Source organism: Anoplopoma fimbria, chromosome 8 (assembly GCF_027596085.1).
Source record: "Anoplopoma fimbria isolate UVic2021 breed Golden Eagle Sablefish chromosome 8, Afim_UVic_2022, whole genome shotgun sequence".
In the NCBI taxonomy this organism is placed as follows: domain Eukaryota; kingdom Metazoa; phylum Chordata; class Actinopteri; order Perciformes; family Anoplopomatidae; genus Anoplopoma; species Anoplopoma fimbria.
In genome coordinates this window covers 1,167,849-1,456,206 of record NC_072456.1, presented here as the reverse complement: position 1 = coordinate 1,456,206, position 288,358 = coordinate 1,167,849, and the positions used below count along the sequence as shown (strand labels likewise).

Here is a 288,358-nt window from a genome sequence, read left to right as displayed (position 1 = left end):
TTCATACAAGATGCTTGGGTAATTTCACATCGTCTCAATTGTTACATTGTTTTTAGAGACCAAATTATCACATCACAACCTTCAAAGCTTTTGACACACATGTCATGTTAAATATGAATACGGTGAATGCAGTCATGCTGTAGCCACTACACGACTCTGACTCATGAATCTGATTCCATGGAATATGTTTTATTCTTGAAAATGTTGCTGGTAGTAGCAGACATGTTCCCCCCTTTAAATAAAGCAGAACCCATCTGTGCCGATCACTGACAAATCCAGTATGTCACTTGCATGGGTGAGATACATAATTGCAGCATGTTGTGTCAAAATGAGATCAGCAGTGACATAGATATTGTGTGTGACAAATGGATGAGCAAAAAATATGCAGTCTGCATGCCTGCCATGCATTTGAAAAAATCTGTGTGAGTATGAATGTACTGCGAATGCGTACAAACCCAACAAGCAGGAGAACAAAGATTGAAAAGCTAATAAATGTACTTACTTGTTATCTATGGCAGCTGTCACAGCACCTTCCAGAAACAGTGATGTGGAAAGCGAAGAGCAGCTTCCCCCAAAACGGTCTTTGTACCCTCACCTCTCCCTCCCCTTGTTTTGGAGTCAACCTCAGTTTGGAGTGGCCATCAAAAAAAAGGGCTTTAAGGTAAAAATCTGAAATAACCGCCATTGACTGTGGAACCAAAAGTGATAAAAACCTGGATGGGAACCAGGTAGTAAGACATGTTTTTTCTTCTTTGTGTTGTTTAAAGGCAGATCACAGCAGCCTGGTTTCATTACCAACGGCTATTAGTAAGATTAATGTTACATATCTCAAGGCCTGATCCAGCCTGATTGAACAGAAAGACTTGAAATGACACATTACGATGTGGTGGAACGTAACCAGGACACGGTGTTCGTGTCCCAGAGCGTTGTTGAGTTACTAGTTTGTGACTTGTTAATATGTTTTACTTAGTTTACTAACTTATTTTAAGCCCAAGCATGATTTTTTTTCTAAACCTAACTAAGTGGTTTGGTTGCCTGAACCAAAACGTTTAGTTGTTTCCAATTTTAAACATTATGTGGCACTACAATGCAATGCACTGTTAAGAGGTCGTGGTCATTTCACGTATTTCTGAGACAGTGGCACAGCGATGTTCATCCGCATGTCCTTGTTGAATAGGTGGTGACGTAGGGACTACTATTACTACTACTCCTTCGGGGAGTTATGAGCTACTGTCGTTGAGGAGAAAACACGCTTGCCAGACAGGTACATGCTAGTTCTAGCTAGCCCTTTTGAGGTTTTTAAATAAATGTGGTTGTTGAGACAGAGCTAATTTGCCACGATAGCTTCCTCCATTTTGGACTCTCTGACTCTCTGTTCCCTCAAAAGTCAGCTCTGTCAAGACCGTTTGGAATTGGTCAAGGAACAAATTTGCATGACAAAAATTCCCTAAAGTTTAACCCAACACAAAAGATTTGAACCTTTGGTTCTGAAAAGCAATTTATTCAGTTAACATTGTGAACATTAGTTCATGGTTTCAATCAATATTTTCAAGTCTTCTTCAATACAGCATTATGTCCATTTTCTAATTCATGGTCCCCTTTAAGGTAAAATAGCCGATAAAGCAGGGTATGCTTTAGGGCGGGGCTACCTTGTGATTGACAGGTCCCTACCAGAGCCGTACACAGCATCTATCACGGCATTACTCCTCAGCTCTCCAAATATGGTTCACTGGTTGCTAAAATACAAGATGGCGATGGCCAAAATGCCGAATTTGAGCCTTCAAAACCGCAATCCACAAACCAATGGATGACGTTGCGACAACTGCTACCACTTACTATACCGTACATGTTCTTAAGTAAATAAAATGAAATCAACCATGTCATCCCCACTACATATGTCATGTGAAAAAGAAACACTGCAAGAAACAACAGAACCCCTACTGTGTAAATGTGTTATAGTGTACAGTGAGGTATTTCTGAATGAATTAGAGTGATGGCACTTCGCCGCCTAATGTGAGCAGCTTCCTGACCGTATGGAAAGCATTTAGTCTGAACTTGCAGTGACTGGGGCTTCAGGGGTCGGGGATGAGCAACTTGCAGGGCCACCATACGAATGTAATGGAGGGGGAAAAAATGTTTGAGATTCTGTGTGCATAAAGCTGAGGCTCAAACTTCCTCTTTGAAATAAAATAGGCCAAGTAATCTGAATTCAAGGCCAGGTTAGATACAACATTTTAAGTTTATGGCCAAAGTCAATGCTGTGGTACTGCAATATTTTACACAAATTGTAAAAATCCGATAATTGAGAGTGTGAAGCTATACGGATATAAACTCTTTTAATTTCTTATATTTTTAATATACACTAGGGGTGTAACTCTGCAAACCATCCCAGAGTGTTGGTGACTTCTGAGGATGCTGCAGTGGCCACAGCTCCACACCATCGTAATATACAGGCCTCTTTTGTCTCTCCGGAAAATGTCAAGGCGTAATTGATATATTTCTCACTGTGCCCTTTATCTGTGTGCCATGTTTCAGGTTCTATGATCTGGGTTCACGCTGACCTTTACCAGTGCACTCTTTTCTCTCGCTTTTTTTGGTGCCTCACTGAAAATAGCTCAATAGGATTTCAATGGGGTGTCTTTCATTTGAGACAATCTTCTCTCCCTTCTCCTATCCCTTTGACGGTGGCTATTTACTTTGAGATCCAACTTTTCAGCATGTTGTTTGATCTGAGATTTACTCCGGATGCTTTGTCCGCCGAGGTCTGAAAAAAAAAAAAAAATCATCCTGCCCCTCAGCAGTTGATGCTACTGGTCTTGGCGCAATATCACTGAAAACAAAGCTGAAATTGTTTTTTTCGATAATTAATGGAATAGCTCTCGCTTAATCTGGCACTATTAAAAAGTTAATGTGCAATGAAATGAGAATAACATTTTGGCACCAGCACAATTCAAAAAGGTCAGAAATGATGTTTACTTCTTGATGTTGATCATTTCTTCCTTTTTTGTTTGTCCCGCCGTTTTCACCTTGATATGTCTTTTTAATGAGTCCTTTTCCTCTGCCTTTATAAATGACCATGTACTAGAAACTGAAATTATATTTACTCCATGTGCTGAATGCCATTCCATTGCTCTCTAGGTTAATAGAGGTACACAAGAAAGCCACTGGCCTTCATGAGCCAGTTTATCAAACACTCAATTAAACACAACACAATTACCCTTTTCACAACAACTCAAACATCTTTGCTGTGGTTCAGATAAAAAAAAAACCTGCTGGAGAGTTTCGCAATATGCATAACTGTGTGCTACCTAAGAAATACTGGATCTTTACTGTATTGTTTAGAATTATGTATGAGCAAAAGGTTCATGGCAAATGATCGCTGCACATTGTAGTCCCATATTCACTTGTTTTACATTTTAACATTTTGGGTGTACAAGAGCCTGATGTGTTTTAGTGGTAAAGAGTTGCCGCATGCCATACATCTGGACACAAACAGGGTATGTTGTATCTTCAGCATGTACTAAACCAAACTTAGTTTTTTAAATGCAGTTTAAGAATTGTGAATTATCAGGCCAAGTTATAATAGTTGTTAATGAGGTTATAGTTTTTAATAAGCAGCATCCTGTTCAATATAAAATGTCTTAACACGATAGTAGCCTTATAGCCCCACTATACTAGACATAATAGCAGTAATTGATCAATAAGTTTGAACATAAATGTAAAATGTACTGTAGGTTATAGTGCTCGAATAGTCACTGAATGAAGAGAGGGAATCCTGTTAAATTTCAGTAGATTATTGGCAATATACTGTTTGTTGTCCACCTGTTCTGCCATGATGTGTACAGAACTATAGCTGTGGATCCCGGTCCTTTTTGTACACAGCGTACACACAGGCCTAAAGACCTAAGAAGAACTTTTAGGTGTCCGTGTCAGTTGTCAGTGTGGTTCTGTGCAGCCAAAGTTTGACAGACACTCATCTCAGGCTGCGATTGTAGCTGAAGGATTCACAGGACACATTTAAAGGTAATTTATTGCCATTGTTATCCCATGCAATTTAAAATAACTAGAATATAGTATACAGTGTAATATAGTATTTACAAAATATAAACACAAACAGGCCAACCTAATTTGCAGTGTTAGCCTCCATAGCACCATCTCAGACTGTTAAAGTAAGACACTATCAAAGGGCCAATACAGCCCCAAATCAAAAGTACAAATTTTCCTCTTACCTGTAGTGCTATCTATTAATCCAGATTGGTTTGGTGTGAGTTGCCGAGTTTTGGAGATAACAGCCTTCTCTCGAATATGGGATTATATAGACCTGTTCTGCTAAATCTGCCAAAAAAAATAAAAAAAATACATTTGGGTAAACTCTCCCTTTAAGAAAACCTTTTCATCAACAATATCCCACGAAACCTTAGGTTAGCTAATTTATGAAGTCATCATAAACTCCAAATATGTAGCTTTCATTATGTGGACACAAATTATATGGAGATTGTGTACATTCACAATTAGAGGAAAAGTTTGACTCTTTGTAAAAAAACACTTATTTCCTATGTGATAAAAGTTAGAAGAAAAAAGGTTCACCACACTTATGCCTGTGCAGTAAATATGAAGTTATTACAAGCAGCCTGACTAGCTGTTTTCCCTCCTGTTTTCTATGTTCATACTAAGCTAAGCTAGCTAGCTGCTGGCTGAAGCTTCATTATTACAGTAAACATGTGAGAGTGGTTTCAATCTTCTTATCCAACTCAGCAAGAAAGCAAATAAGCACATTTTCCCAAAACAATTATTTATTCTTTTAATGTAATTAGTAACAATACAAAAACTATATCTTATATATTACTATCAGATATAAGACATATTTTGCCTTATGATTGTGTCTCTTGATTGTACTCAATTGCATTTCAGTTGCATGCTACATCTTCTTTCTACATGTGTTTACCTCCGGGGTCATCTTTTTGTGTTGGAACACAGAATGTAACTGTATTCGACGGGTCGTGTTAGGGCAATATTTATGCTCTGTACAAATTGTCTGTGACGGATCATTTTTCTTTAATGGCTGAGAATATGGATGCACATGATGAAGACTCCTCATCTCTTCTCCTTGACCAGCCACCACTATCTTCATCCCTCTTAGTAACAGCATAGTGCTGGAAAGCTCCCAGTTGCTGCCGGTCCAGAGTGATGCAGAATGCTCACTTGCTCCTTGTCCTCTTCACTTCTTCCCAGTCCTTATCTCTTGGTCATCCACACAGACTCGAGCTGTCCTGGATTCCCTCTACTGCAGCATTTCTTCTGCACTGGTGACCTTTAGCTCAGGTCATCACAAATTCCTTATTCAGGCGGCCGATGGGGAGCTTCGGCTCGCTCTTCTGTTTGAGGGGAAGAAATCCAGGTTGTTGCTGATATATCAGTAAGTCCACAATATCATTCACTAAGCATATATAAGATAAGCTAATGTGCTGTTTAGGCATAAAGACATGCTGCATAAGAACATGTTCTTAGACCTTGGATATGTTGCAAATATTCATGTATTTTATGGCTTTTCAAACTTTTTAGGTGTTTTTAGGTAGTTTTGTAACACACTGCCCCACTATTGGCTTCATATACAAAGCCAGCTTTGTCTGTTCAATGACACCATTTAGTCAATTTCTCAAGAGTCGAGATAAATGTAAGAGGTCACTAGATGATTAGCGTGATACAAAAGCAAAGGAGAAAAGATATTTCTGCTTTAGAAGAGTATGTTTCATTTTTAGAATGTGTTTTATTATTTGGCTTCTACTTGTGAATTCTGTGAATTTTACCTTGAAAAATATTTTTAAATAAATCTGCTCTAAAACAGTTATGGATCACCTGATCACCAGTTATGAATCACCTGTGATCCTTTGTTTCAAACAAGGCCACAGGCCACTGAGATTACAAAAGACTGCGTTCTGTTGAAGGAAAGCCACTTTTTGTGGGATTTTCTTTTCATACATATTTAATTAGCATTGTTGGAAGGAGCTTGAGACCCACAATTGTCATTCACAACGCTGCGATGCATCTGTAATGGTTGTGCATTTGATAATAAATAACTTGAAACTTGTAACCATTTTAGAGACAAAAAAACAGTCGTAAAACAATTTCTCATTTTCCTTCCTTCTTTCTTTTCTTAGCTCTGGGGTTCCCATCTTTTATGCCTGTGACCCTTTAAAACAAAGCAATGCCTACTTGTGATCACTGCCTGTGGTTTTGGACCCAGAGGAACCTGAAGCTGCTGACTCTCTCCACCATTACCCATTGATGGAGAATAGGGCGTGTCTTTCTCCCTGTCTCTTCCTGTGGTCCCCAAATCAGCTCCTTAGTTTAACTGAAGTTGAGATGGAGGATGTTGTCCTGGCACCAAGATGTCAGGGCTCTGAACTCCTCTCTGTAGTCTGTTTCGCCGCCATAGTGATCAGGCTGATGACAGCTGTGTCGTCAGCAAACCTTATGGTGGTGTTGGAGCTGTGTGTTGCCACAAAGTTGTGCCTGAACTGGGAGAGGGCCGAGCACATGGCCTTGTGGGACGCCGGTGTTGAGGGTCAGGGTGGAGGAGGTGGTGATGCCTAATGATGAAGATCGTATGATATGATAAAAAGCTCAATTTTTAAGCCAACATAGACAAGATGTCTTTAATGTCCTCAAAATAAATGGAAATTTGAACGTCTACACATCTATAGTAATTGAGCAAACTATCTGCCGATGAAGATCATTTATAATGATTGAGAGCTTCAGAAGAGCTACCTAACCAATCTTACCTAATTGAGGTAAGATTGGTGCTTGAAGTGAGTGCTGAAGGTAAATGTATTCCCATTTACCTTGGGCATCTATGGTATGACGTAGCAATTTAAAAAAAATCAGTGTTCACTTATTTTCACACCAATTTAACATACTGATGAGTTGTTGCCCACTATTGGCTTCATATACAATGCCAACTTTGTCTATTTACCAGTATTAAGATTGTTTTGCTTACTTGTGCCAGCTGCTTATTGTGTGCCAGACCCAAACATCCTGACCATATTTTTCGGTTAACGTGCAGAAGTTTCAAGGCCAATCTACTGTATATTGTGTTGTTAAAAGTATTGAAATTTGTTTGCGTGTTGATTCCCCAGCAGCAGAAAACGGTTATTGGCTCAATGAAATTAGATTCAGTAAGGAACACTGACAGATCTGAGGCATGTGCAGCTGTTGTCATTTCCACAAGGACTCATTGTGTAGTTGAATTTGTAATCCCCTTTGAAATGCAAAAATATGCTTTATATATGATATGCTTGAATGCATCCAATTATGGCCTTTAATTTTTAAATGATTTGCTCTTGAAACATATTCCAGGCAAGTGTTCCTCGCTAAAATTCTTGTTCTCTTTAATCTAGCACTGGAGTACGGAGTGAAGGGGAAACTACACGGACCAAAATGGGCTTTCATAACTTAAGTGAAAATCACCCAACCTCACACAAGTGTTAGGCTGATGGCCTTGCAGTAGTGTGTCATTAGCATTCATTATAGTCCTATAAGCCAGAGTAATTACAGGCCCAAGTGCAGGGAGGAATAGCAGTTTACACTGCTAGTAATTTGATTTGCATCTACGCTAATAACTTCTTTTGTGTGTGTTTATGTGCCGTGTCAGAACACAAGTGCCATTTGGCTGCAGGCTGTATGAGGCAAAGAAAAAAAGAAGCCTTTTAAATTCTAAGATTGAGTTGCCTTTGCTTTCAGCACTCGAAGCTCTCAATCTGCTAAAGCGTTCAGATTAGCGTGATCACAGAACAATTGATACTGCATTTTTCTGAAAGTCGGTTTGATGGGTTTTGAGGGGAATGTGGGGCAGTAAAGGAACAGGAAAGCAGACGGGCAAATGAAAAGTTTTCTCTGTAACGTTTTCTGTGCAACCTTCAAAATGTGTCATTATTCTAATCTTACATTAAGGTGACATGGTATCCCAGTTGCACATTTTCTCATGCCTATTACCTTTTAGATTATCTAATTACCTCCATATAAAAGCATAAGAGCATGCATTTTCTTAACAAAAGATTAGGGAATTACTTTGTATCATAACTGCTTCTGTTCAAGGCCATTACAAGCAAACGCCAGTGTTGCCACAAGTCCCTTGTTTCCTACTCTGCGAGTGCACCGCCGGGCCCTGAGGGAACTAATACCTGTGGTGTCTGAGCAGTGTCTTCAAAAGAGCCCAGGCTCCCTCTTCTGATGGCTGACTGAGAATAGAGGAGCATTCCCCAAAGCTGATGAGGTCACAGGGTTAAGACTATACTTTTGTTGGGGGACAATGACATCCTATTTACCTGGCGGGGTCCTGCTTTCTTCTCCATGCAACTGTGACCTCGCTGTGAAAACCAGACCTTTGTCTCCTTGACAAATAGAGGCTCAACGTTCAGATTGGCTTGGTTACACCTCAGTGGCCCCTAGCTGCGAGGCCTGCGGGCTCCTTACGTGGTCACAATGTTGGCCTCTGCTGAAGATATACCTGGATCTTTTGATCAGGTTTACAGGTTCTAGCAGTATGCCCTGAACAAGTGTTTGACCCAATTTTTTAATCTGGAGGAAGGCTTCCTCCTAATTTTAAAGCTGCTATAAAAATATTGTTAAATTATAAGTAGATGAGTTGAGTATGCTTAATGTAAGATATGTTGCTTATACTGATGTCCCCACAGAGAATTAACACTCGACCCTGCAGTTCCCCCAAGTTTGATGTAGCTAGCATCCGTTAACTTGTTGTTTTGGTTTGACAGTTCATCATTTTGATGGGGTTTTTTTGGTGTTCAGTTTCAGGGCTCTCATCAATGTCATTTCCAGATGCAGTAGGGAGCTGATTTTAGCTATCTTAGAAAAACCCACCTGATGCTAACTGGCCAGCGCTAAATGTTAATGACTCTCAGGGGAATCATTGTGAAGCACTTAGCAGCTTAAGAGCCAGGTAGTGGCTAAACTGAGATTGAACACTGGACCTAACTTCTTAAAGCAATACAAATGAATGGCTCGATTTGTAAATAAGAAAATGTTTGCCAACCTTTTAGCCATATCAACTTTGGTAGGTGGTAACATGTCAATGTTGCGTTTACGGTGGCCAAACATCAGTTATTACAGGTTTAAAGACACAGTAAGATGAGAAATACATGTTCATGTGTATATGCATTAATTCTTCAGTTACTGCTTGGTCTTTCTTCCTCATCTTTTTTTCCCTGAGATTGCATGTACACATTTATCCAAACTAATATGATTTGGGATGATTAGCTTACTCCTTCCATCATATAATAAACTGTACTTGTTGGCATATCATGACTCAAATCAGAGGTGGGTTTGGATAGCCATTGCCAAATACTTCTCCCCTGTCTTTTCCTTTTAGATCTCACAATGCGGTTTCACTTTGAAATGTGTCACATTACAAAGTGAAACTGCATTACATTACTGCTGTTTCTCAGGAACTTTGAGAATGTCCTTGCCCGCTACCTCTTCGTTGTGCTCACTTCTTTTGGCAGCTCCTCAAACAATTTCAAGAGACTCATTATTTCCTGTCCCAAATGAGTTCTTTCATAAAGCTTTCAATTCATCTCCCAATTAAACATTTGAGAAATGAATTTGAGCAATGTTGGCTTGTTTACCAGCAGGTGTTGATAAAATCTCATGGCACCGCCCCAACTGCTTTTATCATTAAGAGAAAGTCCGGGGTTTTAGGCCAGTGAGTCAGTGAAGAGTCTTGTTAAATGGGGCGATGCCATGACCATCAATTCAGCCACCCCCTTTGCCTCTATGCTCTGGTAATGTATTGGCACTGTCACTGCAGAGGTGGAAGACAGACACTTCCTGTCAGGGCAAAGCTATTCCCTCTCAGACCAAGTTCAAGGCTTAGACCGCTTTTTAAGGAAAATAATGAAGACCTTGTTTTACTTTTTGTTGTTTTCTTGTCGTTGAGCATACACTGCATATCTCAATACAGTTTGAATAGCAAGTTTAAACCAAGAGCCGAGCTTCTTTCTAACCCTGGATGGTCATCCGAGGACGTCGGTTATGAAATCCACCTGATAGCAAGCCCCCGGAGCCCTTCCTCTTCCGTTTACCCGCTCTCCTAATCCGCCGCTAATGGTTAGCAATGGAGGCCCAGAGGAAGATTCAACCGCTGGTGTGTGGAAATCCCTGCTGGAGTGGGAGTGTCGCGCTTGAGGAAGTGCTCAGCGAAGCGCGCCGGTAGACAGCGACGGGACCCTCATGCCATGTGCAACCGAAATGCTTCAAGGTGACCCGGCAACACGAATGTACACGACCACATACTCGCATACACACTCGCAGGGAGGGACACGCAGGGGGAACACAAAGAAACACACTTTGATTGTGATCGCTGGCAAAAGCTGTAAAGAAGGGATCTTCCCTTTCGGAAAACGTTCCAAAGCGGTCACATTGTCGGAGATGAATTTGATTTGTTGCGCCCGCTCGGTTGTTGTAGTAGTTATGGGTTCTCGTGTATTCTGAAACGGGGATATCTGAGACAGGAAATCAACTTTCAGGTGAGCCTTGAAAATGAGACAGAGGCAGGACCCCAGACGCCCAACGGAGACAAAAGGCCTGAAAGAAATGTTCAGTATCAAACCGACTCCAAACTGCCCCGAGGCGTTTAGAGCAATCGTAGGGAAGCGGCAGAGATGTGATATAACATGATAGTACATAAACTGCTAATTAAATGTTTCAGGGTTGCAGCCGTGTAATTTCCTTCATCGGCTGATAAGGGACTTAAAGGTTTGTTCTCACCGCCTTCCTTCCGGTGCTTTGGCCTGAGCTTTGTTAGCCTTTGATGGATGGTTTAATGTCATTATTTCACAGGGTGACTTTTCATACAGAATTATTGTCATGCTCAAACGCACAGTGTGTGTAAAGGCGACCGACAGAGGCCATGTTGTTTCACCTCGTTGTCTTAGCCCCGGGGCCCCGAGGTCACGTTCGGATGCCATTTGTTAGCGACTGCGTAAGTGCTGGAGGTCTGACCTTTGACCCCGCTTGTGTCTGGGTGGGATGCAAGTGTCAGTGTTGAACAATGGCAGGGTGACAGGACACGCTGATACGGTGTCGGCCGGGACGATGCCGCAGGCCTGTTTTAGTCGACAGCACGGCTGTCTTTTAAGTCCTTGCTTCCCATTTTTCATTTCATTTCTCATCTGTTTGGGATGAGATTTCAAACGAAGCTATTGTTCAATCAAGTTATTTCCCTACATAATAAACCCTCTCTTTCAGTTGAGTGCTACAAGAAGTAATGTTGGATGTGTGCCAGTTTTAAACATTTGTGTGTGTGTGTATGAATGTGTGTGTGGGGGGGAGTAGTTGATTTGCAATGCATAAACTTATGTGAGCTTAACTTGGATGCGTGCGCTCGCAAAAATACCAATTTAGGATTTTATTCTTCTACGGAAAAGTATGTTTCACGCTGTCCTCCTCGGACCAAAATGGATGTCGGAACTGAGGGGGAAAAAAAGAGAGGTGCTAATCTCAATGAAGAGAAGGGTAAAAAGAAGATTGATATTAATATCAAATCAGGGCATGTGTGGGAGAGGCAGCGTAGCGCGAAATGCTCAATCTAAACCGCCGGGGACGCCTGTCGAGGAAGCACTAAATGTGGACTGACCTCCTTAACCCGTCCACCAGGATCCTTTCTGCTGTAATAAATAATAGAGGCTCGGTCGGGTCAAGCGAAGCACCACTGGGTGCCCCGCTCCTCCCACGCTAACCGGGGCCCGTTTGCTGATCACCCTCCGGAGACACAATGCACAATGTGTCCCAGAAGCCTCAATCAATTATTGATGCTTGATGAGAAGGGGAGCCAAGACAATCTCTGAACTTCTAACTTGTTGGCGATGCGAAAGTGAGATTGAATGGTCCTAGAGTACACGGCACACCCTCCGGGTTAATTGTGGTTAAGCATCATTTGTGTGCACGCAGTATGATTGCCGCCCGGGCACAGCTGAGATGAGACTGACCCCTGAAATGGGCGCTTTGAAATTGGTTCTGAGCACAGATTTTGTCTGGAGTCCCATTAAAATTGTGAATTTATTCGAGCTCAATCTAGCAAGTGTGTGTTTGCGTGCCGAAATATTTCAGCTACTTCAGTTTTTTCCCCTCTTTCTATTCTACAATTTTTTTTTCTCTCCAGCCACCGTGTTCACTACTTCATCCCCCCCTGAAAAAACCAGGCCGCCGCCTGATACAGATGCTGAACAAACATGTACAGATCAAAAAAACAACTCCCCGCGTAGTCTCACGTTTCAGCCTAAATGCATGTAGTGTCCTAAACAGAGATTATCTGGGCGTCTCATCGTGATTGTCTTCCCCCCTTTTTTCGCTCCCAGGTGGCGGAGCGAGGTCCACATGTTTGCACAGGCAGCAGCAGCAGCAGTCCCTCGGGGGCAATGCTGCTGCTGCTAAACTCTCTCATGCTTCTGATCGCACATCACTCCATGTGCCTCTGTGTGTGTGTCTATCTATGCATATACACACACTGAAGGTACAGTTGATAGACTATATCACACCCTATTAAGCTACAAAAAGATGGAGATAGCACCTGGTTTGTACGATGCTAATCTGCTTCGCGGTAAAACACGGTTTCACCTGAAAACTTGCGAGATAATCAAACAAGAGAGTTATTAATCTGCCTGTTTAGATATTATAGATATAATATTATGATAAAGTAAAGAACAATGGAATTGCATTAGTGGCTTTGTGCTGCCAAAGCTGACTGATTTGCCGTCACTTGGATCCATGACAGTTGTTTATTGATGCCTCGGGGCCAGACGACAAAATGATGAATAGAGAGGAAGTAATCAGAAGCACTCTTGAGATGCACCGCAGATATGCTCTCTCTCCACAGGGTCTGCTGCAGTGCCATATAACAATTAGACTGCCGGATGATTTTATTAATAGTATTATTTCCATTAAAATGTATCCTGTCAAGAGAAAAAAATATTGACCTGGATTTTTTTTCAGTTTTATTCTTCTAATCAAATTCAAAATCAAGAAAGTGTGCACTACAATGAAAGCAATGTAGAATAAAACAATTTTATTTCCACTTAGCAAAAGACTATTTCCTATTTCCCCCATCGTTTATCTTGAGGTCTCATGCGGTTGTGGTTTATGTGGGGATATTGGTGCCCAAGGTTAAACACATTCACGTCTGCAGTTTGCGCAGCATTACACAATTAAAGAGAATTAAAGTCTGTTTTTTTTTCTTCCCAAACATAATTACAGGGTATGGAATGAGTCATAGCGGAGTGTTTCAGACTCAACAATGGTGGAGGAAAAACTTGTTCATCCGATTGTGACTGCCAGAACATTGCCCCGTGGAGACAGGAAGGAAACAAATGCACACACACACACATGCAGAAGAGAAAATCCAAATCCATCTCCTGATTCTTTCATTCTCGCATTCTTTTATTTGAATACAGATGCATTCACTCCTGTGTAAGTCTCTCTTTTAAAAAATGCTCGTCTTGACTTTTCTTCTTTTTTTTTTTTACAGTAAAGCTGTATTTACTGTTTAGGGGTACTGAATGCCAAAGATTTCGTCTCATTGTGACAAATTTCTTGCTGCTCGGAGACAGTGGCAGACTAAACTTTCTACCCCCCCCTTCTCCTTCTTTTCTCGGGTAAATAGAAACACAAGGACACAAAGCGTGTGTGGTGAGGTTGGAAGAGACAGAGAGGTTGCTTGCCCCCATTGGGAGGATTTGCCCATGAAAAATATTTTTTGCAATCAGGAATGAATCAAACAGATAATAAGTGTTTAAGAATCTGTGAACCCTATGGAGCGTGCTCCCTTTCCCCTTTTATCTGATGCAACCATCGGCTGTCTTGTCTTCATCAGCTTACAGTATGGGATGCCACACAGCAGCAGCAGCAGCAGCACATGATGGAAGAGGCAAAATGCTTGGCTGCAGTGCCCTCTTGTGGCGGTGGGCGGCACTTGCGTTTTGGTAACTTGAGGAGAACTCTTCAAAGAGAGTATCTGAAGTTGTGTTGAGCCTGAATGCAACCTTAATATATACTTTTATGTTCTGCCAAGACTCAAACACATATATTTTAGAAAGTATATATTTTGGAATATGTATTTAGAAAGATTCGCCATGTTGCTAGCATGGTAAGATGTGGATATACTGTACATTTTTTATTTGTATTATTTTTTATTTTATTCTATTTTTATTTGATTGTATAATATGTGTATTTATTGTCTGTTTCTGTGTAGTTGAGCTGCTGCAACACTTGGATTTCCCCCCATGGGGATCAATAAAGGAATATAATAGGAGCTCTGGTCAAGTTTAAAGTGTCGCCCATGTCTCCCAGAGCAAAAGTCTGTCCACCACCGCCTGCCCCAGCTGAGCTCGGAAGAGGACAGGAGATAGGATTATGCGATGACTTGATGATGAACAAGCCCTCGTTAGCGGGCCCTTTAATGTGCGGACAGATAGTGTGCTCATTAGCTCCAGTAATGACCACTCCACAGTGCTGCCGCTCTAATTGCATGTTTTTGTTCTTTGCTTGGCTGCAGAGGAGGGAGGGATGGAGGGATGGAGGGATGGAGGGAGGAGGACATCTCCCTACCGTCCCCCCAGTCCAAGAAGTCCCCAACTCCCTGTCTATTCTCTCCCTCCTCCTCCTCCTCCTCCTCTTCCTCCCCAGTCCATCTATCACAGTTTGAGGGACGCAGTGTATATTGTGTCGGAATGAGGCATGGCAGATTAGAAGCTTCCACCCCCACCCCCCCAAAAAAAAAAAAAAAAAAAAAAAAAAAAAAAAATCATGTTGGCTAAATGGAACAGATGAGACTGGATGGAAAAAACACCGGTATTGTCCCCGTAGCTAGGGCAACAGGGGTTCCAGCTCAATTGTACCTCTGTCGATTAATTCAGTTATGCAGCAGTAATCATTTTTGAAGATATTGAGCGATACGATGGAGAGCTGGATATATGAAAGAAACTTAAGATCTCACCTTTTGATGCAGAAAGAGAGAGGGGATATGAGTAGCTCACAGCATCAAAAGCCCTAATCACATCATATGTTCTGCACATAAGAAAGCCTCTCTGCTTTCCCCCCATTTTATTTCCTCTGCTGTAGTGATATGTCATGTCAATGGTTATATTATGCAAAAGTGTCTTTTTTATTTATTGTGAATTCCACATCGGGTGGCACATTTGATATGCGGGCTCAGAGGGTTCTGATGCCCTTCTATTTTCCTTGATTTCCCTACCAGTGGGACATTTTTGCCTCCGTATTCTTTCATGTCCCTCCCTTCTCTGAAAGTAAGTTGTTTATTCTCTACGATGACTATCTGCGAAAAAAAAAAAAAAAAAAAAAAAAAAAAATCTTCTGAAAAGACTTCTGAGCAAATCTGTCCAGGCCTGGTCCCTTTTTTTCAAATCTGAGGCTTGGGTAGAAGCCTACAATGGCTTAGAGTCCTTGGAGGAGGCAGCTTTCTTTTACTCTCTTTCTCCATTCCCCGTCATCTTTGTGATACTTTGTGAACACACAGCTTTGTGACAAGGAGCTAACTTAAATCAATTTAAAACAGCTTTTGAAATGCCTTTCGATATGCCATTGTGTTTACTTGAAAAAGAACGTAAGGAGAATCTGAATTGTAACATCTGTCATATTGGTTGCCCCCCCTCCCTTGCGGCTTTCGTCACACACACACACACACACACACACACACACACACACAATGAGGTATTGATCGATTCAAGTCCATTTAGGTTTTGAAATAAATATAAAAAAATACAAACAAACAAACGTATAATCTATCCGGGCTAGAAAGCAGAGAAAGCGGGAAAGAAAGAAAGAATCGGAGGGGCCTGCAGGCAAACAAACGCATTTAAAGACATCCAGAGCACAGAGGCAGCCAAGCTATGCTAAGCCAGCAGGATGATTCATTTAAGCACATAACCGTCTCTGTAAGCGCCACAGTCATTGTTGCTCAGCTGTGTACGCTGCAGCTTTTTTTTGGGAGAACCCGCGATTGGTCATTCTTTTGGAACAGCGGTAAAAACTATCAAAGTTTGCTGAACAAAGAGCCGCTCGCTCATTTCATCTGGCTACTGTATATTTCAGGGCCTTCGGCTTGAGTGCCTCTCGCTCCCCGAGAGGATCAAGTGCCACTCGGAATTTGTCGGAAGCACCGACCATGAAAAAAGACCTTAGCCTCGTGTTCCACATTGTATCTCACAGACCATCGGCCTGGCGCACAATGCGACTCGAGACCCCTCCGAGTGACATCTTAGTACGAGCAGAGCGGGAGAATTGCGGGCGAAATACCTCCTTTGCAGAAGCCAACCTGAGCTACAAGCAAATCCTTTTAATCCAGTACAGTATACTTAAGGACTGACCATTGGTAAACCCCAGAGAAGAGAGAAGTATTAATAAGCTGTCACAAGGCTTACTCATTCTATGATTTCCACAGACACTTAACTGCCATGGTGAGAGGCAGGGGAGGGCTCGGGGATGAGTGCTCACCCCTGATCTTTACCCCTCTTAAAGCAGTAGGGAAAAAATGGAGGCAGGCAGGGGATTATGGAGTGCAGTAATTGTGGAGAGGTGTTGGAGTCAGGATGCAGCGTTTCTGCTGGATTAAGACAAGAAGACAGGCTAATCTTGGATTGGGAGAGGAGACACAAGGGTCGGAGTTGTTCTGGAGCCCCGAGGCCGTTTGGAAAGCTTAAGTGGCAAAAAAAAGAAAAAAGGGGAGACTGTTTATCCGCACCTCTCTTGTGCTGCAAAGAAAAAAAATCATCTTTTCGCATATTAAGCGCTCCTATATGTTGTCGTTTAGTGTGATAGAAGCACGACGTGTGACGTGAAGTCTTAATTTTTCCTCTCCGCTCATGTAGCTAACACGGAGGAAAGGATGAGATTTTGGAGAATGGTCACTTTCTTCTGACATTCAGCAGCCCTTGATGCTTATTAGCAATAATAATAAATGATGGAAAACGCTGGCAAATTGCATTTTCCCCCTACTTTATACCCCCACACCCCAACCCATTTGCCTTCCTCTCGGTTGCCTTTGTGCCGGCACAGTCCCCGGTGCTTCCTCACTCCAGTTTTGTTGTTGTGCCTCCATTGTCTCCCTGAGGGGAGGTGACCCCGTGTCTGTTGGTTGTATCAGCAGCCCTGCATTGTACTCAGGGGGGGATTTAGACTCTCAAAGCATCTTCCCGCTGCAGCTTTCCCAGCAAACACCCAAAGTGGTATCTCGCCTTTTCTCTCGCTCAGACATTAATCTTGCTCTACCCTTCTACATCAAAAATGCTTGTATTGTCGGGAAGCGCTAATGTTTGCCTCCTATTCACTATATATACACATATATGTATTTTTGTGTCTGAGGGAATCAGTCGAATGCATTGTTCCCAAATCATTGTAATATCTATTTAGAGTGGCAACAGCACTGGCTGCCGATGCTCAGTATTCATGGAGCATAAACCAGACTTAAGACTTAGAAAAGCTGAAAGGGCTTATCCCTATATTCTTAAACTCCCCTCTTTTATGTTGGTCTTAGGCATTAAGGATAGGATTGTGAATAGCAATTGTTCAACTGCTGCACTGAGAGTGAGTGTGTATACGTGGGTGGGGGTGTTTTATTCCGTGGCAAAATCCTTTTTCCCTTTCTCCCTTCTTCTTTTTTTCCCCAACTGTAAATATTAACTGTGTTCTTAACTCTTAACGCTGTATGGGACAGAGTAATGTGCTTTTAAGGATATATTATGTGAAAGATTTTCCACTGCATACACTGCTGCCTGAAATAAGAAAAGGCTATTTTATGGAGCCTGAAAACAAATTTGCCACGGCAGAAGAAAAAAGAAGGGGGAAAAAATAGATAGAACTTTGCAGTATCAAGTCGTCAGCAAACAATGACAGAGAGATCTCAGGGGGGCTGGGCAAATCTTTAAAAAAAAGATGATTGCATCCTGCTCTTATTTATTTATTTTCTTTTTTTTGTCCCGTTGCTATGTATAAAGCCATGCTTGGTCTTTCTTCAGAAAGTGTGTAGTGCTAATGCATTTCAAAAGCCCCTTTTTCAGAGCACAATAGAATATCACCATAGAAGTTTAGTGGTTCCGCTAAAGAAAGTGGCTCAGTCATTGAGAGCTGTACTCCATTGTGCCCGAGCCTAAGACATTCTCTCTGCAAAGTCTCCACCATTTTCTCAGTTTCCATAGCGCCGGATGGAGTTTAAAAGGTTGTCGGTGAAGAAAAGCTTACATATTTCCCTGTTGCCTTATAACCCGTTATGATAATTACCGTTGTGAATCTAATTGTGTGTAATGTGCAGCACAACAAGATCTGGTGTGTACATAAAAAGCGTAGATTTTCAAGTTAAGTTCTGCACAAGGCTGAATCAGTGTCCTGGAGTCCTTGGCCTTAATCTCAGCGTGGTCCGTATAATAAACATGTGTTTAATTTATGTGTAAGGGAAGGATTGAGGATACCATTACTTGTACTGTAAAGTGCAGTCAGCTGTGTATAATCAAAATGGAGAGCGGCACTTGGGGGGATTGTGACAGCTGCAGCCACTCCTGTTGATATCAAACAAGACCTTCTGAAACCTTAAGGATGAGTTAGCACGAAACAAATTGCTCCTAATTGTCAGGAGGATAAATTGTGACTGTGAGCGTTTGTAATTCTGTCAGCTACCGTTCAACCCCCCTCCCCCCATCGCCATTCATCTGGGCCCGGGCGCTTTAATTGAGAGGGTCTGGACTGGCTGAGTGAATTGGTAATAGAAATAAGGACCCAGTGTGGATATTTTAATCAGCACTGACTTCTGTAACCGGGGCAGAAATGAGCCAGCGCGCCATGGAGTGGCAGGCCATCCATCTCCAGAGCCTCAGGTGGAGATGGAGGAGTGGCTTCTCCATTGGATGTGACATTCACTCAGGGGGGCTAATGGCTCAGCACTCGCCGCTGATGGTTATTGGGATTTATGCTCCCCATCAAAAACAATAAAGTTACCTCTCTGATTCAGCACGGAAAGGTTCTCACGGTGAGACACAAGAGGTTACTGCTGTGCTAATGCTACCTAGTGAGGCAATGTCAAGTACTGTACTAAAAAAAACAAAAAACGTTTGAGATACTTGGGCTTTATGAAATATTTCCATTTTCTGCTGTTTTAATATTTTAGACGAAAACACTTTTTAGAGGTACCATAGTTACTTTAGATTTTTGCAGACAAATAATGTGGTCATGAAATATGAAGCATTGTTGTAAATTAAACTCAACAGTATTTGTAGTCGGCAAGATTAATGAATATATCAGAAATTAAATTCCAATTATATGATATATGATAATATAATTCTTAAAGGAGCCATTCTGCCGCATAATAAAGTACTTTTACTTTGGATCATTTGAGACACTTTACTGATACAACTTCTGTATTTTTACTTAAAGTGGCATTTGACATATTTGGGAAATAGAGTTAGATGAGAAGATTGATACGACTCTGATGTCTAATAGACGTCTTTATGCAAAATATGCAGCTACAGCCAGGATGTAAGCTTAGCTTAGCATAAAGACTGGGAATGGGGCAAACAGCTAGCCTAGCTCTGTCCAAAGGTAAACCAAAAAATCATCTTCTAGCACCTTAAAGCTTGCAAATTCAAAAATTAAATCTTGTTTATTAAACCCGTACAGAAAGTGTAAAAAGGACGTGGTTGAGGTTTCGACAAGATCCAGGAAGACATTTCACCTAGCCGAAAAATAGAAACATAAGCTCTGTGATGACACAACATGTTGTTTTTGTACAGATTAAACAAATGTGACACAACGTATATTAAAAAGAGCTTTAGAGGTGCTGCTAGGTAGATTTTGTTTGTCTTTGTACGGAGCCAGGCTAGCTGTTTCCTGGTCCTCTTCTTAGGCTAAGCTAAGCTAATATCTCCTGGCTGTAGTTTCATATTTAACGGACAGACATGGGAGTGGTAACTTTTGTTTTAAAAGCAGCACTTATTAAAGTGTTGTACAACTACTTGTACTCAAGTGTAGGATCCAAGTGCTTCGTCCACCACTGTTGCTAGCTCAGTTTAGCGGTGCCAACAACTGGATGTGTGAGGCTAATCATTCACTCCACGTCTGCAGTATTATTACACATGACAGCTGAAGCCCCTAGTCCATTTAAAAAACACATATTCTAGAAGTTCATAAACACGCCGACAGGACTATTTATAAAAATTGGACAACGGGGAACAGATCAGAATGCGTGTCTATTTATTTAGCTCCAGGTTATTTGGTGTGGCCCCCCAGCACACGCTAACTTCTACATATTCTAATTTGTCCTTGTCATGTTTATCATTAATCTTTGGCCCTGGTTTGCTTGAGACATGGTGATTTGTTGGGAGGTCCTCCGGGAGAACTAAAAACATTCTCCAATATGATAATGGCATTATGCCCGCCTCAGTGAAAATGTGTCATATAAATTATACATTATCAGTGACTACATGCATCATATGTTGATGTGACAGTCCTCATTCTACGGCGAAACACTCGGATGTGTCGCTTTTAATGCATTTTCCACTTAGGTCACGTATCGACGCTCAAGTGTGGTCTCTGATTATAAAACATACATAAAGATCATATTTATTCATTGGACACTGATTAGAACCCTTTAAAATGACGAAAGACGTGAAATAATACACTTCAAGAACGTCATTGAAGTAGTCGGACAGTAGTCGGATTGTATCAAGCACTAGTATCCATGTCTTGTGTTACACAGTCAGAATTTTACAGTTGTGACGGACATATTCATAGCATGAAGTTTGGAGGTTGTTGGGAAGATAAACATGATCCTGTTTGAGGTGATATTAGCTTCCTTTTCATTAATCATTCTTTTGACAGATGCATAAACTGTTTGAGGCTGTCGCTTGACAAAACTCATCAATCAAATGATACAGTGCAAGCGCAGTTGATATTATTGAGCATTATTCACCATTGTCCCTCAGTGCGTACACACTTTTTGAACATCATATATCAATCACGTGTATTGTTGACTATTGATTATTTCAACCAGGCGGAATCACCAGATTAAGAAGGAATGATTAATCATTTTCCAGTTGTTGTTTCATCAGTCCAATGCAGATTTTTTTTCCCTCATTGTGGTTAATGTTACCTTTAGGCTAAGACGCTGATGACTGGAAGAATCAGTGGACTTATGGGCCTCATTTTAGTGCGGACGGGAAGAAAGGGAAAGTGGAGACATGCTGCTGGCAGAGATGAATTAGAGCTGTGGAAAAAGCACTCTGATACTAGCAGGTGACATTTCTTCTCCCAGCCTCTGTTCCCCTCTCTCTTCTATTTTCTCTCCAGCAGAGGAAAAAAAAAAGTGAACAGAGGGTAAAAAGGGTTGCATTGTGCAAAATGGGACAAAGTATAAAACATGTTCAAAGAAAGTATGAAATTCCCCAACTTCAGAAATCCATTTAGATCATCCGCCCCAGTGACGTAAGGGAAAATAATATACTTGACCCTTTTTGTCTGTGCACTTTGAGAAGTTTGTTATAATGGCAAGCCCTGTAATAATTCACTGTACCTCATGTATATTAAGTAGAAATTCACTGGCTTTTATGATAAATTGCCAGGGTAACGCCAGGACACCTCTTTTGCATTTCAATGCGAGAGAGTGTCAGATTCTTATTTCATTACCAGGCGACACATTAGCTGATGGATTTTAATTTTCTTTTTTTTTTTTCTTCTTTTCCTCATGCAGGAATCCTCAGAGACCGGGTCGAAACAGAAAGGGCTCGAATACGCGGATAGGCGGGAAAAAATGAAATAAATAAATACAAATCAGTGTCAAGAACCTTTATTGCGATTTTGAGGCCATCACCAAAAAAATAAAAAAAAAGTCAGTTTATATTCCTTTGCATACCTTTGCGAATTGCCTGTCCACAGTGTGAAATGATGTATCCCCAGCATCACTTGGTGGAGCTCTCTTGCTGAGTGGACAGAAAATCAAGGTTTAATTCGTGGTTGTGATAAGAATCTGGACGTGGTTGAATCTGAGACATGCTGAGCAGGGGCAATGTGGAGCAGACGTGGGAGCGTAGCCCCCTTTTCAGGGGCGTCACACAGCAGGGCGCTGAGCTGCTTCTCAGCCCTCTCTGCCTTTCGTCGTAAAGCTAAAAAAACTCCTGCTCAGGGATCCTTTCTGCTCGGCTACGGGGAGAGGAGCACAAAAACGCAGGTGCCAAAAGCAATTATCAAATTACCTAAGCCTTTCTTGCTCCTCTTTAATCTGTTTGTAGCAAATCCAGCTATTAGGGCATTAAACGTGGCCCTCTATAGAGGTAATAATTACAGTGGCTGTGGCTGCCAGTGAAAGGAAAAGAAAGAACAAAACTAGGTCAGTGTGAAAACACAACTTCTCTTTGAGGACTTTGGCCTCTCTGGTGTTTGGTGGAATTTTGCCGGCGGAGGAAAGTAAATGAGAAGTTCCTCCGGCTTTGTTGGCATTTAAATGTGCCCCTAAGCAAGGCACATTACCTTGGATCAGTCAGTTTTGCCAGACAAGAAATAGAAATATCCAGGCCACTATACCTGCTCTTACCTTTCAGCACATGATTTGCGACATTATGTACACACATAGTATGTCTATTTATGTTGATCATGCATCAAATGCATCAGGTTTTTTTTATTTCCATTTTCAAAATTATTAAGTAAAGTCTCTTGTACATGAGGAAATCCTAATAAGAAGAAAATGATTCTGAGGAAACAAGGTCCTTTTAGTAGCTTTTGATCTTCATCAGCAGATGCACAGTTGTCATGGAGGTTTAGATGTTACAGTTATTTTAATGTATTTCTGAGTACTATGAGAACTTCTCGTCCAGGTTGGAAGGAAATTGTTTGTTTATGGGCAGATACATTGGTAAGTAGAAAGGACAATTAATGCAAGAGCAAGAAGGAAAACAAATTTGTAACTGAGATCACTGGAAATGTTTTTGCTTCACCCAGCTTCATGAGATTTATTTTCACCAATCCTGCTCATATTTCCCTGATCAGGATTGGCTTACACCAACTGCTTGTAAATCCATCACAAATCACGCTTGTGTGCTAACATTCTTTGGTTATTTGGGCTAGTGCACTGCCATTATGTAAATCAAAAGTTTACATCATTACAGCGTTTTATCGAGTGTCAGATATGTTGTGTCAGATATCAAACATGTATGTTAAAACTAAGCTAGGCAACTAGCAGTGGCTACATGTCCACAGCCACTGTGTATGTCTCCTGTAGGATTGGGACCATCATGAACACCATGTATTTATCTGTTGGTGTCCGGCCTAAACCAGTTCTGTTTGTTGAATATTTCCATGGTCGTGCTCAGAGGACTGCAGCCTTTCTGCCTCCCACATCTGACTATATTCCCGCTCAACGGCTCCCTTCGCTTCATACCCAGTCCTCCGTCTGCGGACTGTGCTCCCCACCATCCATTGTCCCCGCATTAACCGTAGGCTAGCATAAAAGTAATTGGAAACTGATGCAAGCCAAAGCTTCAATTAATGCACCACCAAAGTCCCCGTTCTGTGTAATCGGCAATAATGGTTTCATGTTTGGGAGGGCGTTTGGTCACTCGCATTCAGCACTCACCTCCTGACAGAGACTGTTAAACCCTGCTCAAAATCCCCACTCCACAGTAATCTTCATTTCAGTCATTTTCCTTCTTTTTCCATCTCTGATGACAGCTCCAGTGTCTTCGCATTGCTCGCAGTCAGATCGTGCGCCCGAGCGAACGGGAGGTGTAATTGACTACTGACAACTCGGCGACAGGATTCTTAATTATTACTCTAGGGCATGGTGGCTGGCTGGCCTGGGTTCAGCACTCTTACCGAGTATGCTAACAGAGTCATTTTCCTCCTCTCTGTGAACATTGAAATGCAGTTTTGTTCGCTGCGTTTCCGCGCCAGACCCCGAGACTTTGAATTCGGGGGATGATTGCAAATGAAAATGCATGTGCTGTTGGTTTAACGCTGCACAGATTTTTACACAAAGTGCACTGCGGGCTACAAATGTAGGTCTTCGGCACTACAACCGCATCAATTACTGACCCTATCAGTGCTTCTGCAACCCAGTGTATTAACAAGATATTACAGTTGTCCTTTGTGAGAATCCTTCATCTGATATGCATGTTTGATTCCTGATTATTACTTTAAAATAAATCATTTTATGCTCCGAATTTGAGACTACTGTACATGGTGCCTTTTGTTTCCTTTGCCTTTGTGTGTCAATTCTTCATCTGCCCTCACAGTGATAAGACGTTACACTGACGCTTCTGCTGCTACTAGCACTACACAAGAGCATAATTCCTCTGGTCCTTGCCTGTTTGTGCCGGCGCCGGGGCCTGCTCAGTGTGATAGAGCAGAGTAAAGAGGGTGAGCATCGCTTTGTGCTGCAGTCTGTATCTTTTGTGCGGGTGGATATGGAAGAGGGCGTGAAACAATTGGACAAAATGGCCCTAATGTGCTTAAAGAATCTTCTGTCTTTAATCAAAGCTCACACACATGCACCACAAAGGCAGACAGAGCAAACCCAATTCTCCGCAGCCTCTGCATAGTGACTTTTCCTCTCCCGGCTTCAGAGCCTCTTTCTCTCCGTGCTGGAAATCAGGATCAGGTTGGCTTTGTGGGGCTCTTTTTCTTTTCTTTTCAGCTGTCATTCGCACATAGAGTCATTGCCTCATCTCTCAAGAAAAGGGACAAGAGGGATTTGGCTTTAGGACCAGAAAGCAAAGTGTAACTTTTGTATGTGTGTTGTCATGATTATATACAATCGATAGCTCATTTGATACACTAGGAAGTCATAATTTGCCAGCCTCCAAATTCACTTATTCAAAGTAGCTGGAATATAAAGAAAATACAGTCATAATTATAACTATGATGACTTAGCAAACATAACTTGGCGCAAAAGGTCTGTCAAGCTTAAGATTTCTCCTGGAGTAAGACTGGTACTCAGCACTTTACGAGTTTGAAAGATAGTGTATTTCATTTTAGCCTTTTCAAAAACAAGCAAGAGCAAACGTGTAAGAAATGGATTAAACACCATGTTTGTCTGCTGTAATCTTTAGCATATCTGGCTAGCTAGCTTACTACAGTAGCATAGTAATCATATGCTAGGGTTGTGATAAAAAATCTGGACTATGTGACTAGGTTACATAAATTTGTAAGATTAAAGGTTACTATTTTTAAAAAGTCCAGTTTGTGAATAGCACCTCAAGGGTTTCCCTGCCACCTTATAAAGCTTAGGTGAAGCTTATACCAGTCACTGCGTTAAAATCCCGGGTTGGAACGTCTTGTTTACCATCGTCATGTATCATATTCATCAGTTTATTGGCCCTGAGCACTGGGAAATAAATCCATAACACATTTCATGCAACTCTACAACTCTTTCTCTTGGATCAGGGCTTGAGAGCAACAGCTGGTTCTGGTGGGCTGGAGATGAGAAAAGTTGAAAATAGGACAGGTAGTCTATAGGCTATCATAATTATTATATTTAGCCAGCTCCTTTTAAAAAAAGAATTGATATCATAACTATCGTTACTTTTTTGATAAATATATATATATGTATTTATTGAAACATTATTGAAACATTTTCTGAATCTACTCTTTTGATTTACAAAATATGATTTTACAGGTCCAACATTGCCAGAAGAAATAAATATTCAGCTTGCGATATGTGTAAATATCTAAATAATTCACAATTTAGTTTTGTGGGCTTTATCTTTAGTAATAATAAAGGTCTGAAATGATGTAAAGACCCCAACCCTAACTAGAGTACAGTAGCTCAACATTGCAGTTAAAGAACTATGCCACTATACTTCCATGTCTTCTATATGGATCATTGTCTGTCGCGGACGCCACCTTTTTTTCCTGGGACATGCAACTTAAGCCTCAAACTTTTTAGCAAGATATTATGTCTGTAGCCATCAAATGCATTTTTAAGACCCCGGTTGCAGAATAGTTGTTTTAAAGTCCCTCAGCTGGGAAAATATAAAAGTCAGTCGAGACTACCAACAGCTAGCTAGCAATAGCAGAATTAAGAAGCCTGCTTTTGCCACCCTCCATCTAAAAATCTAGGGCCCATTGTTTAAAAAATGATCAAGAAAAGTGCAAACCATCTCCACCAGTATAAAGAAGAAGACAAGTTTAGGAACCGTAACCAAGAGGTTAGAGACTTAGCGAATGGTCAATTGTAACTTTTAAATGTACCCAGGCTTTGTTTATGATCATTGGTCACAGTTCACGTTGTTTTAGCGATTACCAGATGGCCCGCTGACTACAAATGTCTTTATTCCTGGCTCTGCCTATCTGGCACAGTTAAGAGATCAAGAGTGTGATCAGAGATGGCAGCTCATCTCATCTGTAATTTGATGATGGAATGGATGGGAGTGAAAAAGGGAGAAAAGGGGAGCATACCTGGGAGCGTAAAAAGCATGATGGCTGCTTCATGACCGCTCCTCTTGCCCTTAGTGTAACATTCAGGGGAAGAGTGTCCCTTTGTTATCGCCCCCCCCCCCCCCCCCCCCCTCCCCCTCTCCCTGGCAATTATCACAAACTCCACTTCCCCTGCCCTCCGGAGCCCAGAGAACTGAGCGGTCCGGAGTGGGAGAATAGCTACATTTATAATTTTTTTTCCTTCTCTTTCCATAGATTAATTTTCTAGGAAGCCCTGTCACTGCCTGTACAGGGAAGCGGAGAGAGAGAGGAATAGAGTGTAAAAAAAAAAAAAAGAGGGTGGGTTGGAGGGGTTGGAGAGATTGGGGCTACAGTGCACGAGCCTTCTCGCTTTTCCGTTTCCCTTTTCTTTTTTTCTTTTTCCTTGACAGATCATTTTCCATGCAGGGGTATCAGGGGGTCTGGCCGATAATTGGCATGCAGATTGCAGCTGATGGCGTCCCGCAACAGAAGAAAAGAGCTGGATAGTTAGAATAATGAGCCAGCCTGCCTGATGGATGGGCGAGGGAGGAGGTCATACAAAATGTTTCAGACACAATTCCTAACCCCCCTCACCCCACCCCGTCCTCCTCCCAACCGCACCCCTACTACCTGCAACCCCCCCCCCTTTTTATTTTTCTATTTTTCACAAAGCCCTGATATTCCATTATTTCCTCCTCTCTCTACCCTTCCAGGGCTATGAAAGCCTCCCATCTTCCTCTTTCTTTCTTCCCCTCTTCTGTTATTTAGTTTTTTCCCTTCCTCTTCGCCCCCAGCCTGTGCACGAGCGCTTGCTTGCAGGAACTGCCAATGAAAAAAGGTAGCGTACAGTGACAGCATAGTTTTGGGTACGCGGAGCCTCTAAAAAATGTCACAACTCATTAGGAGCCTGACACCCTTAAGAGACTCTAGTGTTTTAATTACAGCAAAGGAGTTAATCACTGGCCTCTCAATGGAGTTCTCTGCTGCACTAGGAGAGCCCAAGTTTCAAATGCAGGAAGAAGGCCTGGATGTAATGGGATGAAAAAGACTGGATGGAAGGAATGTACTTTTTTTGTTGAAAACTTTTAATAGGATTTGCACGCGATGGGTTTGGATCCATATGGCTTTTGTTTGATTGATATTTTTATAAATATATAACATTTTTATGCATTATACATAATGGCGACTTTAAGCACTGTTTTACCTGTAAAGTCACATTTAACTGAATATCATAACATGTGTAGAGAAAAAAAAACACATTTAGATTCCAGGTTGACTTTTAACATTTCTCCTCTTCTAGTAGTACTACATAGATCCCGGGCCTTTCCCTAAGAGAGTGTCTTTCACCTCTCCACCACCCTCGGGGTTGCATTTTATTGTGAATTCCTCTAATCCGCCGCAGCTTTACAGATAATTAACCCAGACTGTCATTTTACCCTGTGCATCACAACGCTTTTGATCTACCTTCCAGGTCAGGTAGCTGGGTAAACAGAGGAATTATTATAGCCTGTAAGTGCTATTAAGTACCTCGTTGTGCATGAGAGGATCAGCCACTTTTTGGCTTGTTTTGTTTGTTTCACTGGTGTGTTTCGCTTTGTTTTACCTGATTGATTACTACCTCCGCCTTGGCGCATAACCCAAGAGTGTGCACCGTGGTGTTTTAAGGAAAGTAGCAAGTCGAAGTGAGAGATCAAATATGAGCAGGTGTGGTTACGCAGTGCAAGCTGCACAATAACATAATACACTGTAATATCAAAGTCTCAATTCATGTAATGCCATGTAGGCACGAGCTTGATGTTTAGTGGTGGAAAGTGAATACTTTTACTCGATTTCAGGGAGGATGAGGGGGGGTGGCATCCCCCTTTTTTAGCAAAATGACCAAATTGCATGTCCTTTGTTAACCCGCCATCCATTTTCTAGTAGCAGAGAGAGTGCAGGGGCAGAGGTTGTTTAGTTAAATGCCCATCTGACTCATTGATCCTTTAGTTAGAATCTATGGCTCTGAAATATCAGTAATGCTGTGTTTTGATGAATCCATGGCACTGTCCGGGGTGCTGAAATAGCCGACAGGCTGTGTAACTGCTGTACTCTTTTTCTGTGACGTCTTAGATCTATCAAAAGAGTCCTTTATGGGGTTGTTCACTAGTCGCAGGTGATCAAAAATAAGCCGCTTTAGTCCGGCCTGAAAAAATAAACCATTCGTTTACTGCTCTTACTCAATTACTGCACTGAAATCCTTTTTTTAATGTTGCTTTTTTTATACTTCGACTCTACTACATTTGAAAATATATTGCCTTTAAAAATATTGTATACAAAAACTCTACAGACTTAAACGGGATGATGCAATAACTATACCGATGGATGTCAATTCAAATCAATTCAGTACAATTTTATTCATCCCTGCAGGGGCAATTTTATGCAGCAGCATGCCACCCAGGTCAAAAACACCCACACACACACACACACACACACACACACACACACACACACACACACACACACACACACACACACACACACACACACACACACACACACACACACACACACACAACACCACCCACACAATGGAAACACTGTAGCAATCATAAGCTTTTTTTTTTTCTTAAATTGGTAATACATACATTTTTAAATAAACATATACATCACACAAAACATACATATATTTGCAAATGAATCAAAAAAAGAATCAAACATCAAAACAACCAAAGGAAAAGACGTATTTTAGTCCTTTCAAAATGAAAATTGTGACAAAATACGATGGTTGATCATCTTAGAAATGCGTAAAAAACAGGACAGTTATTAGAATAATGAATATGCTATCACATGGCAAGTCAGATCACAAGAGTTTCATGCTCCCATCAACATCTCTGATGCATTGAACATGTACAAAAAGTTTGATGCCGGTGATGGCAAAAAAAAAAGCTTGTCAATGTTTGACCAACTTCTTCGGCTGTGGCGGTCTTCCAGCAGCTCTGCAAGCTTAATCTCACTTGCACCCTCATCAACACAACACAGAAGGGAACAAATTTACGGTTTCATCCTCATTCTTCCAGGCACGCCGAGGAGCTGTATACAGTACACACCAGATCAAAGCCTTAATTGAAAAATAATTATAGGTACTTAATCATAGAAAGCACTGGGCTAATTGAAGTGAAAACAAGGAGGCAAACGCGGACCCCTCAGAATCGTGGCAGAAAGAGGATATTGTAAAAGCTTCTTCTTCAATCCCCATTGTTTTCCAGATTAAATAGGAGAGGGCTATTAGCAGAGTTAATTGGCTCTCTAATTTAGATCTCGCCCCACTGAAAGCATAACGGATGCGAGCCTGTCGACCAATGATGTGTGCACTCTGTCACACTGTCCTGCTGGACTGTGATTGGTTAATTGCTCAGGGATTTTTGAAGTTTTCTTTCATTCTTCAAATGTAACAGATGTGTGTGTGTGTGTGTGTGTGTGTGTGTGTGTGTGTGTGTGTGTGTGTGTGTGTGTGTGTGTGTGTGTGTGTGTGTGTGTGTGTGTGTGTGTGTGTGTCCCTGGCTGCCCAGGTAGTGTTCATTGTTTGAAGTGGGTGCGAGCTGGAGCTCCTTTGAGTCATTTAGCACACAACCAGATCACTTGGTCTGCCTTCTGGCTCACACTTAAACCTGTTTTTGTCTTTTATAAGAAAATGCTATAACTGTGTTAATTCCTTCTGATTTCAGTTTTATACACCCTTTTGCAACAGAAGGAAATATGTACTGAAATCCTGATTGTCCTCCTTGTGACCTGCTCATATTTTTCAGCACTTCCCGATGCCCCCTGGAGAAATAGCACATTCACTCCTGGCCATGTTACGTGAAAGGACTTCTTATCACACTCCCAGCAAGTTTGCTCCCTGCTGTGCCAGCCTGTCTGTGTTCTCTGCGCTCACTCTGCCCTCCAGTGTCCACCAGGCGGAAGTGCGCTGATTGCTGAATAAAACTCCATTTAGACACCCAAAAGGTGGAAGAAAGTAAATGGGCCATTTTTCTACCATTTTTTTTTTCCAGGGAAGCCTTTCATCATTTCTAGCACATCTCTTTCTAGTGTTTTCTTATTGTAGCCTGAGTGGTAATGGAGCTCTTGACTCTGAGTTCAAAATAAAAAGTTGGTGTGGACATTTTTCTTTCAAGGTCTGTCACCCGAACTTTTCTTTGACAAAGTCAGAGAAAATGACAGCAGATTATGCATTACGCCCCATTATATGACGTGCTGTTTGTAGGGCTGCATCAGGGAGGATTTACTATCAAGTTTTAACCCCTTGATATACCTTCCACTCAATCAGCTTAAAGCTTCCCTAATATTTCTGCCACAATGATCACATGGCTCCAGGTTGGTCAGTTGGTCCGTCCACCATATTGGTCCTGACCGAAATATGTCAACAACTACTGAATGGATGGCCATGAAATGTTCGTGGTCTCCAGAGGATGAATTCCAATAACTTCAATGATCCTTTGATTTTAACTTTTTGCCACCACGTGGTTGACATTTATGCTTTGATAAAACGTCCAAAGAAATGTCTTTTTCTATGAAATCAGCAACACATATTAATTTCCCCAGCAGGACGAATTGTAATCACTTAGCTGATCTCTTGACATTCCATCAGCCTCACAGAGCCAGTAGATCAGATGTAGTCTCTTAGTCTTGTTTTAATAAAAATGGATAAAAACATTCATCTCCTGGTTGAAAGTCCTGTGTTTGTTTGACACATCTACACCGCTAAAAGGTGCACCATGGGTCTGTATCAGATGCCGAGTGTTGTGACAAAGCGTCAGTATTTGATGCCCTGGATATGAGAATGAGCTGGTAATTTCTGTAAGCTGACAAAGTAGTGTAAATAGCTTGTTGAGCTGTTCCCAAGTGGATAAAACAAAAGCAATGAATGTTAAAGTTAAGACTGTCAAAATGACCTTATTCCATATCATTCACTGTATCATACTTGTATTCTGTATCAGCTTGTTCCTCTTGTTCTCCTTATTGGAACTACACTGTGTGAAATATGTTTGCACAGAGTGAAATATTTAAATCAAAAACACTATGTATTTATGGCTGCACCACTCTATCAAAGAAAATCTGCCAGACGTCTTGACCATCATTTTTCTGTAGGTTCTGTAAATTTGCTAGGTTTAATCTTAATTTGGGTGAAGATCATGAATTGATCCCAACTGGCCTACTTGTTTAGGGGTATTACAACACTCAGCATTAATTTACTGCCTCTTACAGTACTTAAGAAAGCATTTTCATTCATGGGAAAACGTACACCTTCACAACGACGCTCTTCATGTGTGAAGTAGCTTCTCTTTTCATGTGCATTTGCAAGTCCAGCCGACGATAAGCAAACAGTGGCTCCTGCAGATGCTGGAAAAGTTGTTTGCTTAGGGTTCGGCCTGCTGGGGGACAAATGGCTTTGCACAGCAGACAGCAAAAATCATTAGCGCAGCATGCTGCTGTTACTTCTATTGACAGTGATCAAATCAGGACGCCTGTGTGAGTGTGGGGGGGGGAGAGAGAGAGAGAGTAGTGATTACATTACTGGGTGGGTCATTTGAACTACTTTAACAATCCTTTTATTAGTGATTTACTGTGCAAAGACTTACCTGAGAGGTCAAGTCTGACTTTAAACATATTTATTTAACCTTACTTGCCACTTGTCTTTAGCTCATGTGGATTTTACTCACAGCAGCATGATTTATTATTTATTCAATCCTTTCACTTAGTATATGCTGGGATTCTGGTAACATTTTGCAATATAAATATGAATTAGCTGTGAGTACTTTCTAGTATATATATATATATATATATATATATATATATATATATATATATATTTCCATGTCATATTATTCTCAAATTACTTATTAATCATTTTAAATTGCTGTCTTCAAAAGTTAATTATTTGTGCCTGGAATTGCCTTTTTAGCCACCAGCAGTCAGAAGCAGTATAGGTTTGTCAAACTTAATATTCACTTTTCATGTTTAAAAAGGGAAAAATATCTGGACCAATAACACAACTTTTATACACGTCCTTCAGTCAACCGACTAACTTAAGTTTAACAAATCAACAGTTCTGGTTTATTAAACTGTATATGTAAATACTATAATAATACAGGCTGTGTTTTTCTCTTAACGAGGCCCCAACCCACTTTCAGTTCAGTCTTGGTGTCCAGAGTTCTCCACAACATATCAGTCACATGCAAATTGGTTTCAGTTCACTACAATCATATCAGTATTTACTTTTGCCTGTGCCACCCCAACAACATCGTCATCTAGTATCGCTTAACACAGCCTGGCTGAGACACACTAGAGGACATCGTTCAACCTGTAAATGTGCCTAAAAGAAACTTTGACTGGTTAATATATCAAGAGGTGCTAATAAACCAACAACTTACAAGCATTCATTTTTGTAGTGTCAAGCTTACATCAATGCCTTATTACAGGGTGTTTCTATACATCATATCCTACATAAAAACAGTGTAATGCTCAATGTTACCTTGACATTTTTGCAATGTAATAGGAGGAAATATTTGCATGTCTGAGTATCCTGCCTGGTATTGCAACATCCCAGCCCATCCCAACACATTCTGGTTTCCCACCATCAGGATATGAGTCAACCAAGAAGCTGTAAACACCACGCAGTGTGCTATATGTACATGTTTTTGTCAACCGTCAAAACACAAGACAGAATGTTGAATTTCAGAATATTAAGAAACATGAATGGCAGCAAGCGTTAGGATATTCAGGAAAGGACAGCTCTTTTAAAACCCCTGAATATTTCTCCAAAACATTAAATATTCATGACTGATAAAGGCAATAATGTGGATAGCTTAGTTAAGCTTAGCACGAAGACTTCCTGGTTCTGTACTAAGGTAACAAGTTCTTCCTATCAGTACTTCTAAAGTTCACATACATTTTATATCTCATTTGTTTAATCCACTCCAAAAACGAAATGTAAAACAAAATTTTGCCAACAATTCGCCGTTTACTAGCCAAGCCAGACTCCAGGACGTTGCTGGACCCAGACAAGATATAGTTAGGCACATAATCTGCCGTAACACTCTGAATTAGTTTTAAAAGTCTCAAAGTTTTTGTTCAGATATAACAGATGAGATATAACTTAAATAGTCTTTATAATTGCTGTTAGGAGGATTTTGTTACATTCGTACATAACCAAAATGGTAAATGGTAATGGAAAAACTATTTCTTTAAGAGTCTCAAAACTCAGCTATTAAACTGCTTCATCCGGACTGTGTGGGTGTGGGTATTACTGAATCTTGACTGGTGCACAGAAGTACGTGACGCCTCATTATTTGTCTGATTCAAAACAATGAACTCAGACGATAAAACAAATACACAACTCTTACATGTGAAACCACTATAACTGTTGTGACTTTGGAAGAAAATAGCGTGTCCATATTAGAACCCCACCGCTCATATGGAGAAGCTGATTGAGAAAATAGGTTTTCAGGGATTTAACACTTGATTAATTGAATTCAAAACAGCTTCTACCAATGACAATTTGAGTAAGTAGGCTGCCGAAAAAAACCATAAGCAGCAGCTGTGCACGTTTTTGACAAACACCGTTTTAAAAACATTGAAGGGACCACACCATGGTCACCTTTTACTGACCAGAATTAACAAGCAACACTAATCTTTTTTTTTTTTACTAATATGCTCCACCCCACTTCTCCTGTACATAACTGGGCTGTGTGCAAACAAGCGGGGTCACTGGTGAAGTATTTCTTGACTTCACACCTGCCGATATCATATTCAAACACACAGCCGCAGTGCAGAGGAGAGGTCGTTGGCTTTTAAATCCAGATTGGGGTTTTTGTTCAGCAGCAGCAGAGTAAAGACAGCACCATGGTGGCCACTGTCTGTCAGGTGATGGGCTTCCTTCTCAGTTTGTTAGGGGTGGCGGGAATAATTGCGGCGACTGGGATGGACCAGTGGGCGACGGAAGACCTCTACGACAACCCTGTGACTGCCATTTTCTCGTACTCTGGCCTGTGGAACTCGTGCGTCAGGCAGAGCTCTGGCTTCACAGAGTGCCGACCGTACTTCACCATTCTGGGACTGCCAGGTACGCTTTTATTTATATGAGCAACAAAGACCCAACAAGGACGGAAATACTTCAAGGAACAAAAAAACATAAAAAATAAATAAGAAATGTTAATGTTTTGTTGGTTGACACCAGAAAATCCCCAAATTTAACTTTATATCCAGGTTTTACAGAACCTAAAGTAAACAGGTCAATATGGCTATGATGTTACTTATTGGGGTTGTATAAGAATATTGGGCGAAAATGTTTATTTATAAAATGTATTTATAAAAAAAATGAAGGCACCAAGAGAAATAATATATCGAACCATTTCTGTCAAGTGTTTCCTGAGAATGATGAGAAAATGATGGTGATGGCTCAAAACCACACCCTTTGTAAATAAGGGGTGGAAATTATCATCGCCACCGTTTACCCGAAACCGGGACAAAAAATGAGGTAAACATCTGATAAGACCTGTTCCTTGTTGAAGCGTACATAAAGATAAGCAGGAGCTCACACACTGCCATTTCACGACTCCATGACATTGGTTGTTACTTTGTTTGAGCGGGACATCTAAGATGGCGGCCTCGATTATTCAGTTAGCAGGCTTCATGCTGTCCGCATTGGGGCAATTCTTGATTACAGCTGCAACGGCAATGGACATGTGGAGCTTGCAGGATCGATCTTTTACAGTTGTGACAAATGTTTACACCTATTCTGGGTTGTGGAACTCGTGTGTAGGGACGGCATACGGCACAACGCAGTGCAGGCCTTACTTTACCATCCTGGGACTGCCAGGTAAGAGAATTACACTCAGAGAGAAGAAGACATTTATCAAACGTTTCTCCACATGGTGGATTAAGGAGAACATTTTCCAAAAGGACCCTGGAAAGTACTTTAGAATATTCAGGAGGTTTTAGGGCAGATTTTCTCCATTTCCCAGCTGCATAAAAATGCAGCGGGCTGCAGAAAAGATGGTGTCTCTCCGGAATCAAATGGAAATTTGATGAGACATCCAAAGCTTAGCTGAGCAAGCACAAGCTTTACCGGAGTGTCACACAATGTAAAGTACATTTCCACAATCTGTACTTAACAGCTGAATGTAGTGTAGAGCATATTGTACATAAGGTCTTAAAGGCTTAAGTCTGGAATAATACAGGTACAATATCTCAGGCCATTGAAAGATGACATTTGGGTCAATATGTTTCACTTGTGGTGCCTTGATTTATGAGTTTTTATATTGCTGCTGCTGAAAAAAAATCTTTCTTAATTTACTTTTTACTTTCAATTGATCTTTATTGTAAACAAATGCCAAAAGTGGTAAGCTCTCTAAGTGTCTTTTTAAGTATATTATTGATATTCTTGTGCATTTGTGAAACGTAAAAAAAAAGAAGACATTTCAGGAGATTTTGTCCCAACACTTTCACAAGTTCATAAGGAGCAAACTAAAGACCTTTGGTGTACCCCCTTAAGTTACTTACTTTTCATTTTTTGTATATGTGTTTGTATGTGTAAGGAGTTTCTACCTTAATGTTGTATTATCCTGTAAATCACCCTGGATTGCCTTTGTATGAAATTGTGCAAGGCAAATACAGTTTGAACTTGAGCAATTTAAGAACTCAGTAATGCTTTCATATTAAGAAAACAAAGTTCCATAACAGGAACAGAAATGTTAATGATAACAAACAATTTGAGTTATTGTATATTTTATATAGAGGATCATCATAACTCCTATGTAAGCAGCATTTTGTGTTTTGTACCCGGTCGTGATACCGATAATTTTAACAACTTTTCATCCTGTTGGGAAGTTTTGTAACTACTCCTAATTTATTTATTGATCATGTGTCTGAATGAAAAATCTTACCTTCAAAGTAATTAATAAAAAATAAAAAAATATAGTGAATTAAGGATATTTTCCATAAAGCATAATTGAAGTACCTCAAAATTGTACGTTACTTGAGTGAATGTGTACTTGTGTTATTATGCTGTTTAGGCTCTTAGGCAAATCCATTATATGGCTAAATAATGTGCTGAGGAATGTTCTGAGCGGTGTAACTTTGACTTTCAGCTCTGCTCCAGGCCGTGAGGGCCCTGATGATCGTTGGTATTGTCCTCGGAGCCATCGGCTGCATGATCGCCATATTTTCCATGAAGTGCTTGAAAATGGGGAACATGGAGGACAGCATCAAAGCCACAATGACTCTCGCATCTGGGATCATGTTTCTTCTCTCAGGTGGAGTCGCGTTTACAGTGTCTCGTTCTGTTATTACAACGATACCATTCTGCACTAACCCCATTGTTTGTTAATGGTGTGTAGGGGTTTGTGGCATTGCTGGGGTGTCGGCCTTTGCTAATTTGATTGTGCAAAGTTTCCGGTTCACAACGTATAGCGATGGCGGGTACGGCATGATGGGAGGGGGTATCGGTGGACTTTCAGGATCTCTGACTCCGAGGTAAACGTCGAATTAAGAAGACGGTTTTATCTGCTACAGCACTTTAGGCTTTACTCACCAATGTTTTCTTTCAGGTATACTTTTGGCCCTGCTCTTTTCGTGGGGTGGATCGGCGCAGCCATCTTGGTCATTGGAGGCGTCATGATGTGTCTGGCCTGCCGTGGAATGTCCCCGGATAGAAATCAACGGTACGTTGCATCATCTGTGTGATTTTCGGACCTTTAACGGAACCTTTAACGGCGGCAACTTTGACAGAAGTTCTGTCTTCCTGTGCAGAAAAAGTAGCAAGGATAGGTAAACTACTAGATACAGGAGAGATCCAACAGAAGTGTCTAGTAAGCAGGTGCTACATGCAAAATACTAAAGCAGATTGTATGTTTGCGGCTGTTAAATGAAGTCTTGGCTTCTGACAACGCTGAACAATACAAAGCAACCCTGGATATATTCTGTTCCGCTGTGGGGCAGTAAAAAATAAATAAAAATCTTGTTCCTTTGAGAGACAAGGACACATACTCAGCAAAATGTAAATGCAAGTCATTTGGTATGTGTGTATGTTTTTTTCTCTGCATATATAATAAAGAGATGCAAATGTTTATAAGGCTGCTTGCAAAACAATACGCTGAACTCCTTATATTCTTCTCCTGGTCACACTTTTCCTTGTAAATATGTTTTTTTCCTATAATATCCTATTTTTATATTCATGAGTGGTGGGATACTCAGAGACTAATGAGGATTGAGGGAGCAAGTGTGAGTCAGGATGTTATAATTCACTCCAGCAGCTTAAAAGACGTCAAACTAGACTTTGTATTCTTGTCTGTCTTTTATTTAAAGTTGCTTGCACTCTGATATTCTTCAGGTACGACGGGATGGCTTACAAAACCGCCTCTCAACCCACTATCTACAAGACCGACCCCAGACCCCGTCCAGCCCGCAATGAGTCCTACATGGCCCACAGTGTGGAGGGAAGGATGTCCAACCAGAGATTTGACTATGTGTAGAATCATTTCACTCTTATACATACCTCTCTTTTATATTCTGCTGCTCTGTGATGATGTTTTTCTTTAGTTTTGGCCCACACTCATGGGAAGAGTGGTTATTTTCTTATTTCTCTTTACTTTAATTTGGCTGAATTGGAAAAATTTATGGTAGTTTGTTTTTATAATTTTTATCATATAATCCTAATTATCAAATGCTGTTTTGTTAAGTTGTGATTTCTTTTGTGAAATAAAACAAAAACAAAAAACGTGATTGCTTTTTTGTAAAAATCCAAAATTTCCCACCTCAACGTGTAACACAAAATAAAGATATTGATAAACTAAACCCGGAAACTTGCGCACCAGCTATTTGTAGCCTATTGTAAGTTCAAACTTGCCTCGTGTTAAGTAAGTGGAGATTTATGCATCGCAACCTGCAAACACAAACTATTAATCATTTAGAAATTCGTTGTTATTTAAAAATAACACCCAGTAAATGCCGGCTGTCAAAGTAACGTTAGTTTGCTAATATAGTGCCTGTTTAAAATGGAGAGGAAAAGAGATGATAATATGGTCAATATCTTATCTGAAACGTGAATGCTGCGTTGTTATGATGTAAACTTTTGTGAAATTACATTTTGTAAAAATGAGCCAAGCGTAGCTCAAATTCCAAAACATTATGTCAATACCGTTAGCTTAAATGATCACATAACGTTGGTTAGGTTAGCTTAATCAGATACAAGCATACGTCTCCATGTATTTCACCATGCATGTGTATATAAATGAAACTTAGTCATACCTACAGTAACAAAGGATTGTCTGGTTATTTTTGATGTAACTTTTGGCCCCCTTTTATCATTTCTGTTTTATGCTAGAGTTTCATTAGAGATAGCTGATTGGTTTTGATTGGGCAGCTCTACGGATGTTTAGCAATTGAATTACACATTGCTAAAGTCTTGACTAGCTAGGACATTTCTTTAGTTTTAATTATGCCAATTTACTAAATCGATAATTTGAAACTAGCTAGAGCTTTACAAGCAACTTCACGTGTGTAACACGTATTTATAGGTGCGATTGCACAATCAAAGTCACATTTCTAAAATAAAAATAATATAACCATGTGAGGACATGCATACACTGACTGTTCCACAGTCAAAGATTTACCACTGCACATTTTAAATATGTGGTAAAATGTTTATGCATGAGCAAATTGTCGGCAAAAATAAGATTATACCTGCTGCTCACCAGAAAAAGTATTTTTTATCTGTACCTATCCTGTCATAAAAGAGAGCATCAAAACATCTGAAAGGAACAATCCTATTGATTATTGTGTTGTTGTTTATCCCATTAGTGTTATCAATAGAAAATGCAGTGGTCATCAGTTTATCCATGGTAGTTACCTGTTATCTCAAACCCTCCAGCACCATATGATGGATAAAATAATTGTTTTTTATTCTAATTGAATAGAATAAATGGTTCCCCTCAGATAGACAGCGCATGTTTGATGTAAGCCTTGTTCATCGGTCAGACGCTGTGCGCTGCATGTTTCTCAACTGGTCTTTGATACCAAGGCAACACACTCTGTGTTACTCCTTTGGGATATGTCTATATTTCCCAGGGAATGAGTTGAAAAGGGGTTTTAGATGAGTTGCATGAAATCCCATTTCTTGATAATACAATTAATGGATTATAAGTAGGTGGTAGCATTTAATTACAGTTAAAGTGAGTTATTCATTGTTTTTTTTAATTGAATTTAGTAATGGCTCTGCATTAAGACAATGTGACAAAACCTTTTTTCAAGCTCCTTTTCTACTTAGTCTTTTTCCATGTCAGAGGAATATCTCCACTATGGCTCATGGACAGAGAGTTCGGGTGAGGGCAGACTGGGAATTGTTGTAACGCTTCTGTTCAAGGTCTTGAGATATTTAGATTGTTGAAAATTTCATACAAAGTATTTGATTATAACTACATGGACATAAGCTGTTCCAGGTGGGATGGATACATTATTAAGCACAGGCCTTTAGAAGCCCAGACTAAAACTTAGTTGGCAAGAGGATTTTAATGGCGAATTGATGGTTAATTCTCTTCATCAACCTCACCAATCACTTGGAATTTTTCTTAAACCTTAACCTGTTATTAAATACATTTATTTTATGGTAATGTCACACAGCTCTTCAGGTATCGACTTAAAACTTAAAAATACAAAAGATGATGAGAAATTTGACTTCTTTAAAAATGTTTTAACACCTTAACCATTCCTAGTCACCCAGAGATGTGTGATTTCTATTCTAGTAGTTTAAAAAATGTATGTAAGATGGTGCTAAAAAGAGATCCACCTAAATGATATGTACTAATTGCAGACACATGTTGCACTGATCCGTCTTATATTTTGCCGCCATGAAGATTTAGTTTAAATAAGTTTGCTGTTATTGTTCAGATGAAAATCACTTTTTCTTGGGAAGGTTTTTGGTTATGTTGGACCATGTGGAGCCAACTAATATAACTTCATCCTTGGAACTCTGGCACCACCTAATGGTTGAGATGTGCATCACTGCTCTGGTAGTGTTGGTTGAGAGTCCAGATGGCCTGTTTCTTCTTTTTCCTATTCTCTTTTCACCTGCTTTGACTTTGTGTTGTGACATATGCATTATGCAGATAGAGAAGAATCTTTGTACTCCAACAAAATATTTTAAAGTTTTAGTTTTTTTATGTTCTTGCCTTAACTTGGTAGCTGACAATCACCGCCACTTAACACCAAGACCCCAAATAATTTGCCACAGATTTCTCACATTCAGACCATAGACTTGAGGTAACTTGATATGAGATTATGACAAGATAATAATTTAAAACTTTACATGAAAAGTGTTGGGAAACCTGTAAATTACAAGTTGCAAATCAGCTGTAAATAGCTCAAAACATCTCAGATATTATTATCAGTTAAGTCAAAATGCACAGGAATTTGCACTGAATTAATAATTATTATGAATCTCTCAGTTCTTACAGTATCTCCAGTAGCAAGGGACAAGTTAAAGTGACGCAGGATTAGAGTGGAGCTACAGTTATAGGTGCTGTTTTCAATGGAAAATTACTGGAGCTCAGAACAGACCCTGAAGGTAGGTAGTGAAACAATGAAGCCGTGCGGCTGTGGGTGGATACCAGGACACGCCGCATCAAGCTTAGCCACATTAATCTCATCAGTAACAATATACACATTAAAGAGCATCGGATGAGCAAGAAATACAGTTTAATCATAATTCAAAACTTTCTTGGTCATAAACGAAGCAAATCGGTCGGTGCAATAGTCAGTCTTGGACACAGCCCAACTATATTTTCCATTCAGGTCTGCAGGTTTTTAGACGAAAGGTCTAACATTCTACACTAGAGAATCTAATGTCGAATCTCGTTTGACCAGGGACTGAAAGAAAGACTGACTACTAGCTGCTTATTTATTGTGCACAAAATTGGAATATTTCCTCACCATGTGTTAGATGGCTTGATATGTATCAAAAGGGGAAATGAGACAATGTTTGTCCATGTTGCACAACGCCGCATTTGGCCTACACTTTGCATATTTAATCTTTTATATTGTGTGTTAATGTGCGTTTTACATTCTTGACTGATTTGTAGACTTGACACTCTGTTGTCTAGGATTAGGCTTCAATTGTGTAAGTACGATGGTCAGGGCTGAAGAAAGTTCCAGGGAGATGATGCCTTTAGTCCACTGAGTGATATGAAGCATGTGGTTTTGGGACCATCTCATTTCTAACATTTTTCTAGCAGCACAGAAACGGAAGTACCTATGTGGAAAGACTATGGATAAATGATAAGTAATAATAAAAAAATAAAACATTTGGTGTTATAGGAACATATTTAAATTACGTTCAAAAATCTGTTGGGCTGGTACCGGCACCGACTTACACAGGGCTTTCCCATTGTACATACTGTAAGTGAGTTTCCATCTCCTTATGATCTCTTGATACAGTAGGTGAGTAGGTGAGGCTCAAAGGTGGAAATGAAAGGTCATCGTGGGAGTCAAATCCATGGAGAAATTTGGAATGGATTACTTGATGTTGAAAAGAAAATGTCCCATACTCTCTATTGCAGTGGTTCTCAACCTTTGTTCAGTGAGCGCAAAGCGCAAAGCATTTTGGTTGAAAAAAAGATGTAATACACAGCGCTCTGCCATCAGTGTCTGATTTATTAAACTGTCAACACTGAAAATTGCATTGTTGCATTGAATTCATTTTATGAACTTACACTTATATTTTATTGAATATTTATTAAATAACTATTTTTAAAGGATTTTTGAATGGATGCTAATTTTAAATATATATTTTTTAAATCTCACGTACCCCCTGGAGTGCCTTCACGTACCCCCAGGGGTACACGTACCCCCATTTGAGAACCACTGCTCTATTGGGCCTTAGAGCTCAAAGCATGTATGGCCAGAAGAGTGAAATTACTTGCAGTTTCACAGCTAATTTCTTCTTACGTGATCACACTGTCACAACCAATGGCCTCTTGTACTCTTTGACCTCGTTGTGTTCATGAAGCAGAGGCTATCAAAACATGAGATCCCAAAAAAAATAAAAAATAAGAAGAGAACTTTTGGTTACCTGATACATCCCCAATTTTCTGTTGATATTGTGAAGGTACCTCAACACACTTCCCTCCGCACAGTGCATGAGGAAGCACACTTATTTGCTATAGCACATCTGTAATCAGTGGTGTAGATAGCAGAGCAGGCTTCACTTCTTCCTGTTACTGGCCTTTGCTGTCATTAGAGATTCAAGGTTTGGACCAGCTGCTTTATTATAAGATGAGATACTTCACTATGTTACCAGAGTAATGTCAATAAATATGAGGTCCTCTGACATAGTCATGCCTGACCAGGGTGACTTATGGCAAAGACCACTATAAAAGGCCTGTGTTGTCCTTTGTAATCCATCATGTAAAATTCCAGGAACCACACTTGTAATTTATTCCAAGTATGTCATGTTGACCACCAGAGCATGTGATATTTTGACATGAATTTCTTACACAAACATAATTATTTAAGGCTTGGGCATGTTTCACACTACACTGTGGAAAGAGACCTTCAAAGCTGTGACAGTGGTGGGGAAAAACTGAGAACATGTTCAGCATTTTAATAAAATATAGAGATGGAGATGTGAGATAAGATTAATGTGTCAGGGGAGGAATGGAGCTTTAAAAGACTGCTGAGAGCCAGTGACACATCAGAGGGAATAAAAACACACAAAAAAAACAGCTAACACTGCAATATTTGTGCAGAGAATACAACATTAAAAACCTATGTTTTCTATGTTGCTTGTGTGTTTCCCCTTCATATTATAGCTCCCCTTCCCACCACAGAGCTGGAGCTGGACAGTCTGGAGTCAGTGGGTGAGAGGAGGATGAAGGCCAAACTCGGAGCCATCCTGGACAATCCCTCTCACCCTCTCCATGAGGAACTGTGGCAGCTGGGCAGCTCTTTCAGTCATCGGCTGATTCTACCAAAGAGCAGGACGGAGCTTCAGACGCTCATTTGTGCCCACTGCCATCAGACTGTACAACAACAGCGGAGACCACAGTCTGTCAACATGCTGACCAGCCCCCCCCATGTGGATATACTGTACATTTTTTATTTGTATTCTTATTTTTTTATTCTATTTGTATTTTTTTTTATTCTATAATTTTATTTTTATTGTATAATTGTATAGTATTTATTATTGTCTGTGTCTGTGTAGTTGTATAGTATGTGTATTTATTGTCTGTGTAGTTGTATAGTATGTGTATTTATTGTCTGTGTAGTTGTATAGTATGTGTATTTATTGTCTGTGTAGTTGTATAGTATGTGTATTTATTGTCTGTGTAGTTGTATAGTATGTGTATTTATTGTCTGTGTAGTTGTATAGTATGTGTATTTATTGTCTGTGTAGTTGTATAGTATGTGTATTTATTGTCTGTGTAGTTGTATAGTATGTGTATTTATTGTCTGTGTAGTTGTATAGTATGTGTATTTATTGTGTAGTTGTATAGTATAATATGTGTATTTATTGTCTGTGTAGTTGTATAGTATGTGTATTTATTGTCTGTGTAGTTGTATAGTATGTGTATTTATTGTCTGTTTCTGTGTAGTTGAGCTGCTGCAACACTTGAATTTCCCCCATGGGGATCAATAAAGGAATATAATAATATTTAGTTGTCTTTTTTGCCCAGTTTGTATCCATGGTATACACACTCCGGCCAGTAGGTGGCGGTAATTACACTTGTTGCTTTGTGATGCTACAGTGAGAAGCTACCGGTGATGCTACATGCTGCAACAAGCCCCTGTTCACTGCTGGACATAGCTTTGGACTTTGAATGCTGTCAGTGGGGTTAAAAGCAAGCAAGCTTGAATTCAAAATATGGAGGGACTAGTTACTTGTTTTTTTAAAAGATGGCGGTAGCGTGAACTTTGCGTGGCTTTTATAATGCTAGTTAGCGGAGAAGCTAGCTAATGCTAGTTAGCGGAGAAGCTAGCTAATGCTAGTTAGTTTGGCTAACGTTGAGTGCAAACAAACAGCTCAGTGAATCAGCTCCTTTGCTTTTGTTAGCCATTAGCAGTGGGTCCTGGACGGAATGGTTCATCTGGTGGTTTGATGGGGATGTTAAGGATCATGATGCCGGCCAAGTTCCAGCTTTTGGCTGTTTTGGCGTTTGCAGTGGCGATGCTCTTCATGGAGAACCAGATCCAGAAACTGCAAGAGTCGAGAGCCAGACTGGGTACGTTCAGACCGAAACAAAGGTGTCCCGTTCACGTTGTTTGTATGTGTTGTTGTAATAACTGTGTTTGTGAAATAATAGTTATTCATGAGGGAAATGTTTATGGCAAAAGAGCTGAGTTACACTTAGTTAATGCTTTTATCATAGGACGTTAATGATCACTACTTTAAGATAATATTATGAGGAATTAAGTTTGAGCAAAAACAAAATACTTAGTTTTATTAAGTAAAGGTTATTTCTATGACTCTTGGCTTTTACAAAAACATTCTCTCTACATGTGCTTGACCAACAGATTATTTGAGATAGCAATTGTTAGAAATGGCCAAATTACATTACATTACATTACAGTCATTTAGCAGACGCTTTTATCCAAAGCGACTTACAGTCAGTAGTATATTACATATCATTCACCCATTCACACACTGATGACAGGCTACCATCAAGGTGCCACCATCAGACTCTAACTAACATTCATGCAACATCCAGTCCACACCGATGGCCTTCAGGAGCAACTTGGGGTTAAGTGTCTTGCCCAAGGACACATCGACTGCCGAAGCCGGGTATCGAACCACCGACCCTCTGATTGGAGAACTACCTTGCTCTCCACTACGCCACAGCCGCCCCCAAGTCTTCATTATGCAAATTACTGTCTACCACGTATTTTAAACATGAATATATATCTTTTTTCTTCTTCTAACATCATTTAATTTAAAATGAAGCCAGGACATTAAAGAGAATGAGGTCATCTTGTGACATAATTCATGTTGATCGTGCTTCAAAGCTTTATATAACCAGCAAGTTATATTATTAAGTAAATAAGTGCATAATGAAGACTTGGAGAATAAAATAATATATTTTTTTGCCAAAATAATAGATTTTCTGTACTAAAATACATTGTCCTACACCTGACATTCAAAATGCAAAAACTATTCACTCGAGCTCAGACTTGACGCATTTTTAGATGAATATGCAGTTGTAGTACAGTATGTTATTGTAACTGACTTCAAACCATCCATCATCTTCCGTAACCTGCTTATCCAGTTAAGGGTCGCAGGGGTGCTGGAGCCGATCTCAGCTGTCAATGGGTGAAGGCAGGGTACACCTGGACAGGTCTCCAGTCTGTCACAGGGCAGACATATAGAGACAAACAACCATTCACACTCACATCCACACCTACGGGCAATTTAGAGTCTTCAATGCACCTAAGCTGCATGTCTTTGGACTGTGGGAGGAAGCCGGAGAACCCGGAGAGAACCCACGCTGACACGGGGAGAACATGCAAACTCCACACAGAAGGTTGTCCAGCCCGGGAATTGAACCCGGGCCCCTCTTGCTGTGAGGCGACAGTGCTAACCACTACACCACCGTGCAGCGACTTCAAACCAAAAGAATGAATATTTCTTAACACCTGTAGCTTTTCTTCTTAATTTTGAATCCTAGATGGGAACACCAACTTTATAGCAGACAGGTAATGTTTAGGAAAGGAATGTCTCATTTTTGCTAACAGTGAATCCTGCTTCTCCCTTTTAAATGAATATCATAGGTTGACTGCCAGCCAGCATATAACATTGTTATTGATGATTTTATACTTTGTATTGCAATTGCTGCAAAACAAGTTTTTATCTTACTGTGCAGTAATACTTGTTAGAAGTAGTTGATTAAAAGTCTGGTTTTGTATCTTAACACCTGCCATATTGCACCAACCTGACCCGCCAGATGGTGTGATATGTGATTTTGTGACATACCGAGAATCAAGCCACTGTGCAGGGTAAATATTGCACCTCAGTAAAGCTAAACCCACGTTAAGTCGAAGGAGAGCAACTAACTGCCTCTATGTTTACTCTATAATATCATTAAGAAGAGGGAAATTACAAGGGCCAAGAGCAGTATCCCACCATCTGCCTTTCAATGCATGCAACAAACATCCTGCAGACATGTGGCCTCTCCATCCTCATGTTCAGACACCGGAAGTGCCAGCTGGGCAGCATGATGCAGGCACAACATTGAGCGACACACAGCTGATCCAAGAGACCCTGTCAAGGCCATTCCAGTAATTGGCTTTAATTAACATTGCAGTGGAGATGAAAAGTGGGAGAACACACTTTTAATTATGCCTCCTGTCAATATTATCATCAAAAGCTTAATTGCTTGTTTCAGTGTTGTAGCATTTGAAGGGCTTTGTTTCTTTCCTTAATTAACTTTTCCTTAATTAACTTTTCCTTAAACAAGACTTCATTTTAAAACTACTTGTTAATTTGAACAGATGTACCTTTATCTTTTTCTTAATTGCTGTTTTGGTGGCCTCTCAGCTACTGTGTGTGCTGCTAAATGAGAATAATAATAGTCATCAACTAACTTTTTTTCTCATTAAAATCAAGGCAGCAGGGACTGTCAGCCAGTCCTAATCATAAAAATTAAACATCGTGATTCAGTTTTTAAAACGCTTGCCGCAAACAACCGAAAAATGAAATTGGGCTATATTTTACCGTCTTTTCCCAAAGCACACGTGTATGTTAACTGAAGGTAAATATATATATTTTTGTCCCCGCACAGAACGTACTATTGCCAGACACCAGGTGGCTGAAGTGGAGCAGCGTCACAGTGAGGAAGCTGGGCGGGAATCATCGCCAGTGGCAGAGAAAGATGACATGGTCATCATCTACAACAGAGTGCCCAAGACGGCCAGCACCTCCTTCACTAACATCGCCTACGACCTGTGTGGGAAGAATCGCTTCCACGTACTGCACATCAATACCACCAAAAACAATCCCGTCATGTCTCTACAAGACCAGGTAAGACCGTCGACCATTATTGTATTCAGATGCAGCAGTAGTGCAAACTAAAACCAGATACAGGGAGGTCAAAAATACCACTCAAAACATGAACGAATTTATTTAACATGAAATAATTTATTCAAAACAGAGTCAGAATTCATTACATAATTTAAACAATTTTACTTTGACTGCAAATACCACCCTTTTTAAATACAGATTTCCAGCCAATTAAAGCTGCTAGATAAAAACCGACTCTACCCCTCACATGGGCACATTTCTCTCATAATACTAATAATCCTTAATACAACAAAGAGAAGAAGAAAGAAATAAAGACAGAATAGTCCTTTGATGGCATAACAGATGCTCCGCTTATGACAGACCTATGAGCTGTTTGATCATCACAACTGAAATGTGACACTAAAAGTAAGCCATTGTTGTGGCCTGTTGAGTCTTACTGGTTGTAACATGAAAACATTTTCACACAAATATGCTTGGAAAAATATAATGAGGCTTTGAGCCCTGCTCTGTTTACATATGACCTCACATCTGTGCAATGTATAACTTCAGCAGTGGTGTTTTTTGGTTAAGTCTCAGACTGTAGATTTTATTTCTGTATGATCTGAATACCATCTGCTTATCGTTTAGATCTCTCAGTGAGTTTTGTAGAAGAACATGCAGGATAAAAGGAGGGCAGTTTAATAGTGCTGCGTTTTTTCTACATTATAAATGGTACAATTTCGTTTAAGGTTTCATGATCTGCACAAAAAACAATTATATCATCTTTCACTGAACAACGGGTTTTCAGTATTTGATTACAGATGGATGGATAGATAGTGCAGTCAGACTATAGTCGTCACTGTTTCAGCTCTATGGGTTTGAAATGAAAAATAACTATAGGGTTTTAGTACAGACTTTCAGCTAAACAGCCAATGGACAGTGTGGAAAATGTAGCCTTTTTCCTGCATTGTCACCCAATTTTAGGCGACAGGAAGTAGTGGTGTTGTATTCTACCCAACTATAACATGGATATTTAAGAAAATGCAATAATCATTTTAATAATACGCATATGATAATATTGTGTATATAATCCAGAGCCTCTTACACGATTTGATGTATACAGCAGACGGCAACCTTCGTGTCTGAAAAGTGAAGCCATTGTGGAAGTTCCTTAAACCTGCATTCTCTCTAATGGCCATCAGGGGGCGACTGCTCTGTTTGCAAAAAAAGTCTGTATAGAAGTCTATGAGAAAATGACTCTTTTTCTCTCTTGATTTATTTCCTTGGTAAAAATGGTAAACATGAGTTTATGGTCTCAATCGCTAGTTCAAGTCCTGTCCAATACATAATCCTTTAAATTTTCTAAATTATGGTCCCATTTGGGTAAATTACACCATAAAGCAGAGTATTCTTTAGCTGCCTTGTGATTGACAGGTCGCTACCAAGGCATTGTCTGGTCACTGCTGTGACCTTTCCGGTTCTTGTCTGAAAAGAGATCCCCTGCGATTACGTAGTAAACTGTGGCTGACACGTAATGTGACTATGGCACCATATGTAGAAATCAGTTGCAATGGTTTACCTATCCACCAGGTGGAGCAATAATTATTGAAGCAGGAATGTTTTACTGCCCCTAAAATCAGCTGTTCTTATCAGCTTTCATTTGTATAAGGGATGTGCGTCCCACACAGAGCCTACTTTAAATGTGTTTTTTTTTCATATCAGGAGCACATCATGATGACCAGGTCATGAAAATACTATGCTGAGATGGAGTCTTTTTATGCATTAAATATTGAGACGGCTGAAGGAGACTCACCTCTAGCTACTGATTATACTGTCTATTCTGTCCATGAAAGCAATAGCCTACAGGAGGGAAATTAATAATATACAGCAGGAAAAAAATGTGTGTGGCCCTCATCTATATCTATCTATATATAATATGTATATTGTTATGTTTAATAGGATACTTTTATAATGAAAGGAAAGTTATAGAGTCTGGGGATGTCCTCCCGGGGCAACAAGGACCAGATTGTGGTTGCTGTTAGGTGTATTATTTTTAAAAAGCTTTTATTGAGGTTTTTGAATGAAGCTTTGCATGTCTGTCAATAAAGTTGCAATACCTTCCTTTGTGCGGGTGCGTCAGCAAGTTGGAGAGCAAAATGTTTTCGACCGCTGGGAAAATGTTGTCTTCGAAAGGCGACATGCCAACTAATATGGATTGAAGCAGGATATTTCGTTAGATAAAAACATGTTTTTAATTTGGGAAAAGAATGATCTATGTTTTTTCAATATATTTTGAGTTATGGATCTGAAATGTCAAGCCTTTAACCTGATAGTTATTATCATAGTTATAGCTTCAGTTGAAGTCCAATGTGCTGGGTGACCTGTAAGTATATATTCTGCGCATGTTTGATAAAAGCCCTAGAGAATATGTATGGCATCAACACGTATTACAGCCTGTTACTCTGGGTGCATTCATATTGCTGTAAGTGCAGCTTAGGACACATCGTGTAAATGCCTCAAAGCTATGCTGGTGTTATTTTTGGCTTGCTAGTGCCAAGGTATTATCCCGTCTGCCATCTCACATCAGGCTGCCCCCCCTCTATCGCACAAACAGCCTGTTTCCCCTGCACATGATAAAACAGAGACGAGGGGTAAGAATCCGTCTGCTGGAACATCAGAGCCCAACTGATTTTGCTAAAGAAACATTCAAACTTGTATCCAATAATAGCATTTAGCTCAGCCCAAACTGGTCAATGTGTTTGACCAAGTCATATTTTTATGCAGAGTGTGTGTCAAAGATAACAGTAATAAATGGTGGTGGTGTAGGAAAGCAATTCAGAGACAAACAGAAATTGGTGCTGTTTGATGTTCACTGATTAAATTGGTACTTGTTCTAGTCATATTTATGTGAGACCTCATGCAGCGTGTGTTGATGTAAGAATTACAGCATTAGAACATTTTATGAAATGATGTATTGTACTTTTGGTTTTACGCTATAGATCAAAGGTGTAATTTCCACTGTAGACTATGGGGTCATGCTTCCCTCATTTTTCAATATCCTTTTTTGGCCCTAGTCAAGTTCTATAGCTTTGTTCTCTCTGAACATTTTCCTCTTATTGTCCTGCCACCATAATCCAGATAAAAGATGCTTTCAGTCGGAAAGAATGTTGATTTATTCATCTGAGTTGCCTTCCTGCAAATGTTGCCGTGCACTCAGAGCAATAAGGTTACCGGCAGCAGTGAATGGTGCAGTGCTCTGTGTTTTCTAAATCCCCAAGGATTTAAGTTTCAGGCTTCATACAGTCCATCCAACCTTTTTGATGGACATTATTGTATGCAGCTTGAGATGATGACTACAGGCACCACTCAGAGCCGGAAAAGGAGGGCGAAAGGACCTAAGTGTGTCTGCATGTTAATCTATAGTTTCATGAAGTATAGCTAATATTCTCCTGAATAAACAAAATGCAAGAATGCAACATTAAATATAAGGCAGTAAAGTACTCTGCTCTTTGTAGTAAAGGTGCAATGCAGCGATATTTATGATAAACATAAACTGTATATATGAAGTGGACATAGTCAATTCAACCACTGGTTCGTGGACTAAGGTTTTGAAGCCTCATGTTCAGCATTGTGGCAGTCGCCATCTTGTTTTTTTGCAACCAGAAATGACACGAGATGCGGCGTTAGTACAACCAAACACTGAACAAAGACTCTTAGGGCAACGAAAATGTTAAAATTATCTTTCATATACAGAAAACACAGTTAAAGGGTTAAAGTTCTAAGATGCCGTGGTTGAGACCTGTCAATCACAAGGTAGCCACGCCCTAAACTCTACCCTGCTTTGTGGTCTATTTGACTCTAAAGTGGAACAAAGTTTACTAAATGAACATCATGCTGTGTTGAAGAAGACTTGAAACTAGAGATTGAGACCATAAACTCATGTTTACAATGTTTACTGAGGGAATAAATCAAGAGAGAAGTAGAGTCATTTTCTCATAGACTTCTATACAACCAGAGGAGTCGCCCCCTGATGGCCATCAGAGAGAATGCAAGTTTAAGGCATTTTTGCATTGGCTTCACTTTTTAGAACCGAAGGTTGCTGAATGATCAAATAATATCAGCAGCCTGTTGCAGCAGTCGAGCACAGGTTTTAATTGAGAAGTTGAAATCTCAAATTAACACTGCTGAACTAACTCGTGGCATTGCACAGTTGCACCTGCTGTACTTTCTTTACAACCTACTAACTAAGTCAACCGTAAGCAAATATTTTTTTTGCAGAAAGTAACATTTCACATCAGCATCATTTAGATAAAATGAATGAAAGTAGGACACCTAACTACAATCGCATGCTGAAATAAAACGGAGAAACTGATAAAAGAACAAGGAGAAGCAATGGATGCTTTCACCTGTGAATTAGCTAACACATGATACAATGTGTTAGTCATTTACCTTATTTTTGGGTAGAAGAACATTTAATTAATTAACTCCTCGTACTTCTTAACACAGGAAGTCCGTGACCCATTCAGTCAGCTGATAAGCTTCTTTTTGAAGCCGTCTTCTTAACACAACAGCCTCTTATTGGGAGTCCATGTGATTTCCATGTAATAAATTCTCACTAAAACCATCTTACAATGTCAACTGCAAAGACTGATTACATCCTTTTAAATTTGAAAAAGAGTACATGTCTTTTGAGAAGAATAACAAGTGTATTAGTCTTCAGCAAAGCATTCCATTTTCACTTCTCTGTCCCACTGTTTTTTTCTCTGTTGTTGCTGTGTTTTTCCATTTGCTGGAGTTTCCCTGCTGCTCCATGATTAGTTTCCATTATCTTTGGCTACAGGTGCGCTTTGTCAAGAATGTCACCTCATGGAGAGAGATGAAGCCCGGCTTCTACCACGGCCATGTAGCTTATCTGGACTTCTCAAAGTAAAGCCCTTCATTTCCTGTAATACCATTAATATCCAGATGCGTTACAGACAGTTAGCAGAGCAGATAAAGGGAGGTCATGTATTGATTGCTAACGTGTGCTCTAGCGTTGATTAATAGCATTGTTGTCCTTATCTCCCCTGGCACTATCGTTTCAGTGATCACAGGTAATTATCCTAATGGTGTAAGTGTTCTTCAGAGAGAGAGAGCGCCTGTTAACTTGCACTCTCAGTTCCCTCCCTGATGCTGCCACCCGTTTCACTGATGAATAAGCTGTTTCTATAGTGCAATCAACACAATTAATTAGACGGCAGCTTCATGTTCGGATGTCTGTTGGACTTGAAACTAATCCTCAAGTGTCTGTTCAATGCAAATTAAATATGTTAACCCCTTTCGTTTTTATTTAGATATGGAGCGAAGGGTAAGCCCATGTACATAAATGTGGTGAGGGACCCCATAGAGCGCCTGGTATCATACTACTACTTCCTACGTTTTGGAGACGACTACAGACCTGGTCTACGACGAAGGAAACAAGGAGACAAAAAGGTATTTTTTAAATAAATAATTTTGGTCAATGCCTATTGTTTGCCCGTACAGAAATGTGTGACAGTGTCTCTGTTGTCTTTCAGACCTTTGATGAGTGTGTGTCATCAGGCGGGTCTGACTGTGCACCTGAGAAACTCTGGCTTCAGATCCCCTTTTTCTGCGGCCACCATTCAGAGTGCTGGTGAGTGGGCTGCATCTGCCACATCACAAACAGAACACAGTCGGTGGAAATGAGTACAGGACGCCAGTTTGTTTTTTGTTTGGGAGAGTTTTGCCACTCACCTGAAGCATTGAGAAGAGGGGATGTAAAAATGTCAAAGGGAAAACACATTCTGGCCTTACATCCGCCAAAAAGATCCTTAAATCGACAGTGTGGGAGTGTTTTGGATATAGAAATGTTGTGTGAACCGCAGATTAATTACAGAGTTTAATCATAGTGTGGAAAAAAAGTTCTACTGACGATCGTTTAAGTGAAAATATTTAATCTGTAGATCAGCATTGATGCTTTCTAGTCACAAGTCGTATAGAGATACATTGTGAACAACAAATCCGTGTTTAAATCGGCAGGAGGAGGGCTGGTAACTTTAGTAACGTTGACAGCAACAGCTGTTGTTGTAACACTGGGAGCAGAGCCATTTATTTACATTATGGTGCGTTCAAGCAGTAAAAATTAGTATTAGATGAAAGTCAATTATAACAATATCATGAGGTGTTCACATGACAACTTGTAAAATGTAGATTTGGTGAGAAACTTGAATAAATATAGTTGTTTGAAGGAAATATTTTCACATCAACATAAAATATAGATATTCAAGTGGCAATTATGAACTGTTTAACTCCGTAACGCTAGCTCTAAGCAGCTCGTTAAAACTATTAATGCCAAGGTTTTTTTTAAGAAAGATAAAATCTTTTATTTCCTTATAATTTGAAATGTTGGTTTTATGCAAATAACCACTATAGATGACTTTAACAAAGTAAGAGGAAAGAGTTAGTGACGAAAATTTATATTTTTGTTCATTAGCTATAGGTTTATTAGAAATATTTTGGTTAATAACTGTAAACTCGTGATATTTCCTCTGACAATAATCGTAATATTAAAATGTCATATTGTGTCATCACTAGATACAGCACATTTAGTCTGTATCTTTACGTTCGGCATTAATGTACTGAATAAACAAAGGTGAACCCTGGTAAGACCCTCAACCATGAGCATCTGCATTATACCATATGATTCTGTGAATGTAGTATCAAGATAAGTTTGTGATTATGCTTGGTATAAACTTGTCTAATATAAAACAAAAATATAAAAACAGAACACAATAACTGCCATTGAACTTGCAATTGCAGCATTTCTCTGAAATATTGTCTCTAGATATTTTTCTCAAATATTTTAGCCTACAGCACGTAGTGAAACTTATCATGGAGCATTTAACATCAGAAGTGAATCATTGACTTTTATCTGAACCATTTGCATTGGGGATTTATTAATAACATTTAATCTGATGTGCTGTTCTGTGTGCAGGACTGCAGGCAGTAGATGGGCCCTGGAACAGGCCAAGTACAACCTGGTGAATGAGTACCTGCTGGTTGGAGTAACTGAGGAGCTGGAGGATTTCATCATGATCCTGGAGGCAGCACTGCCACGCTTCTTCAAGGGAGCCACAGAGCTCTACAGAACAGGTAACAAATTTGCACTCAGTGTGCAAGATTTATAGGAATGGCATTTAACAATGTAACGGCCCTGCAACAGAAGAGATCTACACAAGACATATGCCACAGATCAGCACATCGTACATTGTAAATGAAAAGAACATATTCCAACGATGATCTTTATGATATTTAGTTCCAGATTAGTATAATTATTAAAGTGGCCCTATTATGCTTTTCCACTTTTCCCCTCTTCTTTAGTGTGTTATATATATTTTTGTACATGTAAAAGGTCCGTAGAGTGTAAAACCTGAAGTGCACGCCTAGAGTAGGAGGAGTTACCCTCCCCCTCAGAAGCTCCTGAGCTGCCTGAAACGGCTCCATTGATTCTCTCCTTCACTTCCATAACTTTATGAGATCACAATGTTACAGAAGTCACATAAAACTTTCCGGCTAGTTTTGCCCGCCTTCAAACAACATATCAGAGAGACGGAGTGAAAGTTCACATCTACCATGGTGTAGTAATAATGAAAGCAGTCAACCAGGAGGCCCGGGTTCGAAATCCGCTGAGATCTGTCATTTATTTGTCGAGCTTCAGAGGAAGAGTTTTTTGAAATGTGAAACGTTGACCAATCACAACAGAGCGGGCTAGCTGACCAATCAGGGCAGACTTTGCTTTCTGGAGGGAGGAGCAAACGCTACAACTGAGCGTTTCAGAGAGAGGGTGAGAAGAGGTGCTGCAGGACAGCCAGGATGAGAAAAACAAGGAGGATTATGAGCATTAACGCATGTAAACATGTTGTAACTGTAACTTGAGATACAAATATGCACCAGGAAAATAGCATAACAGGGCCTGTTTAAGAGTGTTTAGTACTTTGAGTTTTGTGTTCAGCTCAACAGTTCTTCTAGGTTGTAAAGTCAATGATTGTTTATTTTGAAAATATGGTTAATGGATGATTAATTAGCTATATGTCTTATTTCTTCTTGAAACATTTTTGGTTGAATAGTTTTTCTGTTTGTCGTGTCCACTAGTGAGGTCTCTTGGTAGTGAAATCATCATCATCATGAAGTGAAACATTGATGCTACTGAGCCGTTTTTACCGTAGTAACCCTATGTTGTAAAGACTGACATTAAACCTCCTTCTGTTCCCACAGGAAAGAAGTCCCATCTGCGAAAGACCACGGACAAAAAGCCCCCCACCAAAGAGACAATAGCCAAGCTGCAGCAGTCTGACATCTGGAAGATAGAAAATGAGTTTTACGAGTTTGCACTTGAACAGTTTCAGTTTGCGCGTGCGCATGCCGTCAGGGAAAAAGATGGAGAACTTTACGTCCTGACTCAGAGCTTCTTCTATGAGAAGATCTACCCCAAAGTGAACTAATACTGTTGCCAGATAAAAGAGACAATTAGAAGTCACTTACACTGTGAGGAAGTTTATCAATAATGCTGGTGAATGCTTTTTCTGACCCTGTTACAGTGCAGAAAGTCCCTTTCAGACTGTACAGTGGACTCTCTATGAGGAATGTGTCCAATTTTTTTTTTATTGCGGGAGCAGCTGTTGAGAGAACTTAACATGGATATAAACAGTCAGTCTGAATGGTGAGAAGGAATTTAAACCCAGATCAGGGTGAAATGAGTGCTGGATGTGATAGACCTCAAATCCCAAACACGAGCAGCCTTTGATTTATGCAGTTCTGTGTTTGGATTTAGTTGGAGCGTCAGGATAGAAGCCTCAAACCTCAACTAGTTCACCAAGTTTAAACCATTGTTAAATTCGTTTTTCTGACGGATTAACAGGAGCTGTTGAACTTCATGTGGTATTATTCTTGCACACCACATTTTAGATGCACAAATTCTTTTTTAAATGTTAAAACTGCAACAAATAAAACAAAAAAACAATCAGAGCTACATTTGTACATACTGTGTTAACATGTAGGTAACATGTTTTTGGACCAATTGGTAGCAAAAGAAAAAACATTGGACCATTGCATCCTTTGGTGCGTGACAAGTATTTTTTTTATCCCTCTGAGATGTTCTCAATTTTTAGACATGTTTAACACATCACATCAGTATTTAATCACTGAGAAGGTGACGTGCATCTTTGATATAACTGATAGCTGCTGTTTTATCAGCTGAAATGACCACGGCTGGAGCAGAAGAGAAGAGCTCATGAAAAACAGAAAGAATGTTTTGAGTACAGGGTTCACCAGAGCTTTGATGTGGTCACAGGGACAAAGGTGGAGGTAGAGCTGAAAGTGCCTTTATTACAATGTTATGGACTTTTTTTGGGGGGGGGGTGGTATTAATTTTTCCTGTGATCCCACAATCATGTTTTCTCTTTGTTTGTATTCATATGCATTGCAGTTTGTGTTTGTATTCTGTTTCACACCTCATTTACAATTCAAACATAAATACATAACTGCAACTTTCCTGGCTCATTTCTATCCTTACTGTATTCCCTTCTTGGAGTAGTTTATTATGTCTAATGTGAGTACTTGTGTCTAGATACTGATTAAGAGGAAGTAGCTCGTACCTGCAATACTTATTACGGATTGTGAATTTCCATTCCCTAATTTTATACCCTAGTATGGATAAAGCACATAGACTCTATATGAAGATGATCAAGCTTTAAAAGTCCTGCTTTCTACATTCCCATAGTGCAATTCGATAGCATCTTTATTACATGTTTATTTAGTAGGGACAAATACATAAACATAGAAAATAGCACAACAATTTTCCAATGCAGTGTATTACAGCATTTTTAGGTCACTAGGCAGCAGATTCCATATTTTAGCCCTGAAAAGGATGTCTGGCAAATGGAGGTATTTTGGTACAATACTTTGCAGTCCCCTGCTGTAGTATTCCTAGTGGACCCTACTGCCTGTAAGACCACGTCTATGAAATGTTTGTTCTGCGTCAATATTGATTTTCCAAGTCCTAATACTAAGCACTTATGGCAGAGCCGCCACATAAGGCCATCACCCAATTATAGAAAATATCCTGATGAGACTGATAAAAAAATGACATAAGATAAGTTTTATCTGTGAGAAATATATTGCGCCTCTCAAAAGTTTATCAGACAGAAACCTTTCAAATAATATTTGCTCTTTTATAGCTTGCTTAAATGCTTGATTCAGATTTACTCACTTCAATGTCTTTATTGTTTTGATTTCTTTGATATTTAGCTAAATGCTAATATCAGCATGCTACAGTAACATGCTCACAATGCTAACATGCTGATGCTAATCCGAGTTAATATTTATTATGTTAACCATCTTAATTTAGCATGTTAGCATGCTAACATTTGCTACACACAAACTACAGATGAGGCCTGATTTCATATTTTGCAAGTATTTAATCATGAACTAATAAAGTAATGGACACATCGAAATATTTACCTGATGATGGCGCAAGAGGAAACATTAATGGAACAACAAAGTAATCAGGCCCCATCCATCCTAATGTGTGTAGGAACTGGTGTTGAAACATCTCACTATAACCATGAATGTCAACGTCATGGTGGCTCTAGAAGAAAAGTCAGGGGATCACCAAAGTCAGTAGGGCTCCTACTCTGGGGACCATGAATGTCTTTATTCATTCATTTATTCAGTTTTATCCAACAACTATTGAATGGACTGTCTGCTGGAAGATTGGTATTTCAGTCTTATCGGGACAAAACATCCTGACTTTTAGTCGTTTTAATAGTTTTTCGCCACAAAAGATCTAAAAATTGTATTTAATGCCTTTTCACAATTTCATAAAGCACATGACGACATCTTCATGCTGCTCGTTTAGCCCATCGAAAAGGTATTCAGTTTACAATTATATAAGATGAAAAGCAAAACATCTTTACATTTAAGAAACTGGAACCAAGGAATGTTTGCGCTTTTTGCTGGTAAAAATGACCTCCACGATAAATAGATTATTTAATTAGGTGCTGATAAATTTTTGACTAGACAACTGATTGTAAGGCAGTCTCCTGCTGATTATGACAGGATGAAGATTTTATTTCATAAAGTACACAGGGGCTTTGACTACTCCCACATGTTGACAATCAGGCTTGTTTTTCACCCTCGTTGGGCCTCTTGCAGTAACTTACATGAGCCCAATAACTCTTGACTTCCGTTTCTCGTCTTTTAGCTCCATAATTACAGAATAATTGCCTCGCTATATCTTACTCAACATGGAGTACTTAACGACTGAAACTGTGAAATAACAGACTGGGACGGGATGATCTGCTGAAGTTGGCAGTATTACCATCTCCTGCCTCCTCTCTGATGGGAGCAGAGACAGGAGGGAGGGGGTGGGGTGGGGTGGGGTGGGGGGTCTGCAGGGAGGAGCACTACCACGCTCCACCAGTCCACAGCCTGTTCTTGTGTCTACACAGAGACGAGCACAAAGGCCCCAACCCATATTTGACGCTTTGTGGCCATGGACACAAGGAGAGGCTGCCAGTCTCAGAAAATAGAACTCAATTAACAGTTTAGCTGCAGGCATATTGGAACATTGTTTCATTAACGAGATGAATACAGTCTGATAATTACTTCATCTCAATTAGAAAAAAAGGCTACACTCTATATTGATTGTGGCTGATGAGCTTGAAGGTTAATTAGGAACACAATAATTCAAAAGTCTATTCTGCTTTGTTGTTCTTTGACAGTTGGGGGATTTGGTTTTTTTGTGTGCAGTTTTTTAACGACTCTGCACGTGTTCCTACCACAATAAGGCTACTTGATTTTATCTATTCAACAAAAGGGTTGCCTTTTGCTTCAGCAAAATAGCATGCTTCTCTCCTAACCTTGACTCCAGCTAGTGAACAGGCATCGGTTTCTGCTTCGCTGTTCTACCCTGAGACACTAGAGGGAGCCGTGGTCCTTTCTAAAAGCCTCCACGGAGCAGAATGGGAGCTTGGACTCGACTGAAACGGTTCACCATGGCCCCATTAATGCACCTGTGCAAAGCCAAATGGAACAAACTAATAGTGCATTACCATTAACAATACAAATTACACCATTAGGCACACTTGGTGCTCAGGCCTTGTGATAGCTATAAATAGTTTCACTTGGTCTTGGACAATTTGTGCCGTACTTGCATAATGACAGCACTCAAATTAATTCAGGGTGTGCGAATGGAGAACCTAAATTGCTGCATGTCGTGAAAGGGAACATTTTGGGCTTTTTTTAATGATGTGCCTCTTCCTGTACAACCACCTCTCCAAGAGGGATTGATCAGCAAGGCCAGCAGCCCTAACATAAGCAGAATGTCTCCATTACAACCCATCCAGAGCATTTGATCCAGCTATTGCTGAAACTGTGCACAGAGTAATGACCTCTTTTTGTCAATGAAAATTGGCTGGATTACTAGAAAAGGCCCTCTGGATCGGTTTTGGACCCGTTTCCAGCAGACCTTAGGAGACCCAGCACAGTTTTTGCAGCTAGCTGACCCCAAAGTGCTTTCACTTCTGCTCCATAAAACAAACAGAGCAGAGCAGAGGCAGCTTGACTGCCCCTCACTGGGACTGTGGACAGAACCTTAAAGCGCTTAGCCAAAGGGAACCAAAGTGTACTACTTTTTTCTGTGTTTTATGTTAATGTGCCACACTAAAATGGAAGGTAACACTAAGCCACCATGTCAGAGGCACTGAGACATTTGATTTGATGATGTGAAAAGGATAGTTAACTAGGGCTGAGGGTCTACAGCCATGCTAGAAGATCTATGAGGCTGTCCTTAGGCACTATTTTGCCCCAGTTCTGGCCTCCACATTAAAGTCACAGAGCTTAGCATTTATTTCTCAAATATATATATACCTGCTGATGTTTGAAAGTGCCTGAATGCCATTTAACAAGACTTATTGACCTTCTGTTTTTAAAGTATATCTGGAATCCTCAAAGATTCTCAGAATTATCTGGATGAACAAATATTCTGTTTACTGTATGATAAAAATAAAACTCCACAGACAGACAACATTGGTTGCTCTTGGTTACCTAAATTGTAAACGTAGTTGCAAAATGGGAACGGACTTAAAAATGATTGATGTCATGCAGTGGCCTGGACTTTTTTCTTCTTAGACAGATGCTTAGAAAAGTCTTAATCAATCGTTATCAAGACATTTCCCTCAAAATAACAAATGTGAATTAATGTTGGTCAGGGAATTGCTCCAGTCAATAGGATTCATCCTCAGGGGGCCATGAATATCCGTGCAATCCGTTCAATGGCAATCCATTCAATACATTTCACTAAAGAGACAATAATATTAACCTAATGGTGGCATCAGAGGAGAAGCCAGTGGATCATCAAAGTTATGACAGTTCATCCTCTGGGGACCATGTATTTCTGTTCAAACATCGTGGCAATCCATCAAATAATTGTTGCAACATTTCAGTTTGGACTAAAGTGTTGGACCGCCCGACAACACAAACCTCAGACAGCACTTAACCTGAGCAGTGATCCACGCATACATTAGGCTGGTCATACAGCTAGAACTCTTTTTTTATAGATACACTCTTATCAATTAAAAATAATATGGACGGGGAGTTCACAGCATCACATCCATCAATTACATGTAGGAGTACATGATGTAATACATAATGGACATTATGAGCCTGTGAGCACAACAGGGAGGTTGACCCTGTACAGGAAACTCTCTGATACTCTTAATTAGATTGCTGTATTGTAGTTTGACCTTGGTGGGAGACACTCTACACTGCTCCCTCTCTCTCTGTCTCTCTCTCTCTCTCCCTCTCTCTCTCTCTCTCTCTCTCTCTCTCTCTTTCTGTCTTTCTCTTGCTCTTGGTTGTGCTGGCAGGCTGAAAGCACATAGTGGAGCATGGGCACTTTCTCCTGGAGGGTAGGAGAGAAATGCAATCAGCAATTCAATCGTGGCCATTGTGTAGCAGTGCTGATGAGCTTTGCAGAGTAGATAATGGATTAAATTATTTATCCCCCCCCTCTCCTCCTCAGTGCTTATTGTTGCCCCCTCTTTGTGCTGCTACAGCGGTACACAGACGTAGGTTGAAGGCCTAGATCACTTGCTGCCTTTCATAGATCTAATTTTTCTAATTAGCGCTTCAATGCGGAACGTTCTCTCCCCCTTTACCCCCTACCTCCACCGCAGCGTTCATTGTCAGATACGTTCCATGAGGTGAGGATTTGAACCTATCAGCGTCCAATTCAATGACGGAGAATACTACTGTTCCACCACATTGCTGTCACTCCTCCCCGTACTTCTCTTATTGGAACGCTAAATGGTCTTGATAATAACGTAATCAAGGACACTTTCTTCAAATGAAGGCTATTAGAATGCAGCAGCTGTGCAGAGGACTGGCTGATCCGGGATCAGGAACACAGTGACCATAATGTCACTCCTCTAAGTGTTTCCAATTATGTGGTGACCATATGGAGGAAGTAGGAAAGCTGATTGGTCCAGATTATCTTCAAATTGAAACATGGGAAATCCATACATGATATTGATTATGGAGGCCATCAGTCAGAAGGTCAACATACAGTATGACTGAGATTCATTCATGTTGCTACAGCGGCTGTCAGCATCGATGGATCTATCAGTAGTCCTTTATTGTAATGTCCTTGTGATTATTTAAGGTTCAAGATAGGATACACTTTATCAACCTTAAAGGTAATGACAGCAAAGAGGAAGTAGAAAACCCATGTATTTTAGAGACATAAATCAAATAATGAGCATATACTTTATTTGAACGGAGAAAATAAAAGAAAAATAGAAGTACCAAAGATAAATCCCTAGTGTAAAGACGTGTATTGTTAAATTGATAATAAAGTGGCCTAGAAGCTGAAACAAGTGATAAGTTTCAGGAGGTAGTTTGCAAAAAACAAAAAAGAAATTGGACTTAATTCCAACGGCCCCCTTAATATGGAGACCAAGAACTGACAAAAAGAAGTTACAGGTTATTAGATAAGTCAGAAATATGATCAACTACATTAATAAATAACACAATATAATTGCTACTTGATTCCATTAAATAGTAGTAAAATATTCTCTGCAGTTTGAGAGCCTCGAAGACAAAAAGAGACACTGATAATTTCTCTAAAGAGTCTGGTAATATATTTTAACCAAACAAAATGATGTTTAAGTAAAACCGTTGGAGACTATGCGTTACAATTATAAGTAGTATCAGAAAGTAGTTTATCCTTGTATAGACATTTGCATACATGCATGTGTCTCAGTGAGCATGCAAACCAGCAAAGTAATCTTTCCAAAGGTGATAAGAGGCCTGTGTGGCAGAACTCGTTCCTCTCTCATTAATACAGGCCCATTTTAGAGTGTTGACAGTTGAGGCAACTGTTGTGGTCACATCAGAAAAAAGACTGTCAGCAGTGTCTCACATGCAGACCGGAGTGTTATAGCACTGTGTCTACAAAGACTATTATTCTGGTTGTGGTCGGTGGAGGCTTGCATGTACTGTAAGTTCCAGAGCAATGTGGCCCGCTTGTGTTACATACTTTTGAGGGCCGCCTCCCTAACAACTGGCAACAAAGGATCCATTGAGTAGAGGCAGCGACGAGGGGCTTTGATGGGTAATCTGCATACGTTTGTAGAGGGGAAACTGGAGCTGGGTTAAAGGAAACAGGTGCAACTGATTTCAATATCCCCAGTCCTCTTTCCTCTGGATTTCCTCTTGCCTTCTCTCCTTATTTCTTTTTCCTTTTCATCCTTGTTTTCCTTTTTGTGAAATATTTTGCAGAGGTAAAATTCTCTAATGGGACTCAACTTTATTCTGTTCTCACATGCACATAAACACACACATACACATGCGAACACACGCACGCTACAATGATGCAGCTTCACTCTCTTCCTCACAGGTCAAACATCAAAGTGGTGGTCTTGCACCTAAGGAACACACTTTACAACATAGGGCAGGATGACACACTTCTCAGTACACTGTGGTATTTTTTGTCAAAGTGCTTATTCTGTGTGAAAAACTGTGTACTTTCAGGCACAGTCTGCAGTGCAAATTAATGGATATGTGGGAGGTTTCTAAAGCATCTGGCAATAAGTATTACCTCTACAGTAGATGTGATTTCCAATATTTTACGCCAGGCTCTATTTCTGAGTCTAGCCCAGCTCTCTAATACATGAGATAATTCTGTGTAAACACATAGGATATAAATACGAAAAATTACCCATGGTCAGACCTTTTCCTCCATTTTCATCAGGGCTTGATTTGAGCAGAAGCGATTGGCCAAATCCGTATGGATTAATAATAAAAACAAGCTGCTCAATACACATTACGTGTTTGGCACCGTCTGTAGTATTTCAAAATACTAAGAAGATTTTTTTAAAAGGAGTCATAGGATAATCTTAAATTTGGCATCATGTACAGCAGAACAGATTTCCATATTGATAGTTTAGCCTGAAATGAAATTCACATAAATTGACTATTTGCTAGCTAGCTAAGAAACTTTAATTAGACAAGGGAAGTCTGCCATATTTTGGATATCTCTGAAGACCAATGTGGGGTGAATGGGACTTTGATGCTTTATGTCAGAAAAGATTGCATAAAAATGTTAAAGTATAGTAGGTCAAATAAATTTCAGTATTACATGTTGAAAAAAATCACAAGTATAGTGTTTCAGAATATGTAGTAAAAAGCCATAGTATAGTATGTGAAAACAAGTCATAGTATAGTATGTCGTAGAAAGTCATAGTATAGTATGTTGAACACATTTAAAGAATAGTATATTGAAAAAAGTCATTAAAAGCCACAGTATAGTATGATGAAAAAGTCATAGAATAGTATGTCGAAAAAAGTCATAAAAAAGGCATAGCATAGTATGTTGTAAAATTAAAAGAATAGTATGTTGAAAAAAGTCATAAAAAAAGTCAACGTATAATATGTTTAAAAAATCATTAAAAAGTCATAGTATAATATGTCGGAAAAAGTCATAGTATTGTATGTCGAAAAAGTCATAAAAAAGTGATAGTATAGTATTTAAAAAAAAACCCTCGTCTTGTATTTAGAAAACAGAATAATACGTTATAGAATAGTATTTCAATAAAATTGCATAGAAGGTCATAGTATGGTTTTTGAAAAAAGTCAGAAAAGACAGAGTGTAATGTTGTCAGGTTGTAATTAAATTAATTTACATTGGATAATGGATGGATGGATATATCATTTAATAAATGTCCATTAAACTGTGAAAAAACAGTGTGTTAAAAGCATTAAAAAGTACCTTCCAGGTTAATCTCTGCATATTTTAGGCCTTTATTTTGACTTGATGAAACAACTCAGTCCGTCCACAGTAATTTCCCAATTATTGTTTTTTTCATATAAAATAATAAGGGAATGATGTGTAAAAATGCAATGAGTAAATAAAACCAAAGACGAATGTCTATATATTAACAGTATCAATCTGTCAATTTAAAGCATTACTAGATTTAACAGTATTCATTGGACAATGGAAAAACAAGTTTAGCACATCAAATACAGCGGCATATAATGCCAAGATTTGTAAATTTAGCCGTTCTTAGTGGTAGCTTTATAAAACTGACCTGTCTACCTGCAATGATTTCCTGTAAGATTGTCGTTACACCAAGTTGAAAAACCATGACACAGTTTATGAACATAAAATATGTACTTTTAATCAAAAAGGACTTTCTGCAGATTCACAGTATTATTTGTCATTTTGGAGAATTGTAATGTTAAGGGGCCATGGGCCACAACTTTGATCCATGAGACATAAGCCTTTTTTTCTGTACAATATGTGAAAAGATGTTTTTTCATTCTGTTGAAAAGTCTTTGTCTAGATGAAACTTTTTTTCGTTTTTGATATCATAAATATTCATTTTAACTAAAAGAAAACAGCATTAAGTTACAATTCTTTAGCTCTATGGCATTTTTTACACACTCTGAGCAGTGTCATAACATAAAAATATAAACCTTTTAAACACAACTTGAAGTTGTCTGTTAACATAATATCAACAAATAGAAATGTATTAAAAGGCAGAATTGAGCTCGGAACCTTCACATAACCAGATGACTGTTCTTCCTCCTGAGCCATAGCCGCCCCCCCAAAAAAATATTAGAGTCCAATAGAACAAAATGTCAAATATAAAATGAATCAGTGTTAATAGTTTTTAAAACACACATTTGCAAGTCAATGTCTAAGGCTCACTCCTGCATACTTAAGACTTTCGGTTCCTCTTCAGAAAAGTAAACAGTGGTAGAAAATGAACGCTGTGTGGATGATGCTTGCACTCAGTAAGGTTAGTGTAGTGGGTAGAGCTCTGTAGAAATGTATCCCTTTCTGAACCTTCTCTGTGCTGACAATGTCTTATGTTATTATTTCAATTGTCATGTCCTCCTCAGCAAAATAGCTCTTCAAGGGCAGAGAACTTCGGCTGCTTCGCGAACAAAAGAATAAATACGACACTCTCAAGGTAAATGCAAAAGTTGAGTTTCTTCTGAACTTCTCAACTGTTCTGTCTTCATCAGATGAGTCACCATCACGGTCAACTGGTTATTTGTCACATTTATTCTGTATTCATAGATTATGGGAGTCAGATACATTGATCTACAATGGAAGATGAGTAAAAGATTACCAATTAAGACAAACATGTTTTAAGGTCCTATTCATCTGCTCTTCTTCTGGTCTGGTCCACACTGCCACTTTTATCTTGATTCTTGGGTCCAAGGATGTGCCATTCTCTAAGAACTTCCTGATGCTCTCATCCTGCAAGACAAAGCAAAAACATAGAATAGTAGTCAAGTCTCTGAGTATATCTAATGAAAAGAACTGAGAAATCAAAAGGATTACGCTACATATTTGGAAAGGAAAAGCTGCCCAGCAAAACATAACACGGCTGCACATGTATGTATAGATCTCTTCAGCTCTATATAGAAGAAATGTGGATGTGGGTATTTTGGTTGTAAATACTCAAGTTGTCTGAGGGCCTTAGGGTGTCTTTCCTTTATCTGGCTTGACAAACCCTAACAACTGCAGTCACGCTAAGCGGTTGCACAACGGTGGTTATAGACTCGGTAAGTCAAGCCAGGGTTCCTCAATCTGGCCATGAATGCATTCACATTAAAGGGACGGTGTTTGCAGCATATGACCAATAACAAAATTTGACAGGTCTAATGTCAGAGGAGAGGAATAAGTAGATCTGACAATATCTACATTTGTGCCATAACATATTCTTAATCTTTCAGCTGCAAGACCAAAGATGTGAATCAGACTTAGAAGCATAATTCATGCTATCATTAATAGCATGAATAAAAAAACATAAATCGAAGCGGTTAGGAAGGCTTACTTTAACATCTTAAAATCACCCACAGCATACATAAAAGTACAGGTAGCAAAGTAACGCGAGGCATGCAAACAGTCTGCGGGACTGTAAGCGTACGATTCTGATGTTGTGCACATGGTTCAGGAAACTGACATACATAAGTGGATATACATACATATATAAGACAACATATACAGATTGTGGTTTATTGTGGTTATAATTGTAATGTATGATGCTGCTAGATTGTTGGCAGACCACCCACTTAATGCAGGTACGTACAGCAAGCAGAAGGCCAAAATTATTTTATTAACGTTATTGAAAATGTCCAAGTCCATTTCACACGGTCGGGGTTGCAGCTGAAAGAAAACGCAAAAATATAGTTAGAAACGTCTTACAAATAAATCTAAGCAACACATTTATATAGTGGAAAACAAACAGGCAATCATATTCAGATCTATTGTGCTATAATATTGGCAGTGATATGAGAACATACCCTGCAGTAACATTTAAAATCTATACAAATACAATAAATAGCTATTAGAAGCACATGATATCAATGAAATCTTAAATAATGGTTAATTACCTGTAATTGTTATCGCAAACTTAATATCTGTAAATCTACAGACATTTTATGAATGAAACATTTGTAAAAAATATATATATATTTATACGTATATATTTAGTGTAAAATTTCATTTTTTTATGTGCACTGAACATAATATATAATTGTCCTTATGCTTTAATTAGTTAATATGATTCTAGTTCAATACTGCTTTAAAATAACTCAAACACAGGGTTTATATTCTGTAGTCTCTTTGACTTAAAAGCTGGATAAGGCTTTTGATTAATGCCCTTAGATCTGCATATTCTGTTCTACTATAACTTGTATGTCTAGTCCTTGATCTCTCCTTTATATCAATGCACGCTCAAAATATGGAGTCATTTATTTGTTCTGTATCATGTGGTTATAATTTGCCACAAATACAGTCGAAGACATCCAATTAAACAGGGTACTTAACCTCTGCGGTTTCTCCCGTGTTAGTTGGTGAGCTCATATGTGGATTTTTTCTTCCCCCTTTAAAATAAGTCATTATAATCTTGGCGGATACAGAAAGGTGACTCCCTAAGGAAAAAAAAATCTGTTATTTAATGATACAGATCCTTTCAATTCATGATGAATGTATCACATTTAGACACCTCAAAGCCCGCTATCTTGCTACAGCACATTCCAAAGTATGTTTCATGTACCTGCCACACCTCAAGCACAGATTATCTCCATCTTCACATCTCCATGTGTGCAAGGGGGAGGAAAGGAAAACAGTCTTGCACTAACAAAACCATTATTAGTTCATTATGAATTAGAGAGCCACATCTGCAACTAATATAGGGCCAGGTGGGATTTGTAAAGAGAGTACAGTGTAGAGTTTGTTCCACTAATACATTATAAGCACTGTGAATACACGTGGCCTTTGAGGTTATAGTTACACTGAATATGAAGCTTGATGATTCTCAAAATATAATGTTTCTCACATAGGTCAACATTTTTCAATAAAACAATCTGGGATAAAACGAAGCGGTGCCGTTGTTTTCGCACACAGACAGTTTTTATTTCAGCAGCTTAGTCTCACTCTGTCCACTTTTCAGGGAATTTTAGGGCCTGAATTTTCTCCTTTTCTGTCTGCTTTTTATGTAAGACTTTGTCTTTTGTCTTCATTTGTGAATAAATAGTGCATTATTCAAATCCAGTGATAATGGCAGAATAATGACCACAGCTAAAAGACTTCTGATGAGTTTTTTTATCCAGCAAAATAGATGAAAATCAAATCAAGAGCCTATTCATTGCAACTAAAATTAAGACACAAGCAGTTTATTAAGTCTCAACATTCATCTAAATTCAATTTAGTTCTTACTTGTCCTCTCAACTCTGTGACAAGCAAGGTGGGTAAAAAGACGTTTTCCCAGGCTGCTCAAACAGATTTGGGCTTGAAAGAGAAGCACCGCAATGAGAGAAAAGGGACATCAAAATTGGCCTCTTGTCATCAGGCCTCGGTATGATCCCCATTTGCCTTTCTCCGGGTGATCCGTCAGCAAGCCTTGATCAAAAAGGGATACGTCTTCCAGCATTCCCCCCTTCCAAGAGATGAGTGTCCCTCACTGTCCCACTGCAATCACTTCCTGTGAGCCAGGAAGCCCCCAAACAAAGGCCTGCCTCTTTCTCCCTACCAGCATGAGTGCAGAAAAAGTAATACAACACATATTTATGAGATTATCTGGCATCTCATGTTTCATTTTAATGAAAGAACGAATTGTTTCAGCCTCACAGAGTTGAAACATGTGACACCAGGAAATGGTTTAGTGCTTGTCTTGTCTGTGAGAAGGAGTGTATTTTTGTTTTTAGTTTTTTTTGAAAGAGGGGTACATGATGATGGTCTTCAGAAACTGGTTGGACTGTATGGAATCAGCAGGGGAGAAAGGCAACATGCTGTTTGGAGAACTTTATTAAGACACAATATAATAATATAATATATATATACTGTACTGTATATCCCACAAATGAGAGCAATAATGCTATTATCTTAACACACAAAGTACATTTTGGATGAGTTAAGTGAACTTTTTCCAAGGCAGCAGTAGCCTGAAAGTGAGAGAAGTAAGTTTGTATCTGTTGGACTCCACACACCAGCTGGGAAAATCTCTGTGCTATAAAAGGAATGAGTAATGTGTTCGCCTCCAAAAACAACCGCTTTTGCTCCCATTTGTTCTGCTAATGCTGCTCAAAGGCCAAAATCTAGATGACTGCGGTTACAAGAAAGAACGTGCACGCTTAGCAAAACTTTTCCCATGATAAATAAAGGTAGAACATCAACAGCCGCAGGGACAGTCGCCCTGACTGTGTTTGGATCATCTGAGGCATAAAACGAAAGGTACAGGGGAAATTAAATGGCACGGAAATGTCCTTATTTTGATTTTGTTCTAAAGTTCCAATTTCAAATCCACTGATTTCAGGTTTAGGATAGCATCTACAGTGTGTGTTGATACTGCTATGCGAGGACCATCAAAGGCATTTCATTGTTGGACTTTATATATTTGCCTTTGATAAGGTGACTGAAACACTTCCCATATGCCTAATATATACTTTTGAGAAAACGCTTTTGCAGAGATTCTGCAGTGCCACGGAGATGGTTTGCTGAGCTTGCAGAGAGCTGCAGAGATGCGCACCTCCTGAAAAATATGACTACTCACAAGGCAGCGCGGAAACTGTAGAAGTCTAATTCAGACCCCAGAGATAGGTTTTCCAGACAGGTATCTCATAACCAGTTACAACAACAGCAACTACTGCCTAATTAATTCTAGGGAAAGGAGCTTCTTCTCATTATACAACTCTTCAATAAAAAAAAATTCCAGTCATAAAATTGTGTTGGGCCAAACTTATATGGAACTATTGAATTGGGCCTATCAAATAAATCAAAGACCACGTGAAAAAGGATTTGAAAACCACGGGTCCAATTATAAAATAAATGACATGCTATGCGCAATCCACTATGTATGCCTGGGGTGAGAAAGAGATGCCCGCACCAGCATGCACAGAATGCATATGCACAACCACAGGCGTTTCATCAGGCATTAGAAGCCAATGGGTTACCAAAATGGGAATTTATATATGATGCAGGAAAACTGCTAAACTTTAGTAAAGGAGAAAATTATTCTTTCATCATGAACTTGCAAATGTGAGCTTATGCCACTGGCTAGCTCATGGCTGCCATTTTGCACTGCGGTAACACAACAGGTACTGCTGCTCCGATCGATGGCGCCATCGCGGAGCATAGCGCCCCCTCCAATTCCCCCTCAGGCAAACAATGTATGAGCGTTTGCCGTTGTTTGCAATGTTTGCAATGTTTATGCTCTTAGCAGCCCGTCACCATGTTAAGAGCAGTTAAAATGCTATAGTTACAAAGCATGAATTAAGACTTTTTACAAACCTGCATCATTTTGAAGTCGTTATTTTGGCATCGTATTTTTCCAATTTAATCACAGCTAATTTGTTTATTTTTGGTCTGGCGTTAGTATTATATACTTATTGTCCACCTGCACAAACCCCCTCCACACGTACGTGGCCGTGCCAGAATGGGATCAGGTGGACATATTTTTGACTTCATTTGAAAGTCTCGCTGTTTAGCGGCGATGTAGTTTATATGTAACGAGAGCTAGTCAATGGTGTCCACTCAAGTATGTCCACGTGGTAGACGTCAGTCGTACCTGTACATAGTCGGAGCAGGCTCAGGTCCACACCTGGTTCTTGGCTTCATTATTTTTTTAATCGCTGTATTTTAAACTAGTCAAGTTTATAGATCTTGGCCAAGATTGATAAAACATTGTTTGCGTTGAAATGTTGTAGGTGTACAATAAACAGTTTTACAGCAGTCTCTCTTATAATCTGGTCCAAAAGGTGGAAACTAAACTAATTTTATTGTTGGTCTTTGTTTTCTTTTTCTAATTTTTCAAACCAGAAGATTTATTTACAAATTGTCAGACTGCCCCATTCTATCTATTATGCTTAGCAAAGCTGTGGCATTTCCAGTACATTCTTACCATAACAAATAGAACCAATAGCTGGAAATATGAGAATAAAGTCTTGGTTGTAATGAACCAATAGTTACAGCTCTAGCTGTTGTTGTGGTCACGTAGTGTGCAACATCGGGTTCTTGAGTCTCTAGTGGACCTGAGATGGTTTTCCTTCGACTTCTTGACCCAGGTTGAACCAACACGTGTTTCCATTTCAACAGTCCATCTACCAGAAGATCAGATAGTCAAGTTTATAGATCTACAAAAGGGCACTATAAGGGGAATCTGCATATACAAAACCATTTGAACAACATGATTTGAAGTTTTTTTAATCAGTGACCAACACATCATGCCAGGTGTTTTCTTTATATTTCCATTAAAGATGTCGACCATAGTAGAGGGTTAACTGTAACGTTGGAAGAATAAATGCAGCTTTACCTAATTTTGCATTAGGTCCTTTGGGAGGAGAAATGGTTTGACCAATGGGGTGGCTCCATTTGGTGTGTTGATGTAAGATGTTTATTTTCTATAATTAAAAACTTTCACTCGATGCCGTTCATTTAGAGTCTCATAGCACAATTCCTTCTCTGTCTATGATGTGGCAGACATAAGGTCTCCTTATGTCCATTGAACACATGTAGTGGGGTTATTCATCTCAGAGAAAATAAACTTGACAAACAAAAAATATTTACAGTTCAGAATTAAACTTGAATTAAAGCATTGAGAAAATCTTTGGAGCTCTACTCAGAGATGGGTATGGTTATGGGTAACCACAAGTCACAGACATCAGTGAAAGGCTTTGTACTTTTTTTGTGCAATTTGGAGTTAAATACTTAACTTGAGGTTTGTTTGTTTTTTCAATTTTTCAAATTTATTTGACAGCCATTTCTACAGAGCCAGGCTAGCTGCTTCCCTGGTATGACATTTTTATTCTAAGCTAAGGTAGCCAGATATTTACTGTACAAATATTAGAGTAACATCATTCTTCTAACTCTTGACAAGAAGGTGGATGAGGATATTTCCCAAACTGTCAAACTGTTCTCTTAACATTCAAAACATATAATCGTCATATAGAATAAGCATTTGTATCAATTAAACTTAATTAACATACAATAAACATTTTAATGTTCCTTGTACGTAAATTCAATTTTATAATATCAGAATATACATAATACAGTGTGTATACAAATGGAACATTCTGAAATGGGCCTTTCATCATAGCAAGAACTTTGACCTTTGACACTCAAGTACAATTTGATGATAATATTTCCGTGCTTTTACTCAAAGTGGCCCTATTATGCTTTTCCACTTTTTCCCTCTTCATTAGTGTGTTATATATATTTTTGTACATGTAAAAGGTCCGTAGAGTGTAAAACCTGAAGTCCACGCCTAAAAGGAGGGACCCTCCCCCTCAGAAGCTCCTGAGCTGCCTGAAACGGCTCCATTGAATTCTCTCCTTCACTTCCGTAACTTTATGAGGTCACAATGTTACAGAAGTGACGTAAAACTCCTCCGGCTAGTTTGGCCCGCCCTCAAACAACAGAAGAGAGAACCGGAACTGAAGCTCCGGAGGAAGAGTTTTTTGAAATGTGAAACGTTGACCAATCACAACAGAGCGGGCTAGCTGACCAATCGGAGCAGACTTTGCTTTCTGGAGGGAGGAGCAAGCGCTACAACGGAGCGCTTCAGAGAGAGGGTGAGAAGAGGTGCTGCAGGACAGCCAGGATGAGAAATACAAGGAGGATTATGATCATTAACGCATGTAAACATGTTGTAACTGTAACTTGAGATAAAAATATGCACCCGGAAAATAGCATAATAGGGCCTGTTTAAGAGTATTTGGTAACACAAATAGGAAAACACAAATTGCTGATTTTTCACTATCCAGCTAATTACCTGTAACTTACATGAACATGAATATAATTGATTGGGCCTTTAAATCAAGCATTACGGCTTCATCCTCATAGATTACCACCTGTCTTTTTGGGCTAGTTACGTTGAACAATGGTATTTTAAAGTTTACTAGCAAATCCATTTATTAGTTTTGGTAGTTTTTAATCATACAAGTTTGTCTGTTCCTCCATGTATGGGCTTGGTTATTGTTTTCTTGCTTTACATCTATATCTGTGTGTGTGTATGTGTGACCAGAGCCAACATGTTGGATACAAATTCACCTCACAAAAGATGTTTTTCCTCCACTCATTGATTTGTCTTAGAAGCATCAATCTTGCCTCACTTATCCCCGTCAGAATTCACACATAAAATAGAATCCTCTCTCAGTGACTAATTACACTTTCTGACACGTCTTCTGATTTTCCTACAAATCCGATGGAGCATTCATTTTTGATGTGACACAACAACTAATAGTCCAAGGCCCCCAGAGGATGTTTTCCCTCCATCAGAGGAAAGAGGTGGAAGGGTGAATGTACACTGTTATCTGCTTTTCATCACAAGCTATAAATGAGGCAGGGCAGTAGAGCTTTGCAATGGTAAATAGGGTGTCTGATTGAAAGATTGGCCCACCTGGCCGTGACTGTCAGGAGTCCCCATCCAAACGCAGGCAACCACAAAGCTCAGCCAGCGTCCTCCTGCACCCACTTCCCACTCTGTGTCGCCCAAATAGCCTGGGACGGGAGATTGCTTTCGGAACGCTGTGACTAGACCCCGATAGAAGAACACTTATCTCTGGGTAATTACCCTCTGTGCACAATGAATAAAATGAGAGACAGCTCCATAATCTAAGGTCTGGCAAGCTCGGAGATCACAGAGCCACTCATATTATTCGCCAAGACTAATATGCAAAAGATGATAAACAAGTGAGGTTTTCTTTGGCTTGACTTGATATAGAGTGGGAGATTTATTTGACACTGAAATATATTTAGTGTTAATTAGTGGGGCACACTAAGCACTCTATTACTGGATCTGTTGTGTTTCCTTGGAAACATAAAATGATGTGTTAAGGGAATTGAACCTGAAAGGTTGATCTGAGTCTCATTTCCACCCAAAAAAAAGAATGCATGTTGGATTTCACTTCCTTGGAAAGTGAGAGTGTTTTTCGCAAAGTCACTCCATGCCTATGGATATTTTGAGATCTCCATAGTCTCTCGTCTTTGTGGAGGGTATAAGACTCCCCCACTCTATTGTTGAGCTTTGTAATTGGCTGTGTGTTCATGACAAAAGAGGCTCATGGAGGGACCCTGATGAGAAACTGCCCCAGTCTGGCTCCTCTGTTTCTGGATGGGCTTAATTAGAATTGCTGCAAAGACCCTAAGGGCCAGATAGAGAGAAGGAGAGAGACTATTTCATTTTCCTGTTGTCTTTTGTCTTCCTCACATCGTCTTCCCTAATTATTTCAGAGGCAAGGAAATCTGCTCGAAGGATTGGGTAAGTGTGTGAACAGGTCAGTCTGTCAGAGTTCCCAAAAACGCACCATTATAACAGGGAGAGAAGGAAAAGTTTTGGGGGAAAAACACAAATTCCAACAAGGAATATGATATAAGTATATCTGTCATGTATAATCCTACAACACGTGTATGGATTGATCTATACCTCACAATCCAATCCACAGAATTTATAGCAAAATATAATCATTTTATACAAGACTCCTGTGCTCAGAGGAATAGTTTTAATTTTGGAAATATGCTTATTGGCTTTTCTGTTGAGAGTTAGATAAAAGGTTAATACCCATTTTATGGCTGTATAGTGAATATTAAGCTACGGGCAGCAGCTAGTTATCTTAGCTTAGCATACATATTGAAAACAGGGGGAAACAGCTAGCCTTGCTCTATCCAATGGTGGCAAATCAACCAAAAGCTGATATAGTAACATTTTATATCCCAAAAACGTGATTGCTTTTCATTCGAGGTGCTATAGATGTTTCATAGCAACCAATATACACATTTCTAGTCTTACTTACTTAGATATTTTTTAATCTTTATGATGCAACCTAACAAGCTACTTTAAAACAAGCTGATAATCACTAAGACCTTTGTAAGGACTCAACAGGTAAACTCAATGATTTATAGCTGCTGCAACACAAAAAAAGAATTCTACAGTTCAGTACACAGAGCTTGTTTAGGTAAAACTGTACACAAGAAGACAGACAGCAGTCAGCACAAATCTAGTCCCATATGCTACATCTGCACACATGGGGTGAAAATGCACGCTGGTATAAATAGTCCCTGACTGTGCAATCTGGATCGTAAAATTTCACATCTAATGAAAGGTGGGAAAGAGGCCGCAGTGCCATTACTGTACACAATAAGACTCGTTCACAGAGACTGTTAGTTGGTGCAGTTAATCACTTGACATAAATAGCCTTAAGAGTAACAATTTACCTGTCGTATTTTACATGTAAAGTCAATCACTGCTGAGCATACTGCCTGTACTGTAAGCTGTTTAGCGGGGATGTTGCGCTGTATGAGGGTGATAGGAGTAATCAAGGAGGGGAGGGGGCTTCTCCATAGGAAGTTCCTGCAAACAGAGTGCACCCACTTTTTAAACCCCATTTGTCTTGTTAATGCTCCCCTCTGATTACCTGATTGCACTGGATGACTGTGGAGAAATCTGATTGCGTAAAATTATATAGAGCAAACTTTTGATTGGGGAGGGATCTGGCGAGCTTTGCTGCCACCATTGACAGGCTTTGTGAAATTTGGCCTCGCTGATTTGAAATCAGCTAAGTGTCACGTCCCGTAATTGTAATCAGAACTTAATTTTTTATCCTTGTTCTCTTTCACAGCACAACTTTTCTCACGCAAACTTTTGAGTCTTGAACAATACTGCAGCTATGTTCTACATACAATAACCAAAAATACACCCATCCATTTTTTAAAGTGACTTCTATATGGGTCAATGACAATGGATACTCATTATGTTCAGTGTGTGCATAGCTCAATCTTAAACATAGCACATAATGAATTCATTAGCTTCTTCTCCGCTGTTTAAACATATAGCTTTAATCATATATACTGTAGATGTTCCTAGCCATTCTCACTTCATTTTGCATTTTAAACCACTTATCAAAGATTGAACTCCTTCTATCATCTGGATCAAAGCTGTTTAAATGACAGGAATACAAATTATTTATCAATAAAGGAAATACCATCTTTATTCATAGCAGTTGAATCATATCTTTGAATAGAATTTTGTAAATAAATGTATTTCTTCAAAAATTCAGTCAAGAGGCTTGTGTCTTTGGGGATAAATTAATGTGATCAGTCCTCAATATTAGACTTAATACAACACATTTTAGTCATGACATGTTATGACATCACTCATTCGTTGGTTTCTTCAGTCAAGTCAGTACAACAATACATATATTCAGTATGAGTGGTTGGCTGAAGGCAAAACTAAATATTTTCCTTTGTTAGATTATAAATTGAAGGTAAATTAAAGGTGGGTTTATTTTTTTCAGATGTAATGCTGGTGACATTTCAATGATTGGAACACAATCATAAGCATTCGGAAATCCATACTTCACACAACATTGCATACTCCTCATTAATTAACTTCCTATTGATCGCTGACCTCGCCACTTCAACTTATTTCCATTTCACACTTCAGCTTACAATTTAGTCAATTTGTGTTCCGGTGAAATACAGTGCATGAGAACAAGAAAGCGGTGAGGGCAAGCGGAAGTGAATTTAATGTCATTATGTTCAGAATAATGTAAGTTTAGCCAGTCTTATCTCCCATTTGGAGATTTCAAATTCCCTTTTTCATTAAAACTGTTGTTGATAATGGATTTTTCAGAAATGTAAAGTGCAGGCTTTAGACTTGAGCTCAAGGACCCACCCAGCAGCAGGCTCAAGATGCTGGAGGACGTTATGATTTCTTTGCAGAGCTGACACTGTTTATTAACTCACGATCAGAGCTTGATTTTAAAGCTAAAAATTTCTATTAAAGCAGAAATCTGGGAAATACATAGATTTTCAGGTTATGCTGCATATGAACACTAAGGTTTATCAGATAAATCAACATCTTTAAAAAAAAAAAAATGCAAACATGATTATGCGGTAGATACAAAAAAACAAAAAAGCTATGATACTGTGTGATGAAACAGTATGGGACTCTCCTCTTTTCATATACCAACACCATGACGAACTAAGAGATCACATGACAAACAATCTACCAAATCCTATTTTATCACCGTTGTCACTGAAGGAATCAGTAGCTTAACTGTGAAGCTCCTTCACTGGTGACTGAGAGAACTGTTCACCATTGATACATAGTATATTACCTCCTTATTAAAACCTTATTTAAAAAAAAGCAAAAGACACAGAAACATTCATGATGTTCTAACTCAAATAGCTGATTTAGCCGTATGTACATGGGCTGTGCTGTATAGGCCTAGTTTTGCACTGAACTGAAACACACTGATAATACTAGGCTTCTGAAGTGAGAAACAGACTTTGTCAGCCACTACAAATCTTTCATGTGAAATAAATGAAAACATTGAAATTAGCAAAGTCTGAGAACTCTGATGTTATGGTTTTATGCAAGATTTGATTGGCTGTAACAAAATAATGTTTCCATCTACATAGATAATTACAAGCAGAGTATTCTGTTGAATTCATGCAAAGCGAGGGGGGGCACCATCATGAAACCAAAAAAATTGAATTTCTCTCTTTTGGTTTCAGATTTTTTTCTCAAAGAAGAACACAATATATAATGTACAGAGCAGATATGTAAGATGTAGAAGACAAAATAATCTATTTAATTTCAGTTAGATTTTAAAATATAAGCATGAGCCGCATCTGGAAACAGGGTCGATAAGAGCGATGAGAGAGAACCAAAACAGTAACGCTATGGGCCACTACGAGCGACCACTTTCACATTACAAATATCAGGCTGTTGTCATACAATGTTTGTAGCTATGCCTACGGAAAGAAAAGCACTTTAAATCATATAAAACCCACATAATGAAATTGTATGTAATCCACAATATTGCGAGCCAGGACAGGTGACAGTTGGGTCATGTCCCATGTAAAACCAGTTGTCAATGTAGACTTATTTCTCATGTAACTTCCATACTCAAATAACCCCCTTCCATTGTTATTTCAACCCAAACTCTTAACCCAATCTGATCTTTCGTTAACTTACCCAAGCAGTTGTGTTGCCTAAACACTACCGGGGCCTGAGCAGAACTTTTCATAAGATATCATACAAACTATAAAAATATTGACTTGAATCTAAGTCTTGAAAGTGTATAAAAAGACAACTCAATAAGATGCTTGTATCGCTTTTCTAGCATATTTTAAATTGAGGGCAGCTTGCGGATGTTTTGTAGAAATTCTTGGAATGCCAAGATGGTGATAAAGCTGCTTGCTGTGAGTCCCAAACTATACTGTGGACACTTTGGCAGCATGTGCAATTTCCTGTATTTAGGATGGAGTTAGCTAGGGCTTACATAAAGTCGTAGCCTCAGAGCCTTTAATCTGGAATTGTTCACACCTTAACGTCAAACATCTTTGTTGAGTGGAGTGCAGCAAAGTGGGAGACAAATGTAGGAGAACAAAAAACTTGTTTTGTCCAGTGTGCCATTCCAACTATTGTTAATATGTTAGTTGAGAGTGTCCTAAGTATATTGACTGTCATACTGCACAGAGGAAACACCACTATGAACTCAACAACTCCTCAACATTTTGGACCATCTCCATGCGGCATTCTTTTTGGCTCCTGAGCCTCCGGCCACCTGCACAACTTGTAATAAAACTGTCACAAATGAATGAAAGTGGGAGAGTTGGGGGGGGGGGGGGGGGGGTATAACACAGATGTCCAAATAAAGTGTGAATGATTCATTTTGCCAAGATTAGTGGCATTCTCCAGCAGAAACTTTCCCATGGCAAAGGAACTCTGCTGCTTTCATTACTGCCCCGTGGATTGTCATCATAAATTGATTTTCTCTCTGAAAGACAAATTAAATTGCATATGAAATACAACAGAAAGAACAAGAAAGTGTCTGTTTCTCCATTTTCTTCCACAGCTCCCCTTCCCTGCTTTCTCTTTGTTGTCCCCTTTTTGTCAATTTCCCATGTCTCTCACATCTAAGTGATCCAGAGTGTTCAAACTTAAATTAAGATCTCTGGCAAGATAAACAGTTAAAACCAGTTCCCATAGTTACGGCTCACACAGCGTGGTGATTGCATTATAATCCGACAGCAATCAACTCTAAATGAAACAGGGATGATAAGGGTGCTATTTTCTGTGTGTGTGAGCGTGTGTGTGCGTGCGTGCTTGAATGTAGCTTATTTCTTTCCTTTGTTCGACTTAGATTTTTATTACCTTCCAATCAGGTCAGCTCTAAAGCAAAAGCTTTTTGGACAAACATTGCCATGATGTGGGCAGAATGAGATTAAGACACTAAAGCAAGGCCTCAATAGAAGGGCCTTCTGCTGCTGTGGAAGATTCAGTGTCCCTTGATAATAAATGAAACGTATAAGGGTTAGTTTGCCCTTCAAGCTTGTGCTGTATCTCATCCTACTATCCATTTATTTAAGACATTTTAAAAGATGCATCCACATGATGGCAATCTGGACCGCTAACATTAATGTTATACAAAACCACAATTACTAGATCACCAAAAATACATGGTCAGTATAATGTGCCTCGATTGAATGTCATCAGAAAATTAATAAAAAAGCATATGTATGTATTCATTAAAACGTTTTTCACAATAGACCTTTGACTTTGCCCCGCTCCCTGGCTGCTAAACCATTAAGCTGTCAAAGCAACTATGGAGCCCACCCTGTCACTAACTTCACTCCTTGAAGAAATAGTATCAAATTCTTGGCGGGAAAAAAAACGAAAAATCGATTTCATAGAGTAGCAGACAAAAGGGTCTACAATATGCATTTGAATGGATATATCAGGGATTTCAAACTGATACAGCAGTGAAAACAGGTTGAAAAGATGAAGATATAAGCTAAAGTCCACAGATTATAGTGTAAAAGTGAACCACCACATCACCTGGTGATCGAGAAAGAAGACAATAAAATTAAGGAACAACACTGTTCCTGTAAAGCAACTGTTATAATCATTAAAAAGCAAAAGCAGTTAATGTATATATTCAGTATACCTTCAATAACCGGATAGCGTAGGAGTGCTAACGCTAGTTAATGATGAGCTAACCCACTCTGTTAATGTTAGCTACACAAGTTTTTACATAGAAAGTTATTGTTTTCAAAATACTTCTCTTTTCTACCTCTCTAGGTAACGAGTATCACTGTTACACAATGTTTAACCATGACTAGTTCCAAATCAACATCACCAGCCTGAATATAAAAAAAGATCTTAAACAATTGCATAAGAGTCTAACTGTTTGTAAGCAGCCACCTCAGGCCACAGTTGTCTTTAAACTGCACAAGCAGAAATGCAAGCCAAGTTTAAGGCCAAAATGGCTACTAGACTTGCACTGTGCCACCTGGTCTGCACAAACGCATCTTCAGCTGGTCATTAAACCCATCTTGGGCCAAACAGGCATGTATGAAACCATGGAAATGGAAAGCAAGTGCAAAAGAAAAGGCCAACTGCTAGCTAGCCTACAAATACCAACAAGTCCTTCAAACTTAATCATGAATAACTAAATTTACCAAAGTCTTGGTTTGATTAGGTTTAGAGGCTAAAAATGTAAAAGTGTGCACAAAAACAGAGACCTTGTAGGTCAAAACACTGCATCATAAAAATGTCATTTTTTAATTGTTTGTCAGGGTAAGGCGTTCTTTGGGCATTTGATTAAACAACCAATACTGTACCTTTTCTCTTAAAGAATAGTGCCAATACCCTCTTTGTTCACAAACTAAGACTTCTCCAAAGGCATCTAAAACATTATCCAAAAAATGAAAATAAGAGCATGCTTAGCTGAATTTTCTGAAATGTTTATGCATGCAGTAGAGACAAAAGACATTTCTTGCAAATTAATAGTTTTCAAATAAAAGTGTAGTAGGAATAAGTACAACAGTTTGACAGCTAACAATTTGCATTTGTTTTTGGTGCGTAATCTTCACAAATCCTGAAACTCAACCAACTCCCGAACCACCATGGAGTGCCACTCTCCGCCATCAGTTTCTCATGGCCTCGACACCAAACAGAGAGGCTTTCCTGTTCATTCTTCCCTGTCTGAGACTTGGTGTCTCTGTGGGAAGAATGCTGCTCATCTGAGATGTCCACAGGTTGTCAGAGCAAGAGGGAGAGGAGCGAGGGTAAGGCGAACCCCGAGGCAGCCCCGAGACAAACAAGAGAGGCATCTGTGAGTGGAAGCCATCATCAGTCATCCTAAAGAAATGATCCCCTCCGCCGTGTGCCACTGATCAACAAGGAGCTGCGTGCTCAGACCACGGCCTCCTCGCAAAAAGACAAAACCCCCTTTCATCATTGGCTCGTTTTAATCTACATTAAAGGGAGCAGATATCATTGCTTCTTACCACTTCTTTCATTTGAAGTTTTAGATGAATCAATACAGATGGACCCGGTTGATTTGGCAAGCTGCCTCAATGAAAGAAAAATGAGCAAATTCTGAGAAGGCAAAGATGAAGGTATGCCATTTCTGAAATAAACAAAGGGAAGACATCATCTCCCACACTGTGTTGCATTGTTTAACAGCCACTGCATGCACAGTATGCAGCACGTCGCTGTAAATAAAAAAAAAAGGAAAAGAGCAGTCATTCAGTAAAGTGGGGTTAGAGCCAAATGAAATATGCTCCCAATTATGGCAATGTGTGTAAGGAGCTAATAAAGTGAATGTCCCTACAAGACACTGAACCCTAATGGATCCAAACTAATTTGCTTTGACTGATGAATTTCCCTCTCCAGTTGTGTGGGGTTGAATAATTATGAAATTTATCACAAGACATCGGGACTCATTAAGGATTCATGACATTTCATTAAAGCAATGTTGTTAGAGGCAGCACATGGTGTTCTGTTTGTGTTTGTACGTGCGCATGCAGAGAGTCTGAGATAGTGTGTAGAAGTAATTATCCAACGATTAAAGCACTTAAAGGAAGGGCTGTTTTTGCTGCTCTGTCATTTAGTTTCTGAATTCCATCACTTGACATCTTTTTTTCCTCACTGCTGAGATGTGTTCTGGCTCTGTTGTGCACATTCATTAATGTGAAGGGCTTCTGCTGTGTTTGAAAATGTGCACCCTGATCCATCAAAAACCTACAAAATCCATCAAATTTATATGAAACTGTCACAACAGACCAGATGGGTTCATTATATAGGCCTAGCTTTACAGGAAAAGTTTGCCCCCGGAGCCCAAATCCTGTGCAGACAGGAGTGTTACTAGTTAATTATGGGGAACAAAAGTCCCTTCTTGTTTAGAATGGTATCAAATGAGAAAAGCTTTGTGCACTTTTCACCCGTTTCAAATGTTATCAGCCGATTGACTGGGCGTTAAATAAGTGGTTATCACTACCATTCTAATGCTTCAGAGGGGCCGAACTGCACCTACCACTTTGTAAAATTGAAAGTGAACTGGACTGAAAATAAAACAACTTCAGTTTAAAAAAACTGCTTGGTTAGGTTAAGGAAAAGATTGTTGCTTTGGTTTGCTATGTACCTTACGTAACTTGGCATTAGTAGAGTGCATAATTTATGTCACAAAAGTACAGAAAAATAAGTCAGTGATACATTTTGGTTTCTCTTGGGACAAAAACAGCGGTCTCCTGGGTGAAAGTCCTGTGTCTGACCCCTCCAACCTCCTTTCATCACCTGCCATCACTCCTTTGCTCCCTTCATAATTAATACAGTCGCTAGAGGTAGGCGTTACCTTCATGTATTCGTGTCGATTATCAACCATGTGAACAGATGTTAACGGCCTTCTGAACCTACTAGTAGGTGTAACAGGGTCCTTCCAACCCATATCTATCAGGCTGATAATATGCTAATAATGCCTGTTCAATCGGCTGATAAGATTCAAAGCGGGTGTAATATGACAAACCATTTAAAAACCACATGTAGAAGAAAGAAACTTATTGACAGCAATACTCTGATTATTACCCCATGTTAGAGTTACAATGACCAGTCTTGTCAAAGACATTGTAACTCTGCCCACTGGACACTTTTTTCCTTTTGCAATCTTGGCATTTACCTCACTATAGATATTTTGCGTCTTTTTAGCCACAGTAAAGCCTTTCAGTTGAGTCCTGTTCGCAAATGGACGCGTCCAAAAATCTGCCCCAGGCGTAGCATATCTACCCCACACTGCTGCGTAAAAACATATGGGAAAAATATGTAAATGCTTAAAAATATAACTTTAATCTGCTGTAACACTAGAAAATGATACTACAAGCAGGCAACTTCAAGGAATAGTTCAACAATCAGTTTACACATCCGGCAAACATAGAAAAACATTAGCATTCATCTGGAATCTTCTGAGTGTCCATTCAATGTAAGTCCAATATTCACTCTCCTTTAGCCCTATTTTAGTTTCCACCAAGGGAGGGAAATGTCTGGCTCCTAAATGCTCCACTGTATTCACCAGGTAGTCTCTAACTTGTCTGTCTGATGTTTGATGCTGGGCAGGAAGTGTACAATGGATTTTTTTTATTTTTTTGGTGACGAAAATAGCTGCCTGCTGTGGCAAAGGACTGAACCTAAATGGTTTGATGGTCGTACAACCAAAGAGAACTTCGGTAAAAAAGGTAGTAATTATCAATGAGTTCATTACTATAAGTGACAAATTTCACTTAACACTTCCTTATTTATCAATTTTAATAAAAATATATTGATTATAGCAGCTCTAAGTTTCGTTGTCAGTGAGTTTTCCGGGGTTGGTCCCATTGGGCTTGTCCATATTAATAAATGTCTCTATCTTGTAGCACCCCTTAAAATCACAAATCATAATTTTTACATTTCTGTTTATGTGTAGGTTTAACACCTGAAATACACTGTTTAAATAAGACGGCTTTAGAGGTATTCTTAGGTGTATTTTTGAATTTCTAACATAGCCAGGCTAGCAGTTTCCCCATGTTTCCGGTCTTATGTTAAGCTAGGCTAAAGATTGCCTGACTGCAGCAGTTAAAGCAGAGAAATAAACTTAATATGAATCTTCTCCTCCTCCCAGAAAGAAAGCACAATAGAGTATTTTCCTAAATGTTGAACAACGCCTTTGATGCCAAGAATTACTACTAATACTTACTTGCTCTCTGCTGACTAATTTGTATTACATGCATGTGACTTGTGTCTCAAACACGGGGCTGTTCTGGATTAAAACATCACTTTATCTCTTGATCTCCAGACACTGTATTGGTCCTGACATATTTTTTTCAGAGCTGTTGCACTGCCCAGAGCTTGTGAAATCATCCGCACAGGCTTTGAAGAAGGCCACTGCCATACAGGGGTTGATTATTGAGTTGTTGATTACTATTTACTTAAGCTCGCTTGTTCTCTGTTTAATTACAAAACAATAAATGAACAAGATCAATACTGCCAAGTAAATGAAGTGAGACATATTTTGAGAGGGGAATATTGAGCAAAACACTTTTGGCTGCTGCAGATTGTTTCGTGACCCAAGTAGAGCTGGAACCACATGGGAAAGTGGCAGGAGTACAGAGAACATACCACAAGGAAAGCGACAGCGCCATGAACTCAGATTGAAGGGTTTGATTACACTAATTTAGGCTTTCTGAATGTGCTTGTTTTCATGCCATCTCAACTACACATCACATCTCACTGGAGTGTATTGATTTGCCATGTGTTCAAATGAATGTGGTCTTGTAGCATATCACAAATGCACCAGAAATGTTCTTCTCACCACACTTTTATTTAAAAACTAACACAGTTTTCAGAGAATTTGTTGGGAGAATTTGCGTATATGTTTTCTTGCCTAGTTATCAAGAGTTAGATGAGAAGATTGATACCACTCTCATCTCTGTACGCTAAGTGTCAAGCTACTGCTAGCAGGTGCTTAGCTTAGCTTAGCATAATACAAGAAACAGGATGAAATCAGCCAGTCTTTCTCTTTCAAAAGGTAAAAAAATCTACCATCCAGCAAATCTAAAGCTCTACAAATTACACATTGCTTTTTTAATCCGTACAAAAACCTGGACTATCACCAGGCAACGACCTCTGGTCTGAAAAGAGAAGCCAAAGTATAAGTGCCTTAAACTTGCAAAGAAGTCTGATTGTATAGAAGTCTATGAGAAAATGACTTCTAACTTGATTTATTACCTCATTAAACATTGTAAACATGAGTTTATGGTCTCAATCGCTAGTTACAAGTCTTCTTCAAAGCAGCATGATGTTCATTTAGTAAATTATGGTCCATTTAGAGTGAAATAGACGATAAAGCAGGTTAAACTTTGGACAGGGCTACCTTGTTTTTTACAGGTTGCTACCACGGCGATGTCTGGTCTGTGAGTTGTCTGTGTTTTCATCTTTCATCTTTAACACTTTCATATTGTTTTCAGGTCATGAAGGTTAATTGTAACATTTTGGTCGCCTTAAGAAGTCTTGTTCAGTGTTTGGTTGTGCTTAGCTCCACCCTCTGGTGTCACTTCTGGTTGCAAAAACCAAGATGGCCACAGCCAAAAAGCCTTACTCAAGGCTTCAAAACACAAACCGAAACGTAACGTCACAGCCACTCCGTCTTTTTCTTATATGCTGTCTATAAGTGTAACCTTTGGACAGAGCCAGGCTAATGCTAAGCTACGCTAACCATTTCCTGATTTCAGCTTACACCTCAACACACAGACACGCAATTGATATCAACTAAGTTGCCCCCCCCCTTTTTCAGTCTACCCCGGTTTCCACACCTGGTGCTAAACTAAGCTAACTGGCTGTTGCAATTACATATTTAGCTTAGGCTACAGGCATTAGAGTGCTTTTGACCTTCTCGTCTAACTCTAGGCAAGAAAGCAAGTGTACTTTCCCAAAATGTCAAACTATTCCTAATGTGTTTTCAGGTAAGTAGCCAGCTACTCATTTAGAAGATTTCATTTGGAGATCTTCCTGCCGAGTCCGCCATCCTCCGTTCAGTCATGGAGTGGGTCCTCTCTATCTGCAGATAATCTGAACTCTAATCTCCCCTCATCAGTTGGCTCAGCTAACTGAATATCGCACACACACACACACACACACACACACACACACACACACACACACACACACACACACACACACACACACACACACACACACACACACACATCCAGTAAAGAGAGTGTGACGCTATTTCACAAACAGGAGACAAGGCCACACTTTGCTGTGGTAAACAACGGAATGTGATCTCATGAAATGACTGTGAGGGGAAGTGACCTGCATGTTGTTTAGTTTGAAGATTGCCTGTGGTGTGTAAACTTGCAGATTGAAACCGGCCTCTCTGTGCCTCAGTGTCATGTTAATAGAATATATAGAGTGTATAGAGTGAAACCTGATCTGAAGTTAACCACCATGTTGAATGTGACTCTCTTGCTTTTTCCCACAGGGCAAGCAGCTTCATTATGAGGCACCGTGGTCTCCTTTTCATCTCAGTGAGATCACCCGTGGGGAGTATCAACACAGCGAGCCACGTCTGACGCTCTCTTGTCTCCTGTTTAAACATTGAAATAGTGTTGCGCCACATTGTTGTGTGCCGCTGTGTGTGTGTGTGTGGGTTTTTTTTTTTCATCTGGTATGCTTCATAATGCGGCTGCTTGGAAACTGCCACAGGACTGAAAGATCTCAGCGGAGAAAGGAGATGATCAATTTCTGAGGGGACCCCCCCCCCCCACCACCCCACCCAACCCCACCCATTTTCTCTCTCCCCCACTGACCCCTCCACCTCCTCCTCACTTCAGCTAGCCATAATTATTTTTGCAAAAGAGCTCCAGAAGAAGAACACACAGAGTAATTTCTCCTGCCCAGTTATGAAAAGCTCATTAAAATAGGCTTGGAACAAACAAAGCTTTTCCTGTGAGGCCCCTTTTCAAATTCATTTCATAATTTCCCTCTGTTTTAATCATTTATATCAATTAATGATTCCTTGGTGTAAAAGATATTCTTTGCCATCCTGTGTTTTTTTGTTCTAGCGAGTGAGAGGCTTGATGAGGATGTCAAGAGAATGTGGCTCAAACCAAGGTGGAGTAGCATCGGCTTTGCCAAAGGGGAAATCAGCTTGATGCAGCACTCTCTCTTTGGAGCTGCAGAAATAATTAAACTATTAAAGTCAAGAAAAAGATAATCTTTATACATCTGATGTCTTTCTAATGAAGCCAGGGGCATCTTATAATGAAACTGTTTTGTCATGTAAAATCAGTCAACCCGGTGAATCTCAAACAACTTTTCTCTCAGGCAACTTTCCTCCAATAGCAACACTTTTAAAAAAAAAGTTTAACCCGAAGACGTCACTTGTTTTTCACAGAACAATCCTTGGCTGCTACACTGCAGCACTTCAGCTTTTCTTTCTCGTAAAAGCTGAATATAAAAGAGGAGGATCTCTTTTCTCTTTCAACACGTTGTTCAGCAACATGTCAGCGCCACATTATTTGTATTAAGAGGTGTTGCAATTGCTTCCAGTTCATCTTGTCTTTGAAGTCTCATGTGATTGTGGAAACTTAAAACTGCAGGACTGAATGAATCCGAGGATCTTGGCCAAACCGAGGTCCTGCAGATTAGACTTAATAGGTGTTGAAACCAATGACCCGAGGCTTAATGAGGTTGGACACAACAGCAGGCCCTGCGATTACTTTCAGTGACAGACGATGGCGCCACTACGCAGCTATTACGCCTTGATATTTCCCAGAGGTTGGAGTCACTAAGTCAGTAAACTAAGTAGTTATTGAATGTCAACTAATTAAACTCAGACGTGAGATGAATGCAGCTTACTGGATGCTGCCATGCAGCTCGTATTTAGAAAATAATGTCCAGTCTGCCCTTGTATGACACCGTTTAAGAAGTAGAACCATCAGTTTTTTATTAGAATAAACGCTGACGCTCAGACGCTCATTTGTGCCCACTGCCATCAGACTGTACAACAACAGCGGAGACCACAGTCTGTCATCATGCTGACCAGCCCCCCCCATGTGGATATACTGTACATTTTTTATTTGTATTCTTATTTTTTATTTTATTCTATTTTTATTTTATTGTATAATATGTGTATTTATTATCTGTTTCTGTGTAGTTGTATAGTATGTGTATTTATTGTCTGTGTAGTTGTATAGTATGTGTATTTATTGTCTGTGTAGTTGTATAGTATGTGTATTTATTGTCTGTGTAGTTGTATAGTATGTGTATTTATTGTCTGTGTAGTTGTATTTATAGTATAGTATGTGTATTTATTGTCTGTGTAGTTGTATAGTATGTGTATTTATTGTCTGTGTAGTTGTATAGTATGTGTATTTATTGTCTGTGTAGTATTGTTGTATAGTATGTGTATTTATTGTCTGTGTAGTTGTATAGTATGTGTATTTATTGTCTGTGTAGTTGTATAGTATGTGTATTTATTGTCTGTGTAGTTGTATAGTATGTGTATTTATTGTCTGTGTAGTTGTATAGTATGTGTATTTATTGTCTGTGTAGTTGTATAGTATGTGTATTTATTGTCTGTGTAGTTGTATAGTATGTGTATTTATTGTCTGTGTAGTTGTATAGTATGTGTATTTATTGTCTGTGTAGTTGTATAGTTGTGTATTTATTGTCTGTGTCTGTGTATGTGTTGTATTGCTGCTGCAACACTTGAATTTCCCCATGGGGATCAATAAAGGAATATAATAATAATAATAGGAAATAATAATAATAATAATAATAATATTCAGCTATTACAGCCAATCATTCCCTGTATGTATGGTACCGTCGATAAAAGAAGATCAATTACACAATTTATTGTTGCAACTAATTAAATATGACCCTATGAATAACTACTCTGAGGGTGTTCCTGGGTGCCTCTCCTCTCTCATGTGTCCGTTTTCTCTCGCACCTCTCCGGACAGTCTCTGCCGTCCACCTCCGCCTCCTCCCAGCTCAATCTCTCCCCTCCTCTGATTGGCTACATTTGTTGTTCCTGTTTAATGGACCTTGGACGCTGATTGGCTGCGGCGGCGCCTTCGTCACGCAGCTAAAAGGGGTTTTTACTGGAGGTTTCTTCCTGTCAGCGACACATGTAGAACCAGCAGCTAACGGGACCGGAGCACCGGAGGACCTCGTTATTTCTTCTCCCTTTTTCCTTTGCTAACCCTCTCTGATGACAGCACGGTATGCGTAGACCTGTCACTACATCTAGCAATGGACTCCTTTTGTTTCAGCGACATAAAGCACACTAAAGCTGCAGCAGTCAGCCGGGGACCCTCCAGTGGAAATACTATCTGATAACTCCATTTGCTCCAGCCTGCATCCGGAGCCGGAGGCCGACCGAGCTCGACCGTGTATCCGCTGCTTACCTGTACTTTCTGGGACTGTTGCAGCGTACCTGTCTACCCTGGTAACTTCACAGCCATTCCTCTGAGCAGAGACAGACCAGGTAGGTGTTGTGTTCATGATAATGTGTTGTATGTTTTTATGAGTTTTAGTTACAGCTCGTTTTACAGCCTGGTGTCGTGTCTGTTCTCTGAGGAATGCTGGTGGTGATATTTGATATTTGTGTTATTCTTCCTCATTATATTATAATAACACCAACGTGATACATTTCTTTTTTTTATTTTCTACTTAAAAAGCAGCAGCCAGCAGACAGGACCTTTTTCTTTCTTCTTTTTTTTTTTTCTTTTTTTTTTTTTTTAGCACATGGCTGCCTGCTATGTTTTTTTTTTTTTTTTCTCTCTCTCTCTCTCTCTCTCTCTCTCTCTCTCTCTCTCTCATTCTATTTCCATGACTTGGTCTCTGCCCGTGTAATTACTTGAGTTAGCCCATTTAAGTTAAAAGCCACCCCCTCCCTCCCTCCTCTCCCTCCCTCCATCTCTCAAAGAAAAAAGAAAAAGAAACTCCTCTGAATGAAACTTGACGATGGTCCGTCTTGTTTATCCAGGGAGTCACTTTCAGGTCGGCTTTTTGATTCATCTCCCTTTAGATTTAATCAGCACTAAGGTAGGCTGTGGTTTGTCCCTAAGAGCCATCACTAATGGGCTTACTGAATGCTTTTCTGTGTGCACCCCCTCCCTCCCCCCCCAACTCTAATTAGCCTACCTGCCTTTCAACAAAGATTTGGCTTTATCCAGGCATGTAGTCTGCTCGGCTAAATTGGAGAGGATTACATTTGAAAGAACCCACATTAATATTGCGGGTGAAACAAATGCCTGCATTGCATTAGATTAGAACACTTAAGCGTCATTACAGGAGGTTTGTGGCAGATCAGTTCTACGTGTCCTATTAGGGGGCTGTTATATATTGGGTTTTTTTAGCTGCAAGTTCATCGATCCGGGTCTTAAGCCTGCAAGCATCAAGTTGTTGGTAAACACAGAGCCGGAGAGCCAAACTGTTTCACACGTCAGTTTTAAAGCCAATTCTGTTTCAGCCTATTCAAACAGTATTCCTTTGTGTTTTAGTCCCTAACCACCACCCTCCCAGCCATTCAAACTGCGATAGAGTGAGGAATTGTGTGGTGAAGTATTGTGCTATTTAGAATTTCTTAGGACAGCTCAACAAAAGCCCACGCTGCATAATTGTTCCTTTTTTCCCGGGGGTTAACAGTTAGCAGACATTCATCACGAGAGAGGTCCAATGAAGCAACAGCAGAGGGGATGGGACGGAGATCAAGGGCAGATTAGTTCACTAAATGACTCGGAGCTCTCTCGTAGCAGAGCAGGACCCAGAACTGTTCCTTTTATGAGATCAGCTATCGTGTTTTGGTACGATCTGAAGTCTGCAGCCGTTCAAGGACCACGCTGATGGAACAAGATGTTCAAGGGGCTGGAATTCTTTTTATTTGATCATTCATAAATTCACCTGTAGCGTTTGGAATAGATGATCCTATTACCCTGTTGTAGAGAGATCTGAACCATCACAGGTCCTGACCCAATTGTATGCAAAACAATACTTTGCTGGTAAAAGTATGAACAGCAACTTTCTGGTGTGGCATGTACAACCCAGCAGACTGTTAACATCATCTCTTGCGGTTGTGTTTTCAGGGACAATGGTGAATCCCGGAGGCAGCAGCCAGCCACCACCGGTGGGCACAGGCTCTCTGTCCTGGAAGCGGTGTGCAGGATGCGGGGGAAAAATCGCAGACCGCTTCCTCCTTTACACCATGGACAGCTACTGGCACAGCCGATGCCTCAAGTGCTCCTGCTGCCAGGCCCAGCTGGGCGAAATCGGCACCTCATGCTACACAAAAAGCGGCATGATCCTCTGTAGAAACGACTATATCAGGTAAGAAAAGCACTTTGTGATGCATATGCACGTTATTTAGATTAGCGCTCATTTTCAGGAGATTATCACTGATCATTATTAGTACAGATTATCCGAAGCATCTGTTATAAATTGGATGTTTCATTTCACATCTTGCAGGAATTTTTAAGGAGAATTGTGTTTCTCAGAAATCAGATGCTTTTAAAAGTGCTGGAATATATTAAGAAACATTATTAGATCGAGTTCTAAACAGACAAAAGTGGGGCTAGTCATGCAATGATGAACAAGGTCGGGTGTATTTCTGCAGAACATGTGTCTCATATTGTAGTGACATCATCGGGGCTTATTAAAGTGTCCCGGTTGAAGTCTCCCTGGTCTACCCCGTTCGAGGTCAAACACGCTGGCATGTTGACAAAGCACAAAGCAAAAAGTGTTGTTCTGTAGGCCGTCTGCATGTCTGTCCTGTTTGATGTTCATGGTCAACTGAAGGACAAAAAAATGTGATCTTGTAGCATTTATGTTTGCTCTGCAAGACATGTGTGCAATGTTCATGTGAGGCACAGTTTCTCTTTTTTTTTTTACTTTTTCTTTTTATATAACAGAAAAGCACCATTTAATTAGCAAAGAGAGCCTTTTTAAATATTCTAGTAGCTGTTCCTGACACCCAACCAGAGCTTATTGATGACACTCTCATTCTGGTAATGTAATGCAGTCTGATGTGACAGCACAGGGCACAGTTTACTGAAAGTTCAAATACTTTCTTAAATCATCCTGGTGCATAAAAATGGTATTGATTTTAGTCTTTCAATGAACAGTTTTGACTATTATTCTTTGATACTTTAGTTTACATTTATATCAACGCAAGTCATGTTTTTTTGTAGTATTTCTCTGTTTTCAAAAGTTAAAATCCATGCAAATCCATGTGTCTGATGTACAGTGAATTTATTTTGCATTAATAATCTTAAGGACAGAGTTGCACAACAGTAAACATGCAACACTGCTATTAGATCCGTGCGGATAATTCAAAATCTAAAGTGTGCCTGTGCGCTTTCACTCCCACCTCATAAAAGAGGATGAGGAAGTCAATGGGGTACTTCATTCATAATGGGACTATAACGTAATTAAAATTGGAGGGGGGGGAATGTGGATACACCTTTCCACTTGAAATGAGAGCATGCTTGGTGGAAGAGCTAAAACGCATATTATGGAACCACGAGATCTCCGTAGAGATAAAGATAGGAGCGTGGGGGGAGAGAGAGAAAAAAAACATCTGACAGTGAGTCTACACAATTAAATGCTTTAATTATAGTCCCCCTCCATTTCCTTTAGTCCTGATGGGTTTTATCTAATGAGATCTGGTCCCTGGCTTGTATCCGCTCCCAGTGACGTGTCCGAAATGAATGAGAGCCACACTGCAAACAAAACATTTAATTAACCAAATTGGCTTTTGAGAGAGAGCAAGAGAGAAAGACGGATAGAGAAGAGGGATTATTGCGAAGGCCATTTGACGCTGTCCCCCCCCCCCCTCCTTAAAGGGACAGACTCATTTTTGTAATAGACTGCTATGCTGCCCGTACGACATACATGTTAAGCTCCAGAGTGAGATTAATTCAGCTGATAAGAAAAGGCTCATCTGATTGATCAGGAGTGGAAACGCATCACATCACAGCTATAATGGGATGTACTGCCTGGTCTGGGTTGATACCCATCTCCCATCAATCAAGTGGGAATATTCACACACAAAGCACCATCCCCTGTTTTTCATGCAGTGCTGCCACCAAAAGCTCCAATGTCGAACTTTTAAGCCAAAGTTGCATTTGCTGTGGGGGGGGGGGATCATGTTGTTTTTAAGCTGGAGCTGATATTATTTCTGTGGGCTGCTAGTAGAGGGAGAATTAATTTACTTGTGGCTGCTGGATTCAGTGAGAACGCTGTCCCCTTAATTGAATAAGCCTAGGTAATTAAATGGCACTTTTCCAATAGAACGTGTGAGGTAAATCTAATAGTTGGTTATTTAATATCACTTTGAAGTCTGCCCACTCAAGCACTATGACAGCACAAGAGAATGTGAACTATTAAGCCAGGGAAGAGAAAAAAAAAAAAGGGATCTCAGAAATTAATTAAATCGCATGCAATTTAGGGGAAACGTTTATCTTGATTTGTCATAACAGAATTAATTCAAGGCCTTCAATTCACTTGGGGCCAGATCTGTTACTCTGAATTAACCAAGTGTAATTTGGCTGATCCCCCCCACCGCCACCACAACCACCACCACCACCACCACCACCACCACCCACCCCTACACATCTCCCCACCCCCCTGTTCCCAAAACACATGCACATACACAACACCGATCCACGCGCGCCCTCCCTCATCCTAGCAATCTCCTCACCCCACCCCACCACGGCCCCTCCACCCTCTTTCTCTAATGCAGCTCTTGCCATTATGCAAAGCCCCCGCTTCAGTATCAATATGGCCTAGTGCTTTTAAGGTGCTTTGGCTGCTGATGTAGAGAGGCATTTTTAATGGACTGTGTTGCAGAAATCATTGTTGTGGGGTAATTTTACCCTACTCAAAGGCCTTGGTGAATGAGGTCTGCATTTACCAGACAGCCCAGCAGCAAGCCATGCTATATTTCACCTGGCAGTCAGTGCTGAAATGAAATCCAATAGTCACTGCCTATATAGACAACAGACAGCTCCCAATGTGTTTCTTTTGTGTGTTTTAATTTAATCAAACGCGTTGGTTGTTACAAAGCCATCCTCAAGGAGCAAAGAAAGAGCCACTGATTCTTTTTTTTTTTTCTTTTTTTGGAAGGAAGGAGAAAAAAAAGCTGAAACCAGATGTGTCACTGCAATTAAAGAGTCCCTTGGCCTTAATTATACTGACCTGGGGGGTGTCTACTTCACCTCAGTGCTGTAGGTCACCGGCGGAGGAGGCCATTACAGCCCAAGTTCAAAACGATATAGCAGCTTAATTTAGCACCTAAAGGCTTCAGCTCCTTAAATCAAATACTATCAAGAGCTCTCCCCTGATAAAATAATTAACCTGGTATGAGTTCCGCACTGTGGTGAAACATAAAAGGCTGTGGTGAAAGGGCCCTGCTGCCTTTGTTTCGACAACCTCTCAAAAGCTTTCACACAGAGGAAACTCCTAGGGGAATAAGTTCAACGTGAACACAAAGAGCATATTTTCAATTTGAGCAAAGTTAGAATTTCATCCGGCTTTGATATGTCTTTGCGGTAAAAGTGTATTTTTTGCCTCTCCCACAGATTGCACAAGCACAAGAGTCTTAAAGCGAGGGCCTATATGTTGGTTTCCACTGTCGTGTTCGTCCCAGTGAAAGCAGAGAATTGGCAGTGTTGTGACGACAGTCTCCAGTTAATTAGTTTCTGAAATTGAGTTTTGATGGAGCCTTTCCAAATGATGCCAAGACAAAATTTGCTTCTGCCTAGGCTGTCTTATTGAAAGCCATTTCTGTGTCCCCTTGCGAAAGAGCTCTGGCTTGTTTGTTCGTCAATATATCTAACAACTGCTTGGGTTATGGTTGGGATTGGTTGAGGCATTTTTTCCTCCGCTCAGTCTCTGCACGAATTTGTTGCAAAATACTTTTCGTAAAATTGTCCTCAAGAATGTCTGAACAGAAAAAAAAGTGTAATTCGTACAGCACTTTTTCCCTGTTTCTTTTTCTTGTTAATTTTTTGTGTTTTTTGGAGCCAAACAACTTTATCTGAAGCACACACACCAATGTTAACCACTCACCCCCCCCCCCCCCCCCATCCTTCCTTTTTTCCATCCCTCTCTCCCCTTCTCTGCGGAGCATGTCAGATGCCGTGGTCTTATTTGATTGCTTAGGAAAAGTGCAGTGATAGAGCAAACACCCGGTGAGATATGATGACAAATGGGTCCAGATCCCAGTAAATTACTTTCTGCTCAAATCGAAATTTCATTCAGTTTGCTGCTCACCGAGATGAAGTAATCTAAATTGTGGACTCAGAAGGAAGATAGAAGGGAAGCTGGAGCAAGCATTTCATTATCAAGAGGCAGAGGGGGAGAGAAGGGGGGGGGAGACAGAGAGAGAGAGAAGGTTAGGGACGAAAGAGATGAGCAGAAGCAAATCTAAAGTGTTGACACCATGATTGAAAAGGTTAACCCATGCACATTATATATCAACGCGAGTAGCTACTGGCTTCTAATGGAAACACGGCACTGACAGAGCATTCACAGGAGTCCTAATGGCAAAAGCACTATGTCTCCGCCTGGATGTACAATCAAATCCTCTTAGGTCCTGATTGCTTATGTTCCAAGTTATTATTAGGTTGCAAAAAAAATGTGAACCAAAAGTAATATGCCATTTCAGTGCTGGATGCTTGCGGAGGGCAGAGAGCTAGAGGGATTCATTCCTCCGTCGATACTGGGATGATTTTCTATTTCTCCGTTCTGTTACCCTCCCCTCGTTTATTCCCTCCTGTATGTTTTTCCCCTTCAAGTTAGAAATGGAGCTGGGGGATAGTGAGTTTAGCACTGAACGTACTGAACAGACACAACAAGTGTGGATGCCACAGTCCATTACACAAGGCTAACTCTATGAAGAGGCCTACTGTGGTTCCAAAGTAACACTTGCTCTTCTTCTTCTTCTTCTTCTTCTTCTTCTTCTTCTTCTTCTTCTTCTTCTTCTTCTTCTTCTTCTTCTTCTTCACTTTTCTCAGATTATTTGGAAACAGTGGAGCTTGCAGCGCTTGTGGTCAGTCCATTCCAGCCAGTGAACTGGTGATGAGGGCACAGGGCAACGTGTACCACCTCAAGGTAAACTCAAGTTTCCTCAATGAAGCACTGCGATGTGTTTATTTTACAATGGCCCATATAGGGATAAATAAAGTTGAACTAAATTGATCTGGTCATCAATCATTTTATGGATGTTTGGATCAAGATTTCTTATGTGGACAGTACATTTTCAAAAGCTTGTTGTTTTGGAATATGAAGATTCTAACTTTCTATGTAGAGCCGGGCTAATGAGATTAGTTAAAGTTTTTAAGTTGCGCTTGAGTTTAAAAAACGATGAACAAAACATTAAAGCGAAAAGTTTAGTTGCCAGGCAGTAATCATATACTATACTATAAAACATGTACTGCTGAAAGGCTAAAACAATTTTCCAGTCAACACATCAACAAAAATTGAATCACCATCTATTTTGATATCTGATCAACAAATAAATGAAGCAGCCATTGCCTAACATGATCTCGCTCCAGCTTCTCGATTGTGAGAGATGCCTGAGAATTGTCTGAGGCGATGAGCATTCTTCACTATTTTCTGACAGTTTATTGGCAAAACGTTACTCAATCAGTCAAGAAACCACCTAAATTGCTGTTGATTAGTTTTACCTGTTTTTTCCATCTTCAACAAGCACTAAAACCTGCATACACAGTTGTGCAGAAGTGCTTTCTCAAAAGGTGTTATTACATTATAGTATTGAGCACTACCTCCTGGTCCTCGGACATGATTGTGAATGGTTGTCTCTCTGCCCCCCCCAACAGTGTTTCACATGTTCCACCTGCCGGAACCGGCTCGTCCCCGGGGATCGGTTCCACTACATCAACGGCAGCCTGTTCTGCGAACACGACAGACCCACAGCGCTCATCAACGGCCATTTGAGTTCACTGCAGACGAACCCACTACTGCCCGACCAGAAGGTAAGGCCCCCGCCACCCTCCCCACAGCCCGCCCCATGCACCGGTGACACGACGGGGGCTGCCTGACAATGGAGTGTGAGCTCCAGAGTTTTTTGTGGTCTCATTTCAAAGTATTAGAGTGGCGTGATTACTTCAAAGTAAAGGACAAGTCAGTAAAAGCTTGTCATCACTCAGCTGGAGTCATTAGCGGGAAAAGAAAAAACATCTGTAATTTCCACGGCAACATTTTTCACTCTGTTTACGTTGATGTCGTCGACTTCACTGCAGGGCATGAAGCAGATACTAAATCTTACAGAGCAGATGATGAATTTTATTTTCAGACAGCCAATGGATTTTTCCATCATTCTTGTTGGAGGACACGTACTCGGAAAATCTGTATTAACCGTCAGCACAAAACCTTTTTTTTTTTTGGTACCGCTGTCCTCACACTCGTTTTGTTATGAGCAGATACATATTTGACTCATCTTGAATTTATTTGCCGTCCCGAGCCACACCTCCAGCTTCGCAGAAAAAATGACTGACGCATGCTTCCATTAATACCGAGTGTTTAAAAACAACATTTGACTACTGAATCAACAAGACTGGGATCACCTGGGCTAAGTTATCACTCCAAGGCCAAAAAAAATATGTATCCGGGGCCCCGAGGTTGAACACAAGACAGCGAGCTGCAGCAGCCGGTATATCATGGAAGCTGTCATCATGGCTTTCCCTGATTTGATCTTGAGGCCTCCAGCGAAAGCAAAACAGAAGGCCTAATCATATACGAAGGATAACTTCATTCTTCAGGATAGCTTCATTCTGCCCGCAGGAGATATGATCATTTTTTGCCTCACAACAAGGAGCTTTATTGATACCTTGTCTGCACACACAGCAAACAGAGAGATAGTGGGTGGAGAGGAGAGGAGAGGAGAGAGGAGTGTTTGGAGTGTGTCAGAGTCTGACTGAAAGAGGAATTATATTGTTGGGAGCATGCATTTCACCTTGAGTGGTTTTGTGAGTAGAGGAGAGGTAGAACTCCATTAAGCCCCCCGCCCCCCGCTCCCTCCCTCCACGTCACGGGCCTTTTAAGGGCTTGTCACTTCTACAAATCAGCTCTTAGAGCTCTAAGAGCTCCTCACATTTAAATTGAAAGCCGTTGCATTATCTAGCTTAATTTTAAATGTCTGTTTAAGTCCTCGCTCCCACCCCCCACCCCTCTCAACGTCTCTTGCAGCATGGCTGGTGTAGTAAATATGAGGGCCTCATTGTTTATTTATGTGCTAACATCAATTGTAGTGAAAACTGCTGAATTATTGATGCTAAAATGCAATCTGAATATTGGCCCTGGTGCTTTAATTATAGCAGAGAGAGAATTATTAAATAAACAGAGACACAGCGCTCAGTGGGAACAGTCTCAGGATGCTTCTGTTATCTCCGCCAGTGAGACAAGGAGAATTAGCCCGCTGCTGAAGCACTGCGCCACAGAAAAAACCTTCTTTTTGCTTTAGCAGAATTCGGCCCGGCCTGAATTAACACAGACTTACAGTGAGAGAACAACTCTCAAAATCAATACACCTCATGTATCCTCACCAGCACAGCAGATTGAATACAGAAACACGGGCTGGTTCAGCGGGGGGGAAATGAAGCAGTCACAGGCGTTCACACGCAAACATGGGGTTATCTCCCGACCATTGTTTTGATTATGTGCGATTTTGCCGTGACATAATTGGCGCTGTCCGCGTTCATGGCGCAGGACATTTGATGCTCATTTATTATGCTTTCTTCCCAGCTTCTCCCTAATCTCTTTGTTCAGAACAGACAAATTACCTCCCTCATACGGAGCTGCTTTGACCCAGGGGAGCGAGACCCTCCCAGCGTCAGTCACTTTAATTAGCCCCCAAGTAGGAGTTTGCAATTACTAATAGACTGAAGCCCTCCTAGTGATTTGAGGGATGAAGGGAAAAGTAAACTGCCTCTTCGAAACATAAAGAAGAAGAAAACACAATTTTTTTTTTTTTTTTTTTTTTTTAGGTTTCACAGGACTGAACACCTCCTGCAGTTATGTCGGAACATGGTTATAATTATACCAAAGAGAATCTGCTTCATGGATGCACTTTTAAGTTAATGCAAAGTAAATGAGACACCAGATGGGTTTCAAAGCCTGGCTGATCAATAAATTAAACACTGGAGCTGCTGGAAAGTGGATTTATCAGGGTGAAACATTTATGGCACTTTGTGAGCTGATACTCTTAATAATGGACTAGAATTTCTAAAAATGTTTTTTATCTCTCACTATTCAGGTGTGTTAGGAGGGAGCCGTGCAGGAAGCAGGATGTGTGCCTTCATTTTAGCCCTTACTCATCGTCACCCGAGACAGCGTGGATCAGCAGCACCCCGGCCTTTTAGCTGTGCTCCCAGGCCCTCCGTTCCCAAAAGGAATCCTCTACCCATCCTACCAGTTACTTGACTTTTATTTCTGCGACCCATACCCAACGCTCAGCCTTTCAACCATGGCTTTTCCCCAAATATGGGTGGATACTTGCACTTAATGCACCTGAATCGGGGAACACTGAGGACTCCATGACCTTGGAATAAAAAAAAGAAGGAGAAGGAGACCGATCAGAATCCAAGGGGACTCTTCAGGAAGAGAAAAATGAAATAAAACACAAGAGGATGTTGTGACTGAAGTGAGGGGAAGAGAAAAAAAAGACTAATGATGTTGAAGAGATGCAGGCTTTTCCACTCTGCATATTTGTTTAAAAGACATTTTTAGGGGAAAACCTGGGACCTTTTCATTTTTCCTCTCTTCCTTTTCTATCCTCGTTCCCCAACAACATGGTGTTTCCACTTTATATATTTTAAGTGTTGTCAAAAGGGGAATGTGTCTTTCTTTTACTTTGGTGGTATATATAGAAAAAAGATGGGGTTTAAAAAGGAAAAAAAAATCTGTGGCTTTTTTGTGGAAAACAAATCATGAACACTCTCTTGGTGTATTTGTAAAACTACCATGTATGTACAGTATGCATGTAAATGTCGTTGTCCAGGCGTGGCTACAGTACATCCGACCCTCCGCACTCCAGTCCCCCCCCCGAAACCTAAACCCCGGCAAACCGAAGAAATTTGCTCATAGTCAGTAATGTAGAGATCATCACCAACATATAAATGCTGAATGAAAGAGAAATTTATTTGTGATATTTTCCGAGACATTTGCTCCAGTATGGTGTATTTAATTAATAAAAATATTGAAGATTTAAAAGCCTCCTTTAAATTCATTGTTAAGCCTCAGAATCTGTACTCTATAAAGTTACAATTTGAGTTTGTAATTATCGTTGAGAACTCTACTTCACACACTTACTACAAGTTCAATTCATAAAGTGCCCAAGAATGTATCTTTTGGTGCAAAAGCCTGATAACAATGCACGACTTGTCTTGCCTTACCATTGGAAATCATCTGTTGAAGATCCTGCAGCGCCGCCATTCAATTTCCAGCCCGGCAATCATCAAGGCGCATGATGAGTGTCTAACTGAAAATGGATAAACATGTATCCTCTCTTTCTGTTCAAATGACCGCTTGCTATTCATCACTCTAATACCTGACAGAAATAGAGGAAAATGTCCCTTTGAAGATTCAATTACTGCAGAGAGGGAGAGAGGTGTCTCTCTTTGGCAGGCACAAATTGAATAGGCTATTTGCAGAACAAATTGGTGTTTGAAGTCCTTGCAAGACCTAATAGGTCTGAAGGAGGAACCCGGTAATGGCTGATGCGCTTATCTGTGGAGTCTGGGGCCCCTTCGTCAGCCCGCCGCCGTGGCTGAAACAATGCTGCTGTACGGAAAATGACTTTCATGCTAAATCAGCTCCAATAGAAGAGGAAACGTTCAAAACAGTAAACTGACTTTTGTGTTTAAAAAATGAATTTAAATGCTACTAAGATTTTGCAAAGCTAGAAGAATCTGATCTGTTTTGAACCGCCAATTCTCCTGAAACCATCTCCAGCAATATAACCCCTAACATGGTTCATTCCTAAATGTTTCTACACGAGTCACATCTTTTAAAGTTTGTGAATGTAGGACGACAAAGAAGTTGTATTTTGAATTACAGTGGATCTGCAATCTATGTTTGTTTTGCTTAAATAGCAGCTATTAGGTTGCATATGAGTCATAGGTCCTCATGTCCGACAAGTGAAGACCAGACAAGTCTTTTAAACAGAAGACAATTTGACAAGTCACAGTAAGAAAAGCACAGTTATAAATCATACAATGAATGATGGCTGAATTCCATTTAGCTGCTTCAGTATCAGAGTCCTGGTATTGTGCATGCTGGCTCACTGACACTGTCATGGTTTACAGGGACACTGTAATACGACAGAGCCATCTTTAATGCTATTAGCAACATCTGAGCTTTTTTTTTTTGTTTTTAGCTATGAGTAGTAAACATGTCTGCTATATTTATTAACACATTCAAATGAGATGATCAATAAATAGTAAAGCAGGGACCAGAGGAACAGACAGCAGACCCGGCAGAACCTCAGTGTTCTAGAAAGCTCATGTGTACAAAGAAAGCATTTTGGACGTGTTGCAGTTGCCAAAGAGCTTTCCGACTCGCTGGAGGTAAACGCGTGGATTAACTTTTCAAGATCCTGTTTAGACAAGAGTCTTTATTTGAGGAGTCAGGAGTTTTTTCAGATGATAAAAGGCTGATGCTGGAACTGATTTAATATAACGACTTATATTTAGATCAATCCAAGACAACACCTGGCCTGACTCACAGCCGTTACAGATGAAGAGTTAAGGTGTGCAGAAAGGCCAGGCTCAGCAGACGACAGTGCCAATTTAAAGGAAACAACAGTTTAATTCAGTTAATTTAAGATAGCAACTTGGAGCTGAATATCGTAGTGAATGCACAAAAGCAATATGGTCAGAAAGAAACAATCTCAAGGGATAATATTGCTTTTTCATGTGACATTTAAATGGAGCTTTGGCTGGCGGTTCTATGAACCACTTAAAAAAGGAATTTTGGTGGAATAGCTGTTTAAACATCATCAAAATGTAGTCGGCATTAATGCTTAGATGACTGGGAAATGCTTTAAAAAAAGGCATCATCCTCATTTAGCTTAACTGATGATTTGATTTAAGGTCTTTTGGGATGATTCGAGTATGAATTATGAAACATGTAACAGTTGTCATCCCTGGTGGATGCTTGGGAGGTGATGACCAGAGAGCCAGACCATGCATTCCACTTTCACATGCTTATTATTAAACGACTCTCAGGCCAAAGAAGCCTTTGAGTATCAGATTTTTGAAAAAATGAATTATCCTTTAAGTTGATTTTGGGTTTGATTTTGCTTTTAAGTGTAATCCACATCATAACAACACTATTTCGTGCTACACTAACGTTGGCCTTTTCCATTATGAAATCCGCTTGGTTCCATTAAGCTGTTTACTCACACACGCATAAACACACAGGCATACGCGGATAAATATACGTAAGCTGCACACATGTGACACACACATTTCATACGTTTCCCTTTTCAAGTTATTGAACAAGTCATATAGGTCAGTTCCAGACTCACTGAAATTATATAAATAAATAAAAAAAACACTATTTACACATAATCCATATGTGAGAATTTGCTTTGATGTGGCAAACCAGAGTGAGGGCTAATGGATCTCACCCACAACAATGGAGCACACTTAAATGGCATGTCTGCCTGAGGGAAATCACTTTGCCTCGACTCCAGCTCCTTCCTGCTCTCACTGGGGAGTCTGCTGATGCACCACAACTGGATTACTTATGATTAGTCACCTAGTATTTATTTCTAATTAGTTTATGTCTTCATTTCTGCCGCATGTTTTTGATTTATCTCAGTGTGGTTGGGAAATCTTTCTGGAAGGCTGTTCAAAACCAAGGAGTTTAGTCAGAAATCTGACAAACTAGTTTCTCTCTTTTCATTAACTGTATCAGAAACAATAAACGTAACACCTTCCAGACGCATTATGATAAAACCTTCATCACATTTTTATAGATACATTTATTGCACCAGGTTTATGACCTGGGAACAGGCTGTGTTTTTGACTAAAACACATTTCTTAAATTGTGTAACAGGCCTCAGTGCTTCCAACTTCATGAACTGAAAAAAAGCCTTTAATGAATATTAAGCCATTTGAAAAACTATCAACATACAGAAACAAATCTCATAGTTGAACAGCAGCTTGGCACAAAAAAAACAAGACAATACGATTCTAATATTTTTCTTTTCAAAAGACAATATTTAAAAATACTTAATATTAGTTATGATCAGGAATAATATCACATTAGGGTCAGATCAGTCTCAATATTGATGAATGCGCACAGAAGGATTCCCAAATGTGTTTTGTGATTTTTATATATATATGTATGACTCTCCAAAAAACTGTTTTCAATATAACAAAAAATAGTTATAATTGTATATTAAATCCACATATAAAGAACAAAAAAAAAAATCACATTTATATTTGTGATGCAGACTCAAATATTTCTTGTTTTAAATACATTTATTAGAAATCCTCAGATTTATGTCTTTAAAATAGTTTGAAACACTTGGATGTTGTTACATTGATATACAAATTGTTGAACTTGCATTTACAAACTGCTTGTCATGTGTGAGCCTCACTGCATTTGTGTGTTGGTTTTTTGAGACTCCCCTAAAGTCACGCGATTCACAAATATAATTATTTCCACAGGGAATTATCTGTAGCCTATCAGACGTCTCCTCGTGGTTCAACCAATCACACGAGCGCGCCCCACATACTCTCACATCATACTCTGGAAAGGAAAAGGAGGAAACAAGTCAGACAGCTAACGTTAGCTTTGGTGGTCCAAACATTTGACTTGTGCTTAGTGATGAAACAACATTACACTGGTTACAGAATATGAGCGGGTGTCTGTGCCGCTGGTCAGCGCTGGTTCTCTGCTCCCCGTTGCTAGGAAACTACAGGCCGGATGAGAGTAGACGGCCGCTCCGGAGTTGAAGGTGCTAGGGTTTTTGCTAGCTGAATTCAAGTTGCTAGAGCTGTAAGTTTCCGAAGTTGGCGCCCTGTTACTCACTGAATGAGTGAAAGTGAACATGGGGTATAATTATCATCTAATTTGTGGTCTGATAAACAGTACGTCCAGCGAATTCAGCGCCCCATGCCACATCGCTTTTTTCCAAGCTACCGTAGCGAGCTGTTGTCGGCAATGGCTGTCATATTTGTAGACGCTACATCAAGGATTTCGTCGTACTAATGTGGCCGTGGTTTTATCTCTCAGCCCCTTTAACCTTTTCTTTCATTTTTGAAAACCATGCAGTGGGTGGACATAGGTCCAGACCTGTGGGTGAAGTTTGACACTTTCAAGTTGTCATATGGAATCAGTGCCATGGCTTGCAGTGTCGATATTACAAACAACTATATTGTAAGTGAAGACAGGACCGGCCTGTATTAGTTTGATATTGACAGGTGGCTAACGCTAGCTAGCGTTTCATAATGCTACCTTTAGCTATGTGTCTGTTTGCCATGGGATATTTGTGACTTTACCACCAGTGCTGCTGCCCTGAACATTTACTGGCACTAAAACGAAAATGTTATTGGCAGTTAGCCAGACTTAACAAACACAAATATCAACTGACAAACCAAAGTAAAACGTACCTAACGTTAGCCAATGTTCGCCAACACTGGGTTCAAACAGTGACAATAAAACATTAGCTCTCTTTGCTCAGCTCGCTTTATGGCAGAGGAGACGTGGTCAGTTTGGTATACCATTAAATTATAGAGAGAGAGCTGAGCAAAGTGCATTAATGCTTTTCCAAGGCTTGCAACTGCAGTGCCATTCGCATGCCAATCAGTATTCACACTTACTGTCTCTCCCTGGAGGAGACATCTGATTGGCTACAGTTAAATCCCTGTTGAGAAAATATGCATTTATTAATTGAGCAATATCAGATGAGTCTAAAAAAACAAAAACAAATGCAGGGAGGTTCACACATGACAAGCAGTTTCTAAATACAGGTTAAACCTTTTTTTATATATATAAACTTACCTTGTTTAAATGTATATATTATGACTATTTTTGATTGCATTGAAATATTTTTTATAGTTGTGAATAAGTTGGTTTGCTGTTGGCGTGTGCATGACACAAAACGTGCTAAAAGAACTGGTCTTCTCATCACTAACTACAACTACAGCCTTGCAATTGTGCAGCATTTTGGTAAAAGTTTTAGAGAAAACACATTCAATGTTGTTTGGTTTTATGGCCAGATGTGAATGAAAAGAACGTCTTGACAGTTTTTCATCCACAAAGGAGTAAAATCTGCAACAAATGACAAAATATTGTCAGGCTTGAGGACTGAATACAGAAGTTTGTGAGGGGACGATGATCAATATTCTTTGAGTTTCCAACATAATTCAGTGCAGGCAAAAAACCCCCCCAAAAAACAGGTGATGTAAAGCAAAACGGCTGCTAACTGTGACTCACCAATAAATGTTAAAAAACTATTCAAAAAAAGTTAGTTGGTATTCAGTGAACTTAGTTGCATGTGTGAGTCACAGCCAATGTCCGCCAACTTGAGGAACATTGTTTCACAAAAATAAAACAGCTCAATTGAAACATTCATGATCGGGGGAAGAAAAACTGAAGAAAAACATCATATAAAACTTTAAAGGAAATCTTGGGTTTCCAATCAGATATATTTTCTGCAACATAAAACATTTATGACTAAAGACGTTGAAATCTAAATCAAAGTTTGGAATTAAATATTCTTAGCTGTTCTTTATCAAAAGTTTAACACAAAAAAAACCTCATCTCTTCTTGTCATCAGGATAGTGTTGATGTGGTTTATCAGATGTGACCGACATTGGTCTGGCAACACAAACAACTGTAAAAAACAAAACAATATACGAGATCGACTTGTTCTAACAAAGCTTCAAATCAGTGAGGAAAGCTCAGAGAAATGACAAAATACAGAAAATCTGGTTAAATTAATCAAAATTGTTGGAACTCTGACATAAAATGTTGATCTCATGTCGGACTCCATCACTCTCAAGAAGAACGTGACTGAGAAAATGCATTTTTCGGGGCCTTTAAACCTGTTGGTCATGCTAACAGCTATAAAATAGCTAAAGCTAACTTAGCTGCTCGATGATATACTAAATACATTCTCACAATCCTGCAACCTTACAGGATTAATTGTTCATTTTATCTTATTGCATGTTTCCTAGGATGTATTTAAAATAAATGCATGCTGTCTTGGCCAATTCCTGTACTTCTTAAATAGAACTTCCTCCATACCATCAGTCAATGGTCATCTCTTTATTTGTTCCATCATTTCGCTCATCCTTCCATCTGTTTTCTTGGCCAGTCTTGATCAGATTTTGCCAAAACCTGTGAAAATTATGCATCTCACCATTGCGTTCCAGCATTTCTGTAATTACACTGATTAGGTCCAAGGGGTTTTGTCTGTTCCTTTGTATCTCATAAACCATTTATCAGATTTTGACAAGACTTGGATAAGTGATGTTTCTCATCACCACAATCCAGTTTTCCCAATTTTTAATGTTCATAAAATATTATGATACAAAGGTATTCACTACTGATTGGCCAAAGACAAAAGGTACTCTTTCTTTCCCTGTTTCAATGTTCAGTTATTTTAATAGTTGACTATATGTCTCTAACATATCAAACAATAAATTAAGTATTTTCATGTTATTTTCGAGAAAAGTCAGGTCTAAATCATCCGTAGACGACAGAACATTAGAGTGGTATTCAGTCGGCCGCAATCCAAGCTTTCAATGAAACCCGAAGCCCCGTAAAACACCATAATGGTGTGAAATGTGCTTCATAATTGTCTTGTTTCAGCCCACCGTGGAATCAGCAAACAACCTAAAATAGTGCCCGGGCCGAAGTGCTCAGTTACTTAGCAGGGTGTTCAATAACACAGAGAGGGACATGCAAATATTGGTAAGGCAATTATTGGCAGTCGTGTTTGGCCTAAAGTAGCAGGTAACTCTATCCTCTCCATTATCTATGCTGTGAACTGTGGTGCAAGGAGCACCGGTAAAGCCTTGCTTTTTACTGTTAAAAGGCCTACCTTCTGACGAAAAGAGGCTCACTTTACGCTCAGATGTCCTTCGCAGTGGAAATGCACTCGTAATGCAACAAGAGAAACAAAGCACCTCCCGCCCTCAGGACTCCCGTCTTCTTAAAGCCACATTTACTCAAAGGGGAATGTGTTAACATGCATTTTTTCGTGAAAAAAGGAAGCAACAAATAATTCTCTCTTAGGAAACTTTGTCTCTGATTTCCTTAAAAAAATATTTGAAATATCAGTTTTCCTTTCTTTTTAAACAGAACTTCCATAAAATACCACAATGACATCAGGAACCACTATCGGAAGATAAAGAAATGTAATCGTTTGTTTGCCTCATCCTTTTCACTGAACAAATAACTACACAAAAGGAATGGGAGCCACTCTCTCTCCATTGGCATTAGTGTTTATTTCACTAGAGAATATTACAAACATGACATCTGGGCTCAGATGGCTTTTATGGGACACTATTGAAAAAATGAGCATAAATAGAAAAATAATGAGATACTCAACACTCTTGTTTAACCTGCATGCGCGCGCACACACACACACACACACACACACGCACACGCACACACACGCACACACACACGCACACATTTCCTCCCCTTTCAATGGTTTGACTCTTGAAAAGCATTCCTTGTTCCATTTTCCCCCATTCTCCTCAAGAATGTAGTAACAATAATAATGCATTAAGTGGGCTGAGTACTCTAAACACTCAGAGCTTCCTCTCACAGTAAGTGCAGAACCAGTTTCTCTGCTGTTGAAAGCATCTTACACAGAGTCCTACAGAGAGTGGAGAGTTGGCCTCCACTCCCCCACCCCTCTCTTTCTGTCTCACACACGCACACACACACACACACACACACACACACAAAAGACTCCTACACGCCGTCTGTGACTCTGGATGATGAGCCGTAAAACGCCGTCAGACTCGGGGGTTCTCGCTCTGTCCGGTGATTCAGAGGACCTCAACGTGTGATATCGTTGTTGTTGTTTTTTACGCAGGCGTCCTGTGATGCCTATTTCAAAAAAAGAAAAGAAAGTCCCATCTGAGTTCCAGCGCACATCGTTCTCCTGTCTGCTGGAGCCACCAGCATGGTGCAGCTCTGAGCAGGGGTTTAAATCCCCCATAAGAACTCCAAAAGGTCACCAAATGCTGTTGTTTACCAGCCATCCTAAAATGAAGCGCTGAGCGGGTACCCTGCGGATTGATTTTTAGCCCCTTTTGAGCCTGCAGCGTCGCAAACATACCACAACGATGATCTCAGGGCTCCCTTTTACTCGAGTACTTTCTAAGAAATAAGAAAGATGTGAGAAATTTCTAAGAATTTCATGTATTGGCTATTCAGCGTGTTAATCATCATTATTTCATTGATTGTTAAAGAATGACACAGTACACCCTTCCATCCAATATAAAAGAGTTTTTAAATTACTGGTGTGACCTTTATTCACTATAAAGTAATAATTAAATTATAGTAATAAAATATCATCAATTAAAGTTGCAGTCCTCTGACCTCTGAGTTCTCCACTGGCTTCACATTGCACTTCTTGTTGGACATTGTCATTGGCAGACATGTAGTTATAAAAAAGAACAACAACATAAACATTATGCTTCCCTTGTCAAAACCTGGCGCCTACGTCACCCACAATGCAACTTGTTTGCCGACAATTTGGTAGGAGATCCGGGTCTGGTAGGCTCATTTATGTCTAACTCCACACCCTCAGATTTGTTTTCATTTATCAAACTTGTAGTCTTCAGCTCTAACCAACGCTGACTCACTTGCTGACTCACAAGAGGCTTTATACAACTTGTTTTTTCACATATGAAAGAGTACAACTTTACTGGGATAGTTGCCAGACAACAACTCAGTAGGATTCAGTTTTTCTTTTTTTTTATGACTCAACTTTTTGTTGGTAATAAATAAAAGGTGATGGGAAAATGTGCTTGCACTGAGGCCTTTTCTAAATCTAAGTTAAAAAAAACATCATTATTTGGTTGTTTCCAGCTCAACAGCACATGCAGAAACAAGGAATTTCTCCGTTTAAAGTTGGAGCCATTAAAGAGCACTAAATGAAGTTGCCAGTTGTCTCAGCAAAGGACTGTGTGATTTGGCATTATCTTTGCAATTACAAGGAAGGGAGACAGATCTGCGTAGGATCTCTCTGTCTATGCCCTTTAAACATAAATACACACACACACACGCACATGCACACGCACACAAAGAGAGAGTGAGAGAGACAAGCCCCCTCCAGAGAGATAAAATATACCTGAGGGATCTCCTCTCTCTTAGTTTTCATAGCTCTGCACTGCCTTAGTCCCAAATTAACTTAAATACCAGAGTAATATAAAAAAGAGGGTGGTGGTGGTGGCTTGTGTTTGATGGTGGGGGCACTTTGTGTTCATGCAAGTTAGGTTGTCTGTTAATTACTGCTATATTTGCCCATAATGTTATTTACTTTTGCTCTAGCTGCCATTCTGTATTAAAGGAAGTATATCATGAATGTAAAGAACAGATTTCACAAATACCCAAAGACAAAACATTTTTTATCACAAGACCTGAAAGTGAATTTCTATCATCCCCCAGTAAATGACCTATACATGTAATTATGGGACCAGCTCAAGCAGCTTCAAATATACCCTGAAGAATGTCCTGAACCGTCACTTTATCGCCTCAGAACTGAAGTTTTGCTTCTTTTATTTTTTTGTTAAGGCATTACAGCTCCCTGTTTCTTCATATGTCACAAAGATTCAGAATCTGTGACCTGAAACAGCCCGGGGAGAGCGACTACACAGGCAGTTTCCTCGGGGACTAATGTGTTTTCAGAGCGGCGACCATCTTTTTCCCTGTTTAATGAGCTCAGTCATAAATAAATGCATGGCCTTAATTAGCCTGCGTGTGGCGGGGGCACTGGAATTAGCGTGGAGCTGTGGAGATGGAGGCTCCATGCCCGAGTTCTTCTGGAGATGGTGATCCGGGGCGTGGGGAGGTGGCCTTTGAGCAGATGCTCTCGCTCTCTGCTGGTTGAGGCCTCCATGACTCCCCTCCTTTCATCTAAATCTATTAAGCTGCTTCTCACCGAGCTCTCCTTGGCCGGTGGAAGGGCTTATAACGGACAGTGGGCCAAACCTGGGCCCAACTAATCTGTTTTTCTTTAAGATGATTAGATCAGACTGATGAAATAGACCCTTTACAGTTCGTTAACAATGACCAGGTACGCAAGTGAGCATACAGTTTGGCAACCCTGCGACAGAGAGCGATAGCGTGGCATGCTGTGGGGCATTATCCACAAAAGATCCAATGAAACCAAAACTAATAGACTTTCCAGACGGGTGTGCTGTTAGTGAGTTGGTAGAATAAAATGGCCAGTGGCCCAATATTTAGTGGCCAGATATCTACACGTATTTGGTGAAGAGAAATAGTGTGTAAGCAATAAATTACTAGCAGACAAGTCATTAGAGGCTTACAGCTACTTTATTTCACATATAGAATGTCGTATACCATGATGTATACTCAGAGGTTTGACTTTATCGAGTTTAAAAATGGGCGCTACATGAATGTCGCCGGTGTTTTGGTTAAACAAGCGACCGTGTTAACCCCTGACTCTCAGTCGGATTTGTCCATAATTGCTCCTGTGACGGCGGCTACTCAACTGTTTATTATCTAAGCCAACCATTAACATGAGCTACTACTGTCCCTCGTTAAAACTGAAACACCTTTTGCTCTGAAATGGTCGTGATCCTGCCAGAAATTCTGCAGAACTTGAGTCCGCTATTGGAATAATGATTCTGACAACTGAACACGCAACAACCAGACTCTTTGATGCTCTTAACTGATTTAGTTAGATGTTTAAAACTTGCTCATTCGTCTGGATGGCTGGGCAAAACCCTGCTTCCGTTCCCTACATGCACTCTCATATTTTTGATGATGTTGGCAGTAAAAGGGTCTATTGCAACTACAACAACATAAAATACATTAACTCTAACTCAGTTGATCCAGCTAATTACAAAGTATACCTCTTTAGTTAGGCATTGTTCTTGGTTCACTGGTTTACCGAACACTAACAATGTTAACAGTGTCCATTTTTTTCCTAGTTAACTGTTGGTGCAGCTGTAATCAGATTGTCATGTCTTAACAATAAGCTGGTAAATAAAACATGACAACCCATGAAAACAATTGACGCAGTGTTGGAAGAAGTACATCAAATAAGTGAAGTAGAAATACTCCTAAAAAGTAAAAGTCTGAAATTCAAAATGTTAGTTAAGTAAAAGTACATAAGTATTTGAGATGTTTTAAAAGTAAATGTACCCTTTAGTGTTATATATTCATAAAATAGTATATCAATTGGTTTTTTTAAACTAACAAATGCACATAAAAGCATTAGAATTTTGTAGTTCATGTGGAGCCAATTTGCGATACTTTGTATACTGCTGGCGAAGTTATAGTACTATTACTATATCATATCATAAAGAAATTCATGTGCTTTTATGTGTAAAGGTAAATAGTTACTGTAAATGTCACATACAGGTAGTGTAGTAAAAAGTGCAATATTGTTGGATAAATAAAGTTGCATAAAATTGAAACACTCGATCAAAGTACAAGTATGTCTCTTGCAGAAACCTCAGAATTATCTTTTACAATCATCTCAACTTTGACCAGAATATTAATTCTGTTGTTCAATTGGGTTTTTTCCAGATCCAAAATCATTAAAGTAGTGTTCATTTGTGAATATTATCTTGCTGGAAAAAAAAACGTGTAAGTATTATAAACTTTTGTTTGCCACAGAGTTATTTTCTGCAATATCCAAAGTCCAAGGAACAAATCCCATCGGCTTTTAGTCGAGGGAACCAGTGCAATGCTAACTTCAGGGCTGGCCTAAATAAACATCTCTGCAGCACTCGACGCTAGTATGCCCAGCCTTACTGAGGGACAAACATGCAACTTTTTCTTCTAAAAGAGACAGGTTTATAAGTACGAGACTAAACATAAGGACTCTCCACGTCACATACTCAGCTCATGACATTTTTTCTTACATTTAATGCACACAAATTAGGTTCCTGGGGTGTGTTTCAAACCCAATTTATTGACTTCAGTGTCAAAATAGTGTCAGTTTCTATACAAAACTCCTGAACCAAATGAGTCACACACTGCTTTAGTAAAAACCTCTTAACACTGGGGGGGATTTCCTAAATATAAATTATTGACTCAGGGATTGATTGTGTTCAACCAAAGTGAGATGAGTCTCTTACTAGCATCCGATCAGGTGGGCAGCTGCAGTGAGAGACAGGACCATTAACAATACGCAGGTGGTGACAGAAACATTTCTAAAGTGGGCGAATGGCTGTTGGGGACCTGGTGACTAATTCCCCTCTCATATTGCATTCTAAGTTACAGCGCAACTATGAGAAGGCTTGGGGCTCCTCTGCTCCGGCACGGGCCAAAGCCAGAGCACACACACACACATACACACACATACACACACACACACACACACACACACACACACACACACACACACACACACACACACACACACACACACGGATGACTAACCAGCCTCCCTCAGATGAAAGCAGAGAGGGGCCTATCATCTCACTTGACCACTGCTCCTGACCATGTAAACAGCTCCAGCGCTGTACACTTTGCCATCACACCACACATCAACATTTGTCCAAAACAATTTGCGGAGAGTGGATTCGGATTGAAAAAAAAAAAAAAAAAAACTACATTGGGAGCAGACATTAGTAATATTGCTGGGCCATATGTGTGGCAGACCACTGAGGTCACCTGGCACTGAAGGTCACCTTTTCCAGTTCAAATTATTAAGTGCTTCGCCTCTAATCAGATGAGACGTCCCACATACCGCCCGTGCTCATAGCAACCAGTTTATTTATAGGCTCCGATCTGAAATGACCAGTTGGTTTAATTTAATAGTGAGCAATAGGATTATACACGGAAACAAATTACCTAAGTGGGGGTACACGCTACCAAAAATCTTTTAACAATGATGGAAACCACGGACATGATGTCTCCCAGTATTATTTCATTACTGGGTTTAGCCCCTGCATCTGTCGGCTAGGCCTGGCTTCTGGATGGGCCCAGCTTGCGTCCAGACTGATGCACAGATGCTAGCGGCTCACACAGACCCCCCCCACGCCGTCCCACGCTCCAGGGTCACCAAAGGGGAAGGGCAGTATCCTATCCCACCAGCGACCACGGACGCAGGTCTATTACCCAATTACAATCCAATATGGCAGCCCGCTGTGGTCAAAAGGGAACAAGCCGGACGCGATTTCATTTCACATGTTTTCACATCTCTGTATATCTGGAGAGATGTTTGCCCAACCAACGGTGACTTTATCTGCAGATCATGGTTACTGTTATTGCGTCTGCCACACGCTCCTAGAAGTGCACAGAGCACCTATTCTGACATTGAACCCTTTTAAACGTGAGTAAGCGCAGACATTACTTAATCTGATGGAGTACAAGGGGCCAACATCAGCATACGAGCAGAAAGCTTTAACACGTAGTAAACCATTTGTCCTCTAAAAGAGTGGTGCCGGTGACAAGATGATTATTTTATATTTATATATAATTTTATCAAGGAATGAAATTAGACTTCAGCCGTAATATCTCAGAGGCTGCCTCATTCTCAAACTACTCCCGCTATGCTTGCCAACTGCAATCAGAAATAACTGTCCCTTCAACTTAATGAAAAACAAGCACTTGGCTATAAACTTGTAGTCATCCTCTATCCAATCACATTGTCTTGAGTAATTAAAATGATTAGCTTAATTAGCTTAATTAACTAAATTTGACTACAGGACATGGCCATATGGTGAGGAAAAACAAAGATGGGAGCTAATTAAAGTTAAAATAATGCAGGTTTTAATTAACTCAACCCTAAGGCATCAACATTTTCAAATTTATCCAAGCTGATAATTAAAAAGTCCTCTTGCCCAAGCAACATTTCTTCTCTGAGCTAATTAAATCTGGAAATAAATTAGCAACATGACGCTCCAAATATTAATTCCTGCTAGAAGATGACTTCACTTTCTAATGAAATTAATTAGCTGCACTGGACCCTCAATCAGATGCCAGGCGCTGTCCATGAGCATAGACCTCATGTAATCTAGCGGCGGGCTAAGGGCCTGGGGGCAGAAATTTACAATTGTAATGAACACTCTTTAACTGTGTGTCTCTCTTAATATACCAAATGAACATGTAGATCTATTTATGCCAAAGGCTTCCTCATTTATAAAAAGGGAGCGGTAAGACCGGCTAGTTAAAACTTTCATTTTTTTTTTTTCGGAGAGAATGTGCAGTGCGAGAGAGCACAAAACCACATGGCTGCCAAAAGCAATGCCAAGACCAGCTTCAGCAGCCTGTAAGGTTCCACAGGCTGTGCCTGTGTGTGTGCCAGCCTATTACAGAAGACCCTCATGAATTCACCCCCCTACACTCTCTTGGCAGCTTAAGGGGATGACACTGTGGACGGGGAGGATGCTGTAAAAAGTGTATCCGTCTGCATTTTCAGGTCCTTACTGTCTCCATTGCCTATGCATAGAATTTACTGTATACACTGGGGCAGTGTTGTAAAACAAACTTCATTATGGACCATTATGGCTCTGTTTAAACAGACGTCTGGCGTGCAAGACGACTTAAAAAAAAAAGTCAGCAATGGCAGAATTTTACTATATATTCTTATATATTTTAGGAGACTGTAAAAAAGGCACAGCTTACTGCATGGGTGGAAAAAAGCAGGTTACGACGTATTCAAACAGATTTTGAGATTATGATTAAGAAGATAAGATCAAAATGAAATTTTAATGATCCCCAGAGGGAAAGTGCATAAAAATTAAATAATTACTGCTAAATCCAAAAAGTTTCAGTGTGCAGTGCCACGGCAACGAGTCAGGTGTGATACTTTATCACAAGTTTACAAGTATCCCAACTACTGCAGTAAAATAGCAATGTAGGTCGGCTTCATTATACAGGTATAACAATTCTAATCCACACAAATAATTCATAAATATGTCTCGCGCTGCAAACTCAAGTCTGTCAATCAGTGTCTAGAATGCGTTCATGTTAATGGGAAAATATGCAGTAAAAAACTGCTCTACCTGGAATAAATCTGTAGTTCTGTGTCCAAGTCCTTGTTAGCACACTGCTTTACTTTCATTAATTAAGTCCAGACAAGTCTCACGCTCAATGTCACTGATCAATATGAAGCACTTTCCTATTATTCATAACCACAGCAGCCTGACGCACAAACAGAGATGCCGACTTGTACAGTAGGTGGCTCCCCAGAGGCTGCACCACGTCCCCAATCCAGACGCTTGTTACAGCCCGTTGGGCAAAGTGTTGCATGAGGGGTAAACCTTCATTTTTGACTCTGGTGACATAAGATGCTGCGGCCTTTGTGTCGAGCACGCTCTCTCAAAAGAAGAGCCCGCGATGTCTTTAAAATTGATATAATTGTGTTTACTGGCCATGGAGCGGCTTTTTTTCAGTCCATGCAGACAACAAACTATGATGAGGAAAAAAAGCTGCTCTTTTGATTCTGTCAGTTTTTTAATAATTAATGCTCTCCTCTGGCATTTTGATCCGATATGTAAATAATATCTCATCCCATTATGCAGGGCATTGATGAATATGACAAATATCCAAGGGATGACAGTCAGGCCCACGCAGTTGTGGGCAAACACTACAATGCACTAACGACCCGGAGGCCTTTAATGCGGTCCCATCTGAGACATTAGAGAATTTGAAATTAAAGGTACAGTTGGCTCGAACGACAAAGTGGCCCTCATCTAAGTGGGATACACACATCAGTCAGGATGCGGCCGTGATGCGCCCGCTCCGAGCTTAAAGCTAGTTATAGCTCACATCAAAGGAACGTCATCATGCCCAACAGCTACCCTTGCCATTTGGATCGCACTGAATCCGATCCTTTAGTTACATTTCTCCAGCTATCTCTCCCTCAGCTTCCACGCTTTAAAACACCATTAAAATGGAAAATATAGTGTTTTCAGCGTCGGGCCCCGGCCTTCGTTATTCCACAGACTCGTCCTTGTTATCTTGATCGCAGTAAACAAGCGGCATGCAATTCCTCTGATTTTTTTGCTGCTCTAGTGTAGAGTTGTCTGACAAAGTGGTCAAGAATGTAGACACAATTAGCGCTTCAAAGAAACGTCTAGATATCAACGCGGTGGTGCGGTGACCTTTAAAACAAAGGATTCTAAACACGGGGATGATGGATACGCACTAGCTGTTGCCATACCGGTTCAACTCATTTATTTCAGGTGTTTCTCATAAGTTCTGCTTTGAAGAATAATAAAGCTCAATGCTCTAATAATGCTGCTGCGGGGCTGTGTTGGTTCTCTTGGATATTAATAACACAGAAAGTGTACAGAGCAAAACAGAGATGGGGTCGAATGCATACACAGCTTGTAGACAAAGACAAAGCTTCTGATGGTGATTGTTGATTTGATGTTCAGTGAGCTCCTTCCCTAATTATCCTGCGGTGGATGATATCATGAAAGAGATTCATCCCCCCCCACACACACACTTTTTCCTCTCTGAAACCGAACAGAGCATGACTCTGATTAACTTTACAACGTATATATATATATGTGACAAAACCTGGTTGAACGTCTCTAAATGATGTACTCGGAGATCGAGACACCACACCGGTCTTGCTCAGCGACCCCAGAAAACACACATTCATGCTTTAATAACCCCTGACAGCCTACAGAAGTCCTCTCCAGACCATGTACCTGCAGAATATACATGCCTGCTTCCAACAATAATACATCAAGATTCCCCTAAATGAGTCTTAACACGTCTCCGGCTGCACCTTTCGTGACCTGCCTCGGACATGAAAGGTTAATACCATGACAGGGTTAAAAACTTATCTGGCCTCTCTGGTCACATAACATCCCAATTACTTTAACAATCTCACATTGGAGATGTTGGGTGGGTGGGGGGATGGGGGGACGAAAGAGATGGGAGAGAAGAAAAATACAATAGATAAAAGTCTGTCTCAGAGTAAAAGATAAGTTCTTATCTTAATCTAATGACTCTGCAGCCTTAATTTGTCAGACCTGGCTTGCCTGGAAGGAAGACAAAAAAAAAAGATTGCCTTGTACACAGTGTTAATAAGGGACATCTCTCAAGTCTCGGCGTCTGCGAGCAGAGGAGAAAGGATCATCGGCGGAACACTCAGTGGCAACGCCGAGATTTGTGCTTCACTCTACACGTTTTTTTTGTTGTTTTTTTTACCTCTGCTAACAGTTGCTAATTAGCACCTTATCACCCTCCAAGTGGCGCCATACTGTGGAGACGCCAAGCACGGAGTATTTATAACCCGACTCTAGTGACTGAGCAGATCAGCAGCTCGGTGATGCCAGTGGTCGCGTCAAACATTTTGCCGGAGTTAGGACACTAATTTTGCTGCATTGTTCTAGACGAGATGCAAATTAAACATAATTAATTGCGCTTAAAATCTGTGAGCATTCACACCTTCATAATATGTCTCTCCGATGGGGTTTCTAGCCGGGGCCGCTCCCTGTGTTAGCCCCTTGCTAATGCTACGGAGTATTCATGTATTGCTTGGATGAATCCCTTTGGAACCGAACCGTTAAAAACTGGCAGAGTTGGCGACACGCTTTGCTAACGGAGCTACACAGGACCAGACCGTCACAAACCACACGGAGAAATGAAAATCATGGCACCCGAGCTGCAATCCTCTTCCACGAGACAAAGGGAAAAACAGAATGCGGGCATTGTGTGAGAGCAAATCTCAAAAGATTAATTTGAAGTGTTCACTGAATTGTGATTCCTTTTAATTAATGATAGAATTAACTGCTTTGTTAATGCGTTCCTGGAGGAAATGAGCTGCTGGCAAGTTCTGCAGCGAAAACAAAAGGAGGACACATCTCTCTTGACATTTATACAAGTCTGAGTTTGCCAGTGTTTGGGGTGCAACAGCTCATGCTGGGTGAAATCTATCTTGAAGGAATGTTGTCCCGCACTGTTAGGAGACAGTGATTCGAAACAACGACAGAGATTCAGCGGCGCTGCTAAAACTAAATAACAACTGGTGTTTTTTATGGGAGCTGAAGGGGAAACATGTCGCTGGGGTGTTGTTATCATTCTCAGATCGCACGTGTGTTGTTTGTTTTCAATTATCAGCTGCCAACTGTTGTGGAAAAAGCGCATAACATCAGCTGAGGTCTAACAAATCACAAATTCGTGCAACTTCCCAAAAGCACCTACTTGTTTGAGGTGGTGATACACTCAAGACGCACTAGTTTATACGAAGTGTTGTCTGACAGTAACAGGTCCAAAGTGTTCAAAGCTGTTCTAGAAGGTCACAAAAGGCCATCTGTCTAATGCAATGCCTATGGGCGGCTGTGGCACATGAGGTAGAGCGCTTGTCCCTTAACCACAAGGTTGGTGGTTCAAGCCCCTCTACCGGCAACATGCCGAGGTGTCCTTGAGCAAGACACCTAACCCCAAGTTGCTCCCCGGGCGCTTCATTGCAGCCCACTGCTCCTCCGGGATGGTTAAATGCAGAGAAATAATTTCCCCATTGTGGGACTAATAAAGGCTTAATTATTATTATTATCATGGCCGCCAAGCGAAAGCAGCGCGTTAGCAGAGCAACTGCTGCAGCTCGAATCCTCTTTCTATCTCCACAGGATGCGTTCAGGCAGGGTATTGAATGTAGGACACCGGTGTTTTGGGCACCGCACAGGGCCCAACACCCAACACCCAATCACTGTAGCAACATGTGGAAAATGGAAGAAAATACACTTGAATGGAAGAAAGAAAAATGCGCTTCAAAAGAACTTACGGCCTTTGCGGACAGTTAAAATAAAAAACATCAGATGCGCATGAGATGGACGACTGAAAGATGAAGTTGAAACACCCGCTGTGTAGACTGCTAGAGAAGGGTAAGATGAGGTAATAGTTGGCTTTGAACAGTCCATCCTCGACTACATCAGACGCTGGTCGACCTTCTGTGAGGCACTGCAGTCGAACTGTACCATGTGACAAAGTCAGCTGTTAGCTTCACTCAGTGATGCAGCAAAGGCAGCACCAACAATCAGCACAAGGTAAGTGGTGAATTGTGTTTTACAATAATGTGGGTTGCATTGGAAGAGATGCGAGTAAATTACATGTTAGTCACTCAAACTTGGCCCGACAGGCCTAATCTGTTGGTCTGTTTGCAACTTGTGTATCGTCATCGCAGCTCAGTTGCAGGGTTCGCACGTCTTGGCAATTAAATTGCTGAGTACAATTTTATCATTATCAATAGAAATGAAAGCAAAAAAATTATAAACCAGAATTATCCTTTACATTTTCCCCCGTTGACTACAGTTTAAAGGACACAGGCATTTGAAAAACCACACTTTTCCTTCACACAAACATGCATTGTTCTGTAGGGATTGATCTAACAACAGACCTCCCTGTTCATCCCTGTAACATTTCCTTTCATGCCAAGTGGCTTACGCTGCTTTCCTGTGTGGCAATGTACTTTTGATAACTAACAGTCTTGGTCTACTGATAAAAAAATAAAAAAATCATGATTATAAAAGGTACATACAGAAGTAGTGTGGCGATGTCGCTGAACACTCTGCTGAATTAAAACAAGATTATTAGAGCATTTGTTTGATTCCCTTATGAGAGACATCACAAACTCCTCTCAGAGGTAAAGGAGTTTTTCACAGAACATCTCGAGACTTGATGCTGCATCAGTGTAACACTTTGACAACGGCGGCACATGCTCCCTGACAACGGCACTGAGGCCTGTTTGGAGTGGATTCCAAGTTTCAGATCATTCTCCTTTCTTTTTTTTGACCGAATACTTTGTGATGATTTTGTGTTCGGCAAGACGCGGAGACAGAAAATCACTGAGACATTTCAGGAGCAGCGATATTGGAAGTGGAATTGAGTAAGTATTACAGGCTACATCCCTGCAGCGGCTTTTAACACGCACTAAATTACTCTGCATCCACGCCCCATACTCGATATAAATCCATCAAAGGCAAGGAGGGAGGGAAGAAAGAAAAAAAATCGTTGTCAGAAGTGAACACAGCGCTGTATCTTTTCATCCAGTCATTCAATGAACTATTTGGAGTGTGTCTGTCCAGTGAGCTGGGATATGAATCCTTTAGTAAGAGCAGATTTTAAAGCAGAATGGTCCTCGATACTGGACCGCTGCCTATAATGCGATAGTACATGTGCTCCACTAAAAGCACAGGTGATCCATGTAGCTCCATGATTGAAAAAAACCGTATATGAGCTTTGGCGTAGGATTTCAAGGAAGCAAAACCATTCCTGGCTCTCTTTGGACCTGTCAGGCCAAGAGGAGCACATACTCCCGTTAATGTCACCTTGTCTGAGTAGTGCTACCCCCATCGACCCTCCCAAAAATACAAACAACAGCTGCATATTCTATTCAAGAGCTGGGGCAACGAGGCATCCATACGAGCATAACATCACCGAGCAGGCCATTCCCCTGCAGGGGCCTGTCGGGCATGATGTACGTAGCGGACCGGTATCTCCCCCACCAGAGCTCAGATTGTTTTGATATTTTTATTAACATGTCCTCAATCATAAATCACCCCGACGAAATGAGGCCGATCCCTCCTCTCGGCACGGCATCAGATTACAGGCAGAAGACAAAGTTATCGGACACCTCGCCACGTGTCTTGCGTTTAAGCTACAACACTTCCCTCCTTAAAGACTTAAATTCGGTTTATATTCAAACATTAGGATGGAGCCGGAATACAATATACATAATATTATGTAAATGGCCTTCGCCCCGTGTAGTGGCTGGGATTTTAAAAGCAGCCTTTCTATCCATCTGATTCTATCAAAGCTTGAGACAAAAGCAGCTGGACAGGCAGTAAGCACTTCTTGCAATGTCAGGATTGGATGTCGTATCGCTTTAAATAACCTCGGAGGACATTGTTTTGTGTTACTGTGATGTTATCTGTGCAAAAAGGGATGTAATAATGCATTATTTAAGCACAACGCTGTGTCCATTTGCATCACAATAAGACTCCTTGCTCCTCTTCTTATTTTTTTTGGTGACTTCTCAACAAGCCAAGCGCTCATCCCCCCACTCCCCCACCCCCGACTCTGGCCAAGCAGCAGCCGAGACCGCTCCGCCGCCGCACACATTTTCACGTCACACTAACTTGCCAGTGTGCGCAAAACTGTCAGGCTCTCTTAAAGGCCCTGGATGCTATGTGTAATTCCTTTAACACAAGGCCATGCAGATATCCTTATCATTGTTGTAATGGCGTGCTCATGCCACCCTGCATCCGGCGAGCCCGCACAAGGCAGCTGGTAATTTGTTTAATTTATTCAGTCCGACCCGCGGTGGATCCGAGCGCGCCTCGTGTTACGTTGATGGCCGGAGTACGTGGCCCGGACACTCAGCAGCCTCCGTCCTTCAGAGGTGATCTCAGGGTCATGAGTGATTCTATCACAGGCTAGAAAAAAACCCCATAATTTATGTCTGCCTATCTGCAGCCAGAGATGATCTCATGAGGAAAACATGGAGGATTTATGAAAATGTATAAAACCAGTGAATCCCAGCTAATCTGCTATCTTCCACTTTTAACTACGACCCCTCTTGACGAAAGACCTTTTCTGTCATCGTCGGATGAGAGATTGCCTTTGTTATTGGAAAATGTAAACACCATCTGTATTGTGTTTAATCCTCCTCAACAGGTAGCCAGCTCTATGCAGATCCCCCGTCACTCACAACCTAGGACATTTGGCACTCTCACACTCTGATTCAAATCTGCGTATTGGTGCTTCAAAGCGAATATCTTGTTTGCATGTGGTCTGAAGCGCCGCAGGCATGTTCAACTGGATCTCAGTCGGCACAGAGCGGGAGATTTATCTCTCCTGATGGATCTGGCCACTCATTATGAGGTGGACTCATCTAATGAGCTTTGATTTCACAAAGGCCTTGGCTTGAGTTCAATCTAATATGAGTGTAGGGCATTAATAAATTCAGTTTGGGAGCAAGCTAAATGCTGAATTTAATTTCGAAATGGAATGATTTGAGTTTTTCCAATTTGTCAATATTTATTTTACTTAAAAATCTATAGATACATCTTTTTGACTCTAACTCATACAGTATCAGTGTCTTAATGTAGGTATAGTGATGATCTGCTAATTGCTGAATCAAAGGACATGATTTCAATTATATGAATGTCAAAGATCATACAAACACCATGGTTTATGTCTTATAAACTAAAAGTAAACTTTGACATATTATCCCATCAATTGTTTCACGTGAGTCGCCATTTGTTTGTCACTCGCAAGTCATGTGAGCCGTTAGTTTTGTTGCCTGAACCAAACTTCCTGTGAAAAAGGAAGTTTATTTTGAAAAGAAACTATGCTTTAAACAAGTGAAAACTAACATGCTGTTTCTGGCACATGCAAAACTGACACTAGAGGGTAACTGCAGCGTCATAGTTTGAAGCTTAGGGCCACTGACCAAGCGTCTGTATTTGACGAGTTGCACTGCTCTCTTAACAGCGTGTTAAAGCTGCATTAAGTTACTGCTATTGCAAACTGAACATCTCTTAATACTGCCAGTTCACATTGACATGGGGCGGCTTTTATCGAATGCAGTCATAGAAATGAAGTGTATTTATCACATAGGGTAAACACTTTGTCTTTTTCTTTGTCAATAAATCTGCTGCCTATAGTTTGCTTTCATTGGACCAACGTTTTTATATTATCACAAAGATATTCAATTAACGATATTAAACAGAGAGAATCTAATATTTTGCTTGATCATTTTTGCACTTTATCTGATCATTTAAAGCCCTCTGATAAATTTGTGATTCTGGGCTATACAAAATAAACTGAATTGAATTAAACTTATAAACTGTTTTATATTAACAATGGGTCAAATCATCATGTTTAATGTGAAAGGTATCGCTTGTAGCAATGAACCAACAGATAATTATTACCCTACTCTGCAATTCCTCTCAGCTCAATGGAGCATTTTACTGACATTGTTTTTCAGTTTTGTTTCAGTTTTAACGCTCTCATCAACATTGTAACAGCAGGCAGCTGTTTTCAGCAGAAAAAGCTCTGATGAATCAATCACGATACCTGCCCGGCACCAAACAGCACATGCTGACATTGTTAGCAACTAGCTGGTCAACATACTGAAGCATTACGCAGCTAAAGAAGAAAATATTTTTGGTGGAGACCAAAACAGAGGTAAAAAGAGAATGAATATTGAATCTAAATGGACATAAACTATATAAAGTGTGCCAATGTTGTGTTTACAGCTTGTTGCGCTCCCAAAGTAGCCAAGGAAATCAATGAATACTGCTTTAAATGATTAATCAATTATTAAAACTGCTGTGGACAAAATGTCTATTGCTTGACTAAACAATTAATCAACTACTTGTTTCAGCACTTGTGTTTTCTCATAACATACAGTATTACTTCCTATTGTCTGCCTGCTACAGTGTCATATGATCTGCTTGTTTGACCCACTGATTAGCACTGACAGCAATGAATCAGAACATTATGCGCTAATGTGTTGATGGTGGTGGCCTGTTCATATTACGGGCAGCTGTAGCTAGTAGGTAGGCCATTAATCATAGGAGTAGCGGCCAAATCCCCCTGCTCCTCTTGTCGACGTTACCAAGGTTCTTTGAGCAAGACATATTGTTCCCAAAGAGTGTATATCGGGCAATAAAAGATTTGGAAGAATGCGTCCGCCAAAGAAAGAATATGTAAAGAGCACTGTAGTCATGTCTGACACCTGGAAACGGTGAGCTGTTGCTGTCAGACAGGAAGTTAAGGACAGAAGGTGACGCTATGTTTTCCTGGATTTGGAGAAGCATTTGTCTAGTAACCTTTTGGGTCTGCCATTGGCGGCGATGCCCTGTCGGTGGGTGTAGATGTAAGAGAGCCCACTGGAGGGGTGCCCTCCCCACGTGCCCACCTGCCTCTCCTACCGCAGTCTGCTGTACCATGTGGAGCCCCAGATGTAGCCGGCAGAATAATCCACACTCATACACTCATGAAAGTGTCCATCTGGCCCCACATGCACACATTAAGCCCCCGGAACCATACAGGCATGGGGACACTGGGAAGCCTCTGCAGTCCTGTCGTTGTGGCATTAACCAGATACAGGCGTGTGAGATACTGCTGTACTCCCTCTGTTGTGTCTTCAGAAAAGGGCCCAAAATGAGGTGGCGCGCGGCAGAGAGTCACTTGGCTGTGACCGGGAGGTGAAACGGAGAGAGGGACTGAGCGGGATAAGCCCGCAGAGCTCACTGCTAGCAGAGCAGAGCAGAGTGAGGAGGATCTTTTTACATTAGCTGTGCCTCGGGCACATGCAGATAACAGCAAAGCTCCTGCCTGGCAGGAGAGGCACCAACATTACAGCCCTGCTTCACAGCTGGCAATGTTTATCCAATCAAAATAAAAGACTTTTCCTGTATATCTCAAGGTTTTCTTTTGCAGATCTGGAAAATATATCATGTATCTTCCTTTGACTAAATACAGATAGACCTGAAAATGATTCAATGTAAACATCAGATAGAGACCGGCCTCCGTTTTATTTGTTCATATGGAAAAGTTTTTTTAACACAATAATACTTCAATAATTGTTTACAGTAACACAACATTCAGTTATTTCATATAATGTCCTATAACATTCCTATGTTTATAGAGGAGCATTTATTTACAGTACAGTTATAGGGAACAATATGCGTGAAACTTTGCGTGAAAATGGTTGTAAAATGATGTCATCAGGGTAATTTACATGATGTCATCAGCGGCATCTTCCCATGGGCTTGTAGACTACGACTTAATAACAGAAAGCCTGCAGTAAAAACATGAACATTAAGCAAATGGTGTTGATGATGTGATCTGATCACTTGTGTTTGGACGACTGGCCCAAGAAGCGCTCCAAACCATTAACCTATATTGAAAATGTTTTAAGTCAAAAGACTTATTTCCAAAAGTATGAGAACATTTCCTTTAACTATGTTTATAGGATAAGGCTGCTGATATTCTCTATGTTTCTTATTGTCAACAAACCACGAAAAGGCCAAAACCAATAGTGAAGTGAGGCCTGAAAAGTACTGTGTGTATCCAAAGCCTGATATATTGAATTCTTCTGTGCCATAGAGCTCCACTGTTGTCCAAATTCTAGTAAAACACAAAGAGCCACACTGTTGACATGTTCCTTCATTACCATGAAAACACACAAACTGTAGTTTATTTTGACGGAATCCCTCATACACTGTCCTGCTGCCCCAAATAATGCATAAAGCACCCACTGTGTATTACTTCAAAACTGAAAGTAGTTCCAAAGAGAGAAACAATGGAGACTTTTCAGAAGTTGTATTTCCCCCAATAAACTGCATATTTGTGACTTAAAAAAAAAGATGTATGTACCTGTGGGTTTGAGGCTGACAACAACAGACAGGGTGGTTGTAGGTATGTTTTTGTCATGGATAAGAATACAAGTTTAAAGTGTTAAACTGTCTTTGGCTTACCAAAACATAAATGCAGCACAACAACAGGTCACATAAAACAAGTAACAACCAGGCCAAATGTAGCACCAAGATACCACAGCTTACTATACAGTGCATAAATAAAAATTACAAATAAAATACATTTGTGGCTTGTCTTATTTTTGAGGTTTAAAATGCTGATTGCACTTGGAATAAAATACTTCTTAAAAACTATGTTTAGTTGCTACAGAAAATAAAGGAAGTCAAGGAAAATGAAGGCTGTATCTCTACTCCTTGTGGTACACAGCACTCAGCTTCATATGGGGCTTCAAAATGATTGTGCTGGCAATGCAGACTATTCTTCAGCCTGCAGTTCAGGTAACGAAGTCAAGTGGAATGTTAAAACACTTTCCATCTGGGTTTTGTAAACAATTTCTAAGACTGACTCCTAAGAAGATAAAGCCCTGCATATCTTCAAAATATACTAAATATTTTTAGGTTAAACTGGTAGTCTAGGACTGTGCCAAGATATCTGAACTTTTCAACCGTCTGAATAAGTTGGCTCTCAAATACATAGGGTCTGTTGTGAAATCTGGCACAAATTATCACATCTTTAGTCTTATCAATACTTTGATCTCCAAATTGCTACTTTCGCACCGCGCGCTAAGAGTGTGTGTTTGGACCAAATACTTGCTTCGCTGAGGCCATGTCATCTGCATACTTAAAGACAAACTCTGTTCTTTGATCTTGAATTAATTTGTGTACAGGGTAAACAGTACAGGAAAAGAAATACATCCTTCAGGAGCACCTGTACAAACAGTGAGTGAGTCAGACATTGTTCCACGGGTGGAGACTCTCTGCGGTCTGTTCGTAAAAAGACATCATTTACTTTTGTTAACTGACACTTACCTTCTTAGAGTGAAAAGCTGAACAAAGTGTACAAATAAAATATATCCTTCATCTAGAATATCATCTCTACCACAAAGGAAGTTAGAACTCTCTCCGTGGTTTTTACAAAGGGCGGAACTGACTGGCAACTGGTCGAAAGTCGTTCAGCATTCTCGCTTTTGGCTTTTTGGGCAAGGATTTAATGATCCCTGATTTAGGCACTGTGCGTGTGTTTAACAAGTCCTGGAATAACTTTGTAAAGACTCTTTTTAATTGGGTCTTTAAGGACATGTGCCTGTAGTCGTCTGGGCCAATGGGCTTTTTTTGGCTTCACACAGTCAAACGCAGACCCCAAAGAGTCAAATCTACTGTAATAAACATTTAGCTCATTAGCAAAGGACTGACTGTTACTGACACAGTATTATTCCTTCTCTCTGCTCACCCACATTAGTACATTTTAGCCTTCCTGTGCTTATCTTATGTCACCCATTTTCATCACATAATTATATTTCTCTTCGTTGTCTCCTTTTGTTATGTTCGTTGTCACCACTGCAAATGACAATTTTTTTCCCTCATCAAGACATTTCAATTAATTTGATACTAAATACATTTTTTTTGGTATCAAACGTTTGGAAAGATTCTCAGTCTTTGTCTGCCACACATTATCCTCATAGAAATTCAAATAATTGAGGGAACAGTGTCTGTGATTTCATAAGCATCTATGCAAGATCTCTAGACAATGTCCCATACATTGTCCTTTATTCCAAACAGTCTGTCACATTCCAGACTACACTTACAACAAACTACTGTGTTGACTGGTTTTACTGGTGTCACTGGTGATTAATACACAAAAAGGTGAATAAAATGATGGTCGGCAAACAGCCTCATAGGCATCTGGGATGTTCTCAAACTAAGTAAGTAGACTTAAGTGAGAATAACAGCTATAATGAATGTGGCATGGTAGATGTGACCTGTAATGTAGGTGGAGTGTTTTTTGTTTTTTTTAACATAGTACACAGACTCAAACTTTGTAGCGTGTAGTACCTAATTAATTAAGAGGAGTGTTTTAACTACAGGATCATGAATACACAAATTTCCCCGCTGCGGGACTAATAAAGGATTATCTTATCTTATCTTGATTGATTGATTAAAAACAAGGTGGCTCTGCTGAGTCGCATTGCCTCTGCTAAAATTAGGTATTTATTTTCAGCATTTCTTTAAACAGATTGTACTTGTCTTTTAGAAAGTTCTATTTAGTTTGTACCTGTTGCCGCGCATAGAGAAACAAATAAGACGAGCACCATAAAATTAGAGATGAGCAGCACGATAATTATGATTGATGTGCTCTGCTGCAGTAATGCCGCCCGTCCATACCCTATGTATTACCACCGTAATAACTGCGTATGAAGAACTGTTTGTCCCAGCTATTGTCCAGAAAAGATACACAGCCAACCTCATATAGATTTTGCATAAACAATAATGTATGTCTGCTCTAATTGTTCTAAAACATCTTGGATCTGAAGATGCGTAGCAGTTCTCTCACAACTCCTCAAGAGCCCTGTTTTTTTATTCTCTTTGGCAACCTGATGGGTCTCAACTAAGGCATGACATATCAGCGGCGTGTGAGTGAAGAGACAACAGGTGTTCAAGCGTGATGTCCAGAAAGTCAAGTTGACTTTCCAACTAGAGCTTCCCTGCAGCAGGAATGCCGTAATGCAAAGAATAATCCATTGTTTTGCTAAATTCTTTGTAATTCTGTGTTAGAAGTAGAAGGTTGCTGCCATTGAATATTCTTCAATCCACATAAAACAAGGACCACAAAACCTACAAACTTAGACAAACAAACAATCAGAAAGTGGGGTCAGCAGTAGAGTTGGGGCCGGCAAAAAGAATCCAACACTATCATCTTTTCATGGGATTTGTTGACAATATGAACAAAAAATATTGAATAATGCCAGCCTTATCAATGCACCAAATCTTTCTACGTTTAAAGGAAAGGTTTGATCTTTTGGGAATGTCCAGCACATGTGAAACAGTGAATTGCCGTTTTCACGCTTCGGTTTTGGTAAGGAATAACAAATAAACAAGTTTTAACTTGTTATTCAGTGAGCTTAAGAGGTGCTGGTAAGTGGTTTTTGTTACTATTTGACTGGACCTGGCTATTTTAATTCTGTTGTTACCAGTCTGTGTGCTATGTTAAGCTAACCAGTTGCTGTGTGTAGCCTTATAGTATATTACTTTAAGAGAAGGATATAAATGTTCATATCCAACTCTCAGTAAGAAAGCAAATAAGGGTATTTCCAAAAAAGACCAACTTTTGCATTACCCCATACTTTAGTGTCCATGTGCAGCTACTTAAAGACATGAGTGAGTGTCTTGTGGCTACATCCAATATGAATGCTCTGTCTGATACACTAAAGAAATGTGTAGTGCAGCATTGCATCCCCACCTAAAAAAATGCCGTGGATGCTAATTAAAAGCTTTCATATATGAACATAATCCGTAGACGACATGACGGTAATACAACAGGCGGGCTACTTGTTAGCACCTCTTCCATCTTTATGATAATGGTTTATGTTCTGAGGACTACAGTCATGTCTCGCTGGTAAAGCTTCACTCTCATTTCTGAAGCAGCAGCGGGACAGACGCTGCTCTCGCCCCCGTCCTCGTCACCACTTCACAGGCTATTCAATTAGCAGAAGGAGCATGGGAGACGGAGCCATAATGGAACTGATGAGATGCACAAGGACAGGTGACACTAATCAGAGCGGCGCCCCATTGTCTCTGTGTGGACATCATTAAGGAAAGAGAGTGATTCCAGGCTCTTTTTTTCCTTTTTTTCTCCCTGAGCCTGAAAACACTAAAGCAAGCTGAATGCATTAGCTTCTTAACCATCAATTTGCAATAAGTGAAAATATACCCACTGAATAAAGGGGGTATGGGTTTGACATAGAGCAAAAGACTGATCTGACAACTCGTAAAACTCGTAAATAGGTTTTAAAGTGCAAGATCTCATAAATGGCACGCTACTCTCACCCCGCATTCTGTAAACTCCTGTTACTGGTTCAGAAAAAGCTGAGACATCCACTCTTTCTTTTCGTCCACTTTGGCTGCCGATGAAGCGTGTCCTGCCGCTGCTGAGGCCTCAGACCGATCCCAGCGGCCCGGACTCGTTCTGTCCTCTTCAAAGCCTCTGGCCCGGACTGTGATGGAGCTCTGCTCAGCCTGCTGGTAACGACCGCTGAGGTAGCTGGACAGACACCTGAGAAAACACCACCCAAGTACAAACATTAGGTGAGAACAGACTCAGGGAATCAGGGTCTGGTTGCTTCAGGAAAACAGATTTCTGTCACGCGTGTCCAATTAGCTACATTCACACTTTGAGTCAAGCCAAAAATACTTTGTTGGTATAATAACATAACCCTAATATCCTTATTAAGTCCCTCTCTTTATCAAATTAGTATTTAGAGTATAAGAGAAACAACTGCTGAATCCAGGGTCATGCTTGGCCTCCTGATATGATGTAACCTTACAGTCCAATAAGACCTTCACTCCAAATGTTTAGGAGGTGGAGGTATTTTGTAAAATGTTAAGCAACTATCCAAATCAAGACCTGGTGTCTCATTGAGTCTCTTATTGACTTTAGAACACTTTTACATTCGCTTAGGCACCTGCATGTTTAATTACCTGTAAAAATGAAGTTAAAGTATACATTTTTCAATTTAAAGAGAGAAGCTGATTTTTTGTTAACCTTTGGACTAGCCACTGTTTCTAGTCTTTATGCTAAGATAGGCTAAACATCTCCTGATTGTAGCTTTTTCTTTAATGGAGATTATGATAGAAAGATGATGAAATCACTCTATATCCCTTTTTTTCCAAAAATGTCAAACTATTCCTTTGAAAGACTGAGAAAAAAATAATCAATTTGTCCCATCTCTTGCATTCAGCTAGGGTTGACTAGAAGAATTGCTCATCGCTCAATCTTCCTCCTCCATGGAAGCGTCCACAGAGCAGTAACGCTTGTTTATTCAAAGTTCGTTCATTTTGAACATGTCACATGTCCAAATTGTACCTAATTTGACACTGCATGTCCTTGGGTCCCCAGAATTAAACCTGCCAAGTGTGAAGTAGATCGGATGAAGGGGTTCTCGAGATATGTGAAGAACACACAGAGATCCCTTTCTTTATAATTAGATAACCAAGACCACAACCTTTTCCTAACCTTAATGAAGTGCTTTGAGTTGCCTCAAAATAAACATGAAAATGGCTTATAATGCTAAGAGCACACAAGGTTAGGACGAAACAAAATACGTTGCCAGTAAACAATTCGCTGGTTTTTTCCATGTAAAAGTTTCCTCATTATATGGATTTGTATGGAATTACATTTGTTACAAAACATATTTGCTAGTGTAAATTAGCTGTAATCGAATGTACTGTGTCAGAGTTGTTTCAATATATAACTGTCTGGCGATTTGCCAAGAGGTTACAAGAACCTCCAGATAGTCATTCTCTGGGCATGGAATGAGCCTGTGTGCATACGTTTGCTTCTGAAAGATCTAAACTTGTTAAAAAACAAGATTTTACCAAAGACAGAGTGCAGTACTTTGTTCTAGAAGAGTGTACTCATCATCTATCACAATGGAGAAATATGCATGTTTAAGTCTGGTTGGGGGGCTAAGTGATATTATGCGATTATGTTCATGTTGGTGCATACTAACTACCACAGCAATGAATTAGTTATCATGAGGTTCATGTGACTGGTGTAGGAGTTAATCATGATAGCTTGACTCCGAGGTGGTCGGAAAGCCCCACACTGTATCATTTCCTACAATCAGTAGCCACTTCATATCAAGACATACACCTTCCTGTACTGCCTGGCAACTGGATGGAGGACCTGAGGGATCAAGACTGATGCTCATTATTTAAATATAACAGTTAATGAAACATTAAAATTCAGCATTTGTAGGAACTGTTTGGAACAAAGTAATAGACTGGACAGCCAACAAAAAGAATCCCTCTAGCAGCAGATTGACTGGATGTATAACCTCAGTCCACATAGTAATTGGCTGCTGAGGCAAATCGATGCCTCGGATCAGAATTCAAGCATTCTGCTTGTTTACAACATCTATCATTTGTTCTTATCAAGTGCGATCACAGCAATTTGCCATCCCTTAATATAGGTTTGATGGGACAAAGAAAAGCTCAATTCTCAGAGAATTGGAAAACACATTTCTTGGGCTTCGCGGTAACTAAACTGTCAACAGATAAGAGAGTCCATAGTATCAACTCCCGGGTAATTCATCTTACAATTGTGCCTCTGTGTTTTCCTTTGGAGCAGCTTGGAAATATAGTTTGAGGCCTTTGCTCAAACGTCACAGCAGATGCTTCGAAAAATGTAAAGTAGAATGCAAAACGTGTATACTTTGAGGACTGTTCTCTCTCTCCAGCACCAAATTCTCTTAACTTATGTGTAGATGCTACATCCAAAAGAAAAGTATGTTTGTACCCTTGTGAACACTTGTATCTGCAAAAGGGCGATGAGCTTCTCGTCCTCAGGCAGCTCTGCAAACTGCTGTAGACAGTAGCGTGAGGTGAGAGAGCAGTGTAGGCCACTTTGTATCATGTCAGCGCTAGCGGTTAGACGCCATCTCCACAGTGTCCCTTGTCACCAATCACATCCTTTTAAACCACCCAGGGAGCTCGACAACCCCCCATCCCCCTTACGCACACACACACATACACCCTTATCTGTCAATGCTGCTTAAATAATGTAATTAATGACTTAATTAACATTTCCATAATCTATTTTAATAAATCTAACACGGCATAATGAGAGTTTCTAACCTCCAGGCAATGGCATATAAAAAATCACAGTGCAGAGCTGCATGGTCAGGGCACTGTCGCAGCGCCCCCGACTCTCGCCCTGACAGTAGAGGAAGGAGAGGGCGCATATTGTGTGACAGCCTTCCGTAAGGCAGTTCAAGCCTGACAAATGTCATGTGACTTTGTAAATGTGTCCAATAACAGACCTGCAGCACAAAGGGGAGGGTAGAAAAAGATTATTTTGGAGAGTTTAAAAGGTTGAAAGTGCAATAGATGGAAATGAGAAGGATTCATTTAGAAGAAGATTGTGAGGAAGACCAAATGATGCACAGTTCAGTGGGTCTGTTTTCACATTCATTTGTAGCTTTTAGCATTTTAACTCAAAGCTGTTGTGCTCCTTTTCTTTTCCTGCTACGTGTCTTTACATGTCTTTATAATTAAAGGACAACTTACTTTCCTTTTGAACTAAAGAAAGACACAAAACTTAACAGAAACATACTAAATAACATAAATGATTTGTCTGATTTTGTTAGTAAATTACAAGAAGCCCATTGGTTTTTAAGCACAATGTAATTTGTTAAAAATGAGTCACACGTTAGCAGTCTCACATTTAAAAAAAGGCTCAGTAATTTTCAAAAAGCTTGGCACTGTAGTTGCAAACAAACATTTCACAAACAGGTGCAAATAGTGTGTTTGTTGGGGACCATTTTCAGCAGCGGATTAATACACATATGGTCCCCTACATATGGAATCAAAAATAAACTGTGCTGCGTTCATGGTAATTAAGCAACATGTCACCCACACAAACAATCATTTGTAGGATTAATTAATTGTTGGATTTGGTCCAAGAAATTTTTTGACAAATAAAATGTATTGAATATTGGTAATATTATCCTTTAAAGGAATAGAAGAGAAAGAAAAAGCATTAACTAATTAACAAACCATTAATTACCATTAATTTAATTTCATTATGGCGAAAAGATCCTTTCTCAACCAACATATCTCTCAGATTATCTATTCAGGACTGACCTATAATGACAAAAATTGACAATTGAATTGCTTAGTAGCAAACAAAACTTGCATCTGATGTGTTGTCGCCATAGCAACTGACAATAGGTAACAGAGGCTAATTCACTGTGAGGAAAGCAAAGTGCCAATAGACTGGCATTATTGCGAGTTACCATTTCATCAAGAGTCAGTGTAAATGAACACGAGTACACGTTCACCACGATAAAAGGTCATTCTGAAGAGCCGACTTGTTAATCTTTGTCTCGTTTCAATCTCACAGACAACCAGGCCGAGCGTTGGGTGAGAGATGAGGGGGTTGCTCCTTATGAGGACTTCCACCCTTGGGGTGAAGAGTGACTGAGATGCACCCTGACAGGGGGCAGCAGGAGGCTGGCACATGCAAGGCAGCACAAGCACCATGGGGCACGGATCTACGAGGCCGACCAATCCTAATAAGGGCACCACCAACCTTCCAATTGCACCAGTAATAATGTAAGCATCAGTGAACAGAAAACCTGTTTAGTGCACTGGGATACTTCCAGTGTTTATAATGATATAACAAATCTATGGAACATTTTTACTGTATTCGTTTAGGGCTTTGAAGCTTCAAAGCAACATACAGTGCACATAAACAAAGTGTTAGCATTTTAACAGTATGACTGTTTTGCATGACCACATATTTGAACCTCTTTCAACTCGAGCTATGAGCAAATACCTGCAGCCGAGATCTGCCAAGAATGTAGCTGCAGCGTCTGAAGCTGCTGAATGTGTTGTAAACAAACCAATTTCCTGTCATAAAATTACAGCTCATTACTAGCGTGGATACAGGCTTCAACAACATAATGATGCAGAAGCACATTACCAGTGCAACCATATTTATTAATTACCAGTTCACTCGCCACATTCCTTGCAAAGGCGCTTAATAGGGGAAAAAAAGAAAAAAGTTACGAGCCTTGTTGAGTTAATTACAAACAGCCTCTCTTATGTTAGTTAAGACAAACACTGGAGAAAGGGCAGATGTAGAACGCAAAGTTTTAATTTTGCTACTCGTTTAAATTGATTGTAGCATTACATCACTTTTCTACTGCCATTATATTTTACAATGAATTTTAGCAGGGGGGCTTGTCGTAATCCTATCATTCAGTTGACAATATGTTGCATTCATTTTCAAACATACTATTAGGAATATTCTCTTTTTAAGAGTAATCCAGTAGCTATTCTTCCGAAATGTGCAGCCTGATTGGTTCGCTCCTTTAGTTAATAACAGATTACGTAACCTGTATTTGTAATCTGATTACTGTACCCGCCATATGTTGCTTTCTAATCACGGAGCAGAAATTGTTTATGCCAGGAATCTAATGCATTATTTACAAGCTAGATGTTGATAAAAACAGACTGTTCATTTACTAATGGTTTACAGTACCACAGGCACCATTCCAATTAGCAATATCTAAATGGGAAGTATAAGTGAAAACAAAAGAGGTGGGGGTTGGGGGTCGGACAACAGCATGTTTGTAGAGATGATTATTTGGATGACACCGACACTCGTCGCTTCTTGTTTTGAAACTCGCATAAAAATGAAATGTTACTTGAAAATATTGTCTGCATTTGGCAGATGAAAAACACAACTAGGACCAGAATAACAACCAGAGAAGAAAGACCCTCACCATCATTTTAATTATTAATGTTAACCAAGTTCAGACCAAGGGCACTTTTATTCTAAAAGTACAGATTTGATCAACACATTCAGAGTAAAAAACAAACTACTTACTTGATCAGCAGGATCTCTGTCAGCAGACCAAAAGAGGCTGCTGCCACTTTAAAGGTGATGGGAGGAGGAGGGCTGGTGAAGCCAGTCATCATGCAGTAAACTACATAAGGTACCAGGCCCAGCAAAACAAACGCCGTGATCAGCACAAGCCACGTTTGCCACTCAAAGCCCAGCGACCGCCATGGAGAACTCCTTTGGAGCTGGTACTGGACAACAAAGAGAAGTCATTACTTCACCACGCAGTCACAATGTTGTGTCTGATCAGTGATAAATATTAACATTCATCAAAATGGTTCCAGTTTTAGATGCATGAAAATAATAAAAGATCTAAAGCCACAAGCAATGTAGAGATTAGATGACATTGTTGGTCTGTTGGCCCAGACTGAAATAGCTCAACAGGTTTTGGATGGATTGCCATGGATCTTGTACAGACATCAATGACCCTTTTAAGATAACCCTCAAGAAATGTGTTGTTTTCCTGACCTTCCATCTATTACCAACATCAGCAAAGAATTTCACTTTTTCCAATTCTTGGGTTCATGACCAAATACCTTCAAAACTAATGACAATCCCATCAGCCCCAACTTAACTCTATGTTTGGTGCTAATAATTACAAAATAGTAGCATGCTAACATGCTAAACTACGATAGTGACCATGGTAAGCATAATCTGCCATACTTATTTTTTTAACATAGTCATTGTCATCATGTTGAATGCTGACAAAGTACATGGAACTTGCACCAGTCGTTGCTACGGGCGGTTAACTAAAAAATGTTCATGACAATTTAAAAATGTATAATTAAAATAATTATTTCTGTAAATTGATTTACATCAGCCTGTACAGCAGTGTCAATCTAGAGTAGACTTGTTGTGATTATTCAAAAACACAAATAAAAAAAGGAAAATAATTGTGTGTCTGTGGCTGTTTTATGAATGTAATAAGCCTGTACAATGCCTTTGAGTTAACTAACAAACACCATGATTGGATACATTTTAAAAATATAGCGGCTCTTGCTAGTTTCTCAAGATTATCATCCCTTGCTTAATTATTGTTGGTCTATTACAAGAATTCTGCACCTTAAATCCTACTATCACAAGATAATGTTCCCTGAATGTCTATGGTGACACAAACTAGTGTAGTGGGTTTTAATTGGAGAAGTGTGGCCAGCTTAAAACAATCAATAATATACTGAGCTACAGCGGCAACGTGTTAAACAGGGAACGCTTTTCCTAGTAATTGAAATGTGAACCCATAATGGAGAGTAAACAAACCCCTATTGTTGTAATAAACTCAATAGTACAAACTCACACCTGTTCTATACATCCAGTGCTTTTTTCGTTACTTGTGGCTTGGCACTTTAAAAAACCAAACATAAAAAAAACATGCTCACACAGATGCATACATAAAAACACTGAAGCATGTATGCAGTCATCGAGCCAGTATGCAAACATTGCCTTTAATCCTTGCCAAATATCGCTTTGCTCTGGAGGCAAAGCAAACCACTCGAACAGCGTTTGATTAGTGTCTGGAATTCATCTGCAAATGCACACTTGCCTTGTCCTCTTTCATGGCTGCTATTCATTAATTAGATTCTTTGTGCAACTGAGCTATCCTCAATGTTTAAGGTTACATCAGGCCCCAGTAAGTGGCTGCCTGATAACAGAATGCATCCATCTTCATTACTCAGCCCTTTCTGTCTAGGCTTGCTCCTCCCGAAGTGAGCTATGTCAGTAGGTTCTAAGGAACTGATACATTTCATTGCATTCAAATCCTGAACTTTTGCCTCCTTTGATTTAAGTCGCTCTGATTAAATTACTGGGTTGTGGTTTTCCCTCGTATCGGGTTCCTTTGTGGAGATTCTTTCCCTTCGCAGGGTGGAATAGTGGTGCAGCCAAATGAAAACCAAACACCTTTTTGTGTTTTTAGATTATAAACCCTCTTCATGAATGCGTAGTAAGGATTGCCACGTAAACATTACTGCCAAGGAATTTGTAAATACCGTGTTAATGTCACATTCCATCCTGTTCTACTGGATCTAATGGGATTTAGCCATTGTAGCCACGCATGTCAGTAAAACTGGTTCTTTTAAAAAAAATGAATCTGCTCTTTCAAACAAAACCTTTTGAAACATTCTGGCTGATTTTTAACATGACAAGCCAAAGCTCTAGATGAGGTTCACAGTCAGGTCATTCCATTGAAAAAAAAATCTATTTCAATTCGTTCAGAACATGGGAACTAATAATTTAGATATGATTAAATTTGAAATTAGATTTCTACCAATTAAATTATTGAATTGATCATATATAAATCAAAAACTAATTGGTTTCAGAATGTTTCTTCTGGGCACTGCTTATAAAGGAAAAGAAAAAACATGTAATCATAGTCCATCCTTTTGGCCAAAAAGAAGCCCAGACATTCAGATAAATGTCTTCACAAACCAAAACATGTGTTTTCAATCTTAGAGGAAATATGAATAGACTCAACGCTCAAGGCAATAACGAATAAGCGAATGTGTTGCCACACGGTGAAGGTTTTCTTTTGTTACTTAGACATGGATCCTGATATCACAGGCTATTAAAAATGGGACTGAATGTGGTGATCAGTTGTTAAAGGACTTAATGATGCAAGGGGCGGCTGTGGCGTAGTGAAGAGCAAGGTAGTTCTCCAATCAGAGGGTCGGTGGTTCGATACCCGGCTTCGGCAGTCGATGTGTCCTTGGGCAAGACACTTAACCCCAAGTTGCTCCTGAAGGCTTGCCATCGGTGTGGACTGGATGATGAATGTTAGTTAGAGTCTGATGGTGGCACCTTGATGGTAGCCTGTCATCAGTGTGTGAATGGGTGAATGATATGTAACATACTACTGACTGTAAGTCGCTTTGGATAAAAGCGTCTGCTAAATGACTGTAATGTAATGTAATGTAATTCAATTGCATCTCTGAGGCTATATATGACGCTGTTGAGCCGGCAGCTGACCGCTAACAACGCTAACAGCAGTTACAGTGCAAATTACGGCAAAAGTGCTGACAGAGCTAACCGTGTTTACCTGAGGGGGAACCAGAGGGTGGGTGCTTCGCTTCCATGACGATGCTGTACACGCTGTATGAGGGCAGTGCAGAGCAGCCGCAGTGAGCTAGCAAATGGGCCTGCTAACATGCGAGGCCGGCCTGACTATGTCAACAAAGCAGGGAGAAGCTTGGATTACAACACAAGCAGAGCGAGAGTGACTTCATTCTCTGCTCAGGTAGACATAACTCCACTGTACAGTACCAGTCAAAAGTGTGGACACACCTTCTCATTCAACTACTTTGAAGAATCTAAAATATAAAACATATTCTGGTTTGTTGCGCATTTGTTTGTTTACCACATCATTCCATATGTGTTCCTTCATAGTTTGGATGTCTTCAATATTAATCTACAATGTAGAAAGAAATAAAAATAAAGAAAAACCATTGAATGAGAAGGTGTGTCCAAACTTTTGACTGGTACTGTATATCTACATAGCTAATAGTTGTTTGCTGCTATATTAATGCTCTGAATATTAAATACAGCTCCTTTAAGGTTTGGTAGAAATAAATTGAACACATTTTGATGACAACCCTGAAAAGGCACATTTAATTGAAGCTGTCAGCGTCACAACCATCAGCGCTTCCTGAAGCCTTTAGTCATATCAAGGCCAGGCTAGTTTGAATCAGGTTAAAAGCAGCTCAATATGTTCATTGTATTCACTCAGCCAAATTAACTATCATTGAAGAAGCTGAGTAAAGAAACCACAAGGAGACACCATCAAATCTGTTCTGTTTCCACGTGACTGCATGGAATGTGAGCAGGGCTTTAGTATTTTGGAGGCCAGTGGTTCAGAGGAAAAGGAGACACAATAGTCCATCTATTCCTTGAAGGAAACCATGATTAAAGACACGCCGTATGAGGATATGTATCACAGGGGCCTGGCAGACCTACCTGCCCCTTTTTGGTGAGGTACACCAAATTACATTTCCTCTGAAACCTAATCCTAAATTCAAATAACACGTGGTAATCCAAACAGAAGACTGAGAAGCAAGCTATAACTTAAAAAGTCAACATGCAATGCATTAACCACCGGTTAAAAATCACAGTGTGTTAATTACATCCTGATGTTTTATGACTATGACCTTTAAACACTATACCAATCAATCAATACAGGAGGGAAGAAGCCTATTGGGAATATTTAGATCCACAGATTCTGAAAGTAGGGCACTATTTATCCAAACACAATCATTATTAATAGCCGGACAGTCAACCCAAATACATTTTCTGCATATTTTCCACATTACCCCCTCTCCCTCCAGAAGTACAAACACAACACATTGTCCAGTATGGAGATAATTAATTAACCAGAGCTGTCACACTGGTACAGCAAAGGGGACAAAGGCACAAATACAATATTATCCTTATAAAGTCATGGTCACACGTTTGACCCGCCATCTATATGACTGTAACGTGCTCTTTGACTAATCAAACGCAAATAATAAATGTTGTAGTGTTCTCAGATGTAATGCACGTGTTGAAAATAGGAATTATATGGTTTAGTGTTGTTAATTCAACCATAGTTTTCAATTTCATCCTCTTTTGTTACTTTTGCTATGCCTGTAGCTTTTGATACTACAATGCCATGAATGCAGTTTACAGTGATAACAGACTCAGAGTGAACAATAGAAATTCTAATCAAATTTTAGAAATAAATTCAGACAAAAGTAGACGAAAACAGGCTTCTTAGTTTTAGAAAGTTGCCTTCATTTTATCCATCTGAAATTACTGCTTGCTAGGTTGCTAGATCCTATCAGCTGTAGCTAGCTAAAAAAATTAAGTTAGCTCTATGAGTTGAGTAGAAATCTAATCCATAACTAACTTTCTAATGATTTCAGCTGACACGTTTGAACATAAAAACTCTGAAATGTATGTTCTGATGGTTACATAGAGTAGGCTACATAATATCATGAAACTAAGAGCTGGAATGAGGCAACCAAGTATGCTAGCCGTTTCCAGGCAAAAACTTTGGATTCTTACTATCGAATAAACATTCAACACAGAAGTTAGATTTTTCAATAATATGTTTCACTTTTACAAGAGAAAAACTTCAAGAACTTTAGGTAGGCTTCCCAGCATCAAATAAAAAAACAGTACTACTTTAAGTAGTAAGCTAGGTATTAAGGCATGCTAACATTAGCATCTTTCCTTGTAGCAGACAAACATGTTGTTTATTGCATTATTTATCATATTTCCTTTGTGTTTTTATTGCTTTGAACAGATGAAAAAAATCCTGGCCACATGCTCCAACCTAATAGGGGTCAGCATTTCACCTCCACTAAGTCCATACATCTAAATTTAGTCTTCAGTTAGTGAAAAAAAAAAAAACTTCTATCCAAAGCGCAAAAATTTACTATACTGCTGAAATTCTGAGAGCTAGTCAAAATACCACTATCATATTATCTTCACGGCCTATAGATTATGTTAGCCATCTTCTTGTTTACTGAGCCACAGGGGGCTGTCTCCTGGTCTCTTGTTGGCGGGAACACAAATAAAAAATTTCTTGTTTCTGCCTCTGTTATTTTTGATCCAATAAACCAATTTAATCCAATAAACAAACCGTCGAAATGTACATATAAAAACGCCGTCGGGCTGCTCTACTTCTTCGTCCTCTCATGGTGGACTGAGGACAGACTGGGCGCTATAGTGACTCACTTCACCTCTCGAGTTACAAGTGGTATAACAAGAGATGGGCAGGGATCAGATGATTAGCATGCTCATTTCAGTAGACATTTCTGCAACACAATATGTAGGTCTTTGATATAACGTCAACACTGCTACTTCTCTACATGCAGATGATCAGTTTTCTCCTTTTTTATTTTTATTTTTTAAGCAAAAATGATGGCCGATATCTTAAGCACTGCACCTTTAAACCTTTGGCAGGCCTGTTATTGTTGCTAAGCTATGATTAAACATTCATTGTTAAGGGAGTAGGGTAAGCAAACTGTTAATTCCACCTTCAGATGTCAAAACAACGTGACATCGGCGCATGTTTAATGATTGCGGCTGTTTTGTCCTGTGTGTTTTAGGAGTTTAGGATGAATATGCCCTCAGCTAAATGAGGAAACACATTAACTCTAAGCTGCTTAAATGTTTACCAAGGAACTGAATCATGTGTACCTGCAGCAGTAGAGATCTGGATTTGTTTTCCTAAACTCAGTACTTAGTAACCCTTTAACTGGCAGTTATCGACGTATCGACAATCTTTAGTTAGATCTCCTAATTTCAGGTGCAACACAAATTAACTTAGTAATGTGGAAATGCCAAGAAGCTCCAGAGACAGTCTCTTGTGCACTCGCTGCTTGTTTGCTAACAACAGGGATGAAGTTCTATTTAGCAGGACCAGACTGGAAAGTCTATTAACTTATTGAGATTAAAAGCCTGATGCCTTCCCTCCCACCCGACCCTCCGTGGCCCTCTTCCCCCGACCGGCACCACACCTCCAAAGGAGAAAGGTGATTGATGAGAGCCATCAGGCTGCTTGGAATCTCTTCTCTCATTAGACTCCTCATGCATCTAGCTGTTTCAACACACACACTGGGAGAGCACGGCAGGGGGAAGGGAGTGAGGAGGTGTCCATTGCCTCTGACTTTTTAGAAGATAAGTACTCGCACTAAAATATTTACCTTGTACATTAATCTCTGGGAAATTAATTTGCCATTATACTTTCTCCTTGAGAAAAAAACTTTAAAAAAAATTCGGACAGAAAAGTGTGGTTTCCACTCCCTACTCTTCATGCTCAGTGAGCTTTCTCTCTTTTGACTCACTCATGGGACTGCTTGGAAATGAATGTCCCTGAGGGAGCGGTGTTTGGACAGTCAGGGTGGATCCTATCATCGACCACTGAGGCTCTCTTGAGGAGGGTTAGCTTGAGTGGTGGAAAGCAGAGAATGTTACATATGCATATCCCTAAAGCAGACATGATCAATCACATTAATGCAAGTGCAGCACATTATTAGTAGCATTACTATAATGTGCTGCTGATTGTGCCGCTGCAAACCAAGTGGGGTCCACTCTGTTCAGATAAATAACTTCATTGTACCTAAGGCAATAACCAAGATAAATATGCAAAATCAATGCCCTCCATGGAAACAATTTAGTTTTCCAGTTCACTTTTATTTTACATGTGTTTTGAGTCAACAAAAAGGTTTTTGAGGCAGCACTTTTGATGAATTAGACCAACATTACAATGCAGTGTAAATAAGGTATAATCAATAATAATAATAATAATAATAATAATTGCTATGGAATTAGAATTGACCCTTTTGCTTAACCTGTAAGTCGCTTTGGATAAAAGCGTCTGCTAAATGACTGTAATGTAATGTAATGTAATGTAACCCCTGAACAAAAAAGTGGTTGTCAAAATCATAGCAATGTCAGCAAGCAAGACACAAGAGCAATAGTAGAGCAAATGGACTAAACTGTGAGTTTATCTGCTCAAATGTAAGTTACAAACGTTATCATGTCCAGCTTACTGGTTTACCACCCAAAGTAGTAACCCCCTAAAATGATATCTGCATATGAATGCAGAATCAGTAGGCAACATGATAAGATTTGAGTATCGGAAGGGTTCTGGTTTCTGTTTGTAGTTCCGAGCAGTATTGACCCATCACGTTTAAACGGGCTTGGTTGCATGCAGGTGTGGAGCACAAAAGAGGCAGAATGCATCAACTGAAATGCAATCTCTAAAGTATCAATGTTTGTGTTTTGGACGAATAAATGTTGCTGATCTGAATGTAAATAATGACTGGTGTTCAGAAGAGTAAGTCTTGGCATGAAAGACGTTATCCAGATATACGATGGTAACACCAGAACCCCTGAAATATTGCCACATTTGCCCCAAAAAGGCCCCAAATCACCGGCAGACTGATAGCCAATGGGTTCCGAGTTCGCCCACTGTAGTAACCTAAACCTGTGTTACTTCGAAGGCCGAGAGTTAGCATTTTTCAGACAGTTGTCTTTCAGCCTGCAAGACTAAAGGCCGCTGAGTAGAGATGAGCGGCCTGCTTTTGTTTCCATCCGCCTATTAAAGTATTATTAAAAGTGATGAGTGATAATCTGCTCTGTTATCTATCTGTTATCACTGCAAACTGCATTTGTGCCGTGTGACAAAGCACAGCTCTGGAAGCGCACCGAATGAAACTTGGCCAGCGTAAGAAGTGTAAGGAAGTGTAAGACAGTGTGAGAGGATGTGAGTGGGATAGACACACAATGCATTGTCTGAGACAGTTTGTGTGTCACAGAGAGAGAAAGAGAGAGAGAGAGAGTCGGTCTGTGAAGGGTGGGGTTTTGGTCATCTGCCATCGGATAAGATATCCTGACAAGGCAATCAGAGAGAAACAAATTCTGCAGCCACACAGGTTCAACTCTCTCGTTCCTCACCCTGATGAGCTTTTGAAAAATGGAGTGCGGTTGAAATTGGTTTTGTATGAGAGGCTTCAGATCTGTCCCTTGTCAGGATTATTGCCACCTGTCTTCATTGGCTGCAAAGGTCCGTTAATTAATCTGCCTCTCCCTCTTAGTGGCCGGAGAGGACGGGGGTGAGCAAAGTGCCGTCTCCCCTCCTCGGCGCTGGTGTGTCAGAGACACTGCTCCCGACAAACACACATCTAATTCAGGATACGACTGCTGTGATGTTAAGCAACATCCTTAATCAGTATCATTAAAACCCTGCATCATGTCCTTCCTCTCTAATTTTATGAGTGAAGCTATTTAATTGGATATTTAATCTAGTTTAGTTAATGAAAGTCCTGGGAAATTTAGTTTGAGGGACAGTGATATCTCTTGTGATCAATGAAGCTGCAAATAGAGCTCTTCAGAGATTCTCTACTGACTGATTAGTGCAGAATATTCATAAATACAGTTGCAAAAAAAGGTTCTTTGACATAAATATATGCTCTGCTCCGTAGGAAGTTGATCCCAGGTAAAACATGTCAGCTGATATCAGTAAATGTAAGAGCTCCGGCGTGTGATCCAGCATTGATTAATTGGACATGGATAGATTAATATGCCAGTGGTTATCGATGCCAAGCTCATCAGAGTAAACGTGTTATTACCCAACCATCAGCTGGGATGCTGTAAATGAGCAGGAAAGCGTGAAGGCCAGTTTACTGCAATAAAATAAATAGCAGCTCAATGGACTTCTTTCTTTTGTTGCAGGAGGCCAAATCCCACAGGAACTCGTCATTGGCATCCAGCCCTGCTAAGTGTCAAACTGATCAAGTGTTAGTTGGGATTGTCTGCTGCTGAGTGTCTGCACCTGTGCATTCCTCTTAGTGTTGAGATCCCGGCGATTCTTGAAGTGAAGTTTGAACTTGGCCTGCTGTTTGCGGCTCAGGCGTACCCAGACTTGCCTAACGAAGAGCAGCTTGTATTGTACACACACACACCTGTCACTCTCTGCTGTTGCTCCGGAATGTAAACCACCAGTGTCACAGCAGAGTGATACACAGGGGCTGCAGGTTTTTGTAGTGCAGGTGCAGTTCGAGGTGAAGCATTGAAGTACTTGCCAAGTTGCAACATGCAAATGATTCGAAAGATGAACAGTTCCTTGGACTTAACTGCGTGTGCAATAAAAGTTCTTTCCCGTACAGGTCTGAACAACAAGCAATCAGATCATTTTCTTTGCATGTTTCCGCCCAAAATGCATGCCACGGTATCCTTAATCAACAGCACTTTTACATATGTTTGATTAAAGTAAAAATGAGCTGTTGTTTCTCCAAGGACATCTTCTCATGTGAAGAATACTTTTTCATTTAGCAGATGCTTATATGCAGAACGGTGTTGTTGCCGCCCACAGGTATAATCAAGCAGAAAATTAATAATCATTCTGCAGGACTACAATAAATCATTAGGCTTTGGACAATTAATAATGGAGGCGAAGCTCGGGATGTCTGATTACAATAGTTACGATGCATATCATCAAGATTTAAATCTAACATTTCACAATGGAATTTCAGACACCAGTGCACATTACTGATGTTTAAATTTGGCACGAGGGCGGGTCACAGGGGGGTTGAGGGATTGGTGCGTATCTTCATCTAAAATTCTAACTCAACTGCTATTATAATACTTGCAGTGCAGTACTTTTTGTAGCTAGAAATGTACATCTGATGCACAGTAAGCACAGGCTTGACTAGTGACTAAAGGAAAAATAAAGAAATAAAGTGCTTTATGGAGCGTCTCGTCTGAAACGTTTTGTAAGTATAAGCACATTATGTTTAGGAATTAAACTAGTTGAATACCATAACCTTGATTGGAAACTTTTAAAATTGAGACACATTTCAAAGTTTCCAGTGATGGTCCTATTAATCCTATCCTCTGTCTACTTGTCAAGGTAATGGAGAGAGTGGTGTTTGACCGAGTTACACAATATTTTTCAGTGAAAAACCTTGAGTCAGATTTCCATCATACATATAAAGAGGGACACTCTACTAGCAGAGCTTTAATGGAGATGGTCAATCACTGGTAAAATGTCTGGTGCGTTCTGGCTTGATTTTAGTGATACATGATTTAATAAACCATAATATACTCTTTGTAAAATACACTGCAAATTATTTAAATATTTCTTTAGTTAACTGGACTTAACTTTTCAATTTGTCATTTTTCTTAATCAAGTATATGGTGTCGCCCAGGGAATTAGCTTGGTTCCACTGCTTTCATCAATTTTTATCAATCATATGCCACTTGTTTTCAACAAAGCCGATGTAACACTTTTTGCTGATGACACCATTGCATACATACAAACATAATTTACAGCTTATGAATGTGTTTTAATTAATTAAATTGTAATAGAATGTTGAGAATTTAATTGAATTAGATTTAAATAAGGTAACCAAAAACTCAAACTGAACTTAAACTAAACTCCAACCAAACTCAAACTAAACTTAAACTAAACTTAAACGCTAAACTTTTTGGATCAACCTTGAATAGCAAATGAAAAAAGCAATGTTTTTTCTGTTTTCACTGAGCTGAGAATGAACTGTACATGCACCAAAGCACTACTTCTGAATAAAACTCCCCAAAGGTTTTGACATTATTTTTAACGTTCCCTCATAACCCAGGTGTGCAAACGTCTTACACACTGTGAGGCTAACTAACACTGGCTCCACTCAGTTTCGACATTACATTACATTACATTACAGTCATTTAGCAGACGCTTTTATCCAAAGCGACTTACAGGAAGTGTATTCAACATAGGTATTCAAGAGAACTACTAGTCACCAGAAGTCATAAGTGCATCTCCTTTCTTAAACAAGCATCTTAAAGCATAAACCAGAGCAAAAGTATAGTGCAGAGGCAAATTACTACGAAAACAATAATTGCAACAGACTAATACGAATATAGTAAGTGCTACAAACTAATACGAATAGGATAAGTGCAATAAACTAATACGAGTACAATAAGTGCAACGAACTGATACGAATGCAATAAGTGCTACGAGGAAGGCTCAGGGTAGTACTTCATGAAGAGGTGAGTTTTCAGCCTGCGCCGAAAGATGGGCAGCGACTCTGCTGTCCTGACGTCAGTGGGGAGTTCATTCCACCACTGAGGGGCCAGGACAGAAAAAAGCTGTGACCGGGTGGATCGGCCGCAGGGACCTCTGAGCGACGGGGCAACCAATCGCCCTGAGGCAGCAGAGCGAAGTGGTCGGGCGGGGGTGTAGGGCTTGACCATGGCCTGGAGATAGGAAGGAGCTGTTCCTTTCACTGCCCTGTAGGCTAGCACCAGAGTCTTAAACTGGATGCGAGCTCTTACAGGGAGCCAGTGTAGGGAACGGAGAAGGGAAGTTGTGTGGGAGAACTTGGGGCGATTGAACACCAGACGTGCTGCAGCTTTCTGGACGAGCTCCAGAGGTCTGATGGCCGACACCGGGGCTCTGGCAAGTAGTGAGTTGCAGTAGTCCAGGCGGGAGATGACCAGAGCCTGGATGAGCACCTGCGCCGTCTCGTCAGTGAGGAAGGGGCGAATCCTCCTGATGTTGTAGAGGAGGAATCTGCAGGAGCGTGTGACCGAAGCAATGTTTGCTGAGAACGACAGTTGGTCGTCCAGGGTCACACCCAGATTCCTCACAGTCCGAGTTGGCGTCACCACGGCATCATCAATGGTGATGGACAGGTCTCAGTGCGGGCAACCCTTCCCCGGGAGGAACAGTAGCTCGGTTTTGTCCAGGTTGAGCTTCAGGTGGTGTGTCGCCATCCACTTCGAGATGTCAGCCAAGCACGCAGTAATGCGTGCCTCCACTTGGGTGTCACCGGGAGGAAATGACAGGACCAGCTGGGTGTCATCAGCATAACAATGGTAAGAGAAGTCATGCGAGCGAATAACAGAACCCAGAGATGTTGTGTAGAGCGAGAAGAGAAGGGGGCCCAGAACTGAACCTTGTGGAACCCCCGTAGTCAGCATGCCTGGACATCAGGACATCCAGCTTTCAAGAGTCAAAGAAGAAACACTGCAGAGCACTGGGGGTCCAATACCTGAGCGTGGTAGTCGGCTCATTGAGTGGACATAAACTTTCTCCACCTGACATGTGGTGGGAAGAGGATTAGTTAAACACACTCAGCCTTGGCTGACTCACAGTTTGTGAAACCACAAAGTAATCTGGAGGCGCATTCACTTAAGAGGCAGCTTGATGATCCCAGGGCAGTGATTTATTCATCTTAGGCACGTTGCGAGGCTGTAAGAATTTGTCAAGTTAGAATCCTAATTAAAACTGTTAATCACAGATTCCTGTTTGTTCAGCACTCGAGTGAAATGAAAAATGTGATCAAATTATTCATTGCTCCCTTTCAGACAGGTAAGTCAGCATAGCCTTGAGCGTCAGTGTGGCGCAATAGTTTTTTTTCAAGGATTATGAAGACTTTAAGCCCCGACCTTTAAATTCATTTGACATACATCAACATTTTAAGTTGACATCAACAATTTAACCACCTGATCCGTTTGGATTCTTCTATTTATCTAGATCAGCATAAGTTGAGACATCTGGAAAATGGCATCCAGGCTATGAAAAGTATGCAGTGAGCTGGATCAAAGTTCATATTCACAACTCAAGCAATGGGCTGCTCATATTAAGAGTGAGGCCTGGAGCCACATTACACAAAAGGTAAAGGTACTGCTTTATTTTCTCAGCCGTAACATTTCGTGGCATTCACATACATTTCGTCTAATTAAATCTCCTCCCAGAAACAACAATACTGCCTCAATTTTCAGTCAGTAAAACAATGATGATAACAACATTTGTAAATCTTACTTCTAAGTCCACTTGTTCTGCTTAGGTGTGACCTAGACAGGTACGGTACTCCTGATCTAATAAACATATATCCCTCAACCTGAAAGGAAAATACCTGTAATCTTTTAGTTTTGCACTAGAAAGGGAAACCAGGGAGCATCAGGTAGTCTAGAATAAGCAACAGAAATAGTTGTTCCGCTGCCTGCTGTTAGGACCCTTTTAAAAACAACGTGGACACCAGCAGTGGGCCCCTTTGATGTAAAGTAGCTGCCTGATATTAACTCCAAAAAAGGAGAAATACTGCACCTGACAATTTGGGGAAGACATTTGCCTAAATGTATATGGACACAGTCAAAATCTCCACCTGCAGATGTTTTGTTATATTGTTTTTTCTTTGTACACGTATATTTGGGGCCATAACATAAGGATGAAGGGTCCCCGCCCCTGTGAAAGCGTTCTACATAGCAGTAGGTGTAGGATGCACAAATTCTAGCCAATCAACACCAAACATCAGGGTGATAAACACTGAATCTGTAAACCTCCCCAACTACTAAATCATTTGTTGGGACAATTAAAACATGTTTCTTTGACAGCCCAATGTCCCTGACCTTAGACATAACTAAATTATCTGAAAGAAACTGGGCATATACATAGAAATCCCAATTTGACTGTAAAATGCATTGCATTAGTAGTGCTAACCTATTTATGTGATTGATTTAAATAAATTCTACTGCAGTACATATTTCATGATTAGTTAAAGTCGGTTAGGTGGTATTCTGCTGAAATGGTAGCTAACTTGAGTTGACGAACAGGGTTGTTGACACACTTGAAACTTATCAGTTTCAGTTGTTGCACACAATACTAGAAATATGCCAGTCTAGTAGTGGTAGTCAGAAAGAACAAGGAAGTGTGAAAATGTGAACACTGAGCGGAAAGTAGGAAATCATTTAAAATAAATCAAATGAACCGTCTTAGGCAAATGCAATTTTATTATTTCTTTAGGTAGCTGGATTCTTATTTGGGGTTATGTTTCAATGTTAATTACGCTGTAAAACAAGACCAAATGTATCAAATGGTGTGTGTATGAATTGGGCTTAGTAGTGTTTAGTTTAGTTGGATTGGACAGGTGACAACAATCAAAATCGTATTGCGTGCCAAAAATCACCACATCAAGATCCCCTTTCAAGGAAACAGTTTAGAAACTCACTTGGAACCCTCCAGGGACTCTTCTTTAGGAAATTCCTGGTTATTGGATAATAGTGAAGAATGTGAGGGGGGGTTTACTGTAAATTAATTAGCTTACTTCCTCCAGTGTGACATCCTGCCTCTCGCCAATGAAACAAGGCAACTGTAAAACTGTACAAGATGGTACTTGTTCAAGGAAACAGTGCCTCGTCACCACCATCTGTAGTGAAACTAAACACATACAGTAAGGGACATGGGGGGCCTGAGGCTGGACGCTAAGTGCCTGTGATAAGATAGAAAGCATTACATCATGCCACTGTACATCTGTGTGCACTATCAACATGAATGTTAATCTATGTAATTCAACAGCAGTTTCTGATCTCTCCTAACATGGGGTAAAAGCTATTGAAGTGAAATGAAAACTATTAAAACAGGGCTAGATTGACATATCTAGGGTAAATCTATCTAGGCCATAAGCTACAGTAGATAGAAGTCCTGAAGAGCATGGATATGTGAAACCAAATACAGTGACATCATGCTTATTGATACGACTTAGGCAGGGGGCCTTACTTTAGCTTTGTCTTGAATAATGTTGTGATCAGCGTGGTCTGCACTCGCTCTGGTGATTATTCACCATAGTTTCTGGATTTAGACCTTTTTCCCTTAAACTGCCAATTAGTACAAGTTTTGTAACTACAAGTGACACTGTGGTGGATAACAAACCACAATTTTTTTTTTGCATTAAAACCCGTGTGAAACATGATTGACAGACTGTATGCAATCTTAAATTGTTGTGCTCCAATTGAAAGTCATGATATTCATCACAGTGAATACAGATATTTCAGAAGAAGAATAAAGAAATTACTTTTTTTACACATTTATAAAATATTCGTAAAACATGATTGAACATTATTTTTTGGTCTTTGTATTTGAGCCTGTTTTGATGCTAAGCTAAATATGAAGCCAATGAGGTGCCTTAAACTTGCATTATTTCTAATGGCCATGAGGGGGCGAATCCTCTGGTCGCAAGAAGTCTGATTGTTTGGAAGTTTATGAGAAAATGACTCTACTACTCTTTTGATTTATTACCTCAGTAAACATTATAAACGTGAGTTTATTGTTTCAATCTCTAGTTTCAAGTCTTCTTCAATAAGTCATGATGTTCATTAGTAAATGATGGTCCCATTTAGAGTCAAATAGATGATAAAGCAGGGGATGCTTTAGGGCTTGGACCTTGTGATTGATAGGTCTCTACCACAGCACTGTCCAGTCTGGGAGTTATCCGTGTTTTCATCTTGCATACTTTAACCCTTCAAAATTGTGTTTTCAGTTCATGAAAATTCATTGTAACATTTTGGTCACCTACAAATTTCTTAATTGGTGTTTGGTTGTTCTTAGCTTCACAACAGTAATGTTTACAACCGCAGTGTCACAAAATAAACTCATTAATATCTCACTGGACACATATCTAAAATGTCAAGAAAACCAACAATATCCCTGACATCACAATACTGAGTGAAGTTTATAAACCACAGACATCATTCAGTATCATTCTTTCATCCTGTCCTCTGCCCTCTCTTAGGGTCCACTTAATAGATGATTTGGATAATATGCATTCAGTCACTCTGTACATCAAGAGCAAATAGCAATAAGCAAACAAAGGGTATGTAAATTACTATAATGTTGCTTCCTTAGCTTTAGTTATTGCATGTTACTGTGATGATGTGATGTTAGTGATGCATTTCAGCTTAATGAGCTGAGACAATGGTAAATTAGCAGTTAGTAAATTGATACATTGCTGTTCTTCTCGCTGATTTTCCCTATGGGGGACTGCTTCAGACTGGACCACACAGAGAGTTTATGACTTTTCTTTCTGCCCCTTAGGCATTTGTGTTACAAATAGAGGCCCTTTTTTAATGTGGACTTGCATTTATTGTATTATAACATGAAGATTGGTATAATATTAATAACCACTTCCCAAACTGTACAATTTGGGAAGTGTTTTTTTTTCCCCAAGGGATTTTTTTTTGTTTTGGTAACGCTTTATTTTAGGAGCCCATTACTTCCAAATAATGTCCTGGAAAGAAGTAAGTAATTTTGTACAAATTGTAGGTGAAATCAAAATTCAATTTTAGAAACAAATGTGTCGTATTTAAAAGCAGTTGATTTCTAGAGAAATGTAAGAATTGCTCCACTTCATTAATTTTTAATTGGAAACATTTTATTCTTCATATTAAATTGTATGCTTGCCTATAGACAACTTGTCAGTTTCGGGATGTTCAGCTGACTATAAGTTATGTCTGCTTGGCATTTCTTTGGATTTAAGTAATTGGAGGTGTAAGAAGATATATATTATATTGTAGCAAAATTGTATTATTATTTCCATAAAACGTCCTTGGAAGTTATTAGTTAGGTATTAGAAGTTTACAGACCTGTATTATATATATTTTCAGAGGCCTGAGGTAAGAGTAACAATAAATTCACAAGACAAAAAGTAGCCAAACATCTTATAATTAAAGTAATTGTTTGAAGCAAAGCGTGTTTTTGTTCTCCTTTGTTATCTCAATAATTACCTAGCCACCATTCAGATTTATCTTGCAACCCTCTAAGGGGGTTCCGACCCCCAAGTTGAGAAGCGCATACCAAACTGTATGTCTAACTATAAGTCTGTCACTGAGCAGTCATTGACATTTTGAAATATAAGTCTATAAGTTGGATAAAATGAATGCAATTCTAACTGAAATTCTGGACAAAGCATCTAATTGTTGGAATAATTTTTAAATGGAAGGTGTAGTTCAACATGGGTTGCATTTATGAATTACTCAGAGCAGCTGTCACTCACGTCCTCTTCATCTGTGGCAAATATCCTAGCCCTCAGTCATCCTAAGGTGTTCATTCTACCGTGTGACAGCCCCTGTGGGTGAGTGGGCCCCACTCTAAAAGCTCATCGAGACACAGATGCGTAGCACTAGTGACCTTTAATTTCATTCAGACTGTGTACAAATGACTTCAGCATAGCCCACTTAAAAAAACAAAACCCTGTGAAAGAAAGTCTTTGCAAGATTGTAGCTTCTCTGGGTTTCGGCACACTGGCATTATCTACTCCCTAGCTTTAATGACTTCCCGCCGAGAGGAGCCACGGTGAGAGCCTTGGCAGTCAGACTAAGAATAGCATTAGACACAAGGTTATCTGGGCATTACACTCACTGTAACATGCAATTAACTCTACTCCTCCATTTTCATTACACAATTATTCATTAATGTCAATTTAATTTTATGCATTGTTCTACATGACCAAAGCCTGATTACGGAGCCCTTGCACTCCAATATCCCAAGTTAACTGGTGCCAGCCTCACTTGCAGGCCGACTAATTGCAATTTAGCCCTAGACAGCACCTCCCTCTTTAGGCTGTCCTTAATGGAGCAACTGATTCACAGACAGGTAACGATTGGAAAGACAAAGTGCTTCTCTCTCTGAATGGAAAACAAATGCACTGCTGCTAAGCTGTTTTCTTTGTGATAGCACTAAGGTCTGCCCTTTGTATTCAGAGAGGGACAAGAGGTAATATGTTTCCTTAAATCCTATTTGTCTTCCAATTCCATCTCCATATAGAAATAAGACGATCCTATTAAATCACACAGGAATGTCTTTACGCGGGAGAAATGGAATTCGGTTTACGGACAGATAACAATTTGCATTTGTCAAGATTAAGGTACCATATGCAGGTTCTTCATTATAAACTATCCAAAAGTATTCTAAAATGGTCTAAAGATATCGGGAGGAATAAACTTTAATACAGTTACTCTTAGTTTGCCTGGTGCTGTCTCATGTATTCACTTTAGTTTTTTTTATTGGAGTCAGAAAAAAAATCCTCCCCTAAAGCTGGAGCATCTCCTGCTTCTTATAAAAGTTCAGGTTTCTCCAGCTCAATGTACCAATGGTAATGTATTGTAGGATATGTCAGAAGAATGGTAAGAAAAAAGTGTGACATTAAAACTACTTTCATTCATTGTGTCTCTGTTGCTCCGAACTAATGAAAAGAGGGCCTGTTCAAACCAGCCCTAATGCTTATGTTTCCAAGAATACAAAGAGAGCTGATGTTATGTCTGTTTCTATGCTGGAAGCTGCTTTTGTTTGAGGTGCTTTGAGTTGCTAGAAGGTTTATACATAGTAGCAGCAGTGGCTTTTTTCCCCAAAATAGATACAACGGAGGTGACAAGTACAAAGTAACCATGACCTTTAGTCAGAACGGCCAGATTATGAGAAAATGGCCCAAATAAAAAATACTTTTAACTCCTCTTCCTGACCTTTGCCTATAAGGTAGTTTTCTGATGTTGATATTCAGCATGTGCAGATCAAGCTAAGGGTCAACTGGCCACCAGATAATCCCCGGAGAGCACTTTTCTTGGGGACCTCAGTGTTCCTGCTCTGGGAGACCTCTTAGGCCCAGTTGAAACAGTCGTAGAGGTCTTTACTGAATATTTATACCCAACCACTGCCGCTCTAGACATGGATTGCCCATAACAATAACAATAACATACTTATAAACGAAGGAGGGAAACTGTACATGGTACTGTGCAACAAGAATGTGTGGTTTGTTGATTACGCTGGGCAGGAGGAACGGCTGCTGGCGAGGCATGGTACCCAAAAGCCTCACAGGTTTTTGCTTGAGTTTCAGTACAGAACAATTTAAACTACAGCATAGTTCAATCTTTTTTTTTAGGTGGGCTAAATGGTGGTTGGAGCTGGCATGGCCAGTATCAAGGATGCCTCAAAAGGAGGTTTTCCGTGCCTGGTTAGACCAAGCCCCCAGGTAAAGCGCAAGGCTTTGAAGCAAATTTATCAAATTGGTCATGTGATACCAGTTAGAGTTACATTTGAAAAAAGCTATAATATAATGCTTATTGATACGTATATATAATAAAAATTTTTTAGGTAAATCGACTTCCCAGTAAGAACACCTTAATTTCCCTTGTTATAACCATCAGATCCTAAAAGTTGTAAAATGTATTAATAGCCAAATCCAGAGGTTTTTTCCTTCCTCTGTTTATGTGAATGAGCCCGAGAACAAGGCTGGACCAAGGATAGGAAGGCCAGAATAAAGGAAACGCTAGTGCACTTGCTCTTTGAACCCGTGGTTGCGTAAGATTGCCGGAAGATCCGGGTAATTTTATACTCTGAAGTCGAATTTGGTCCCACCTCCGTCACTATATTTAGTTTTCTTTACAAATCGACTGGGTGACTGACTCAGCAGTGAGCTACCTTGAGGCTAGAAAGGCTTTGTCAGGCTAAAGTCAATAGTAAGCCTCCACTGTACCTTGTAAGGTTTAGCTGTACTTTCTTCCAAGTGTCAATATTCCTTGTTATTATTATGTTTAGGAGAAAATGTCACATCTAACTTTCATCTTCTTTTATTGATGTCTACCTCCAAGACAGCACCTTGCTGGTCTGACCTCACCAGGTTTAAAATATAATGTCAACCTCAAGCATGTTAAAATGTTTTCATTGCAATTCCATACGTGGCCACTGGGGGAAATTGGTAGCGTGGCCAAGTGGCTATGTAAGTTATGTAAGCACTCAACTTAAAAATACATATGAGGGTTTTGGGAAACAGTGGTGTTATTTTCTTATTGCTGTGCTTTCTCAAATACATTGTTGGACAAGTGAAAATCCCAACCTGATGGTGGCACAGGAAGGTAGATAGAAACTCGACTAACATGTGTGAGATATTTACTCTCGACCAAGGGATGGATCAACATCGAAATCCCTAGAGCCACATTGGGAACGTGGTTAAAAAAGACTAAGACTGACCTTTCAGTTCCATCCATCTGATGGTAATTAGGTGCTGCAATCCCAGTGTTTATGAAGGTATTAGCACAACAACTGTTTGGGCTTTTCCTTCCATCCTGTGTTTGTCCTCTGCAATATCCTACACAGCAAGCAATCTTGTTTTGTGCCATAACTAAAGGGTGGCAAATTGTTTCATGCACTTCTGACAGGAAAATTGCCTTATAATGGTTAAAAAAATTATAAACCATGAGGGACCGTTTCTTTTTAATACACCTGACATGGAACACATGATTAAAGAGTGTAAATTTTAGGGTCACCCCGGGCCAATTGGACCTGTGTTTCATGCACTGATTCACATCAAAGACTCTCAGGCAAGACTCCTCAAGGCATACAGTATGTGATCAAAGCACTCGCCTCTTTGTGAATTCTATTTTATCCTTGTTGTTCATATTATGTTTCAGGGTAACCATACAAATCTCACGCATAATTGGGAGGGTAAAAGACATCTTCATTTTTCTAGAACCATGTTTCAGGCTCAAAACAAGAAATTGTAATGTGAGATAATGATTAATGTACTTCTTTGTTGATTGACCATTGAAAGGACTGCTCTTTCATTCTTCTGTTCAACAGACTCCGTAAGCAGTAGGGCAGCAATTATTGTTCATTTTCAGACTGGGAATAATCAAGGCCTTCAAAAGAAAATTAGATAATAAGCATATAAAATCTGAAAGGAAAAGAACAGCCAACAGGAGTCTTCACTCGGAATAAAAGAAGATGTGATTAGCATAGCCAAAGGTTTACAACATTTTGTTTGAATATAATAGATATAATTACTTTCGTGTTGAATTGAATTCACTTCGTAAAAATATATCAGAATGAGGTGAAATGTGTCTGGATTAAAAGTGTGATATTTTACTTTTCCACGTCTTTTATCGTGAGAGTATATCTTGTTAGAGTCTGTTGTTATTGTTATTATTTTTACAACCATAGAAAAGTATTTTAAAAAGCGTGATAATTAGTCGGCTCTTGCCGACTCACGGTTACCGTGGTTTACAGGGACACAACACTGAATCTAGGTCAAAGTCCGACCTTACACGGAGCAAAAGGCAAGTTAGGCTGAAGAAGTGAAGTTTTCACTTCTCCCTGTCTATTACTACCTGCCATACTGATTTCTGTCTCATCATAAAGAGACGTAGCGGGGCCAGATTTCCCCGATAGCAGGCAAAGCAGAGCCATAGCACTGGTTGACAATACTTGATAATAAACTAATTCTAAGAGGAAAAATGACTTTTGCTTCAACATTTTTCAACATGTATGATGTGTATGACGGCTTTCCCTGACCTGACAAGAGCTTCTGAGCTAATCAACAGGAGTGCTCTTCAAGGCTGGACAAATTTGCAGCACCTTTTCATATTTTTCATTACACTGAATTCCTCTTATACTGACACACGTGGGACCATTTTATTTAAAGGTTTAAGACAAGGGATTCAGACTGACGAGTAGGCTAAAATTCAACAGTGGTGTTCTGTCAGCAATGGCTTAGGCTTAACCTAGTTTTTAAAATAGTAGTGAATTTGCAGCACATTCCACATTAGATTCTTAAAAAACTGTTGTTTTCATATCTGCGCAAATCAGTGGGCATATGAACCAATACTAATATATCTTCAATAAGCTAATATCAGCCATTAAATCTCTCGATCAAAGTATAAAAGCAAACCAAAACGTCACTTGGCGATCGAGACAGAACAGAATGAAATGAAGGTACTATAATGTGCCTGTAAAGCAGGGGAGGTCTTTATTCACCGTTACAATCATTAAAAAACAAAAGCAGCATGTGTATACAGTCAGTATACCTTCAGTAGCTAGCTTAGCATAGAAGTGTTGGTTAAGGATGGTTAAGGATGTGCTAATGTACTCTGCTAAACACCACAGGTTTTTTTGTAGAATCGTAACATTTTAGAAAAGTTATATACGAGTATCACTATTACACAACATTTACCCATAACTACCTCCAAATCCACAAAACCAGCCTCAACAATAAAGAACATCTGAAACGACTGCATGAGAGTCTGTGGAGCACAGACGGGTTAGTTGTCGGACCCTGGCCGAAGCTGGTCGGAGCTAGCCAATGCTACGCTATGATTGGCCAGTCTGCGTTGAAGTAGCGTGAATTAGCAAAGGGTCAATCAACCTTTTACAACAGACCTTTTTCCCAACAACCAATCTGATTGGTCATTGAAGAAAAAGCACAGATGTAACTAAAGATGGCTCTGTTCTATTGAAGGGCCGCAGTAAGCTGTGACAGTGGGACGGAGAGACGCAAGGAAAAGACGCAAGTGAGGGACACATGGATGCAATTTCACGGAATTGGAACGCTCCAAGTGTGACAGTGGGCCAGCATTCACAGGCCCCCGGACCCTGAAACTGAAGCAGCTAAATGGAATTCAGCCACCATTACTTTTATTTTTCACACATGTGCTTTTTCCACTTTGACTAATCAAAATGACCGCCATGGAAAATGCCTTTGTAAGCAACTGTGATCTCAAAGATATCTTAAATAATGTGATGAAATGAGTAAATAACAAATATAGACATAATACACAAGATCACGGAGGGATTTAAAAAGTTGCCAAAATGTTAATAGAGATTTCTCTGCATACTTCTAATTTGTTTTTCTTGGCTTAATATTAGTTACAACTTAAAATGAAGAAAAGCAAAACAATTAGTAAAACAATTTGTGATACTATATGTGGTGCATGGGGGCTAAGTTGGTGAGGGATAACAAAATAGTGTCAATTTAGCAGACAATAAAGCTTTCATCATGACTGCAAATGTTTATTTAGATGTGTGAGAAAGTAAAAAAAAACCCACATAAATCTGTCCACTCTCTATTCACTTCCTTCTGTTGACAGTCGTTGTGCAATCATCATCCTGGCTGATTGGTGGGGATTGATTAACAGCTCTGTGCATCCCCCGATTTCTAATTTCTTTGTGTCTTTTAATTAAAACGCAGTGCACTTCACCTCTGGCTGTATTGTGCAGCAGTAGAACGAAAATGAATGAAGTGCAAGCCCAGGGGGTGAGAGCTCTCCTCATAGGATTAGAATTGTCAAGATGAAACTCTTCTAAACAAGCTTCAGCTAAACACATTCTCAAACATGAATCAGATAAGATCATAGAGTGAGTGAATGCACCCAATATTTTGTTATTCTTTTATTATTAATCCACACCACTAAATAATAAATGCCACAGCAACTATTTTGGAGAATGAGACATTTGTTCTTTTCCCCTCCTTCTTTTATAATTTACAAGTGTTTGGCCAAGGCAAAACGAACCACAGAAAAAAACATGTTGAACCGAAAATCAGCTCAGATTTGTTGATTTTTTTAAACATTTCTTGCACTTCACAGTAGAGTGATTTTCTGGGTAATTAAGACGCTACGATAATTACATCAAGATTAAAACATGCAGCATCTAAAATGTTAGAAAGCTCATATGCTGCATATCAGTGTGTCTGTACAATTAAAAGGACATATGGGAAAACATCAGCGTGAGCACAGGAGGCCCTGGATGTTAATGGGAGACTGAACTCTCTTTGTGCTCACTCCTCCAGTTGGAGTGTTGAGATTGGCTCCTCTGATTGTCCACTGAGAGTTGTTTACATTTCTTCAAAAGCTCCATTTAGTTTCCCCTGACAAGGTGGAATAAGTGACTCGGCCATGATGGATGGAGGCACCTGTCCTAATGGTGGCTCAAACTGTGCCCACTAGTGCACGATACATTGATAAATTGACAACAGTTGGGACATGCTCTGCTAGCAGGGAGAATGAGGCTACTAGGACATCCGACTGCTCACCATGTTTCCCTGTCAGCGTTGTGGAACCTCACAATGTGGAAGTCCCCAAACAGCTGCAGAAGCGGAATGAGCGCTCAGAGGGGTATTTGACGATTAATGTTTGATCTTTGTCACTGCCAAAGAATAGAGCAGAGACATGCAAGTGTAAAAGTTTAGGTGGAAAAACCTGCCACGTAGGTTAAAATGATTTTTGTGTAGAAGAAAACCCAATTGAAATATAATAACTAACTAAATGAGGTTTGAGAAAATTAGATTAGCTATTTCCTTAGCGAATTTAACTTTTTAATTTGTGTCATTGTGGTGACTTTAAAAAGACTAACGATACAACAACAATATTAAAGTGATAAATCAAATCCAGGCTTTAAAGCTGCACCAGTCTATATATATTTACGTCACGATAAATGAAATAACTAGCAAATAACTTTCAACTCATTGTTTTGGTTTCACGGCCCACACTTTTTACCTTTTGGTTCAGTCTCTGCTCTCATCCAACTTGTTTTCATCAGTAGCAGGAAGTTTGTTTTTTTAACTAAAAAAGCTTAGTAGGTTGTGTGCCGAGCACCAAGATGGTTACGATTTGTTTAAGCTTACACAAATGTTTGGTTGAGGTTTTAAGGAAAGATTGTGGTTATGGTAGGAGACGGGATGTGAACCGTGGTTTAATCCTTAACCATCTGATCGTCTTCGCGATACATTGTCTTAGCTATATCTTAGCTGATGTCACACTACCTTACGTTGCCTCTGAGAGAGGACAGTCATTTTAGCACAACCACAGAGTTCACTTGTTTGGATGCAAACATAAATATAACTAGATTTAAAAATTGCACTACCAGCATTCTATGTTAACAATGTATCAAATGACTTTGTGTAATGTTAAAGAGATTGCTTGTATTGAAGAATCAACAGTGAAGGATTATCCATTCCACGCAGCTCTACAGAGCATTTTGGTGTCTTTCAGCTCATTGTTTTGGGTAACCGGTCTGCAACTTTACTGTTTGCCTCACTCTCACATCTCTAATAAAGCCCATTCCCTTACTGTTCACTGTAAAAAAAAGAAAAAAGGTCTGATAAACCAAAGTACACTGACTGCCCAGCACCAAACCACTGACAAAGTTAGCCACTTGCTAGTGAAAGACAGATATATCCCACAGGAGGTGACCAAAACAGAGCCAAAAGGAGAGAGAATATTACATTTGTTGGGTGGATTGCAACAAGAACAAAAAAAAAATCCTAATGTCGCACCATTTCTGCAAAATGTTATTACTAACATATTCACCGAAATGAAAAAAATAACTATTGCTGCTTTAAGCATATGCACAAATGAACAGTGGTGTAAGTTTTGGGTGAGGGCAGTCTCTTAACTACAGATTCAGGCCTCGTGGCTTGAGACATCATCATGCATAAAATAGAAGTGTTTCCATACAGAAATGTAATTCCCACTAATAACGACTGTACAAACTGTGATTTGTTGTTTTAAAGACTCCAGGTAGTTATGTGATCTGTATTGCTGACTATCTCTCACACAACTCATACAGTTTATAATGAGCGTCAGTTTAGCTTACCTCAAATGAGACTCATAAAGCTTGCTGTCTGTTTTGCCTTAGTGTGATATGGGGTCCATAACAATCAGCACCGCCCTAATTATTTTTGGCACTCAGAACTTGCTCTGAAGGAGAAAAGACCAATTTGAGGCCTTTAAAATGCCTTAACCTTCTTTTAAAGAGCCAATTAGCCAGCACATCTACCCATGAAGCCCAGCATTACACCATTTCTGTCACTTCTTTGGGAAGAAACCTATTTTACACAATTAATGAGGATGTTTTGCAGCTTGCATTTCAAAGTCCAAACTCTATTGTCTATGCAAGTTTGTCTTTCAAAATAGCCTGTATGTGTGTCAGCGCATATTCTCCACCTTATAACGCAGACCTAGTTTTAAAGTGTGTTGAATTAAAATCAGAACATAAACACAGAACTTTAAACGTACATTCGTGCCATTTGATAAGTTTCTCATAACTTATCTTCTTACAGGTTGTGGCAGATCATGTTGCACTGAGGAGAGGTAGAGAAATGAGATCACCAATCACCCATCACCCCTCATATTGACAGAGTATTTTCTACAAATTTAAATGAAGTTATTTGGAGAGCCAGTTCATGTAATTATCTCACATCTGCAATAGTTTACTCTGGTGATTAGTGAGACTCCCCAGGCCTTATAAGATCAAATCCAGATGTTGCTGTTTGTTCACAACATTGAGAGCTTAATAGAAAAAAAAAACATGTATTAATCTATGTTACAAACTCTAAAAAAAGATCCCCATAATCAAGAATAATTCTACATAACAATTGTCTGCTGAAATGGACCCGTGTGGTGGTAACTGATCTTCTATATATAACATCAGACATAGGCTATAATGTTTATACTGTATCACAGTAGCATCGTTCTTGGAGGCTAAAGCCTAACCAAACCACAAGTGACTCATGATTGTTACTCATTTGTCTCATGGACCTAAATGTCATAAATGTTCTCGTTCCATTAAAGCTGCTGTCTATTGGCTCTGTGCAGGCATGTGTTCAGCTGTGTCACACATGCGTCACTGCAACCTGCCGCGTCTTGGAACACTACAGCTGATACACACCGCATAGTTTTCTGCCCATTTTAATACAACTTTTGGTTTATTTTTTGTATTTTTCAACAGTCTGTGATCTTAAATAACTTAAGTACTTATTTTTTTCCTTTCACCATCTGTGTTTTCCCTTTAAAATCAAAAACGTCTAAAAGCACCAGCATGCCATAAGTGTCTCTTCTCCTCCTCCACTGCTCAACGATCGAAGGCAGATGCTTTTATTTTCATTGATCAAGTGAGCCCCGTTAAAACCCCATGGAAAGTAATTTCACATATATGATGACTGGTATATTTTTTGCAAAAGCAGTGCATTGAGTTCACAGGTCTTCAACAGATGGGATTTAAAATAAATTGTGTTACTTTTACCATTACCTCTTCAGTTTGCTGTGTTGCTGAAAATGTGATAAATGGAGCACCGGATGACACCTTGGATAACTGTACTGTATGTTATTTAGTCCCCTCAAAAAACATAGTGTGGCTGAATATTTTTAATGTAAATAGCAGTTGCTTAACAGCCTTACAGGTACTGATATTCTAGCTAGCTGGGAACATGCTTGTGCTGTCATTAACAGATCAGTCACAGACCCTAGATTTGTGAAAAACTTGCAAAAACTCTATAGAGTTGTTTTCCCAATGACCCAACCATGCAAATTGAGGATTATTATCTAGACATGCTATATACCAGCTTTCTGGGCTAGTTAGCTTGCTAACTGTCAGCTGAGAGGAAAACATACATTATATTCAAAAGACTCAGACATCCGGAGGGAACTCAGAGAAAAGCCGCTTCTCCTCCGAGACGAAAGTGGCCAGCTAAGGTGGTTTGGGCTTCTGATAAGGAGGCCTTCTGGTCGCCTCCCCTTAGAGGTTTTCAGGTCATGTCCAACTGGTATGAGGCCTTGGGTTCGACCGGGTGGATGGATAGTTAATTGTATGACTGTCTCCTGTCTCATACTCGTCTACAAACCTTTTCTATTTTACTCTGGAACTGGACAAAAAATGAAAAGTGGTGCACTAATAAGATAGTCTCCTCTGTTAAAAAATAGCAGTTATTATTTTGATCGGCTCTTAGACATTCAGGAGTGTAGTTGAATTTGACGTATTCTTGCTCTGCTGTCAGTTAGTAGTCTTTTTGGAAGTGGTGACATATTGTATTGACCCAGCAGTCGAAGTCAAATGCATCCCCCTATTAGTTTTGGATCTTACACATTGCACCTTAAACAATTTAATAATTTTTTTTGCCAAAAGATTTTCAGCCTTAACTATCGACTCGGTTCATTGCAGGTATGTTGAAACAAGAAACAGAGATTTTATTACCTCAGTGTAATTTACCACCTACAGCTTAAATGAACGCATAACCATCACAATGTCATTCCAACTGCTTCTGTTTATCATGGACTTGTTAGCATTGTGTCAATGATTTTTACGCAATATATGGTTTCAATTAAGTTCTTTACACATCGGGTGTTTTTTTTTTCATTTAATTAATTTGTATTTTTATTCCGAACTGTTGCTTTTGTTATGAGTACTTTCACACAAAACGCGAATATTACGCTGCAGTTAGTTTTTGTTTTTTGACGGAATTAAGTTGATTTTTCTGAGCTTTAGCACAACCAGTCACATTATGTGGAACGTACATATTCAAAAAATAAACTATAGAGTACAACAACATGGAGGCCCTGTAGTCTGAAGCAAGAAAGCAAACTTCATTACTCATTTCAACCTTTTAAAAGGCAGCGCAGACCAGATCCACTACTTCTAATCTTACCTTTTACAATAAAAGCACGAGACATATACACTGTGTAACTGCTTACCAGAGGCAAATTCGCTGAGAGAATCATTTCGCCAAAAGAAAACTCGAATAGCCTAAAGTAGCTTCGACATTATGACAATTTACCGCTTTACTGCTGGTCGCTGCTCTGGGTCAATTGGATCCTAGTAGTTGGTCCTGTGCCTACAACAAAAATATTCTAACCTTTTATTGAAAAAGTGCTGAAACTTTCCCAAATTCGCATCGCTGCCGTATGCTGAATAGTTCTGATGTAAAATAGTAAACAGGCGAGTATTTCTCATCTTCGTGTGATTTATTCATCAAGACCCCAGATATAAAAGCCTTCTGGCTCAAAATAACTGCAAATTGTCGTCCAATGGAAACTTTGCGGTTGTGTTTATTTCAGGTGTGAAATCAAGACAAAGAGAAAGACTGACGGAGAGAGAGTGTGTTGGTGCATTTTGCGGGGGAGGTGTGTGTTCAATGTGGATGTCACACATTTCAGGATTCACCCCCTGTGAGCCTCAAATCATTTATAGGCCTGTGAGCAGTTTGCTTTGCTTCCACTTGACTTTTGTCATTTTTGTGATGTTGTCATCAGCTTAGCCTAGATTTTGGGGAATTATTGGAAATGTTGAAAACATGTGGCAAGCTTTAAAGTAGCACTAATTCATCCTCTGAGCTTATCATACCTTTCACTTTTGAAAAGCCACATAACCTACACGATTATTCAGTGTGTCACACTCTTTAAGCTTTTGCAATCAAACAGCAAATGCGGAAAGTATTTGACTTTAAAACTAAAAGAAAAAACAAAAAGCAGAAATGAGAAACAGCCTATGCATGAGCGAGGTGTCCCCGCTTGGTAAACCTACTTTGAATCAATCAAACCAAGAGTAGAGGCGATTGCCTATCTCGCTGATAGCTGCAGGCCAAAAGTTGCCTAGCACAGGGCCAGGCAAAAACAACACCTAAAGGCTGATCTATTTTCTTGTTTGGAAGTAATATGAGTTCCTACATATATTCCTGTGATTTAAATCAAGGTCATTAACTGTGATGTGTTGGAGGATGCAGAAACTGGGACATTAATCCAGAGGAAATAGTTATCTGCCTGAAGAGGTGTGATCAGAATGCAATGGGACTTGGATGGTAGTGGATGAAAAATGTGACAACAAGTCTATGTCACCAGACATTATCTTCCACAACTTTTGCACATAACTCCTGAACTATTCAACATGTCACTGAGGGAGGGAAATCTAGGGCTGTACCTCCTGTTCCCACGAGCCTCATTTTCTCAGCTATTTATTGCGCATTGCTGAAATTCTCCCTCTGTCCTGGGCCTACTTTTCAAGAGGGAAGACATATTAATAACGGGTTTTACTTGCGTTTTAGATAAGATTAATGGTAGAATCACAGAAGTATGAAAGCCCTGAAACATCTTATATAAGAGAGGCCAGTATTTCAAATTTGCCCCCGTATTTTCTTTTCAAAAAACCTGCTCCTGTTTTAATTTGTTGATGTTGTTTGCTGTTAATGCAAACTTCCTCTATGTTTACCTGTGGTCTAAATACATTCAGCAAAATGTCCATTTCCACAGAACTAATTTCATCATTACAACAACAGTCATGTCATACTTTGTTTCTGTTTCTCCTCTCCTTAGAAACAATAGTAGGACCCTAGGGGAGGGAAGGTCAGAATGTCAGTCAATGGGTCAACCACTTTAGTACAGTGTATATCTCAACAACTACTTGATTAATTGCCATTACGTTTTAAAGAGATTCATGTTCCCCAGTGGATACATTCTAACAACTAAGGCAATCCTTATTTTCCTCTAGTGCCACCAGAAGGTCAAAGTTTTAACGCATAGAGGTAACACCAAACTTTAAACACATATTCATGGTTCCCAGATGATGAATCTTCTTTCAAGTCTTTCGAATCAAGTCTTGAAATTTGATACAGACATTCATGCTTCACGGAGGACAAATTGTAATAACATTTGAATAACTAATCATTTATCTAAAATTTCAGTTTCACCAATACTTCAGAATATGACCAAATACCTGCAGAAATAATGACATTCTCATCAGCCTTATCTGTCCTTTGTGTTTAGTTCTAATGAGCAAATGTCTACCTGTAACATGCTAAATTATGATAGTGAACAATAAACATGCTAAACATGCTAGCATTGCCATTGTGAACATGTTAGCATGCTGATGCGGAGCACTTAGCGTGTTTCTTTTGTTTTTTCACTAATTATTTTCAGTCCCTTTATTTTTTGCTGCTTTTATGAAAGTGGTTAAGTTGCTGTTGCTTCTCATATGCTACATCAGGAATGTAAATTACCAATTAATGATAGAAGTGTGATTAGTCCAATCAAATATATTTTCTCGCACATTGTTCCATGTGTTGACCAACACAGAGCATTTCTACCCTGTTATAATGAGACTTATATATTCTGTGCATGTATTAATTAGACCAGTGCATCTGCAGCATATGGCAAATGCAAATCTCCTTCCTGGGAATTGGCAGGTGTATAAAATGTCTGAGAGCTCCTTGTAGTTTGAGTAGCTGTCCATGTCCTAACATATCACTTTACATATTTTATGGCCAGTCCATTGCCATTTCTATTCTACCAGCGAACACTGTACTGTAGGTTAGAAAACCAGATTACATCTGTGTGTATAAAATGGGATTTCTTTCTACATCAAACCTTAATTGTGACCAAAGGAGATTAGTTAAGCTAAACCCAATCGAATTTCAGCTTTGCTCTCTAATTTGCATATTCTGTGGCTATAAGATAGGATGATTCACCTTTTACAATTTCACAGATGGGATCATCAAGGATCAACCGATGCATCAATGTATTTTGATTTTCCTTTTTTCCAGCATTAAGTAGCTTTTGATAAAGTCTTAATTTCCTTACTACATCATTATTAGCTTTTGATACCGACGTGCCATCTGGCAAATGTTAAAGCACAAGCAGATAAGAATTCATAATGAATATGGTTGACTCTGTGACAGATTGTAATAAAAGAGAGGGGCTGTGACAATTATCGCAGAGACAGAGCGTGAGGGCATTTGACAATGTGGCAGGCCTGCATTTGCTAATTGCAAAGCTGCTCGTACATTTCCACTATCTCATCGACCATCAAGATTCTTTTATGTGCAATCACATCTTTTTCTTTTTTTTCCCATGTTTCCACTCCGAAAATCCCACTTTCCTGCGTAAGTCTGTGTGTCTAAATGGATTTTATTTAGCAGTTAAATGGAGCTCAGTGATATATAACAGAAGACCTATAACACTTTCCCACCTACACATGGTGAGAATGAATCCAAATTGTTCCATTTCGCAGCCGTGTCAACTCCTCCCCAGCACCACCTGTCATCAGGATATTTTGCAGCAATATCAGAGGAAACACTTTGTGCGAGCTGTGTGCTTTCATCAATGTCCCTTAATTAAATCTACCTTTCCCCAGGCTCCTCCATGATCTCTGCAAATAAAATACAGAGTAAACACACCTAATTAAAGAAGTTAAAACACTACCCAACCAGGTTCTGCCTCAATGTCAGCGGCTGGCGTATATCTGCAGAGGGGCTCTGCAGTGCACTGTAATTCCTCCCCAGCTCGCAGTCAGTGCAGGCAAAAATCATGTGTCATTAGTAAATTACACAGGTGCCAGAATGAGTTATCATCTTGAGTATGAAAAGCTTCATAATAACCTAAGGAGGTGCTTCTAAAACGGTCCTATCTTTTAAGCTAAATGAACACGCCACACTGATATGAGATTATCCAGCTTTAGAGCAGACACTGTTGCCCCGAGGCCTGCAGCCAGTTTATGATGCACTATTTTCACCTAATCTTTTTCAACCTCAACAAGCACAAGTGTGGGGCAAAGGGAAGAAGAGAAGAGAGATAAATGTGTTGTATAGGTACAAAAATACGGAGGTTTTCTTTTCCTTTTTAAATGCCTTCATAACACAGTGTTATTTCCAGAAATCTCTTGGACGCCGGCTGACAGTAGTGGGAGGGTTTAGCTCTGTTATGAAATTAAAGTGCAGCTAAACAGCTGCGTAGTGCCTTTTTACTCAGATGCCTAATGGGTGAATGGATGTGTGGTGTTGCATTATAGCAATTAAATCATTTGTAACATTCTTAATCCACACCTACATTATAAAGAGCTAATTTTGAGTTACATATTTCAAAATCTCTCATTTAAAATAACCAAAACAGTTCTAACTTTGTGAGAATGGCTTGTTCATATTCATCACTCATAGCGAGAAGCTAATTGGGAATAAAAATAGGTCCAATAAACATGAAAGATTAAAGTCACTTAACAGTCCATACATCACTAACAAAATAAATAAATAATATAATATAAATAAATGTAAAACAGAGTCCTCAATGCAGCGATAAGATCAACATTTTTCATATAAAAGAAACAAGGAACAATTCTTTGTACTTTCAAATGAATTAATGTATATATGTGCGAGTCAGCTGTGTGGTGAATGAATGGATGAGTAGATTAACAAAGTGACTGCCTCTATCTCTGTCTATGTCTTATTAAAACATGGTGGCTTAGCAGTCGATAATTTACTCTACAGTTCTTTAGGCCTGGGTGCATATTTTACTGAGCGACGACGGTCCAGCAGCTCAAAGATTGTCAAACAAAGAGATCGCCATATTTAATCAAGATTAAAGGAGAAACCGTGGAACAGGTGACTGTGAGAGTACACAGGACGTTCGCAGGTCCAATGTATAATTCAAATTCATGATACCACGGCAGAGTGACTGTTTTAAAAGGCAAATTTTGGAATAGAAGATACGTATTTCCAAAAAGTTGGTGTCACAATGTGCACACCACTGAGAGCTGTATGTGGCTGAGTACAAGTAAACCATACAATGTGTCAGCAACATACACCAAACTTCACAAAGGCTGTCATACATGTGAAAATTCACAAAATGTGTGTCTCCTTCACAATCTGCCCTGTGATACAGATAACAGGAGTGATTATACTGTGAACGTGTTAGCATTCTGCATGTTTCCACCCCCGTTTCTATGACACATTTTCTGTGCATTTATTCAAAATGCCAAATTTGAAAATAAGGCTGAACAAAAAGCCCTTATGCTCGACTGAGGTGGAAGGTTTGCATATTAATATTAAAAGAAACAACTCAACAAAGGCTGAAGGAAACCGATTTTTGGGAATCCAACTCAATGTCACAGCACTTTCTTCTGGTATTATATTTGTGCAGACATTTCGGAAATTCAAGTACTCTACTCTGCAATTCAGAGGGAAACATTGTTCTCTACTACATTTATCTGACTCAATAGGTACTTCAAAGATTAAGATTGTACATAAAAAACATGTGATGAGATTGTTTTAATATTACTTACATTCATCAACTATAATGCACCAATTATAACTTCACAATATATTCATTATAATAAAGCACTTTAGAAAAAGAGTAATTTTATTTTTAAGTATATTTAGGTGATATTATGCTATTTTACACAGCTGTATTGCTGCTTTTACTTCCCTAAAGGAGTAGAACAATTCAAAAAACATAACTAATTGATGATCAACAACTGCATATTATAAATCTAAAAAACACTAAAATATTGAAAAGCAATGTATGTGTCAAAAGTTGTTCCTAACTTTAAAAAAACAAACATAATTTGACTGTGTACTTTTACCTGTAAACCTGTTTGTCAGTCTATTGCACGTCCGTGTGTAAGGCCTCCAGTAAGTGACTGCCTGACGCTCATCTCTCCCGGAGTTATAGGAGTTAATGAGAGCAGCTTGACAATGTGAGACTACCTGGAGCCCGAGGGCCTGTCGGGGAGTGAGTAAACCATTAGCCCTTGCCCCGGGGCTAACGGCTCCTAAAAAGTGAGGAGTTCTGCAACACCATTTTATGACTACGCCTCCACGCAGAGCCTGGCACTGTGCTGGTGAACACTGGAGACAGGGGCGAGCCGCTTTGTCCTGTTACTGCCATTGGAGATATCGAATGCTGTGTACTGTCAGAAACCCGAGGCCCCAAACTGGTCAAAACAAGCCAGAGATATAACACTGAAATACAGTAATCCCTGCAACCGACACACACATGCGTTGGCTTTTTGAGCAGGGGCAGTGAGAGTTGATCCAGACAAGAGTAATGGGTCTCTCACCTGTAACATGAGTCTGTCTTTAGAGGGAGGCCTGAGGACGGCTGGGTGTGCCCACCCTCAGTCCTCCCAGTTGGACACCACTATTCTGCAGCTCATTGTCTTTGTGTGATGGGTCAAGAAGATAAATCCTCTTTGCTCTCCGCTTTTGCAAACAGCCACAGAAAAATGATAGCCCTGGGAGCATATTTTTGGCATCATATAAATAAGAAATGGAGAAAAAAAGGAAAAAGAAATTATACCCCTCAAAGAATTATCTGGTTTGTGGGACCTGGTAGGGATCCACAATCATAGGCGTGTGACACACTTTTGGACGCCAAACCATGCTGGTAACACCTTGTTTTAACGCCCCTATTTAGCATTTATCAGCAGTGTATAAGCAATTAATAAATGGTAACACGCTACAACTATATTAGTTGTGAACAATAAAGCAAAACTATCTATGCTTTAGTAACTTAAATAATGCTTAAAAATCTAGCATTGGTAAATGTTAATCAAACAAAGAAGCTTTTTTACATGTATGACTGTCAATAAAAATGAAATGAAAAGTACCATTTAGAATTGTAACTACTGAATATTTACAGGTGTTTTCAAAAATGAATTAGCCTGAAAATGGGGAAAGAAGGGGTCGTGTAAAAAGTATGTGCTAAAAAACAACTTTTGTTTTTTTTCATTAACACTTCAAACTAATTCAACTTTTATCTGGACCTCCATCCATTAAATGCACAGCCTCAAATTCTTGAAGAAAAATCATGCAATGCGACCCAATGCAATTGTGACTTGCACTTTCTGTTGTTACTGATGATTATATCAGGTACATGGTTAAAACATTATGTCATTTTATATACATGAATTTAAAAGTTACACTTAAATAAATATTTTATGAGGTAAAAATGGAATAAAAAAACCCTAAGAATGGCAGAAAATGAGGCCTATTGGACCAATTTTAACAACTTCCTGTATAAACCATGGCCACTTCTGGTATAAACCTGAATACAGATATGTTTATGACATTACCATTGAATTAGAGCCTTAATAAACACTTTAAAAATGACCTGATATCTGCTTACAATAATATAACATTAGATTCCAGCCCACCATGCGTTGATAGAGAAAGTGTCATTCTTATGTTAAGACGGCAAAAGTTTGATGTTGGAAGTTTGACTTAAACTTTCTGAATCTTGAATCTACAAAGGTTAAGAACACCCGCTGATCACCACACTTGGGGTCTTTTGAGTATATTACAATTACTCTAAAACACATGAAACAATTCCAAACATTGAGGTGATTTATTACATTAGCGCTGAGCCGTAGAGACCGGCACAAAGGGAGATTGTATGAAGATTACAGTGATGAAATAGTCAAATTTATTATCTTGACAGCTGGATATTCCAATTTCTTTGCCGCTGAGCCATGTAGATTTTCCAGAGTGCAAACACGTTTAAGTACTTCTTCAGAGTCAATTAAATCAGATACTAGTTAAATTACCATTTTTATTAACCTACAGGTTCACATTTTTGTAATTTTAATCACTATTGGAAAAAGACTATTAGAGCAGCTTTCCTATGAAGACAGAACTAAGGGTCATTTAGAGAGCGGCAGAATTAATCACACAATGTCACTTTGAATCTACCTTTCAATTCACTTTAAAGCGCGCGCTATGATTTACATGTGCATGGGGAATTATCTGTGGAAAGTTAAAGGAGAGATTAAGAGCGGCGATGGGCCGCACCTGCCTAAAGCTCCAGGAAACTTGAGCATCACACCTGAGCCAAAGTAAGATTATTAAAATGAAGGTTGTACAGTATTTCAGAAGCTTAAAGTTAAATATCCAAAGTTCAACTACTGTCAATATTACACTATAAATCATTTTCCATTCCCCCCCACTCTATACCTGTGGAGTCTCCTTTCCCTCCTCCACTGTGTGTGGTGGGAGCCAGCCTCTGGAGTGAGGACAGTAAATTATATACCAAGAGACCATTAACCTTTAGTTGTGGTGTTAAGATGGAACCTCAATTAGCAAGAGTAAATAATCCTTGTGATTACTTTTGGCTGGCCTTTATCTCGTACATAACCTAATTAAATGGACCATCCAAACATAAAACCGCAGCTAATCAAGAGCTTTGCTGAGGCGATGCAATATGACTGGGTGGGATTTTAAAAAGCACACCCACGCATGTGCGAGCGCTCATGCGTCCCTAACAACACACACACACACACACACACACACACACACACACACACACACACACACACACACACACACACACACACACACACACTTTGAAAAAAGACTTAATGGATAATAAAGAGTTTTTGTTTTGGAATACCTCCCCACAATTCAGATAGTTATATCAAAAACAACAAAAAATAGTTTTCAAACAGATAAAATAGAGATTGAGCAGAGTCAACCTTTTTGATTCCCATCTAAGTCAATTAAACTCAATTATTAAGATAGCTTATGGCCAATGTACATATTCCCCATCGATCTCCATAGCCTTAGGTGATCAGTGGGTGATTCTTCACAGTAGAAGCAATGACTTTGGCCTTCAAAATATAATGAAAAATCCATTAGAGATGCACAATGTAAACTAATTTGAACAAGCTTTTGCAGCCGCAATCTCATGCCAGTGGTATTATAATGTGCAATATAACAAAATTTGACCCACAATGACTTAACAAGTCACAGACCAACCTAAATTTGTTAATGTCAGTACAAGCTTTATCCACATGCTTTCAAGAATGTTACACATATTTTTAAACCCCTAGCCCCCAGAATGGTTCTTTCATTCGTACATGGATGTTGCTATATAAATTCACTGAAGAATGAGCAATTGTACATCCTTGACCTGTGACTAACTCACGCTAATTGGGGGTAGATATGTTTACTGTATGACATTGACAATGTTTTTGGACACATTTCCTTCCCTCTGAAATGTGTTAAATGGTTACATGAATGTTGCTGAAGATTTATTGATATAGTTATATTGAGTCAGTTTGTATCTATGTTTTTTTCTAACTGGTGACTTTGAGTGTGTTCGAGGTGATCAGTCAAGCCAATCTCTGCAGTTCTCTGATTATTCAGCTCCTATATGTGTGTGTGTATATATATATATATATAAATAAATGCTGCCCATATATCTGGTGAAGGCCGGACAGACTGAAACGGTGTGATCAAATAGTCATTTCCGCAGCAGGCGAGACAGTGTGCGGGAGTTCTTCCAATTGTTTTCAAAAGATGTCCCTTACAAAAAACTACAACACCCAATCTATTCACATGCTTCTGCCACAGTATATCTTAATTCAGCCTCTTCATTTCAAATGAAGCCATGTGCAACACAAGAATTTAGCGTTGTACATTGCTCTCATCATTAGTCACTCTGGAAAAGAGTGCGGGTTAAATGAATACACAGTGAATGTAAACTATACTACATTTGCAGCCTGTTAACAGTTTGTGAGTGTGGGATAATGATGTGCTAATAATGATGTAAGGAATGTGACAAAATGACATTATGTGGTGTCTACAACAAAGTTAATTACTGTGGTAAAGCAAAAAGACATGGGAAATGGTGTTTAAGGAAGTATTTCACTGCATAAAAATGTGTTTTTGATAAAACAAGAGTAAATGTGTCAGTGGTATTCCCTTTCGCTCAAAAGGTAGACAACCCTAAACAACCATAATGCACTGGGCCTGTTACAACCCCTGAGTAGACAAAGTATGATACACCAAAACTGTGGCCTTTGAATTTTTTCGATTCTCAGAAATCTGTTTGCTCTGCTGGCTTTGGTTGTTTTCTTTCCAGTTTCTTTCTGAAACCCTGAAATATGTCTCCTGAACTCCACATGTAGCCAAAAGCCTGGATTAAATGTTACACATGCATGTGCCACACAACATTGTTCATTTGAATACAATCTCCACATTGTAATGATACAATCCGGTAGAAAATTGGCCAAATATCCCTTTAGGGAAGACATAGTACCTTGTCTTCTTACATTATTTATTATTTGTTTTAAGTGAAAAACAAATAAATGAAAACATTTTCCTTGGGCTTGCAGTGGCAGCGGCTGTGGCACATGAGGTAGAGCGCTTGACCCACAACCACAAGGTCGGTGGTTCGAACCCCTCTACAGGCAACATGCCGAGGTGTCCTTGAGCGAGACACCTAACCCCAAAATTGCTCCCCGGGCGCTTCATTGCAGCCCACTGCTCCTCCGGGATGGGTCAAATGCAGAGAACCGAATTTCCCCATTGTGGGACTAATAAAGGCTTAATTATTATAAACATTACTTAACTGGACCAGTGTTTTAACACTGAAAAAACACACATCTTCAACTTCCAAAACTCATTCCAAAAAGTTTCTCAGTGAATATCAGTTCGGGCTTCCTTGTGTTTGCAGGTTGGAATTGGTTTAAATAGGCCACAGAAAATTGACTCCACTCAATCTGAGCATTGAAATGTAGACCGTGTAATCAGTTCTCGTTCACATGTGGGCCGAGATAAGACTGGTTTTATTTGTGTGTAAATCTATCCGTAGAGGCCTCATTCTTGGCTTTGGCAATAGTAAGCCATGCCTCCGAGCTATAGCAGGGTGTGTGTGTGTGTGTGTTTTGTGTGTGTGTGTGAACTGGTCCTTCACTTGGGTCCCCACCCTCTGCCTCGGGATCCTTGTGTAATTACGAGATGATCTGGGCATCGCACACAAAGCATGGTCACACTGCCTCAGGAAGTGAACACAATAATCTTTGTAACAAGCAAAGGAAGCCACTTCCTCTCTCGTGGTGAAAATAAGGAAATGTAACTCGAGGGGAGATAATATCATGCCTTAAGTGTATTGTTAAATGAGAGAAGTTTAACACCTTTAAGCAAACTAAAATTGGACATATATGGCATTTTCATTTACATCTCAGGAATCGCAGCCGTGCCTTTGTATGGACGCTGCACTCCTTGTTACAGCAGAAGTTGCGTCGTAATACGATACACGCGTGCGCATTCTAAATCATTTGCATCCATATCTGTTACTTTAGCTCGGCGGTGGCCCGGCGCATTATGAAGAAAACTTGATTGCGAGTTGTCACCTGAGCCTCATTCCCTTTAATTACATCCGTGGCGCGGACACATATGCATGCAAATGGCTTATTTGAAGAGTGGATGAAAAGGAGTTCATTTGAAAAACTACAACAAAACCATTTGTCCCCACCAAAACAGCACTCGCTGCATGACAAATGATGCTTTAGTCTTATGAATAATTCTCAAATTCTAAGCAATCAAGTTTTAAAGATATCGTAAATCCTGTTTAAATGGCCTCATTCATTACACCGTGGATACGGACGGGGGGGGATACTAATAAAGTGTTGCGTCTGAAATTGTCACTGACTTCATGCGTGGCTGGGAGATGCTCGGTGCGGTGCTGATGTATGGCGCGACTGACTGTATGGTGATGGAAATGTCGCTGTGGCCTCGTTAGCATTCCGCTGTAACCCTCGGGCAGGGGTGTCAGATTCTCTCAAAATTTACAGCTCAGTTTGGGACCGAAAGATTCTGTGCATAATGGCTGCGGGGAGCCTTATAATGAAAATACTGATCCACGCTAGCAAAGGTTCTGCTATGAGGAGGATGTTGATTCATGAACAACTGCATGTCTGAAAAAGGTTTGAATGGGTGCAAAGCAGAAAAAACATGAAGCTGAAATAGTTGTTATTAAAAGCAGTTGATGTCAGTTTTCTTTCTTACTACTCATTATTATTTGAATTACTTTAGATGCTAAGTCAACTGTCCAACATAATATAGGCTTTGGGGCCTACTGGCTCAGTATCAAACTCAGGTAGTTATTGACGTATTTTGTGTGCAGGTTTTTTTAATGTCTAAAATCATTATAATGAGGCGACCACCATATTGTGTAAACTTGTCTTACTTTAAGCAGAAAAACAATTTTGTTTGAGAGAAATAGGGTTCAAAAATATATACAAATCATTATCATAATAGCCATGATATCAAACATTATTATAATATTAATGATGAGAAATGAATATGCTCTAATTTAATTAACGATGAATCCAAAAATGTTATCCTCTTAACCCCCACTGACCTGCCAGTTGGTCAGACATTACAAACTGCGTCCTTACAAACTAATGCTGTGCACCAAACATTGTAAAAACCATTAAGATAATATAACAAAATACGTTAAAAAGACAAAAAAATTACTGGAGACACCTGAAGTTATGTGACTGCATCTTGCACGGTACCATGTTGACAAAATCTGTCCACAGATTGACATAAAAACACCTGGCAAAGTACTGAAAACCTCTTCAGTGGGAGTTCCGGCTACAGTCGGTGTCTCTCCAGGACCACATTTTGACATGATGACTCACACACAGACTCGATGTGAAAACAATACCAGAGTCGCTGTCGCTGCTGGTAAAAATGTATTCCAATCCTCTGACAGCTCCGTTTTTTCTCCAAGAATTATGGAAAAACACACAATGAGCCACGCGTGGGCCCTGTAATGAGAGATGCCCCTTGCAAGTTTCCAGGGTGTAAGGGGATATTTACAAATGTTTTATTTTGTCAGACCAAAGTCCCAAAGATATTCAGTTCAAGATCAAAGAGGACATAAAAAACAAAGAGTCGTAGAATTTGAGAAGCTGGAACCTGTGCCATTTTTGTTTTAAAAAAACAACGATGAATTTATATTTCTTCCATTGGGCGGCACAGAATGAATATATATAAGGTATATATAAATGGATTTCCTTTTCTACGGATTTGCTGTTTCTTGCGCTGTGTTGACCTATATATTAAAGGTTCTCTATGCAATATTCAGCATAATATAGCAGGAAACAACAATTTGCTATGTTAAGATATAGTGGAGTAACATCTACCTGAGCAGAGAAGGAGGTAGCTCTCGCTTTGTGTGTGTTGTAATCAGAGCTTCTCTGTGGTTTGTTTAGATGGCCGGGCCGGCTGTGGCCCTTCTGGCTAGCTCATAGCTCCGGCTCTGCACAGCGCTAATGCTGCGTTTACAACTGAAGCGTAGCGCCATCCTCCAGCTCTTCCCCAGGTAAACACTGTTTTTACTGCAAGCCCTCCCTACGTTGAGAGCCATGTGCCGGCAAAAACAAAACATCACTATTATTGATCTTTACTGGTAGAACATTCAGTACAATGCTTCAAATCTACCACATACAGGAATCAGCACTGTAAACATTCCCTTTATTGCACAAAATCCATAACCGTCTTTATAAAGTCTACAAGGCTTCAACATTGTTTGGATTCAGCACCTTTAAGAAGTTGGATATAAATGTTAAAATACCAATGTGAGAGAAAAGACTACAGTAAACTCTGAACACTACGCAGGCCTTTTGTATTTGAGACAGCATTTAAATGAATGTTCCTCCTAGCGGTGCCCTCTTGTCCTTTAGACGTCTCATTCCTTGAGCACTCTGCTAAGAAGGGTAGAAAATGTGAGTTACAACTAAGCTACTTAACCACAATGAATTAAGGCCTAACATTTGAAAATTTGATACTGAAATTACTGTCATTATGGTGCATTACGACTGAGCATAATGATTGCTTTGGCGCTGTTTGAAGACAAAGACAGAGTCTGGGGGGAAAGTAGAGTCAGAGGAAAAGTTGATTCCATGGCTGTTAATGATACGTGAACTTCAAACCTTCATTACAGCAGCCATCATTTCCTGCCATCTCACAACCCATCTTTTGTTAGCTAGATGTAGTGATGCATCTGCAAATGATTTCTCTTTCTCTGGACACAGAGTGAGCCATACCCACAGAGAACTACTTGTCAGACAGAAAAATAGCTTTTATTCAGGCTCATAGTTGCTTTGTACATATGTGCTTTAGTGAGGAACAAATAAGAGAGAACACGCTGCAAAGGCTAAACGGGACTACGTGGTGTTTTAATCTTCCATGACTAATTGATGGGTTTGGAGAACAGTACACATTTATATGTGGATCCTTTAGCAAAAGTAGAAATAGTTAGATCCACTGTACTTTCACAGAGTTTTCTTTGTCCTCTGCTGTGTTTTTGTGGGCACAGAGTTTGCACCAAACTTCCAGGGTGTTGAGAAAGAGATGAATTGCATTCCAAGATCTGGGACCACACAGTAACTGCGACCACATTTTCCTCTCAGCTGTGTTATCAAACTACCAAAATGGGCCTGACTTAGAATCCATTTCAGGATGTTTCCAAGGTTGCAAACGGTGCCTAGACCAACTGGAGCTGTTATTAATTCTCCATCAGTTTCAGTTTGGATGCCTGAAAGCCAATTAAAGGAAACTTAATTGAATCAGCCTCAGGACCCTCCCGAACAGGAACTCAAAATGAATTGTGCTTGGGGACGGATGGCAGGAAAGAGAAGGAGGGCATGGAGGTTAAATAAAAAGGGTGAAATTACCAAGAGTCCAAGTCTTTGCTTGGGATGATGGCTTCAGACTGACCCGGCTATGATGTAAATTACATTTTGTTTGCAACCTTATCCAACCAAACCAGATGTTGTAGTGCGTTTTTGTTTTTTGTCTGGTGATGACATTGGGACTGTTCAGTCTAAATGTGACGAAAGTAAGTTTTAGGCTAAATTTAATGTGGAAATTGCACCAAAAACAGATGCTATATACATTTACATTTGTGGAGACCCCGGGTCAGTTGCATAAAACCCTGTGCAGATTCACAACTATTTATACGCCGACAAAGACAGACAGAAATATGCATATATCCACAAACTGCTTAAATGCTAATGGTTGATTATTAACACTTTGTGGGTTTGCTGGAAAAGGGTAAAACATCTCTTGTATCAACCCTAGTAGGATACAGTATGACATTCTCCAGTCAGGAGCAAAGCACAGGAGATGAGAGCACTTCACCTTGCCATGACTTCAAATGTCAGTCAAACATTGTCAAAAGCTGTTTTATCCTTTTTTGACAAAAAAATAATAAAATATGTTGCAGAACAGATACAATATCATTTTAGCAGCTATATTTTCTCACTCAAAAAAACATTTAAATCTAGTTACATTTTAAGAAATAAAATATTGAAACAAAATATTGTAATAAAAGAAAGGAAGTCTGAAGATGTATACAGAGCAAACACCTCTCTGCTGTTGTGTGTCCATTGTTATGCCAACGTGGTTCACTACTCAGCAACACACACACACACACACACACACACACACACACACACACACACACACACACACACACACACACACACACACACACACACACACACACACACCACCTCAAGGCCATGTCCCATTGTCCTGTGAAAGCCATGAGGAGGAATTCCTTTCATGTGTCATCTCCTGTCACTGTGCTGTCCTGACAGAGGCTTAGTGACATATGAGAGGCCTCGGCAGAATGTCCTGCTTTTAGTCAAATGAAGAGTCTGGCAGCTGCTGCATTCATCAAAATCAAAGGATAATCTGCTTTCCATATAAAATCAAGTGATGATTAACATTTTTTTTTTTTGTTCAAAGAGGGGGATGGGAGTGTAGATGCTAGCACCTTTAAGGAGACACTTGAGAGACACGGGGCGGGAAAGGTTCAGAAACCGTGCAGAATTGTGTCAGAAGATTTGAAGTTACATGAACGTAGTGTATAAACTAAGCTCTGCTGTCTGACTCTGTCTGCACTGATTTCTATATTGTGACTTTAATTGCCCAATGCCTTTTAAAGCCAGTTCATTCAGCGAGACATAAATAACAGAATGGGCACTCAAGCTGTAAAATGCTAACGTTATACAATGTCCAGTGTCATAAATTTTATTTTGGAGGCAATAGAATGTCTCAAAAATGTTCCATTTTTCGTAAATCATCGTAATTTACGTTCACACTTTATTTCTTTTGTCCAAAGCGATGAAGAAATGAGGTACAATCCAATCCACAGTAGATCAGCAATCAATATATCCATTTGTGTGATGGATTAAACCAGCTTTTACCATGGCTGGAAAAGCTCTCTATAATCTGCTATGGAGAAAAGTAGACAGTCACAGCTTCCCAGGTTGCAGATGCCCCGGTCGGCTATAGACCGTGCAGGATTGAGTCCTAAAAGTCGGAAATAAGTTAGCATTTTAGCACTTCTTCTTCCCTCATCTCGAGGATTTAGGCCAAATGCTTGAAATAAGGTCTGTAGTTAACACAAGCTTAAGATATTTCCACGTTTTGTTTTGTTGACTGTGTTGCAGTTTGTTTATAGATTAACGTTATTGCATTCACCATTAAAAAATCCCAAAAGTGGTGTTCATTTGTGAAGATATCTTGCTAAACAAAACGTATCAGTATCGTAAGAAATTTTTTGCCAGTTTATTTGATAAAATAATAAGATGGAAAAATTCCATTGGCTTTTTGTTGATGGAACCAGAGGGATGGTGACTTTTGGGGTTGACCTACAAAACTACATCATCCCTTCAGCACTCCATAAATTCTGCTAACAATATTGGGAAAGACTGATTTCATAGGTGGGAGTTCCCAGGAAATGAAAGTGGATAAACAGCTAATGCGTGTCAACATGTATTTTGCAGTGGTTGCCATGGAAAAGGACAAACAACACAAGAAGTCAATAGAGATATAAAGCAAGTTCAAAATGGTTGACATATTGTGCATCTTTTTTTTTTTTAGTCTAAATTTATTCAACCATATAATGTTTGCATGTTTATGAATGATAAACATTGCAACATTATTTACTGTTATAAAGCCTGTGTCCTGTGACAAAAATCTAAACTGAATTAATAACAGGACAAGAACTGTAAAAGTGAAGCAGCACCACACTGGTGAAGTTAAGTTCCCTGAAAGGACATAGAGAGCAACCTAGTTCTCTATTAAATCAATATGGCTCTGACAATTTTCAGGTGAGGAACCCCTCATGGTACCAAGCAGAATTATGTTTTTTTTATTAAGAGTGCATCATTAGACACACAGTCTGTCCTCCTGACCCCCAGCTCAGGGTCGGACAAAGGCTAATCAGGGCCAAGGAAGGGGGGCTGTGAATGTGCTTCCTCTCTCACAGCTCCTAAACCAGCCTCTTCTCCATCGGACTCCAGTCAAAGGGAGTAGAGGCCATTAGGCGGCTCTGGACCTCCTTTTCTTTATAATTACACCCTCCTGGATTGACCGAGCACCAGTGAGCCCTCTGCTATTTGCGGTAATTAGTCCAGAATGTGAGCTGTCAACATGCAAAAATCGTGCCAGTAGGCCCACAATGCCACGGCCACCCCCACTGTGTTCAACAACAAGCACCTTGCCTCGGCCACTGGAATGCATTAACTTTCTCCTCTCTTTTTTTCTCCCTCGGCGACTTGTGTCAAATTCAGGTCCCTCCGAACAAAATCTTAATAATTAACTGGCAAATTTGAACATGATTGCTTGTGACACACCTACTCTGGTAATTATTGCTTTGAGGCCATGTGCTAATGAAATTAATGCATTCATTGCCCCAACAAATTAGCATAACTCATACAAATGGCCCACATTTGAGAGCACGTTGCAAAAGGGGCAAACAGCATACAAGAAAAAAGCAGCATCAACAAGAAATGAAACCCAGACAACGAAATGGCAATGGAGATTGTAAGATGAGCCCTGCTTCCTCAAAGTCTTAATGGCTAAAGCCTCTTAATGTTAACCAAGGGTGATTGCAGTAATGCATTTCAGAGTGAAAGCAGCGCAGGACCAAATGATTATCACTACCATCATTACAGTCATTGCTGATGTACATATACATCTCTCTGTGGACAAATATTAAATGGCTGTGCCACTGCAGACATTAAAATGTTATTATACTGATGCATTAACTTACTGTGGCAGAGTTCATATCAATATACAGTAGAGGCTTCCCAACAATCGTTCTCTAAATGGCACCGCTGCCACTCGCAGCCCTCGCCAGTCCTGCTGCTAACCCCTGTTCATGGCTGTTTGGACTCTCCGTGGGATGTCTCTGCCCGACATTAATAATTGATGGCGATGCCAATCGGTACAATGGACTAAGACAAGTGCAACGGTCAGTTGGAGATGCTGCACAAGTGCAAGAAATGTCTCCTCTTAGGTAAGAGAAGAGCAGAAATGGTTGTAACACCTAAAAAAATGTGTTTGCCTGCAGCCAAATACTGTCAGACAGTTACAGTCAGGTGAGAGTCTGATAGCTAACATGACAACTCATGGTAGCATTTCTAAAATCTCTCTCTTGATACATCATGGGGACCTTATTTTGTTCAGCAAATCAGTAAACTACAGCAGAGAATCATTTTAGGCAGGGCTCAACATTAATGCTTGCCTGGGGCAAGTAAACTGTGTTCGGGCAAGTGGAAGGCCTCATGCAGTTTTCCAATCGGGCAAGTAAAAAATAAATCAGCGGCCGGTATTCTGTAAAAATATGCAACTGGGAGATCTGCATTAATGCTTTCTAATCGCCGATCCCTGATAATGCTGCATTGTGAATATAGGCATGAGGAGACCAAGCTAACGTTAGCTGTTAGCAGCCGGTTGGAAGTACAGTCTTGCTTGGCTAAATAATGGAGCTAACAGCATAGCAACATTTGGAAAAACTAACTTAAACAGACACTTAGGCCTTTAGTAAGACTCGTCTGCTACCAGCAAGCGGTCTCTCCCTAACACAGTCCTGCTTATAACAGAGCTCTCAGCTGTTAAAAGATTGCATAAAGTTAAAGTATGGTGTTATCTTGTAAAATATATTTTTTGTCAAGAAACTTCAATGAAGACAGTTGTTTGAGGGAAATGTTTTCACAGCGATATAGAATAGACGTTAGATTATTTCATTTATTTTTGGTCCAATTATCCTCCTATAGAAGCTAGTTTGCCTGGCTTGCTAGCTTCCACTTTGTGAGTTTTGACAGTGTAGTCATTTGCCATAACCACAACTGTAACAATGAAGAGACGACTACAGCTAGGTACCCCGTCTCCTTTATGTAACGCAGGACAGACAGACACACATAATTACTCAGAAGATGAACGAAAATGTGCATCTTATTGGAATCAGTGCTGAAGTTGAAAAGCTATGCTAACTAGTGTGCACCTTCCACATGGAAGCCAACAAGTCTAGCTAGGCTAACTAGTGGCAGATAAATATGTAGGCGAAAAGTGGAAGCTAGCAAGCTAATAAGCCAAGCTAACTAGCTTCCACTTTCTGAGTAGAATACTAACTTAACAGCACAATGGGACCTCCCAAATATTGAGTGTTAAATAGAATTTTAAATAATAAATCGACAGGCGTCTTAAATCACTAATGGTTGATAACCAACGCTATGTGGGCTAAAATCAATGTTCGTAGGGTATATGATTGGGACGTTCTCCAGTCAGTAGCACAACACGAAAGCATGCCCCTAGCAAATCTGGCACTAAAATGTAAGTCAACCACTGCCAACACCCACATTGGGACTTCAGACTTAAAAGTTTCTACAAATATGTCAAAAAAAAAAATATATATATGTTATCCTCTTTAGAAAATATGTACAGTAACCACAGTATCATAAAGTTTATATTGGTATAGAAAAATGAGGACTAAAAATTCAAAGTTCACCAACACACTCATCACCCTGTTGGGAACAAACTGCAGCTGTATGTAATAAAGACACGTTGACTTCTAATAAAAGAAAGCATCACTTCCGGAACAATTCGTCTTTAACCCTCAAATGGAGACAAAGACAAATTCCTGATGAATAACAACGATCAGTGGAGACTTCCTCACGGACTAAATGTTTCATTTAACTTTCATCAGTGTTTGAATCTGTGTGTGCGCATGATTTCATGTATAAAATATCCTTAAATCCTGAAAGGTCGTTGTCAGAGTAACTGTGACATTTTCTTCCACGGAGCGGATCCCTCCCATACATACACACAAGAACAGACAGCGAACTCGCCGCTGTAGAGCAAACGATGAATAAAGCACTCAGTGGCCGGCTTTTGATGCTTTGACCCACGGCACAAGCATGAATACATACAACACATCAACAGCATACTTCCTAATCTGAGATGGTTAGTGATGTGGCCACCTTATCCAGCATGCAACCCCATCTGTGATGACAGATCAGCTCCGCCGTGTCACGCGAACAAACTCACAAACACAAGACACAATGTGTTGACGGCAAATTTGCATTAGGAATGTACCACAGTGAGGCGTGATTAATTTCTGCTCATGAAATGAATACAGATTTGGTCATTACATGGCCTGTATCCTTTGCCAAATATTGTAATGTCTCTGCCTCCTTTTTCTGCAGCGAGTGCTCTGCTGCAATAATAGGGAATATAGGACAGCTTACAGCTCATAAGCAACACGACGGCCGGAAAATCAGCTAAATCACAGAGCAAAACAAAGACCTGATTGCTCATTAGTATTATGGATCTGCTCTGCTTAAATCTGTTTTGTGAGCTGCAGCCACTGTTTAATGACTTAAACGGTGTTTGTTTAAATGCTTGCTACCTGCCTTTCACACAAGTGAGATTAGAAGAATGAGACATCATCAGCTCCCTCATTGAATTTTTATAATACCCTCCCTCTAAAAAACACACGCGCATCAATACACTTACCTTGGCTTTGCAGATAATGCAGTGCAGCCTGTCTTCGATCCCACATCCCTGTGAGGAGACAATATTTGAAAGTAATTTAGTGACGGTGAACCATCAAAACAACAGTTATAAAGAATGACTTACTGTAAAATGACATGCATGAGTGACAAATCAATTGTTTGTGTTTCGATCAATGAACTAATTATGATTCTTTGGAAATGGTGATTGCATTTTTAACCCAAAAGGCGTATTGGTAGGAAACCCACCCTCATTTTAGACATGTAAGAAAAAAACAACTATTTACATTGTTATTGCGCTTTTTGTTAGTGTGTTTTGTCCAATGTTATTGTGTTTTTCACTTCCTGGCCATGATACATATATAGTTAAGAATACATAGACAAACATAATGCCGTAGATGTTGTTTTAATGCACACTAGTCCATGTAACACTTCGCAGGACAAAACTGCACACGAGAGAGAAATAACGTAGGCAATAATCTTCAGGCTGGTGCCAACTATCTGAGGATGCTTATAATAACAACAAGCATTTTATACAAACACAAACCGCCAAATCCACTGCTAATATGCATGGCGTGTAGGAGCACGTTTTGATAGATGTTAATGGCATATAATTATAGAACACTGCTATTAGGCAATGTGATTTTATAAAGAGGGCCACTGCCCCTGGCACTGTGGCCTGATTGCTGTGAGTGTCAGGCTAATGAATGTAAACCAAGTCTGTTTGCGATGATGAGAATTATCAACCCATGAGAGAAGATGCAAGTGTATGTATGTGTGTGTGTGTGTGTGTGTGTGTGTGTGTGTGTGTGTGTGTGTGTGTGTGTGTGTGTGTGTGTGTGTGTGTGTGTGTGTGTGTGACGTGGGGGCTGAAACCACTATTTGCACCAACTTGCAATTAAAGGGAAATTCAGGCATGTACACTTCCAGGCAAGTGCTTGCTTGCTGACATAAACACACACTTCCGTCACAGATGAAACATATATTTAATACACGTCAGCATGTAAACGCGTCCTCTCACTATGTTTTTCATGTGTTCACACTCAGCGTTCACTGGTCAGCGCTTCACTCTACACTAAATTAATTCTATATCTAGCGAGCCAGTTGTTAGCAATTTAAAAAAAAACCTCTTCTCACTTTTCCCCCCAGCCCCCCCATAACTACTAAGCATTTTACTCCAGACGGATCTGGTTACAAATTCTGAAGAGGATTTTTTTTTTTTTTTTTTTGAGGGATACCATTACCATTAAATTCAATAGTGAAACCAGATGCATAAAAATTAAAAACACATTTATCCGTCGGGATGGCAAGTATACACCATTACTTTTCCCAAAAGCCTGCATCCTCGCTCTGTATTTCGTCAAGCCGTCGTTGGGCCGGGCAGTGAGACACACCAGGCTGCGCTCTGGCTGGTGTGGTGCGAGCCATACAGTCCTCCCGTGCCCTTGTACATTTGTGCTGCGAGGGGTTTGAACCCTTTAGGAATGCACTCCCTGTAATGAGGGTCAGGGGTCAAAGTGCTGCCGCGCCTGGAGGCCGGGATCTCCTAGGCACACTCAGTCACTGACTCTGTCCCTATATTTAAATCCTGCCTCAGGACATGTTTTTCAAAGGGCATCTCCTAACTAGTTCCTGGTTACTAATTAGTTTTGTGCCATGCTATTTGTCTTTGGGAACCTGAAATGGGATGGAAAAGAGAGGGGTGGGGGGCACAAATGAGGCAGTCTAAAAAAAGACAGCGTATGGTTTGCCTCAGTGCCGATGATGATCATTCAGATAGTCCTCGGCTGCAAACATACTGAAGTGTGTATCAACAGTTGTGGACATGAATGCCATCGCTGTTTTGTTGTGTTTGAATTCGGCCTGCCCGCTGTTTAGTGACAACATCTGTGTGATGCTGTTGTGGGTGAAATTAAATAAGGACGTGGAATTTGCCCTTTTTTCTCTTTTTGTTCAAGCTGCTTTTAGGAGTGGTAACGGTGCTTGCTATCACTCCCAGCTGGCAAGCTCTCTTTCTCTCTCTCTCTCTCTCTCTCGCAAATCAAATCATTATTGGATTACATTTTCTGGCTTCATAAAATGCGGTTAAGAGGCACTTTAGACATATGTGCATGACCTGCTTTCCAGAGATGGCTATCAGAGCAAAAGTGACAGGTCAATTGCTGATTTCTGTTCTGTAAAAAGGAAAGGGGCTCCCTACCCTGAGCACTCTAAAAGGTCGCACTCTCTCTCTCTCTCTCTCTCTCTCTCTCTCTCTCTCTCTCTGTGTTTCTCTCTGTCTGCTTCTCTTACACACAAAAAAACTAAAGTAGCCTTGTAGCGTCTGCTGTAGAGATCGGTGCTCTGCGCGAGTGTGTGCGCCCGCTCCGTGTGCCTGAGCGTGCGTGTCTGTATATAATTGTATAGTGGGAAGACACACACTTAATGGAAGTGGCTCTTCACTCTGACAGCTGGGTGGTGCAGATGAAAGGGCTGCTGTAGCATGTTGTCTACCACTTGTGGAGTATCCAAAGAGACCCAAAGCGCACAGGAGTGGACGGCAGCAGACCGTGTGAGAGCAGACTGTATGACTGTATTTGATAACAGTTAATTCATATATTATTATCATCAGTACAGCATCTTACAGTTACAGTATACTCTGATGCAGATTTAGATCTGGATGTTATTATTTAGTGCTGCACTCTGTGGACCTCGTATGGAAGCAGGCGTACTGTATAGACATACAGTCCAAAAGTGCATAATATACACAGATTGAGTTCATTTTCATTGGATCTGCTGTTTGGCTCTCTAGTCAAAGAGTCACTGCAGAGATTTTGTATTGCACTTAGTAGATTTTGTATTTCTGGGGAACTTGTGAAATACAGATTTTAAATATATTCGACAGTAGTACAGCAGATTCCTAGATATCCTGACTTTAACCATAAATACTACTACACTTCGCATAAGCCCACACAATAGCATCTCTTCATCGGATACATGATAAATGGCCACACAACTCCATATCCCCAGTTTGTAACAACAGCCTTCTGTTCTAAAGACAAAGTAATCTCAAAGCCCAAGCCGATAACTCTGATGACCTCATCCGGGTCATTTTCTCAGACTTGTCGAAGGTCCTCCACAGTGTCGTGAGATACAACCGTTTTCACAGCCTGACTAGTTACTCCCCATGACTAGTTAATTCATCTTGACTGATGGAATTGGTGGACTTCCTCTCTAACTGCCTCGCTATTTTACATTAACAGCAACCACATGATTAATGTTGCATCAATCTGTTTTTTTTCTTCTTGCTACCTGGAATGCAGAACTACACAACAAGTTAACACATGTTTGACCTATTATGCCTTTGTGAAGTTACTATGGCGTGGTAGGGAACTAATGACTGTTTACACAGACAAAGACCAATATTAGCATTATTGTGGAGTGATGGTGATTGTAAGTTAGCTCTGTTTTGGTCTTCACCACAAAAATATCAGGCTCTTTTGCTGCTAACTGCTCCGCTATGCTCACCAGCTAGTTGCCGTTTGGTGTTCATACTTTAAACTTTACTGTGTGTTCATCAAAGCTTTTTAGCCAACAACAGTTGTCTGCTACTACTAAAACAGGATTGATTAAAGTTGTAAACCAAAACAGTAAAGTTGTGTGGCATAAAACTAAAACAATGAGCTAAAAAGCTTCATAGAGCTTAGGGGTAAAGCAGGCTTGGGTGATAACTATTGTGCATTCATGACTATGAGTGACCCTTTTTCATGTCATACATATTCACTTCATCTATTTCATACAAAAAATGGGTTAGTGCAGCTTTAACTAACACAATATTGTATGTTCTTATGATCAGTGCTTAGCCAGTGCTACAAGAACCATAATGTGATTATTTCGATGCCCTTTACAGGTAGTTGAACAGTGATTACATTATGTATAAACAAACGTCTGTCCATGCAAACTTACAAACTCCTAAAGCACATTTTCAAATCATATGATTTAAAAACTAATTTGCATGCAGAGGAGGTTTAGGTCATGTGAAAAATTGCAACTGAAAAGTAAAAATCTTCAGTTTAATTAACATTCTTGCGTCAGCACACCTCTCCGCTTACTTTTTAACTTTTACTTTTTGTTTCTGGGAAATACTTCTACAGAGGTAATTATCTATTTTTTACTGGCAGCAGCAGCAGAGGTTTGCTGGGAATTAATGGAGGATGAGTAATTAGGACGAGCAGAAATAAGCACAGTGACTGAACAGAAAGAGAAATGTATGCCATCTACAGAAAGGTACATTTCATTAACTGAGAAAAGAGGAGTGTAAAGTGATCTTTGGGGAGGTGCAGTGCAAAAGCACCACATCAGTGGCCGCTGTATCAACACAACTGCTGGTTCAAGGAATGCTACAGATGCTAATGAGCCATTTTGCGGTAGGTGACAGGTGTCGGGTGGATGATAGCTTGCTGGATCCCTGCCAGTCCATTATGAGGCACTTCTCACCGTTTCAGCTGTGCTTCAACTGCATAACGATGACGTGCTATCATTGTTAGCAACCCTCATTAAAACTAATTGGTATTGCTATTTGAAAGGTAGCTCATTACCTTGAGGCAAATAAGGAATGCTAACATTGCAAACACATTTATTCTCTGCTAGAAGTTCAACAAAGACATATCCCATTCAACATTCTGACAAATGGCTGATGATGGAAATATCAAGGCTCCATACGTGGAAAGTCTCTCTTACCTTCTGGATCCACGTGGACAGACACACGTGATGAGAAAGTAAATTCTTGCAGTCACAGAAATGCCTCAGCGGGTCACCGGCTTGAAGTTCAACATCCCTGCATATGAAGCACTCTGACGTCTCTGTAGAAGAAGAGGAGAGGAAGGAGGTTATGAATGGTTTGGCACTGACTTCACATCGCATCAAAGGCTAATCACAAATCCATGTTCAGATTCATTGCTGGTCAGGGAAATGTTAAATGACCCAGAATTTATGATGGCTGTAAATCGTTGTATTTTCTTAACAGAGTTTTGCAAATATTTCTACTTATACCGGAACTTATTCCCCATTACAGCGTTCACCACTCACTGTACAGCTCCCCCGAGCATTAGACCTTTATGTTGTTCACGGTGGGAGTGTGGCAAAATGAATATGGGCTTCAAAGGTAATTGTAGCTGGTTGACATTCCTGACAAGACAATGAACACATCGGCGCAGAGGTGAGAGTGGCAATGGCAAACACCATTCAGTTTTCTATGTAACGATTATTTTCAACCACAAGTATCTTGTTCATTACTTGTTGTTTTTTCTCTTTTGCCAATAGTGATATTATTAGATTTTTGTGCAGAATGTTGTTACTTAAGACCAAAATTATCATTATTATTATTATCTATTTTATTTCTCTTTTAAATGTTATTCTGCAGAGATAACATATTTTTATGCACAAAAAAAACATACCCTCTTCCCAAAATATTATCTTGTTTCAAAGTTGGCCCCTCTAGATCTCAAAATCAGCAATATTCAAGATTTTTCACCAATTGGTTTTAGTGTCTATTTCCTCATTGCTCAACATTAGCTCATGAAAAGTGAACAGGATTCCCCAAAATTGTGTGGAGGCCTGCTCTGATGTTAGATTGAGTTTGGCAACAGGGTGAAAGGAAGGATCAGGAGTTGCTAATTGCTAACGACACATTGTGTGCTGCCTTCACAACTTAAAACAGCTGCTTTGAACTAACGGCTGAAATGATGCATGATATCTAGCAGTAAAATGAGCCGTCCCAGTTCAATTAGAAGTGGACATTAAAGGTGAGCAGTGGAATACATCATGTCCTCACTGCCAGACATGTGCTCCTAGCCCGGGGCCGGGGGGTTAGTCACAGCAACCAGCATCTCTACGATGTAACAGGAAACTTTGCCGATGTCTCCGTTAGTGATGATTCTCAAACAGGAGCTTTGAAGCTAAATGATTGGACAGCAGCTAGAAGCTAGATTTGTTGGTTTCATCCCATAAAAAAACCTTGGTAGACAGCAGTGAGGGCTAGCTGTCATCTGAGCGCTCCCTTGAATGGGGGGATAAACTGCTGCCTCAGAAGCTCCTGTCTCTTTTGGGCCTCTGGTTGAGCAGGATCGCTTCAGGTGAAACTCTATCTTCGGGTGAAAAATCTTTTAATCAAAGGCTGGGTTTTTAATATAGCCCCATCAGAGTCTGTGTAAGCAGATTTTATTACTGACCAGGCATATATTTCACCTCACTTTAATGTCTCTGAGACAAGCTGTGAAATAGAAAAAAAACCATACTATTTTCCATCCCCCCAACACAGATTTTAGTTAACTTCTATCAGTCATAAATCTGGAATTTTGAGATAAATGTGTGGTGTCTTCCCTCCCCGTTACTGACATCAGCCACCTGGCCTACTAATGGAAATCTTTCCATTGAGGCACTTGGCAAATACAACTGTGTGTCAAAATTCATACTGCATGTTTGCTTCCTTTTCCTCTGCCTGTCTAACAATATATCAAGTTTAGTTGGTTTTCACTCAGTCAAAATAACTTTGTATGTGTAGAGGTGTTTGCAGGAAATAATGGAGCCATGCAGAGACATACATATAGAGTATGACAGTCAGGCAGTGTTTGTGTTTCAACAGCCTGACCAAAAATATTTCCAAAGTTACTGTGATGGCAGGTTCACCAATTATACCCACAAGTCCTTTTTTTTTTTTTTTTTTTTTTTACAATTTCATTCCCCCGAATCGGTGCTGCTTTTACGATCATTATGGCAAGCCCTGAGGCACTTCTGGAGCTAAATAACGGATGCACTTGCTGTGAAAATAACTAGAAAACAACATTACAACAGAGATGTAAACATGCGGCGCGTCAATCGCAGCCGAGCTGACACGTCTGCGTGATCTGTGACAGCCGTAATTAACTGTCAAGGGGTGTCAGTGCTCGGCAGCGTTTCACATGAAGGTGAGCGCTCGACTAACTGGCTGAAGTCACCCTCAACGCATGGTTTAGCAGCTAACAAAACTTCCTGAAGCAGCAGCGGCAGCAGCAGCTCCAGGCTGTGTTGTTCCCATACAGGGCACTGATGTACTAAAACAAAGTTTGTCAGTTGGAGACGCTGATCTCTACGATCAAAGAGGAGAACGTACTGACACAAACTCTATCAAGAGCTCTGTTTATACTACTTGACTGTCTGAAAATGGCTTTAGTGGTGGGTGTCTGTCTGTGATGTTTTAATTCCCTGCTGCAAAGTGTCACTGACGTGAATCATAAAGAATAAAAACGATTGAAACCATAATCCCAACAGAAGCAGTATAATTTGATGAGATTCAAAACTCTGTACAGTAAACTATACAGTAAACAAACGGGGAAAAATGCCAGATTGAGATCATTTAATTGTCCGTTGCGTTGCTAACGACCTCATTAACGAAAGAATGATGGGAAATCAGCATGGTCCGGGCAAGGAACAGCCTGTGTGACAGCCATCTGTCTACAGTGGGGGTGGGGTTGGGTGGGGGTTGGGGGACTGGTAAGTTAACACCGCGGCCGCCACGACTTCCAAGCGCAGGCCTAGAGCACCTCTAGATGGAGGCAGTTATTAGTGTTTTACTAACCAATGAGAATTTAGGATTTATTCAAGATATAATTCAACTATTTTTCTGTTCATTCTTTTGACCTATGATGTGATCCAAGTCAGAAAATGAGATTAGAGAGTAATGCTACCCGTTGAATGTCTCCTGATATCTTAACTGATATGAAAGCAATAAAGGAAAAACAGGTAAAGGATAAGGGCTTACATGTAGGGCAGGTTACTTTATATGACACACCTCAGTACATAAATAATATATAAAGATATTCGAGATGCTTGATAAACATGGCTAATATGACACAGTAGGGATCAGTCTGAATTGGCCCAAAAACTCTCAGGGTTTAAAATGGACACCACGTTAAAATGGAAAAAAAGGGAAAATGCAGCTAAGCAAAATGATGATTTAGGTCTGCATGACCACAATCTCAGCAGCCGTGAATCACACTTTGACAGCACATAAAGGGCACCAGATAATGTGCAGATTCATTCCTTTCCACAAGCTGCATTCAAGTAAAACTGTGGATTAATAATCTATCGACTTTTTTTTTTTTAAATGATCAATGAAGGACCTCCAATGTTTCAAAGATATGTTCATTTTGTTGCAGTGAATTTCCCAAGACTTAAAATTTCCCCTATTTCGAGGCTTCATATGTCGCAAAAGTAACATTTTCTTAATATGCTACTCAAAAGACATCTTTAATTACATCCTCCCTGCCTGATAAACTCTACGACTCCAGTGTTTAACTCAAGCGATCTGTTAATTTGTAACAGATTAATTTGTAGTCCAAGCAGAATCATCAGGGTTATTTTTTCAGACCTCAAAAAGCTCTAAACAGAACTGAACTGGACGTGCAAAATCTGTGAGAGGAGAATTATTGCTGCACATTCAATTGTACATTCACAGGCACTAATATGTTTTCCTCATGAAATGGAAAGTGAAACTTCTAGGACGACATACATACCGATAAACTGACTTGTGCCTGACTGATCTGAGGACAGTGGTTGGTACTCACTGCCCATATTTCACTTTCTGTTGTGGTTGATATTAGACTTCTTCCTTTCACTTCTACGTTCTTCCAGAGAGAAGCAGTTTCTTCCACCTTCTGTCAACATTCCTCTGTTCTCGCAGGGGTTAAATGGACATTAAGAGAATCCAAACTGAACTATCTACTACTGCACTCACTGTCAGCTCTTCGCTCTGTGTTTTTGTTTTTAAGGAAGTTATAAAAAAAAAAACAGACAACCAATCACAGCTGCACACTGGAGAACGTCAGGAGAGGAAGTCAAATGGAGGGGGCGGGGGAAGAAGAAGCATTCTGATGAACTCCAGTGCATTCTCTAACAACAGATGTTGTGAGTGAGAACACAGTGATTGTAAAACACCACAAACGTAGATTCTTTTTTAGCCACGTGCATTGTTTTGTTGAGGGGAAAAGAGTATAAGGTTGGCAAGATTTTATAATGAAGGAGGAGCATGTAGTGGATGAGGTCACTTTTTAAAAAAAACAACACTCTGTGTTGCAACAAACCATCACGGATGCTCTCTGCTAGGAAATGACTGATTCATCTTGGAATTTCCCCACACACATCTTTCTGCTTATTGACTAAGTAGAAATGGCAATGGAAAATTCCAAAGTAACAGTTGTGGCATTTATTTGTAGAACTCGGGCTTGCTGATATGGAAAAAAAAAAGTATACGTTGGTATTCACAATAGGAATTAAGTCACAATTTCTTTTAAGCTAAACAATTCTTAAGGTTAAAATGATCTTGTAGTAGGTTCAGTTCCTTAAGTGACCTAAAATTGCATGAGCTGCAATAAGGAAATTGATTCAAATAATACCAAAAACAATTTCGTTTTTTATCATTAAAAAAGCATTAAAAGGGAAAAAAAAGTCACCAGTAAGGCTTCTCTCAGTGGCTAGCGGCTTAATAATAATAATAATAATATTAATACTTTTTTTAAAGCACTATGGCACCTTTAGCACAAAATGTACATACAAATGTAAATCAAAATTTAATTAAACAAATATCCACTATCCAGATATAAATAAAGAGTTCAAGGGTGGTATCTTTTGTAACCTTCCAAAAACCCAAAACACAAGAGCAAAATTGTTAGTAAATTATAAAAGAAAGTGTGTATATCTATGCAAATGTAGGCTGCAAGTGTTAGCAAGTCCTTCATTAAGTGGCCAGCCAAAATGCTGTCATGAATTTAGAGCCATGTAAGCATCTTTCTCTTGCCCAAACAATTATGTTGTGCAACAAATTGTTTTGGGTATTATTTTGATGTTAAATATTTTACATTGAAGGTATTTTATTTTGTCACTGAAATCAGTTTGAGCTTTCCCTCCTTTAAAATTGTATTAAGTCATCAAGTGCATATTTCAGACCCTTTTTTACAAGGTTATTGTTTGGAAATGATCAAACAGTTTTGACTTTATACAGACTCAAAATGTGAAGGTTTCCACACCTTCTCTATGAAAGCACTCAGCTCCAAACAGAAACACCTTGGAGAAGTTGTTGGTGTGGGACAGGTCTTCACTCTGCCTAATTAAATGGCACGTCTCCTACTATTCATGAAGAGCACTTATTAAAACAAGCATTCACATCCAATCCACTAGATAAATGACGTAACACCAAGTGCCACGAAGCCCATTAAATTGCTTCTTTAGAGATGGATCGCGTCCAAACACACAATCAAAGGATTTGACTGGGATTATCTCAGATTAGAAACACTCAGGGACAAATGAGGAGATGACAGGATATCATACATTGAAAGGATAAATTAGCAGTCACATACCAGACCGAATTTGTGATGGGTGTTAGGGAATAAAGAGCTGGGGGAAAGATTGAGTGCTAAAAAAGCGAGGAACAGCTCTTCAGTTTTTAGTAAGCCCAATGATACATGGCCAATGTAAACCACAGTAAAAGCTTTTCCCTCTCCCTCTAAAACCTCCTGCCATCTAAATAAAGTCCACATCGGGGAAAGAATCAACCACTAAAGACAGAAAAATGGACACAAAGTAACTGGTGAGAGATTAATCTGTTAGTTTATGACCTCATGGTGTTACTGGGAAAAACACTGTCATACCGTGCTTTTAGTAGATTTCTAAGTTCACTCTCAAGTCTCACATACATTTTGAAGTGGATTTGAAGTCATTGCTCCAAGAGGAACCAAATTCATGAAATACAATCCTGGCATCACATAGAAGTCTGGTACAACAGTGTGGCTGACCAGATTGTTTTGGTATTATTTTAATGTTAAAAATGTAAATTGAAGGTATTTTATTCTGTCACTTAAATCAGTTTGAGCTTTCCTTTAGTCAAAATTGTATCAAAGTTGTGTAAAAAAAAAAAAAAAAAAAAAAAAAAAAAAAAGAGATAACTGTGGGTTTTTAGGCCTTCGGCAATTCCCTTAAAAAATGCAGCTTCACAGAATTTGCAATAAACCAAACCATTTTTAACCACACATGAAAATTGTGAGTTTAATTTAAAAATCAAATGTAAAAGAGCCCTTTCTTTTTGCACAGTAGAAATTTTAGTTTCGCTCTAATTTGAATATTTAAAAGTAAAGTAAAGCAGGCCCGGTGCTGATAAAACACTTTTCAGGAGGATAAATAATGTAGGCAGTAGTTAATGTTAGCATGTACTTCTTTGCATATTTTAAAACCAATGAGCACCTCCGTTCAATCGCATTAAAATAAGGCTTTCGCTTTCTCACAGACAGCAATATAAAAAGGTATTTTGGAGGGTTTTGCGCATTAAAGAAAAGTGACCTTTGAACTCATAATCTTCTCTGTCATATGCTCACTTGTCAGGCTCTTTTCCCTTTGTGCTAGGACTAGGTGGCATGGACAGAAGGAAGCAATGCCCAACCTGCAGCGCCTGTTGAAAGCTGAAAAGCTCAATTCATCTGCTCTGTGATCTGTTTCATCGTCTTTAATGATGAATGATGTGACTTAAAGGTTGTCTTTGTGTAGGAATTTGTTTGAGTTTCTCCACCGCAGACTGAAGGGTCATAAGTTCACTCATCTGTTAGATTGTGGCTCTATATTTGGATATTGTATCATTCATTAATTCCAACTTGGTTCTTCTGATACAGAATAATGCATAATAAGTTAGTATAGCTTAGCTTCCACAAGAAAAGTAGAGGCTAGAATGCAGTCCAACTTGCCCCTGCCAAAAAATCTAAAAGCTTGCCAACATTAGCAGCTAGCTAGCATTCGCTGTCTCTTCTTCATGGGTTCAGATTTCGTGATGGCAAATGACCAGACTGTCAAAAACTCAAAAAGCAAAAGTTACAGCACTGCGTACATTAAACTGTGATTCAAATAACAACAGTGGTGAAGGTGTACAAATCACTGATAAAGGATTAACTTCCTGTGTAGCCATTGGAACGGAAGTGATATTACTAAACATTTCTAGCTCTCGCCCTCATAGAAATTGAACCAATAAAATAAAATCACTGACGTTGTTAGTGTGTACCAAACACTAAACTAGGGGGCGCTGCTGGAAAATGAATAAAACTGAAATTTTGTACTATTCGAATTAAAATGAATAGTTAACTAAATTAAAATGAATTTAAAAAACAGCGGATACATGTATATACTGATTTCTCATCAAAAATAACGGGTTTTTTTCAGATCGACTTAAAGTCAACCTCCTGACACTATCATCCCCCACCACACACACACACACACACACACACACACACACACACACACACACACACACACACACACACACACACACACACACACACTGTATTCTCAGAGGAGTACTGAATGCCTTTGATCATTCCACTTGATCACAGCTTTAAGATGTCAGCTGCGTTTGAGATAGGGAGAATTTGTCATTGGCTGCTGCCAACTTTCTCTCTGTCATCCAATTTAACTGCCTTGATTTAGAGCAGAAGCTGACAATTTGAGCGTGAACGAGGGCGTTTCACAGACACATAACTCCATATCTAACACCTCCTCATAAACAATAAACTGCTGAAGTTATTTTGTTCTTGTCTCTTCCTGTACTATTAACAAGGTTCTATTAACAAGCACTGCAGGGAACGAATTCTGATCTTTCTGATTATTCACAGAAGCTCTGCCTGCGACCGAAAAATAATAACAGTCATTGTCGCAAAGTTCTAAAGCAAGGTCAGATGTTCAAGGTTGCAACACAGTTTAAATATTCAGACTTGACCGTGTAAAGCTTCGGGAGGCAGAGCATTTTCACTCCATTAGAGAAGGGACAAGCATAATTATGAAAATGAGATAAGGGAGAATCAAAATGACCTGATTGGAAAAAAAAGAGAAAAAGTCCTCCAGTGCAGAACTTAGTTTGATTGATTCGGAGCAGATGAGCCCAGGGCTCCACCGTTGGCAGCCCAGGGTTCATGCTGTAATGATAGCTTTATAATTAAGATTAAAGACCACAGAGCACAGACAAGACACTCGAGTGGTGTTGCGGGCTTCTCCGATGACACTGGGAATAATTGAAGAGAAGTATCTACAATCCCTACCTCCCCAAAGAGTAGAAGACTGCGGGTATCGCTATATGCAAACACCGGATGAGTCTGACAATTGGAATGAGGTTGAAACATCAAGATCGCTGGATTCTTTGAGACTGCGTGATAACTCACAATCCCCATGTAGCCTGCAGATCTAGAAAGGAAAGAGCTTGATTTATGTTTAACTTTAGTGTATAATCTTAAAGAATTGAAGCAAAAGGCGTGCGTTAAACAGCAGATTATGTGTGATTATGATGATTCATTCTTTACACGGGGCAGATTGGGGAGCCATCTGGGCAGCAGTTATGACTTAGACGGACTGATTTCTGTTACTAATGAGTTGGACAGCATGAAACCACATTCTCAACAAACTTTATTATTTTATATCTGAGGAGACAGTGAGACCGACGTTTTTAAACTATTCTACCAGGAAATCATCTGAGTGTGTTTCAAAGTAAGAAAAATCTCCTGGTGTAGACATCCTTTGTTAAATAACATTTCCAGTCAGTCGTCTGCTTTTCGTGGCGTCTCACCGCAGCTTGTCAAGGTTCATGTTCAAAGCGGCCATCATTTCTCACCTTCGCTGACATCTCCTATCTGATGAGGGTGAAGTTGAGTCGCTTAGATGGCTAATAATCATATCAAAGGTGCCATGTCATGCAGCAGATTTAAATAAGAGGGTTTGGAGGAGCATTTGCATGCGTTTGTGTGCCTGGGCTAAGAGGCTAATGTCATAAAGTACGGTGCAGACGTGACTTAATGTAATCTGTCATGTCATATGCTAATCTTCAGGCCTCTCGGTAACATACACCATGTTAGCACAGGGAGATTTCAAAGAGCACTACAGTAAGTCAGGGGGAGTAGTGCTGAACGCTGTGAGACGAACTACAGTTTGTGTTTGTGCTGAACCTGATTGTCAGCACAAACAAATACAAATACAGTTTGTTTGTATCATTAGTTAGCTACTGTAATTTTTGTTGCTGTAAAATTGGAAATAGATGACAATGAATTTAGCAGCTAGTACCACTTCAATTTTCAGGGCCTTATAGCAGATTACAGCTGAATATATTTCAAAGCTTACTAAGGGAAGAAGAAGTTGTCACCTACTGCCACTAAGAGCTCTTGCCACTCTCTACCAGCCAGCACCAACAGTAAAAAAGCTGCATTTAGGCTCTGCTTTTCGCAGGAATTTAACATTAGTCAAATCCTAAATAAGCCAGAAAAGGAGAGGATGGCTGTTGCAAAAGCATTTGATGTTAAATGAGGTTTAGTCTGGTAAAGTGGACCCCTTTATTTTGTGGTCGTTATCACTAAATAGTTCCTTGACAGATAAATTGGTAACAAGTAGCACAAACGTAATGAATATGTCAGCCTATAACAGGCAGCACCCACAGTTTCACCCACAATCTATGATGACAAAACATATAATGAGAGCAGTGTTGATTCAAAATTAGATTTTGTAGCAGTTTAATCATTCATTCAAATAAACACAATCAGGAGAGTCTGCCGGTGGGAAGCCTGCTGGGGGTCTGGTCAAGGCGTCAGTAAAGTGGAGGGTGGAAGTGAGGGGAAAGCATGAGCCCTGTTTGTTACGCCCTCACGGCAGAGCTCATTACTGCCGGGTGAAAAGAAGCAGCTAGAGGCATTGTCGCCTTGGTTTGTTGCAACCAGTGAGAGGAAGTGACTATATTTGGACTAAAGTAACTGCCAACTGGGAAGCAACCTCTAGGTCTGAAAAGTGAACCGAATGCGGAAGTGCCTTAAACTTGCATTCTCTCTAATGGGCATCAGGGGGCGACTCCTCTGGTTGTCAAAAAAAAAAGTCTGATCGTATAGGATTCTTTGGTCTCAATCACTAGTTTCATATCTTCTTCAATACAGCATGATGTTCATATAGTAAATTAAGTTCCCATTTAAATTAAAATACACCATAAAGCAGGGTATGCTTTAGGGTGTGGCTACCTTGTGATTGACAGGTTGCTACCATGACTTTGTCCAGTCTGGGAATCATCAGCTTTTGTCTAATACCTTTAACCCTTTCCCAGTGTGTTTTCAGATCATGAAAGTTAGCTGCAACTGTTTTAGCTGTCGAAAGTGATGTCCTATTCAGTGTTCAGTGTATTTAGCTCCCCCCTCTTGTGTCACATCTGGTTGCAAAGCGCAAATATGGCAACAGCTTAAATGCCAAACTCGAGGCTTTAAAAGGGCTGTAACCAAACCAATGGTTGATGTCACGGTGACTAAGTCCACTTCCTATATACAGTCCAAGTGGTCCCAACCTCGACCCCGACAGCTAAGACTCAGCCTCTCACTGAGTGCAAAACTTACCAGAAACTTTTATGTTTGCTTTCTTTCCTTCAGATCCTTCTCAGCTTTTATTGTCTCTGTACTTTCATTTCAATTTGAGTAATAAAGACACATTTGTGCTGGAATTAAAACATTTTGTAAAAGTGGTTGGCAATATATTTCCATTGGCAATTCATGTCCATTCATATCTTTCCATCGACTATTTATACGATGGCTTCCTCACTTAAATTTGCTTTATGTTCTGTCTAAACATACCTTCACAGGATTCAGGGTTAAATGTTTGATTTGCTTCCAAATGCTGCTTGGATTTTTGTTAAATCCTAATGCCACGTTCAGACTTCAGAATATATTTGTTTGCTACAATTGTCATAGAGTCATATAAGGAGATAAAAGCATTATAAATGATTGACGTGACGGAGACAAGAGACATGAAAGACTACAAGTTGGCCCCTGACCAATCAAAGCTTGTCTCACCTGATGTCATTCGGAAGGAGGTGTAAACCACCAATGGCGGTGTGTACGATGCTGGCTGTCTTGTGTTAGGTCTAAAAAAAAGTAATAAAAAAACAACAACTGTGATCCTTCCAATGTTACAATGTTCCAACTAGTATCCCCAACAACATCATTCCTGTTTTGCTTCATAATGCTTATAGTTGTGTGTCCTTTTGTCAACATCATGAAAGTGGCATGAACATCTCATGCAAGGCAAAAAAAATAATTCAGTTTCTCTGTTGGGACGTCAAGGGGCGTCCCAGATTCAATGTCTGGTGTCATCCACTTTGACACAGTACACCTGATAAAACAATTTGATTGTAACGCCCAACCCCCATTGTCGTTCCCGATCCAAACAGACACCCAACATCTGCCGGGTCTGGCCTTAATGAGGCTGATATTGTGTAGTCTGAACCTGGCATTACTGAAAGCCCAAATATGACTTAGTGAAACATTTCTATCTACATCTTAAGGACTGCAGTAGTGATTATTAATTTGCATGGTGAGCGTTGAAATTATATAAGTTTCTTTATCATACCAAAAAATGAAATCGCAATTCCATGACAGGGGATCTTTTTTATGGCCAACTGACAGCGCCTTCCTACTCTTTTTGTTGTGTCGAGGCCTAAATTCTGGAGGAAATCATTTTAAAGGAATCCACTCAAAACAATGTTGAGGTATTTCTTGCACAGTACAGTTTCAAAACAGTAATTCTGTGCCTCTCAAAACTAATAATGCATTATGGTGGTAAGAGCTCAGAATCTTTGTTGTTGGGAAAAGCCTTTCATGACATGATTGTGTCATATTTTATGCAATTTAATGCAATTGATGTGAGCAGTAGTGACTTTTACTGTAAAATTCGCTGTGCTTTTTGGTTTTGGTTGATCACACACATTACTTTATAGTATGTTTGATCCTGCAGATGGATCACTGATATGGCTTTTTTCTTTTATACTGAAGTGTTCAGAATTCAGTGGCAATTTCTATTCTTGCAAAATGTTGTACAGCGAGGCGCATACAAGCCAATGAATCATAAACTGATAAATCACTGGCGCCTGTTCATCAGTTGCTTCGTGTGACCTTTTCTTGATGGGGGTAACGTTCTCTTTTCCTACAAAGTGCAATTTCCATACACTTTTGTCATCGGCTCGCAGTGCACACGGTGGGAGAAAAGAGCTAAATTTGGTCACAAATGGCGCCGCTGCCAAAATACCAAAGAATGAGAAATAAATTCGCTGGAGGGAAATGTCAGGTACGAAGCTGTGAGGGGGACTTTGGAGGTCTGACAAGACACAATTACAGACGGGCCCCCCACCGAGGACTGGGATGTGGTATTTTCAGGTTGGTAGTCTTTCGAGTGAGCCCACAGAAGCGTGGCACACCCTTCTTTGATCTGTGTGGAGGGGCCGCCCGGTGCATCCCTCTTTCCCTGCCGTATATATAGTGTGGGAATGAATGTCAGGACAAAGTCAGCAAAGGGCCAGCCCTTCCAAACCCCCCCCCATGCACACAGGCATTAAAATGTGTAAACCTGCAGAACAGCCAGCTCTCTATCTATTGCTGATGATCTCTGCAAAGGAGGACAGCCTGTGATGCATCTAACACATTTGACAATAATATGATAGGATGTTAAACTAAGTAGGTAGTAAAAACTCATATACCATATGTTCTTCAGACTCCTGAAAATATACCATATATTCTTAACTATATCCTGATATATACAGTTTGTACTCTCATCTAATAATCTTTGCAATTATTCATACCCTGAAGACAGCCTGATAAATTGCCTGTGGTAATTAAAATGATTAAGTGAGAAGTGCAAAATGGTAATTCATCCTCGCATGACAGAGTTAAGTAAACCTGGTTATAAAACTTGCCTAATTAGCTGTCGTAAAATAGAGCAAGATGGTAAACCAGGGAACAGGTAGTTACAGAGGAAAAAAGTATTTGATTTCAGACTTCCCACACAGTCATCTTGATTATTTTTCACCCCTATTTACTAAAGCACTCCATGTAATACCTTTGTTTGATATAACAGTCAACACAGTCACAAAAAAGATCATATATTTTTGTAAACTGCCGGCACAATAGAGGTACGAAAGCAATTCATTTGAAGCAACTCACTTACTTTATGTGTAATTTAATGACTACTGAACACTAAATGCTGAAATTTAATTGGGACTGAATTTATAGTGCTTAGACTATTTTACCTTTAAATAGCATCCACCTTAACTCATGAGGTCTGAATTCTTCTCTTTGCAATTTTTTCAATATTTAGTAGATGTTGGTTTGCAAATTCCATTAGAAAAATTTGATAACTCAATCAGCAAAAACAATATAGAAATGACAGAAAATACAATCAGCAGCAATCAAGCCTGAATGGATTCACTTAGACCTCTGACCTATCAGATTACATTCTGACAGTCATGTGATTTAAGCCAGATATTGATGATCAAAAGTACAAGTAATGGCTTTAAGTTTTTGTTGTCTGCTCTTAAAGACACAGTGAAATAAAATATACATTTTACAAGTTCTATTCCTTTGTTCCTGTGTTAATACATTCATCTCTTACTACATTCTAAATATATGTTCCAAATAATCAAATCAATCACTTATCATTTGGAATCAAAATCTATATTTTTTCCTTTTCCTGTTAACCATACAAATATTTGAATATCTCTCATCATTTATGTTGTCTCTCAATTTGCCAGGCCTCTCCTGAGTTAAGGGGAGCCTTTCTTATCCTGTCCTGTCTTTCACATGAAGTAAAATTGTAATGCCGACAAACAACATGTCGCGTCCGATGCACAGCCCACAGAGACATGCAGGATAACCTTTCCCAACATTGCCCATCTCAGCGTCTGTCACATGCTCAATAGCATTGCATGTGACACTACACTCGGGGGCAAATTTCTCCCAAATATGATTTGAGATGATTGAAAGCTTTTTGATTTAAAAGTGTATTCTCTTTAGCTAAGTGCTCCGAGAGACCATCAAGGAAATTTAATTGCCTCACTTAGAGAAAAAAGCAGGTTTTCTGACCCAAACGATATCAGATCTTAACATCTCAATAGAAACACATGGAATTGGATGGTCAACTGGGCGCCTAATGTCATTGGGAAATGCAATTTTCTGATGGCATTTCCTAAGTCTGTCTCACCGAAAGAACAAGATTGATCAAAATCTTAATGAGCCATTTTCCGAAGTGGACTTTGGCTTTGGCTTTATGGTAGATTATGGAGCCAAACAACCATGAATGTTGACCTTATAAAAAGGAAAAGTTCTCTATTTGAAAAACAGTCAGCTTGTACTGTGCACTAGTACGAAGGCAAAGGATTACAAAATCTGGTTTATAAAGAAAGAGTGGAATTAAAAAACAAAATGTGCACTACACACACACAGACAACCAAATGTAGAGAATGTATGTATTTCTTTGGTCATTTATTTTTGATCTAACTTTATTTGTATTTTTCCCCACAAACATGCTGATTTATCTGAACAGAGCACACAAATATTCCACATGCTACCCAGCATGGTGAGAAGTCCAGACTGGCCAGCAGCCTCCTGCTGGATAGTCACGTCGTAGCTAATGCCAAGGTGAGGTGGATCATCCCCAAACCTCTTCAAACGAGGAGATACTGTCAGAGTTGAGAGTCCAACACATTGCTGCAATAAACCAGACAGTACCAAAAATAAAAAAAGATTCTTGTATAAACGAGGAAAATAAAATGTTCGAGCAGACAAGTATTGTTATGCTGCATTCGGAGCAAGGGCAGAGCTCTTTTTCCATCAGGCCAGGCATTCATGTTGATATTCTACTAAAAGCAATAAATGCAGTTCATTCCAACAAACCACTCAACACTCTCAGTGCCATTAAACCATCTTCAACTTGGCCTGGCTCCAGAAAAAAAAGGGAATAATACCAGTACGACAATGTTAGCTAATGCTGTCATCAAGGACACGCTCATTACAAAAGCCTCTGTCGCATTTATTGTTGATAATACTCCTTTAGTGTTTTGTGGATGTCACTATCCTTTTAAGATTAGCTGATGGTGAAAAGGTAAAGTGTGCTAGATGCTTGCTACTCTGCTTGTTCCACCGCCTTTAATATGTACCATGAAATAGATTTACTGAACAGTAAAAAGCTGTAGTCTACCTTTATACACACATTTTGTGTCCTTTCCATTTTCTCTTTGATGGTCATCCTACCATGACTACCCTGAAATGTCAAGGCCCCATGGTTCAGACCACTTCTCCTTCATACTGGTTTCTTGTCGTTCATGGTTGAGAAAACCTTTTGTTTCCCTTAAATTAAGGTAACAGCTAAACACCTGCGTGTCGAATGTGAATCAAAGACAAGGCCCAAATATTTCAACCGTGAAATAAATGCTTAATGTTGGACTTACACTCAAATGCATTATGTGAGAGATTGTTATTGCTAATTGTACAGCCACTAGTAAAGGTGGGCAGTGAGGTGGGGAAGAAGCAGGCTTTTAGCTAGATATTATGAGAATCTGTAGGAGTGCTTATCCACGCTGCACTCAGAGTCCAGTGGCTTTTCTATTTCATGCCCGGCATCAAGTGAACATTGTTGTACAGTAAGTGGACAATGAAAACAGCCAATGCAAACAACACTTTGGTGATGAGCCTGGCTGATGAGGGTCAAAGGTCACATGCAGCCATATGGTCGGCTTTTGCTCTAAACGGCTGTGTTCTGGCACAAATCTTCATGCAGGGCAGATTCCGCCCCTTGCCAAGATATGGTATGATCCAGCAATGTTGTTAGCCCACAACAGCAACCCTTTAAAAGGTGCTCAATATGGAATTTAGAAAATTTTGCCTTCAAGCGGCTCTCAACATGGCCACGGCTGAGCCGGCAACGCGCAGCTAACTGTGCTAACAGAGCTGCAACAGCTACAGAGCTGACAGTGTTTACCTGAGGGGTAACAGGAGGGTGGTGCTACTCTTACGTGACAACACCATCGGTCAGAACCGCGCATTGCAGAGCGGTGACCATAAGCTAGCCAGTGAAGCACAACAGAGGGACTCACATGCACTTAAAGACACATGGGACTGTCTCTGCAATGTAAGAAAAGCACAGAGAAACTCGGATTACAACACACACAGAGAGTTAGAGTGTGTTCATTCTCTTCCCAGGTAGACATGACTTCACTATACCTTTCCATAACAAATAGTTGTTTGCTGCTGTATTAATGCTCAGAAAATTGTATAGAGAACCTTTAAAAATCGAATTAATATTCTGGTCCCTATTTGCTCGCTGAGCATCTCCAAAAATATCACAGTTTTACTGTGCACAGTATTACACTATTATCAATTACAAGGATAAAGGAATGAGAGCAAAATATATAAACACAGAATCAAGAAGCTTATTAAAAAATAGCATGTAACGATAATATATTTCACAAATTAAGCATGTTAGTTTACATGTCAGCAGCACTAAGATGTTTAGTTAACTACTTCATCAGCATTGCCCTTTCAAAGTTATGTCCTGTGATTATTAATGAAAATACACTGTGGGTGTGGGACAGCTCAGCCAGAAGGCTCCGGTCTGTATCTTTATCTCACACAGATACTCACTTAAGTTTTTTTCAGTAAAGTAGATAAGCAAATGAACATGGTATGATAACAGTCAAATTAAATACGGCGGTATACCGTTACAACCCTATTGAACCTTATTACCTTGTGGCCTTTAGCCTCAACCTTTTTCTTAGTTTCCCCCCATGTTTCAATCAATAAAGCATGATAAATGTAATTATTTGTCAGATCATGTTCTTTAGACTTAAACCCCTTTGAAAAATGAAATGCCCCATCACTACAACCTCCTTGCAGCCTATAAAAATAAAGGGCAGGATCCATACTCACATCAGACTTCTCAGTATGTCAGCTGTATCAACATTCATTTTGTGAGTAAGCCAAGCTTTAAAATCAAACTGTTATCTGGAAACTCTGCGCTGTGGGCCGGTGTCGGTATGCTTGGCTAATGGTGGATCTTAGAGAAACGTCACTCTCTGCTGTTTTGATATTTAAAAAGTTTTTCTAGCCAAATAAGTTCCATGTAAGTAGCAGTCGAATACCAACCGACAGCTCTGGTGTATGGGAGTCCCTCAGTTATACTTATCAATTTGAATCGACTTAATCAAAATCTTCAGCGCGTTCACAGCAGCTATGTTCTGTAAGTCTTTAGCTAACATTAGCTTAGCAACCATAATGAGACTGAGCGCTGTCATTTATAACAGTGAACCCATACCAGGGAGGGTTGTACCAGCGGATGGAAATATTGTGGAGTAGCTGAGAGAAAAATGATAAACCTGTGAGCTTGCATCTATAATAGGCCTACTGCACAGAACGTGCTTCCCAACAACATAAGTCAGTTGTAACAGCACTGCTGGCTGCAAATGAGATTGTAAGAAAACTCATTAGCATGGAAGCAAATAAGTCAATATGGATAGCCAACATGGTAAGTGGTTTGAATGCATCCTTAACAGAATCTACTGAGCACCAAACATTAAAATAGATAATTCCATATTGCTGTATATTTAATAAAACTGTCTTTCATATAATTAGTAGTGTGAAAATCCCTAAGCCTTATTGTAACCAAACACAAAATATTCTACATGTCTTACATGATATGCCACATTTATTCAGTCATATATTTTTAATATTTTGTAGCATTCAAAGACTGGACAGTTTTCAGTTTGTTGTTAGTAGCTCCTTAACAGTGACCCCCAACAGAAGTACTAACAGGCCCATTTGATCGCCTTCTGGCTCAAAAACTGTCCGTTGCACTGCATTTTTCATCAATCACTTCACAACTATACTAACAGTATTTGATGTCATTGAATGGACAGCAGCAGCTCTCATAACCCCAAACTTACAAGGCTGCTCTCAACTACTGTGTACCAGTGAAGTGGCTAAACATAATGAAATAATATAATAAAAAAAGTGACTTCTTCCAAAGTAAAAGTTGCTCCCGAAGGCTTTGTCATCGGTGTGGACTGGATGTTGTATGAATGTTAGTTAGAGTCTGATGGGCAGCTGGCACCTTGCATGGTAGCCTGTCATCAGTGTGTGAATGGGTGAATGATATGTAATGATATGTAATATAAGCTTTGAGCTACTGATTGTAAGTCGCTTTGGTAATGTAATGTAATGTAATGTAAAACTGTAACATCTACAAGTGAATGTATGGTGCACTGGTTTTGAGGTTTGACATTTTGCTAGAAGCATGGTTTGTAATATTTAGAAACTATTTGGTATGAGGTTATATTTGCAACACAATATTATATTGATCTGTGCATTTTTATGTTTACAGACATCTCTGTAGATGAAGATAAGTAGGAGAGTGCAATCTAGTCAAGCTCATCACAGACTGTCCTTGAGGCTTTGAAACAAGATCCATTTAGATTGTATGGCAGAGTAAAAGGAATATTGCCTATAATATCTACCACGGCTTTGTAGATAATGATCAAATGAAGAGGTCTTAGGAAAATAGCTTGAACCCCAATGCTGATTAGGATCCAATTATAGGGTGAGAAAAAAAACACTAATTAACTTTAGGATGATGTATTTCACACTCTATCCAACTTACCATTATTTTGTGATTTCATTTGATTCTGATGAGAAACTCTTTTTTCTTCAGATATTTAAGTTTCTTTAAATATTGATCAGTTATTTCAAAATGTTGACTGATGTGTTCACTGTATGCCAAATTAATCAGAGTACACAGCAGAGTTACCATATGACGGGTTGCTGACAAGCATTTTAGCAATTAACAGGCTATTTTATTAAACTGAGTATGCACCGGAGCTACATTACAGCACTTATACATACTTCTAGAAGTTATATTATAATTTATTCACAGAACGTAATAAAGGCAAGGTGGCAATAAAAAAACATAAATTTCACTGATAAGTATTTTTCCACAGTATTGCTAAATTATTATTTCCTTGTCGGTCAGTTGGTAAAATATGTAAAGCTGCAAAACTATACCCACATCTTTTTTTTATACTTTTTTTAACTTTTGACTTTTGACTGTGACTGTTGCTTTTATATAAAAATATGATTTAAAAAAAAAAATAGAAAAAGGTCAAAGAAAAAAATACATTTTGATACACAAGCAGAAGAAAATGATATACATTATTTTGAGCTGGATTGTAAAAGTAATGTATTATTGAACATTTTCATGGTTATATTATGTAGTGATGTGTATGTTTTTAGTCATAAATATATGTCATTCACAATGTATTTATTTATACATTGACCACCTTGGGCTTCCATTCCTACAGGGTGGGAACTTCAAACTACAACGGCGCTGCTATTTGCCTCGTGCTAGATATGTTGTAGAATGAAATATAGAACAATTTTAATAATACTTTGTTTGCATTGACAGACACAAACTCATCAACATTTCTCAATATCAAATTTTGAAGAGCGTCTCCAACCGTGGAAAAAGAAATTCCCATTTAGAGAAACATTTAAAAATGTTCTGAAAAGCAAACTAAGATTACTGACAATGCCAACAACCAACAGCAAAATCAAACAAAAACAGACTCCACATGGATAACTTAATATAATATTGAAGTTTTAACAAAAAGGACGGCGTTAACACCATCGTGTTCCTTTAGAGTCCTCCCAGGACTGTAAGGCCCACCACAATGTTTGTTTGCCATGCAGTAATGAACTTGCATGATTCACTAAAACCGAGCCGCCACCGTCACACTGTGACTGCGGCGCTCACAGCTGCCTGGGAAATAAGATCAACTATTAGCAGATGAAACAGAGCTATCGGTTCCATCTCGCTTGAATCAGGAACTTGTTTGCCGCTGCACAACCTTCAGGAAATGCACAGGGCCTCGGCTGGTACCACGAAATGACGCCCAGACGCCGAGCGCAATTAGGGCCCCGTGTGGCATGGGCGGCCATTATGTATGAAATCAAATTACCTTCATTAACCTGCCAAGTTGGCTTAAGGCGTCGCTACCCACTGGTTCTTTTCCCCGCCCTCGCCGAGGAAGATGAATGACAAACCAAAAGAGGTGTAGCATGCTGATGTCCCCGTGGAGTTCTAATACAACATCCCCTCCCAAAATTTTCTAATGCATTCATGCTCATGGAAACCATTTCAGCTGCCTGCACCACCTATGTTTTAATGTTGCAAAATGAAATGCGTGGCTTGAAAACAATATCGCACCGTATGAGATAATTAGCTCTCCTGGCTTGACAAATGGGCCGATACCTATGTGCATGCATGCTCTTGGGCGCTGAATATGTTGCCTTCATGAATAGGCATTGTGCTGCATCGCCCCGTTGTAATGCATTTATTTATTGCCATAACTCCTGGCGTCTGAACAATGGCGGCACGGAATAAAATACAGCTAAATTGCACCACACTGACAAATAAGGAACAGCGAATGAAGATACGGGATCATGAAGGAGGCTTAGGGCCACATCACAGTCATGGAGCAATGAGGAGGCCTTTTTTCCTTCCACCGGTTGTTAAAAGGGCTCAGACTTTCTACAACTGACCTCGTTTTCCACCATGGAGGACGTCAAACAGTGCTGAATCTACACTCTTAAAGGGAAATAAATCTCCTCCAACAAAGGGTTATTTCTCATAGGAAAACGCGGATCAAGTTAACAACAAAATGCAATCCTGTCTGGTTGCGCGCATAATCATTTGGCCTTATGTAAAATTGCCGGCAGAGGCACCGGGGGGAACTGATATTTGTGGTGACTGGCTATCAGAGCCGGCATCAGAGGTAAGTGATTCTATTTAGATAGATAATAAATATGCGGTCATGGGGAACCTATATCCAAAACCCACATAATGACTTTTCTGCTGTGGCTGGACGAGGAGGAGGCTGCCGATCAGTCCTTACAATATTTGCAGCAATTTGCTCCCCTTCATCCTTCTCGGTGCTAATTCTATTTCCTCTTCATTACGAACACCATATTTTTAATGAGAGAGCCCCTTTCCCGGTCTGAACGTCTCCTCAATTCTTTTATTTATCAATCACACAGAGGCTTATAGGCTGCAGGCACGCGGTATCACATGGTGAAATCAGTCTTGGATTCCACTTAGCCGGTGCACTGGCTGATTGGGGAATTAGCTTGAATGCTGTTTTGAGTGATGGACATGTAACCATTCTGAGACAACTATAGAACAAAAGCATTAAAGTCTCTCAAAAACTTAGATGTATATTTATTTATTTACATATATATATAATTTTTTCAATTTGAGACTTCCATCCGTAAATATGCAAATTCCCTCAAACATTTTTCGACCCTTGATAAACTAATACATTATGTATGGAAGCCGATGATGCTTTGTCTGAATTGATTTATTGCTACTCACAAAGTTTATGCCCATGCCACCTGGAGCTGGGCGATGTATCAATATAATATAATATCCTCAAATGAGAGTAGATATTATCTGGGATTTTGGCTGTGGTAATATTGTGATGTGGCCTAAATGTTTTATTTTCCTGGTCCTAAAGGCTGCGTTACAGTCAATGGAACAGTTGTCCTTATTAGACTATTCTGGCTGAGTGAAATGAAACACGAATCCCTCCACCTGCTTGGTCTTTATATTCATGATCCTAATGATGATTTAAAAAAAAAACTTTAATATCTTCTGAAAGCACCAATAGCCATTCCATAAATATCATCACATTACTATATCAAGATAGTAATATTTGGTGTTTTTCCAGGATTATGTCAGTGGTGAAATGTATGATCATAATAACTGCGATTGGATATTTTTGTGATGAAAACATAATATTAACGGCATAAAAACAGTAAAGTTCTGTGGAGGCTTTTGTGAAGAACAACAAACGTGCCACTGTGCCTTTTTTTTCCTGTGGAGTTTAGCATTTTTCTGTATCTTCCAGTAGTGTGCCCTTTGACTGGCTATAGATAACAGTCTATTATTGTGAGTTAAAAGTAAAAAAAAATCTTATATTTATTTGGTGAAAAAAATGTAATTGTGTGTTGATATATTAGATATGTTCATAACATTTTTAGAGACACAAGCAATGTTAATGTCAGTCAAGCCAAGTTCATTTGTGAAGCCCATTATGATATACCTCAGGGGGATTTTCTATTTGATCCATTTGGTGCAGGGTAGCTTGGACATGGTGGGTTTTTAGAGCTTTTCCACTGAAAACTGTGTCCTGCTGCATGCGGAAATTACACTGATAAGAGCAGTGAGACTGAACTTAAAACAGTAAAGTTCAGTAAAACAAAAACAATGAGCTGAAAGACAATAGAATGTTTCTGTAGAGCTGAGGGGAACCACAGAGAGGTGTTTGTCACTACGAGCAACGCAGCCATTTGATGCACTGCCAATATGAAGATATCTATATCACAGCAGCTGTAAGTTAAGTCAGGTAATATATATATATTTATATAGATAGATTTATATTGCTTTCAATCTGATGACAATTTTCAAAGAAAAGGAAAAGACAAATTAATGAAGAAATAGAAAAAATGGAAAAAGCAACTCGGAGTGTGACAGCCGCCATGGTGGGAGCATGTGGGAAGTGTAAATAAAAAAAATAAAAAAAAACCTGAACAAAAGGAAGTTGTATCGGCTAGATGAAACACAAAATAAACTTGAAGGTATTATTTAAATGTTGTAATAATGTCGTGAATCCAACTTTACATATTGAACCTTCTCTGCCTCTCAACAACCCAGGAACAGTGCTGGACAGTGAGGTGACTCTGGAGTATTAGCCACACTTGATACTGCAGGATCACAGGATCCACACTGGACTAAAATGTAATTTCTCCATCCCCAATTATTACAAAAGAAGTAACTGTTTATTATCATTATTATTTTATAATAAGAATTTAATACATACGGTCCAATAAAATGTTTAAAGTCTAGAAGAGCTGTATCTTATAAATGATCTAATAACTAATTGTGCACGGAGCCAACAGGAAGTCAGCCATCACGCACAGAGTGGGTCTCCAACCTGCTCTATCAGGTTTGTGCTCAGTGAACAACTTACATAGGAATGAGTCGCTGTCTTGGAACGTATTGCCAAGTTTTCTTAATACAGCCAGGTTTACTTTATATACACAGTGTACCAAAGATAAGACTTGACCTGGTTTTGACTACCTTTAAAAATGTTATTGCTTTTGTCTATGAAATATGCTCCACAAATAAACTTGCCTTGCCCTCTAAAGAAGTCTTTGTCATTGTGGTCAGACTTCTACCATTACAATTAGCTTCCAAATTGTGTTTATCCCCAACTTTATAAATGATCTGTCATTTAAAATGAGTTTGTGAGTTGGCAGGTGCTTGTGTGTGTCAAGATATTAAACACAGCGCTTTAACCATCTCCTCACATCTCATTTCACCTCTCAAATGAACATCTGAAGAATGACGGCAGACATGCATTACGGTAACTAAAGGAATCCTGGGTAGTATGTCATTGATTGACTCTAATAGGTTACGGTAAATCACTTTTTTTTTCTCCCCTCATCAATTACTTTCATTTATTTAGTGGACCATAACTCTATTTGTGAATGAAAACCTTATTCAAAAGACAAGAAAAATTAAGCTTGCTGGTGCTGGATTGTTGGAAAAAAGGAAGAAAATGAGGTGTCTAACCCAAAGTGACATTTACAAATTACCTGTTAATTTCAACTGGGTTGAGGGATGACAGGACTGAATTACACTGACAGGAGGGTAACCGGGTAATGAAAGCTGAGTCTGTAGTGGCTAAATGGGTAACCTGCGCGTAGAGGCAAAGTGGGTTTATTCCATGTGAGCACCTGAACTGCTTTCAGCCGTCTTATCTGAACTGCATCCCGTCCACACCCACCGTGGAGGCTCGTGCCGCCCTGCAATCTACTTTTGGTCCAATTAAGTGGAGGCCAGATGATGAATAGTTACCATCAAGCTTGTTTTAGAGGCCTGTGCTCAGGAGGATACTAACCATGCAGAGAGAGTGCGAGAGGACGTCCGGGTGTCAGAGTGCAAGGTGAAGTGGCGAGACTTACAACGGTGTCACCTTGCATCCGTCCCGGCTAATGTCTGCTGGAAAAAAAAAGTCCCTCTCTGTGCTGAGACAACAAGACACGAACAAAAAAAACCTGGCCTCCCCTCCCCTCCCTTCCCCTCACCCATGCCTCGAGCAAACATTAGGAGGAAGAGGAAAAACAGTGCCAAGTGGAAACGGGTGACATTTTGAATTGAATACCTCAATAATGGATGCAATCTCCCCGTAACCTCCATTTAGCTGGCAGAGCCGAAGCTGCACAAAATCAAGACAGGATCCCTCAGGTCAGTGGAAACAGAGGACGTTGGTTAATGATGCCTGTACTGCTCTGAGAGCATCATGCTGGATGCAAGAGGGAAGATAAAAAGCACCACCCCCGTACCTATTAGAAGTGAAGTGAAAAGTGCGTTGTTCCAAAAGTTTTCCTGGAATCTGGATTTAAACATAACCACGATCCTGACTTTTGAGCTGTCGTCTTTATCAGCTTCTCTCACAGGCCGGTAGTTTCACACACACAGAGAGAGAGAGAGAGAGAGAGAGAGAGGGAAAGAAAGAGATAAGGTCAATTAGGAGTGTGTGCTGATTTGCCTTACAAAAAGGTCACCCAAGTCTTCACAGCAATCTGACTATTGTGGGATACTGGCTGGAAACTCCTTAACGATCTGTGCTGTGGCTGTGCAGAGCACTAGACTCCACCCTGACCTCTTTAGAGAAGGCCGGCCCAGCTTCTCCCTCACTCTCGTCTGACCGGAGAAAACTAATGAGTGTGAGGCTGTGGGTAAAACCTAATGGGGCTCAGTAGTTTTTTTGCTCCGGGCTGACTGCTGAAAATGAACATTTAACCACAGCTCTAGTAATTGAAAAAATGACAAGCAGTACATACAGGCCATCGCCCCACACACACACACACACACACACACACACACACACACACACACACACACACACACACACACACACACACACACACACACACACACACACAGGGCGGCCAAATTATTCTGATTATTTGCCACCTCCGGATTAGAAGCCCCTCTCCACACTGTCACTTACAGTGCCAACCAGCAGTAGCGTCACAATACACAGGAAGGAGCAGAGATGTGGAAGTAACATCAATTAAAAGGACACCGTTAGCCTCTAGTTATGCCAGATATGGAGTAAGTGCAGAGAGGCAAGGTCTTGATGGTACATAGACTTCGCTGTGTGGGAGCAGGCTGCACAGTAACAAGCAATCTCTCTATGAGGAGGGACCGTCTCAGGGAGAAAAAAAAAAAAAGCATCGACACATGGCTCTCTCTTTGGAGAAGGAAAAAAAAAAAAAAAAAGTAATGTTACTGGGAGCTTTTTGGAGCTTAACTTTGCTCACAGCTCCACCTGCTTGTCATTTATTGACACTGACACTTGTGTCTTTTGAAAGTCAAACTGGAATGATGTATGATGTCTGATTGATGTGACCTTCGATCCCCAATAAACACACATGTTGCAGTTTGTTAAGTACAGAAGCAGAAGAGGAGAACTGTCTTAGCGTAAGACTGAAAACTAAAAGTTTGATGACAGATTTAAGCCTACAGTAGTGTTAGATTTCATGCCTAAGTGGAGGGCTTGTTCCATTGCTGAACTTTGTTATTTTACATATAAATCAAAGATTAAAACATAGACTGTGGAGGACACAGCTACAGCAAACACACACTGAACACCTATTTATATATCAGATGGTTTAGTTTTAAATCGATCAAATTACATATCATTAGACAAAGATAAAAATGAGACATATTCAGATTATTTACTTGAGATAAAGTAGCAATACCACAAAAATACTCCATTGCAAGTAAAAGCTATGCATTCAAAATCACTTTAACTCAAAAATTGTCATATTATTTTGACATCTAAAGGGGAGAAAAAGTATCTGTGCTCACCTTAAATCTTATTTTAACATGTGTTTGTAAATTATTTTGTGACATCACAACTAGTCTAGCGCAATTGTGGTCCAATTTGCAACGACGAGGCGACTGTTGAAAGCGACAGCGTCTCCAGAAGAGCGTAGATGCTGCAATAGAATCAGTTCTATCGGAACTGGAGAGCATTTCTTCATTGAAAGAAGAGCAAAGAACATTTAAGACTTTTCTCGACGGAAAAGAGGTTTTCACTCTTCTCCTGACCGGCTTCGGTAAAAGTATGTTTGACAGAGGGTTCGTCAAATCACCACCTTGTATAACAAAGTCCTTTCTAAAAAAGCACCTGTCCTTTTCCAAACCGTTTCAAAACATCCTCTGACGGCTGCCCTCGAAAGCAGACTGGCCATTAACGGCACAGCATTGGCCATTTTTCAGGCTGGTTTTGTGCTTTTTGGAGTTATGGTTACGCATTGTGTAATAGTGATACTCGTTACCCGGTGAGTTGAGAGGAGATATACGTCACACGTCATTAACCAGCGATAGCCCCTCTATGCTACATTAGCTACTGAATGTATACTGAATGTTATTGCTGTTTAATGATTGTATCAGTGAATAAAACCTTAGCAGCTCTACAGCAACAGTGTTGTTCCTTAATTTCATTGTCTTCCGTCTCATACACCAGGTGATGTGGTGGTAACACTGTGATCTGTAGGATTTATCGGTTTTCACTACTGAGGCAATCTGACATCCAGGATTTATCCTTCAAAAGCATACTGTACAGCCTTCTGTCTGCTTCTCTCTCAAATGGCTCTTTCCAGCACAGTTAGTGACAGTGTGGGCTCCATGGTAACGTAGCTCCGACAGCTTGACGGAGTAGCAGCGGGGGGCGGGGCTTAGCTGTAATGTGCTTCTAGTTACTTTTGCTCCAAGCAGATTCCTGAACCTGTAATGATTTTTCATTTTTGTGGGTTCCAGTATTATATGATTAGCATATATTTGTTATATCTAGCAGTTAACATAAATGATGTAGACCTCGCTAATTTCTGACAGCCTTATGTTTGATGCAATGTACTGTTAAATACTGTGTCCTATAATGAATATGTCATCGAATGAGTTTCAGTTGTTACTTTTATTATGTGTGCTTTAAATTGTTGCAGTTGTGTACCACAAGGACCCTTGAGTGCCTCAGGAGGTAGTGGTGATTTCAAATATATAAAATAAGACTGATTAAAGCTAGATTATTATCTCAGACATTAACCAGATTGAGCACGAGCACTGAAACCATGATCCATCATAATAGTTGAGCATTATCTTAAATGTCCAATGGCTATCCCATTTATGAATGTTATGCTTGATGGATGATGGCAATTAACAAAATGCAATCTCCAAAGAGTTCTCAGAATTCTCCCCCCCCACACACACATTTAGACACATGCCCATAGAAAAGGCTCAACCCTGTTTAGTGCCCTGCTTCAGTAGATTTACCATATCATTTCAATGCTGCAGTCGTAGTTAAAAGGGAAATATTCTGCTTTCCGAGTCATTTTTTAAACATAATCTGAATGAGATGCAATTACCAGCAGTTAATGGGGCAGCTTCACATTTTACACCTTGTTCCAATGAAAACAGCATTTTTGTGTGAACACTTTTTCATTCTGAAACAAAAGAGGCTTGTGTGTCCTCCTGGCAGAAGGAAAACCTCAGCATACAGATGGCCTGTGTGTGCAGTCTGGGTCTCCCACTGACCGGTAGACACCAGAGATGCAGTGCTGATCCACACAGTAAATTAGTATAAAGTAGATGGAATGATCATTACGTCATTATACTTACGTACAATGGAATTTCGCAAAGCAATAATGGTTCAGTCATAAGTCTGTTACATATACATTGATACAACCTTAGAAGTTTATGGAGGTACACCATCGGTTTGTTTAATTTAAATATTGTCTAGTGTGTCCACTACTTTTCTGCCAGTTACAGAAGCCATCCACTGACCATCGTCTTCCTACAAAGCTGGGTACGTCATCAAAAATACAGCTGTACATGTTGTTGTAAGTCCACATGAAAAAAAAACATCACGCTGAATGAATGTAGTGAAGCTATATGGCAGTTCAGTTTGATTATCAGGCTAATGTAACAAAAATCTTAGCATCTTAGATGTGTGAGAAGGTCAATACACTTCTATTACTTTCACTTCGTAATTCAGTTCATTCAGTTTCATGAACACGGCATGAACAGTTCTTTTGATAAAAGATATTTAAATGATTTTTCTGAACAGAAAGCACTAGCTAAGCTGCTCTTTAACAGTTGAAACTTCCCAGCATGTGGCACATCAAGCCCTATTTCATATCAGTAGGTATTTTGCTTTTGACAGCTGATGGAAGATGCCGACTGTGAGATGCCGCGTTCTTTAAAGTTTCAACACGCAGAATGTAGTTCTGTAACTCAGACAGAGATGATATGCTGATATGCAGAGAACATAATGGGTTTGTGGGATACTTTTGGTTTCCACCCACATAAACCAGATCATTGCTTTATTCATTGTTTCTCAGAATGCAACCATCGGGCCCTCACTGTGATATGAGGCTTTTTACATTAACTTTTTTTTTTTTCAAAACCTCCCCCACTACCAGCAAAGAAAGAAGCCTGTTAAGTCTTTTATCCAATAACACTTGCAACAAACATTAAAAAGAAAAGACTCAGGGCTAAGATTCTGACCTTCATTCTAGAGCTGTAAAGATTATTGAATGAAGTAATATTCTTTGGTTTCCAGCTCATGTGAGGGTTTTCTCTGTTATGTGATAGCAAAGTTTTGCACACTCACAGGGGTAAGAAAATAAAACAATACATTTGAAGATGTCACATTTAACAGTCTAACCGAGAAATCAAGAAAACACGAAGATAAATCCACAATGACGTTTAATCGTTGGTTGCAGCCCTATTTTAATCATAAATGCATTGCAACTACTGCTTTTTTTGAGTTTCATTAAAATCTCTTTTTTCCATTACAATTTTGAACAGAACATAGAATTTGAAGCTATATAGCGACTATGAAAACAATCTCACTGGTAACAGAAAGGAATACTTTGCCTTGCAAGAGTGGTCCAAGAGCAAGAGGTTAAAAATCTAATCTACGAGACACAAAGGTATAAAACTCGTTCATCTAAGTTATAGCTTTCAGATTAGTCTAACTTGGAGCTATACTCATGTGTCAATGAATTGTCTATGCTTTGGTTATAACTTGGCCAATGCCTGCATCTATTTTATTCAAATCAGGTACACACACACACACACACACGCACACGCACACACGCACATGTTTAGAGTACTTACAATGGACATAACAGGCATAATAACAGATTTTCTTTCTGAAATGGGATGTTGTTCTGCAGGTGCATTTTTAAATAATAACCCAGATATCGTCTTTCATTATTCCACTTCCAGTATATATATATATTTCTTTTTTTGCAGAGCACTCCACCCGTTCTTCCCTCCCCTCCCACTTGGTTGTACCTTTTGCTTGGCCTCTGTGGGGTCTTCATTACCGCAGCATATCGATGCTACTGCCCTGACCGCCTGCCGTAATGAGGGAATGGCTCTGCATATGGACACCGGTTCATTGCAGACCTACAACCCCCGATCATTTTAATATTTTTTAAAGGAATGCTTCCGAGGTAATGAGGGGTCAAGCGATCGGGTGTTGGGCCTACAGAACGGTTGATAAGGTTTCAAATGCCTTTTTGAAACCGGCGCTTGCTCCTCCTTCTGTCACCGCCTTCATAGAGTGCGATCCTCATTCATAACTGTCAAGAACCTACTCATCTGTACCCCCAGCTTATTTGGGTCAAAATCACATATAAAATGTATTTTCCACCGCAGAGAGGAGAGAACTAATCTCGTTTCTTTTGACACTTCCCTATAATGATTTTTTTTTTTTTGTGGAAGGGAGACAGTGGAGGATAATCCTTAGATGGATATGAGCCCATCCCGTGTCTGCGAGTCTGGTAAAAGCAGGGGATGCGAGTTGACTTTCAGATGTACCCTCTGGCTTCTGCAGCCGGTGAGGTTGGTGGGAGGGAGGGTAAAGAAGAGGTAGAAGACACTAACAAGTTCATGCAATATTAATGAGGTGTTGAGATGTGGGACATGCAAAAGGCAAATCGGCCACTGTATATGCAGGAAAATGATATCTTACACAAGCATGAGGACGTGCATTTGTGAGGTGGGTAACTAATGGTTACAAAGAGAAAAAGGCCACAACAGAGTAACTGTAAATTAGCTTCTTTACAATGTATTTTGGATCCCACAGCTAGACATAATCAGACTTGAACTGGGACTGATGAGGAAATGCCTTTAGCTTATCTCAGAACAGGCCAGGGCAGTAATTGGGCCTTCACTGTCCAACCAAATAGAAAGAATTTTCTAATATTTTCATGTAACTAGGGAATCAACCTTTGACTTTCCAAAAAACATCCTGAAATGTACTATCATTAGTAATATGTATTTTATTTTTGATACAATTAAATATTGCCAGTTTACATATAGTAAATCCTGTATGGTGTAAAGAGAATTGATTGAATATGTATTGTCTGTATCAGAATAATTACTTTATATTTGAAATGCTCTGGGGGGTGGTGACTTATCAACCATTATTATGTTCCTCCTGCTTTTGCCCCCTAACTTCCAGTTGCTATTGCAAGCCAGAGCAAAGTCAAAAGTCTTGGTTTACACAACGTACTATACATTTCTCAAGTTGTGACACGCATGCAAATTTATGAGGAGGTCATGTGGCCTGATGCTACAACATCCACTGCAGATATTGGATTAAGAAAATGATCTTTGTCGCAAAGGTACCCACAGCATAACCTTCAGTAGCCAAATAATACTATCATGAAATGTTATGATGCTTAACTTGCTGGTACCATGACAGATCTATTAACATAACTAAATAATCCTTAATATTATTTGGAATAAATGTACTTGTACTTGTAAAGCTCCTTTCTAATAACAATAAGTTTGTTACACAATAAAAAGTCCATGTGAGGGAAAATTGTCCTATTCTTGTACAGCTTGATTTCATTCCTCAAAATGTCTTTACGGGTTTCAATAAATCATCATAAACAAGAAAAAAGTTCTGTTGGGTCGAAAGAAAAAAGTCCTTATCACAGAAGTCCTTATGAAAAATTGTGCACTGTGTCTTTTAGATTAAACTCATCTGAAACTGTATTGTAAGTCGCTTTGGATAAAAGCATCTGCCAAATGACTGTAATGTAATGTAATGTAATGAAACATGGCTCAATCAGACAACTTCTTTTGATGATATCATACGGTTAAGACAAATACAACACATTTAGACTCTCACCTTAGTCAACTTGGCTATTTGCTACAAAAACATGAGCTGATCCCGGCACTGTGTGTTAGAATTAATCTAAGTAGCTCCCATGCTAACAGCTGTTTGAGGTCTATGTTAATGCTCTGGCACTCATAAACACTGTACTTTAGATCATGAAACTGGTCAACACTGGTCAAACACATAATAATAATAATAATAATAATAATAATAATAATAATAATAATAATAATAATAATAATAATAATAATACATTTTATTTATAGAGCGCTTTTCAGAGTACTCAAAGACGCTTTACAGACATTTAAAATCATCATTAAGAGCTACACACTAAAAACTTAAAACACACAGCATTAGTCAGACATTAAAAGCAGTTTTGAAGAGGTGAGTTTTGATTTCTGATTTGAATATAGTTAACATTAGCTTGATAACAGCTGACTTCCTCATATTCATCATCATCCATCATTTTAGTTATCAACATCCTCGCTGGTAGACATATTGTGCTAAAATAAATCTTTTACATGATGACTGTTTAATGTTAATTGTTTCCCCCTCAAGTGGGAGGGGATGACACGTTGTGCTTAGTATCCATGCCAAACTACAAAATAAAGACGTCCTGTGTATACGGGAAGTTAAAAGACAAACTATCACTGTACCAATCTTAGTCGAGTAGTATAAAAGTAGCAACTTGTTTGCGAGTGCGACACATTTAGACCATTAGCTGACTTGAGCAACAAAAGGCTTGCAAAGTAGGTCAGCAATCACACTAATCGGTCCAACTCCTGGTCCATTTCCATTTGAAATGGACCAAATACATGATGGTAATATTGAATCCACACAAATTCCAGAAAGCAAACAGATATTTAGTAATTACTTAATTAAATTAATTGATACGTCAAGCGTTCCCGACGCCGTGAATATTTCTAGGAACGATCTTGCAGAAGAAAAGCACTGCGACACTGCTGCATGTGAGAGAAACAGTCCCAGTGGGAGAAACCAGACCATCTGCCCCTCTGCAGGCGACTGTCCCCGGATAGAGGATGGAGTTAAGCTGAGACAGCGAAAGAGAGCAGCAGGGTAAACTGTCCTGCTATGAAGCCGCTCTTGCAGGCAAAGCCCTGTAATGGCCCGCTATAAGCCACCTTGCAGCTGGCACTTCTTCTCTGGGATCTACTGTTGTTTTCAGAGTGTGGCAGTGATGGATTTCATTTTGAACTGACCGCGTGGCCACAGGGGCACTGCTTCCAGTGCTGAATGACATCCTCCTGGGTGTCTCACAGGGGGGTGACACTGTGGCTGTGGATTTGTCACTGGCTTAGAAAAGGCCAAGAGTGCCACATGCTGAGAATACTACATCACAAAGAAGCATCACTTCTAATGATGAGGCCAAGAAACTGCTTACAAATACTAATATGTAACAATAACACTGCACAGAGAAGGCTGAGAGAGTCATAAACGGCACAAACAAATTCTATCAGTATTCATTTCTTGTAAGGACCAATATCCTGAGCTCAGGCATCTCAGTGATGTTTAAAGAGTTCCATCTATTCAATGGCATGCAAACATTGCAGTTTTCTTACTAAAAGAGTGAGCGCCTGAGAAACTAAATAAATAAAACAATTTCAAGAAACCATCTCAGCCTCACCCCTTTGCACTTGGCTCGATGATACACTGCTCCAAACTCCAAATGCTCATTATGCAAATAGGTAGCCTGAGGTAACGCAAAGCCAAACAGCCAAAGCATATCAGACGATACAATTCTGTGGAGTGAAGACACTACAATTAACATCTCACTTAACAACGTTCCTGTATTTCACATCAAAAGGAGTGAGGGCTGTGAGATAACCTTGTTTTGCTTTCATGTTTAGATATGCTGGTTGGACATATAATATATAATTTGCCCAGAAGGAAATATGTTACCTAGCATCGGTGTATGCTTAGCAAACGTTGCTGATAAGGAGACTTATGGCAATTTGACACGCTTCTGTCGTAGCCTTAAGAAGGGTTTATCAGCAGTATAAACTGGGACAAACCTGGGCCACTTCATCGTACTAAAGAACACGAGGTGCAAATATCTTTCCAAGTAATAGGATAAATAGTTTAAATATAACAACGACTAGAATTAATTAGGGCAGGATTAACTCAGGAAAGATAATTAAAGCTACCCTGTGGAGGCTCATTGTAAACAAACATGGTTTTGTTTGCATTCAGCTCTGCTTTCTAAATGGTTTGAGTGTGTCCTTAAGGCCTTACAAACATGCTAAATGCTTTTCATATCTAGCAAAGGCTTTTTGAATGTTTTAAAATCTATAGTTACAACAACTTGTAATTTCTTTTTCTTCACCTCTATTGGCACTGTGCTACATTATCAGTGCAGCTAACTGCTAACTAGCCCTGATTCAGGTCTATATGCGACCATTAAGTGGTAGAAAACAGACTGCACCGTTATCCAGTGTGCATATACTACATACTTTCTTTTAATGCTAAAACGACCACACAACTGCGTCTGATGAAAAGCTGGTTGAGCAATTGTAGACAGGCAGTCAGGTCTAAACTATGAGGGGACATGTCAGCGATTAGCGTTTGAGAGTAGTTGCACTTCTGCTCCAAAATAAGTCTAGTTGCTCTAGTGGAGGTGTAAGAAGAAAACGCACCATGCAGAGTGTTACCTGGTTTAATAGTGGATCAACATTATATGACGATAAGACGAATAGGAACGTTATGGACAAAAATAAAAACCAGGGCGTAAGTGAGGGCTCTGCAATAATGCAATATGATAATTTATCGTCTTTTAATGGAATCATCATGTGATTAAATCATAAATTGGGATGTCATGATACACAATTATGTCATTTAAATTGATAACAGGCACTCACTAACTGAAATTTCTTGAATAATCTCATTATTCTTCATTAAAGTTCTGAATCAAATACAAAAATACTCAGAACTTATTTAATTCACACACAAAACCATGTTGTTATTTTATGTAGATTATTCATTGAACTACCAGAGACCATGCTATATCGTGGTATATATTATCTAAATATGAAACTACTTATGTTGTGAGAGAAGATTATGGCCATATCGCCCAGCCCAAATCAATTGAAATTATAAAGGAAGAAAATTAGATGGGGTCGTGCCCTTCATTACAGCATTCACAACGCTGTATATTGTGATATAGATTTTAGGTATTGACATACAAACAGTGAGGGGGACTCACTGAAAATCCTCAAGAGGCATTCTTGTCTTACTGTATGAAATCTGTTGAAAGGAGTTTGAGTGGAAACGTGAACCTTAGTAATGATTAAAGTAAGAAAAAAAACCAACATCTATCATTACACTAATTTCAATTAAGCAATGCAGTATCACTTAAGCTGTCTGTATGTCATCGCCTGATGACATGTCGACATGAGTCCTACCGTGTTTTTGGACCACCTGGGGTAAACAATTTGTACATTTCTATATTAGTAAGGCACTCCCCTCTATTGGCAAACTGTGGATTTGATTTCCGATTCTCGCTTTCCCTCTTCGCGATGCTCTCATGGCAATATCTCTATTAAAAGACTCCATTAGCTAAAAGCATGTTTTCCTATACTTGTTATGTCCCACTGTTTCCTATTTGACTATTATTATCTCCAATACATCAACTGTGACATTATTCTAATATGATAGCTTTTAAAAATGTCACCCCAGACATATCTGATAACAAGAAGCCCATTTCTCATAACAGAAATCATCAAATAATGTCTTGATTGCATCATAATGATATAAGCAGATGAGCGTGTATTTGGCAAATGGAACATGAATCCACAAAACAACAAAACGAATGCATATCAACCATTGATGGAAACATCTGTGAATCATTATGAAAACTTAGGTTAATTCTTTAGAGTTGGATTCATTAAGGGGTATTGTTAGTTTCAGTGGCTGGCCCTTATTATCATGCATTTAGGAAATGAGGCAAATAGAAAAGGCATAAGAGCCCAATCAATAGCTCTTTTCATTTTGCCTTAATGGCCCCGTCTTTTTTCCCCTTGTGGACTAAAAAGAACACAGGGGAGGTTGGTGTTACAACCATAAAATGTAATTTCTCTGAAGGAAAAAACAACATAATAATGCCTCCTATCCCCTTTCTGCATATTTCTATAACATTCTGCAAAATTGAGTATGGATTTAACATCAAAAGGTTACATTAATTTTTCAAATTAGATATTAAAGTCAATATTTCAAGCAGAGGATATTTCAATTTAGGGGCCTACATGATAGGGGCTGCATGCTCAGATGAGCTTGCTTTCAGGCATGGAGAGTTTTTTCTACTAGCTAGAAAAGTCAAACCCAGGGAATTTGATGTCAGACATGGCAAGAAATATTAAAATTATAAATCACTCCCCTATAAAAGCACAACAAGTAAAGGGAATACCAAGTTATGTGTTAACCCATTACAGCGGAGCTTGGGAGAAGAAGTCATTTAGTATGGAGTGTATATTCACTGAAATACATACTGTTCCGCACACAAACAAAAGACAGCTGGACTGTACCGCAACATGCTGAGAGGAGTGAAAATGACTGCAAATGATAATGAACTATGTGTCTAACGAAATGTTATTTACTTTTGTTTCCCAGAGTACAACAATCCCATTGTCGATATCTGATTTTCATTATATCAAACCTCTTTTTGTGATATTTGATATATTAATAAAAAAATCTAATGGCCGTCATTCTTTCAGTGATATCCATTCAATGATTCTGAATTTTATGATATTCTTTCTATATAGTAGTTTTCATCGTTACTGTTGTAGTCACTAGATTAGAGCTACACATGCAGGACTTTAAAGTAAGTATCTTGATTATTTAACATAATCATAGTCATAAACTAAAGGTTTCATTATAAATAAAGACTTTAAAAATCTGTTACTCTCCAAAAAATACGCTGCATGTATCCTTATAACCAAACGTGTTCAATGCAAGTCCCTCCAAATAAAACATTTACAAAGCCTTTGTTCTAAAATCTGCATCACTTATATCTTCTTGTGGTCTACCTCTGCTGTTTTATTGGCACATTGCTACCTATCACGGCTCATTACCGCCAGCAGCTGCACACAACGTCACCCCTGCTGGTTGACCACATGATACAAACAAAATGAAACTAAATATCCGTGCACAGATTATATTAAATATGATTTGGGATCAGATGTTTTTCTGAGTCACCTCCATGGTTCGTTCACCGACAGCAGTGTCTACGCTTTAGCAAGGTTATTCAAAATATAATGTAAGATTTACAAACTTCTTTGACATATTTGATGCCACATTATAACCGTCACACAGGTCTATTATAGTACTGCCACTACTGTACAATAAAACTACTACTATTAGGCCAAGGAAGCATTCGATTGGAAAGCTGCTCATGATACTGTATTATCGTGGCCAATCACAAAAACAGCTTATATGTAAACTTAGGATATTACACAAGAACAAAAAGAGTATATGGCAGGACAGTTAAGAGATGTTGTTATGACAACAAAAGGTTTAACTAAACCACTTCTACACATATGTATGAAGCAGAGAGTGGACAGAGTAAACTGGGTTGGGTCTTCGCATTAAATACATCGTACAAAGTAGATCACGACACAAGATGAGGTCCATTATATACTGTTTGTATTCAAGCTCTGTAATCAGGTCCCATTTACAGAAATGACACGTGTAAAACCTGGAAACCAACTCACCCAACAGACTTGTATTTTCTGAAGCGCAAACCAATCCCGATCACGACTTTGGTTTTCCACTATTAATTGAACATGAAATGCACCGCTCATAGAAAACTTTGCTCCATGTCAAATCAAGCACTACCTAAACCAACAGGGGACGATCACGATCATTTTTCAGAAGCTGTGTGAACAGTTTGTGAAAAATGTTCCTGAACGTTGCAGCTGAAGAGTTTAAGTGAAGATTATTATTCATTTAAACAGAGAGCAGATGGGTAAAACAGAAATACACTGAATTCAGATGAAGAAGAACGCTATTTCAAGTCCTATTTTGATGCAACAATTTGTTATTTAGCAGGAATTGTAGCACAATGTGACAGTGAAAGCAGATTTCATTTTGGGTTATACGTTTTGGTTCGATTTTACTTTGCATCTAGATGCACTGTGAATAAGATGTAAGATTTGTACATTACATTACAGTCATTTAGCAGACGCTTTTATCCAAAGCGACTTACAGTCAGTAGTATGTTACATATCATTCACCCATTCACACACTGATGACAGGCTACCATCAAGGTGCCACCATCAGACTCTAACTAACATTCATCATCCAGTCCACACCGATGGCAAGCCTTCAGGAGCAACTTGGGGTTAAGTGTCTTGCCCAAGGACACATCGACTGCCGAAGCCGGGTATCGAACCACCGACCCTCTGATTGGAGAACTACCTTGCTCTCCACTACGCCACAGCCGCCTACATTAGTAGGAATGTAGCACAACGTGGAAGTGAAAGCAGTGCTTTGTTTATTTAAATGTGAAAGTGCAATAAAAAACATTTTGTCCCTAAATCAATAAATAAATCATGATAAAAAAATTGTGATCCAATATTAATCAAAACAATTGTGATTATAATTTTGGCCGTAATCGTGCAGCCCTAGCAAGAATAAATCTTGTTGAGCAAAGCAGAATCACTTCTCTCCTCTCCCACATGAACAGCTGTATTTTCAATATGGCTTTAACCGGCTAATTAAGAAATAGGAGCTGATTCCAGCAAGAAGTGATTCAAAAGAAAGTTTTATCTCCTCTCCGTCAGCGGGGGGATTCTTGAGGGAGCAGGTTGAGGGGTGCCCCTCTTCCCAAAATCCTCCACGCCTCATCCTTCATCTGCGGCTGCTCGTCATGTCCCGTCACCGGCACAGTTACACCTGAACACTCTGCTGCTGCCAAACACCTGGCTCCATCTCCCACTGTCCAAATGAAAAATAAGCATAATCTGCCTTTCTGAGTATCCAGCAAATGAGGGATTTCATGACAAATTGGGTGGAGGTTTATTATGCAAAGGGGAATGCAGAACAGAGACAGAGGGGAGCTAAAATAAAGGGGGTGTGTGGCAGAAATTCTGGTAATGATTTTGTAAAATTTTGGCTCAGCTGCTAACTACTGTGGGTATATTTTAAATTCATACCATGTTTTTTTCTGTGACTTCTTAATTTGAAATTAAACTGAAAGCTTAAATCGATTTTTTTCTATGTGGGTCTAATTAAAAAACATCCACTATACACTTAAGACTATATTGTTTTAATGCATAATCATTTGTACATGTTTTATCAATATTTACAATGAGCTGTATATCTACAGTAGGTCAAAAAGAATGATATTTATCAACAATAATTGTATTATCATCTTTAATCCAGTTTGTAGAAGATCCCAGCACAATGTGAATCATCCTGAGGAGAATTTCAGATTCACACTGCAATAGTAAATGAACTACCTCAATAGCTTGATGGATGTGTTTCTAAAAACTTAATTAGTGTGAAGATAAGTGGTCGTTCAATAAATGTCTAGCAGCTGAGTACAAGTGGCATTCAAAAACATCTCAAAATGGCATAAAGCTAAGACAGAGCAGGACGAAAAGAGTAACAAAGAGGCAAGAGGAGTGAATACAAAGGCAACTGGATGGTCATGGTTTGCAATATCTATGGGGTGTACTAAATAGTCCAAAGTTCCCCAAAAGCATTGAAACTTGAAGGTTTACCTGGCACCTACTTTTAAAAATCTAAGAGCTAAGAAGCTGCTAAACCTGCAGCAGTGACCAAAAATGATGCGTTTTGTTTGTTTATGTTCTTTGTAAGACCTTTTGCCCTCTCTGTTAGGTGATGTAAGGTGCGCAATGATGTTTGAAGAAAACTAAAGTAAACTAACACAAAAAAGCAATCAATTACAAATTTCGATTTGCAAAATTATTCGGCCTATTATTTTATCCACTTCCCTCTTATCTCTCTCCTCCGGCTGTAATCTGTTTTCAGTTTCCATATCTTCTCTTATCTTTTTGTTTTTTGCTTTATGACGTTTTAGTATGTACATTCACAGAAATATGCTTAACAGTCAGCTTGAATGTACACACATGCATATGTTAAAGGACTACATTACATCATGCTGCAAACACAACTGCAGATCATTTCTCCTACCCCATTCCCAAAGCATCCCCATCCTCAAGCCCATCTCCAAAATACTCCCACTTCCCCAAACAATGGATGAAAAAAACTAGAAAGGTGCACTCAGTAGACCACTACTGAGACCACTGTAATGTTTGATTGGATGAATACAAACCACAATTGGCTGAACCCCCGTCTAGACGTCTCACACAACAGAAACGTTTGCATTCTAACGTACTACTCATACCACGTATGACGTCAAATTGAGTATGTAGTGTAATCAAACTATATGCTATGTGTATTTTGTGTATCCTAAAAATGTCCCCAGATGTATTCAACACTAAGAATTTCTTAGTATAAGACGCAAGCTTACTGCACATACTCAACTGCCCCACAATGCATTGAGTCTGGATGCCTTAAGTACAGCTATGAGATTATGAGCCAGGCTTAAAGTTGGTAATATGTCACTAAATGAAGTTTGAATATGTTTTTATGTGAGAAAAGAACCAATGTAGATTCCCTATATGGTGTCAGTTTATCCAAATAACACCTTTTTGAAAATTGACAGTGGCATTTTTGGATACGTGACAAGAGTCGCTAGTAAGTTGCCTTGAAACTGGCCCAGTTTTGTGCCAGGATAAAAGCTGTTCATGGTAGATTCACAATGTGTGTCAGTTTATCCAAATTACACCTGTTTATTAGCCGTGGACAGTCAATGTGATACGCACACTCATTCACGCACGACAGATTTCATTATCTCCTGCTGAAGAGAATAAACATAGTATACAGACAGGTGCATTTTAAATAAAGTCTGATAAATCTATAGGATCACAATGCGTGAATCATACGTACATATACATGCATGCATGTGCACATGCAACATACGGTTAGTTTATCATTTCTTCTCTTATCTTTTTATTTATAATAAATTTAAATGTATCATTTTTAGTTCATTATTTGGCCAGACTGATATATAGGACAATATTAGCTTTGAAATTCAGAAATTGCTGCACAGAAAAGCTAAACCAGTATGACCATTACATAGGTTGTTACCACAAACCACTGACGGGTTGATGTACTGTATGGTATTTATATATATATAATACTGTAAAGTATTCCACACAGTATGTATTTTGGTAACAATAGAAACAAAAAAAGACTATAATCTATTGGGTCTATATCTAGTTTGTTTGCATCGCCTAATATAACATCACAGTTTGTTTAACCTAATACATATCAACATCAGCCTCAGAATTTCTGTTTCGTTCAGGTTATATTCCACATGCTCATAAACAGTTCTAGCCATGAAATTATGATAGAGGTCATTAACAATCAATGCTGAGCATATAGGAACTGCCACGGGTTGATTTCTAGTTTTAATTTGTGCTTTATAGTGACGTCTGCCTCTAGCAGCAGCTAAAGCAATCAAGATTAGTTCCTTAAACTTACTTCCACCATGAAACATGAAACTTAAAAAGGGCATCAACCTGAAAGCTGTGAACCTTTGACTGCACATTGATACATTTTGATAATTACATATTCCAATTATAAAACGTTTTTTTATATGTACTGTTGCACGACTTATTGACGGTTAAAGTCACCACATTCCTCTAGGGTTGGGTATTCAGAATTCACTTCAGCACCATAGGAAGTCAATGTTGAGAAGATTTTAACTCCATTTGAGTGTGAAAAGAGAAATGCTAATGTTAACTTCTAAGATCAAATGTTATCAGGAAACAGGGCCCTGGTTTATAGACTGCAAAATGACTAAAGATTGGTATGTGAAGGACAAAACCTGTCTGAGTCCTCACTTCAGAGAGTATGCAAAGCACCCTTTGTTGTTTAGTGACCAAAGAGGATCATTCAGAAACACTAATGAAGTTAAACAAAGCAGTGGTAGCAGAGTCTGAGAGAGTATGTAACTTCTGTTAAAATCCTAAACACAACTGGAGATGAATAAATATCAACTTAAGGAGGGCCGGGGACGACAAAAACAAACAACAAGGGGAAAACGGCTTCAGTCGCGAAATGGGACACTTAAAAGAAAAACCTGCTGACATCTAAAAGGCAATTGAATTTGCATACCACAAACTTTCATCTTGGGGGATGTGAAGAAAGACTGCACCACAGGAATCATTTAATATTTAATAAATTAGAAACAGTAGCTAGGGCTAATTAGAATTTGCACATTTACAAATCAGCCCTGATAGCAAAACAAATTATGAAATATAACGCTGCTCTGTGGATTACCGAGGGAAAATCAGATGATAGACAAAGCAAATGGAGTATCACTAACAACATACTGTCAGAACACATCACACAGCTAATCCAGTTAGGGGCGGGGGGGTGCCATAGAGGCTTTGCTTTAAAATATTGATACGCTATTCCGTAAAAGCTTTTTTTTTTTTTTTTTTTTTTTTTTTTTTGCAAGAGTACATTGGGTCTAACACTTGCTTATTGCTCATGGGTCATTAGCCTCTCATCCTCTGCTGCTTGGCCAGTTTGCTTTGAGAGAAAGGCTTGTGATTAAATGAATGTGTTTGCTCTAGTACTCCATTAGAGGAGGTCTGGACGCTCGCAGTCCCATTGTTTATATTACGGGCACAAAGGCAGGCAGTGTGTAAACTGTTGTTGTATTCATTATGAGATTACTTCCTGGTGCGATGGCTTTTGGTAAAAGCCATGGATTTCTTGTAAGGGAACTCGACGTGCACTCAGGGGAGAAACATTTATCAAATGATAAAGGCCGATGCCGAGGCATATTCAGACCTAAGTAGTTGTAGAGTAGATGCCATACAAAATCTACATCAATAAAAGTCAAATAAAGAAATGTGGAATAGCGCAGAGTGGATTATGGCTATTCTGCATGTCAGGCTCAGGCTTTTAACAGAACGTGAGGGCGTATTTATCATAATGTAGCGAGCACATAATGTAACACTTTAAATCCGTTTTACTCCAATTTGGAAATATTCTGTCAACTTTTCATTGCAGTGAGGTTTGAGTCTCGTCTCAACAAGTACAGCATCTAGCCCTTTATACTGCTGCTAAATCAAACAGCAGGAGTAAAAACAGAAGTGATGTTTTTCTGAAAATACATATAAAACATGGTGTGGAATTCACTGTCAATTATGTAATAGAAAAGCAATCAGAATTTCGTGATTCATATGTTAAATAATGTCTGCGTTGTCTGGAATACAACAAATAAAAACAAAAACAAAAGTTAGAATAACATAAAGTTGGGTGAGAACTATTCTGTTCTATGTTGATGTTCTTTGGATGATTCATATGGTCTCAAAAAGTATTTAAAGTGGCCCTATTATGCTTTTCTACTTTTTCCCTCTTCTTTAGTGTGTTATATATATATTTTTGTACATGTAAAAGGTCCGTAGAGTGTAAAACGTCTACGCCTAAAACGACTTACCCTCCCCTCAGAAGCTCCTGAGCTGCCTGAAACAGCTCCATTGAATTCTCTCCTTCAGTTCCGTAACTTTATGAAGTCACAATGTTACAGAAGTGACGTAAAACTCCTTCCGGCTTGTTTGGCCCTCAAACAACAAAAGAGAGAGACGGAGCTGAAGCTCCGGAGGAAGAGTTTTTTGAAATGTGAAACTTTGACCAATCACAACAGAGTGGGTTAGCTGACCAATCAGAGCAGACTTTGTTTTCTGGAGGGAGGAGCAAGCGCTACAATGGAGCGTTTCAGAGAGAGGGGGAGAAGAGGTGCTGCAGGACAGCCAGGATGAGAAAAACAAGGCGGATTATGAGCATTAACACATGTAAACATGTTGTAACTGTAACTTGAGATAAAAAATATGCACCCGGAAAATAGCATAATAGGGCCTGTTTAACAGGAAATGCCAATGTTACATTGTATATTGAATGAAAACACCTATGTTAGCCTGCAAATCGTTGGTACGCGTCAGCTAGTTCTATTTCCAGGCCTCAACCCATCAGCTCTCCAGAGGAGCAGCAATTTCCTCACATTCACTCCCCGGCTCATAGTTACCCAACCCTGGCTGCTTCTTCTGTCTGTGTGACGAGGCTAAAATAATGCAGCTCTCCCTGATGCAGCTGGTGTGTGCTGCACTTCAGCCTGTCCTGGTGGGTCAACGGGTTCAAGGCCTCCTCACAATGCTGTGTACCGGGCTCTTCATTTGGAACACTTTATCAACGGACTCTCTGGCATCCCTTAGTAACAGCATGTATTATTTTACATAGAGGGAGTAAACAATAGGCAAGATTCATGTTCCCATCATTCCCCTTGTCATATTTGTTCTCATGGTTGTAATAATTAAAGGCGAAAAGGTAATTAGATGTTTTATTAAAGGCTACTGTGGAAACCTTTGCACTCTCTGACAACAGGTGGTCAAATAGTGCCCTTTGAAAGAATAATGTGTTGCGACATTGTCGGCCTTAATCTGCATCTCTGTAACGATTACCTGCTATGATGACTTAGTCAAATGTGAGCGTTGTTATGGAAGAAAAACTACAGTTTATATGAACCATAATTTGGCCTAAATATATACAAAGTTACATACTGATTTAAACAGAATGTTAAAAATGACCCAGTTTCATAGTTTATCTTCTATAAAGAGCCAGTTCTGTTTAGACATATTACTAATATAAATAGGTTTGCGTAATTGGTTAAAACAACTAAAATATCTGATAAACTGTAATAAGGTGAGACACACGTGGCTGTGATAATATTTCACTTTTTTATTTTTCTGTAGCTCTGTAGCATAGTTGACACTGTACACTGATAGCTATCATTTCAATAGAATATTATAACATAAATGTATGCAGAGTATATCAGTATTTAAACAATTAAAGTTATTATCTTTCACTAAATGTTAATATATTTGTATTATTATTTTCCCACACTACTTCATATTCATACATACATTACTTCACTGTCAGATATCTGTGACCACCATCAATAAGCTGTGTGCATTTAAACCCGCACAACCTTTAGGCTCTGGCAGTATTTATATCTACATTTTGCCCATTTATCTGTTCCTGAATAAAGCCCTTTCAGCTGCTGGCTGTTTTTCTCTGATGTACAGTTCACTCTCAGCGGAAAAAAACCACATTTCACTTTTCTCTCATTTCCCGAGCTGTGCAGTACAATATTGAAGGTGTTTCAAGTTTTCCAATGTGTGTGGGAAATGCAGTAGAGCAGTAGAGAGCATTAGCAGGGAAGTAATACTCACAAAGAAATAATTCATTATATATGTACAATCTGGTATCATTCTGAGGACACCCACATTTTTGCAATAATAACTTTATTTTAATTAAAAAAAACTTATACTAATGTCATCATTTCCAAAAACATATTTTAATAAACAGTATTCTGTAGGACACAAGATAGTAATCTTTTTTAAAGCCAACCTGAGATCTGCTCCCATTGCAGTATTTTGAGTTCCCTAAATCAGCCAACCTATTATTACAAATCATTATTACGCATTTTTAGAAAAAGTGAGGACAATGTCTGTAGGTTTATTAGCAAATCACTGCCATTAAGAACAACATTTCAGGAGCCTAAATATGAATTAGATCAGATGACATTGGAAAGCATAAATATGGCCAAGATCTAAATTTTGAGTAAGGTATGCCCTAAACAATAATCAACGTTCATAACAAAATTGTATTTAAGTCTTTATCAATCCAGGAAACGTTGCATTTTCAGTTTATTCAAGTTATTCCACACCAGGGCTGTCAACACTGGCCAAAAATTATGTTTGAAAATTTGTTCTAAAAAACCCATAGGTTCACACTATTCAAATGTCAATTTTTGCACATTATGTCTATGACACCATGTTATCTCTGGTCCAGTTCCTGTTGCTTACATTGGAAAGCTCTGCAAAGAGCGAGGAATTTAGCAGAGGAACGGCTAATTGGTGAAGTTGAAATTAGGAATGATCTGTTTTGTCATACCCCCTCATTTAACTACAAATACCTAAATAAGTTTCCTGGAGGGAGATGTCCAGGAGATCGTCTGACAGTTTCCTATTTGCTGTTGGCTATATTATATCATTTTTTAAGAAAGAAGTCAATATATAAAATAAATTACAGATTAAAAAGGATGTCATGGCATGTCTCGCTAGAACCGTGAATAAATTGTAGCCACTTGTACACTTTCTTATAAATCTATCAAACAGTGTATGAGGAATCAAGATGGCTGCCTTTTTCTTCCAGTTTACACAGCTGAACTAGTTGATACACTTTATAAACATCTCCTGCTTCCTACCTGGTGTCCATAAAGCATATTCAAGAGTGAGTGCCCTTAAACATGAGTGACACACAACTAGTATTGTGATGGACCAAATGGTTCCAATTGTAACTTTTCACAGAGCTTTTCTTTAATGTAAGAGATGTTCAGATTCTTCTTCTTAGACCCTGTCTTTTCTGCTGTCTCATCACCTTCCATATTTATCCAATCTATGTCTTGATGGGTAATTATCTAAAATAATTTTTCTGAGAAAATTTGCGTTACATTTGGATGGAAAACTTTTGATACGCAGAAAAATAAGTGGATGGAAATGCACTTTTAGTCCAGGATATTTTGCCTTAATCTAGTATGATCCATCGAAAGCCTTACATGCCGAACAACAAAACCCTTATTATTGCTGGTTTATTTTAGTTTCCAATCCACCAGTTATGGATTGCCCCAGTGCTGCTGGTATACTGTGCTGACATACAAAAATATTGATCATAACATTCATCAAGAAACGTAGAAATCTACTTTTTCCACTCTAAATCTGTCTTACTTTTCTAAATAAGAAATTATAGAGATGTATTTCTACTTGCTAACCAAGCCAGTGTTGGCTGGGTAAGGGAAAAACATTTCCACAACCTCGTTAGGTTCCTCGGTTGAGGAAGCAGAAAATGGATATATGTGAGGTCCATGTCTTGGAAAAAACGTTTGCTTTCACAATTAATATTTCAATTTTGTTGATTTTTATTGTCCCTAGACAATTATTAAAGAAAACATTTTTAAAAGATCTTTTTCTCCACATTGTTGTTTTTCCCTTTTTATTGTAAATCCTTTGTTTTCTCTTGATGGCAGACTTTATTTTCTTCGTAATCAATGTTTTGTCTGGTGTGTTTTGTGATTTTTACTTCTCAGGGGAGCATGCATTTAGAGCCCTCTGTACATCTCTATACAGTTTAATATATATTTAATATATCAACCTCCTTATGTCTATGGGTTCATAAACAGCAGATAGGCAGATATGCTCCAAGAGGTTTTATTATTTTATGGATCATTAAGTGACTTTTCAACTGCTGCTTCTCACAGTTCTGTTATTTTGACTCCAGAGTACCACTCGGACCCACAAGCAGTCGTTTATGGTCAGTTGAGTCATACGGTAAGATGGTTGTAGTAGCAGAGATTTTTTTGTGAAGGTCATATCCAAAAAAGCCTTATGTTTAAATATGAATGTCAAGGTGAGAAGACATTGGTATTTTCGTGTGTAAATGATTAAAATCTCTAAAGATGCTGTATTTAACATGCAGATGGTAAAATGTTGTCCTTTGTTTTTTAATTTTGATTTTTTACATGATATCTTAATATTTTCAATTGTATATTTTACACTATGGACAGAGGTTGACAAGCAACTGATTTGTGGTACATGACAGGATTTCCCAATATCATATTTGAGAAGGTCTGACATGAGAGAATCTAGCCACACAGTGAATATCGTTTCTCTTTTCTTCTTTTTGCTTGTACTATAATATAAACATACAGTCACCCCCCACCCTGCTTTCCCCATATCCCAAGCCCGAGCTTGAAACGGGCCCATCATACAAAGTTTATGAATGTTTGAAAATATGCACAAATTTTCTGATTCGACCCATTTTTAATAAACATATGATCAGAGGCCAGCTGGCAGTTTTCCACATTCTGCAAAAAAAGTCGAACACATGTCAGCCACCACTGACATCCCGTTGATGTTGTGAAATTTAGTTTAATATTTCCTTTGAAATCTGTAGTTAAAACAACCACAGATCAAACTGTATAATTTAAAAGGCCGGGGGGGTGTCGGTCACTCGCTGGCAACCCACAATGATTCTCTTTCAAACGGAGGAGGTGGGGGTGTCATTTGGAATCACAGGCAACATCCATTTAAAAGGGCAAACTTATTTGATTAGCAGCCATGACGGGAAGGCCCTGAGAGGGCAAGACATCCTTAATCAAACGGGGAGAGCTGGCTGGAATTAAGACAAGACAGTTGACTGGTGCCTCTGTGTCCAGGTAAACAAGGAAATAGAGTCACGGTTTAAAATGTTTAGATGGTACATCTCCATTCTGCAGACAACTTTAAGCCATGGTATCTAAATTCGGCAACTAAAATGTGAGTATACACACACATTCTGCACTACATCATCATCTACAGCTCAGCATCAGTGTGTCTGTGCTTATTTCTGTTGATGCTCACAATAGCACTACCATCACAACTGTAGATCTCTCACTGGATGCCACTGACATGGATAGTGTTGTTAAAATACTGTACGTGAAGAAGAGAAGATTGTTTTTGCCCTTCATGTGGAGTCCCTCCACAGGCTCGCGCTGCGGCCTCCACCCCTCCATCCCCATGTGCCAACACGTCAATCAGCTGTAATTGCCATCCTGGAGGAACAATATCAGGCCGTGGAGCTCTAACCACACAGATTCATTGCAACACCTAATCTGCTAATGAGCTCAGCATGGCTATTTTCAGCGTTGCCGCAGACATCGTAGCCGTGGCTGAGGAGGCCTGGCGCGGCTGCCGGTGACAGCAGAGGACAGTTGGCCTGTTGGAGGAGGTACAAAGCAGACCTCCGCCTGCACGCTTCAGGACAGCACAGTCAGTCCAGATCCTGCATGGAGGAATACGTGTGATCCCAGCACATCACAACTCGCTGCTTAATATTCTGATCTGCACAGCCGCCTTTTCATTCCTTCAGATGCTGCATGCTGACATTCCATCGTAACAGATCTCCATGTCATCGAGGTTAGAACCAAGCAGCAACCTCCGAGACGCGAAGCTGACGTGGAAGTGATAAATAAAAAATGCAGTTCATCGAATGGCCACTTGAGGCTGGCTCCAAAAGGGAGTCAATCCCAGAGATCCCCATGTTACAATGCTCAACCTAGTACACCAAAAATGTTTACAGCCTGGTTCAAATATAGATATAGATCTAATATCAAATTCACCGCCTGTTCATGAAAACTGTACGGAAGGATGAAGTTGTACACAACTCACCCATTCTAGTTAGGCTTAAAGTTATGCATAATTAAGGGAGTGGCTGCCTTGAGTGACAGGTGGGTGCCATCACACCCGATAACCGTCTGCTAGGTGTCATCTCATCTAATTTGAGTCACTAAACTTAACCCCTCTGCCGTTTGTGTGATGTTTGTGCCTTTTGGAGAATTTCTAATCCAAATATCAGACAAATAATAGCTTAATAATAATGAAGAAAAGTAGCAACTAGCTTGTGCATTTAATGTGCGACTGGATGACCTACGTTCCGACTGGGCATCAGTTTCAAAAGGGACATCAGGAACTGTCATGTCTGTGACACTTGAATACCGGCGCCATTCGAACGCAGCTCTTTTTCTACATAACAATTTGACAAACAAGGTAATAAAAAAGGCGGTGAGTGCGTTATCGTGCATAACTTGTATGCGCTAATGCACTAATTGAAGGGATTGATTGATTGATTGAATAAAGAAGTAATGTGCTCCAGTTTTTCCAGTGAGTTAAATTCTAACCCTAATATTGTTTTATTTATATGTTAGCACCGGTTGCAACAACACCACAAGGTAGCTTCATTTTGGCTCGTCAGAATCCTGTGGGTGACATCATGAAGACTATGTCCATGTTTTATACAGTCTATGGTTAGAACTACCACTTAGTTTGTGTTTGAGCTAGCTCACAAAATCATCAGCGATAGTACAATCAAATTGGATAAAGAATACATTAAATAATGGGCCAATAAGACAGTTCCGTTTGTTTTCCAGCAGCTCTCTGGAGCCCTAAGTTTTGCTGTTCAAGAACAAGAGCAGGGGGGGGAAAGCAACACAAACAATCCTTAATGGAACTGATACAAGAGGCTTTTTAATTATCTAACTCAATCAGCTAAAGACCAGTGGATCAATGAATCCCCATTACACTCCCCAGCTCTGTGCCCAGACAGCAGCAGTTTACATCAGTTCAAACAGCAAGGCATGCTGCAGCTAAGTGACAGATTACAGGTTGTGGCTAATCTAATGCGGCCACAGCATTTGTACAGAGTACATCTTTAATTCAGACTGCAAGCTTCTCTCATTGTGACCATGTCACTTAACTGATACAACCTCCCTGAAATATTTATTGTCCCCTGCAGTTGATGTGACTTTAAATTTTGAGGGCTTGTGAGTTTGCCGGGTAACGTGCATTATGGGACTTCTAGAGAAAAAGAGAACTGATCGGATTTCCTGGTTTCATCAAAAATTCGCCACAAAAAATAAACAACTTATTAAAAGGAGGGAAATGTCAAATGAAATAGTTTTAAAGAACATTAATCACAAAATGGTAGTTTTGGTTTCGGTTTCTTCACAAACACATAGTGAAACTGTTGAACTAATATCTCCAAGATGTCTTTTATACTGTTTTGGAATCTTTTATTGTGATTTTAGCTTTTTGATCTAAACGATGAGTCATTAAATCGATCAGTCAATCAAAAAGAGAAATACCAGATAATTATTATGATAGTTGTATAACTGTTAAAAGGAATTTTGCATTTCCTTGTATCAGTTTCTAACCTGTGAGGATTTGCTGTCTAATGAGATAGTTAACTAAAGTGTTCCTCAGTGGAAACAGGCATTATTTGATGACGCTTCCCGTTTTCTGACATTTGCAGACCAAACGTTGAATTAACCGAAAAGGTAGACAGCAGTACCAGCACGGGGGCAAAGTAATGTGCTGCTGTGGATGGGGGCGGAAGTGACCTAAAAAAGAATGGCACACAAAAAACAAAAATCAAAACGGGTTTTGTTTAAATTCTAGCAGTAAAATGCATCTGGACCAATGTAATCCACTCTTAAAAAACTTTTCTGTTGAGATGTCTTTTATTCAAGTGATGGATATATACCCACTGGATTATATTAGGCTTGAATTTCAGTATGTCGATTTTGAGTGCAGAGTATTTTCATTTGAGGATTGCTGAGGCCCAACATGTCGATCATGTTTGGATTGCAGAGACTTCAATTTATCTCCAGGAAATCATCATGATCATCATGACTCATAACCTGACACACCCTGACATGCAATAGTAGGTTCTGAAAACATAACTACTTTACTGAGATCTTGAATGTATTTTTCTGTGGATTCAAATTGGTTGTTCTGGATTAGGAAGGATACAAAATGACTAAAGATTAAATCAAATCAAAGTCAAATGCTCGGACTGTTATATTGAGATGACAAAGCAGCATGCCACATTGAATGGGCATTGTTGCTCGTGTCCTGCCTCTGTGCAGAGTTTGCTTTTCATTTGCAGGCATCCACACAATTATTTTGGCGACTGCCAATTGAATATCTGATTGGGGTTATGAATTCAGGGGATTAATTTCGCTGCAACAATGCATCAATTGTTTCCAGTAAGAGACGCAGAGGCGGTGTTGTTGTTCAGTAAAATGATCGTACACAGAGTGTACTAATGCTTCTGTGGTGGAATCCATTGATCTGCTGTCCCCCTGCATAGTTCTCTCCTAATGATATCTGAGATGCCACTGTTACAGAAACGGAGAGCAGCATTTCCCCAGCCCTCTAGAGCAATTTATTGTGGGAAGGTAATAATAAGTCTATATTTGAAAAAATGGACTGGATGAGCTCCTGTCTGAATGTGGGCTCTGAGCCTGAAACCACAGAGACTCGTGGTGGCACTGGGAGTCATTTCCAATTTTTCTTCACAGGGAGACATCATTGACAGTGAGGGAGCAGTTAAAGACAAGCTGCATTTGTTAAAATTTGCACCAACACAGCTGTTTGGTTAGGGACTCCCCAACATTTTTGTTCCATTTTTTTTTTAAAAGCTAGACCTTCCCTAGCCCAATCCTTTTTTTTAATCCTCCAAACATAACAAAATGGTGAACATTCCAGACACTGTATTTACTTATAAACAGCTGCTGAGGTTTGAACTGCCATTAAATGAGTGAAACAAACACAGGAAGCAGCTCTATGGCTTCTAATGGCCTTTAGCACTGCAGTATTTTCCTCCGAACCTCCGGATTCCACCTAATGAAAATACATATTAATTATATATATATGATGTTATAGACTGATACGCATGAGATCAGACGTCTGACTGTCCCGCAAATTGATTACATGATGCCTGAGTCAAATGGCAGGTTGTGTTGGGAGACCTTTCTTATCGTTTCAATAAGTGCAGCGTTGAAAATTTAAATCAAAGCTTAAACTCTACAAACTACTACATTTCCTACAATAAATCTCACAAAGGAAGAATGAATCTAGTAATTTTCCAGCAGTCCCTTAGTGATTTCAAACCACTTTGATTTAATATAGTTAAACTTAACAGGAGATGGATATAAAGTCAAGACAAACATGACTCTCGTTGCACTACCAAATCTTTTTACCCAATATCATTTCTTTTTATTTTTAGATTTTGTTGACTCTTTATTATTATTAACTGTTTTAAAGAAAACCTTATCTGCCAAGTCTGATGATAAATCAGACTGCGCCTAATGAATGCTGTTTTGTACAGTATTTGTATCGATGATGGACTGTCTTGTTTTAATAATACAATCAGGGACTTGTTATGTCAGTTGAAAATGTAATAAGCAACTAAAACCACAACCGGCAAATAGATTTCTAGAGCCTGTTTTTTCTCCCTCGGGTGAAGTGTGTCAGCGGTGCAGCATCAGCCGTTGTATGGTAAACATAACACTGTAACAAACCACAGTCAAGTTTCTGGCCATTGATCTTCAGTCATTAGCTATGAGCTCATGGCGCCACTCAATGAGCAGCAGGACTCTCAGGGTAATATAAGCACACAGCTCCACTATCGATCCTTGGATGCCCCTTTTTTGTGTCAAACACTCTTAATAGAGGGTGTTAAAAAAACACAAATGGTTCAACAAGGAAAAGTGGTTGAAGCAAACTGAGACATTTGTTTGAAGGTCAACCCAGTTTATGATTCATTTTGACTGGCAAACAGATAAACAAACAGAATTATTGACAGCAGCGCACATTTTTGGCACCCGATTCTGGTTTTCCTTCGTAGTGTTAGTCTCAGTCTTTTGACAAACATGTATATTAGTATTAGGTTATGTTGGTTTTAATCTAGTTGAAATAAATAAAAACACTGAGTAACATTATAATCATAAAGTTAAATCAGATTTTGGATTTGAAAAGAATCAGTTATTCACCTGAAACTATTCTTAGGTCAACAGGTTCACAGTTGTTTAGATATATTTGAACCTAAATGCACAGATGACAATGAAATTTCAGAAAATAAATAGTTCTGTCTCAGGAGTAATCAACTAATTTGGTTCTACAAATGTCCAATTACAAAGAACCATGTGCTTAAAATGTACACAGGAAAAACAATCAAGTTCAGCCTCTTTAACGTCTACTCTTAACTTGATGGAAAGCTGATTTCTCCTGTAAGCTCCCATGCTAAACAGTTAGCTTGTTAATTATACAGCTTATGCTTCTGTTTCTTGCAAATGTTAATTCTACTGTCTTTCGTCTGCCTTAGCCTGCAAGTGTTGCAGTGCGCTGCTCACCTACACGATAGCAAAAATACACAGATCCACTCAGCTCAGACAGTAACAAATCAGTTACCTATAGCAGCTTCTCATTGTGAGCCGGCGCTGAGCATCACTTTCACAGGTTCAAATGACAGACATTGACAGCAATCAGCTGTTGATAATTAAGAGTGAATTGCAGGAGCAAGTTGATGGCAGGCCAAAATAAAAATGGGTCTGTTGTCAGGTTTGTGTTCTCTGAACAGCCAGTGTCTGTGCTCTGCCAAAGATTGCTTATGAGGTTGAAGAAGCATCACTCTGTAAAACGGCTTTGAGCCAAAAAGTGACACATCAAGTCAATTTCAGGAGTCGCAGTATCCCAATTAACCTTTGATACTATGTGCCAGATAGATACATTTAGGTAAATAAAGTATTGGATGGGACTCGCTATCAGCTGGAGGAGCAGGAGATGACACTTTTAATTAGTCACAAATATACAATGATTCTTAGTCGACTACTCGTACGATTTTGTCAACTAATCTATTGGTTGATTTAATAAGACAGATCTGTAAACCTGAACTTCTCAAAAAGAATCATAAAAACACCACTTTAAATCTTGTGCTCACCAGATATGTGCTCATGAGCTTCTTGGAAAGATGTCCTTCACCATGAAAAAGGCATTATAAAAAGACCTTGGCCAGAGTGCCCAGGTATATTAAAGGCCGCCCAAGTATATTTGGCAACCCATTTTATCTTTTTGTAGTTTTATCTTTTGATCCATCCAAGAGAAGGACATCATCCGGGATCGATTAACTAGTGGACAAGTGGTGGCAGGAGGCCTGAAGGAACTACGGCAGCTTGACATGCTGCTGCACTTCGCTTAACCATGGTTGGTCTGACAGGCTTCTAGAAACACATTATGTACACCCAAGTTTGACATTAAAGAAAAAGGATTATCAAGAAATATTTTTTGTCTTAGTTTCCTTTGACAAAATTAACACAGATAGTAAGTCAGAGAGACAGACATTGAGCATGGTAGACAAAAACATAGATGGATTCCGATAACCCACAATGATTACCAGCAGCAATGAGATAATCCATGTGGGATGTCATTTTAAAAGTCTGTTTAAACTGTCAATCTAAATTAACGCAATAAACATCAAGGCAAACTATCTCTGAGCATCATCAGCATTTCCAATAAAAAATGTGTTTCATTGAAAAGAAAATTGGATGATTTCCTAAATTCCTGAGATCTATTATAGAAAAAAAACACTCACTTTCATTACACCAGACTTTGACATCACTTCAAGTTCTCATTTTACAAAAAAAAAAAGTGAAACTGGAATGGAGCACAGTTCAACCCCTGGGCTAATCGTGGGGCCTTTTATCTGCAGCAGAAAGGGTGTCTTTTGACAGAAACAGCACCCTGAGTCTGGAGTGAGGGGGAGGAGGAGGAGGGGGAAGAGGGGGAAGGGGAGGGAGAGTTCTGGGCATTGTCTCTCCAGAGGACACTAATGGGTTTTGGTGTCATGTGTTTTTCACTCAACACTTGACACATGGAGCCGTTCTCCTTCAATCACCCCACTTTAATGTCCATTACGATGAGGTATGCCAAAGTAACGGGCTGACTTTTGGTCACTTAGATTGTCCAAAATGGGAGTCTATTTTAAAGACTTCCCCCCTTTTAAAATATCGTACTTTCTTTGCATCTTTGCACGCTAAATTGCATGTGACACTATTTTGTAGCTTAAAGTGTGTACGAGTCAACGCCTGCCTGTCTGAATATCTGTGTGTCTGTCCATGTATGCGAGTATCAGCAAACTATTGCTTGTTATTCTCTTTTTAAGACACTAGACTGTCTAATGAACCCCTGAATGCCAATGAGAGACCGGGAGGAAGTTTCACAGTATTTGGGGCAATAAAAAGGTATATTTTATCTTAATATTTTTTTTTTTTTTTAAAACATACTCCTGAAACACAACTTCTCCTTGTCCTTCCCTGGCACAGTTCAAATTATTGCTCCATCCCAGTAAAGTAGGACACTCCATACCTCCTAATCCATAAGGCAATTAATTTGAGGATCTTAAAACATTGCTCGTCGTAGTTCTGCTAAACAGAGAGCACTCGGGGGCAGTCCCTGAAACTTGAGTAGATGATTAAGTGCATTTCTGCTCCTGAGAAGAGATTATGTCTTGTGCTAGTGCCCCAGTCAGAGGATGGAGCATGGCTGTGGAACTTTGGCAATGGTCGAGGTACATTGAGATAATGATGTACCTGTCCTCAACAATAACGCTAATCATACCTCACCTCTAGGGTGCTGCTTTAAGGTCAAAACAAATTCACTCCCATACATTAAGTCCATGTATTGTTTTAATGAAGGTCCACGGATTCTGTGGACTGCACTTACACCTCAAATAACCTGTGTGTGTGTGTGTGTGTGTGTGTGTGTGTGTGTGTGTGTGTGTGTGTGTGTGTGTGTGTGTGTGTGTGTGTGTGTGTGTGTGTGTGTGTGTGTGTGTGTGTGTGTGTGTGTGTGCGCATGTGTAAATGCCTCCGAATCCTAATTTTCTTCTCAAAAACTAGGCTGGTATATACGGTGCACCTTGCAACACCAAAGATTATGAGTAAGGAGATTGTGACATACAAGACCGCAGGCCCGTTTTTAATGAATGTGAAACCTGAAGCCCCTGAGTTTACATTGAACTCGTCTAGTGCCCTAAAAATTACAGCCATGAAACACCTCTCCACTCTGCACACTCATAAGGGGCGGCAGCAGCACTCCAAATGTATGGGGCCTCTGAAACTAGCATCTGTGTCGACGCCAGGGTCTGATGAGTTGTTTTTTTTCCACGGAGGGAGCCATAGAGATATATTTATGTCCCCCCCCCATTACCAGAGCTTTAAATAATAAAGTAAAATAAATAGCATCCATTAAACTGATCACATTGTGCTAACTCAAATTGTGTTTATTATGCTAATGGTACATGAAATTAAGAAAAAGACCTTGATGCCAGTGGATTTAATTAATGGGCTTTGGGAAAGGCACTGAGACATAATTCATTTCTGAGTAAGTAAGTCTCATTTGCAGTTCCATGGGTCCTCGTGCTGCTGATTGCCTGAGTTATTCTTGCAGATGTGCTGCTCACAGCATGTCCCTCCATTAGAAATGAACACCTCATTATATAAACTACCTAATTAAACATAATACAGCTCCGCATTGACTCATTAATGCGTAGCCCTCTTTTCTCTGAAGGAAAGAATGTGAAGGGGGGAAAAGGGAGAGAGAGACAGAGACAGAGCTAAAGCAAATGAGAGATAGAGGAAGAAGAAAAGGCTGTGAACGGTGCAGGCGAGTCCACTCTTGTCCCGTCGTACAAAATAGGATCTACATCCTTTCACGGATTTCAGCCATTGTTATGAACACGATAAAAAGGTGATGAACACACTGGTTATAGGTGTGAACCGTACTGCTGTATACCGTTTCTACCCTCTCCTGGTAGCTCATTATATTTGGTTAGATTCAGTAGGTGCAACATAAAAAAATGTCAAGCAAAATGTATCATATCACCTTTGCATGAACGACAAAAGGCTCAAAACACAAGCTCACTCTCAGTTACTAGAAAAGTGAAAAAGGTGAAGTGAAAAAAGGCATTCAGGGGCTAGGGGGAAAAAATCTATGAGTAAAATTGAGGCCGCCGCCCCCCTCCGTGGCTCAATCACCCACACAACCGAAAGCAAACACTGGCTGGCTGTGTAAGCCTCAATAATTCAACACTAATTAAAAAGACACAACAATATACAACCACTTTGAGTGCTGCAGAGTCATCAATTGTTGACGTGCACACACTGCTCCACTCATTGCTTAGCAAGTGGTGTGAAAATAAGTTGTGTGTTGGAACGTGCAACCTCAGAAAAGAAAACCTTTTTCGATGATGATGACACTGATCAATTCAGTTCTTCACAAAAGCTATACAAGCATTGCTCTAAGGTTAAATTTTGATTTCAGATTAGATTGAGGTTAAGGCAAAAAAAGGAGGTTTGACTGACAGTTAAGTTAAAGGAGAGAAGCTTTGTGTTCATTTAGTCAATAGAGGTCTTCACAAAAATAATAGGGATGCACCAAAACCGATACAAGTACCGGGTATCAACTCTGCTCATGTACTCGTACTCTTAAAACTACTCCCATACAACTATGGCAACTTGACATTGACCTCTGGTCAGTTGAGCCTTATAAATTGCCCAGCTGCAACAATAACCGATGCACGAACAGGTTGAATCCATCTTTCAACGGCAGCTGCAGCATATGCACTTAACAGGCAGTCCACTGGTCACTTAACCGGGAGAGTTAGCAAGCATGATGTTTTATAAATCATGGCTCCCACCTTATTTCAATGTTTGCAGTAATATGAGGAGGTATCGTATAGATCATTAATTTCAACTTCACCAATCAGCTGCTACTCGTCCATTGCCTCGCTTTCATAGCGAAAGGAATTTTGAGAAACAGGGCGTCTGACAAAAAGTTCAGCTCAAAGCTCGTTAGGCTACGCAGTGTTGTGACGCTTACAGAGAGGTTGGACTCGGTGCCATGGACATCCATCCATCCATCTTCCGTAACCACTTATCCAGTTAAGGGTCGCGGGGGTGCTGGAGCCGATCTCAGCTGTCAATGGGCGAAGGCAGGGTTCACCCTGGACAGGTCGCCAGCCTATCACAGGGCAGACATATAGAGACAAACAACCATTCACACTCACATCCACACCTACGGGCAATTTCAGAGTCATCGATTAACCTAAGCTGCATGTCTTTGGACTGTGGGAGGAAGCCGGAGAACCCGGAGAGAACCCACGCTGACACGGGGAGAACATGCAAACTCCACACAGAAGGTTGTCCAGCCCGGGAATTGAACCCGGGCCCCTCTTGCTGTGAGGCGACAGTGCTAACCACTACACCACCGTGCAGCCTGCCATGGACATAATGCGCTAAAATACTTTTTGGAATACTTCAAACCTTTGGTTTTTTTAAGATTAAATATTCAAACGTAATTTTTTTTGACAGCCCTTACTTGCTGCATTGACATTTTCAAGCATGGTATCCAAACCACTATGTTCAAGCTGTTAGCCTGCTCTAATATGCTTTAAATATTCGGTCAAAATCTCTTCAACACAAGTTGCCGTGTGGTTTTATTTGTATTTCATCCCCTACTACACAATGCCTGATTGTAGCGTTGGCACGAAACAGGATTCTAATAAGAATTTACATTCCTAATTAGGCTGTAGTCATGTCACAGCTTTATGAGGCAGTTATGCCCCTATGGTGTTTTCTAAACACATAACCCAACAACTCACCCCTGGACTATAAACTCCACATTAAAAGTTCCCTCATAGTCACAAAGAGAATTCACAACAATTGCAAATGCAGATAATTAGTCTGCGATTGCTCGAAATTAGGCCATTATGAAAACTGCAGCCACCCCCGCTGACAACTTCACTCCATGATTAACGGTTAATAATGTCGCCTCCCTGCAGAAACACTGCTACAGCACAAAGTGACAAAAGCAGCCACCAGGGCCTGTATACATACCGTATATTTTCCTTTATCCACACCGCAATATACATCCCAGATCAACAGAAGCATTAAACCAAACCAGTGTAACTGAGGTAATGCATTTAAAGAAACATCTACTACAATTATTTAATATACCTCAAAAGTTTTGTAGCTTGCTCCTTTTTAGAGGAAGTCACAACCAAAGAAGAGTAGATGTTTAGTTTATTCCATACTTGCACAGAAAGATGTGCAGTTGGGAAATCAAGCCATTTTAACTGGTTCTTGGTAGCCCTTTGTAATATGTCCTCCCTTTGTCTGTTTAGCTTTATCTGCCTGTTGCCTCACATTTATTGAATTAAGATTAAAATGCAACACAAATAGCTCACATGTAAAGGACTGCAGGGCTTACCTGGTTTGTCAAGAGATGCAGTTTCCCCAGATGTGAAGCCACTTTGAAGGCTGGCTGGCCCTGTGAAAACAACAGTTTGTTGGTGGATTTTTCTTTTTTTACAAATATAGTCCCAAAAAAGTTTTTCAATAAACAGTGGAGACATATAACATCCAACAGCACCGCTCTCAAGACTACCAATTAGGCCTTCGGTTCTAAGGGAAAAGGCATCCAACCTGTGTACAGTTCTCGACAGAAATACAGGTCTTATCCAACTATAAAGGAATACGTTTAATCAAGTTAATAAGGGAATCTCACTCTGCCTCTATTTATGTGTGTGTGTGTGTGTGTGTGTGTGTGTGTGTGTGTGTGTGTGTGTGTGTGTGTGTGTGTGTGTGTGTGTGTGTGTGTGTGTGTGTGTGTGTTTCCTCTATATTTTGAGAACCATTCGTCCGATCTACTTAGAACTTGGCGGATGTATTGCTGGGGACCAAAGGATGTGCTGCAGTGTCGAATTTGGTGCAATTTGTACATGCAACACATTCAACTTATTTTTTATACTTCAATAAACTGAATAAACAAGAGATTGCACTCTGTGCAACAGAGGGGGCGGGGCCTCAGGGCTCTGTAGACCAAAGCTTGTATTTCAATTGATACGATGTCATTTGTAAGCAGCAGAATATTAAAAGAGAAAACGAGGTTGTTAATGCATGCAGCATTTTGTTAAAGCCCAAAATTCAGGGGAGTGGAGATCTCTACATGGGGATATTGTCTCTTAAGATCAATGACACACTTCTATAGCGTTAGGGCCTTGTTTCACTACTGGTTATTGGTTTCAACTCTCTTCTTACTACATCCAACAGTGATGTAACACTAATATGTGTTGCTGCCACTGAAGGAGTGTAAAGTAAGGTGATAGTTTCACCCACATGGCAACAAAATTAATAATTTCAGTTTGCATTTCGAGAAGGAGTCTTTAGACTCTGTGTAATGCTGCTTGGTGCACTGACATTTAATGTGGGTCCATCAATTCTAAATGCTATTGGTAAATGGTTGCATATTGTAACATTTCACATGTAACTTTCAACCTTTTAATATAACACAGTAACAGCCATTAAAAAGTGGGCATTACTTTTCCATTGATTGTTTTTCTACATTATTTTGTTCTTACAGTATGTGGTCACATTTATCCTAAAAACAAAGATAAAATCTACAATCAAAATAGTAGAAATATGCCAATAAAGATGACTTTAGATATAAAATGCATCTGTGAATGAGATGGCTAATTAAAACAGCAAAAATACAAACAAATGTATAACAAATACATTAATCACAATTACAGATCATTACATAAAAGTTAAATGTTGTAACTAATGACATTTATCCTTGGTGTTTTAATTACAGATGCTGGGTTATAGTATTTTTATGTACCGTTTTATTGCTTATATTTATGCTCTGTATAGGGTGTCTATGTTGTAAGGAGGGCCTCTGGTCATTGCATGGCAGCCTTTTCAGTGTAATGCAAGACCTTTCCTGAAACTCTTCAAAGCTGACAGTGCTTGACGTGAGCTGTGTTAATTACAGTAATGGCACGCATTCTCATTAAGTCATTGTTTACGTATCCCCGGGCCTTACGGAGCCTGAGTGGTGCTCCAGTCCACTCGAGCACCGCCGCCTCGCTGGTCTGTGCGGCTATGGCCTCGTTAACACAGACAGCTGTTCCTCCCAGCCACAGCCATGGCGAACATGAGTGGTGCCGGACACGCCGCCGAACACGCCCAACTGTCAGAAATAGAAGTATCCCACAAGGCAGGGAAATGTCAATGCGTAATCGGCGGGAAAGTGCTCCTCGGGTTATGTTTTGTTTTTTTCAGGCCCAGCCCCCAACCCCCTTCATGAACCAGCCACTCCCCCTCACAAGACTGTTTATGAGGCCTTCTCATGGCCACGTCCTGTACCTTTAAATTGGTGAAGTCAAAAAGGTGCAGATGGTGTACGATTCCACCAGTAACCTGTGGCGAGGAAAGCCATGTGCATGAGATAAACAGTGTCATAGAAATCCATTAATATTTCTTAGACAGGGCATGCAGCCAAAAGGCGGGGTGGAGGTGATGCTGCAGGAGGCAGAGGCAGCAACATTTAAGTTCAAGACCGGTATCTATAAAATTACTAAAAATATAAGTTTGGACTAAAGTAGAAGATAAACGTAAACAGACGTTGGCCTTCAGGTGCCCCTTCAATGTAAAAACACGAATGGCCCTCTCTAGAACCAGTGTTTGGTTTGTCCCTTCTGGGCTGCTGTAGAAACACGGCAGAGCAAACATGGCAGACTACGAGAAGAGGAGTCTGCTTCCTATTAAGATATGAAGGACTCATTCTAAGCTAACAAACCTACAAGGTTTCTTAGTTTCAGGTGATAATGCCCTACACATAGTTATGATTATTATATTCCATTTCTGACAATAAATCCCCCTAAATCCTTCACACTGGCCCTTTAAGTTGGTTAGCATAGGTCCTAGATGACTCCATTACTGAAAGAGAGGTGAGTGACTGTACAAAATACCACAACTGTCATTATGATAATATGCAAGCTGAAGCAACATGCTGAAATCAGAATTGGTTAGTTTTAGGAATGCGGGATAGGAATAAAGCGGGCAATGATTTTGTTTGTCATTACTTAACATTAATATTTTAAGGGTTACTAAATCACCTAGTTTGTTTGAATTTTGATTCCATTTCAGACAATTCCCTCTTATTACAGCCCTATTCCTAAATGTATGTTTTAAAAACAGTATATTAGATTGCTGTTCATTTGAGAGGTGAATTGCTGTGTCAATAGCATACATGTGATCAACCATGGGATCTTAAAAGTAAATCGTACTCTTCAATCAGGGTCAATAGGGTAGTAAATGTATATATATCTGTATCTTATTCTTCACACGCAGGAAATAGCTTTTGAATCCTAAATTTGTCATTTAGGGGCATTAAGTATGATTCTTAGAAGTTAAACAAATGCGAGCCCTGCTCCTCAATTTTTTGTGTCCACCAGTGGGTGAGCTTTTAGGCAGCGACCAACGATTATTGTTATTACCCCGGCAAGTATTTTCTTGATTATTCAGATATTCATCTGGTCCGTAAAATGATATGCTATTGTCAAAAATAGCCATTATACTTCCCTAAAGGCCAACGTGACATCTATACATGACCCAACACTCGAAGACCGAAAGATATTCAATTTACTTTTACATAAAGCAATTATCATATGATAGCATTAGACAATTATTCAATTACCAAACTAGTTTCACATTAATTTATTGTGAATCCCAAATAGTTTCTAACCCAGAGCATATGGCTCTAAGGATGGCACTGTTGGACTGTTCGTCTCGTGGACAGCTTGTCAGTTCAAAACACTTTGGCCATGCTGCTTGTAAGGAGAATCCACAAGCTGAGATTTCTAATTGCAAGTCCCATTTCCCATCCCAATTTGCAATCGTTTTTATTTTCCATACACATAATACTGTGGCACATACCTTAATATTTTGTAAAATAGCTGTGAGTTTGCAAGTAACAAAAGTTAAGGGATCAATCAACATGATCAAATCCCAACTATGCCTGACAGATTCCCCACAACCTCAAATAAAAGTTTGTAGAAATCGATAAATGCTTTCTAGAAATGCAATATTTAACTTTCCGACTTATCGTGTCAGAGGGAAGATGGCAGCGATGTCTTCAAGAAACCGGGATTGAAATGTCTAATAAGGGAACACTGCCTTTCCTCTGAATGTGTGAACTATAAAAGCTTTAATTTCCCTATCATCGCCAGGATCTAATACCAATCTGTATTCTTTATTCAGTCCGTCTGTGTTGCTGCCAGACAAAAGCCTTTGAAAAGCCAATTCCTGGGAATTAAAGAAAAGAGATTAAAATATCATTAGGTGCTACATAATTGAATGTCAATTTTGAATGAACTTGAATTCAATTCCCGGCCATTTAACTGAATGTGGTCGGCCTTTTCCCAATCATAGTTTTGAAGCCCACAGATGAGAGCGAGGTAAGAACTTCAAAATCATTAAATGGAGGGGAGTTTGTTTGGCCTTTGTGTGTCTGACTGCTTTGATTCTGGCTCAGAGCAGAGGGATGAGCAGCTGGAAGAGACATCAAATTGAAACAAAGCTCCGCAAAATTGAAGGAAACATGAGCATAATAATATTTAATAATTAAATTCTCCCAAACAATGGCAACCGAATGAAGTAATCTGCAAAAGTGTGCAACATCATTTGCATAATTGACCCCCCCCGCCTCCCTCCTGTAAATGAATGATGAAGACAATAAAAGATGTTGCTAAAATTGGGAACAATAACAGCAAAATTTCATCAAGGCCCCCATGCTCTGATTAATCTGCGCTTGCAAATCAGTGCAGGGGAAAGAGAGGGAGAAAGAACCGGAGAAAGGGAGGGGGAGATTTGGGGGTGGGGGGGTAGGAAGGCAGGTGATTAACAACAGCAGGGATTGCCGCCGTGGACAACGTGCCCTGTTTTACTCAGCTCGAGGGGCACCATGCGAACGCTTCCACACAGCTGCTGGGGCACTGGCTAGCTGGATCCTCCCCTGAAAGGCTGAATGAGTGCAATCATTTGTATTGTCATTAACCCCTCATGCACCGTCTCCATGCCTCAGCACTTATAAACCCATCATTTCTCTCAACACCAAAAAACGGCTCAGACAGAAGGACACGTCGACACGGACCTGAAAGAGTTCCATGACGTGAAAAGAAGCAGCTGATCTACCGAGTACGATATCATTTTATGGAATCTTTCTAAATGTTTTCTCAGCTAATTGTTTGCTATCTGAACAAACTTGTCATCTTTTAATTATTCAGTGTGAAGGAACTGTATTAAATAAAAACATAATACAATGTGAAACCTATTTTATATTCAGAATTTCTAATTAAGGGTTTCTGTTTGTACTCATTTTCTATCTCTCTGATCATTTAGATAACAACTTTCATCATCATCTTTTGATGTTTACAAAATAAAAAAAACAGGCTATCATCTAGATTTATGCTGCATAGTCGGCTCCTGATAACATTTGCATTTACCAGTCAATTTACTTGATTAAATTCATATTACAAATCTGATTCAACTTGGGTTGCAAGAGACAGTTATTGCCTGGTAAATTAAATAGCAGCACGGTTAGATGACGCAACAGAGAAGGGGGGTTCCATTATGTTGTAAACAATTAAGGACAACAGATATGAAACATTACAAGGAATATATTTCATGTTGGGCGGCTAAGCCTGTTGTTTGCATCTTTTCCAAATGATGACATATTTATATTTATGTCTATGTTCGTCAGTGTCTCTTGTCCTCTGCAGACTTTAGCACAAGCACAACTGAAAACATTAGTTAAAACATATGATGTTTCTCCCTCCACAACCTCCCGAATATCACCCCTGTCTCTGTATTCCCCAAAGCGACCACTATCTTGTAAATTCAGTGCAATTAGTAGCCTTAACATACCCAGAGACACTCATTTGATTTTAACCTCCTCTGTCCAATTAACAAAATGTAGGTTGGAAAATAAATGGCAGACGCCTAAGCAAATTAATTATGTGTCCACCAAGCTGTTAGCCCGTGTGCAGAGAGCAAGGGGCTGGCAATGAGAGCCGGGCACACACTGCCATATGGCCTGCGTGGGAGCTGACATCGTTTGGGGGTGCACATTCTCACAGATATTTATGTCTCGGTCACAATGGATAACATGTTGACAAATGCTGCAGAATTAGTCTAATATAAATGTGTTGTGATTGTTTATCGTTTATGATGATTAGTACTTGATCTTAAGCCATCTGTGATCCCTTGAGCCAATTTTTACTTTCTACAGTGAAATTAAAATGTATTGTGACGTTAACATTGTGGGTTTTAATGGAAAGCAGTTGTGTCTAAATGCTGCTCTAAACAACAGTTTTTTGTTTCCTTGACCTAAAGAACTACTCCTGTTACAGCACGCCCCCAATTTTATAATTCAATTTTTGTTTACTAGTCACACCAGAGCGCTACTAGCCTTTGAAAACAGTGGATTCATGTGGGAGGTATAGAAGAGGTGGGTGAGGTATAGAGGGTGTAATGAAAGACGGGTTGCATTATGGGAAATGTAGGATCTAGTATTTCTGGAGTTTTGCGCATGCCAGAGACTGGAAGTCAGGATTTCTTATCCTCTGCTGCTTCTTTTTTAATCTTTTTGAGTCCCTCAATTGGAAGGAGTATATTCATTAAATGATTATGATCAAAAAGGTTTTGTTACAATACTATGACTATCCTCAGCACTGTCTACATCAGAGCTTCTTGGTTAAGTTTGGTTTGAGAGCAGGAAGGAGGACACAATGCTCAGCTATGTTCTTCTCCTACAGAATGTGATCTATGGCCACCTAGAGGTGACAAGAAATAATACAGACATCTGGTCTCATTTTAAGGGCAACAATAACCTCAATCCGCCTTCATAACAGGATCGTGACAGTAGATTATTGGCAAAATATTCGTAATTAACATAAATTATGATGTATTATGCATACAGACATTTAATCCACAGGGCTCTGGTTACCGCACACCACATATGTCTGAAAACAGCACCCCACATAATAATCCTATTCAAATCTTAAATTGCAGTTGTTGTGTTCCCAGCACCAGTTTTCACACTAAATGACAGCTATGTAGCATAACTAACACTATAAGAATATTCCTCCACATGAAAAATGTACTCAGCACGGCACAGTGTGTGAGTCAATGGTGGACACTGTTATGTAAAACAAACTGAGCAGAGGCGATATCAATAAATGCAGAAAAAAGCTAGACTATGTGTGACTAAGGGAGAAAAACAGAGACCATATTATAAAATGACACATAAGCAGATCAAGTGTCACTAAACACAGTTTAGAAATAGAAGCACTTTCACAAGCATTATGAAATAATTGGATGTACAATGGATGAAATGCTTTTTGCTTGGATAAAGGTGTGAGAATAAAATGAGCTTTAAACATAAGCTGCAAGATGAAAGTTAGGTGGAAGTATATTTGCTCTAGAATTGGCAGATATTCCCGTTAAATTTAGAACTCAAGAAGGCCCTTGTATGATGCATGATGGTACGGAGATAAAAGATGGCATCCCATGCCTGAAGCACAACGTCTTTGCATGCTCTGCAAGTTTGGCCGTATAAATACCTAACTAAAAAGCTCTCAGTCAACAGTGCTGGGCCTGAACTTAAGCTGGAGGAGGAAGCATTATGGGATATCTTTTTAATTGTAGCCTCAGAGCCATTGATGTTCTCCCCTCCAACCCCTACAGATTAACATCTACACATCATGACCATGTGAACCTCTGAATTTATGTCGGCTCATGATGTCATGGTAACTAGGCGCCAGGTTTATGAATAACCAGAGAAGCAATTACACCTGTCTGCTGGGACAAAAGATCAATTTCCTTTACATATACATTCCTGCAACAGAGTCCTTACTCTTTCCCTGAACTGTGTCCACAGCCTCATGATTATAGAAAGACAACAGCTGGTGCTTTAGCCATTCAGAAATGATGAAGTTGCTTCAAATAACTTGAGGTAATTTGCTTTGAGTTTAGTGAATTAAAAACATTGAACTGGTTAGACCTCCAATGTTTGCAACAGATGGCACGAGTCCTGTTGATCTAGAGACACTGAGTGCTTCTTGAATTTCTGAACAATGTTTAGTGACACTGCTACATTCCATGTGTTGTTTCAGATTTTCAGGGGAATTTTCTTATAACATTATGACAATGAATATACAGTATTTGATCAAGATGTGTGTGGCTTAGGCATGACATGTGTATGTGTTAACGCACCAGCCTTTTGCCTTTGATACACTATGTGCTTGTGTTTGGATTTGCACCTACTGTATAATTAGTATTTTAAGTTCAGTCGCACCATTTTCAAGGCGGCTCACATTGGTATGTACTAATTAATTAAGTACTAAAAATCTCTATTGAGTTTTTTGCACAATGCTTAACTTTTTGTATTCTCAGTGCATTTATGTCTCAGAGTATGTTTTTTTTCTTCGACTGTTAATTTGACCATGCTTTCACATTTTCCCTCTACTAAAGCAGAAGCCATGTTGGAGTAAGACGTGGTATTTATATAGATGTCAACATTTTGAAATAAATATCCATTAAATAAAGATTGGGTTTTCTTTCACAGTCTTAAATGGGAAGACAAATATTAAATCCCACATTTAATGTGCATAGTCAAGTCTTATTACAGTGTGGTGTACTTTGTCTCCCTCAAGTGGTCTAAAGGAGAAACATCAGCAATGGATCTGATGACAAAGAACTTTCAAATGTTACATACATGTATATCTCTTTTTTAAAGTAGATATAATGACAGGTCGTAGTAAGAAAAGCCCAGGTGTAATTAATTACTTTAATAATGGCTGCATTCCATTCGGAGGAGTCAGTTCCAGGCCCCTGGTAAGGTGCATGCTGGTCCTCTTCCAAGGGCATTAAATAGAGAGGAGCCATCATTAATGTAATTAATCACACCTTTGTATTTGTTTGGCTTTTACAAGTCAAAGTGCCTGCCGTGAAAAAAATAAATAAAATAAAAACATCACAGAGTTAACCAACTACTTATCTGGGTTTCAGCAAAGTCTCTGTCAATGGAGTTTGTATCTGTATTGAGGACTACGTGGGGTATTAATGTCTGGGAGAAATATAACTAAAGCATATAAATAAAGCACACTGCAAATTAATCTTCATAATTATAATTCCCATTAAATTATTAGCAGTTAAATAAGGAAAGTGGCAATTCGACCTAAATTGCTAAATTACTCAATAAAAACATTAATGATGGCTCTGTTCTATTCAAGTATCCCAGTAAACCATGACAGTGTGACAGTAAACAAGTATCTTTTGACTTTGAGTATATTCATGTACACAACATGTAAATCTCAGTGTTTAGAAGCAGTAGAGTCCACAGTGTGAGAGACTGCTACAGTGCTCAGTGTGTGCATGGCACAGTGTATATGCATTAATGTCACTTTCATTTCTCACAAGTCTTTATTCTCCCTAGTGACAAAGTAGAGACATGTGCATTGCAAAGCGTATGACACACATGGCAGGATTTATTAATTAAAGTGATTTAAGAAAACAAAACCATGGGGTGGAGAGGCTTGCACTGATTAACATGCTGATTTTCTCCATTTAGTCAGTAACATTAGAATACAACCCTATCCATTTTAAGATAATCGGCATCAGCCCATTTCCGCGCTCACAAGGACGATTAAAACAAAACGTCTGCAGACTAGGGATGTATACAGCTAATCCCTTTGTGAAATAATCCTTTTTTTTTTTTTTAAATAATATATTAAAGTGCAAGTTTTTAGTTATGAAAGAGAACCGATATAGTATTGATGAAGTACCAAACTGAATAGGAGTATCGATAAAAGTAGTAGTATCGATAAAATCCTTATGATATCCATCCCTACTGCAAACGCATCTACAAGCAGTGTAGCTGCTGTTAGCCAACACCAAGGAAGGCCACTGAGCTAACATTGTTTAAATATTTTTATTTACTCAAGTTTACACACTTCCGTTCAGAAACAAGAAGATGCTGCTATCTGCTGACAAATGTTAAGTGCACAAAAAGATGTTATTGCTACCTACAGATGAATACCCGTCATGTATAAAATTGTTTTTTTATCTTGTTTTTCTTTTAACAAAGTTTAGTTTTTTGATTAATTGTAGAAATCATTAAGTTGCTACATATTTTGCATGTAAAATAAGTGCACTGCAGACAGAGTGCAGAATAACTTAAGCAGACTAAGACATTGCAGACAATGAATAAATGTTAATTTAAGTTCCTATACTCTGTTGAATTAATTAAATTGTTATATTTTATAACAATTGAAACCCCAAAAAATAAAAAGCATGATATCTGCATTTTATATTGGCCAACCTGCCCCCAATATATGATCACCGACCATTGAGAAATCTCTATCAGTCCAGTTATTTGGACAAAAGAAATGTGGTAAACAATTAAACAATAAGATCAATTCATCTGAAATTGATTCTAAGTCCATTCACATTGAAGTATAAAGTACATTGTATGGAACAATTCTCAAGATATGCGAAGGAAACAAAGACACACAGACATATTCCTTCATTTACAGTTAGGTCATGTTGCTACAGCATCACCTATTGGCCAACTGGCACCACATTCATCATGGTCTCTCAGACATACCTAGTAAGTAATATTCATACTGTACACTGAAACTGTCACAGATTGTCTGCGGTCTATGAGAACTATCTGTAATATTAGCTGAATGTATTCATCTTTTCTGACTGATACGTCACATAATACTTAATCTGTAAATCCGACTAATAAAAGTAAAAAGGGCTCCGGCTACACACAAAGTTGTGTTTAATTTCTGATCCAACATCTGAACCAACCAGCTCTCGAAAGAGAACCAGATGTTTTCCATCATGCCACCTTTCCAGCTGGGACATGTCAAAATGATGTAATGAATAACGTCCATTCATATAGTTCTGCTCAACTGCTCCCTGAGCAGAGATCTACCACCTGGTGCCTCCAAGACCAGTTCCTGGAAAGCTTTGTGCTTAAGCTTGTATCCTTCACATGAAACTCTGTTCAACTGAAGGATGACCTTCAGAGCAGTGGCACATTCAAATCAGAATAGCAGAAGAATACTTATTTTACAGAGCTCTAGATACCACATCAAATGCTGAAATCTAAACAGTTTAAACTACTCATTCATTTCGAATCAGCCAAAATAGGTAACACTGCTACTCCTTTGACCCCGAGATCAAGGTGTAATATATATCTGACATCAATAAGGAAAATTAGTTTCTCATTGTTCAACACTGTAATGTGTTTTCATACCACCGATAAGCTGTATGTCAACAGTATTGAGATCACATAAGAAAATATGCCCATACATTGTAAAGGAAAACATATAAAGTTGGCAACTCAAACCATGTTAACAGGGTCAATTGGAAGTTTGACGTTATTATAAGCAAAATGCAGACATTTCATCTTCATAAGTAGACTCCACAACTAAAGCAAACACCAGTATCGACATAAAATATGTCAACGGGTGCTTAGAAAAGATTTTACTCAAAAGTACTATGCTTGAAGTCGAGATATACCTGTTGTTTCTGCTGAGACTGTGAAGGTCCAAAGTTGACCGCGTTCTCACGGTTGGTTTAACTTTCTGAATAAGTAAAAATGAATAAGCTATTGACTACTTTTGAGACGGCATTTAACCCGACGCAACGAGCAACCAAAAACAGAAACAAGTTCAACATTGCTAGTGTCTAACGCTCCTGACGAACTGCATGGCCTGTGTTAGTGTAAGCTAACGTCAGTGAGCCTAACTGGGACCGCGAGCTGCCGTTTGTAGTCTCGTGCTCACTTACGTCGCTCAACCTTGCCCAACATGCAAATACGAAGATTTTTATTTTTTAAAAGGATTCACAAAGTTACTTTGATTAAATTTCGGTTTTTAATATGTGTATTAAATTATTAAAAAAGGTAAATTACAAAAAAAATGTAATGTTCATCTATCAAAAACATTGCCCTGATAAGAAAAATCCTTTCTAAGAGACATTTTATCGTCACTTACAATGTAAATATAATTCTATATTTAGCCACATTGTCCAGCTGTACCATATTGCTAAACTGAGCTAAAAAATAAGCCATAAATCTGTGGAAACTGCACGACAAAGTCTATGATATAAGCTTACATAAGTCACTAGAACTACTGTGATAACGTTGTTTCTACTTAAAACTTACTTAAAAAAGGTTCAGTTGAAGCAGTCCTTTACTTACCTACGTGTGTCTGATGTTAACCCTCTATGCAAATATTCAAGGATTCTACGATCATTTAAAGGTCACAGTATGGACAGGCTTTTTGCTATTAACGGTTTCACCATTGGCATTCTACAAACTTCTAGTGTGCAATGTTACAGTAGAGTCCCATTCCTTCAGTTTGCTCAGAGATGTTCCTCCTCCCTGAAATCCCGCTGAAGACCTCAGACACCGTATCACATTAAATCTTCCTCCAGTTTTTCAAGATGGTCTCTGCTGCATCGAGAGTACTATCTTGCTGTTAAGAGAAAGATAAAATGGTTATGAAAATATTGTGTTTTCCAGAGAACCCTGTCCTACATTAATCTTAACATAATAATCATTTTGGAAGCGCTGTGTTTTTGGTTTGTGACAGGCTGTTTGGTATTTACCTTAATGAAGCATAGGCGAATGTATTTCTCAAACTGCTTCTTGGACTCCTCTCCAACAAACGCTGTGACTGGAATGGCTGCCAGTTTCTATAGAAATTATTATGATTAGGAACAATAAAAAAAAACAAACAATGGCTGCAAAGTGAGAGCAACTTGAGAGTTAAGAGGTATTGTGGGTAGCTAAATCGAATGAACTCAATGAATTTACCTTTTCTTTAATCATCCACTTTACAAACTTGTAGTCGTAGGCCTCGTCATCGACCATATGTGACAGGTCCTGATCTACAATCAACACAGAGCAGAGATGAATACCCTGCAGCGTATGGTCAGGGTCCAACAGATCCACTATGAAGTCCATAATGTTACAGGATTTAATGAAGTTTCAAATTGTATAAAAATTTCCATTAGCTCTCTTTTCATTAACATAACGCAATGTGAAAAACATTTTTGGTGTTAATTTATATGAATAGTCAGCGTTTATCCAAGCACAGAAGATATGCCCAGTAGTAATTTTCTAATTTTCTTTGCTTTTTAAATATTATATAATTAATTAAATTAATTTCTTTATTTTACATTTGTTAGGTCCAATAGTAGTTTGCCCTGTAACAACTTGAGTTTTAAGTTTTAATAATGCCAATCATTGAGTTATGCTCTTAAATAATTTAAAACTATTTTTACTTTACTTTTATTGTCAGCTATTTGTTACTGTACATATTGAAAATACACATGCTTTAACTCCAAGATTGATGCAAACAAACTTTGGGATTCAAGGCAAAAACCTTTGTACATAACTGCAAAGGGACTGCTTTTGCATAAAGTATCTACTATGCTTTACATATCTGGTAATTCTCCAATCACAATGACAGCTTTGAAGGATTATTTCTTCACTCTGTGAGCTCAAGCTTCCATTGCCCTTAGGTTCTTGTGTCTACTGTTCAGATCATTTCGGTCAGGCACTTAAAACATTTTAACGTAACTAAATTGCCATGAAAATGAGCAACAAAGTCATGTTTGTTGTTAAGCAACAGTGGTGCAAAAACGGCAGTGATGTTGGTTTAAATGTTTAGAAACTCACTGAGAGACGTGACGTCCACCAGCATGAAGTAACCTCCCTCCGGGATGACAGGAGTCATGCCAACCTCTTGCAGGATGGCAGCCATGCGGTCCCTCTTGCCCTCCAGTTCTTCTGCCAGTGAGGAGAAGTAGCACTCTGGCTGACCCATCAGCTCAAGGTTATGCAGCAAGCCTTGTGCCACAGCCTCCTGAGAAGAGAAACAGGTAGCTGAATGTTTAAGACTAATACAATAACTAAATCATTCTTTGGATTTCAAGGAAGAGCTTAGCAAACTTGCCTGTAAAGGTGTCGGGCAGGTGTACATAGTATTCTGCATGACCGTCTGAAGATGCTTTATCAAGTGCTCAGGTCCTATAGACCAACCAAGCTAGGAGACAAGAATTTCAACTACATGATGTGCAAGAACTGATTGATATATATTAAAAATTGTGTTCTGAATCAACAGATTTCTTACCTTCCATCCGGTTACACTAAATGTTTTCCCTGCACTGCCGATAGTGATTGTTCTATCCCACATTCCTGGCAGAGTGGCTTAAGAGAAAGAAAACGACATCAAAACTTCAGGAAATTGAAATCGAATAACAGAATGTTTGTTACTAGGTAGGTTGTGGCAATGTAAGGCCGCAATCAAACCAGTATTTATTACAGTGAAATTTCAGAATGAAATCATTTCTGTGCAATGGAAACACAGATAACTGGCTTCCAGAAGAAAGGTTCATGCATGAGTTGAGTCCATAAACACTATTTGCAGTCAATCATGAGAAAGCATTCGATTAACTAGTCCCGTTAGCAACTGAGCTTACTGGTTTGCAGTTAACCACCTCTTTGGCGGGATATTGTTAGCAGCAAAGGCTAGCATGCTAACTGCTACTTAGCATGTGACCAGTTAGCTTGCCAGCCACAGTAACCCGCCAACTAGCCCTGTAAGTAGTCGCAGTAAAACCTAGCCAAGCTTCCAGCAACGCCTATTTCCCCAAAGCAAAGCTTTCAGCGTGTTTCAGAGGTTTCAATTTCTGTAGCTGTGTGTTTAGAAGGGAGGAGCTTCTGTAAAATATAAGATGGATGAGGGTCATCGGCTCTTATATACTTTTTTGTCAAACGGATGTGGTTGAGCGTACCTATTTTGACATGTTGGTGTCCCCTGTAGATGAGCCACTCATAAACCTCATCACTGAAGCACAGAGTGTCATGTTTAATACAGAGGTCAGCGATCATCTGCAGCTCATCTCTGGTGAAAATCTGCAGGAAGAGGACAGGAACTACTGAACGCACTTGTTTTTTCCCGTCATGTCAAGACAGCAGGCTTATACAACTCTCAGACATAACGAGTGATGACCGTGATGTTTACTTACCTTCCCGATAGGATTGTTGGGGGTGTTGATGATGATGGCCTTTGTCTTGGAGTTGAATTTACTGGAAAGCTCATCCGGGTCAAGAAACCAGTCGGCACTCGTGACTGTCTTCTTTCCAGACTTCTGAAATATTGTAAAAGACATTTCCCGTCATGGTTTCTATAACCTATTAACATACTCAAGACGAGCAGTAGGTTTAGTAAATACTGTCCATGTGGAATCTGTATGATAAACATCAAACTTACAAGGCGTAACGGTATCAACACAGGCTTGGCCCCTGCCATCCGCACCATCGGTACATAGCAGTCGAAGAAAGGTTCTATTATAATGACCTGGAGAGGAAAAACATTACACAATAAATACACTGGAAATACTGGGAGCATGTTTGTTAATGTATATATCAATGAATAGAAACACCTTTATGACCAAGAGAGAGAGAGAAATGTCCGTACCTCATCCCCCTCTTCCACCAGTCCTTGCATGGTGCTGAATAAGGAACCATAGCCTCCCACTGTGACCAGGATTTCATTGAGGGGGTCAATCTGGCGCCCGTAGACCTTCCCATAAACCTGAGAAAGGGCCTTCACCAAAGATGGATGACCCTTGCAAAATCAACAGAAGACAAAAGTCATAAAGACGAGACAGAGTAAATAGGGTATTGCTGACGATAACAAATATGTCAGTGGATAAGGCATCATAATGTAACTTTTCATTTGATGTGGTTGCTCCTATCTCAAAACAAACAAACCCAAGCTTTTATACATGATGTACAGTTTTAGCTGGTAGTTAATTAAAATACATGTCAGGTATTGCTGAATACAATACAAGATGACAATAGCCAAAGGTTCCAATCGTCTTGCACTGCAAAATCAGACCAAATAATACACTTCTATTTTCAAATTTGATTCTGAAATTTGATTAAATAACACTTAATTATGACCTTTAACACATCATTTTCATTACTACATTCAATCTAAGTTACAGCTCATCACGTGTCGTAACCAAATAAAATTCAAATCCCTCGGTTTAAAGTTTCCTTTTCCATATTAGGATTAGGATTATCAATATGTGGATTATCTGGAGTGTCTGGGTCATGATTTCTGGAAAGAGACATTTTTGTTAGGTTTTTCATGGTTTTTGTTGGCGCTTTGAGTGCCACAAGATGAATGTTATAAAGTCCTACTGTATTAGAGAGCAGGCTGACATCTCTGCGGCTGATATCTCCATAACTCAACTCAAACTAAAACAATCAAGATTCATAATAGCACTAGAAATAAGAGGAGAAATATGGATTTTTGACTTTGGGGTGAACTGTCCCTTTAAATAACTAGATTTCAAACACTATTTGCTGTTAGTAGTAGTGGACCATGAGAGAGTGGTTACAGTAAGTTAATCAGTCTTACAAAGCCCCTGGTATACTGGTTCATCCTGTCCACTGATGCAGCCTTTGCTAGGGCCTCCTTGACGTAGGAAGGTGGAGGGATGTCTGGAAAGCCTTGGCCCAGGTTAACAACGGATGGGTCAGCTGCCAATGAAGTAAATGCCACCCTGAAATGACAATAAATCAGGCAATTACTTGACAGGACGAGAGATTTAAAAAAATATATTTACATTTCTAGTAAAAACAGCCACAAAATATCTTTTAAAATGCAGCTTCTCACCCAAACCTATTGTCATGCTTTGATATTGACATTGACTGACGGCTATTTCTTCTGTTACAAGCAAAGCCAACAATATGTGTGTTTTCCTTGCATGTTGTTAATACATTAGTACGCTAAATTGAAATAGACATAGTGTCGACTTTAGAATGGTAACACAAATACATCAATCATTCAGTAAAAACTGCTCACATTTCCTCTGAATTTGTTTAAATGACATGTATCAAAATAAAATATAATAGCACAAAGAATATAGGGCTGCAGTACTTCACATCCTATCATGTCACAACAGTACGGTGTAAAATGGAAACCTGATCAGAGCTCTGTGAACAGAAGTCCTCTCCTGCTGTGCCATTCAAAAAGCTGAATGTTTTACTCACCAGACATTCTTGTCCAGTCCCTCAATTCTTTTGGAGTTTGTGTGCCGTGATGTCATTATGTGCTGCAACACAAAATCCAGATGCATTACACCTAAATTAACATATTATTAAGTGTCTATTTAAAGTCTGCAATCCCAACTACTTACTTGCCTGTCCAACAAGCTGTGTGTTAGAGGTAAAATAATCATCAACCACTCACTCTGGTTCCGCACACTTACATTCCAGGACTTTGCTCAGTGGTTTTGTAACAGTTGAGACTGCATAATCTGAATGCATTATCCAGCCATTTTTCGACAACACTATGCCTTCAGTGCAATGGTGTTAATTAGCTGAGCTTTTAAAGCAAAAGGAGTTGAACTCCTACGCATCCCTCTTCTTCCCCCACGCACCTTAAACTTTTATTATAACAGTGTCTAATTACTGCCAATTAGTTAATCACAAACCACATATTACGTAGCTAAATTCAAGGATTTTTAAAGTGGGCTTACCTGTGAAGTGCAAAACCTTCTCCTGCAGCTGACGTTAGCTGAATGACATGCAAACTTGGAGCAATTCAGAACTTGTCGTGCTATGTTCATGCTGCATAAAAAGATAGATGAAAAATACAATGAAAATTATTTTTTCTTATCTTGCCCTCTTAGAACTTCTGCGTACATGTTTGATTCTGTCACACAGGTCGTTTGCTCTGATGTCTGTTGCCACGTGTGCATCTATTTTCAGTAGCGGTAAGGTTCACGCTACTGACATTCCCCACTGCACCACCCTCTTTAGACACCAATCACTACTAACTTCACAATAGATCCAAGTGTGGTGGCTCGATCCGACCAATACGATATATATGCCTTCTCTGTTGAACATACATTTGAAGAAGAAAACTACTTTTAAAATAACAAAAGACATTAGGCATTGGGCTAAGAAATGTTAGGTGATGCATTAGGTCAGTTGGGACAACTAAACATGACATTCATTCATTCATAGTTAATCCAGCACATTGCACTGCACCTTTACTGCTTCTTTTGCACTTCTGGTTAGATGCTAAAACTGCATTTCGTTGTACTAGTACTTGTACTCTGTGCAATGACAATAAAATTAAGTTAAAGTGTAAATGTAATTCTGACTACAAAAAGAGGCCATAGGAAAATGTAAGAAATAAATTGATCAAACACACAAACAGTAACACTGATTATTTAAAAAAAATACTTTTATTTGTATTTGGTTATCTGCTGTTTAAAAAAAAATATATATATAATAGGGGATGATATTACAATTAATAAAATGAACGCTACACAAAGACACACTATGTAAGGGTAATGCAGAGGGCTCTTTACATTCGTTACAAATGAATCAGGTTATAAGAGGGGGGTTACATTGGCTGTGTCATGTACTGTTGGTTGGACAAACATGGTATCTGAAGGAGTCACCTTGGGCTCCAGGATAAAACAGATTTTTTTTTTTTAAATCCTACTAAACTACAACAGCAGATGGGGCCATTGTCACATACATCTAGCAGTCATCTGAAACAGCTCCAGCCCTTGGCATCTTACTTACACAGTAGCTAGAGTTTACATTAGATGAAACCAGCAACAACCACCTGAAGCTCAACATCAGCAAGACCAAGGAGCTTGTGGTGGACTACCAGAGGAACAGAAGCCCCCCTGTCCCTGTTTTCATTCAGGGAGGGGAAGTGGAGAGGGTTGAGTCCTACAAGCACCTTGGGGTGCAGATTAACAATAAACTGGACTGGACACACAACACTGACGCCCTCTACAGGAAAGGACAGAGCAGGCTGTTCTTCCTGAGGAGGCTGAGGTCCTTCAATGTGTGCAATAAACTGCTCAAGGCATTCTACCAGTCTGTGGTAACCAGTGCCCTCTTCTTCTACCAGTCTGTGGTAACCAGCGCCCTCTTCTTCTACCAGTCTGTGGTAGCCAGCGCCCTCTTCTTCTACCAGTCTGTGGTAGCCAGCCCTCTTCTTCGCTGTAGCGTGCTGGGGTGGTGGCATCAGGACTGGAGATGCCAACAAACTTAATAAGCTGGTGAGGAAAGCCAGCTCTGTGGTGGGTCTGGAGCTGGACAGTCTGGAGTCAGTGGGTGAGAGGAGGATGAAGGCCAAACTCAGAGCCATCCTGGACAATCCCTCTCACCCTCTCCATGAGGAGCTGTGGCAGCTGGGCAGCTCTTTCAGCCATCGGCTGATTCTACCAAAGAGCAGGACGGAGCTTCAGACGCTCATTTGTGCCCACTGCCATCAGACTGTACAACAACAGCAGAGACCACAGTCTGTCATCATGCTGACCAGCCCCCCCATGTGGACATACTGTACATTTTTTATTTTTTATTTTATTGTATAGTATGTGTATTTATTGTCTGTGTAGTTGTATAGTATGTGTATTTATGTGTCTGTGTAGTTGTATAGTATGTGTATTTATTGTCTGTGTAGTTGTATAGTATGTGTATTTATTGTCTGTGTAGTTGTATAGTATGTGTATTTATTGTCTGTGTAGTTGTATAGTATGTGTATTTATTGTCTGTGTAGTTGTATAGTATGTGTATTTATTGTCTGTGTAGTTGTATAGTATGTGTATTTATTGTCTGTGTAGTTGTATAGTATGTGTATTTATTGTCTGTGTAGTTGTATAGTATGTGTATTTATTGTCTGTGTAGTTGTATAGTTGTATTGTATTGTGTCTGTGTAGTTGAGCTGCTGCAACTTGTATTTCCCCCATGGGGATCAATAAAGGAATATAAACCTCAGCAAAAACACGGTGGAGGGAGTGTTTCACCCCGTTGCTCCACTGTAACGTTACCACAGGAAACATGCATGTTGTTAGTATGATTAGTAAACCCTGTGCTATCGTTAGCTACAGCAGAATAACGTTGTTAGCTGGTTAGCACTGGCTAGCTAACACCTGCTAGCTAACAGTGGCAACATTGAGTTATGGCTGCAGAACCAGCTTTCACTTGCTCTCACAAGGAGGTGGCATCGGTGCTTCTTTAAGATACACGTACCATGTAGCGTTACTGGTAGAAGTTAAGACGCCACCAGCTCAGGGACTACAACTTACGTGTCGTTACCGCAGCCTGCGTCCTTACACTGCGTCGACTGCCCGGTGAGGTAGCGTCATGACGTCATGACGCTCAGGAGGAGGAGACGGAGGAAGCGGTGCTGCCTTTAAGGTTATCGGAAATTAGAATTATTTACATGTTGGCCACGCAGCTAGCAAATTCGGCTTCAATTAAAAACGAAATATAGCATAAATCCTTCTTTTCAGATTATGTTTTGGCATTAGCTTGTACTGTTGTGTCTATTTCCACTTGAATTTTGCTTAATGTGTTCATGATGATAAGTTTAATTAATAATACAGACCTAGGCCTCCTGACATACTTTTTATTATCTTCATGTTATTCTGATTATGGCCTAATTCAAGTGCACAAGGTCCACTTGAATTAGGCAAACAGACTGTGTATCAGATGACCACGTTCACGTAACGATTCTTTATAATAGACTTTCTACGTGGTAACCGTGAAGGCATCATTGTCCCAAACTAGATCCCCAGTATCTCAGCTGAATGGACCTTCTGGGAAGTGATGGAGGTCTACAACACATTTTGACATAGTGAATCTTATTTTCTCTAGATATAACAATATATTTCCTGATTCCTTCAGCAGCATATCAAATGAGGGGGACTTCTCAGATTTCCAGATGTGTAGCATCAGTTTTCTGGGCAGCAGTGTGGATAGAGACATAGCCTGACACCTAATTTAAAGCTTTGGCAAAAAAAAAAAAGAAATGACCCCAAAAGGTTTTCCACCCAAAGCATTTTACGCATTGGTGAGACAGAATTCCATAATCTTTTTTAATATTTCCCACAGAGGGGTGATGTATGTAGCTACTGTGAATATTTTCAATACAGGCTTTCCACACTTCTTCTAATTTCAGTATTGTTTCTACTCTTCCCTAAATTAATTTGCCGTCTCCTTCTATATAGTAGTGACCTGGTCCTCAGAACCTGGGTTAATTGGAGTATAACGACGTGTCTAGGTATATTTGTAGGGGCTTTCAATATTGAAAACATCTGAGACCAAACTTTTAAGTAGCCATGCAGGCAAATCTTCCAGGGTACTATCAGGAGGGCAACCACACCAAAAAGCAAAAATATTTAACTTGACAGGCAGATAGTACAGTTTAAACAGAGACGGAATCCACTTTTGCTTCAAACCTTACTTAAATGCTTCGTCGAAGTTCTGGGTACCTTACCAGACCAAACAAAATATGAAACAGCAGAGTCTGAGGCTGACATCTTACGTGAAGTACCCGGATGTTTTATTGGATGTATCTTTGTACTTAAATGTAAACAGGAAGCCAGGGGTTCTAGCTCTGAAACAAAGATAAACAGCATAATAGGATCGCCCTGGCGTTTACCTATAAATAATCGAAAAGGGATTTGATATATTTAGTTTTTTAACAACAGAACCTGAGGGTCCCATATACATTTTCCAACTAATATAAGAATCACTGAAACCAAATGTAGCTGAGACCGAGAGTATAATAGGCCACTTATTTGGTCGGAAGCCTTTTCAGCATCAAGGGAAATAACCACAGGGTCTGCCATGCTATGGGCAGGACTGTACATGATATTGAAAAGTCTTCTCATATTGAATTATATACGTCGATTGGGAATAAACCCAGTTTAATCAGGCGGTATAATTTTAGCAATGTGACTTTTGAGTCTATTTATAGAATTTGGGTTAGTCATTTTTTCAACTTGAAACAGAGAAACAGGCCTAAATGATGAGACAAGAGTTGAGTCTGAATGCGATGTTGACATGATACGACTAAGACACACATGTGGAGAAAACGTTTTGTAATATTGCTGTCAAGCTTTGTTCTGCAGCTACCATTCTAGCATATTGGAAATTAAGCATGTTTAACACAACATGTACAGTAAGGTTATATTTGAAGAGAATTTGAATTCTGCAACAATCTGAAATTAATTGAATTCTGCACAAGGAAATTTTAGGTCTGCATATTTTTTTTATGATTTTCATAAAATAAGATGAAATCATATCTTAAAAAGTTTTATTCTTTCATTATTCCAGAAAAGATTTATCCCTCGATTGAGTGACAGTTTATCACTCTCTGACATTGTCATAGGGAGCCTTGAATTAGTGACCATTGATATGAAACGTAGTTGCTTTATCCCTTACGCATACTTTATTATCAATAAAGCTTTTAATTAACAAATAAAGCACAATATTTTTTAAAGAAAATGAAATTACACAAAGATTAGTAAAGGAGAATAATAACTTAAACTGTCTCTGTGGATATCATATCTTTCCTCTCAGCATCTGGGACGTCGGATGGCCATCTCCTGGATCTACTGGTGCCGTACTCAATGGAGGATGAGTGGGTTTTGGATTTAAATAAATATCTGATGTGATATACCTGGAGAATCTGAATCTGGATAAGTTGATGTAGAATAAATAAAAAAAAGGAACATCTATCATTGAGTGACTGTGCTATATCAATTACTGTGTAATATGATGTATATTGCAGGAGCTGTTTGACCTGTTTTTGTAAATTTGTATATCTTCTTCAGACTGCCATCTGGTGGCCGATCTTTTTATTGCTTTCTTAATTCGTTGATCATGAACTTCAAGTCACATGTAGTTAAAATATCTTTGCCTGGCGACTCTATTGAAGTGATAAATGGTCTCAATACAATATTAATGTTATTATCTGCAGTAATAACAGCAAAGTAACACAACAACCGCACTTATCACTATCAAGCATATAGTTTGCACAAACTACAGTCATTTAGGCTACATCTTGGTTGTCAGAATGAAAAGAAACAATTTAACTCTGTTTGACATATTGCAGGAAACTACTGCATGCTCACCTGCTGAAGACCCTTTGCACCCGGTTTGCAGTCCGTAGGCTATGGATACGTCACATCTTGCCCTGGATGTTTTAAGTTGTAGGATCCTGCCAAGTATGCATTATCAACAGGCTCTGTCTTATGTTTAAATTCTTGATTTGTTTAAAAGTGTTTAGCCTGTAAGACACCTGGTGGCCGGGCAGTATGATCGATGAAGGTTTCCAGCATTTCTGGGAATCCTTTCCTTAACGTGGAGTGTGTTCATGCCTCTGCTTTGTGTTACATCGCTGTCAAATCCAAGTAGCTTTTCCTCACTTGTCTTCTATGAGGGATCCCAGAAGTTTATTTTTGTAACGGATAGACAAACAACTTTTATGAAAATGTGGATCAGGCTTTCAGCAGCAGCACAGAACATCAGCCCCAGGTCACTAATAACAACCTCATGATGTTGTGTTGCAACTGCCACTTCTACTCAAGTCAGCATGCAAAAACAATACAATCTTATTTTCTGAAACTTGGGAACATTGTAAACATTATAACTGTAGAGAAAAGTTGTGAGGGTTCTTCTTTTCAATTCAGATATGTTTTATGTTTAGCATTACTTTTCAATGTTTATGTCATGATGAATACACCTAGTCATTTTGGTTTAGGTAATAATACGCTTGGTTTTTTTTCATATGATTCCAATATGACTTAAATTAAGTTTATATTGTGAAAAGTTACCTTTTAATTAACTATTTTTATGGATCCAATTTAATTCATTTCAGTGTCTTTTTTATTTATTGAAGTACTCTGCTACCATATTGATTGATGATTCCCTATCCAGCAAGCATTAGGGACTGTATGAAAATGATTAGTGGGGGGAGAGAGAGTAAATATTAGTGCAGGGTATGGAGCTGATTACACTGAGACTCCTCGGCGAAGAGCTTCGGTCGGGCGATCTGCTCTATGTCTTTCTCTTAAAGACTTTTTTCTCCCCTTCAACAGCTACCTAGCTAGCTAACCCTAGCACATCTCCCAGAATCAAAACAGGAAGGAAGTGGTTAGGTAGTAAAGCCCAGCTCTTGCTTCAATTGATTGACCGCTGGGGCCAGGTGTGACATTGACAAAATCGTAACGGGCACTGCAAGAAAGGAGCGCACGACAAACGCACTGTCCAATAGGAAAACTAGAAAGGTGGCGGGGTGAGTCGCTTTAACCACAAGAAGTTCTTGAGCATGCAGCCATAATTGGCCTCCCAAAATATTATGCAGTTTGGTGCAGCAGAATGAGAGATTAGCCGTAGACAGACAAAGAAGGTGAACACTAACTCACAGACGCACACACAAACGGACACGCGAACAAGCTCATGATCTTCCTGCTGGAAATAATAACAATGGTTTTGCTCTTTGGAACAGCGCCAATTCCTTTTGGCTGAAGGAAGGGTACCTTGACTTGTTTTGGGAGGCAGGAGAGGGTCTTTTATTGTTCTCTCGTCCTATATTTCCATTTTATTTCATTCTGTATTTGAAATATGTTTAATAGTTACATATAAAACGGTTGCAACATAAGTATACCATATCCAGAGGACAACAATTCTCTCTCAAATGCAGGGTTTTTAATGTGTACATGACTGTCGCACATTAAAAGTTACATGTATATATTAAGGTTTAAATTGGGGTACAAGATAAAGCCAGTTGTACCAATCTTACACAGTTATATTATTCCGATATGTTGCGGTGAGTTGGTTGCAGTTCTTTTTACATCATGATGAGGGTTCAAAGAAAACTTTAATAACCCCAGGGAGGGCTTTGCTTTTTCTACGAAGTGAAACAATAAGGTTGAGCCTCCCTCACTGCAGCTATTATTTTTGTACAGGCCCTGACATAAACAATAGCAAACTGTTCTTGCTATTGTCTGAGACCTCTTCCTGCATTTAGCCGACTTGACAGTAACTTCAGTAAAAAATAGTAAAGACTTATCACAAATATCTGTCCAACTGTCCAAGTTTATGCCTAAATGTCTTATGTGTTAAAACTGAGGACAGTTGCTAAGTGGAAAACAAAGGACAATATAGTTCAGTTTAGTGTAGCTATACCGAGCTACACTGAATATGCACATAATATGCAAAAAAGTAACATAGAGTTGATATATATGGGATGGACAAAATATTAGAAACACCTCTAACACAAAACAACAACATTGAAAATGACCATAAAGTAGAATTAATACCTCTATTAAACAGTTCCAGCATTTATGAAGGTAGGATTATTGCAAGGCTGTTGTATTATACTACATTACTCTTTTGGTGTACTTCATAAACTACCGGCTGAATGTATCCTTAGTAATTAAAGAATAGGTGTATTTTAATATCTTGCCAATGTACACTGGTTCAGAGGCCGCAGAGTGATTCACTGTGTGAGTAGACTGCCCTTTGCAACAGGAGGATCTGGAATGTATTGATCAGCCAGCATATGCCCTCCAAGTTCTACTAGTTACATTTAAAGAGATGCTGTGATGGAAATACGGAGATGGAAAGTAAAAGATAATTTCCCTTTTCAAATCAGGTACAGTTTACATTATTAATGCGATACATCGGACCTGCACTATCCCTCTGTCTGGCAGCAGCAAAGGGAAATCTTCAAACCACAGTCAATATGCTCTTCAAATGTGGTTACCCAAAGAGCATACCATAGCATCCTGAGGTATGTTCTGTAATATAAGATGTTGAATGCATATTATTCATGCAGAATGCTCCTATCATTGGGAATCTATAAGATCTGCGTTTGTAATATTACATTTTTGGGCCTTAGTAAGTTATCAGAAGAGGTGTATAGTATGATATGTTCATTATAATGCACTGGAGTTGTCTATGCATTGTGGAGGTACAAAGGGAATAAAAATATCTTGACTAAACCTGGAAATATTCTGGTGTACAGATGATGGCTTTATAATTTTAAATTTGCAGACAGGAGGAAAGATTGACAAATGAATGGTTTCTCCATTTACATAGACCTATTTTTGTCACACAATGACTTAAGTATTTTGGTTTAAACAATGAAGGTCTATTTTCTTTCCTTTTTTTATTTTGAGAAAATGTAAACACAGCGCTGTGGTTCTGATTTATAATACTTTTAGGTGTATTGTCAGGCCATGCATGCTGGGCATAGTTGCAATACATCCATGACACAATATTGCAAACATTTATAAACGTTACTCATTTTATAACAGGTGACAATAATAAACATATCTTATACTAATTACGTGCCACCGTCTGTGAGATCCCAGCAAATACGTGACGTCACCGCGGGACGTCAGCTCGGTATAGCTATATTGATTATGTCTACGATGTCATAATGTCAAGTTCTAATTTATGCAAAGACGGAACGTTCGGTGGGGTTCCATAGAATGTGTGTGTTCCTATAAGACAAACGTTTTGCTCACTTCTCCTCACTTCACCTGTTGACCTCACCGAGTGAACTACTCATTTTCACCAGGAAGAAAACCACTTTAGACAAAGTTAGCTAGAAAACTCAACCGTCAGAGAACAATAAGGTTAGTACTCAAACAGCAAGCTTATGAGCTTAACGTGTAAATGTCTGTTTTCAGAAACAGTACCAGTTAAACACTCATGAAGTTGATTTTATTATTTCTCTAAAAATGACTTAAACATATTCCCTCTGGTCTGTTAATTTGCAAATTCTTCACCTCAAAGAATTGTTGAAGAAAGTGAAGAAACTCAGTTTCAGAAGTATTATCAGCTAAATTGCTAAAAAAAAGAACTCATCATGCAGATTGAAGTTTTATATCATATATTATATTATTGGATTATAAACACTGATTCATCAACATGTAAGCTGTATTTAAATGTAGCATGCTGTCCATGTGAAACCAATTATTACCTTTATATATTGTTGAATAACTTAGTTCACTCTTTAAAAATGAAGTATAAAAAAAGTATATAAGTTGTGTAAAATGTTTATTTGCAAAATAAGTACTGTAGCTGTCAAATAGTTGTAGTGAAGTTAAATGTACAGTATTTTTTTTAACTGTAGTACAGAAGAAGTAGAAAGTAACAGAAAACAAACAATTGTATTTTACAATGGGAAATCACATATTGATTTTATTATTCTGTCAGTAATAGATTATTATTGTGTAGCTGTGTGTTTACTTTAACTGATATTTCTAATTCAGCTATTATTTTATTTTTTTTCTCATTATTATTAGTAGTATTAGTCATGATTCTGTGATGACTCTCAGTCAGCTGATTGGAGACATTTACTGTCAAGCACACAGCTTTAATCCCTGATTTGACTCCCGATAAAAGTGTCTCAACGTCAGCTTCTTATCAATGTTTGTCACAGGATCCCAGTTACCTTCGGATAATAGTCAATATTCTGAAAGTGACAACAAACTGTAGGAAGACAGCAAACAAAATGTCTTCCAACATGGATATGAGTGCAGAACCTACATTAGATCTGGATATGGAGTTCGACGACCTGTTCTCCACACTCAAGGATGTGATTGGTGATTTCGTGGAAACACCCAATCCTCCAACACCACCTCCACACAGATCTGAGCAGCCAAATCCTTCAATGGCTCCTCAGACTCTGAATGTTGGACCGGCTGCTCCCATCGTCTACCAAGGACCAGTAAACCTTATGCAGCCAGGTCCTCAGTACAGTCAGGCAGGTTCTTATAGCCAGGGACAGGTGAGATACTAAGTAGAGGTTAGGGAGAGATATCATTAGAGTCTTATCAATATCTGCATCAGAAAAGATACGCATCAGTCAGAGCTGAAAGGATTAGCTCATTAGTTAATTAGTCGATAGGCAACTATTTTTACAATCAAGTGATTGCATTTTTTAAATAACAATAACCATAATTCACCAGTTGCAGCTTTTTTTTGGGACTATTTTCTGAAACTTTACACACCAAATGATTAGTCGAGAAAACACATGACAGATTAATCAATAATGAAAGTAATCATGAGTAGCAGCCCGGGTATCAATGGTGGATGCATTAGGACAACAGAAGGACAGAAAATGACTTATTTTAATATAAATACACTTTTATTCCACGTGATGTTGAATGTAATTAATTGTACAACAGCCATGTACGACTCTGCTCATCATAAGATTAATAACTGAATAACATATTTTTTCATTTATTTGAAAAAAAGAAAATGTTCTCTGAGATATTCATTAGATCAAACTTTTTTTCTAAATGGCAAACTTCCTTAATTATTGTCAACAACTTACAAACCCTACCTTAACTTACAACATGAAGAATATAATGGTTGTTTAATTTTATTATAAGTTGGCTACCTTTTGTTTCTAAAGCTTGAAAAAAACGTCAGGATGGTTTGTTTGTTTAGTAATAATTGTAATAATTTGTCTCTACTCTGGTTTCATCTTTTTCTAAATAATGGTGTCTTGTAAGCCTGTCTGGCTATATTATTTATGAGGAATGGCATAAATAATAGTTTAACAAAATACTCCTTGATTGATTTTCTATTGTGTGTTAACATACATTTGAGATGAGTGTTGGTGTTTTATGGCTGGCTAACCTTCCCTCTCTCTTCACAGAACCTTCCTATCGTCTATTACGTCCTGAGTGCAGCAGCCACCAGTTACCCTGCTGCTCCTCCACAGCCAGTAAGATGCATTTATTTGTTAGGATAAATAAACAATGTATTCATAAATGTGTTAACTGTCTGCGTCAGAGTTACACTTGTCAGGCTGAGCTCAAGTTCACCTTTAAATTCAACTGAATTTTAGGTTATTAGATCAGTAAACCAGTAAGATTGTCCAGATCTTCTTTTAGTGATGTAGCCTGATAGACAGGTGACACTATTGCAGTTTCTCTAACCATCTGCTCTGTGTGTGTTTGTGTCTCCAGTATAACAATGTTCCAGAAGTGCAAGACAAGACCCTTAACCTGCCTATTGTTGGAGTCCTGTAAGTAACACGCACGAGTGTACACAGATATTGAGCTTCTGTTTCTATCTTCAAACACAATCTTTCTATGAACTAAAGTATCTCTGTCTCTCTTCATCTGTGTAGGAATGGACATCCGATCTACAGGCTTCCAGCTGATTATTCCGTCCCTTCTACCTCAGCTGCTCCTCCACTGAACACTGTCAAGACTAAGTAAGCTCTGCAATTTTGAACACATTCACCTTATATTTAGTTCCTTGCAGCTGTTTTTCAATTGTATTATACTTTACTGTTTCTTACTAAAATGCTTTGTTTTTTTCTGTTTCCCCACAGAAAGAGAAAGCGTGAAGACAAGCACAACGATCGGCCGTACGTTAAGAAGCCACCCAACGCCTTCATCCTGTTCATGAAGGAGCAGAGGCCAAACTTTGTGACTGAAATGAACACCAGCGGGAGTGCAGTCGTAAACACCATCCTGGGACAGGATAAGTGTGTTTGCTCTGTGAGACACTCAATGTTAAACAACCTTCTTGACCGTTTGGTAAAAAGATTCTTTATTGATCAGTGTCCAAGAAAACTCTTTCCTCTGACTCTAAATCTTCACATCTTGACAGCAACTTTTGATGATTTTCAGTTATTGTCTCATAACTAAAGAACACGTTTTAATGTAAACTGTTACGACACAAATGCATTATGGGAGTTTGTAGGAGCCTGCTCTCATTAATGTTGTCCTCTTTCCACAGTGGAAGTCTCTGTCCAACGATGAGCAGGCCAAATATTACCAACAGGCAGAAATAGAGAGACGTCTCCATGCAGAGCGTCACCCCGACTGGACACCCAGCAACAATTATGTAAGTACAACTCCTGTTAACACCAGAACACTAGAGTTTATGAAACAAAATCACTGAAAGAGTCTTGTTTTTATCAGCTCATGTCAGATGGAAAGTCTAACGTGTTTGTTTTTGTGTAGGGAAAGAGAAAGAGGGACAGGAGTAATGCCGCCAAAATGGCTGAAGGTAAGACAATATTTCTGAGGATCACAGCTTGTTTTCATGTGAAACAGGATGAAAACTCCAAGACGGGATCATTTTGGACTATGATAGATCATAGATAGTCAAAATACATAGAATAAGAATCTTTTACCAAGTTCTACCAAGTCTTAGAGGATTGATCAGTGTTTCTGTTTGTTTGTTCTGCAGCTTCTACATCTGGAGAAGTCACCCAGAATGCCAAGAAGCTGTGTGAGACCTCAGTGAACCCAGACGTGGTGGAGGCTCCTCCCACACACAAATATGTGACGGAGATGTCCACCTCAGAGACCAGTGTGATGGAGACCGTCCAGTTACAGCGTCCATACACAGAGAGTTTAGCCACTGTGGACATCAGCAGCTTAAATCTCCTGCTCGATGACTATGAGTCCTTCTGCTTGGACTTGACAGCAACAGCGTCCACAGCGATTGAGTCCCCCACTGCACCGGATCAAACAACGGAGTCCAACGACCTGGCCGACGACGGAGAAGTCGATCCGCTGACGATGAATGTGACCGACATGATGAACCTGCTGGATGACGATGAGTCCCTCTGGCAGGACTCTACAACAGCGTCCACAGCGATGGAGTCCACCACAGCACCAACGGAGACGGATAACTCGGAATTGACCAGAGCAGTGGAACATTACCCTGTCTCCTGGTCGTACTGCACTTGGGTCCACACACCACCCGTTACAGTACGATCTGGCCAGAACATGGATCCAGCACACGACACCTCGCCACTGGCTCGGTTCGCGTCTATGGAGGAGGCGATCCAGAGACACGGGACTCAGCTCGCCGCCACCACCGCCGAGGTTCACCAAACCTTAGTGAACCAGGGACAGGCTGTGACCGCCTTGACGCACCAGGTTCAACAACTTACGGCGGCCCTCACCCAGGTTCTCGCGGCGACACCGCCACCATCTGCTCCAACTCATCTGGAGCTGTTACCAGCGTGTTCACTGCCGGTCTCGGAGGTCCAAGTCGGCGAGCCGGAACGTTACGCTGGGGATGCTGAGGGCTGTAACCCTTTTCTGACGAACTGCTCCATTTTGTTCGCGTTACAGCCATACACATTCGCCACCGAGGAAGCAAGAGTGGCGTATTCCATTAATCACCTGACGGGGAGAGCCCGCCTGTGGGGAACGGCGGAGTGGGACCGGCGGACGCCCGCCTGCGCTTCCTTCCAGGCATTCTCCGAGGAATTACGCAAGGTTTTCGGAGTGGTTTCCTTGGGACCAGACGCCACCGGTGGATTGTTGGGGCTCCAACAAGGTAATCAAACCGTCACGGATTACTCCATTGACTTTCGGACCAAGGCGCGGCTAAGCTCATGGAATATGGCCACTCAATGCGATGCGTACATGCTTGGCTTGGCAGACTACATCAAGGATGAACTCATCTCCTTCGAGCTGCCCACCTCTTTGGACGGACTGATCGAGGTGACCACTAGACTGGACCGTCGCATCCAGGCCAGGCGGCTGGTGAAGCGCCAGGGACGTTTCAGCCACGGCTCATTTTCCTACTACTCTCCGAACCAACCATCGACCATTCCACCTCATCGGGAGACCGAGCCCATGCAGGTGGGTCGCACCAGACTCTCGACTGAGGAACGTGACCGCCGCCGCAGGGACAACCTATATATGTACTGTGGTCAGGCCGGCCATTTTGTTCCCAACTGCCCGGTAAAAGCCAGGGTTCACCAGTAACCAAGGAGGTACTGGTGAGCCGAGCCGTGTCACGACACTCCTTCAGCCAGAGGCCCCTTTTCATGCCAAGTTGCTTCTACCCGGGGGCCCGAGACTATCTCCACCTTCCTGGACTCTGGAGCGGATGCGTCCTGTTCCAGCCAGCGCCCTCGACGGTCATCTCCTGGGGACCGTCACCCACCAAACCGTCCCAGTCCATATGCTTCTGTCCAGCAATCACCATGAAACCATCACCTTCCACATCCTGCAATCACCCCGTATTCCCCTCATCCTGGGGTATCCATGGTTACGACGCCACAACCCCCATATCGACTGTGCTACGGGGGCTTTCCGAGGCTGGAGTCCTTCCTGTCACCTAGTTTGCCTGAAACAAGCCGCCGCACCTCAGGTTCCTGCTCCAGTCAACTCCACACCTGAGCTCACGGGGGTTCCGGTCGAGTACCATGATTTCAAGGAGGCATTCAACAAGACCAAGGCCTTGTCTCTGCCTCCTCACCGTCCATATGACTGCGCCATCGATCTCCGTCCGGGTACTTTTCCTCCCAAGGGTCGTCTATTCTCCCTGTCCGCGCCTGAAAGGGAGGCGATGGATAAATATATTAACGACTGCCTCGCTGCTGGACTCATACGCCCCTCGTCATCTCCTGCAGGAGCAGGGTTTTTCTTCGTGGGAAAGAAGGACAAGACCCTCCGACCTTGCATACACTACCGGGGCTTGAATGAGATCACCGTCAAGAATCGCCACCCGCTACCTCTCATCACTACTGCCTTCGAGCTACTCCAGGGAGCCACCATCTTTTCTAAACTTGACCTCCGCAACGCCTATCACCTGGTCCGAATCCGAGAGGGAGATGAGTGGAAGACAGCCTTTAACACACCGAAGGGGCATTACGATGGTGATGCCCTTCGGCTTGACTAATGCTCCAGCAGTCTTCCAGACCCTGGTTAATGACGTTCTCCGGGACATGTGTTTGTTTATCTAGACGACATCCTCATCTTCTCTAAAACCAAGGAGGAGCATATTCACCACGTCCAGTCAGTCCTGCAACGCCTCCTGGAGAACTCCCTATACGTTAAGGCTGAAAACTGTGAGTTCCACGTGACCACCGTCCCTTTCCTAGGTTACATTGTGTCCGGCGGTAACAGGTGGCCGCTGTCACGTCCTGGTCTGCTCCTGAAACCAGCAAACAGCTTCAACGCTTCCTGGGGTTTGCAAATTTCTACAGGAGATTTGTCCGGAACTACAGCACGGTCGCCTCTCCTCTCACCGCCCTCACATCCTCCAAGATCCCTTTTCTCTGGACTTCTGCGACCAAAGAAGCTTTCCAGACCCTCAAGACCAGGTTCACCTCGGCACCCATCCTCCAAGTCCCTGACCCTGACCGACAGTTCGTGGTGGAGATGGATGCCTCCAACGTAGGAGTTGGGGGTGTTCTGTCCCAGCGTTCGGCCACCGACCAGAAGCTGCATCCCTGCGCTTTTTTTTCCCGTCGGCTTTCCCCCGCCGAGAGAAACTACGACATTGGGAACCGAGAATTACTAGCGGTGAAGTTAGCCCTGGAGGAGTGGCGCCACTGGCTAGAGGGGACCAAACTTCCATTCTTGGTGTGGACGGACCATAAGAACCTGGAATACATCCGCACTGCCAAAAGACTGAACTCCCGACAGGCCCGGTGGTCCCTCTTTTTCACGAGGTTCCACTTCACCCTGTCATATCGCCCCGGTTCTCGCAACATCAAGCCCGATGCCCTCTCCCGCCAGTTTCAGGAGGTGGAGGAGCCGATTCCGGGTCCTATCTCCATTCTTCCGGACTCCTGCCAAGTTGCGGTCCTCAACTGGGAGGTCGAGGAGTCAGTGAGGGCCGCGACGGAGGGGCAACCCGGTCCTAGCGCCTGCCCTTCCAACCCCCTGTTCGTCCCTCAAGCTCTTCGGTCCGACGTTCTCCAGTGGGCTCACTCCTCCAAACTTACCTGCCGTCCGGGCATCCAGCGAACCCAGGACATCCTGCGACAGCGCTTCTGGTGGTCCTCACTTCCCGAGGACACCAGGGAGTTTGTCAACGCCTGCCTAACCTGCAACCAACACAAGCCCTCTCACCAGGCTCCCGCGGGTCTCCTGCTTCCTCTTCCAGTACCCCATCGTCCATGGTCACACATCTCCCTGGACTTCGTCACCGGGTTGCCCACGTCCGAAGGCAACACCGCCATCCTGACGGTGGTCGATCGGTTCAGTAAAGTGGCCCACTTCATCCCTCTGCCGAAACTCCCCTCTGCTAAAGAGACCGCCAAACTCATCTCCCTCCATGTCTTCCGCCTACATGGGATCCCGGTCGACGTCGTCTCTTACCGGGGTCCCCAGTTCACCTCAATATTCTGGAGGGAGTTCTGTTCGTTGCTGGGAGCCACCGTAAGCCTGTCCTCTGGGTTTCACCCACAGTCCAATGGTCAGACTGAGCGGAAGAACCAGGAAATGGAGACCGCACTACAATGCTTGGTTTCCCGGAGTCCTACTTCCTGGTCCCGACAGCTGTTGTGGGTGGAGTACGCGCATAACACCCTGACCAGTTCTGCCACCGGCCTGTCCCCCTTCCAGTGCGCGTACGGCTTCCAACCTCCTTTGTTCCCCGCACTGGAGAAGGAGGTTTCCTGCCCTTCGGTCCAGACCTTCATACGTCGTTGCCAACAGACCTGGACGAGAGCCAGAACAGCCCTGCTTCGGTCCGCCGACCGCTACTCAAAGGCGGCCAACCGACACCGCACTCCAGCTCCCATCTATCAAGTGGGGGATAAGGTGTGGCTGTCGACCCGGGACCTACCCCTTCGGGTAGAATCAAAGAAGCTGGGTCCTAAGTTCATTGGTCCGTTCGAGGTCGAAGGGGTCATCAACCCGGCGGCAATAAGACTCAAGCTTCCCAGGTCCGCATCCATCCCACGTTCCATGTCTCCAAGGTGAAACCAGTCCGGGAGAGCCCCTTGATGCCAGCTGCTCCTCCTCCTCCGCCTCCTCGTCTCATCGAAGGAGGACCTGTCTACACCATCCATCGCCTGCTTCGCTCTCGCCGCTGGGGTCGGGGCATTCAATACCTGGTGGACTGGGAACCCTTCCTCCAGACCCCCTCCACCCACCCGCCTGAAGATCCGGACTCTGCGGGCTCAGAGGAGTACTGGACTTCCCTGGACTGATTTCCCGTTGCCGACACCGCTTGTTTGGACTTCTCCGCCTTGCCTCTGCCCCGGTAACTGACTCAGCCTTCCGTCCCAGACCACGAGATTAGCCTTCGCTCCTCTTGGTTTTTGTTTGCCTGCTCCGCTGACGGATCAGCGCTCTCTAGAGTGGAATATCCTCCGTGAGTTATCTCCTGCCTGTCTACCTGCTGTTTGTTCTGCTTTGAATAAAGCTCCTGAACATTACCCTGTCTCCTGGTCGTACTGCACTTGGGTCCACACACCACCCGTTAAGCCGAAGTTAAATCTATCATTGACTAAAATTAAATTGATAATAATGATAATAATAATTATGATGAGGATGATAATAAAATATTTAAATAAATAAATTGATAATACAATTTCACAAATTTGAGTTGCCATTGTTTCTTTTATTAAGTTTCATCTTCCTTTAGATTACACACACACATATGAAGTTATAGTGTTAACTTAATTTTAGTGCATGATCAGTTCAGTGAAGCTTGGTAAAAATTAGGATCAAATCTAACTTTGGAATATTAAGAAATAGGTTGCTGATTTTTAAATCATGAGTATGATAATATATTTCACAGAGATTTTCACTCAAATTTTCACACTAAAGTTTAAAGATTTTTTTAAATCACTTTTAATATGTTTAAATTAGTTTCCATTCACGGTCATGGATTCATGGTTTCCTCTTTTTATTTAACTCGTGACTCGTCACAGGGTGCATGTAGGAGTTGTAAGCTCAATCAAAGAGTGATTTTCCATTTGAGTAGATATATCTGGAGGCCTTAAGTGGCAAATACAATTATATATTTTTTTAAAATGGCAAAATATATATATTTTTTAAACAAACATTTTGTTGCAGAGATTATTTTGTACTCTTTTATTCCTATTATTTACGCCTGTATCTCTATTAAGAAACGTATTACTTATTTCCTTCATCGTTACCTTGCCTACTTAATTAAATCTTTATGAATTAATAAAATGTCATGAATTTTGTTTTAAATGTCTCAAATATTTTGATTGTAATTTATCAATTTATATAATTGGTTAAGCGTGTTAGCATGCTAACGTTCCCTGATTAGCACCTAACACAAAGTACAGTTGTAGCTGACTGGGATGTCATTACATTTGCAGGAATTTAGTCATAAAACCAAAGTGTTGGATAAAATGAAATTTTGACAAGATGGTTGCACTCAATAAAAAGTCAGAAGATGAAGGTTATTATACTTCATTCTCTGGGGTCACAAACAACTGGTAGAAAGACATTCCAATAAGTATCTAAAATGTCAACGGTGGTGCAAGAGGAAAAGACTGAGTAGCACATAGTCATTAGAATATATCCTCTGTAAACCATAAATGTGCCAAATTTTGTGCCATTCCATCAATAGAATATTTTAGAATATTAGAATATTTCCTCCTGGCAAAGCTGGACTGTCGAAGCAGAGCAGGTGTTTCTGGCACAAGTTCACCTTCTTCCAAGGTGACAAAAGGAAAAAAGCCAAAAGAGGTCAAAACTCCAGCAACACCTACCTATGAAGCAGAAAAAAATGTCAAAGAGGTAAAAAATGATGAGACAACCAATCATATACATCCACACACATATCAGCTAATGCTAACCTGCAATGGTGGGTTGGCTATATGGTCATTTGGCTTAAGGCCCAGTGTGGCAGAAAGGCAAGTTGGGGTGTCCAATGAGGGACATGAGTGACACTATATTGGTCCATAAAGTGCAATTACGGGGTGGTACTAGCTCCAACCTCTTCTGTCTCTTCCGATTGCAAAAAAACACGATGTTAACGGTCAAAAACCAAGATGGCGACACACAAATTGCCGAACTCAACGCTTCAAAACCGCAGTCCACAGGCCAATGGGTGACATCACAGTGACTACGTCCACTTCTTATTTACAGTCTATAATACCTTTTGATAGAGCGCTATATATAAAAAGAGTTAAAGGTCCAACAAGGTTAATCATACATACACATTATAAGACATGTATCATAGAGATCATTTTAAGAGAACCCTAAGAGACCCACACAGACCCGTTTTTGTCTTTTTAGGGTGGGACAGGGGATCTTTAGGGGGTCAACAGGTCAACAGTAAATAACACAAAGAAGTGGATTACATCATCTGAAAGCTGGGAACCTGAATACTAGAGCTGCAGCTCAGCAGTGTGTCAAGTTGTTTAAGTCATTAATCAGAAATAAAAATAAACTGAATAATTAATCAAAATAAATTGTGAAAGTGTAAAAGGGCTTAGAACATTATGATAGAAGTATATGGCCCTTCCTGTGCTCTATTCTGTCTCATAAGTTGTTGCAGCAATATTTGGGTTGGGTATCTAAAACTTTTGACATTTTGGATGGCAAGCGCTTCTGTTCTGGGAACGGCTCAGGAACCCCCTAACTGTCAACAAAAATAAACTGGATATAAACTTTTATAATAGAACATCCAAAATGCTTCTCTCTTTTTCATGAAAAAGTTGACATTACCACCCCTTTCTGGACTCTATCACCTCTCTATGGATGTAAAAGATGAATTATATTATTACTGTAATAAAATTTAAAATAATAATATAGTAATAAAATCATTATTAGAGATTGAAGCATCCACTTTATATCTGGCTTAATAACAACATAAAGATATATATGTGGACTAATAAATATATATAAATACATATATATAGTCATTTTTCTTTTTTGTTTTTCTTAAAAAAAAAAAATATATACACACACATATATATACAAAAATATACGCATACACACACGCAGATATAAATATCATGTATACGTTTGGAGGGTTACTTCTGTTGTACTTTTACTTGGGTAGGATTTACAATAAAAGACACTTTAACTTGTTTTGGTGGAGGCTTCTTTTACTTGGTGCAGGATGTGTTCTTAGGTACTGTATGTTATATAATTATAAAAGTAAACTTGTATTAAGTTGAACTAAAAGATACTTTTGATCACTGGGCTGAAAGGCAGAATGAGAAGCCAATATATATTCAGTAAGCACAGTGAATAATGCTGCAGAAGCTGTTGTTGTTGTTTTTCCTGCGCATTCAAGAAGTACTACCCTGAGCCTTCCTCGTAGCACTTATTGCATTCGTATTAGTTGTTGCACTTATATTGTATAGTTCGCTGCACTTATTGAATTCGTATTTGTTTACTGCACTTATTATATTCGTAGTAGTTTGTAGCACTTATTATATTCGTAGTAGTTTGTTGCAATTATTGTTTTCGTAGTAATTTGCTTCTGCACTATACCTTTGCTCTGGTTTATGCTTTAAGATGCTTGTTTAAGAAAGGAGATGCACTTATGACTTCTGGTGACTAGTAGTTCTCTTGAATACCTATGTTGAATACAATTCCTGTAATGTATATGTAATATAATGTAATGTAATGTAATAATGTAGTAATGTAATGTAATGTAATGTAATAATGTAGTAATGTAATGTAATATGTAATAATGTAATGTAATGTAATGTAATGTAATGTAATAATGTAGTAATGTAATGTAATGTAATGTAATGTAATGTAATGTAATGTAATGTAATATAATGTAATGTAATGTAATAATGTAATGTAATGTAATAATGTAATGTAATGTAATGTAATGTAATGTAATAATGTAATGTAATATAATGTAATGTAATGTAATAATGTAATGTAATGTAATGTAATGTAATGTAATGTAATGTAATAATGTAATGTAATGTAATGTAATAATGTAATGTAATGTAATGTAATGTTATATAATTATAAAAGTAAACTTGTATTAAGTTGAACTAAAAGATACTTTTGATCACTGGGCTGAGAAGCCAATATATATTCAGTAAGCACAGTGAATAATGCTGCAGAAGCTGCTGTTGTTGTTGTTTTTCCTGCTGGTATTTTTAGCATAACATTGCTCCCGTTTTGGCCTTTCCTCCCTAAACAACATCCAGCACACACAGTGGCCTCTCTGCTGGAGCTGCTCCAGACGTCCCCGCCCATGTGGCTGACAGCAGGGCGACATGCCTGCATGGTCTGGCCGAGGATCCAGGAAGGCTGGCGGACAGAGAGAGAGAGAGAGAGAGGGAGAGGTGGGGAGGAACCGCACACATCATGATCCGAACCCTCATCGAGTGACATCCCCGACTCCAGCTCCCATCTACCGCCAGGTAAGCCACCAGCACCGCTGCGATGGAGGAATGATAAGACACAGGATCTAGATACAGATGACGTGACGCGCCTCCGAGGAGCGTCGCAACAACTGGTTACACCGTTAGTTTACCTGGTTAAAGCGTTAGTCTACCTGGGTTAACCAACCGGACGGCCGTCGTCAATGTAGGCTAGGCTCGTTTGCTTACAAGCCTTAAACACCTCTCACCCGACCGGATGACTTATTGATGCTTAGTGCTGATCTCAGGATGAATCACAGCACTTCTGACTGGATTTGCACTTTTTCAGGAGCTGGTAAAAGCAAAGTCTGTAAAAGTGCGTCTCATTAATGACGCCCTAGATATGTTTTTTTTCTTTTTCTTTCTGCAATGCGGTTAGTTTTTTTCCATACCCTTAACGAGGCAGGACTTTTTGTACGCTTAGGGCAGGGTGTGTTCCAAACAAGTCTGTTTTGGGATATCTGGGATTCAGACAAATTTCCTGTCAGGAAGGGACAAGGATATGGCCTGGTCAGCTCTACTCAATGGCTGACTCATCCAGTGCAAAGACAGGATTTTTCCTAAGAACCCAATGCAAACTACAGGCTTCACACGCTGACACAAAAGCCTCCTTCCTCTGTGTCATTTCTTTTATTTCCCCATGATCCACCCTGTTATTAAAACAATTCAAATGAACATACAGTCATAGTAACTATTTTTAACTTTTGCCATCTAGCCAGATTAGAATTGAATAGCTATTATTCATTGAAATGTACTTAAAGTATCAAAAGTAAAAATATCCGTTCTGCTGAAAAGCTTGGTTCAGACCGCCTGTATAGTATGTTGTTGGATTGTTCAGGTGGAACTCTCATCAATGACTCCATGTAGTGTTTTGTTGTCTCATCTACCAGTCTTATAAGCCAAAGTTTCCCAAACACTAGGCTGCCAACTGGTACTGAGGTTCAGAAGGGCTGCAAGGAAATATACAATCTTGAAAAAATAGCTCATTACTATGACTTAACTGTGTAGGCTATTACAGGCTGTTTTTGCAGTAATTACCTCGCAGTTTGTACTGCAATTTATCCTTTACACTCCGTCACTCCCCTAACA

General features: G+C 39.7%; 6 protein-coding genes across 8 annotated transcripts in view; 4 read left to right on the top strand and 2 right to left on the bottom strand.

The window, feature by feature from the left end:
- Window positions 1-34,341: 34,341 nt before the first annotated feature.
- On the top strand, window positions 34,342-37,970 carry LOC129095048 (claudin-18-like). The gene is made up of 5 exons (XM_054603409.1): window positions 34,342-34,561; window positions 36,588-36,752; window positions 36,837-36,972; window positions 37,047-37,160; window positions 37,829-37,970. Exons 1-5 carry the CDS (start codon window positions 34,342-34,344, stop codon window positions 37,968-37,970), a joined length of 777 nt encoding a protein of 258 aa, XP_054459384.1.
- A 6,263-nt stretch (window positions 37,971-44,233) lies between these two features.
- On the top strand, window positions 44,234-57,019 carry hs2st1b (heparan sulfate 2-O-sulfotransferase 1b). Its single transcript, XM_054602653.1, has 7 exons — window positions 44,234-44,711; window positions 47,265-47,503; window positions 52,323-52,408; window positions 52,816-52,954; window positions 53,038-53,135; window positions 54,477-54,634; window positions 55,757-57,019. The coding sequence occupies exons 1-7, from the start codon at window positions 44,588-44,590 to the stop codon at window positions 55,981-55,983; spliced, it is 1,071 nt and encodes a 356-aa protein (XP_054458628.1). The 5' UTR covers window positions 44,234-44,587; the 3' UTR covers window positions 55,984-57,019.
- Window positions 57,020-65,102: 8,083 nt separating this feature from the next.
- Window positions 65,103-193,444, bottom strand: LOC129094309 (uncharacterized). Of its 2 annotated transcripts, none has more exons than XM_054602424.1 (6): window positions 193,230-193,444; window positions 189,418-189,539; window positions 184,703-184,750; window positions 135,474-135,679; window positions 129,908-130,133; window positions 65,103-66,308 (listed from the first exon to the last, which is right to left on the bottom strand). In XM_054602424.1, exons 1-5 carry the CDS (start codon window positions 193,285-193,287, stop codon window positions 129,929-129,931), a joined length of 639 nt encoding a protein of 212 aa, XP_054458399.1. In that variant the 5' UTR covers window positions 193,288-193,444; the 3' UTR covers window positions 65,103-66,308; window positions 129,908-129,928. The 2 variants fall into 2 exon arrangements, with proteins under 2 accessions (XP_054458399.1, XP_054458400.1); XM_054602425.1 differs by lacking the exon at window positions 65,103-66,308 and adding an exon at window positions 125,074-125,675.
- lmo4b (LIM domain only 4b) lies at window positions 89,404-100,571 on the top strand. Its single transcript, XM_054602426.1, has 5 exons — window positions 89,404-89,865; window positions 91,466-91,706; window positions 96,395-96,491; window positions 97,220-97,375; window positions 99,655-100,571. The coding sequence occupies exons 2-5, from the start codon at window positions 91,471-91,473 to the stop codon at window positions 99,661-99,663; spliced, it is 498 nt and encodes a 165-aa protein (XP_054458401.1). The 5' UTR covers window positions 89,404-89,865; window positions 91,466-91,470; the 3' UTR covers window positions 99,664-100,571.
- Window positions 193,445-257,714: 64,270 nt separating the features above from the next.
- LOC129094573 (kynurenine--oxoglutarate transaminase 3-like) lies at window positions 257,715-268,536 on the bottom strand. Of its 2 annotated transcripts, none has more exons than XM_054602806.1 (14): window positions 268,449-268,536; window positions 265,872-265,962; window positions 265,384-265,445; window positions 264,749-264,893; window positions 263,798-263,947; window positions 263,591-263,677; window positions 263,346-263,468; window positions 263,112-263,232; window positions 262,448-262,524; window positions 262,271-262,360; window positions 261,994-262,180; window positions 261,127-261,200; window positions 260,919-261,005; window positions 257,715-260,785 (listed from the first exon to the last, which is right to left on the bottom strand). In XM_054602806.1, the coding sequence occupies exons 2-14, from the start codon at window positions 265,959-265,961 to the stop codon at window positions 260,729-260,731; spliced, it is 1,350 nt and encodes a 449-aa protein (XP_054458781.1). In that variant the 5' UTR covers window position 265,962; window positions 268,449-268,536; the 3' UTR covers window positions 257,715-260,728. The 2 variants fall into 2 exon arrangements, with proteins under 2 accessions (XP_054458781.1, XP_054458780.1); XM_054602805.1 differs by having other exon boundaries at window positions 268,393-268,480.
- An 18,615-nt stretch (window positions 268,537-287,151) lies between these two features.
- Window positions 287,152-288,358, top strand: part of lrrc8c (leucine rich repeat containing 8 VRAC subunit C) — a 9,482-nt gene continuing 8,275 nt past the window's right edge. Inside the window, exon 1 of the mRNA XM_054602730.1 lies at window positions 287,152-287,269. The gene's annotated coding sequence lies outside the window, so the exon portion shown is untranslated. The remainder of the gene's footprint in view (window positions 287,270-288,358) is intronic.

Excerpts from the sequence above, each read along its gene's own strand:
- hs2st1b (XM_054602653.1), top strand. The coding sequence starts at position 44,588 with ATGGGGATGTTAAGGATCATGATGCCGGCCAAGTTCCAGCTTTTGGCT. Across the intron at positions 47,504-52,322 it reads TCATGTCTCTACAAGACCAG|GTGCGCTTTGTCAAGAATGT; the intron begins GTAAGACCGTCG and ends CTTTGGCTACAG. Across the intron at positions 53,136-54,476 it reads GGCCACCATTCAGAGTGCTG|GACTGCAGGCAGTAGATGGG; the intron begins GTGAGTGGGCTG and ends TTCTGTGTGCAG.
- LOC129094573 (XM_054602806.1), bottom strand. The coding sequence starts at position 265,961 with ATGAACATAGCACGACAAGTTCTGAATTGCTCCAAGTTTGCATGTCAT. Across the intron at positions 263,678-263,797 it reads TGGTGGAAGAGGGGGATGAG|GTCATTATAATAGAACCTTT; the intron begins GTACGGACATTT and ends TTTCCTCTCCAG. Across the intron at positions 262,361-262,447 it reads TTAGTGTAACCGGATGGAAG|CTTGGTTGGTCTATAGGACC; the intron begins GTAAGAAATCTG and ends CTTGTCTCCTAG.
- LOC129095048 (XM_054603409.1), top strand. The coding sequence starts at position 34,342 with ATGGTGGCCACTGTCTGTCAGGTGATGGGCTTCCTTCTCAGTTTGTTA. Across the intron at positions 34,562-36,587 it reads CACCATTCTGGGACTGCCAG|CTCTGCTCCAGGCCGTGAGG; the intron begins GTACGCTTTTAT and ends TTTGACTTTCAG. Across the intron at positions 37,161-37,828 it reads TCCCCGGATAGAAATCAACG|GTACGACGGGATGGCTTACA; the intron begins GTACGTTGCATC and ends GATATTCTTCAG.
- LOC129094309 (XM_054602424.1), bottom strand. The coding sequence starts at position 193,287 with ATGGGCAGTGAGTACCAACCACTGTCCTCAGATCAGTCAGGCACAAGT. Across the intron at positions 189,540-193,229 it reads AGGCACAAGTCAGTTTATCG|AGACGTCAGAGTGCTTCATA; the intron begins GTATGTATGTCG and ends CTTCTTCTACAG. Across the intron at positions 184,751-189,417 it reads TGTCCACGTGGATCCAGAAG|GGATGTGGGATCGAAGACAG; the intron begins GTAAGAGAGACT and ends GTCTCCTCACAG.
- lmo4b (XM_054602426.1), top strand. The coding sequence starts at position 91,471 with ATGGTGAATCCCGGAGGCAGCAGCCAGCCACCACCGGTGGGCACAGGC. Across the intron at positions 91,707-96,394 it reads TGTAGAAACGACTATATCAG|ATTATTTGGAAACAGTGGAG; the intron begins GTAAGAAAAGCA and ends CACTTTTCTCAG. Across the intron at positions 96,492-97,219 it reads GCAACGTGTACCACCTCAAG|TGTTTCACATGTTCCACCTG; the intron begins GTAAACTCAAGT and ends CCCCCCCAACAG.